The 260,000-nt window shown below is 46.3% G+C and overlaps 2 protein-coding genes and 4 pseudogenes across 3 annotated transcripts in view; 3 read left to right on the forward strand and 3 right to left on the reverse strand.

The window, feature by feature from the left end:
* L (zinc finger protein Lobe) overlaps nt 1-52,377 on the reverse strand; it is a 172,723-nt gene extending 120,346 nt beyond the window's left edge. Inside the window, exons 1-3 of the mRNA XM_084589930.1 lie at nt 51,838-52,377; nt 25,454-25,582; nt 18,219-18,368 (exon numbers count right to left, since the gene is read on the reverse strand). Of these exons, the coding sequence (XP_084446056.1) occupies nt 18,219-18,368; nt 25,454-25,582; nt 51,838-51,877 (319 nt within the window). The 5' untranslated portion in view covers nt 51,878-52,377. The remainder of the gene's footprint in view (nt 1-18,218; nt 18,369-25,453; nt 25,583-51,837) is intronic.
* A 22,423-nt stretch (nt 52,378-74,800) lies between these two features.
* Nucleotides 74,801-149,915, reverse strand: LOC146205221 (uncharacterized; annotated as a pseudogene).
* Nucleotides 149,916-170,636: 20,721 nt separating this feature from the next.
* Nucleotides 170,637-171,919, forward strand: LOC146205222 (uncharacterized; annotated as a pseudogene).
* A 7,836-nt stretch (nt 171,920-179,755) lies between these two features.
* On the reverse strand, nt 179,756-180,516 carry LOC146205223 (forkhead box protein O-like; annotated as a pseudogene).
* A 597-nt stretch (nt 180,517-181,113) lies between these two features.
* On the forward strand, nt 181,114-216,292 carry LOC146205224 (nudC domain-containing protein 1). Its single transcript, XM_084589931.1, has 10 exons — nt 181,114-181,274; nt 181,372-181,526; nt 188,804-188,974; nt 190,580-190,781; nt 194,131-194,325; nt 195,897-196,101; nt 206,871-207,015; nt 211,239-211,355; nt 214,161-214,373; nt 215,969-216,292. Exons 1-10 carry the CDS (start codon nt 181,154-181,156, stop codon nt 216,224-216,226), a joined length of 1,782 nt encoding a protein of 593 aa, XP_084446057.1. The 5' UTR covers nt 181,114-181,153; the 3' UTR covers nt 216,227-216,292.
* A 30,677-nt stretch (nt 216,293-246,969) lies between these two features.
* Nucleotides 246,970-260,000, forward strand: part of LOC146205225 (uncharacterized) — a 47,202-nt pseudogene continuing 34,171 nt past the window's right edge. Inside the window, exon 1 of the transcript XR_014701551.1 lies at nt 246,970-247,192. The product of XR_014701551.1 is annotated as an uncharacterized LOC146205225 (transcript). The remainder of the gene's footprint in view (nt 247,193-260,000) is intronic.

The following is a 260,000-nucleotide window of genomic DNA, read 5'->3' on the forward strand; positions in this document are numbered from 1 at the left end:
ATCGCTGAAGCGGCACAAACAGCATAGCCCTCTCTTTACTTTTTAAGAGTCACTCATGAATCCACCCCTACCACATGGTTGTGTACATTATGTACTCGGGCTATGCTGTGGGAGCTTTCGAATGCGGATATTTTGAAAATGGTGTAGCGCATCGGGCCATTCGAAACGAGGAAAGCATGTCGAGGGCTTTCCAAAATGGGAAAACGCAGCTGTACAATCGGCACGGAGCATTTGCATTTGTGACGGGGCTTCTCACATCGGATGCTCATGGGTGCCACCCGCTGTTTCCACATAATTTAGGTTGTAGGTGACTCCCCGCACATGTCTATGACATCGGCAACGGTTTCGCATGGCCTCGTGTAACATTTGTTTCAAACCCTTTTAAAAATGAAACAAGGGCCATCTATGGAAACGCTGAAAATTTAGATCCCTTTTGGGTGATAGAAACACAATTCCTGGAAAGCCGTCAATACTTTTAGCCAGCAGCGGCAAACAGCAACTGGAAGTAGTTCATTTTGTGGAATAGCGCAAACTAGACAAAAAGACACAAGAGGGAGAAGACGACACAGGCGTTTCTCCTTCTTCTGCCCTTTGTCTAGTTCGCGCTATTCCACAAAATGAACTACTTTCAACTCGCCCAATACAGCGCACTGTTAAAGCAACTGGAATTTCTTTTTTATTAAATCTCAGTTCAGTTCAGTCGTTCAGTCGTGTCCGACTCTTCGTAACCCCATGGACCATGTCACGCCACGCTTTCCGGTCTCTCACTATCTTCCTAACATCACATAACTTCATCTGCAGCGCCTCGAGGATGCCATCTAACCATCGCGTTCGCTGCCTACCTCTTCTCCGGCGACCCTCAACCTTTCCCAACATCAAATCTTTCTCCAGCGACTCCTCTCTTCTCATCAGATGACCAAAGTAGCTGAGCTTTAACTTTAGAATTTGACCCTCCAATGAGTCAGGGTTTATGGTCGACAATATCGACTGATTTGATCTTCTGGCCGTCTAAGGAACTCTCAAGAGTCTCCGCCAGCACCACAATTCAAACGCGTCAATTCTTCGGCGGTCAGCCTTCTTCACAGTCCAACTCTCGCATCCATACATCACCACTGGAAAGACCATAGCACGAGTTTTACCGACCTTGGTTGGCAGACTAATGTCTCTGCTCTTTACTAGGCGGTCAAGGCTAACCATGGCTCTCTTTCCCAGAAGCAGGCGTCTTCTAATTTCATGGCTGCAGTCTCCTTCCGGCGTAATCTTGGAGCACAAGAAGAGAAAATTTGTCACAGCTTCCACTTCTTGTCCCTTGATGCTCCAGGACTTGATAGGGCAAGATGCCATGATCTTTGTCTTTTTATTGTTCAGTTTAAGCCCAAACTTCTCACTCTCTTCTTGTACGCGCATCAGAAGTCTCTTGAGTCCACTTCACTTTCTGCCATTAAAGTGGCATCATCCGCATATCTAAGATTGTTGATACGTTTTCCAGCAATCTTCACTCCAGCTAAAGACTCGTCCAGACCGGCGTTCCTCATGATGCACTCTGTATATAGGTTAAACACTTGTGTAGAAATACGAAAAGGAGAATTGACCACAATTTGAATTTCCTCAACACGAATCCCCACCTCAGGCTGTATAGGGTTGTTAGTCAATGCATCCGTATTCACATAGCCGAGTGGCTTGACGCTATATATGAATGGCGCTGGTAAAAATTGGCCGAGTTTCAACTCCCCTCAAACCGAGTGAGACGTGCGAATGCACTATTTGGAATGGCTTTGCTTGACGCTTTAGCATTGACTATTTGGCACACAGTTTGGTGGAGTGTTAAAGGTCTTTATTGGGTGGTATACAAATGGAGGTAAGCACGTATACAGTCTGTTCGAATCCCGAGACCCTTGTCTAGCAGATGAAATCTATAAATAGTAGGCGGGATGATATGACACCACCCTCAACCCAGCACAAAAGAGTGTTGCGTCACAATTTCGATATGAAATAGATGAATCTGGTGCCACATGGAGTTTCGTTCGTGATGCGAGCAAATGGCGCGCCGAGGCGGTAGACGGGATGGGCACTGTCATAGGGGTGTCTGTTGCGCATGCCGCCATCACACTCGCTGCTTCGATGGCTCCACAGCGGCTGACGTCATAGTTGCCATGGCAACCAGCGAGACACAAGCAAGATTTGTTCGGCTGTGACGGTCGTATTGAGTGGTTTTGCACTAACAATGGTTCTCGGTTCAAACCGTCGCTGCAGCCGTGCAGTTCGATAAATAAAAGCGAAAACAAGATATTGGTTTATGCGATTTTAACGTCCCAAAGTGACTCAGGCTATGGGAGCCGCTTTGGGGCGTTAAAACCGCATAAGACAATTTTTTTTTGCTTTTCTTTTTTCAAACTGCACAGCTGCAGCAAAGGTTTGAAAAAAAAAAGCAAATACAAAAGAAGAGCTTTTAGTTTCTTGCCATGCGCCACGGGTTGGCAGAGCAGGTGAACCAGAGCACTGTCCCCAATTTCTTTTAACGATCGTAGTAACGAGCGCTGGCAGCTCCTGCGGGTTTTGACTGAACCTATCGCAAACGTGGTGGTGGTGGTGATGATGATGATGATGATCATCATCATCATCAGCCTGACTGTACCCACTGCAGGGTGAAGGCCTCTCGCATATTTCCCCACTTGACCCTGTTCTGTGCTAGCTGCATCCACTTGACCCCTGCGAACTTCTTAACCTCATCCGCCCAACTAACTTTCTGCCGCCCCCTGCTACACTTTCCTTACCTTGGAATCCAGTTTGTTACCCTAAGCGACCATCGGTTGTCCTCTCTTCGCACTACATGTCCTGCCCATGTCCATTTCTTCTACTTAATTTCCACTAGAATGTCGGTAACTTGAGTTATTTCTCTGACCCACTCTGCACGCTTTCTATCTCTTAATGTTACCCCTACCATTTTTCGTTCCAAAGCCCTCTGGGTTGTCCTCAACTTAAGTAGAAATTAAAACTACGAAATCAGGTAATTACGCTCAGAAATATGGCCTTTGATAGTAAACTGGGAGAAAGAGGCTCTTGCGGCCTGGCTGACAGGTTTCATGCATACCTCTGCCCATTTTAGCCCATGCGCACTGTAATCTAGAGGCTGGCAACGTTGGCAGCGTTATCTGGACCGACGTCCAGCTTTCCTGCCTGTGACAGCAAAGATCGAAGACCATAAACCTAATGGTGCAAAATGTTTAAACAAAAACTTAGTGGGTATTTAACAAATGTATTCAAATAAGCGTTAAGAAATAAAATCTCTATCTAAGCTACACGCACTAAGGACACTAAAGGTTATATTTGTCTGAAACAAGTGCTCTGATGGCTCTCTTTTGATGGCAGTGACGAGACTGGGTGATCTCTGTTTGACAACTTCGGCTGGGGATCCAGTATAATTAGCTGTAAAATAACACGGTTCGATAACAAGGTGAGAGCGAGGAACCATTCGTCGTGAGTGGCTGAACTCGAGGTCGATGAGGGAACTAAAAACATCATCCAGGAAAGGAGAAAAAGAAAAGAGTCTGCAAGGCAGTCTCGAGAACCAAGATAGCACCCCGCAGCGAACGCTAAGAAGAAAAAAAAAATGAAAGAAAAAGTTTAACTCAGGAGCGATTGAGAGGGTGGGCGGCAGGAGAGTATAAGGAAGAATGTCGAGAGCTTGTTATATATGCCGGAACGGGACATCGCAAGGGGCCGCGCACCGCTACAGCGAGCAGCGAATAAGCAAAGTGGGCACGAGAAGAGCGAAGCGCGCGCATGAGCGATCGATGTTAACAAAGAACGCATTAGATAATTAAAACCGGGAACAGGCTTCTGCTTAATTCAGAGGTAGCTAATCAAAACAGCGCAAGACTAACCGGCCCTTTTTAATCTTCCGCGCCCATTAAGAAAAGTGTCTGCGCGCACTCCGAGGAGCGCGGCCGCCTCTCTGGCTGCGGACCATTTGACAGCAGCGGGACGACGTCGAGTTCGCGCTGTTCCCTTTCAGCGGAGGAGACGACCCCACTTGCCTGGCCGATCGCATGCTGCTCCCCCCACGCGTGCAGTAACACGGGGAATCACGAAAAAAAAAAAAAAAAAAGGTTCAGCTTCAAATGCACGAGGGATATGGGGTCGGAAAAAGTGCACTCCTTAACAAAGGTAGCTTGGTGATCGAACAGGAGACTTCGATGCATGGAGGAATGCATTGCTGCTTGGCCGCGACGCCACTGCACAGTTAAACAAGGCTCAGTAGCCGCTGGCTCTTTTTGAGCTAGTCTCCTTCACTCTCACCCCCCTTCCTTCGCTAAACAGTTTGCACAAATAAATTCGGTTTTTAGGTATGCATTATTGTGTAAAATTTTGAACATTGCATTTTCTTTTTATATAAAAAAAAAAGGTAATGTAAATAAACTTTGTCATTCCGCGGGACGGCATGAGACAGACCGTTTCAGGCGGTGGAGACATAGGAAGCCGCTGGACTGCTTTTACAGTGTGTAATATTGACATACTTGAAAGGTCGAGCTTAGAGGCCTTTGCCTGTACGTGCGGTTTTTTCATTTGTATTTCGGTCTGTCAAACCACTTCCATCCAGGATTTTAGTTTGATTAACCCCTTGCCTTTCCTGTTTTCATATTAGCATCCCCCCCCCCCCCCTTCTCTCTCTCTTGAAGCGTCTCTAAAACAATTTTATTTTGTGCAACTTTTCACAAATTAGCAATGTCTGAGATGATTAGCGCCATAGGCTGCCGCTGAACAAGTATAATTTCGCATTCAGAGGCGTAGCCGTTCGTTGACGTAAAACGTAGATACTTGCGTATGACAAGCCTGTGCTAGGGCAGGGTAGCTGCTAGCATCTATGTTTTTTTGGCGCCTAGATTCAGTCCTGTGGATGTAAAATGATCTGGTTCACGAAATTTTTAAAAGCTGTGTAATCATCTCAGAACCATGATCTCAGGTCCACGGTGCCCAGGTCAAAGAAATATCACCGAGTTTTAATGTTTATTAAGCTCTCTTTGCTTCGTCAAAGCGAAGGTCGGGTGGTATCCACTCTTTCTGTAATAAAATAAAAAAAAAAATTAAAGAGCACTGCAGAGTCTGCATTGGAGCAATGCGAAATCACGGATGCTGCTGTTGGTTGCTTCTGGTTGCTTCTGGTTGCTTCTGGTTGCTTCTAGTTGCTTAATTCACTTTTTGTTTGCCCATTTTAGTCTTTAGTACTTTCAAATTGTGCGCCCATCGCCTCCTATGCCCTTTTTTCGGCTCTACTTCCGGCTGTGTGACGTCACATCCTTGACGTCATATCTACTACGACACCCCTTTCTCTGTTTCCGCTTTCACTTCCACTTTCCTCCTTTTCCCTTACGCGCGGTTCAGGTGTCCACGAAACAAGTGTGGCAGATACTGCGCCTTTCCTTTCCTGTAAACAAGTTTTTCTAATTAATTACCTAATTAACTTATTGACCTAATTATTTTTCGGCAACAACATTTCATCACTCTCTATCGATTTACACCACGAATTAACCTCTACCACTTCTCAATTACTCACAACTGCTGCGGACACGATTTTGTGGACACATTCTGCGGACACGGTCTGCGGACACTGCCTGCGGACACGATCTGCGGACACGGTCTGCGGACAGAAATCTGTGAACATAGCGAAGTAATGCTTTCGCTTTAATAAATACACGGCTTCTTGAAGTAACGATGATGACAAATCTAATCACATTACGGTGCAAGGTAAATAAGCGAATAAAAATATAGGTTTTATCGACGAAAAAAAAAAATGTAAAAGCATAAGCGCAATCTTGAACTTATACAAGTTATCGAGGCGCCTCAGTAGTGTGCAGGACCAAGAATGCTCTCTAGGTGTGGGCTTTGGTATCGAAGTCGTGTTTGAGGACGCAGCTTGGCATCCTTTGGACGTACTTTATTCCGTGACTAATGACAAGGGTACGCTTGCTTTTACTATGTAAGGTGAGCGCATAAAAAGGCGGGCGGGCCCTTCCAAGAGTAACGTGACAATTGTAGTTAAGAAGGTACGTTGGGAAACATGTTGTAAGAAACTTTAAAGTCACAAATCTGTATTAAAAGTTCTTAAGTTCCAATAACTCGGCTGAGAAAAATATCTTCATAGGATGAGCAACCTTTCGTAACACCAAAACATTTTTTTTCCACTATCAAACTAACATTTTTTTTTTCACTCTCAAACCAGTAGAACTTGCCATCGTTACGCTCCAGTTTCAACCGAAAGTATTCAATTTTCGATATGGCCATCACTTGGCTATGCGTTTATTATTTGACCCGGATTACAGCACTGGCGAAACTGAGATTTCTCGCCGCGGTGACGCACTGGTTAGGACGCTCGAATGCTGTAAACGAGGATGCGAGATCGAATCCCGGCTGCGGCGACCGCTTTTCGATGGAGGCGAAAAGCAAGGCGCCCGTGTGCTGTGCGATGTCAGTGCACGTTAAAGAACCCCAGGTGGTCGAAATTTCCGGAGTCCTTCACTACGACGTCTCTCACTGCCTGAGTCGCTTTGGGACGTTAAACTCCATAAACCAAACTAAAACTGGGATTTGTCATTCTAGACTATATACCGCCAATTTTTGTTGCGGCCAATTTGCAAGCATATAAAATAAAAATATGAAGAATATGAATGAAATTTGAAGACCTGATTGATTGCCTTCGTGAACGCTTACAGAAGCTGCCACCTAAACACAAAGATGTGTCACGCACTATATATTTGGTAGCCTTGAAGGGTTTTTCGAACGGTTTGAATTTTCCATTGCCATATATATATCCCTTGGCCCTCCCTGTCTTTCAGTTGTGAATATTTTTTTTTTAATAATAAGGAAACAATGATAAAACAGCAAAAATATAGCTGGTGGTTTAACTTTGGTTAAATCTGGAGGGAAGCCAAAGCTTCATGTACTTACACGGCTACGTACATTGCCAAGCTTGGATTAAACACATTGCGCGTTTCTCCAAACGTAAAGCCCGTTCTTCATCGGCCTCTTTGGCATGCCGCCTTTTCAGGGCCTCATTCCGACGCGCATTCTTCGAATTCCGACGCTCTACTACTGTAACATTGCATCTTGCCTGTACTCACCTATGGGGCTGAAACGTGGAGGCTAACGAAGAGAGTTCTACTTAAGTTGAGGACAACCCAGAGGGCTATGGAACGAAAAATGGTAGGGGTAACATTAAGAGATAGAAAGCGTGCAGAGTGGGTCAGAGAAACAACTCAAGTTACCGACATTCTAGTGGAAATTAAGAAGAAGAAATGGGCATGGGCAGGACATGTAGTGCGAAGAGAGGATAACCGATGGTCGCTGAGGGTAACTAACTGGATTCCAAGGGAAGGAAAGCGTAGCAGGGGGCGGCAGAAAGTTAGGTGGGCGGATGAGATTAAGAAGTTCGCAGGGGTCAAGTGGATGCAGCTAGCGCAGAACCGGGTTAAGTGGAGAAATATGGGAGAGGCCTTAGCCCTGCAGTGGGTATAATCAGGCTAATGATGATGATGATGACTACTGTAACAGGGTGTTTGTCCTCCTCCATCTCGCGCAGTGTTGTAACCTAGGCAGGAGCCCGGGGACTCCAATTTATACACGTATCGCCCCTCTACTTCAACGTCACACTGACGTCACCTCACGTGACTTTGACAGTGGTCACAGGTCATTTGATGGTTCACGTGACTTGGCCCAAAGTACATGGCGACCACCAGGCTTAACACAGAAGTTTGACCTTTAAATCTGGTGACCTCGACCTTTACAGTGGTCACGGCCCACTTGATGGCCTACGTGACTATGCTCCAAAGCCACATGGCGGCCACCATTCTTAACACAAAAGTTTGACATCTGAATCTCGTGACCTTGACCTTGAAAGAGGACACGGGCCACTTGATGGCCTACGTGACTATGCTCCAGTCACATGGCGACCACCAGGCTTAACCCAGAAGTTTGGCCTCTAATTATCGTGACCTTGACCGTCACCTTGACAGTGGTCACGGGCCACTTGGTGGCCTACGTGACTATGCTCCAGAGTCACATGTCGACCACCAGGCTTAAAAATATGTGTGCCACTTTCGACCACTAAAGTGCGATAAGGCGAATGCCTTTGCTTGAAACTTCACTGATTCCTGGTTTTACTGCATCTGCTTCTATAGGCTGTGTGGTGCGGCGTTCGAGGAAGCGCCAAATGAAAGGCGCCACACGGACGCCTGAATCAGTATGACAAGATAGCGTAAGCTACCAGCCAACATATAAAGCCCCGCTTTAACGAAGCCACATGAGCGTGTCTGCGTGGCCTAGGGATAACCTGAATGCAAGGGTCTTGGCAGACTGATTCTGATATAATCCTCCCATGGGAAAGGAGAGGCTCGAATTGGCAGCGCCTGCCAAACGATAGTGCCCTGTGATTGGTAGATACCTCTATGACGTCATCCCCACCTCAGCCAATCAGAGCGCCGCAAAAGCGTGACACTTTTGCTTACGACAACGATGAGCCATTAAAGGCCTTACAGATGTTTGACCTCTAAATCTCATAACCTTGACAGTGGTCACGGGCCACTTGGTGGCCTACGTGAGTGTGACTATGCGGCAAAGTCAACATCTCCCTCAAGGTGAAAACCGTGTATAACCGACGGTTCGATCAACCTATCGTAGTGAAGCTTTCGCTTCAAAACGTGGAAATAAAAGCCAACACTGCATTACGACTAAGCTAAGACGTCACAATAGGCATATAATATTGTTACGGATAGAGCCACGAAACCTCATGCGTGTTCGCTGAACGGCTTAATTGCCGTCTGTAGCAGATACGCTTGGTTATTATTTCTTTTAAATGAGCAAAAATAGGTTCGGGTTTTTTGTTCCTTCAGCAAAGGCGAACTGAATATCGACGAGCGCACAATTTTATACATCACTCACCCATGCTTTCCCACAGAAATCGTCCCGGATGGGGGCTCCAAACCTGGAAGGTTTAAACTGAATTTACGCTGGAGAAGAACGGTTCCGCCTGCGAAAATTGGCCCCGAAGATCAGATGACCCGGGAGAACTTGCCGTGAAAATTGCAGTAAAGTGCGTGGACATCAAAGTAACCTCGTAGTTGCCCCACAGTTGCACAAAAATGTGCACGGAGGGAAGACGCTGAGTACTTTGGCAAATTTGGTTCGTAAAAATAATTTTACGGCTCTTTTTGGGTATGCAGATGTTTTCCGATAGCAAAATGCGCATTTATTCCTGACAATTTGCGTACAAAAGCTTTCCCGATGCTCGAATCAAACTCGTGACAAGTACACTGAGAAATACTCCGTAATCACCGTCTCGACGTGAAGGGTGAAGCAGCTTATATTTTGTGGAATCTGCGCGCGAAAATCTTTGTTTGCACAGTGCAGTTTATTTGCAAAGTCTACTGGTGGTCTGACGACCCCTCTATTTCAAATTTTTTCCATGTTCGCTGTTAAGGTTGTGCAGTGTCGTAGAGCTTTTACTACGTATATATGTCGTTTCACCTGGTCTGGCGCGTTGTGCGAAGTGTATGGCGCATAGGAACAAAGAATGCACTGAGTTCGGTGCACAAGAAATTCTGCCCCCAAAGAAACTTAGAAGTGTATAGGTCACGTATTGGACGGCTGTTGCCCCTGTCCTCGCAAAGATCACGTGTTTTTTTACCTTCAAATTTCACGCAAATGAAAATTTTATAGAATACTGTAAGGGCTTACCTGAATACTGCTACAACTTTTATCAGCTGGCTTTTCTGCCAGGCGATATCTGTATAGAAGCTTTTCTGTCAGACAATATTTTTTTCATAAATGAACCTGTCCGAGGTGACGCGACAAAAGAAAAACATTGCCTGACTAGGCCACGCCACCAGTAGGACAGAATTGATTCGAAACAAAAATACAAAACAAAGGAAACAGCAGAATAAGTACATGAACAGAAGCAATGTTACTTTTGCATAGTCAAAGATGGTGCACAGTTAGAGCATTAAGTTTATCAAAAATGTGGCATATATTACATTTATATATATAAAAACGTGATGTAGTCTTATTTTGGCGTAAGGAAGGTGTAGAGATTCCAACGTACGATTAATCATTCAAAATTTTTTTATTACCATTCTATATTTGCTAAGAGAAGATTATGTGCTATCATAATATTGGAGAGCTGATTTATTAATTAGGAATTTGCCATGCTAATTTCTGAAATACATAATTTGTTCGTGCATGCGGTCCAATTTCTTCGATCAATTCAGATCGAAGTTCATATGTGGTAGTCTTAGTTTGATACTTAAATATTAGCTCGCAGCTATGTTAAAATTGTAAGTTAACAATTGCCCGAATTGCCCGCTTTTCAGGAAAGAGAAGTGAATTTAGATATATTTCGTGTTGTTTTTAATCGCAGAAGGGAAGAGTATAGCTTACACGGGAACGCACAAGTGGTTAACACATTTGTTGTTTTATTGTGGTTGAGAGACGATATCACAATTTATTGCACATACCTACAGCTCGGGAGAGATCAAAACGAAGCTCATTTGCAAGTGGGTTCCAAAATAGATTTTCTTGAAAGAAAAAACCGAGTAAACGAATTTCCGAACACTGTTCGTGCTGAGTGTTTTCGAAGTCTAATTTGAGGTTACAGGAAGCGTTTATACATTTTTGTCATGAAAAGTGTGTGTTTCGTCTTGAGTATATTAACTGCGCGCCCTATTTGTTTTTAGCAAATTTCTTAAACCTGATAGCCAGTGATCAGCCTTTCTTTCAAGATTATAGAGGTCAATATAAGAAAATAAAGGCTTTGGATGATCGGCATGAATACAAAATTAAATTGTTACTTACTTCTATGTATAATTTAGTATAATTTAGGTACAAAATAAATAGTACCGGTACTATATAGAGCCCTCCCGAACACCACATTTATATATTTTTTTTATTCATGCAGCTGCTTCATTTATAACTGTAATTGAGCTTTAGAGGATAGATAGTTGTTAATTAAATTTAATGTTATACCACAGATTCTGTAGAATGGAAGTTTTAACAATATGTCATGGTGGGCTACGCCAAGTGCTTCTTACAACCCAGAAAAATTCCCGAGGTGTGTGCTTTTTATTAGACTATTTTTAGAATCTTTTCCTTTATTGATATGCTCGCCGCTTCTCCTGATCTAACTTTTCTAAAACCTAATTGCTCGTTTCCGTGGTCTTTTGCATGGTTGAAAAACTGACGCGTCGTTTGTTAGTAATCTGCTAAGGTATCTTTTTGAATACAGGAAGTACTGATATGGGCTTATACGTCGTGCGTTCGTTTACAAGGCCAGCCATATGGAGAACGGTTATTCGTGCCTGTTTCATGTGCTTGGGGAAAACACTTGTAGCTGAAACAGATTGCTTACGTGGGACAGTGGGGAACCGGCAACTTAACCTACAGCCTTCAATAGCTTCGATTTAATTTTGTTTGTTCCTGGTGTACAACCATTTTCCAGACCTAGATTATGACATAATATATCCTGACAGCTGGGGAAATACACTGGGCTAATAGTATTAGTTGGAATCGACTGCTCACATGCTATTTTATTTGTTGCTTCCCTGCATGATATAACTAAGATAAAGTAGTCATTTAACGTACCTGCTATTTCAGCGCTAGTTTATTTAATTATTTACATTACCCCTCAGGGTCAAAGGCATTACAGAGGGGGAGTGGTAAATACACAAAAATGAAGAGAGTACAGTATGTACATGAATGTCAAATAGCACCTGAGTATACATTGATAGCTAGAGCTACGCGGAATTGCTCATAGTTAGTAATGCCAACAATTTCTGCGGGAAGGTGGTTCCAGTCTCGTGAGGTTCGCGGCAGGAAAGATTGCGAGAAGCATATCGTGTTACATGATAAAATTCCTACTTTGTGCTGATGGTCAATGCGATGGGGCACATAAATTGGACGGGGAATGAGGCGATCACGAAGAGCGGGATGATGGTACAACTTGTGGAACAGGGTGATGCGGAAAACTTTTCTGTGCGATGTCAGTAGTGGGAGGCACAAATTAGTCTTCATTTGAGTTAAGACATCATTTTAGTGCAGAACATTATTAGTCTAAAAACTCTGTGATAGTACCTCTCTAACAGTTCGCCATACTAACTTCATGCCGGTAGACCTATCCACATAATGTTTGAATATTCGCATCTTGATGTTCTAATGTTAGCATTTATCTTGTTCGTAACTCTCTTAAACACACACAAAAAAGTTCTTTTCTTTCTATGTGTGAATAAAATTTTGAAATAGCCTGTTGTTTCTTTGACTTGCATAACTCTCGAAAGATCCAAGGCTTCCGCGCGTTTTCATATTTTACCCATCTCTGAAGTGGGAAAAAGCTTTCGTACACAGCCAATTATCAACAAAGAAAAGCATCATAAGCTATATTAGCACCCGTTCTTTTGAAATTAATTTCTAGCTCTGATTTGAGAGAAGACCCTTCAATATCCTATTTTCTTTTCTTAGAGAGTATTGCCGGGTTAGAACTGCGCCAGTATTCATATGTGGCCGTTCTTGAAGCCAAATTATGTAATAAATCGGCAAATGCTCCCTTAAATTATACACTAATGTACCTGGATTTACAGCGTCTGAGGCGAAGCCTGTGATACGGAGGTCTAATATGTCCTGAGAGGTGGAAGTATATTTCTGTTTGGCTTATCAGGGTAGAACGAGAGAGAAAAGATGGCTGCACATTGTGAGAGAGAACTGCGTGAACAAAGGTTGAGGGGGAGGCTCAGTTCGCAAGTCAAGCCAACCTTTCGGCAAGGGGACAATTGTCTTCATCTGGGCCCAGACGAAGAAGAGGCCCCTTGTCGAAACGTTGGCTTCACTTGTGAACGGAGGCTTCCCCATCACGAGAATATGTCAGCACGTGGAATGACCGCCTGTGGCTATAATACGAATACTTCGTAGCTATATCGCCGCAAGAATATTTTAAAGAGAGTAAAAAAGTAGCCAGTACGACCACCAGCAAAAAAGTTTCTTTTCTTTTACAAGTGGCATGTTGCCTGCTAAACCACGGTTGAGAGAAAAAAGCTTCTTCGTCCCGTGGTCCGTGGAATGCTTCATTTGCCTTAAAGCGAAAGCTATAGACGGTATTTTTCTTGAATGTTGGAATACAGTATTTTTCTGGGATATTTAGCAGCGGACTTTAAAATAATGACCTGACAATTTCACCGTATGGTGCACGGTTCCTGCCTGTCCATAATCTAGAGAATATGTCATACGACTTAATCATGTTGCTTTACCTTCACAGTATCAAAAACGAGAATGGCTGCGAGACAAACTGACGTGGATGCTCACTAAGCGAAGAGGTATTTCATAGAAAGTGGCACTTACCTGAAAGCAAGCCGCAGTGCCCAAAGTGAGAAACTTGAATGGATGACAGTTTCAATCGAGCTGGCCAACCTAAAGCGTTTTTGAAATACATTGCAGCTTTACTCTTCGCTGGCGCAGTTCGTGGGATTTCACTCTAATTGATACTTTCATCCCAGTGTATTTTTCGTAGTGAACAGGAAATAAAAAAAAAAAAAAAGGAAAGCGGCAGCAGCTACGAGGTTCCGCACTCACTTGCCACGAGGTGGTTTCGAATCCCCTCCGCTCTAACGTTATTTTTTTTTTTTTTTTTCGTCCGAGTTCGGCAAAACGAAACATTCTTGGGTGGGTTTGACCGCGTAAAGTGATATTTTCGTTATAAAATACAGCGCTACATTTTGGGCTGCTTACGCTCATTATACCTTGAGCTAATAAGATCCCTCTCACTGCGAATGTCCACTGCGGTTTCACCACTTTGCTTCCTCAACACAACTTTTCCGTTGGCGTGCAAAGCATAAGCGTAACCATTCTGTTTAGCTCAATCATGAGTAGTATGCGGATGTGATATGTTCGCATATGAACAGGTTCTCTTCCTTCTTCAGCTTTCACCGTTTCGTCAGCCAAGACTCGCGGTCCTCTTGTCGCTTAAACCGAGCGATGATCCCTGTGTTTTTCCCTGCGTCGTGGGGGCAGCCTATGCACTGTCTTGATATCTTTGCCCGTCACAGAGGGGACATTCTGTTAATGTTGCTGCTTTATTTACCTTTTCCAACAAGTCCTCGTTTTCAGACAGATGAATAACATCCATTTGAAGATTTAAGCGGCGACAGATAGATTTAAGCGGCCAGTTAACGCAGCAAGTCGTGACAGGCTTCCAAATCGGCGCGGCCAGGGCACGGTTACGTAAGACAAGGCCGAGAGGAAGCTGCTACCGTGACTACAAACGGTAATCTGCTAAGGACTACAGCGGCCCAGCTTAGTACAAGTGGGTGCGTGAGAGACCACCCCAGTTTGGCGTAGTCGGCTTTCTGTTTCTATTCGCGGCACTCAGGATGGCCATTCAGTGGCGTGCGTGAGTGGGACCTTCTCCTTCGCACTGTGGCTGCCTGGAGAGCAGAAAATCGGAGGGGGATCTCTCTAGGCGCGCGTATAGCAATGATCAATACGGGCAGAAATGCGGTGCTGCTTACGAAGCGGCCCTCGAGGCGGGAGCCTTTTATTTCCAGCGCGGCCCTAGAGTGGCCGCGGGGAGCTCTCGGCCGGCGCAGAGCGCGTGGCGACGTCGAGGTGTCGCGCGCAGGCCCCTTTATAATCGAGGAAGGAAATGCCCGGTGCCCAGCGGCTCTTCTCCGGTTAAAGCGTCGCGTAGGCGTCCGCAGGGGGTGGGGGGGGGCGGCAGCGGCGGCGGCGTTCATTTATTAGGGGGCGCGGGACCGGGAATGAATGCGCGCCGGCGGGCCCCGTGGGGGAGCCGCGCTCTCCGGGGCCGTCGCCATGACGACGCGCGCCACTCGGTTTCTCTCGGGACGTATGCAAATTACTCGGGTGACAATTGGAGGGCTGCCGGACGGACGGACGGACAAACAGGCGGCCACAGCATGCCGCACCTTGCAGCTGGGACGCCGCAGTTCGCTCGAAGTAGGGGGGGGGGGGGGGGGGTAGAAGATAGAGACCCCTCCGCTCCCCCCCCCCCCCCCCTCCCCTCTCTCGCATGCTAACGCTCCGCAGCCCAAGTTGGTCGCAATGAAGACTTATGGTTCAGGTGAGCGGCTCGCGCGCCCGTCCCCGCGGACGCAACCGGCGGCGCGCGACCTCTCAGGGATCTGCCGCGTATCTTCATTAGCTGTCCCCGGTGGCGCGCAACGTCGCCTCGGATCATTCCGCGCCGGATCTCGGCTGCCGCACTTCGCACAGTACGCCCTCCTCGATCTGCTGGGGCGCCAGCGCCACCTGCCTTCGGCCCTAATCTTCCCTGGCACGAGCACGGGTGCGCCTAAGACGAGCAATGAATTGCACCGCTTGGTCTCTTCTGCCGACTCCGATCGGCGCCGGTTTGTTCCCCGCGCGTGCTCGGAGCATGGCATGCTCGCGCTCCGAACAGGCTTCGTCGCGTGCACCGAAAAGGTGGAAACGGATACTTGCGGCGAGCTTGCATACCCAGATATCTTAGACAAGCATGTCTTTTGAACGGGAAACTGTCCGTGAACGCAATTTTTTTTGCATGTCTTAGGATTGTTAGATTTGCAGCTCAACCTCCGATCTGAAAGGAGACTCAAGTTGGCGGATTGTTCAACTCGGCCACATCGTACGGTCTCGTCTCGTCGCGTCACACAACCTGACGACCAATCAGTGCTCGGTTATGTGACCTGCCAACTACCACCTGCCAGATGCATGGCCGTGATTTTTCGCTCTCAACGCCGACGCCAACAACGCCAATGCTGACGTCGCAGTTTCTGTGGAACGGTGCCTTTAACGCTGCCGTATTAAAGAATACATGGACGCTTTCGTACCGCTCTTACCAGTTGCATTGAAGACACACGTACTGACAACTTTCGTACGCAGACTGCCCGCCGACTGCTCAGATTAGTTGCAGAACCATGGTCACTTGGCAAAAACGAAGAAAGAAATAAAAAACCAACCAAACAAAACCGATATCTGATTACTTTATATACTGGAAGTGCGATAGCATCACAGGCTATTGGTGTCATTAGATCACATTTTGTATCATTCTTTCGTGGTTTTATTTGCGGACCTCTACACGTCTGTCTGCACCCAAGCAGGCATCTCTTCGGGTCATCTAGCTGGTGGCTAGATATCTTCCCAGAATACGTCTAGAAGGGGCGACATGAACGCAATACTGATACATCGAAGCGTATATACAATCAATCCCGGATACATCTAACCAAGATATATCGAATTATTGCTTATATCGAACTATTACAATGTCCCCTTGAAAGTCCCACGCAAACGCACATGAGTGGTGTTCGCGTCTATCGAATTCGCCTTTAGTGGGACGTTTGACATATCCAACTGCGCGCTGGGTTCCTGTAAGGAATGCTTCTCCTAATGACGTCCACACAATCATTTTTATCGCTCGGAGCCGAGTCGACTACGTAGCCTTGGGCACCTTTCATCTGTTGGCAACGCTAACGCTATAAAAGTGCTTGATGCGATGAACGTCGAGTCCGCTTGAAGATTGCCTTCAGTTTGACGTGCTTCTTCTTAACACGACACTGCTGTCATGCAAAGAAGCCGCATTCAAAACACCGATTGTTATGCGGTGAAGCCAGCCTTGTTGACATAAGCTTGCGGTGGCTCTCGCGTGGCCTGCTTCGCTGCTGAAGGAGACGAAGAAATCAACTGCACCCTATTTGAACTGGGTTATTATAACGTATATAGTGTGCTATAACAGAAGCAAACCTTTTTATAATCAACAATGGCTTTTCCTAAAGCATCGTCCCCATAAGCTTTGATGTGAACCCTAGCGACGTTTGTGCCACGTAACGCGAGACGTAAGGTGCGAGCAGCGCGAGCTCCTATTTTCAACTGCTGGCGCGAGGTGAACTTCGACGAGCGGGTGCACGCCTGTGCCCCTCGCGGGTCGCCGAACCCGTGAGGCTGCCAGTATGCCGGCTTGCAGCCTATCGTTGCAGGAAGCATGCCGCTGGCATGTGCACACCGCATTCGCGCTTCTGGGTTACAGAGGAGCTCATCTCTGGACATACTTTGCAGATCGGATTATCAATATATCGAACTTTTTTCGCAATCTCCTTTGCGTTCGATATATCCGGGATCGACTGGTTGCCGTATCTCATGTCTGGAAACGTCATTTCTGGTCAGGTGATGTCACTTCCCTCCACTCAGTCACCTAATCTTATGACAGGCAATGAATATGCATTTTTCTCCGATGAGCCTTCTAATCCTATCGCATTAAAACTTCGGGCTGTCTCCCGCCGTCGAAACCTAGGTGGATGGGGGACGTCAGTGGGAGAGCGCTGGCGGAGCTGCCCCTGCGTAGTCGCTTTATTTCATGTGCCATGGCGACGGGCAGCTCTGGCACGAGGCATGAAAAGGAAAAAGTTTCGCCTTTCCTCATTAAAGTCTGAGCTGCGGCCACGCGGAAAAGGAGTAAGGTTATGGAGGTGACAAAGAAACGTCAGATGTCTTGGACAAAGTAAGGAGCTCAGTGAGCGCCCACGACCAAAGCTGTCGGTGGGCCATGCGCTGGCTTCCTTGTAGCCCTCGGGACGCTATGAAAAGTTGAAAATTACTATGAAGGGCAGTTCCCCTTCTCTCTGTCAGGAGCTTCGGAACGCCACGAAGCCCACGCGGGCTCCGTTGCATCTTTTTCTTGGCGGAAACTGCACTATATCGGGTGTACTTTGTAGCTTGCGAATATAGATTTTGGTTCGCGTTAATTGGGTTTAACGTCCTAAAGCGGCTCACGCTAGGAGAGATGCTGTATTGGAGGGCACTGGATAATTTCATTACCGGTTGTTCTCTGACGAGCATTTCATTGCACAGTGAACAGACTCCTTGCGTTTCACCTCCATCGAAACGCAGTATAGCAGTTCTTTTGGCCATATGCATTCAGCGCATCTGAGCCACTACAGCACGAACTAGGGCGAAGACGTTCGGAGCCCGCGAAATGCCGGTGGCGCTTCGCGCAGAGTGGCCCCTGCTCGGCATACCACGCCGTCCCCCCGATTGCGACGCGTGCTTCTCAACATGTATGTCCTCGATATGCGCGCGTGGTGCATGCATGCGTTCTGCGGGAGCACAGGCTCTCGGGACCCGGGAGAGCACTGAGGCCGCGGCCGTCCCGAGTCCGGAAAGCGCTCTGCGAGCTGCCGAAAAGCATGACTTACCGCGGCTGCAGTCGACGTTTCGATGCAGCAGCAGACCGTGCAGGCTGTCGACCGCCAGTCCGCAGCCGTCGCAACGGAACGGGGGCCTGTCGTCGTCCTCGCCGACTGTCCGAGAAACCTCACACGGAGCCTCTGGCCCCTGGTCCAAGCCTGGGATAGAACAAAGGAAGACGAATACAAGAAGCTATAGAGTCCTGCGTCTCCTTCAGGCAGTGCCCTCGACGACAGTGCCACGGCGTCTATATCGAAGCATAATATGTTAAACCAGCGTCTAGCTTCCGTATTTCATCGGAACCGCAATGCGAAAAAAATGTGGAAAACTATGGCGCAACAGGTGAGACCTGACACAACGCAAACTCATGACCACCAACATTCGGGCAGAGCGCTGCTCACTTTTTTCGGTGTGTATTGGCTGTTTCGAAAATCCTGCACCGATAGGCATAGCGCATTGCGAAATGATTCCTCCTCCGTAAAATTAGTATCATTGTTTGCCTTCTATCGATAGCGCATATATATATATATATATATATATATATATATATATATATATATATATATATATATATATATATATATATATATATATATATATATATATATATATATATATATATATATATATATATATATATATGTATATATAACAGCTGCTACCTGGGGATGTCAGTGTTGACAATGCAAAAAAGTGACGGCCAAGAAGTATGTCGAGTACTGAACTGACCAAGGGCGAAGAGCAGACAGCATGGATCGGGACAACAAATTTTGAGGCACAGCCATAGATAAACTGCTTCATAACGTCAAACGGGAAAATAAGAGGGGTGAAGAGCCGTTCGGCTTCATGAAGAAATGGATTCAAGCAAAGGGGGCGAGAGTTCAGTGCGAGAAATTTTGTTTTACCTCAAACCTCTCTTTTTATCTGCCAACAAATTAAAAAAAAAATGTACATGCTCCATGAACGCGGGAGATGCTGCAGTCCTTCATCATCATCAGCCTGACTATACCCACTGCAGAGCGAAGGCCCCTCCCGTATTCCTCCAATTAATCCGGTGCTGTGCTAGCTGCATCCACTTGACCCCTGCGAACTTCTTAACCTCATCCGCCCACCTAATTTTCTGCCGCCGCCTGCTACGCTTTCCTTCCCTTGGAATCCAGTTTGTTACCGACCATCGGTTATCCTCTCTTCGCACTAAATGTCCTGCCCATACCCATTTCTTCTCCTTGATTTCCACTGGAATGTCAATAAATTGAGTTATTTCTCTGGCCCACTGTGCACGCTTCCTAAGTATTAACGTTACCCTTGCCACTTTTCGTTCCATAGTCCTCTGTGTTGTCCTCAACTTAAGTAGAACTCTCTTGGTTAGCCTCCACGTTTCAGCCCCATAGGTGAGTACAGGTAAGATGCGACTGTTGCATACTTTCCTCTTTAGCGATACTGGTAAGCTGCTAGTCATAATCTGCGAGTGCTTGCCAAATGCGCTCCATCCCAATCTTATTCTTCTTGTTATTTTCTTTTCGTGGTCCGGATCTGCGGTTACTACCTCTCCTAAGTAGACATATTCGCCTACTACTTCCAGTGCTTCGCTACCTAACGTAAACTGTTGTTCCGTCCCGAGGCTGTTGAACATTACCTTAGTCTTCTGCATATTGATTTTCAAGGCTACCTTTGTACTTTTCCTGTCTAGGTCATCAATTATTATTTGCAGTTTATCCCCCGAATTACTTAGCAATGCAATGTCATCATAAAATTGCAGATTACTGAAGTATTCTCCATTGCATCCTTATTCCTGACTGCTCCCATTCCAAGTCTCTGTGAATAGTACTGGGGAGATCGTGTCTCCTTGCCTAACAACATTCTTTATAGGAATTGTATTTATTTATGCAGAACTATGGTTTCTGTGCAGCCATTATATATATATATATTCCAGTACTTTCACGTACGGCTCATCTACACCCTGATTTCGCGTCGCAAACTGTATCGGATAATATTTCTGGTCTTTGTATATTGGTGCTGCGCACTATTGCCCCTCACGTCAACAGTGACGACCTTCTAAACTTTCCACTTTAAACATTTTCTGTCATTCTGACTCATTTAGCACATTTCTGAAGTACGCATAGGGCGCCACTTTCTATAAATTCGCAGCATTGGTTGGTTGTAAAAACTTTACTGAAGCCACTCAAGTGGCTCTGTGATGGTGCGGAAGGGGCAAGGGGATTCGCAGCATGTCTTGTACAATGTCATATGAATGTTTATTGCAGCGACACCATGCGGATGCGATAAAAGCTCGGAGTCCAAAAACGAAATCAATATAGCTTCATTCCTCCACGGCTGGTGGTGCTAAACTTGGAGGGAGACCCAACGGAGGTCACGAGCAGCAACAAACCAGCCCCTCCTCCCAGACTGGCGGGTCTGACAGCTGATCGCTTATAACATGACGTTGCCACCAATAACCGGGGTGCTCATTGCCTCCGAAGGACAGAAAGCAAAATGCGCCGGCTGTTACCATGCGCCTTCTGAGGCACTGCCAGTAAATCGAACAAACTAAATAGTATCCGCTAACCCCGGCTGCTATTTCTTTCTTCCTAAAATATAGCAGTAAGGGGCTGGGGATTTGTGGTATTGCCATAGTGCCATTTTGCCGTTGCGTGTCTCGCTCGCGATGTAAGGGGCAATCAACTCGGCGCGCGAGCGGGCATCCCTCCTGCCTGCTGGCGTAATGCACGTTGGATGGTGACAAGTGTCGGTCGACTGTCGCCAAGGCACGGATGAGTGGCTGCTCCGTTAAGCATAGGCCGTCCGTCGCCACGCGAGAGAGGGCGGGGGTGCGGAGAGGGTGCTGCTGGAGCCCAGCGACGATTTCTTGTGACTACGGGTGGCGTCGCCGGTGTCAGCGCCGGAGCGCGGTGACCTGAGCCCGGGGCGCCGGGAACTTCTAATCCCGGGGCCTGATTGCACGGTTTTACGGCGCGCATTCAGCGTCAGCCGGGGGCTAAGCCACGGCGGCGCGAGGTCTTTCCCCGGAGGCCTCCCAGCAAACACCTCGAGACGTCGAAAGCCGCACTAAAGCAAAGCGGACAGCGGCACAGAGCTCTCTGAGAAGTCATCCATCAATTGGAAACAGCGCCGAAGCGCGCTCCCCGTCGCTCGCTCTTCCCGCCGGCGACGCCGGTCGGTGGAAGCCCCGGGGCAAAAACAAGGCGTCCCCCTGACGGCGAGACTTATAAATCACGGTCCGCGGCTCCCCTCCCTCGCCGCTCGTCGCACCGCTTCTGTTGCGTGCGGTCCAGGGCGCGGGCTCCGCGGCCGACCCTGGCCGTCGGGGGAGACCGCCGCTCGGACATCGAGCTCGGGGGCGGAAAGCAGGGGGAAAAGGAGCAAAGGGGGGGGGGGGGGGGGGGGGGGGCGTAGGGAGTCGGCTACTGCCGCTGGCAAAATGACACGCCGCACTGACGTGTGCAGGATACGCTATCCTCGGCTGGCTCTCACATTTCAGCCCGCACGATTGCATCCATTATCAGTTAACGCCGCCACACCTTCCCCGTTCTTTTCAGCGCGTTTTGAACGATGTTCTCGTCGGCGACCACGTGAAAAATAAAAAAAAGACGATTTATGCTGCGATCTCTGGCGCAACGCTCACCCGCGCGCTGAGACAAGAGTGTTAAAACGAGGGCCCATCACGCGTGACAGCGACCTTGGCGTGTTTTTATTTGGAAAGAAGAAAACAAAGTATGTATGAAACAGGGTTGAATCATGTGCGCCCCTCTGTTGCCACGCCTGTGCGCGTGCTGACTTCTTGTTGTACTCGATTATAGCAAAGATGGATTTGACGCTCGGAACGTCCGCAACAAGCAGCGAAAGGCCCAGACACCGTCACCTCTTGCGAAGCTGCTGACGGGTGCCTGATTACGGCGGGTGCAGCGATACAGAACGGTTGGCATTAATCCGGTTGTCATCTTGGCGGACGGTTCGCGCTCGTCGATGATCGCTGATCGCATCAGAAACGTCGCCGATGTGGACACAGCCAGTTGTCGACCTTGGTAATAGACAAGTGACCCCTCGCGTCCATGCCTCGTGTCGTTTCCGATCGGCAGGCACCCGGAAACTGCGTGTGTGCGAGGGCAAGTGACCGCAGCCTCGAGGCGTCCGTCGGAACGTCCGTGCGCCTCAGACAGATGAGCCGGCCAAACGGGGTGCGGACTCGACGCGTAGACGGCGCGGGATGCGGCGCGCGCACTGCTCGAGAAGGGCTATCCGTCACCAGGGCGCCGCGGCGTCGCGCAACAAAGGCGCACATCGTCACCTAGATGTCCGCCTTCCAATTCCCGGCCGCTCGTGACAATCGAAGAAAGACAGCGCGCGCTCTGACTGCCCCGGAATGCTCGGGCACCCGATTGCCTCGTCTTCGCTCGTCCATCAGTGCCTGAAGGTCGAACGCTAAACCAATCCTGCCACCTCTGGGCAAGTGTCGCCCACTCGGTACAGTGAGAGAACCTGTTCTGAAACCGAATCGGGCGCCTTAACCAGCCGTTCCGCGCGCCGTGTTCACCGTGCGGCCCATTTATTTTCCAACGTAAGTACATTAGGTGTGACAGCGCACAAGGTAAAACACCGGCTCTAAAGTGCGAACATTGCCTTTGAGCCTTACAGCATAACCTTAACCATGCTTACAGATCCGGGATCATGGAAAAGACCACAGGCGCTATAACGAATGCATGAAGAGTAAATTCTGTAGAAAGAACAAACGAGGAAATAAAGACGACATGAATGATTCGACCTAGTAAACCTCCTTTTCGGCTACAGTGCCACCACACTAAGCAGCAGATGTGCTTGATGTCAGAAAACCTTGCAAAGGATCTGGATATACTGCAAACACTCATGATCTCGTATAGTTATACCGCTTTTTCAGGCGTGACAGAGCCAGCGATACTACTGTGCTATCTTCGTGAGACAAACAACTATTGAGTAATAAACGTAAATGACAGATCTCCAATGCGCCAATTGGAAGAGATAATTTTAAACTGATCGTTTGAAGCTCTTACGGCCATAATAATGGTTAAGGCATAGGAGTAACGATTCATTCGTCTAGATCACTTGGTTTGTATAGTGTCTTGACCTGCTTTATGCACCATTCCAGATACTCAGAAATGAGGGTAATTATAGAACCTACAGGTTACGTCACAACTTATCAACGACTTAGCAGTCACGGGCATGATGGCCCGTGGCTAGCCATGGTGCCTGCTCTTATGCTTCCGCTTAAGAATAGCTTCATTTTTGCACCATAAGAGAGTGAGAGGCTGTTCATTGCTCTGTGCACTGAGCATGGAACGCCTGCTCAAGAAGAACTTGGAAATTGCAATTAGACACAACCCACCTGTCTACTTCAACTATGAATTATGTAAATCGAGATAGGGCAAAGGAGGTACTTCCGTTTTTCGGGCTTCCTGCAGTGCAGCAAGGTGCTGTAAAAGATTGGTTTATGGTTTGGTTTATGGGGTTTACGTTTCAAAGCGACTTCGGCTACGAGAGACATCGTAGTAGAGGGCTCCGGAAATTTAGACCACCCGTGTTCTTTAACGGTTCTTTAACGTGCACTGCCATCGCACAATACACGGGAGCATTGCTGTTCGCCTCCATCGAAAAGCGGCCTCCGCAGTCGGGATTCGATACCACGCCCTTCGGCACAGTAGTCAAGCGTCGTAACCACTGCACCACCGCGGCGGGGCTGTTGTACAAAAAGTAATCGCCAAAGGACCATCATTTCAATGGGTGAAATGCATTATACGGTTACATTTAAACTTTCCTGTAACCGGTACCCCGCTTACGGTCTCCCTCGCCTGCCCATTTTTGTCTGTCCCTCTGTCAGCACAGGTACACATACGTTCACCTGTGCAAGCGTGAGGGTACCCCTGCTCCCAATATATGTATGCCCTGTGCACACGGGCAGATTTGGGCGCGTCTTCAAAGGTATATGACGCGACAGGTTTAAGGCTTCCGTCCGCGACTACCCTTGCAGATCCTTGTTCCCATACATGCACTTTGCAACTCGTTTATTCACTCTCACCTTAACTATTGCCTCTGTTTTATGTCACATATACTATGAGCGTACATTAGCAATCATGTCGCATGAGAAGTACCTACCATAAACAAAAGCATACGCTTTAACCACGCAATTCAAACGTGTCTGCACGGCCTAGTATTCGTGTTCCTGGCTCGGGATTCCTGTCTGACCTTCCCATCCCTGAGGAGATGCCAGAGTTGGCAGTCAACTCGGCCATGTCACGTGACCACACACCCCGCCGATCAGGCAATGCCCATCCATGTCACCTGCCAACTGCAACCTGCATTAGGTATGCTCGTGAGTTTCCGGTCACTGCGGATGCAACGCCTGCATCGAATTTTGTAGAGAACCAAATCTTCAGTGCTGTCGTGCTAAAATGCGATTTTAGTTGCATTCTCCCTTAGTGAACTATTCTCAAGTCTCGAGGGATGACCGAGATGCGGTTTTCTATTACATCAAACTTTTCCACATTTTTTGTCTTGTTCGCGAAATAATGCTCAACGCTGCCAGAAAACACTTGTACTGTCAGATACAAAAAAATTATGGGACTGCGTTTAAGTCCACTTAAGAAAGGAAAAGGCTAAAGGCTCACCAACTACCACTATCATCAACTCTCAGTAAGCACATCCATCGTCATCGCCACTGTCAACTTCATCACTATCACTAACTACTATCCCTATCCTCAACCATATCATCATCATCGTCATCAGCAGCAGCAGCATCACGTCTCTCATAGCCTGAGTCGCTTGGGATGTTAAACCCCATAGACCAAACCATAATCGCCATCATCCTCAACAACACTCACTATTATCATCATCATCACTATCCCTTAGTTTTGTTATCATTATCACCATTATCACTAAATGTTTTACTGTCACTATCACTGTCGTTATCAGCAGCTATCATCGCTTATATTAATGACATTAATGTACACACATCACTATCTATCTTTAATACTAACTATATGATGATTCACAGTTTGTGCTGACATTCGGCCGACGCTTCTGTCTACACCACTTATGAGCCAAGAAAGGCTTTCGCCTTAATATAGTAAGCAGCGTGTTAATGCATTAGGCGATCAATACGTGGTGATAAGGACCCAGGCGTACTGAAAAGTAGCTGAATTTGCGCGGTGGCGCTACTGGTCGTTGCAGCACGCCTCGGCGCGTGCTGCCTTACCGTCCAGCGGGCAGTCTTCGGGCGACGAGTCCTCCGGGGAGCGCTCGGCTTCCTCCGGCCTGCTATCCACTTGCATTGCCTGGCAGCGGCTCTGGTCTGACGGCTCCAATTCGCCCGGGTCCTCGTCGGCTGCAACGTGTAGAGGGAAGACACGTTAGGTTGCTTCTTTTCAAAGAAAAAACGCTCTGCGTGATACCTTGGCAATTAAATCGGGTAGTTTCTCCGGAAACTGCAGCAGCCGCAGCTCAGCTATCTTGCTTTGCCCTGGATTGACAGTTAAAGGTGTGGCCTACATTCAGTTTCGTTTTGTCTTCACGTGTGTGCTGTCCTGTGAATTACATTTAGGGCGCTGCGTTACACGCAGAAAGCTGCACCATGCTGTTGATTGCCCACCTGCACCAAGAGGAACCAATGAGGATGTGCAAACACTCCAAGAAGTCCATGGGACTGGTATTACGGCCGTTGATGTGTAAAATCTTTGTGATTTCTGCATATGCTCTCTGTATGATACCTCCTCTTGCACATGATGCGGACATGCAGATGAGTGTTTATAATGGAATAATAGTGCACTAGAGGTAAATTGGCATGCGGGCTGCACTGAGAAAATTTCATCCCTCTCGGCCCAGGAGCCGGAAAACAACAAACAGTATGTATAGAAACACCAACTAAGATCAATACAAAAACATTGAGCATCACAGAAATGAATAATTATGTACCAAACGCACAGAATACGGGAGTCGCCGGTATGCTGGCGTCGTCAGTGCATGTCACGTTAAAAATCTCAAAGTGGTTAAAATTAGACCGTAGCTCTCCACTACAGCACCTCTTTCCCTCTTCTTCTGTTTGTCCCTTCGTCATATGTTCCTGTATGACGCAGGTGACGTGTCCACCGAGATGTGGGACAGTTACTGCGCACTTTAGTTTTACGAAAACTAATTTTTCGATCACACTATAGATGAATATACTGAGGCGGGCATCTGCGTAAAACTAGAACTTTCTGAGACAGCCCACACATTCCGGCTATCCTCCCTCAGTCTTTCTTATATGTCTCTGCTGGAAACCCCCCATGTACGTGGGCGAGTCAGCTCTCTCCCTCCATTGCCTCGTGGCCTCTCTCCAAATATGCCATGAAAACCTTCGTTAAGCGCGTCAGAGGTATCCTCGCTTCCTAACACCGACAGTGCGAAATGAATTTTGTCCCGAAATTGCTCCAAGGGAGAGTGAACGCTAGGGAACCTTTTTCTGGCGTGAAGTATTGCGAAATTTTGCTCTCAATAAGGTCGTTTCTACGACTAACTCTGGCTATCTTGACATTAGTCGGGCATCAAAGAAAAAATAAAGCATTTGACGAGACCACGGGATCGTGGACAACTTCCGCCCTCGATTCAAACTCGAGACGCCCATACCAAAAAAGTGCACCGTGGTCACCATTAGTAATCGAACAGAGGTAAGAGATTTGTGAATAACTCTTTCGTCACCAAGCTACTATGATTCGATCACCGGTGATCGAAAAACTTAGAAGTTCAAAATGCGCGCCCCCTGCGCCGTAACGGACATAGTGAGGCGTCTAGTTTGTACTTCAGGTAGTGTATTTTTTTTTGTTTTCGGCGTGTATTGTATTTTTTCGCCAGGTGGCTATTTTACAAACGTCTTTGAAGTTCAGGTTGCGGCGTGGAAGGCTTCCAACATGCCATAGTTCTCGCTCGCTCGCTCGCTCGCACGCACGCACGCACGCACGCACGCACGCACGCACGCGCACACACACACACACACACACACACACACACACACACACACACACACACACACACACACACACACACACACACACACACACACACACACACACACACACACACACACACACACACACACACACACACACACACACACACACACACACACACACACACACACACACACACACACACACACACACACACACACACACACACACACACACACACACACACACACACACACACACACACACACACACACACACACACACACACACACACACACACACACACACACACACACACACACACACACACACACACACACACACACACACACACACACACACACACACACACTGTTTCGGGCGAATTTGTTGCACCCGGAGCAGAGTTGTTGAATGCTATTAGCAGCACAGCAGAGGCTCAGAAGAGTATGTTGCTTCCTCGGATTTTGATTGAAATAATTAAACTCAGGAACAACAACCCGGAACGTTGGCCGCTGCGCGCGCGTGCGTTTGGGTTTCTGCCTATCATTTGTCTGTTCTTCCTCGGAGATCGCTCACTCGATGAAAATATGTCATGACTGACATTTTTGTCATCTGTAGTAACTCGACAACAATTGGGGAGACGTCCTTTTGCCATCACAAAGAAGGATTTTATTTTGGCCGAGTATAACTCCGTGCATCGACCTTAGATTGGCACTCCGTAGCAAGCTTTCTGGCTGCTACGGAGCGTCAGTATAAGGCTTGCCAAAGCAGCCGAATTCATCAAACTGTTATTCTCCGCAGTAGCTCTAAATTCCACATGCCCAAACACCAACAAGTATGCATTTAGTCACCGAACCAAAATTTCGACTGCTCCTTATTCGGATATGCTCGAAGAGTCGGTCTTTTTCGCGGCACCACGATATGCCTCTTAAAGCTAAGGTATATGAGCACCTGAAATTTCGGAAGCATTGTGATTGCTCGATTTTTCGGACTTTATTCGCCCCGCCGCTTTCCTGGACGCTGCACCGCAGGAAGGTCGTTACTATGCGGTGAAGCATCCACAAAACGCGACGGTTCAGCGAACAACCCGCAGTGGCACGTCCACTTTCGCGTCTGTATAGTACATCGTCGAAGCTATCGCGTTCGTCCGCGACGTGTCGGTGGCAGTAGAGCCATTGAATTCTTTCTAAATAGGATTTTGGTTTTGGTAAACGAAAAGCTCTGCGTTTTTTACATTATTTCATGACGTTTTGTTTCTAATTTTCATATCCAGAGTTCGTCACAAATGTCACAAAAAGGGCTATACTTTTTGTTTCTGTAATTTTTTCCGGCGTTCTCAAAACCGGTCTAAGAGAAACGGAAAATGGTTTAAATTACTCTTATTAAACTATACTTAAGCGAAAAAAATGTGCTTTTAATTTGTCTTCTTTGGCGAGCAAAGTTTATTTTAAATCGAAGGCTGAAATTAGCCTGTTTTAGGTAGTATCAATAAAGAATTTCTTCCTCAAAACACATGTTATGATTTTAAGAACTTGAACAAAACGCTGCGGGCTAGTTGGTTCATTGCAAGGGGGAACAGTGCAAGTTACACATGGGCAAAAAAGGGAGGACGAGACACACACAGCGCTGTGTATGTCTCGTCATCCCCTTTTTGTCCATGTGTGTAACTTGCGCTGTTCCTCCTTGCAATGATTTTAAGATTTTGCTGCCAAGTTTCAAGAAAGATTTAAAAATATTTTATGTTGTAGAATTTATTTATTTTCTAATTTATTCACGAGTTATTATCTTCTAAATTCAAAATTGTTATTCCCATCCAACTAACTTTCTGCTTCCCGAATTTTGTTTTCAATTTTCTCGCTGAGTATTTGCGAATTAAGAAATTGTTTTGGAATGTCCATTGTATTTCCATCATTGGTATGTATTTTACCTATATTTATCTCGTAAAATTTACAAAATATTTTCTCGGAAACCTATGAAAAACAGCCATTTTTTTTACCCTGGTAAAAAAAAATAGAGTTAAAAAATATCTATCGATGCGTCGCAGTTCGCTTGCCAAAAGTGACCGAGGGTGACAACGCCTGCAGTTTGGATTCTGGCTTATAATTTCTAGTTTAGTATCCGCTTCGGCAGTCGATGCTTATTGCGACGTCGTGTCTCATCTTTCAATCTTATGGCTCAGCCGGAGCCAGTTTGCAGGCCTGTGCATCTTCTTTCCCTTCTTCTTTAGCATCGTTTGCACAGTCTGTCATTATAACGCCGTAACCTATTTATACAGGCCCACTTCAATTTGTCACTAATGCTCTTTTATAATGGACGGAAATGTCAGTACCTCGTCTTTGTATCGTTTAGCCCCCATAAGAAGTACGGACAGGAAAAAAAAAAAGAATTCTGGAAGCAGGTGCGCCTCGGGGTAACGCGTACATGCAAGCGAAATAGAATCGCACTGGTCCTTTTTTCCCGCTGAGATCTGCGTGACGAGACACGTAAAGTTTTCAAAAGCGGACATTGCATGAAGAGAACTTGAAAAATCGTATAGTAGTATTCCCACTTCTATTCGGCACTTTCAGGTCAGTGCTGAAAGCGAGAATGTCGCATGAATGAGGATTACGGAACAAGTTTTTCCGATTACGATTGGTCATTGACAATTCAACTTACGCAGATGGCTTGTTTCACTCCACGTGTCCTTACTCGTTCCTCACTGCAGTAAGTAGGCAGGTACTTCCGGAACCCAATCATATTCGCCACGAGATCGACCCAGAGGTTGCGCCACCATCGCTCCGACAGTGGGGATCGGCCGCCGCGGCGGCGCTCGCAGAAACGCACGCGGCGTATGTCTGCTTCCGAGTTTACGGCTGGTTTGTTGGCGATGAAAATGCGCCTTATGCAATGCATTAGCGATTTACTGTTTAGAGTGTTTCAATATTGCAGAAAAAAAATTCGCCAATGCAGCAAAGAAAAAGGATGCGCGGATTTTAGGACAACAAGGCACGCAACCACCTGTCTTTTAGATTTACTGGCATCGCTTTGCACGCTTTTTGCGTTGTACGGCGCTCACAGGCCTGGTACTTGGACCTGAACATGACATATCTTATCGCCTTTTCAACAGCGTGTGCGTGTCTTATACGAGTGAGACAGGCGAATTTAGTGTCAAGCTCATGGTGGTACAAGGTTCCTGCCCTGACCTGCAGTACTTTAGAATGAATCGAGGCAGTCTGGTTCATTATAGTATATCGTACTTGACTCGAGGACTAAGCGGGTTAAATGTATCACTGACAGCGTATACTGCCCGGCGGTTGCCATAGACTGAGTGGACATCAACTCTGGCTAGACAACCAGGCACAAGTATCCCCCAAAAATGAGATTACGCCGACACTGTACATGAAACCTCGCCGCACACGAGAGCTGACTGTTCACGTGCAAAGTGGTGAGTGGAGTGAGTTTGCCGAGCTCACGACAAGGTGGATGCTTCCTGCGGCAGACAATCTGGTGTTGCACTGTGAAATGACTTTAAATGATTTCCTGAAACTGATGGAAGTATAAAGAATCTCTGGTATGTGTGACGATTATAAATGGTAAATTAGTAGTGTAATTTTTTTTTAATGACAATGAATTTCACCATGTGACGGAACTTTTACACACTTGATAAAATTTAGGTCTATCAGTGATTAATTTTCAGTAACGTTAAAGGGCAAGTTACGAATCAGTAGCTGCGAAGACATCGTAAAAACTGCGCTTGGTCGCTGTCATGTTCTGGCAAGGAATTTTGAAGGCTGAAGATTTCTTTATCACTCTAATTATTGTTTAGCAATGACTTGGGGCGGTTCTGTCGTTTACTTCCGCGCCGGGTATAAAACTACCCTGAAAGAAATAGAGTTCATCTTATCATGTGACTATAAATATGTATTTATTCCTGAACTAAATACCGATGGCTAAGCCCGTATGAAGCTATTTTACTCCCCTTGCCAGAAACAACCAGTTTGCTTGAAAGCACTGATAAAAAGGAGTTCTAATGATTCTATTGGGCTACCAGTGTACTTTGATCTATGTGTATTATGTAATATTTAGTGTAACAGGTGCTGCGAATATTTGTTTCTCAAACGTTCGAGCATTTCTGTAAAGCGAAATGTGGTCATTATCACAGTCACAATGTGCAGATTCCTTCAACAAGAAAAAAAAAAAGGAAGAAATGAACTGCATATATGGGTTTAACCCTCCATGCGACGTCGGCTATATGACGGATGATGCAGGGGCGGGCCTCTGTGTCGTTGACCACGTGGAATTGTTTAACGTGCAGTCAAATCCCTAAGCCGAGGAGCGAATTTCGAAACGGCCGGGATCGAAACTTCGTTCTCGAAATCAGCAGTCGAACGCCCTACCACTGAGACACTGCGGCAGAAGGAAGTTTAACAGCGAAAAAAAAAAAGAAAGAAAAAGAAAGGGTTCTCAGACAACTCTATCGTGGATACAGAAGGCAGAAGGCACAGAGTGGCTTGTTCAAACTGGACCTTGCTATGCAGCAGTCTGCGGTCGCATGTTTCAGTAGTTGTGGCATTACAGACATAAACAGGAATATATACGATTTTTGAGCGTTTGTATTAAGTTGTATTGACGGCAGCAACCTGTTTTGCTTTGACACGGCGCCTACCGACAGCAGCACTTCGTTTGAGGCACCGCTTGTCAAATAATCTCGAGCGCCGAAGACCTCGACTGATGATGCCCTTTCCAGGGAGACATACTCGATATGGACAAGTATTTTAAGCAAAAGGTAAGCAAAAGCTCACAGAAACCGCGAAACAAACAAAAAACACTCTTGTACACGCCGCCAGCGCGCACGTAAATCACTGCGGGCTGGCACGCGACGCGAACACGCATCCACACTGGGTAGGGTTCGCCGCTGTGCCGCTAGGTGGTGACTCTGCTCGATCTTGAGGCCAATAGCTCACCTTCTGCTAGTGAATGAAGGACCAGCTACGTCCTTGTTCAATTTATTTCTTGCTATATAAACAAACTCCAGTTCTGGAGAGTCCATGGCCGCCTGATGATTCTGGTTCCAAAGAAAGTTCCGCTAATATTCTGCGGCTACAGCTTCTTCTACAAATACTTTTTTTATTTGCCATTCTTCGCAGGATGGTGATAGAATTTCAGTAATGACCTCCGCCGCGTCGGCCAAATGAAGAAGCGTTTGTTTTGAGTGCAGGGGGTAGTGCTTTTGACAGCGAAAAAAAAAAGAAAAAGAAACGGTCACTGGCTTGGGTAGGCGCACTTCTCGTCCTGTTGCTAGGTTTTGCTAGCTCGGAATGGCAAAAAGGGGTCAAGCGGTTCCATTTCATAGTTTTAAATTGTTGACTTCAGTATGTGTCTCATCTGCAACGGGCTAATTTACCTGCGAATGCTAAATTAGACACCAGCGTATAGTCCATGCTGGAGTTGTGAACGAAATGCACATTCGCACGGCCCACAAGGACGCCATAGCGGTCGCACCGGCTCGCATGCAGGAGCGATTGACCCGAGGGACAGTGACAGGACGGCGCGTGCAGAGAGGCGCAGGTGCCGCAACCCGAGCAGCTGCGAGCGTCGGTCACTCTCTTCCCACACAGCCGCAGAGATGGACACCTGGCCTCCTGAGAGAAGCCGCGGAGCAGCCGCCGACTTAACCCAAACCTATCAGTATTTCCAATTTCCCGTGGGGGGTTTTCCCAAGTCCGGCCTCAAGGTAGGCGCGGAAGAACAATCCAGCGAGTTCTCGGCCATTCCGCTGCCGACGCAATCGGTCTCTGGGAGCACGATTCCGGGCCGCCGCCTCATTTTTGGCGGGCGCGCGTTGCTGCTCCTCGGCGGCGGTGCGCCCTTTGGGCCCCAGGGGAACGCGGCCAGCAGGCGGCCGCCGCGTGTCCTTGCGTGCTCGGATATGGCGGCGCGAATTTCCCTAGCGTGGCATTTTTAAGCGGCCTGCTCGGAAATGACCCCGGCGGCCTGCGCGGCGGCGGCCGGCCCCGGGGGCCCCGTTAGGCGGACCGAAGTAACGACCCCTGCGGGCCCCGGTTCGCGCACTGGCCCTACGGCCCCCTCGGGGTCCTGGCTCAATTGGCACCCAGCGTTGGTCGATAGGGGCCCCATGGGTGGGGCAGCGCATCATTTCTCCCTGGGCCCGCCGGCACGCACGATTCCCTGACGCCTTTTAAATCTAATAAAGGCCAGAGGAATCTGCACGCGTCGGATGCACCACTGCCGGGTCATTTCTCATTACGCGGAGCTCGTTAAAGTCGGCCCCGCCGGCACCGTGGCCGAGGAACGTCTCCGAGCCGAAACAGATCAAACCCCGCACGAAGGCCGGCCGCCCACGCAACCATGGGGCCGTACTTGTTCCCGAGGACTGCCATCAGACGGCGAATAGGCCACACCTCTCTTCGCTTCAAGCTCCTTCTCAGAAAATGCGATTTAGGCCTTGCCAGTGACACTGAAGCTCATTTAGCTGCGCAGATTTCAAATGCCCGATCGTGTACATCACACCGCATCGTCATGCACCGTCAAGAATCCTCCGAGGTGAAAAATAACGGCCGGGCTGTTATATGATGCGTTCATTGAGTGGCAATTGCTGATGCAGCTCACTAAAACTCACTTCCGGCTCTTGTCAGTTCTGCGCGCTGCCCGTTTTGCCCGCGAATCTTTGCTGCGTTAAGTTTCAGTTATATTTACATCATCTCAGCTTTCTCTCTAATCCACTTTTTTTTTTTTCTCGGCTCTAAAGTTATTCATATCATTTCTTTTTTAATTCACTCGCGCATTTTATTTTTTTTTTTTTGGCCGAGCATATATGCTTTTTAATATTTTCAAGTTTTGGGCACAGAAAATGTGCAATGGAAAGATACACTAGCTATGCACTTTTTTTTTTTTTTCAGGATATGAACAAACTGGTTCACATGCGACAACCAAGGGTCATATGTGCATGCACATATAACTGTTCTTTTTCCCCCGCATCCTTGTTGCTCATTTTCTGGTCTGCGGTCGCTATTTGGAGAATACATATACGTATGTGCCCCTTGATAACCTTTATAACGCAGCTTCTTTGATTTTTTTACTGCGAGTGCTTATGCATTGAAAGGGCTAACAACGTGAAGAGCGCTTTGAAAGACAACCGACTCGTTACAGTCAGCTTTTGATTTAATATTAATACAAGAAGTGATGGCGACATATTAAAGTGGGATAGCTACAGGAAATGCACCATTTGTTAGTTATCACCTAATGAAGTTGTAAAACACGTCAATACATTCTCTAAAATAATCGGAGCGCCACACCAATGCACGACTTTTCAATTCAAAACCGGTAATGAAATGTTGTTCAGCGCCGGCCTGTCTGTGATATGCTTGGTGTTTCAAATTATTCAATACAGATTTGTCTTTCCGAAAGTCCCTCAGAATACTTCAGTGCACTTTGTACAGGTTGATTACACGGTGTGGCGACATTATTTGCGTAACCGTAGACATTTGACTAAAAATATCTAACCTTTATTCTCTGGAATCGAGGGCTGTTGAAAGCCGTCAAAACCTATTAAAAGCTAGCCTAGTTTTCAAAATTTTATTATCAAACACTGCAGTTCGCGGTATGCAATTAAAAAAAAAAAAACATATGAACTTGGGAGCAGCTCCGCCTTAAGGAGCCATAAAAAGATATTTACTAAAGCTAGAAAAAACGCACGAGCAACAGGTATTCCATTAGTTTTCTCCGCAACCCGATAGTTCTTAAGCTCGCTTCACTAACACCGATTATGTCGACAACCGAAAATGACGCTCCTCCTCTCCCCCTCAACTAAGCGCACGCGGGCGTGCAAGAAAAAAAAAATGTAGCTAGTCGGCGACGGTGCCCCACCACGCCCCGTCCTAACCCCGTCCCATTCGCGTCACTTGGGAGCGTCCAGTGAGTGGACGCACCCAGAAAGCCGAGTTGACGTGAGCGGGAAGGGGGCGCGGGAGAGGTGCCGCCCCAAACGGTTGCCAGCAGGAGCACTTTTTGAGCACAAGCTGCAGGGGTACAAGCTCAGGAATCAGCTGCCTATCCTGCTTTGAGCTTTAAGGCCGAGAGTAGTCAAATCGATGTTGCTCCTTTCCTTTCCCATAAACCACCTTGCAAATTCTAAATTGGTTTATTGTACTACTGGAAAGGTGCACTATTTGTCACACTTCTGGGTGGACACATCAAACGCGCCGTAAGGGAAGGGAAGAAAGCGGGAGTGAAATAAGAAAGAAGTGCCGTAATGGGGGCGGCGGAACGAGTTCGACAACCTGGGTGTCCTTAAAATGCTCGGACATGGCACAGCACGCAGACGCCTTTGCGTTTCGCCTCCTCCGAGATGCGGCCGTCTCGGTCGGGTTCGAATCAGGGTAAGCCGAAAAAATCTTGAACATGAAGTGGAGTATATCATTCGATAGCTACTGGCGAGAGGAAGCGTATTCTGATAGTTTAGTCAAATAATTAGATACACTAATCAGTACAATTAATTGGCATTCAGATATGGCACATCGTTGGATATCGTTGCATCAGGCCGTTTTAGTTAAACCTTAGATTAGGCATTGCCAAACCACACAAAACAGAGCTTACTATCTATCAATACGAACGAAACGCGACTGTATTGAACACCGCCAATTCAAAAAAGAAAATATTGCTAAATTATAGGCTCTATGCAGAGCTTTTCAATTTGACTCGAATACTTACAAGGACCACCTGCACAAATTTCTTGCATTAGAATATTACCGCAATTAACGTTTCAGGGGCCTTTCAGTTAGAAGCTCGATAGCGCTAATGGATCTTGCCATCGCCTCCATTTTTTCCTGTTTGTCAGTCGCTATCGCATGCTTATCATGCGACTGACTCAGACAATGACTTGATTTAGTTCGTGTATTCATTGCTTTCTACTTTTTTTATTCGCAACAGCACTTGCTTTTGATGGCGACGCCTCTTTTTACCTAATTGCAAACTTGTAATTAATTACAGTTAGCATCACTATATTGTCACACCCGCAACGTGACCACGGAGACCTTCTGGCAGGTTCACACAGCGACGCAGGCGCGACAAGACCAGGTTCAACGGAACGCGCACACTTCGATTTCCTCTTCCTTCTCCCTTTTCCTGGCTCTCCGTGACACTTCTTCATCTACGTAACAATATATCGTCAAGACACCCTATTAAGTCAAAGACCGTAACGCACTCACTAGGTCCCCTTCTAAGACGTCAAGACAAAAGAGCCTTCGTGGCCTATATGTTCGTAGGGCAACCGAAGTACCTGGTTTCGACTCCGAATAGCCGCCTTTATTAACTCCAATTTATTTTTAGATATTATTGTTTGTCTATATTGCCCCGAGCCTCTTCGCCGATTTTAGCTTCGTTTCTCAATCGTCCTCGCTGTTTTCAAGGTTCCTCGGGCGCAGACACAACTGGGTTTTCTGCGACAGGGGGCCCTTACGCTAGCAAGTAAAAAATGGTTTTGGAAGCTCTTCAATTTGGTTTTGCACGCTCGAATGGAACACGTAGTTTACGTCCTCTATAGTACAGAAGACGTTTGCGTGGTTCCCCTGGCGATACCACGAGCAGAGCTGCCATTTTACCTATGTAAATTGCGGTAGAGCCAACTTAGCGTGCTCTCAAACGCGCATTTTTCACGTTACATATTGCGAATGCTTATTCCCAAATTTATCAGCTGGAGTCATGTTAATAAAGATGAAGTTAGCGCTGACACTTGGATGAAGACAGAAAAAAGAAAACGCACACGACGATTGACAAGCGCTACTACCCAATCGTAAATCGTCGCGTGTGTTTTCTTTCTTCTGTCTTTGCCCAAGTGTCAGCACTAACTTCATATTTATTATTCAGAACCAACTAGCCCGACAACACGCCAATATACGGGAATAGTCAGCCAATATACGCGATTAATATTTTTAAAAATAATTTTTTCACCATAAAGGTTCAGCGAGAAATTTTCGAAGAAAGCATGGTTGCGCAATTCAGGCGCTTGCTATAGTTACTGGGACTCTAATCCTCGCACCTCTCCCCACTCGTCTTCATTCTTCACTTACCCTCTGAAATGATCTCATGATCATTTTGTGGTATGCAATAGTTTCCCGTAGATCAGAGGAACGGAATATGCCGCGGGCAATGGGGACTAGTTGTTCATTCATTTGCACACTTGGTTCGTACCCGAGCACTGAGAAAAAAAAAAAAAAAAAAAGTTTCAGTTCAGAAAGGAGGCGTGCGAGCAACGGCTCAATACATGGCCAACGTTTTTGCGGTGTCTAAGGAAGGAAAACCCCAATGTCACTGTTTTATGTCCCAACATTCACAATACGACTCCCGAATGAATGCTAGTAAATTCACTCGGATATTATCTACCGAACAAGTTTGTTACTCTAAACAACCGAGCATAATTCATTTACACCGACAATGCTAACTTCCCGTTTGATTCGTGTGAGCTCGGTATAGACCGTTGCTTACGTTTAACATAGATCTATTTGCTTGCGGGAAAGCCTCAAAGGGCACCTTAAACAGTTTCTGGCGGATCAAGCTACCCAAACAATGTTTCCTCTCAAGAATTTTCCTGGTCGGTGCTCTAATAAGGGCATTCTAAGCCCGTTTAAAAACTGCCTCCCTCTCATACAGCCTGTCTGCGGTGCTGCGTTCCTCACACCTCGTCACCCGATGCTCTCTGGTCTTCGCTAACGTTCGTCTGAGAGAGGGCAAGCGCTGAACCTACCGATCACCAACCACTCAATGTCAAGCAAATACCCGCATGACTTAGATTGGACTGTATGCCGGAATCTCAGAACTTTACAGAATCCCATGGAGTGCCACAAGCTATGCACCGAGAACTTTCGAGTTGCTGAGGCGAACAGTGACCTTGCACATGATTCCACTCCACCGCCTAGGGAGCAGAGAGGGTGGTTCATTAGACGCCATGCGGGTCGCAGTGCAACGCTGCGGGATCGGAGTACGCGGTTGTGCGAGCAGACGTATTTCGTTCTACGGCCCATGTAAAGCGTCTTTCAAGTATACTCGCTTGTTTCCATCCGTAATATAGCTATTTTAAAATTTGTAACAAAGTGTTATAGATCAGAATATTTCTAAACAAAAGCAAATAGTACCTGGCTGCGTTCGGATAATTACTAAAACTATATCTGACGTCACTAGGGTAGACCCAATGACAAAGTTCGTGGAGGTGACGTCAGACTCAAACCTAAAAGTCTCACAGGCGACGGCGGCCGAAAACCCGCGGGGTGGTATCGTCCTATAACTGGTCGGGGAAAAAGTTGCTGAAACAAAATTGATTGTAAATTACAAAACTTACGCAGGGGTTTTAAGGACTCGAATCGCAACGACCTCCTCTACAAATTGAATGCACTGAACTAAAACCGGCTTCATGATTTATTTGATAATTATATGTCACTCATTTTCACGGCTGGCGCCACCTAAGAGCCACAGCTGTTAATGTCATCGTAGTACATCATGGGTGTCGAAAAAAAAAAAATCATTCTAATCTCTATAAAAAAGAAAAAGACTAAATGGCCACATTAGGATTTCTAGTAAGAGTTATCAGGCCCTCGGCAATAAGAGGGCGGCCTTATCACACGCATGCACGAGTAGTTTTACACTTTTTACCGTAGGTATAAAGTGGCGCGCTGATTAAGTGTTAGTACAGTTGTGGACGGACTTGAGAAAAATTGAAGGTCTTAGATTTCATGGAATTGTCTTTGAGCGAGCACTCACTACAGCGCAGAGGAAAGTACAGGCCTCAGAGCATACTTTTTGCCCCTCGGAAAAATACGCAAGAGCGCCCATTGGACTCTGCACTACGTCCATATAATATTCAGCCACGGACAAGCTGTCCAGAGCAAAGGCGGAAAATCAAATAACTCTATGGAAATACGCGGGGAGGCAGCTTTGGCAGGGAACACGAAAAGTCCAATTTTCACACGCGAACGACACAATTTACAGCATCACGTAGTGACAATTTCAAATGTCAAAACTTTTTCGCACCTCCGGCTTACAAGGGCATTATAATAAGCCCTGTCGTTTTTTCTCTGCGACAGGGACGTCTCGACAAGGGTCCCAATCTCCTTGGCAGCGAAAGCCTTCCTCGCATTTCTTTTGCTTTCCTTTTGTACTCGGCGCGTTCCTTTTCATGACATATTGAAGGCTGGGGTAGGCGGAAAGCGTGCGCGTCCTGACCGGCCACGGCGAAAGCGACGAGCGCCGGGAAGGGGACGAGGGGATAAAGGTCGCCTCGTAACGTCGGTCCCTGACGTAAGGGAAGTACAGTGCATAAATAATAACTGGCCGGTGAATTGAAAGCCAGAAGTGGACGTTCCCTTTCCAAACACTCCTCCGACGGCGCGGAGCTGTAAATAATAACCGTGGATGCATATTCACCACGACAGGAGCATGCAGCGTTCCTTTCTGCGCTCGGTCATTGTGGGGGATCCCGAGGCACCCTCCGCGTGCCGGACGCGCTCGACCCCAACCGCGCTCCAGGGACACTCGCCAGCGGACCCGAGGCTCAGCCGCTACGGATGTGGTCGCCACGTAAGACACGCGGCCCGGCGCCTCCTTTGTCCAGCCGCGCTGGGCAGCAAAAAAGATGAGGGGGAGGTACGGCTCTTCATGTTTCGCAATGCATGGGTCCCCAGCCGGTCCCTGCGGCGGTGTTGAGTGCACGCCTTCTTCACGCCGACTGCACCTTGTCCGAAGGAGCTCTCGGACACCGGACCGTCGGCAACAAGACAGTCGGCACGGAAAAACGAAGTCGGATTCAAGGCATCTGAAAGGCGGTGCTCACTTTAAGGTCACCGCGTCTCCCAGCGTAAAGCGGAAGGCGCAGGTGAAAGTAGGACCAATGCGAACAAGGAAGAGGCAATGGCAGAAAGTGAGGGACTGCAGCACCAATCTGCCCCGTCATCCCCGCTCCCACAGGAGGGGTGCGAGGAGAAAGGAGGCCGCTTCCCGAGTGCTGGGCAGCGTCCCCCCTCCCCCCCGGAGGCTGAGCCTTCCCACTTCCTGCGAGCACTTCTTTCCTGCCCCCATTGTGCGACCGCAGAGAAGTGTCGGAATTGTTGACAAGCCCGTAGGCCGGCAGAGGAAGCGACACCTCTTGCATCTGCAGTTCCGGTTACACTACGAACACATTTGTACGTCGCCGAGCCCCGGGTCTTGTGTTCATTCGTTCTAGTAAAGAGTAAAAAAAGGAGGGGAAGAAAGCAAGCGGGATGTCACTTTTTTTTTTTTTTTTTTTTTTTCATCTCCGTCCATACAGCGCCCCGGAAAAGGAATACGAGCACATAGCAATTTTACTTTTCCTTTCTGCCGCGCTTGACAGCCAACTTGGTGTCTCTTGCGTACGTTTAATGTAACCTGATACCTTACACGAATACAAAAGACACGTCCTGTTTGAACATAGCGAATGCTGTAAGCTTTCTCCCTCTCTTTCAGTCAGCCTCTGACTTCAGAGTGCGCGCTCAATGGAGAGATGTCAGATAGCAGTAGAAAGCGAAGGGAGTCATCAATGACCTTCCTCTCCTCGGTATAATAAAAAAGTGGGTTTTCATGAAGGGAAACAAGTAGGCAAGTGTTGCCACGTGGTGCTGACAGGCAGGAAGACTGACAAATAATTCTTAAGCGAACTGTACATTGGTCGTTCTTAGGCCAACAGAAAAGAAAGGAGAGCTTATTCAACAGCAGGCATTATGATATGTCCAATGCTCTTGTCTCGTTATTTTTAGCCTTCGTCCAGGTAATGCTTATTTTGTGCCTTTGCCTAAAATTGGCTGGGCCCGCTTGCACAAAACAATCTTAAGACTGTCTTAGCTAAGTCCAGTCTTAACTGGAGTCTAAAGAATAGGCCACTAGCATGGACGCTTAAGACTGGAGTCAAGACTGGGCTTCAGTCCTGACTTGAATAAGTCGCTTGTATGATTACGACTCTAGTGCTGTCTTGGTTAAGACACAAGGACGCCAGGTGTCTAAGTTGAGAAATTAGGGAAATACAGGGATGCGCTGGCACTGTCCTTGCTGTAAGATGTACACATTCCGTCAATTTTGCGTTGTGTAAAATCCGTGCCATTGCTTTTTGCGGCTTAAGATTGTGTTAAGAGGAAAAATGCCCCAAGTGGTTGCTGAGGCCGTTCTGGGAAGCCACTCTGGTGAGCATGAACCCGAAGCGTTCGACGTTCGGAACACGAGCCGTCTTAAATAAGCTTGGTCTTTCTAAAGACACCATTTAAGTCTGGAATTAGCTCGGACTTTATCGTGCAAGCCGGCCCTGGTCTTCTTGAGCTGTCAGCGGAGTCATACACAAAGGTCCGAATGCACGAAGCGATTTTCCCTTCCTATGCTCAGTTCATGATTCCTGTATCGCTCTCAAGACTGACGACTTGCGCCAAGAGGAGAAGCAAAAGAATGTATGTACAGCCTTCCGGATTATTGATAATGTTGCGCGAGCGCCGATTTCCCGATGCAGCGGCGCAGAAGCGAAGCAGAGAGAAAATCGGGAGTGGGAACGAGCATCCGCGCATCGCTCATGCTGCTGCAGAGAGCGTCGTGTGCTTGGCTGTACTGCTTCGTAAGAAGCAACCACCGCGAAGCAAGTGTTACCGTCGAGTTATGATAGCGTTGTGTTTGTGTTCCATCTGCTGCGTGTTTGGTGAAGAACTTTGAGTTATAGGTCAGTTCGCTCTCTCAATACCATGAAAACCGCAGCTATATGTTAGCGCAGTTGGTAGAGCGACTGCCCGGCATAGATGAAGGTCTCGGTTTCGAATCCGGCATTAGGAAGATATTTTCTTCAACAACTAAATTTTATATGATAGCCGTGCAGCTTTTCTCTGTAGCCATTAGGCTGGTGTTAAGTGAATGCTATTGAGTAATTCCTCCCGTAGCACTAAAAAGAAAAAGATACGAGCTAATACTGAAGGTCCTGTACAGTTAGTTTTACGTAAGCAACGAACACATGTGATTTCTTGGGCATGCTGGCCTGCTTATCACAAATGTGGGAACTATTTAGTGCCGTCAGCACTATATGCAGAGGGTAAAAATAATTGGTCTCAGCTTCTCTGGGCTGCGATGCATAACAACCGATGACTGACACGGGGTTCCTTCACATCACGACCGGCTTTTTTGCTCCTATATAGTAATAACACCGGTCGTGTTTCGCATTAAGTAGAACAGCCTGTACTCAAATGACGCTATCTTCAGCAGTACGAATTGTGCGCATGCCTTTACCTTCGCTCCTCTCCGTCTTCCCGCGAAGCAACACCGGCAGAAAGAGTGAAAGAATAAACTTCAATTGGTTCGCGGAATTGCGTGGGTGGTTTTCGTTAGACCTGGATCCTAATGGCTTGGGCTGCCTCCTGGGCCCTGGTGAGCAGCTTGCGCAGCTCATAGAAACCCGTGTAATTCTCGCTCGCACGATATTATAGAAATTAAGCGGTGGTTTAGCTTGGCTCAGCACGGATACACGTGCAGAAGCCATGTTAAGCCCTCCTCTAGCTAACATTTTCTCCGCTTAACTTTGCTTTGCAAAGAGTTGCCGCATGTAGCAAAGTATATCGAGTGCTTTAGCGTTTTATCAAGATGAAGGAGACCTAATTAGGGTCTTTAGTGCAACCTTTGTCAGAGGAGATGAATACGATGAAGACGGCGACGCTTGAAGCGTATCGTGAAAGACTGGCGGCTTAGCAAGTGAATAAAGCGGCGCCGAATTTTCGCAGTGGTCTTTGCCTGGATTTTAAACACACTGGCAGCAAGATTTTTCTTTTTTGTTAGTGTTGTTGTTTCGAGCAGTTGCTCGAAGCAGACTAATTCGAGCCATCCCGCCGCAAACCAAGAATGCGGGCAAAAATGCTTCAGCGTTGCAAACCCAGAAGGCTTGTAATGAAGGGGCACAGCAGCGAATGCCGTTCGAATTGGGCGCCATAGTCAATCGAACGAATCATTAGCGGACGTCGCGTTTCCACCGGGCTTCCTGCGCGTCTAATGCGTCCACTTAGGTTTCGTGCGGGAAAAAAACGTCAAAAGTCGGATCTCCTCGCGCTGCAGATGTTTAGAAACTTTGTTTTTCTTCGTTTCAAAACCTTATATGGCATTGTCTTGTCCATAGCTTCGGACTTCCCATTGACACTAGCCACCCAACTGCGTTAATTAAAATAGTTGATTGGTGAGCTTTGCTTAATTAGCTGTGTGATCAAACAAGCTTTTCAGTAGATCGCGTTCACAAAAGCTGGATGCTTGCCCTTAATTTCTTTTTTTTTCTTTTTTTCTGGTTGAAGCTGCCTATTTTCCGGAAATTTTAAAAGTGGTCGAAATTTCGAAACTTTTCCATGGTGAGACAGTGGTCGCAGTAAGCGACCGCAGTTATTTATTTATTTATTTTATTTTATTTTCATTTCTTATATATATATATATATATATATATATATATATATATATATATTTTTTTTTTTTTGTTTTTTTTTTTTTTTTTTTTTTTTTTTGCTGCTGCAATAGCAGAACACTTGGCGTTACTTGCTGCGTTATCTGTGTGGAGCGCCGGTGAGTGAAGCCTCCCCAGTCCAGAAACGCCAGCCGCCTCCTCACCGCACACCCCTGGATAGAGGTGCCTACCCATCCACCCACTTCCTTCGATTCATCCGCAGCAGGAAGGTCTTTAAAAAAAAAGGGGGGGGGGGGGGGGGGATCGAACCCGGGACCCTCAGATTCCCTAGCCCTATGTCACTCAATAACGTTCGTACGGCTTGATTAAAAGGGGGCTGTATATCTATGTCGAGGGTTAGTTCGAGTATGTACTTATCATTGTGCCTAAGGTAGAGGCACGAGACAACGACTTAGTGGCTAAGCGAGTTGCAAAGTGTGTGTAGGCCAGCCAAAGGGGATCCGCAAGGGGAGTCGCAGACGTAGAAGCATAAAAGAAACTAAGTCAGGGTGAACAGAGTTAAGAAGAGGAAAAACGTGCCAGCGTATCTACATCACACGGAGCTTAGCCATGTAAATCGGGGGCTGTTTTCTAGTGCGCTATCATTGTGTTGGAAAAATACGGAAGAATTGCAGAGGAGGACTTTTTAATCACAGAGGCGAGCCTTGACGTGGACCTGGTGATGTGCTGGCTCGGCTGGCATTGCACTCCGGGCGCATGGTTTATTGCGTAACTCTCTTATCGTCGTGGTGTTGATGACTGCGAATACGACGATGATGCAACGATTTGATGGCGAAGGGCTCAAGTTAATCTGGAGTTAATGACGGCTTTAAATACAATCAGGAGCGTTTCACTGCGGCGTATGTTAATGAAAATGTTGCTTGTGTGGGCCACAAATAAGTTAATTGTTGCGTCATCGACAAAGGCGTTCAAAGATCATATGACAAAACGGCGAATAAAACGAGCGGATGTTCTCACGTGCACAGCTTGAATGGCGCCTTCTAGAAGACAGGACAGTTTAGAGGGTGTTCCTTAGATTATCTTCTATCAAGCCACCTTATTTTTTAGACCGCAGCTTTTTGGCGCCCGTTCCTTCGTTTCGCGGCGTCGCCGTCGGCGCTGTCCCTCGTAAGCAGGTTCTGCACTGCACATGCGAGCGCCAACGCGGAGGCCTGATGGAGTGGAGCAGGAAAGCGCTTGCCGGCATCGCATCTTTGTGCCTAAAAGGGCAGTGAACTTTGATGTGTTCAACAGAACGTTAGTTGTGTTCGAAGCAACATTCGATAGCCCGCACCGCCTGAGCCGAAACGCATAGCCACCGCCGTTCGCTACTGCGAACCGCCTGCCTATATGAATAGTTTATTCTGTGTCAGTTATTTCTAAGCCACGAGGGAGGCAACCGGTGGAATCCCTTCATCTGCCGCTGCGTGCACAGTTACTCCGCCTAGTGCTGCCGCCGCCTTTCATGGGTAGCGCAGGCCACGTATGCGTTTAGGTCAAGAACTGTTAGTGGAGTGTTTCTAGAAGAAGGAATTTGTGTGAAAAATATAAAGTTGTCTGTAATTGTACATACATGCCTTGCTCGAATTCTTTGCCTCAACCTATCGAAAATCTGAGAAAAAGCTTATGAGCTGCACTCAAATTTCGCATTAGGAAGTACGTAATCATCGGCAATTTTTTGTTTTAGTTGAATGTTTACTTTCTCCTCGTTCCCGCCACGTGAGCTTACGACTCTCAGTTCATAAAGTAAAATGAAAGGGGGGGGGATTCTGACAAACATGTTTTTCTTTTTTCAGAAGGCTGGCTGTCATGTCCGTAAAGCAGGAAATAAAATTGCCCATTTTTGTCGGACTGCGCCAAGATGCTCCAGCCCTGTCTACCCAGCTGGAAGTGTCTTCGGTATGCTGATTAATGCGTTATTAGGCAGCCGCTTAATGTGCGGGCAATATGCGCTGTAAATCACTTTTTTTTTTTTTTTTGGCTGCGGTTTCTCTCAAGGGGCAAGGGAAGAGCAGTTTGAAGAATGTCTGGCGCATAATTGCTATGCCCTGTTCGCTGCTGTGACCTGGAAGGCTACTCAAGGCCGAGGACATTGATTTTAAGTGTCATAGCAAGTGTCATAGCGGGGAGCGTCGCTGCAGAGGACATCGGATTAATTTTCTTAGCCTACAGTTAATAAAATTGTACCAAAATCCCGGTACAGGGATGTTTTTGTATTCCATCTTCATTGAAACGCAGCAGCGACAGCTGCTATGGCCGTACTTGCGACCTTGGTGTCATTAACCGTACGCTAAAGCTACTGAGAAACTACGGCTGTAGCGAGAACATGGCTCCAGGATAATTTGATGGTGTTAACAGTACCTTTGCAGAATGATTTCTTGTCCTCACCTAGGAACCATAGGTTGTTGGTCACCGAGCAAGGCTCCCCTATTGTTCCAGGCGTAGAAAAAAACTTACTTCGAGTTCAGCAATGTATATATTTTGTAATCACACTGGCATTCGGAAGGAGGACTACATTCAGCACCAGCTATGTATATATGAGAAAGAAGAGATCACCCAAACATCAGGCTGAGCCGTTTCAAAGCAAAACTATATTTTTTAATATTATTTCTTTCCTGAAACAGTGCAAACCCTAGAACGATTTATCAGGTTCTGTGGCAAGTATTTTGTCTAATGATGCTTTGAATCCTAAACGTTTTACGTCCTTTTTTTTTTTTTTTTTCAGTTGAATTTTTTTCAGTTCGGCTGTCTCTTTTGCTGACGCAATGTTAACAGGTGAAGATATTCTTTTGGGTAAAACATTCGTAATTTGCGTTGTAAACTTGCGCGCTGCATTTGTTCGATATGTTGCAGCATTGATAGTTGCTTTTATGTTTGTAATCTATTCCCCCTTTCCTCTTACTGCAATGCCTGATCGCGCTGTAACATTTTGCATATAAAATAAAGGATGTGAAGGAAAGCTGAGGTCATTACACCAGTTCAGTGATTATGTAAAGACTGGTTAAACCTCTTTCACAGTTTCAGTTAAGATTGTGGTTATGTAATGTAGGGAAAGAAAATGCAGGTGGCAACTTTCTGAACGCAACAGCAGCATTGCTTTCTGATATCATCCACTGAGGTCATGGTGGTACGATGTCTTTCAGCAACGAGATGCCTCAAGCAAAAATTGCAACCCGCACAGTCAGCTCGTTAAGCGAGCTAAAAGGGGAGAAATCTTACTTCGAAGGTCACCCATATCGCCTTCGTAACCTCCAATTTTATTTTATTTTATTTTATTTTATTTTATTTTATTTCATTTCGTTCTTTTTTTTTTTTTTTTGCAGTACTCGTTTAGCTGACGAAAATTAGATAAGGAGACTTGTTACTTCCTGTCCCTTCTCTTCCCTCTCTCGTGTAAGCGCTGTTTTTCGCCCCAGGACTTATTGCTTGTTTTTGAAATTTGTTCTTTTTTGTTTATGGTCATTCTTTTATGAAACGGGAGTTACAGGCAAATGTTTGGAGGATGACGTTATGTCTGAGTGATTGAGAAAAAAAGGAATGTGAAACAAGAACCAGGACTGCGGGTTCACTGTCTTTGCCACAGTCTCTAATCGGTTTTCAGATGCATTGTCTAGTCAAAGTTTGTGATAATGCTTAAAAGACCAGAAATAGGTTGCGTAAGGGTGGGCTACCTGCGCATTCCGTTGCTTTATTTTCATCGAACGCATGTACTACGTACTCTAAATAAAACATACACAAGGAGCGAATCGCATGCGCTGTGGAGTCCCGGGTGTGTCCATCTCTTACAGATTTTCTTACCGCTCTTTAATGAAACTCTAGACTATCCGACATGATACCCTCATGTGTAGCTACACCGGACTATCAACATTATTTAATCTCCCGGCGATTGAAGTGCAGCCAGCTGACAAAATCATTGCAGCTAATATAATCGAGACAGCAAGAGAGAGAGAGAAAAAGGGGGGGGGGGGGGATACATGATCTCAGAGATTCAAAATAATGCACGTGTTTCTGCTGCCCAAATAGTTTCCCACCACCAAGCATATATAGAGCCAAGCTAACTTTAAACAAGAGTTAAAAAATAAAACATTTCAGATAGGCCAGAGAAACGACTTGTATACAGCTGCCAGCCATCTGGCGTACCACAGGCAATTTGTTTTTTTTTTTTTTTATTTTGAAATTAAGTAATTAGTAACTAAGACAATTTTTCTAGTTTACTAAGTATTGCTTTTAAACAATAAATGGGATTCGTAGAGTTGGAGAGCACCTTCTAAAACCCCCTTTCCACTTATTTCCGATAAAGAAAGTCTCACCTGTATAGTTTTTCTAAGCTTTAAAGAAAGCCCGCGAAATACAAAAATTATCACGTGACTAACGTATTCGGCTCCACGATTGTGGTGCTCTCAGTCGTGGTCTGAGCGAACGAAATTAACTGCGGCCGTGACTCGACAGCCCAGTCCCAGCGGTAGGCTGATATGTTAGCGATGGCTGCAGCCAGCGAAGTGAGCTCGTTGGGACTTGTACCGTCACGTGCGTCACGTGCGCCGACTGTCTGAAGCGGACGAAGAAATCACCGCAGGCATATCGGCCTGCCGCTGGCACGGGGTCGTGGAGCCGCAGCTGATTTCGTTCACTGAAACCCAGGTTGAGAGCCGGCCAGTCGTGGCGCACGAATGCGCCAGTCACGTGATATATATATATATATATATATATATATCACGTGACTGGCGAAGGAATTTGTCGAAGGAATATATATATATATTTGTATTTCGCGGGCTTTCTTTAGGGCTTGGAAAAACGATACATGTGAGGCTTTTCTTTATCGGAAAAATGAAATGGTGGTTTTAGAAGGTGCTCTCGAACTCTGCAAATCAGTTTGTTATCTAAAGGCAATAGTTAATAAATTAGAAAAATGTCTTAATTACTAATTAGTTCATTGCAAAATAAAAATCACCCCTGGTGCGCCAGATGGCTGGCAGCTGTATACAAATGGTTTCTCTGACCAATCTCAAATGTTTCATATTATTAACCCTTGGCTAAAGTTAGCTTGGGCACCCCCGTATTGCCGATACTACACGTATAGGCTTGGAGATATGTGTTCTGAATAACATAATTCTTCAGTATACCACACGCTGCTCAACAGATAGTTTTCACTACTAATCTGTTCTGCGTAGAGAAAATGTGATGTTTGTCACCCGGCACTGAAACGTTTGACATGCATGGCTGCCTAGCAGCCATTGATTGTATCCCAGGTTGTTTCGATCGAGACAGCGTGATTTAGAGTCTCTTGAGAGGCGATGCATTTCACCAGTCCTCGTGGCTTGGGCGGGCATGTCGCGTCGCTGCGGTGGCGTACTCCGGTTTTCCCAGGTGTCGCAGTTACGGTTGAGAGCGGGCCGACACTGCGGAGCTGTGACCCCGTTTCGGTCAGTATGGGCTCGCTTATCCGCCTTTATTTTATATTTGCCTGTTTGTATGTGCATTTTTATAGGGGAATAAACGAGAGGGGCCGCCTTTCATGTCTTTATAACAACACCATTAACGTCGAATAGAGAAAACACAACAGGGCAGATATATATGCACTATAGAAATCAGCAGTCGCAGGTTTCGATGCCAAAGACTGCACTAGTGTCCTCGTAACGGAATAGCGGCGGCTGAACGACTACAAGCACCTTCAACATATTCGACGTGATGCGACATTTCACAGCTGCTGTTTATCGGCATTAGAAGCGAACACTTTGCATTGTATGCACTGAGTAAGGTCTGAATACGATGGCTACCATTGATACAACTTAGCAGAAGAGCATTGTGTCTGCTGTGAGTTTTGCAAAGTCGGTAAAGCTGTGGGCCTATTCTAACCGACTTGTGCACGCATCATGTTTTTACATTGACAGCAGGCAGAGTTTTGATTGCAGCAGCCTGGAATCATCACATCTTTTAGAGTTAAGGAATCAATTGGCTCGAGAGAAAAGACTCAGCGTATCAGGTAGTTCTTAAACAGTCCAGATGGCAGCCAGACTTTACACCCGGAGGGAAGGGTAGCGCTACAGACCATCCCACGCAGGTGCTCGCCCACTGCCGCGCCATTCGTCTACAATGCATGCTGTTCCCTACCGCCAGCCTTCTGACTGCCGGAACGATATTCGCTTTTTTTTTTTTTTTTTTTTTTTTTTCTGTTTTCGCTTCCGCGCTTTTTCTTCCTCTCGGTTCATTGCAAGTGAAACGGGCACTTTGGGCCGGATCGTACGATGTCGAAAAGCGCAAGATAGCGCTTGCCGGTTCGATCGCTCCAAATTCGGGACACGTATAGTTTGACGTGACCTTGGTACGGATGAATACTGGCCGTTGAAAACGTGTCAAATTGTTGATTTCGCCGGGTTTAAACTATACCCGATGTGACATTCTCAAACAGGGCAGATATGCCCTGTCCCTATTAGCTCAGTCGCTAATCTCCTAGTCTGTGCCTCTCTAATCACACACATACTCATCAGCATTCAGTCGCAAGCTACCCCATCATGTGAAAAAACACCCGACATAACTGTAAACGTTTTGTGGAAACAGCGCAAAACAGAAAGAACGAGTAAGAGGTTGGACGACCCCTGCTTGTCCTCTGTTTATCTGTTTCCGCAAAAAATGTCCTACCAACTAGCTCACATTCCATCTTAGTATAGATGTAAAACCCCACTTTAACCACCCTTACTAAAGTGACTACATCGTCTAGGGATGGCATGTCTGGGGTCCCGGGTTCGATGCTCATTCACAGGAGGTGCCCAAGCCAAGTGGTCTCGTGACGTCACATAGACCGCCGACCAATCAGCGACCGGCCATGTGACAACCACCTAACACAGCAGGGGGGGAGGGGGGGGGGGGGGCTTACACTATCACGTAAAAAGAAAAAGGAGCAAAAGAAAGTACATACACACACAAAAGAACACGAGTTGCTATAATTTCACTCAACATTAAGAAACGGGAAGTTGACAAGACATTAATGAACTTCCACTGCAGCTGTTCAGAAAAGTGCACACTCCAAACCCAAACAACAACCATGCGTACATGCCCAAGTCACCGTCCCCACTCTCCGACTCATGAATTGCTGTCCCTATAGAAAAGCAACATTATTTCTTTTGGCGATAAAGCCATGGATAGCTGGGAAACACACATCCCACCTTCGATTATGTTGAGTAATCACGAAACAAAACATGCATTTCTAAATTAACTGCTGTTTTGTCCCCTTCTCTATCCGAGCTCTGAAGCGCTTGTTGAAATCATGGAAGCCAACCAACTTGTCCAGTTCTACTTTTCGCAGTTGGTATGGTATATGGTATGGTATGGTATGGTATAGCACTGTGTGATATATGGGATTTAAAGTCCTAAACAAAATCCCCTTATGAATGACGCCCCAGTGGAGCGCCTGAAATAATTTTGCATAGCCTGGGGTTCTTTAACGTGCACTCACATCGCACAGTACACGGGCGACATGCGTTCCGCCTCCATCGAAACGCGGCTGGGATCGAACCCGCGTCCTGGGCCTCAGCGGTCGAGCGCCCTAACCACTGAGCCACTGCAGCGCGACGCACCTCATGATTGGTTTCAACTTTCGTGAACGATGTCGTCGGTCGGTGTGCGAATGCTCGCACTCAGTCACTCAATGCCACCGCCACAGGCAAGGCAACCAACTAATGTGCGATCTACGCCCCAAGCAGATGAATACGATCGTTCCCTTGACTTGAAAAGGAGTTTCACCAAACCTACATGGTTAATGAAAAGTATAGGTCACTGTGGGGTGGTGTTTGTCTTTGTCTTCAGGAATCGATATCCTACACGGTCCGACGTCATATCGCGCGCCCATTTTGAAATTTTGCACGTACATTAAAACAGATTCTGTTGTGAAAGATGAAGGTTTTCAGTGAAGTACGAAAAGTTTTGGTAAATAATATTGACGTTGAAGACTTTACAAGCTACCTTTGAGGCAAATGTCAGCGTTTGTGGTTGAAATTAAGCTTTCGTTTTTCACAACCTTTATTACACTGCTGCACGAAGCCCCTAAAGTTGAAATAGATTTTAAAAACTCTACAGCCCCACTTCCGCCACACCCCAGTACTTTCCAGTCCGCGCATTTTCATGACCTTTGCTTTCGTTTGGCAGGCATGCAGGCGGCTATAACCTGTTCTTAAATGACATCGAATACTGGTAACTAGATAGCATACTTACGTTTCAGTGCTCTGGGCTTAGCTTGTTTTCTTCTTGACATGTCCGCGACGAACAAAGGCGAAAGTGCGGCACGGATAAGCACTCGCTTAACGGAGTTTGCTTGGGCACTGTCGCATCGGTCCGTTCGGTATCAAGTAGTGGTCACGTGGGTGAGCGACTGTTGAGCGCGATGAGTCCAGATAGCTACGGCACACCGGACACCTGTGGCGTCACCTTGCGCTGAAAGTCAAAACTAGCAACTTTTGTTGTGATGTTGCAAGGGCGGATACTGACCACGCAACTCCCGCCTTGCTTAACAACAGGCAGTTTGAATGTCACACCGCAAGACACATTCTGGCGACGTCGCCAAGTTCGTTCACTCTCTTCAGCTGGGAGCCGTCGCCTTTTGCTTTTCCTGGATTTCTTTTCGGCTAATTGCAGGTCTACAAAAACAAGAAATGGTCAGTCCAGTTTCGTCGATAAGCAACGGCCTCTCGACAAACGATGACCACGGTATGAGAGCGCGTTCACTTGACACCAGTCAGGTCAGCGGTGAAGGTGCACGGGAGGCGACAGGAGCGCCGGCGAAGACGCGCGCCTCCTCGCAGAGCCAGGGCGCGCACGAAACTTCACGACGAGGTTCGCGCCACTACCGGACCCGTGCTGCGACGAGGTTCGAATGGTTTCTCTTCCCGCGCGCGCACTACGGCGCGCAACTAACAATCGGGTGTCAGTGGGCCTTGCGTAATCGATGACGATCGCTGCTGGGCGAACACAAGAGGATGCAGTGCTAGCACGGCGTGGACGCAATAAGGCAGTCTGGCAACAGCGCGCCGGGAGCAGACGACGCGGCACTCGGCCACCGGAGCAGCGAAAGAGGACTCGCCGTCTGAGTTTCCTTGCGCCGGCAGCAGCCGACGGAGGCCGCGGCTGCTGAGGGGAAGCCGACCCGAGGGGCGCTCGGAGAAGGGGAAGAGCCGCGCAGGAAACGCACGCGCGCCCCGCACATTTCCGGTCATGCGCAGTGTCAGGTCGGCGTTGGCGAGAGGCAGCGCACGTCGGACTCACTTCAGTGGCCGCATCATACCTGAGCACTCTCCGCTCATCCGATTTCCCTCGAATGTCCAGCTGCGACTCCGCCGCGCACCGCTAGTCGGGAAAATTCAGCGCAGTTATTTGGTCTCTGTCATACGGCGCCAATATTCATTCGGTATAAAGAGAAAAAGCGTTATCAAGGCTTGTCTTTAACTAGCCCCTAATGTGCCGTTATAGGACAGAGGGGACTTTAGCCTGAAACTGGCTGATTTGTATTCCTAAATAATTATTACTTTAGAGATATGGTGCACCTTTCATTTGGGGCTTTAATATACCTGAGTGAAGAAAAGCTTCAAAAGAGCGGCAGGGGTTGAAACAAAGGAGCTCCCCTTCCCCTCCCCCTTGTGCGAAGTTCATCTAAGCACGAGCACTTGAGAAGCATGGTACACGTACAGGTGCGGACATAAGTAAACGGAGCACGCATTTCCGTCCAAATTAAGATTACGCCTTCGTATGGGAGACAAGGAAACAATATTTGTCCGAGTAGAAGGTCATTGATGTCTACTACCAGTTCGCACATACCATAACTGCCAGTTTCAATTATGCAACGCGTGAAAATTTTTGGAAGGAAAAAGCGTGCTTCGTTTACTTTTGTCCGCACCGGTACATGTGTTTACGCATCTTGTCCCCCCGAATTACGTCCACGAAGCTTGTGCGTAGTCTGATATTTATATTTGACACCTCAGCCCTGGCCATATTATGGACCCTGTCACCACTGAAGGTTCGCATTCCCCGACTTTCTTGTCTTTGTAAAGCGTCTCATCTTCAACCTATTATCTCCCGTAATTAGCTTGTAGCTCTCTTTAAGATTAGGAACAGCCCAAACCCACCACATACAAAGGAGCTTTGAAAGAACTCGAACATGTTTCGATGCTTCAATTAAATGAACGGAATGCTCAAATGTTCGTCTGTAAAGTTCACACTTGACCAAGCTATACGTTTACGTTTTAATCATCGCTAGTTCATCCTCAATACTGCCTTTCCGAATTTGTTATGGGTCGAATTTCGGCATTGACTACTGTGACGGCACTTCTATCATTATTCCTTTTTTTTTTTTTACATTTTACTATTGGTGCCCTTATACCAGAAAAACCTCAGAATTATGTTCGCGTAGCAAATACGTACGCTTTTTAAAATAACGATTTAATATCGACGCATGTTAAACTGGTGGAGGTGGCATTACCACTGGAAAAAATTTAGTTCCCGCATCATTTATTTTGGGCAGTTCTTTTCTTCTGAGTGACCGCATTCGGACATCAAGCCTTGTAACTTTTTTTTTTTTCGTGTGTTGTTATGGGTGCGCTACACAAATCCCACCATTATAAGCCAAATCACCTGCGTCCGAAGGCGGAAATAAAGTTGACGCCTGAAGGCCTGTCCAGATGTGAACTGTTCTGGGCAATTAATTATCGGACAGCGACTCCGTGGAAACACCGTCAATCGCAGAGCGAGCGGCCGTTCCGAACAGTGCGCAGAAATTCGCGTTCGCTCTCCAGAGTGGACGCCCGTATACAGTGCGCCGGTTACGCTTTTGCAGAGTGGCGTGCCTACGGTCGACCGACCTTAAATTACAGGCTCGCAGATAATTTCCAACAGCGCTGTCTAGACTAAACGCTGACATCATTCCCGATTGTTTTTTCTCGTGCACCTTACTTGTGGGAGTCGACCTGCTTTCGAAGCGGCAATAGCGGAATGAAACAGCTGAGACTAGGAGTGATTGCTTTATTGACTGGGCGTCTAAGCAGCTAGTAGCGTGTGCTTTTGTCTGCATGTGCGCACGTCAGCGCGCTCTGAAAAGACGCCTTAAGAAAATGCATTGGCTGCAATTTTTCTCGTTTTTTTTTTTTCTCTCTCGACTGTTCCACACGGGATGCGAAAGCATTTTTTTGCTAGCCGCTCGACTTTAGACTTTTTTTTTTTTTCCTAATGAATACGAGAACCTGAGATGACTGGTCAGCGTCTTGTTCACCTCGATCCATGGTCCCTTCGCTGTGTCGTGAAATGCGTGGCTTTGTATTGCATATTGTTGGAGGAGCAGCCGTGAGTCTACACGCTGATATTCTCCCACGCGTCAGAACGAGAGCTGTATTTTTCAATGCGCAATTCATGGATTTCTACAAACAATGTTTGTCTAAGTGTAGGAAGCGCCTGCGTGGGGTCTTCTCGCAGTTTGCTTTGAGCTCTTCCTGCTGTTTTGTTTTTTTACTCACTGTTTCTGTGTTTTGCGCGAGACGATTAAAATATTGACAGGTAGTTTAGCGCAGCTAAGCACGGAATAGGAGGACAGGAAGGAATACATGCGATATAGCGCCTTTAACAGCGCCTTTTAATTTAGCGATATTTTAGGATATTTTTTATTCATAGTATTTAAACCTTAAGAATTAGTATTTCTGTAAGATGAGTGAGCATCCTAAACAGACGTTAGTAAGTCATACGCACCACAACGCGTTCATTACGGTACCCCTTAATCACGGTTGGTACCAACGGCCCTTCTTTGCCTGTGTGTTGCGTGCCCACCTGCCATGCTTAGGAGGCCAACAAATATTTCACTGAATCGCATATTTTTTCCGACACGTTTCTGGGTTACGATTCTCAATTCTGGTTTACGCCGACGGCTTTCCCTCCGAAGGAGCCTAATATGCTATCGCGTAATATCGTGCAGTAGCACTGTGGGAGGCTTCGCACGAGCTTCTGCGCTCTCTGCGTCAGACAATCCAAATGATCCCTGGTTAGCATGGAGGCTAACCAGGAAACGTCCTGATTTGTGCACTGCGTTTATCAATGGAGCAGGAAAACCAGTCTTTCGTAGCGCAAACTAGCTCGCTAGGCATAATATATATATATATATATATATATATATATATATATATATATATATATATATATATATATATATATATATATATATATTGTAATAGGGCGTTTATTGACGCTCAGATGGAGAGCTGTGAGGACAGGACCTTGCAGCGTACTTCTTCTTCGTCGCACAACGCACAGGTGCACGTCGATGGCGATGACTATCACAGTACATTTTCCCCCCGGGTAAAAAAAAGGAGCCATCCTGGCGACTTATGGCGCGGAAAGCACAGCGGGGTCATAGAATGGCTTCAATCGGTTCACGTGAACTGTTTCACGACCACGGCGACGCAAGTCCGCAGAGGGCGTGACGGGCTCAACTACGTAGTTGACTGCAGATGTTTGCTGGAGGACCCTATATGGCCCGTGGTAGCGAGCAAGAAACTTCTTTGAAAGGCCAGGGGTTGTGGAGGGCACCCAGAGCCACACCAGTGTGTCCGGGAGATATGGCGAAGCTTCGCCGGTATCACGGAGGTATTTTTGTTGCCACTGATTTTCTGTTGTGAGAGAGCGGGCGAGCTGACGGCATTCTTCTGCGTACGTGACGGCATCGGATAGCGGGGAAGATTCGGAAACGTCAGGGCGGTAGGGAAAAAGTGTGTCCATAGTACAGGGTGGCTCGCGCCCGTAAAGGAGAAAGAATGGAGAGAATCCAGTAGTGGCCTGTGTCGCGGTGTTATATGCGTAAGTAACAAACGGTAGAACTTGGTCCCAATTGGAATGGTCGGTGCTCACGTACATAGCCAGCATGTCACCGAGAGTGCGGTTAAAACGTTCTGTCAGTCCATTCGTCTGAGGGTGGTACGAGGTAGCGGTGCGGTGTATGATGCGGCATTCTTTCAGGAGAGCCTCAAGAGCGTCTGATAAGAAAACGCGTCCGCGGTCACTGAGCAGTTCGCGAGGGGCACCATGGCGAAGAACCAGGTTTTTCAGAATAAAGGCAGCCACGTCGCGTGCGGAAGCAGAGGGCAATGATGATGTCTCAGTGTAGCGGGTTAGATGATCCACTGCCACGATAATCCAGCGGTTGCCAGCTGAAGTTGTAGGAAGGGGACCGTATAGATCTATGCCGACACGATCAAACGGACGGGCAGGACAGGGCAACGGCTGCAACGAAGCAGAGAACTTGAGAGGAGTTTTTCGGCGTTGGCAAGACTGGCAGGAGCGGACAAAATGGCGGACAAAGTGGTACATTCCACGCCAGAAGAAGCGTAGACGCAAGCGCGTGTAGGTTTTCAACACTCCGCCGTGGGCGCACTGGGGATCAGTATGGAAAGCAGCACAAATTTCGGCGCGGAGATGACGGGGGATGACTAAAAGCCACTTCCTTCCGTCGTGAAGATAATTGCGGCGATAGAGCAGCCCGTCACGAATTGAAAAATGGTGAGCTTGGCGGGCAAGCGCCCGAGACAGACGACCTGGAGAGTGACTTGAAAGAAAGTCCAGAAGTGTAGATATCCACGGGTCGCGCCGCTGTTCCGTGGCCATGTCAATAGTGGCAAGCGAAGACAAATCGTAGGCGCAGATCTCATCAGGCAACGAAGAGGGAGGCAGCGGTGAGCGCGAAAGAGCGTCCGCGTCAGTATGCTTGAGGCCTGAGCGATATATGACACGAATGTCATACTCTTGGAGGCGAAGAGCCCAGCGAGCAAGGCGGCCGGACGGGTCCTTGAGGGACGCCAGCCAGCACAGAGCGTGATGATCAGTGACCACATAAAATGGTCGGCCATAGACATACGGACGGAATTTGCCGATGGCCCAAATAATGGCCAAGCATTCTCTTTCCGTAACAGAATAATTGGACTCTGCCTTGGTCAAGGTGCGGCTTGCGTACGCCACCACATAGTCTCGGATACCAGGTTTGCGTTGGGTGAGAACGGCGCCTATCCCAATACCGCTAGCGTCAGTGTGAATCTCAGTTGGCGCATTCGGGTCGAAGTGGCGGAGGATGGGAGGCGAAACCAAAAGACGGCGTAAAGTGTTGAAGGCGTCATCACAAGCAGGTGTCCATGCGGAGAGGTCGGAGCTACCGGAGAGGAGCTGGATGAGAGGAGCAATAATAGAGGCGAAATTTAAAATGAAGCGGCGAAAGTAGGAGCATAGGCCAATGAAACTTCGTAGCTGCTTCAGTGATTTTGGGCGTGGGAATTCGGCAACTGCACGAAGTTTGGTGGGATCGGGAAGAATGCCATCCTTAGAAACGACATGACCTAGAATTGTTAGTCGGCGAGCAGCAAAGCGGCACTTCTTCAGATTCAGTTGGAGGCCGGCGGTAGCGAGACAAGTGAGAACGTCCTTCAGTCGGAGCAGGTGGGATTGAAAATCGGTAGAAAAGACTACGATATCATCGAGATAGCAAAGACAGGTTCGCCACATGAATCCACGAAGCACAGTGTCCATGAGGCGTTCAAATGTGGCCGGGGCGTTGCAAAGCCCAAAGGGCATGACGTTGAATTCATATAATCCATCTGGTGTGATGAAGGCAGTTTTAGAGCGGTCAGCGTCAGCCATTGGCACCTGCCAGTAGCCAGATCGTAAATCCAACGAGGAGAAAAACTCGGCGCCCTGCAAGCAGTCTAGTGCGTCATCGATGCGTGGCAGAGGATAGACGTCCTTGCGCGTGATCTTGTTGAGCCGGCGGTAGTCGACACAAAACCGGAAGGAGCCATCTTTCTTAGGTACCAACACAACTGGAGACGCCCAGGGACTGTGGGATGGCCGAATGACACCCCGACGGAGCATGTCGTCCACATGATCAGCAATTACTTGGCGCTCCGAAGCCGACACGCGATAGGGGCGCTGGCGCAAAGGTGCAGTTTTACCGGTGTCGATGGTGTGCTCTACGACAGACGTGCGGCCCAAGTCAGTTTGAGGAAAGTCGAATGAAGAAGCGAAGTTCTGCAAGAGGGCGACAAGTTGATCACGTTGCGCAAGTGGAAGATCAGCATCAATAGCATGTTGGAAAACGTCGGAGGGCGTCGAAGCGGTCGCAACATCGCAAGAGCACAGACTAACGTCGAAGGAGGAGGTTGAGTCAGCAAGAGTGGTGATATGACTGGGATCAAGCTCTTCAAGACGTCCAATGCATTCGCCACGGAGCAGGACTGCTGGGCAAGAAAATGGGTTCGAGGCGTAAAGTGCACTCTTGCCGTCTTGAATTTCGAGAACAGCGAACGGAAAAAGGAGGCAGGGATGACGGGAGGTGGCTTCGGAAGGTGTAAAAATCGCAGTCAGAGGAGTTACCCACTCACAAGACAGTGGTACGAGGGCAGCAGAGAACGGAGGAATGTCGGTGTCATGGGCGACGAGAAGTTTTGCAGTGCGGGGAGGGGTATTGCAGAAGGGGGAATCACAGAGGGGGGCGAAGGCAATTTGTGCACGAGCACAGTCAATAACGGCTTGATGAGTCGATAGAAAATCGTATCCGAGGATGATATCATGCGAGCAGTTCGGCAGAACAATAAACTCGATGGGGTACAAGACGTCTTGAATGAGCACACGGGCTGTGCAAGATGCGGAGGGGTGAATGTGCTGTGATGAGGCGGTGCGGAGCGAAAAGTCGGAAATCGGAGTGGTCACTTTGCGAATTCGACGGCAGAGCGCTTCACTGATGACGGAGACGGCTGCACCGGTATCGACGAGAGCGAGAACTGTGGCGCCTTCTACAGAAACTTTGATAACATTAGCGGGACGGCATGGAGGACTTGAGGAATTCGAAACAAGCGCAGTTCTTGCCCCCGGAACTGCGACTGTTAGTTTCCCTCAACGGTGCTGGTAGAACGTCGCAGCATTGGAGAAAGCGATCGGCGCCGAGGAGAATGTGATCGACGAGTGGTATAGGTTTGGCGATCTTGTGGGACAAATTGAGAACCGGGCGGAATCATTTGCGAGCGTGAGTCGGTATCGTACGGGTAAAATCGAATGTCAGGCTGTGAAGGTTGGAGGCGCTGGCGACAAAGGCGCGCAACATGGCCCGGCCGACCGCAGGCATAGCAAATCGGAAGGTTGTCCGTAGTACGCCAAGGTTTCATAGGATGTGGGCGGAACCTTGAGGGTGGGGCTTGAAACGAAGGCTCAGCATGCGGCGGTGAACGGTAGGCAGGGACCTGCACATAGGAGCCAGACGTGGGCGAAGGTGGTGGCCTAGCCGTTACTTGGGCATACGTGAGAGGTGCCGTCACAGGCGGCACCACGGGGTTGGACGGCAAGGCATCAACGACGTGTTCTTGCACGACACGGCGTATAGCAGGGGCCAAAGATGGAGCCAGTTCAGGAACGAGGCGGCCCGAGTCTTGAAAATGGGGAAGGAGTGAGATTTGACGTGCGACCTCTTCACGAATAAAATCTTTGATCTTTTGATTCAGCGGGCTCCCTTCAGAAGTTGGCGAACCACCCAGGGCTAATGCGGATACGCCTTCGTCGCACACACTGGAGCGGCGCCTAGAAGCGCGCCGCTTGCGGAGCTCGTCGTAGCTCTGGCAAAGCTTCACGAGTTCACTAACGCTGGTGGGATCTTTCGCTACCAGCATCTGGAAGGCGTCCTCAGAAATGCCCTCGAGGATGTAGCGGATTTTGTTTGCTTCCGGCATGGCCGGGTCGACTCGTTTGCAGAGATCAACGACGTCTTCTATGTAGCTGGTAAAGGTCTCATCAGCGCGCTGAACACGATCGTGTAAACGTTGTTCGGCACGAAGCTTACGCACTGCCGGGCGGCCGAACACTTCCGCGAAATTCTTTTTAAATGTCGACCAAGATGACAGGTCAGCCTCATGGTTGCGAAACCAGAGGTTCGCCACGTCCGTCAGATAGAATATGACGTTACTGAGCTTGTATGAGTCATCCCACTTGTTGTAGGTGCTTACTCTTTCATAGGATGACAGCCAGTCGTCGACATCTTGATCGGCCGTGCCGCTGAACAGGCAAGGGTCACGCTGGCGCACGACGCCAGCACACATGATCGTGGGTGGAACGGCCGGCAGCGTCGAAGTGTCTTGCATGGCGGTCGTAGAGGGTAGTGTACGGCTTCGCAGTTCCAGTTTGGGTGGGATCGTTTCCGGCACCTCCGCCAATTGTAATAGGGCGTTTATTGACGCTCAGATGGAGAGCTGTGAGGACAGGACCTTGCAGCGTACTTCTTCTTCGTCGCACAACGCACAGGTGCACGTCGATGGCGATGACTATCACAGTACAATATATATATATATATATATATATATATATATATATATATATATATATATATATATATATATATTTTCGCGATATTCGGAGGCCGTGGGTTCGACTACCACCATCGGCGCATTATTTTTTCTTCCGATCTGCATTTGTACTATTTCGCCCTAAAATCATCACAGGACTACTTCTGGCCAAGATAAACTACAAAAACACAAAAAATAATAATAATTATATCCCCATACGTTTACCTTGTACTCGTAGAGTGTTGGCTTCTTTAATTGTATCATAACGAGCCGCTCATTTCCCCTTCAATTTTCTCCTTAATACAGTGCATTTAGCTCTTCAGAATGGCAGGATGCTACTATGACACGAGTGAACAACCTGCTTGAATATTGTTTTTTCAAGAAACCATGGAATGGTTTGTCACAATCACAATCTTTGATTTTCCAACCAGACTTTGGAAGGGGGAGGGGCACCTGAGCGGAAAAGCAGTTGCACACCGCTTGAAAGGGCCGAGGAACCCCGCATAGATCAGCAGGCAACAGTTCAGCGGGAAACAATTTTGGATAGAACGCATTGCAGGTATAAACACAGGCAAAACATTGCAGGCATTACAGAGATGAGCAGCACCAACAGCAAAAAAAAAAAGAAGAGAATATATATGGGTGTCTACCGAATGACTGCGCAGTTTCACGTATTATTGCAAGGATGTCATCAAAACAGCCATAAAGGATGGCTTCAAATTTTCGCGAAATACTCACTAAGTTGTCTCCGTGGCGAATTCAGCGCATAGTTTTTATGTTTATTTAGCACAAAGGGAACCTGGTATGTAAGCGATTGCAGTAAGTATCCCGTACGACGATCCGTTATGAATCATCTGTTTGGAGCACAGGTTCGAGGATAACTTGTTTGACTAGTTAAGCAAGAAGAAGCGGTTAAAAATGCTTTAACATTTTCACTTGAAAATGACAATGAGTACACTAAGCGGAATTTGAAGATATTCATCACATTGATAATACCAAAATCTGTAAATAACTGGCCAGTTGCGTGCAGTCGTGGGAAATTGCCAATGTAACACTCTCTTTTGCGTACGATGAAAAATGTAAATTCTTAACAGTAGTTCTAGCCCGCACAAGCGTACAGTAACTAATTCGAGATACAAAAAGAGCGAGGTAAATTTGGAGTTTAGCTTTTACTGGTAGAAGCTGCCGGCATCGTGATATGGCACCTGCTGCTGCTGACAGGTGTTTTGACAATGATTCGATGTGACTAGTCCACGTCATATCAGCTGAGAAGATTACAACCAATATTTTAAGTTAATCAACCTGTAGGGCCGCGCTCGAGGCTGATCACTTCCAGGTGCGCGTCTCTGCATGCCGCCGCCACCCGCCTGTTTGCTTCTTGTATTTTGGACGCGGTCCCCCTTCTACACGCGTGCCGCGTGTGGGGAAAGCCGACCGGACCGTCGGCGCCGGCTTTGCGGGACCCTTTTAGCCCGAAGGTCATTCATGGGGAGAGGCGCAGCGGAACGTGCTGCTGGGTGATCGCATGTATGGCACCCTTCGTTCTGTCCGGTAACGAGCACCCAAATGACCCTTAAGCCCCCCCCCCTTTTTTTTACACTGCCACTTTGAGCAGTGCGAAAAGCAGTCTCGTTTATCTTGTTCGCTGAGGCGACAAACAGCGCCCGAAAAAGCACTCAGGATTTGACTCGGGCATTGTTCTCAGAGCGGGCAAGCCGGAAGCTCCCCTTTAATCCGGTGCTGGGCCTTCAGCATGGCGGCTGGGTGATCTTTCCCTTTCCATGCCATTGCTCGTAGTAGTAAACACGGGTGGCGCGGGGCAATGCACTGTGGAAAGGATTTAACCAGCAGCGGCAACGTGGATGGGGCGGCGGTGTGCGGGAGACAAGTGGGAAGAAAGTCTCCCGACAGGAGAAGGTTCGACACCCTCACCGGAGGAAGAGTTTCGCCGTGCTCTTTGTTTTTTTGTGATTTGTATTGCTAGTGGGGCCCTGGGTTAGAGGCTAAGGCCAACCCACGGGGCTGTGCCCATCTAGCATATTTCCTTATTGGAGAGTTGATGTGTGGGGCTGGCCTCTGAAAATGACCGCCCCTATTTCTTTGTTTTGTGAATGTGTAAAATGGGACGTGATCCAAGAGAGTTCAGTCCAGTCTGAGCTGGGGCTTCATGCGTAGGCATGTAACGCGGCTGTTCTGCTTAGGCTCTAACCAGTTAGGTCGAAGAGTAATGTAGCGCAGAGTGTTCTTTTTGTAAATTCAGTTCAAGTTCCAGTTTTACTCTCTGTATATATACGTAATGCTGTAAATATATGCTCTACCATCATCACCTTCAAGTACGCCTCCTGGTCTTCCCTACGCCGAACTATATAAAAGCAAGGGTTTAAAGAACCTTCCGAAGAGGAACGAACGACACGAATTCCACTCAACTATTCCCATCACCTCAGGACCACGTACAAGAGGGTGGTTTATGTCCGTATGTGTGTTTCTGGCTTTGAACAGTAGACCCTTAGTCTTTGTTGTATTATTTTTAGTCCATTAGTATTAGACCAATCCCAAATTCTCAGCAATCAGATTGAATTTTCTCTATAACTTAACAATATGTTTGCCAGAAACAAACATGCTCGTATCATTATCATAAAGCACGAATGATGCAGTATTACCACTTTCGACAGCGTCATTAATATAAACATTAAACAAAAAACGGCACAAGAACACTACCTTGGGGTACGCCGTAGGTAACTCTTTGGAAAGACGAGCATACATTGTCAACAAAAACACATTGTTGACGGTCACTTAGGCAAGATCAAAGTAATGAATGGCATACACCACGTAAGCCATACGCAAACAGTTTGTGTAATAATATTTTATTAGCGATGGCTATCCAGAACTCAATAATAATAATAATAATAATAATAATAATAATAATAATAATAATAATAATAATAATAATAATAATAATAATAATAATAATAATAATAATAATAATAATAATAATAATAATAATAATAATAATAATAATAATAATAATAATAATCAATATTTATTTAATGTGCGCAGGAACAACCATGGGGTCTTCGTGCTGCAGCACAAATAAAAAAACATGAAAATGCACACACGTTTTACACACACAGAACACAAAAGGAGAAACAAATAACACATGAAATGAAACTGAGACGAAAAGTGTCACGGAAAGAACGAAATCAATGAGTAGCATGTCTCATATACACTGTCAGAGAATTGTAGAGCACATCACGAAAAAAAAAAAAAAAACAATAGATAGATAAATAGAGAAGAAAAAAAAAGCAAATAACTGACATTGGTTATAGTAATCAGGAAATATACATAAAATAAACAACTATTCCAGGCAAAACAAGAAAGTGGCACTTAAAACACAGGCTAGATAAGATATACAGGGAAATACAATAAAATTATAGAATTGACGCGGGGCAGTAAGATTCGAAAATAAAGTTTAAAGTTAAAATACAAATGAGAAACAGATAAAAAGCTGTTCAAGATACAGACAGCTTTGAACAGGAGAAAAAGCAAAACGTGAAGTAAATTAAATACAATACTTAGGCAAGAAAGTGTAAGTTATATGTGATAAATACGGTTTAGAGTACAAAGCTACGAACGTCCAATATAAATGAAGAGAGCGAGTTTTGGAAGATCTCAAGGTGAAGACAAAAAGAGTTAAATAACATCTGCATTCTGTCAAGAGGGGAATGAAAACGAAGAAACGGAGAAACTTGAAACGGTCTGAATTCCCTCATGCTCTTTCGCGGAACGAGCAGAATGTACTCTAAGAGCTGAGGGCACATAATGTGGCAATGAAGGAGCTTGTATAGAAAAATTATATCTACTCTAACACGACGGCAGTTAAGAGAATGAAGATTCAGTGGGGTACTTCATGGTGGAGCGAGAGGAGGAAGTTGATCAAGGAAAGCAATATTGAAATATCCGTAAAAATGTTTGCTGTACTCTGTCAACCTTGTTCCAGTTCGATTTACAAGTGCCACTCCAAACAATCGACGCGTACTCCAAAAACGCCAAGCATATGGACAGCTACAGCTTTAGGAATGGAAGTGGAGTACGAAACTCTCTCGAAAGTCTGCAGACGAATCCGAGTGTCCGCATAGCCCGCTGAGCAATGCGTTTAGTATGAGAGGAGATGTTGAGGGTGCGGTCAAAAAGTACACCAAAATCATTAATTTCATCAACCCTGTCCAACAGTACAGAATTCACAGAATAATGGTGGAGAAAGCTGTGTGTTTTACGAGTAAATGAGACAACCCTAGTTTTGGAAGAATTGAGGGTAAGTCGATTCTTCGCACACCAATCAGAAAAAGCAGATATGCCCGATTGCAACAACAAGCAATCTTGAAAAGAATGTATCACCTTGAATATTTTTATATCATCAGCATAAAGAAGAAACGACGAGTTCTTGATGACGAAGGAAACATCGTTACTAAAAACGGAGAAGAGAAGCTGGCCTAATACAGAATCTTGAGGAACTCCACTGGTTTTAGGATAAACGAAGGAATTAAGTCTGCCCATTGACACTGGTAAAGCAGGAGCGATCAAGGAGATAGTTACGTAGGAGGGCTACGATTGAGACTTCGACGCCACAGTATAGAAGCTTTTCAAGTAGTAATGAGTGAGTAACAACGTCGACAGCTTTGCTCATATCACAGTGCACAGTGTCAACCTGACCTCTCTGAAGGACTGCTGCAGAGGCATATGTCATAAACGTGACTAGGTTGGTTGAAGTAGAGTGACCCGATATGAAGCCATGTTGATTCGGTATGATGACATGTTTGAGATGGAAGGAAAGTACGTTGTGCAAAGCTAATTCGAAAAGCTGAGAGGTTGCACATTGAAGAAAAATCGGACGATAATTAGAAACATGATATTTGTTTCCTGACTTGAAGACAGGAAACACGCGTACTATTTTCCACACGTGAGGAAAGGCAGCATTTTTCAAACTGTTATTAAATATAGCAGTCAGTACTGGTACAAAGATACAACTGAAGGCTTTTATTATGGCGGCTGGAATGCCATCAGGTCCAGGAGACAAAGATGGTCTCAGACGCTTAAGGCTCACAGTTATCAACTCCTCGTCGAAGAGAAAGGAATTATATGGTGCACCAGATGGGAGGCATACGGACTCGCAGTGGGGAGGTTTGTATACGGAGGAAAAATGTTGGGCAAAACTGTCGGCAACATCCCGAATTTCCGACCCCGAGAGTCAACTAAGCTGATACTGGAATCCGATTTAATGGAACGCTTGCGAACGTAACGCCAGAACTGACTAGGACGATTAGTGGCACTCCTCTCTAAAGACTCGAGATAAGAGTCATGGTCCCGCATGTATAAGCGTTTGCAAAGAGAACGCAAGCGGCGAAACTCATCTGCCCAATGGTGAAACCCGGGGCGTTTCGCTTTACGATGGGCCCGTTCTTTACGTTTTAACGCCGTTTTCAGTTCTCTGGAAAACCAGAAAGGAAACTTCCTACGAGTAGGAGTATGCAGAGGTATGTACTGATGCATACCATCAAGAACTATTTCAGTGAAGCGACTGACTCGTCCGTCGGCATCACTTAATGTCATTTAAAAGGCACCGGTCGACAGAAGAGAAGAAATTGAAGAGACCGACATAGTCACCACGTGCATACGCGAAACAGGGCGAATTCTCCGCCCGATCTGAATTAGTAGAAGGTGAGGCAGAGACAGAAGTAGTCACATAATATACTATTATTATTATTATTATTATTATTATTATTATTATTATTATTATTATTATTATTATTATTATTATTATTATTATTATTATTATTATTATTATTATTATTATTATTATTATTATTATTATTATTATTATTATTACTATTATTACTACTACTACTACTACTACTCATGTGCAACCTCTAAGCTTTTCGAATCAGGTTTGCACTACCTACTTTCCTTCCATCTCAAACATCATCCTACCGAATCAGCATGGCTTTATATCGGGTCGCTCTACTTCAACCCATCTAGTCACGTTTATGACGTATGCCTCTACAACAGTTCTTCAGAGAGGTCAGGTTGACATTGGTGTACTGTGATTTGAGCAAAGCTTTCGACGTTTTTACTCACTCATTACTACTTGAAAAGCTTCTACTCTCTGGCGTCGAAGTCTCAATCGTAGCCCTCCTACGCAACTATCTCCTTGATCGCTCCTGCTTTGTCAGTGTCAGTGGACAGACCGACTTCGTTTACCCTGAACCAGCGTCGTTCCTCAAGGCTCTGTATTAGGCCCGCTTCTCCTCCGTTTTTATTAATGACGCTTCCTCCGTGATCAAGAACTCCTCGTTTCTTCTTTATCCTAATGATATAAAAATATTCAAGATCAAATATTCTTTTCAAGATTGCTTGTTGCAATCGGACATATCTGCTTTTTCTTATTGGTGTGCAAAGAATCGACTTACCCTCAATTCTTCCAAAACTAGGGTTGTCTCATTGACTCGTAAAACGCACAGGTTTCTCTACCATTATTCTGTGAATTCTGTGCTGTTCGACAGAATTGATGAAATTAATGACCTTGGTGCACTTTTTGACCGCACCCTCAGCTTCTCCTCTCATACTAAACGCATTGCTCAGCGGGCTATGCGGACACTCGGATTCGTTTGCAGACTTTCGAGAGAGTTCCGTACTCCACTTCCGTTCCTAAAGCTGTAGCTGTCCATATGCTTGCCGCTTTGGAGTACGCGTCGGCTGTTTGGAATGGCACTTGCAAATCAAACTAGGACAAGGTTGACAAAGTACAGCAAATATTTTTACGGATATTTCGATATCGCTTTCCTTGCACAACTTCCTCCTCTTGCTCTACCAGGAGTACCCCACTAAATCGTCCTTCTCTTAACCGCCGTCGTACCAAAGTAGATATAAATTTTCTGTATGAAGTCCTTCACGGCCACATTATGTGCCCTCAGCTCTTAGAGTACATCTTACTGGGCGTTCCACTAAAAAGCATGAGGGAATTCAGACCGTTTCAAAGTTTCTCCGTTTTTTTCATTCCCATTCCCCTCTGGACAGAATGCAGTGGTTATTTAACTCTTTTTGTCCTCACCTTTACATCTTCGAAAACTCGCTCTGTTCTTTTATATTAGATGTTCGTAGCGCTGTATTCTAAATAGTACTTTATCACATATAACTCCTACTTTCTAGTCTAAAATATTGTATTTACTTCATTTTTTGCTTTTTCTCCTGTTCAATGCTGTCTGTATCTTGAGCTGCTTTTTTATCCGTTTCTTATTTATATTTTAATTTTAAACTTTATATTCGAATCTTACTGTCCCACGTTCAATTCTAGTTCTTTATTGTATTTTCCTGTATTTCTAGCCTGTGTTTTAAGTACCACGCACTTGTTGCGGGCTCAATGGTTGTTTATGTTATGTATATTTCTATATTACTATAATCAATGTCAGTTATGTGTTGTTTTTTTCCTCTCTATCTATCGTTTTTTTTTTTCTTTCGTGATGTGCTCAACAATTCTCTCAGTGTGTATTTAAGAAATGCTACTCATTGATTTCTTTCTTTCCGTGACACTTTTCGTATCAGTTTCATTTCATGTGTTATTTGTTTCTTCTTTTGTGTTCTATCTGTGTGTGTAAAACTTGTGTGTGCATTTTCATTTTTTTTATTTGTGCTGCAGCACGAAGACCACATGGTTGTTCCTACGCACATTAAATAAAGATTGATTGATTGATTGATTGATTGATTATTATTGCTGAAATAAGAATTGTTGACCAAATGTTTTGGCGAAATAGGTGTGAAAACACGGATTTCATTATTTTCTTGCATTTTCGATTTTTTTTTCCCAAAACTATTTATCCTCTTCACTGTGAGAACAATGAGTACATTTGAGCATGACGATGAAGATGATATGCTACAATATCCTTCAAGCCTCTATGTATAACTTCAATTAAGAAATTTCATGCAGGTTACCTGTCTAGCGCGGAATGCAACGAGACAGAAGTAGAAAAATCAGATGCTGGCTCGGTATCAAATATGCCTTTGATATGACAATTCTGTAGTGCCTTTTCTCGCAGAGTTCATTTTGGGAGTAGGTTTTGCCAACGCTTCTTTGAATTTTAAAGCTGGTATTAGCCAATGCCGTAGACTTGGAGGTGCCTTGCAACTGTGGCTATGCTGCCTGATTCATTCATAGGCAGCGCGTTTTAATAAAAAACAAAAGTGATGCTCACGTTTCATGAAGAGGTTTCCTCCCAGAGTCACCATGCGTTCTCTAAGCCAGCTGGTAGGGTATAATGTGGTGATTTGGAGAGTAACATTTAACTCTCCTTCTCGGGTTGCACATGCAGTCTCATCAGCGTCAAATGAAACACGACCAAGATGGTTGCAATGGCAGCAGCAAAATGTATTGATTCTCTTTGGGATGGAATGACTGTTAGCCTCTTTGATTTTCACTATCCCATCGAGAGTAATTATGCTCAAACAGTTCATAGAGAGATTTAGCTCGCCGGTGCCGCACTAAAGTAGACATATGCCGGTTTACCTGACTCCTCCTCGCACGCACAGCGGCCTCACATCACCCCTCCCTTTCCACTGTGCGTGCGCAGGAGTCGTCTGGCAAACCGGCATATCTCTACGTTAGTGCGGCTCCGGCGAGCTAAATCTCTCAATAGTTCATGGGCGCATTTCTCCTCTGTAGCTGATCTGTAAGAGCTGGTAACGTGTTCCAATTAATGTTTTCAACTGAAGCCGATGATGTGTCTGAAAGCGTGTTATCCCACTTCATTACCTCTGGAGATGCACTACAAGCGTCATTTAATTATCTCCTCGCAGAAACTCAAGGAAAAAGAAAACCTTAAAGAAGAATGGGATTACCTCGAGGAGGTTACACCGTCTGGTTATGAAAAACAATCTTCCGGAGGAGCTCCCGAGGAGGCTTCACTGCTGTTGTTTTAGCCACAAAAATGACAGCGCGGGTGCCTACGACCAGTTTGCTTCGGTCTTCCAATAGTAGCAATTGAAAGTTTCCTCAAACGTTTTGCAGCGAAGCCTACTCGTGTCTTGGTTGACGGGAAAGCCGGAGTGTCCCCATACGAGTTGTGCAATGTCTTCTACTTAGATACTTTGATGGCGTTTTATTGCATTGAGTTTTGACAGTAGGCAATAAAATGGCGGGAATTATAGCCTTTTAACGTACAGCGGCGCTTGGGAATTTTTACGCAATGTGTTTTCGTTTGCCTAAACCTATAACGTTTGGTCGCATAGAAGGGCATTGCATTATGATTACAGATTACGAATGCTGATATTCAATCTATGAGAGCTCTGAAGTATTGAGGTATACGACTCGTTGCTGGCGGCCTTCTTCTTGTGGACACTGGCAGTGATGCATGGTTGTTTAGTATTACTGTTTAGCGTGCATCCGTATGCCTGAACTTTTAGTGAGGTGAGATGCAGTTTGAAACGCGTTATGGTCTGGGATATGAAGCCTATTTCTTCGGTATATAGTCTGGCACAATTCAAGAACACTGCAGCAATTATTCTCAAGCGAGGCTCTTGATTCAACAGCGTCCACTGATTGTAATGATGACGTGGTTAAACCCATTTCACAATTGCACCATAAGATTAACCGCGATGTCATTAGAGCCAGTTGATGCCTTTGGCTGGAAGGCATCTTCTGAGGGGAATTCGCCGCTGCATTCTTGAGTTGAATCGGACTATAAACGTTTTCAACTGAAGGAAGGGTGGACCCCCTTTCGATGGAGTATCCGTCTGTGACATATTTCACTCTTCTGTTGTTGCTTTTTTTTTTTTCTTCTTTCACAATCGCTGCTTTCCTTCTAAGCCATAGTCCAGCGCACGTCCTCTATTGTCGAGTAGATAACGGACTTGGCCGTCATGTGGATTCCGTTCATTTGATCCGTAGTTCGTAGTGACTAGTGTCACTGTTTGTAGTTAAAGAAAGAAGAATGTGTGTAACGATGATGTGTCATTGCGGTTTGCGGCTTCATCCAAATCATGTGAATATTGGTGAATAATGTATTCCGAAGAGGAAACCATGCCTTGTTTACACTTCAGCAGAGTAGCAGTTCTTCAATTATAATCATTTATTTACTTTGTTACGTGAGATTGTTGCATCAACTTGCTATTTAAATCACACGCGTCTTTCAGCCAGCAAAGTTTATATGTTTACCAAAATATAAACGGTTTGATCTTCGTAATCATGTTGTTGGCAATCTTGTGTAACTGTATAACCCACCAGAATACTAGATCCTTTGCTGTTTATTACTTTGTTAGCTGGTCACAAAAGCTACTAACTTGATAGCACCTGCTGCTTTCAACTTCATAAATTTGCCTGTATCAGTGTAATGATCATTTTTATTATTTACAGCAGTATGTGTTTCTTTTTGTGAAGTATCGAAAGCTATGTTTCTTCTCTTGCTTTTTTCAAAATACTGATTCCAATAGTCAGTCAGGTTTGTTGCATATATTGTTATTTCTCATGCTTTGATTTCTTTTACCCTGACAACTTACATGACTGTTCGCTTCCACATCTAAAGTTAGTACATTAAAGAACATCAAGAAATGCGAATTGCTGTGCATATTATTTTTTACTTTAGGCCGGAACTAGGTATATATAAAGCTTTTGAGGGAGCTTTAACTCCAGCTGCAATGGGCTTTGGCAAAGGCATTCACCTGCTAATCCATAGGTCATGAGCCCGATCCCGATTGAGAAATTTGCATATTGGTGCTACTAAAATAGAAGGAAACTGGCCGTTTAACTCGTTTGAATGGAGTTGGAGGAGCATTAGCTATGTTTTGCGTCGCTTTTGCGTTGTTAAGCATATTTGATTTTGGATTCTATTCATCGAGACCATTTCAACGATCTATGCAACGTTGTAGCATAAAGTTCAATTTTAATCATAGTTACTAATAATCAGAAGTTAAGGCCTTAGTGTTGTGTGATGATATTAATTTTGTTCAACCCTACTCGATATTTATTTATTTATTCGATACTGTCGATCCCATCAGGGATCGTAACAGGAAGGGCATAAAAATACAGAGGTACAAAATATAGTAATGGCAATTAAGTACATGAAAGAATATGATACCAAAATTATGCATAACAAATTATACTATAGCAATAAGACCAGACTGAGAGCGCATGACAAGATTTTCGCGGACAAATAATACGACAAGTGAAACACAAACGGAAGGAGAAAAATTGGTAATGACATATGAACACAGTAATTAGTGAGATGTAAGTAGCTTATGTTTCACACGTGTACTAAAAGCATTTAATGATTAATTATTAACAATGGATGTGTGTAAGGTGTTACATTCGCGTATAGCACGAGGGAAGTATGAATATTTGAAAGTGTCAGTACGGAATGAAAACTCGTTTAGAGTGTGAGCGTGATTATTACGTGTTTGTCGTGTTTGTGATTTTGATATGTATCTTGAAGTGTCGATTTTTAAGTGATTGTGTATTAGCTGGTACATGGTTTTAAGGCGCGCTAGTTTTGCTCTGTTTTGAAGGGTGAGTAGTCCTGCCTGTTTGAGTAGTTCTGTTGGTGAGTCTGTCAACCTGTATTTGTTATATATACATCTGACCGCCTTCCTCTGTACTGCTTCTATTTGTTTAGTAAGCTTGTTAGTGAAAGGGAACCAGACAACATTGGCATATTCTAGAACTGGCCTGACAAATGTCTTATAGGCGAGTAGCTTTGTTTCCGATGGTGCTTGTTTAAGGCGTCTGTTAATGAAAAATAGCTGTTTTAAGGCGGTTGATGTGACAATCTTAACATGAGAATCCCATCTGAAATCAGAGGTCAGTGTTATGCCTAAATATTTATATTCGGAAACCGAGGCAAGAGGAATGTTGTTTAATGTGTACTGAAAAACTGATCGATGTAACTTTCTGGTTATGGATAAAGTAACTGATTTTTTAACATTAATAGTCATTTGCCATTCTTCACACCACTTTGTCACCGCTGTTAGGGCGTTATTTAAAGTTATATGGTCATTGACAGAGTTAATTTCTTGGTAAAGTACACAGTCATCGGCGAAAAATTTAATATTGTGAGAAACACTAGTAGGTAAGTCATTTATAAAAAATTAAAAATAATACTGGGGCCAGAACACTGCCTTGTGGTACACCGGATGTTACATTGGCTGTTTCGGACCTCGCGTTGTTAATTTCGACGAATTGAGTACAGTCAGTCAGGTAGTCAACAATCCAATCTACTATGGGGCCAGCTCCAAAGGTTGCAGTTAGCTTCATAATAAGTTTAGAGTGTGATACACGGTCGAAAGCTTTAGAAAAGTCTAAGAAAATTAGGTCGATTTGTTTCTGCTGATCAATGGCGAAGGATATGTCATGTGTAAGTTCGATTAGTTGTGTGACTGTAGAAACTCCTTTCCGAAAACCGTGCTGAAGAGGTGTTAAAATTTGATTTTCTTCTAAGTAGGTTGTTATGCGTTTTAAGATAATGTGTTCTAGTAGTTTGCATACTGTGCTGGTTAGTGAAATTGGTCTGAAATTTGAGGGATCTGATTTGCTTCCTGTTTTATGTATAGGTGTCACTTTAGCTATTTTCCATTCTTTAGGAAGGGTGTGCGCTGGCAACGACTTGTTAAAGAGTACCACTAAAAATTTTGCTACCCATTCGGCATATCTAAGCAAGAAGATGTTAGAGATTCCATCAGGCCCTGATCCTTTTTTTGTGTCCAAGTTTAGTAAGAGGTTTAAGACATCTGTTTCTGTTACGGTAAGGGGTTCTAGGTAATTTCCGGAGCAAAAATTAGTACGAGGCGTAGTTCCGTTGTCTGTAGTGAAGATAGAAGTAAAGGAGTTATTCAGCGCGGCTGCAATATTTCGGTTTTCGTCTGGAGAAGCTTGGTTTTCATTTCTTGATTTAGGGCTCAGGTGACGCCAGAACTTTTGGGGAGCATCTTTTAAGAAGCGAGTCAGCGTATTAGTAAAGTAAAATGTTTTAGCTGTTTATATTTTGGATTTAAAATCAGTGATAGCCAAGGTTAATTTTTCAATTGTTCTCGGTGATGGATGGCGTTTTTGCGCTTGTTTCAGTCGTCGAACTTTTCGCTTGGCATGAATTACGGCTCGAGTTATCCATGGATTACGTTTGCGTATTCTCTTAGTCTTGGTAGGCACATAATTAGTGATGCAATATGACACAATGTTTTCAAATCTCTGCCACAATGTTTCTATATCAGTGTGTATGTCATCCGAGAGATGCTGAAATGATGTTAGTTCGTGCGATAAAGTATCAAGTATGGTAGTGTCGTCAGCTCGGTTGTAGTCGGGATACGTTATTGTTGATTGCAAACAAGGTGCATTATAGTGATGCGGGACAGAACACATTATTAGTTTGGGGTCAGACAGGCCATTTAAAATTTCCACATTGGTTTCTTGACAGGGGAAATGACTACTCAGGAAAACTAAATCTAGAATGTTGGAGCTGGTTCCTTGTACACGTGTGGGTTCTGTTACGATTTGCGAAAGGTTAAAAGAAAGCATTATATCAAAAACAACATCGACGCAAGGTGAATTATGATGCAGGGTGTTCCAGTTAATATCAGGAAGATTGAAATCACCTAAAGGTATTAGTCTTGCCCCCTTAACATGATGTTGCATATACGTATACAATGATTGGAGTTTGATAGGATCAGAACAAGGACTAATATAGACGCAACCCACAACGATGGTAGAATCAGAAAAGCAGAGTTTGCAAAAGATAGCTTCTACCCCTTCAACTTCAGGTAACGTAAGGAAACTTATATCTTTTCTTATCAATAATGCCACGCCTCCGCCTCGCGTCGGCCTGTCTTTGCGTGATATGGAATAATTTGGGGGAATTACTTCAAAGTCTTTAATTTCTTTTGTTAGCCATGTTTCAGTTATCGCCATGAATTCTGGCTTTAAACCTAATAATAAGGATTCTAGGGGACCGACCTTATTGATAATACTACGCGCATTAATGTTCACGAAGGTTATTTGGGACGCTGTGGACGGCGCGAGCGTAGAGTCCGTATACCTGTGTTTTGGTTTTTTGTCTCGGTTAGTGAAGGTGTAACTGGAGGAGCTGCAACTGGTAACACTTCACAATTTTCGTTGTCCCAAAAATAAAGTTCACCGTTTATTTTTAGTTTGTCGTAAACCAGCGACACTTTCTCGCCGCGATCTTTTCTTGGTTTCCCGTATTTCCATAGCTTTTTTCTGATTTCGCGGACACGAAGCGAAAAATCTTCACTTATGGTTAAACTCGGTGCCCTTTAATTTGTGACAGTTGCGCAAAATGTTCGTTTTTTCCCTGAAATCTAGAAGCTTTAGTATTACAGGCCTTGTTTTGTTTTCCGTTGGTCTACCTAGTCTGTGAATGCTTTCTATTGCAACTTCTTCCAGTTTTAGGGATTCTTTCAAAACTTCTTCATTTACAGTTCGCTCCAGGGATTCGCTATTTTCTTCTTCCTCTTCAGGGATGCCATAAATAATAAGATTTGATCTTCTGGAGCGATTCTCAAGATCGTCTAGCTTTAATTCCAGAGATAATACGACCTGTTGAAGATTGGCAATATGATCGGTACATGACGAAAGTTTGTCTTCAAGGAGAGTAAGGCGTTCTAGTTTGTTGTCTATTGATGTTAACCTTTCTTCTTTTATTGTCTTTATGTCATCTGCTATATTCTGTAACTGTTGCGAAAGTTCTGCCATGTCAGGCCCAGGATTACTCTCAACGTCACCCGCAAGCACTAACAATTTCATCACGTGCACCACATCGCACACTGTGTCAAGAAGTACCGCAGGGCACGGCAGCACAACAAGGCAATGCTCGCTAGATCGAAAACATTTCCCAAAGCGCTTTCTTACCTGTACGAGGAAGACAAGCGGATTATCCATCTGTGCGCAAGCCCAGCTGCCGTGCCCTTTGGTTCGAAATCCTTCGTTCATGTCTTTTATAGTCCAAGAAGCTTGCAGCGCCGCTCCGCATGGCTTGAAGGCCACACAGTCGCTGCCGCTAGTCGTTGGCGATGGTAGGTGCCAAAATTCATCCGTGGATCGTAGGACCGGGGGCGTTGCAAAATTGTCGTTCCGTAGCACTTGCACATGTTCGGGCTGGAAATGCTGACGTGGTTGTTGGCATCCCGACGGTATCACCAGCAGGCTGGCGATGATCTGCACGAGGAAGACAAGCGGAATATCCATCTGTGCGCAAGTCCAGCTGCCGTGCCCTTTCTATATGAGTTGCGCTATGATATATGACTTGAAAGATAGCATACATTTCAATTTCTAATCACAATAACCTCATTAACGGTAATTAAATATGACGTGCAGTTAGTCCAATGCAGTTACACTTGGCATAAGTTATATTACTTGTAGCTATAGCATGGATATTCATTTTTATTCACAATTACCTAATTAGCAGTAATTAAGTAGGACCTAGAATTAGGCTAGTGCAATTATACTCGACATAAGCTACCTAATGACATATCACTCGATTATGTCACATAAACTCCAAATTTTAATAACAGTTAGTTAATTCACAGTGTTTAATTAATACGTGCAATTATTCCAGTGCTATTATACTCGACGTAGCTACGCAGCTCTGTAATACTAGCGTAGCTGCGGTTTGACTGAAAGGTTTGATATGGAGGTTGAGCGGCGTCTTTTGCACTGAGCAGAGCTAAAAACGTCCCAGTACTCGGATATCCTCAAGATCTTTAAAAATACAGGTGGTTCAAATCGACTCCGGAGAGGTCCAGTATGGCTCGCCTGATAGCCCACAGCATGGCATCAGAACTTAAAATTCCTTTAAGAACTTGACACACACTGGCAACGCCGGCAGACAACACTCCGAAGCGCTTGACAGGCCTCTTCTTGCCCCCCTCAAGATGGCGGCCGCAGACTTCACCCCAGCCCATTGGCCGGCATAGGCGACTTCCACTACAGCATGTGTTTTTTTTTTATTATTTTTTTTTATTTTTTTTATAACCTCCTTGGTCCGGCCCGTGGTTTACCGGTGGCTTCTACAGCAACTGCTGGAATCACCTAGGCGCGAACCTAAGCTTTCCGCGGAGAGTGACCAGAACCGATCATGGTGTGTGTGACGCGCGCCCGTGCGAAAACAAAGGTCGACCCCGAAGTAGAGCGCCCCGTTGAGCCCAAGCCCAGACGAACCCGGAACAACTCAACGGTAAACGAAGACACTGTGGACCCGGCGCCTGAGAAACCTACAGTAAAAGCAGCCGTAGGAATAAACTCCTTGCACCGCAGCAACCCATGGCGCCCACTGATGAATCGAAAGCTGGTGATTGCTATTCAGGCATATAACCGTTGCAGAAAGAGCCTAGTGTCGCCAGGTGTCGCTCAGAAAAAAAAATGATAAAAACGGCAGAAGTCTCTGAAAGTGAGGTGGCTGCTCCTTCGAGCGATCGCGATAAGAAGGCCATCGAACGGCAAGCCCGCTCTCAGGCACTTCTACAGAGCTGTCGTCGGTCGAAATTGACCCGACACCTGTCAGCGAACAAACATGAAAGTACCGGAGGTTAGAAGCGCCAAGGCAGCAAGCGGCGCCTTAAGTTCGATATCATTAAAAGATCGATATCATCTCTCATAGCCTGAGTCGCTTTGGGACATTAAACCCCAGAAACCAACTATTAAAAGCTTCATCAGGGAAAAAACACTCAGTTCGGCGTCTGCCATTGAATCCACTGACTGGTCGACCCAAAGTGGGACGTAATGAGACCACATGGCATAACCGAGCACGGCTGCGGGCTCGGCGTCAGTGCGCAGGTGTGCTTGGTTGTGAACAGGCGTGTGTATACAGCGGCATGTACCACCTGGGAATGGGGTGGAATCAAAACCGTGTGCGTCTACTGTATGGAAAAATGACCGTGAGCGTATGAGCACGACAGCGGAAGTTTGTCGCTGAAGACGAAGTGTCGGCGGTTACAAAGATTCAGCGCATACGTCAAGTAGCAGTGACGCAAGAGAAGGATCAGGCCGACTGGACTTTATACTTCAGTTCTATATCCTTCTTAGCGCATTGTAATTAGGTATCGCCAGACTTTCTTTCAGCTTTGCTAGATTACGAAAGCTATGATGTCAGTGAAAATACTCTTTAAGCCTTTAGAACTCTGTCATTTATTCATATAGGCCGAATATAGGCCGACTAAAATTTGTTTTGAGTGTCTCTTAAACGCAACGTATAGCGGAGACCGGCGAAGTGCCAACGCAGGGCAATATTAATAAAGAATTGATAAATGAGCGGCACTATATTGTTGTTGTTTTGCCCCTTGCGCAATAAATTTCACATTGTCTTTCCTGTGAAAAGTGAGCGAATGGGAACCAATCTGGTTTTCGTGTGAACACGTATACCTGCCATGAAAGGGCAGTAAGCTGCAGTTTCATGAGAATTTACAGTTTGAATAGAACTTGTTTAATTTAGTGGCTTGAAAATGGTTTTTGAAATGCAATGATTTTATCCCTATACAACTTCTTTTCCATTCCACGTGGATATGAGCTGCAACGGTAACGCAACCAGAAGAAAATAAGGACAAGAAAGCAGCCGCGCTCGCGTGCCACGCGCAGCAGCGCCCTTGGCTGCGGCCCCGTTCGCCAACGGCGCTGTCGGGCTTTGCCGCCGTGGCCGGCTCCCCAGCTTTTTGCCCCGATGGGCGAAAGTACGCTCGGCGAAATCGTTTCGCCTAACTCACGAAGCTGAGTCCAGTCACTGGTTGGCCGGTAGCTTCGAGGACGAGCGCCGGAATCACCGCAGGAGTAACCCTAACCTTCCCGCGGAGGGTGACCTGAACGTACCATGGAGAACCTCGAGTCCGGGCGTTCCAGGAGAGCACCAAAGCGAAAGTTGAACCCCAAGGAGAGCGACTCCGGTGAGCCCAAGGCGAGATCCGTTCGGGCTAAACTCCAGACGATCCCGCGGAAGAAAGCAAAGGCTGCGGCAGCTGCGTCACCGAAAATACCTATCACAGGCCGCCAGAATGTTCAACTCCCTCTTCGGAAGCAACCAGTGAGGCCCAAGGATCACGCAAAGAAAGACAGAGCTTCATCTTCAAGAACGTCAGCATTGCAGAAAAAGTCTGCCCGTGCCAACAAGAACCGGTCTGTCAAAAAGGCGGCTAATGTTTCTGAAAGCGAGGCAACTGACCCTTTTACCAGTGACCGTAAGAGAAACATCCGAAGGAGGGCCCACTCTCCTGACACATCTACAGAGACGTCATCATCCAACATCTCCCGAGTACGCGCAGGCGCCGCCGCCATTCAAGGAGCAAACATCGGAGTACGCGACGCCGAAGCAGACGTCACTGGTCGCGAACCAGCGGGGGCGGACAGCGTCGCTCTCGATCCCGTCGCAGGTCTCTGTCCAGGTCCTCTGTCCGACGTACCCTCAGACAAGCGAGCGTCCAAGAAGCGGTGCCACTCTCGCTCCAAGTCCTCAAAGTGCAGTGCCGGTCGAAAGCGCACAGGTAGACGTCATCGCCGCTCTACGAGTGTGATCTACGATCTACGATCATATCTACGAGTGATCTGACAGGAGTGCTGTACAGAAAAACCGCGAGAAAGCCCGACGTTCAAGGACAACTGATCTGAACAGGCACGAAAGCCAAGGCAAAGCCACAAAATAAGAATGCCATCTTTTGTGTTAAAAAGTTTTGCATGCTGCAGTCAAATCTTGTTTAGGAAGGCTGCCAGCAGAAACCAAGGACTGGCATATTAGGTGCCTCACGAGCAAACCTGTGAAAAGAAGCATGATTCAGAACTAAGGGAGCAAGCTGCCGCTGAAAAATTTGTCACGCGTTAGCTCGTGTGACGAAATCGTGAAATTGAATTTCGAAAAATTATCTGCTGCTAATAAATTACTTTCATTTAGTCTGTTTTCGTTTTAGTATATTTATGCATTTTTATTCTCGATAAGCATTTCTGGGAAATTGCTCTGGCGAAAACGGTTTAAAAACACCGATTTCACTTGAAATACTTTGCTAGTCTCGAAGTTCTTCCCACAAATCTTTTTATTTCGATGACTTGCTATGCGACAGATGGTGAGGCTGTCGATAAGCTAGATCAGGCTAGCCACAGGGGCAGGTCTTCCTCCCTAGCAGCCGTACATCCGACTTCCTGCAAGCGTCTTGTTCCTTTCTGCTTTGCAGGGCACGTCCATAATAAGTGGCGAAGATACATCTCAGCGGCTGGCGTGGAAAATTTAGGACATGTGCTTGGTACTGCGTCTTCTTGAGAGCCCCATCGGCTTTTAATCGTAAGGATGAGGGCCGCCCATGCACTAATCCTTGTGAAAGACACCTACATATTTTTTTTTAGTTTAGGAGAGTAGGGGGGTAGTGAGCGAAATAATCAAGGCACGTGTACTCCTCCTTAAAGAGGGAGTCATGGCGGGGATACTAAAGAAGGGATCGAAAGGGAAGTCTTGGGAGAGACATCTGAATTTGGGTCATAATGTGTAAGGACGCATTCTTTCCTCTAGCCCAGGTTCTGAACATATTCATGTGTCCTGGCACTCCTTTGCATCTGAATACGCTCTTTTACTTTCTTATAGAGAGCATGTAGTTCTTGGCTAATGTTTAGTTAAGAGGTACATGCTAACTTTTTCCGAATATTTGAATTCGGGTTTCGGCGTTAAGGTGCCTGCGCAACTACGGATTTCTGTTATTCCCGCTGTAGTATATATATCGATCCCATGGCATCACCAGCGAGCCTTCGTGGTCCATGACTAATTCCCGATGTGTTATTAACTCAGATTGTGTCGGGATGGCAGTTGCCGTCCTTACGCCCTTTTCAATGGCCAAAGCGTCCGTATAAGCTATACAGGTTCCTGGATCTAAACACCGGTCAAGTTGTCGGTTTGGTCTAGTTGTCTAGTAGTTGGTCGGTGTGGTCTAGTAGTATTGTTAGTAGTTATTGTCGTGTAGCGCCACTGAGGGTATCTATCGTTTTCGGTGTCTGTGCTGTCACTTCACATACGATTGCAACGGGCATAACGTACTTTCTTTTTTCATTTTTGTTGCGCTCTTCGAGAAGTTCTGTTAGTGTGTTCAATTCTAGCATACTCCTGGTGAATCGGGTTGGGTGCAAGTTTTGTTAAGGTTGTGATGGTACACACTACGTTCCTATTATTGTTTCTGGCGCCACCCACTATCGTTTCTTCAGTGGGCGCCTTGGAACTTCGCCTGGTATAGTGTCGTGAGTTGAAGTACTGAGGGTACAGTGGGGGAACACGGCCCGGCACTTGCCGACGCACTTACAGAGGTAGCAGCAGTGACGAGGGGGGGAGTCATTGTTTTTCAAGGCTTCACGCTTCATCAGCACAAATGCTTAACGTGGGTCTAGAAGACCTAACTCTTGAACCACATCGAATATAAAGCTTTTACCAGGTGGGACGGGCACTTGGTTGCCTTCTTCCCGTGGGCGGCTTGGCTAGCCTAATAGGTTAGCCGCTTCAATGCATCCGCCACAGTAAAAACACGAAATTTTATTAAGGGTCACTGAAGCCGTGGTCTATCACGACACGTACGTCTTCTTCAGCTTCACGCCCTGATTTCTGTTCATTATTCTGGCAGAGCCCATAACAATGATTACTACTATAATGTGCAGCAGTCTGCATGAGAAACTTTGCAAAAGGTATATATTTATTCGGGAAATGTTGCTGGTTTACAGCGCAGAGTTCACAGAAATGAGGCACGCAGAAATCGCAGCACGATCCAGAAGGAAAATGAGATACAGGCTCGATATCAAAAGCCTTCTTGTTATCACACACCTGTTGTGCCTTTTTCAAAAAAGTTCTCAATTCGAGGAGTTTCTGTACAACCTTCTCGCAATGTTAAATCTAGCGGTAGCCAGTGTCATACACTGCTGTGGATCATAAACTGCCACATGCACTGAAGAAGTTGCGCTTTCTAATGCAAGCAACGATAAGCCCTGCTGTATCAGGTAGAGGCCTGCCTCCGTCCTGGCATCATATGCAGTTTATTCGTCTGCTGGCATGGCTGAAGAATAATGCGGTAATATGCGAGGAAACAATTAACACCCTTTATTGGGTTGTATATGCAGTGCCAGGTTTCGATGAAGCATGCATGAACAAGGCAGTTGCAACGGCAGGAGCAAAACGAGACGGATCTTCACGGACAGAATATTATTGCATTTCATTTACACTGATGGCGCTGATGACACAGGTGTGAGTAATTGTTCTCCAGCAGCTTATATGTAACGGATGATGCTGTCGCAGGTTCCTTTTCGCGCTTTGGGTATGCGCTGCGAGTTTGAATAAAATCCTGTTTATAATACCTTGCTACCTCTTGAGACGCACAACATGCGCTTTGTTCTTTTATTTACTTTTCTACTACGGAAATGTAAGAAAAAAATCCCGTAAACAACAAAAGAGCTTGGCCGAAACTGCTGTGCAATCCGTGTCTAAAAGGAAACTTCTGGGAAGAGCTCGTGGAGCAGGCTCCGCCATTTCATTTCATATTGCTACGAAGATGACGAAGCGGGCAGTGGCGCGGGCCGGAGCGCTCGCGCCAGGTCCGCTGGCCATAAAAGCATATTTCATCATCATGTCATCACGTCGTTCTGTTTCTGTTGTGTCGCCGTGTTCCATCGCTTGTCATGCCACCATGTAACAATATATTTGTCCCGTAAAGGCCCTGGGGCATTGCAAAAGAGTGGGCATGCGTACAAGTTGAGGCAGTGGCGGAAGAGATAGAAAAAAGCATAAAGGAAAAATAAAACCAACAATGTGACGTGCAACATTAAACAATGATAGGAGAGAACGCAATAGGTACTCAACATTCAAGATATGGCACAGCTGACGCATCAGTAACGCAGTACGGTTTGTACACTCTTGAAGTCATCTCTTGCTCAGTGCCGAAAAGTCGGTTCTGCGGAGTTATGAAAGGTGATTAGCCAGACTGAAATATTTGATGGTTAGAGCAAGTGATTATATTATCGAGCAGGCATTCGAAAATGGCGTCGCGGGAAACTAGTTGCCCATGGTGCGTGCTTTAATGCGTGCAATGGGATAAGTGTTGCTTAGGCGCGTTCGCGTTTTAAGAGTGGTTTAAGATAAATATCTTGGTGAGCCATAAAAGAAAGAGTAGAAAAGACTTAGAGGTGACATTACGTTTAGGAAAGCCAAGGGAAGGGGCCCTTGAATGTGATGAAATGGGTGTCTCGGTTTTGAATACTTGCACCACTATTATTGCATCAGTATTAATAACGACAGCCCGAATGTTCATGTATAGTTTTCTTCTGTTCTGGAGGCAACGAGGGAAGATCCCCTAAATCATTTGCGGGAAAGCCGGCTTGTCCCGTGGGTTCTGAAAACATGGGAAATCCGATGTATCACCATACGAGTATAGTAATGTCATTTTTTTAAACGTTGTGATTGTTGTGAGTTACTGCGTTGAACACCAACGGTATAGGCTCCGTCCTCATTATAACTCCAAGTGACGTGCTGGACTGTTGCTTAGATGAGAGGCCACGCACTGGAAGCGAACGGGGAGACCGCCACCAACACGGGTAGCAGCAGGGTGCGCAGAGCTTCTTCTCCGGGTTCCCTGGCTTTTGTCAAAGGACCGCGAACGCGGGTTTTGAACGAGCCCACCTTGTATTTTAGAGTCCAGGCCAAAACAAAGTTTTGTTGCCCACCTGTGCAGCGCTGACGATCCCGAGTCGGGAGTGCCTGATTTAGCATGGTTCTTCATCACCGACGGCCAGTGCCGATGGCGACTCGCGATGATGCATGGATGTGCGACCTACTTACTGTGCTCCGCGCACTCCTCATCACAATTCGTGCTGTGTTGCGCGTGATTCAGCCGAAATACCTAATTACTTTATTTCGGCGTGAAGACCACTTTGTGCATTTTGCCAGGCTTACTTTCATCAATAACCGAGATGATCTTTTTTCTATACACTGAGACTAATAATAAATGTAGAGCACAGTTTCTCTTATGTCTTCATACCAGGATGTCATGCCCATAGTAGCTAGCTTGCCGCTTAAGAGAAGCTGGAAAATTCTTGTTCACATATTTGCTTTAGCCCGTCAATGAAGCCAACCGCTTAAATATTTTTTCTATAAGCAAACGGTTCAGATGTGTGTTCGTATATATAGAAATCGGAGAACCGGCCAAATTTCCAGAAGACGTAAAGCAGTAAAAACAGCAGTTGTAAAGGAAGACCAATGTTCCCTCTAAAATTGATCTTGCAGTCATTCAAGGTGAATATAGCAGAGGCAGTGGCAGCAAATAGCAGTATATTCCAAGCAGTAGCTGAAAACGACTGTGTTCCTCACTGCACCGTACGGAAAAGGCCACCTATTGCTGAGAAACCATCGACTGAGGATTTTTGGTAACACCGAATGGACCACTGTTTCCGCGGTCATGAATACTGTACTGACTCATATCGAAGAATTACATGCCCCTGCTCGAGATACTGAAAAAAAGTCCAGGTAAGACTCATACAGATAACCTATAGTTTACAGAGAGGAAGCTCGATTAAGCGTGGTTAGACACGATTTGCTCTGGTATAATTCCTCCATGGCTGCTAACCTTTGAAGGGGTAGGTATCAGGAGGCGAGCCAGTTGGGCAGCGGGGACGGGGGAGGGAAATGGTAGGCAAGGGACTGGAAGGCCGTGTTGCATTGTGCCAGGTAATGCTGTCATCATCATCATCATCAGCCTGACTATACTCACTGCAGGGCGAAGGCATCTTCCATATTTCTCCAATTAACCCGGTTCTGTGCTAGCTGCACCCACTTGACCCCTGGGAACTTCTTAACCTCATCCGCCCACATAACTTTCTGCCGCCCCCTGCTACGCTTTCCTTCCCTTGGAATCCAGTCTGTTACCCTAAGCGACCATCGGTTATCCTCTCTTCGCACTACATGTCCTGCCCATGCCCATTTCTTCTTCTTAATTCCCACTAGAATGTCAGTAACTTGAGTTATTTCTCTGACCCACTGTGCACGCTTCCTATCTCTGAATGCTACCCCTACCATTTTTCGCTCCATAGCCCTCTGAGTTGTCCTCAACTTAAGTAGAACCCTCTTGGTTAGCCTCCACGTTTCAGCCCCATAGGTGAGTACATGTTGTATGTGAGTGTAAAAGAAGTGTGGGCGAAGCAGAAGAAGAAGGAGGAGGATGAGGAGGAGGAGGAGCGGGCGCACGCATGACAAGAAGCGCGGCGCCGGCTCCTCGATCTGCACCTGAGCTCAAATTCCCGGCGCCGATGACCTTGGCTTGGCGAGGTCAGTAAAGCTTTAAAAACTGCTTCAAATACCTTCCGTGCCACGCTGACTGGCGCCTTAAGATAATATTTTGCTTAGGTTACCCAAGCCAGACTTTCTGCATAAAATTATTTTTACGCCTATTCCAAGCATTCGTGTCTTGATCCTCACTGTGAACGTGGTGCTACATTTCAGCAGCTACCCATATAAGAATTACATGATACTGTTCGTTTTACATGGCTGGAAATGACGATTTTAAAAAGTCAGTAGAAATGGCCGGAATATATATAAAAACAAATGTCGGGGCAGTAAAGGTAAACGGGCTAGATCACTCAACTTATTTGCGTAGAGTGCGCGCATTTAAAGACACGAAAGGTGAAGTAACGAACACAACCACAACCTCTTCTGTTGCATTCGTTTTTCATATTAGTTCGGTGTTAATACGTGCGCTCCTGTTCATATACACTTAATTCTTCTCATGTTCGCTGCGAGGTTCTCGCTCTGCGAGAATGACATATCCACGTATAGAACATTCAGAGAGCCACTGGATTGGTTTATCAAAATTTAGAAACTTAATAAAAATGTAGAGGTTTAACGTGGCTAAACCTAGCATAACGTACGAAAGCTCTAGTGTGACGTAGTTTACTTTGGTAAATGGTAGACGTATATGACGTTGCACTGCCATCTCGCCCTCTGGTCATGCCGCAGGGCACGTTGTGTATCAACCTCTGACAATTGCCCGAAGGACCAGGCTCACTATCCATTTCGAAGCATACTTAATTCATATCAGCGATCGCGCGAGTTTATACGCTTAAACCACATGGCACGTAAGTGCTGATTACGTCATACGCGTGTTAAAGGTATATGCAAACAGAAATACAACCAATTAGTAATCAGGGAGTAATTACTCAATGACCGTCCACCCAAGCGCAGCCACAGAGCTACAAAGGAAAGCCGTCTTTGTCACCTAGATTAAATAAACAAGGAGGGAGGGGGGGGGGGGGGGGGGCGAAGGCTGTCACGCTTTCCATGCGTGAAGCGGAATGGATCATATATAACGTCAATGAAACGTAAACCTGAAGAACCAGTACGCCTAAAACAAGCGCACAAAAATATTGCAATCACTCACGCTTCGCAAGCGTCAAGATTCGTGCCACTCAGTCATAGGAAGCGTGATTTTCATGCATGAAGGCACACCATGCTTAGACAACTGTGTGACAAGTTACTGATGCCCAGGCACCATCTGTGGGGAAGATTGGAGCGCTTGACTCATGCCCAAGCTACCAATTATATCTCCACCGCCACCAAGGCTTGAGACAATCTCTTTTTTTTTTTTTTTTTTTTTTTTTTTTTTTTTTTTGCTGGTTGCTACTAAAATGCAGTAGCGTCATGTTCACTGTCAGAATATTTTGCAGTTTTCTTGTCTTGGTGCGGCATCAGCGAGCGATCACTGCCGCGGTTCCTTTTGCGACAGTAACCAACTTACTTGGGCTAACCTGTCAACCAGTAATTACGCAAAGAAAAAAAAGGAATCAATTTTCAAAAATTAGGGAACTTTTAACCCGCGGGATACCGTACTGAAAAAAACTTATTCAATTTCCTCATGTCCGTCTCTTCCATAATTTACAAAGTTGCTATTGAACAGTATATTCAACACTAGTTTTTGTACGCTCTAATGCCAGTGATGAAGGTATTCGTGTTTTCTGGCTTAGAAATTGGTTAAAAAGGGCGCATTTACCGTTTTTCCTAGGCTTTTTCTTTAGTGCCATAAAGGCGCTTTCCGTTGGGGGAAGAAACATGCTCTCGTCTGTCCTGAACGGCTTGCAGACTAGATGAATAGCGCTGCTAATGAAAAATGTATCGTACGCACCATCGGCCGCTCTTTTATAGCTCAAGCTATATAAGTGCATGGACCCGTGTTTAGTACTTCGTCTCGCTTACTTGTTGCGCATGCATGCTCAGATTAAAATGGAAAGGGAAAATAACTTTTGTTCGGGGAAATAAAGAACAGAACATGCAATGTCTAAGCGGATAAAAAGTAGATGTGACATATACCGTGCTTACACAACCATCTTCATTTTTGCGCAGAGAGCAAACGGTATAGATCCGCTCATCTGTCATCTGAAGTCAATACCCGGTCATAGCACATGTTCTTTCCTTTTGTCCTGCCTCTTGGACAAATATTCTAGCACTATTTGGGTGCAATGTTCATCTCAGCTTGTGTATTAGCACTCGTCGCTCTAGGGCAGTTATATCGCTCACCATGCCCCACATGATTTCGTTCTCCTCATTTTCGACCACGTCTAAATTTCAGCATTTCGTAAAAGATAAGAAAAAAAAAGAACTCCTTCAGCCATGAAAGATAGGAAGTGAGCACGCCTTGTCACAGCCCCAAACAAGTCGGCAGTGACCTGCTCGGAGCAGCCGCTTGTTGGCCGACACCTTGCGACGCGACATCATATCGCAGAACTCCTCGTCCAGTCCTCAGCGAGCGGCAGCAGCCCCCTACGCGCACCCTGTTTACGCTGCCTTGTTCAAGCATTCAAGCATGACGCAGCCTCACGTGAGCCTTCTACTACATACGCAGTTCATTTCTTTTTATTTGGTGAAAAGCGTCTTGTCCCCAACACGAAATTTTTAAATCAAATTCTAGGAATACACTCTATGGATTGCGAAAGCAATACGTGTAAGCCGTTCTTCGAGAAATAAAATGTGTTATGTAAGCGCAGTAATCAGCTCACACGCGAAATTCTTGAAGCCGCTGAAATCACAAGAGTAAGCGATGCATACGTCCGCAGTCCCCCCCTCCCCCCCCAATTGTAACAATAACAAAAAGAAAATTAAGGTTCTCAGCCACAACGAAAGGACGCCGTTGGTGACGCCATCCACATTGTCAGCGCGTATACCACTGATGTTTTGTTTTTGTTGTTTTTTGCGTGTTTTTGTCTTTTATTTGATTTAAGATGTATTTATTTCCGTGAGTCAAGCAATGAACGTGAGTTGTTAGCAAGCGCTCATCCTCGCGTTTTCGCATTGTACCGGTTTCGCGCTGTTCTATTTAATTGATTGCCAACTCGCCAAACGTTCTGTTTCAGCCATTGAAAGATGCCATAAAATATTTTGCATTGTATTTTAGCGGCTACCAGGATTCGTGGGCAGCAAGAAACATTTATGACATATATCGCTTCACGCGGTGACAATGTCGTATCATTAATGCATGAAGTCCGCTTGGCCTAAAGGCTTCTCATCTGTCATTGACATTAATGGCTGCGCGCCGCGTAAGCTGGCTCTATGCAGCCGCCGATAGCTTGTCTTGAGAAGTTGAGATACACACTTCCGTGGTCGCACTCTCCGCTTGCGGCGACATTCAACTACAGTATATATTCTGGCTCCATTCCAACCTTACAGGCGGAGCTGTCTTGTCTGCACGCAAACAAGCGCGGCTTCTGCACGATGAGCCCGCCGCTATGCTCGGCCATGTCACGTGACCAGCATACCTCCACAACCCGCTATCATGTCACGTGGTCTCATAATGTCACACACCCCGTTAACACAATGAGTAAATTTTATGGCAAACGACGCTGGGTGCTGCCTGACGCGACCAGAGGTGAAAATGCTCATACGCTAAACCATTCTTCAGCTTTACCAACTGTGTTTTGAACAAATAAAAGGTGCGTGTTAACCGTGCCCAAGTGAACGGCCGCTCGAAGGGCTGCACAGGGATACAAATGAACAGAAGGGACTCTACGCAACTTTATTTTTTTCTCTTGTTTTTTTTTTTCCACTTTATGCGATGGCTCAATAAAAGCTCCATATGAATTGACTGTATGTGTCCTGCTTACCCCTCATCGGAGATCATGGCTCGCTTTCCATGTCCCGAAAGAATGTGCTGACAAATTTTCAGGACTATGCCGACCGCGGCGTCGGGCACTCACTTCGAGACTGTGAGCGCACGTTTATTCTGTGTTTGGCAGATGTTATAATATGATAGCTGAAGACCGCGTGTGTGCTTTTTTTTTTTTTAAATATTTGGCGGGCTTTATTTAAGTGCTGAAAAAAAAAAAGGACCTTGTAGGCGACCCTCCTGCGGCTTTAAGACGCTATCACTCTAGTCACCTATAGTTAATAGAGTTACGTGTAGAAGGCACTGGCTGGAAGATCAGGGAACGCTTAGACTAGTTCAAGCGCTCGTTCGAGCACCCCTTACATGGGACTGCGGAAGGCGGATAGAAGCCAAATGTACTCATGTGCAATGCATACAAGCTGAAAACGGGACTACTCAATGATGTCTATCGCAAGTCTGCGCCGACTTGATATCTGCAACCCACGGGAACAGTTTGTTGAAGCATACAGAGCAAACCAGACTGAAAGGCTCAAACTGGCGTAGGCGAGCAGCGCCGTCCTCTAAAGGCTGGGCTACGCGGAAGGCCAGGACAAACACGAGGATAAGGAAGGAATCTCGCCACAACTCAGGGAAACCATCTCGGTCGCGGCGATCCTAGAGAACATGTGCCCAGAGCATAAACGATGAAGGAGAGGCAAGATCCAGATCCTTTACGAATGCCTATACAGCAGGGACCCGGACATGAGGTTCAAGGATGCGTCCAATAATCGTAGGATTTGGGCACACGTGATCAGTGCTGCGAGCTACGAAGGACTCGCTCGCCACGAACGACACGGACTCCTGCTAAAGACGAGGCATCATACACGCGCGTGTCGTCTAGTCTGTCGTTCTTTGTCTCGCTGAATTTCTGCAGGATGAACGCTTCCCAGGCGGCCTGCAGAAACGATAAGAAAGGTCGGATCTCAACCTATGCTCGAAACATGAGCTGGCCAGGCATTCAGCTCGTCTGGATCCTGGGGCACGAGCGCCTGGCAGGGAACGCGGCCACCGACGATGCGGTCCGAAAACACGCTCTTCGGGCATCGCCTTGGGCGCGCAGCAAGAGATGGACTGTGTCCTAAAATATATACGAACATCCTGCAGCACCTGGGACTGAACTGGGGTGTCTACCCACCTGCTCACCACAGGCTGAGAAAGAAAGAAGCAGTCACCTACACAAAACTGCAGACAAACTCTTTTACAACGCTATTATGCACAGCAGGATGTACTTCTCGTGCTATGAACTCAACTGCAACACTGCAACGTGCCCAACCCCGTGCGCCCTACGGAGACGACATTAAAGTACTATCCGCGCAACACCCATCGGAAGGGCAGTGGGAGGCCCGGTATGCAGGGGACCAGCTTATGCTGGCATACAGGCCACGGCGAACTGCCAAGGACCACGGCCTCCTGAACAAAACAGGCCGCCCACTAAGGGCGAATACTCTCACCTGCTCGTCTTGAAATGTATTACTAATACTAAGACATACGGTGCACAAAAAACTGGATCGGTTGTTTCTAATCCTCTCCAACTTAATAAAACGCATCTGAGTTTAAAGTGAACAAAGATTTTGTACCGCAATAGTTATCCAATTAACTAATTAAACACAAATTTAAAAATACCATCAGGAGCGCCACATGGCGGGAAACTATGTAGCTGGTTTCGCCGAGCTGCGGTGGCACTGATTTTTTTTTTAATTCTTAGATCGCGTTACGCGAAAGACCTTGTACGAAGGCCTGTTCAAGCGCCAGCTGTTAGCGAGAGACCCCATTGTCCCCGAAACAAAGCCTTTTACTTTAAGAGCGACATCTTCTCCACCGACCGTTTATTATTACGCAGTGTTAATCCTTCAGCTGACGTCACTGGAGTGTTAATGCATCTGCAGTGCAGCAAATAATGCGCATTTCGTTGTACTGCGACGCGAAGACCACATTAAACTTGCACTTATATCGCCCTCCTGAGCTTACTTTATCTTTGCAGCGACTGCAAAGTGACATCCAGGACGCCTGATCGGTATGTGGGTAGTATTTCACACCGTTCTCTGTACGGCTGGGGATCTTTTCGAGAGTATAAGCTCAGAGTTGTTCAAGCCATTTATCTTTAAATCGCTGAAAACCCGAGTACGGGTTTGGCTTTCGTGAGGACGCAGCGGAATTACTGAGAAAATGGCGGCATAGCTATCGAAGAAAGGACAAAAAAGCAAACGAAGGAGCTTTTGCCGAGCTATGAAATAAGAAAGATAAACCTTTTTAGCAAAGAATAAAAGTTCAAAAAGTAAAAGTAAAAAGTAAAGTGTTGCAATAGTAACTCCAGATCATTCCTTGCCGCCTAGCGACCTGAAAATGAAGCCATTTATTCATGCCCGGTATAGCAAGGCCTGCTAGGTACTCGAGCGCCGCAAAACGTCTTCTCTCCTCTCGGCCTGTCGTGATCTGCTCCAGTGAAGGGCAATAAACGGAAAAGCGAAGCCGAACGACTTTAGCTGTGTTTTACATCGTGTGTCCCCTCACCCTGTTCAGGGTCATTTTGTCGTTTTCTCATGGAATGAGACGATGGGGCCCGGACAGAATGAGCACCGGAAAAGAAGTGACCGCCACCATCGGTCGTTTGTGTGAACCACTACTCTCGAAATTACTATTCTTCCTGCACAGCAATCATCAATTTACACTGTAACCACTGATTTAGTGTAGAGGGGACTCATCTGTAAAAAAAGAAAAAAAAACAATTTATAGAGCATTTCTTTTAGCTTTTAGGAAACATGTCACATTTGAATATTTGTGGCTTCGAATATGCTCTTTCAATTGTTTATTATGGTCACGTAGAGCACAAGGATGGGACTTTCCCGTTCGCATTTTTCTCAGCACAAATTGCTCAGTGAAAAAGTTTAGAGTTGATACCTTCGGCAGGAGAATTTCTTTACTTTTCCGGAAAAAAATTCCATTGGTACACTCAACTCGCTTAGGTGCAGTAACGCGAAAGCATTGCAAGTTTCGTCACGCCGCCTGGTAAATTCGCTCGATGCCACGCTAGTCGACCTTGGCCGCACTAGGCCAGATCGGCGTTGTGCATGGCGTATTTACTTAGGCTAAATGAAGGAGCGGCGCAGATAGAACTTACAGGACGACGACGACGTTCACAGCACAGCTCAAGAGTGTTATGCAGTTGCAATTTAAGTTTTACAGCGCAGTGCGAGAGTGCGTCGTATTTTTACACGAGGCGTGATCTCGACTGCGGCGATAGTATAGTAGAGTATGTGGTTTGGATTGGTGGGCGGAATATACGGACGTGGCATGGACGTGTGTACAGCTCAAATATCTTGGCGTGCCATTAAACGCGTGCAGGTGCAGTGACACCTATTGGGGAGTACGGATATCGGCGGTGCAGCGCAATGCTCAGACATTTGTCAGACAAGGTCTTTAAATATTCGGCAAAGCTATACTGCATGTAACTTATTTTTAGAAGTAAAAACGTATTATGTTTTAGGTTATCCACTGCCCCAAGGCTTCTATTTGGTACTTTTTGTAGAGTTTTCGCAGCTTTTGTTTGCGGCGTTCTCATCTTTTCCGACCTGTTAGCGCCAGTGGGCTAGGTTTAGTCCATCTTTATGTGTGGCAGATTGTTTCCGGCTTAATGTGTTTCGTGATACATCCCACCCAATGCTTCGAGTTTTACTGTAGACAGATTTAGTTAATTTTTTGCCCACATTGATTCTTGTTTATGGGGATTTATGCATGACGTATATTTTGCTGTACGTGTTCTGACAATCCGTATTTCAACAGAGTTAATATTTTTAGTGTCTCAGTACAAAGACTTGATTTCGATGCTTTTCCTTCCGCCTCTTTACTGCTCGATGTACAGTACTACCAGGACATGACGTCCTTACGCGGGCACGAAAAATGCTGCTTTCATCTTGCACTAAGACTTTCTTCTACTATGTTACCACACGAAAATATTGCGAAAAATTGGCTTCAAATAAAGAGTATTTTTGTATCATCTTTGAACTGGCGCCTTTGTGATATTCCTGAAACAATTGAACAATGGTTCATCCATCTTAAGGACGTATAGTTTTGTTCTGGGATGCCTTGCAACGGACCATGTAAAAACGAAGTTATTTTACTTCATATTCCGTTCAATGCCTCACGGCAATGCAGCATGTTTATGCACCTCTGCATATGCTTTTTCTAATTGGGCTACATAGCTTATAGAAAATTAGGGTCGGCACTTCTGAATCACTTGTTTCAACAAAATCTTATTTCCGTCAAGTGATTGCTTAACTGAGGGAAGTGCACGAACAGACTGATTGAACCCAGTGGCACTATCTCTTGGTGAAGTGCTCTGCCTTACCTCCCATCTAGTGTTCCGTTACTCTGTATCTTGAGGTGTCTTTTGTGGCATTTTATAAAACCTCTACAAATAGTTGATGCAAATATAGCATATTTTTAGCTTAATAAATGCCATGGTTAACGTGAAGGTGGCCATAGTTCCTTCCTTGCTGGAAACAGCGTATCGGCCGTTGACCGAGGTCTTTCGACTTCTTAGGATACTACAGACTCGTACGAAGTTGTCCTTCCACGCCTGTTACCGGTAGTGCTGTCCTTAATACCGTTTACCTAAATGCTGACCTTAAGGGTCGCCCGTACCGAGCACCTGACTTTCCAGACGCACTCACACAGATTTTGGACCTCCGAGAAATGTTGTGCATTGGTCAATACTAAATGAGCCACGTATGGATGGTTACCTGCGAGAGTAGTTCTTCCAAGCAAAAGCTTTTTAACAAAGCAGAGTTCCCTGTCAAAGGACTTAGGTGCATGGTGTTAGACCCGGATACAAAGAATGCCAATGTTAAGCTCCTTTGGCTTCCCCGCTATATAGAGCACCGGAGGATTGCGGAAGCTTTAGAGCCTTATGAAACGATTCAATTTGTGGAGCGTACAAAGTGGCAGTGCCCAGGGATGGAGCATATGGAAACGGCGAACCATGAAATCTCCCTCATGCTCAAGGACGGAGTGTCAGCAAGCACAGCAAGCACAATTCCTCACACTCTTAATGTTTATAAGATGCAGGCATTAATTCTTATCCCACGGAGACCTCCACTGAGCATGCGATGCACCCAGTGCCGCCGCTTTGGGCATACTTTGGAGAACTGTGGCTTGAGTTATGCTGATAGCCTGCGTCAAGACCAGTGATCACGAGAAGATGACGTGGCATCAGAACATATCATGGATTTATCAGAAGTTGTCGATGTGACCGGTGAGCTAAGTCGTGAACCCCAAATTGATGGGGACCAGAAGTTTTTGCATCTCATATCAACATAGAAGAATCTGCAGCGACTGGCCATCTAGAATCCGCGTCTCCAGAGCCAAAACCGCCGGACCTGGGCCCGCCTGTGCGTGGCACTCAGAGTGTTGTGCTTGCTGCACAGGAACCACCTGTCACTGAAGGACAATGTCTGGATATGCCTCCTGTGGAGTCAATGGAGACGATACTGCCAATGGATGCTCGCCAATCTTCCTTCGTCGTTTATTCTCCTTCGCCGTTGGAGGGTAACAGTGAGCTGTGTGTGGCGCCGATTTCTGGCGTGTCCGGTTTTCTGTCGGCTGTCAGTGCGGCAGCGAGCGATGTGCTCACTCAGGTTTGTGGGCCGAGGTCTTGGGTGTCTCAGAGGAGGACATGGACAACACAGCACCTTTAAAGCGTCCATCAGATGATGAGGTATCGATGGTGTTTACCAGAAGGCACACTGTATAGAGGCCACGGAAAGGGTGACTTTAAAGAGAAGGGCGATGGCTGCTGGAAAGGCCGCCAACTTGCAGGCAGGCCACCCCATTCCAGGGGATGGTGTTTAATAGGACTGGTACCAAAAATGATGAGCGTCGCAGCATATCAAGTCGGTGCCCTTAACATTAGGGGTATGAGTAATGGTCGGACGCAACAGTAGTTAAGGCATCGTTTAAAAAATGGAGCGTGTCTGTAGCAGCCATCCAGGAAACAAAGTTGTCCTCCGATGAAGAGACTGAAGCTGCTCGCGAGCCGTTTTTGTCGGAATATAACATTATTGTTAGCTACGTGAGAGGCTTATCCAGAGGGTGTATGCTATTCCTGGCCAAAATGCTAGATGACAGCCATGTCACTGCGTAGATGACGAGGGACGACTTATATGCTGCGACTTCACGATTTCAGTTGTGCAGTGGTGAATTATTTGTGTTTACGTCCCCGTAAAGCAGCGAGATAGAAGGCTTTTCTTTCTGTCATTAGTTAACCATTTGTGCACAGATCTCAAAATTATATTGTTGGGAGATTTTAATTGTGTTTGTATGAATGAGGATGAGGACCGATCAGTGTTATGTAAGAGACATGACCCTAGTGCTTCATTACTTCCTGATTTGACTTGTGAATATAATCTTGTGGATGTGGGACAGTAAAAAGAAGACAATATTCATTTCACTCATTTTCAGTTTTCCTCTAATGCCCGCCTTGACAGAATTTACGTTTCTGTAGACACGTTAGCAAGTGTGTTTGGTTACTGGGTGCAGCCCATCTTCTTCAGTAACCACTGTATGGTGTCTCTTCAGATAGGGAGGGTACAGTCGGCACATACTTCACCCTCGATGGGAGCTGTGGAAGATGAATAACTGAATGAATAACTGAATAACTAAGATGAAATCTTTCAGCGTGCTCTACCTATTTGTTTGAAAAACGTATGGTCACGCCACGATCTGTCAGTTTTTAAAAGGTGGTACATGTTTAAACAGGAGACCAAAAACTTGGCAATTGAGGCCTCTGCAAAAATCGCATTCCTTAAGAGACACCCTCTTCGTGAGCTTGGGTGCACTCTAACTGAGCTACATGAGCTAGAGAGGGTTAGCCCGGGTGCATATGTCGAAGAAATTAATAACGTAAAGGCTGAGCTTCAACGATTTACGACGGAAAGATACAAGGGGTCCTTGATAAGATCTAGGCCCCGAAAGTTTCTTGACGAGCAACCTTCACGTCGGGCTCTGAGTGATGAAAAAGAGAATGCTCTTGCGAAGGAAATATTGGAAATTCAGTTTGGTAACTGCAGATACAGCGATGCTCCTGGTATTCTTGCTGCTTTCTTCTATTATTATCGAAAGCTGTTTGGCAGTTATGAAGGCCCAAATCAGGGTTCCGATTACAATTCCTTACGCGAAGACTTTCCTAGACTAACCGATGAGAAGCATGTGTGCTGTAATGGAAGGACCCATCATTTTAGACGAAATTAAATCAGCCATTTCTGGCCTTCAGAGCCAGAAGTCTCCTGGCCCTGACGATATTACTAGCGAATTCTATAAATCATTTTCGCCTTGCCTAGAGCGTGTTTTGATGAAAGTTTTCCAAGCGTCTGATGATATGGGTTTCCTGCCTCCCACTTTCTATTCAGGCCACACAATATTAATTCCCAAAAGCAAATATACTAATCGGTTGAAAACTGTTGAAGGATATCGTCAAATTTCCCTCTCTAATGTTGATTACAAAATTTTTGGCAAAGTTCTTTACTGTCGTCTGTAGCTGGTCATTGTGGACTTAATAGGTTCGCATCAGCTATGGGGTATCAGAGGCCGCAGTATTCAAACACATATCCATATTACGCGTTCAGTATTGGAGACAGTATCAGATGAGACGGGCCAAGTAGCTCTGATACAAATTGACCAGGCGAAGACGTTTGATAAAGTTCGGCACGATTTCTTGTTCGCGGTCTTGGAGCATGCAAACATTGGTGACGTATATGAACTCATACACAAGACTAATTGTTAATCAGCATCTAATGAAACAAATACCACTGGAATCATCTGTTCGTCAAGGATGTCCCTTGTCTCCATTGTTGTTTGCCCTATATCTGAAACCCCTATGTCTCAGTATAAATAACAGCGCAGCTATCCGTGGTTTCTCTCTGGCTCAATGTGAAGTTAAGATTTTAGCCTACGCTGATGATATCGCCCTCTTTTGTTTTGACAAAAAGAGTGTACTTGGGGCTTTACACCTGACTAAACAGTTCTGCGATGTATCAGGCGCTGCTCTTAATTTAGATAAATTCAAAGGCTTTTGGTTAGGCCATTGGGGCACTAGGCCAAGCCAGTTTGGGGGCATATTCTGAGACTGTAGCCCTCTTTACTACCTAGGGGTTCCCTGCACCAAGTTCGCAACAATGCGGCCTACTGGGATTCACTAATCGTGCCTATGCGGCGACAAACACAGACTTGGATGAGTAGGGAGCTCTCTGTTTTTGCTAGGGCGCAGGTCTGTAACATATTATTGTTTGAAAAGTTTGCTATGTCCTTCAAGTCATGCATGCGGAAGAAGGTACATGTAATACACAGAATATCTGCAACATTTGTGTGGCGCGCTCAATGGGAGCCCATGCGGTGTGACAACTTGTTCCTTCCATTAACGTTTGGTGTAGTGGGCCTTGTTCATTTGCTTGTGCATCAACTTGTTTCCCTTTTTTTTTTTTTCAAATCAACAAATCACCCTTTTCTTGTGGCTGCTCTCATTAGGCGTCTTAGTCCTCATTTGCCTTACTTATTCGCACCAACTGGGCAGGCTCGTGAGGGGGCTTTATGGAGATTCTTTAAGGAGGTTGCTGACACTTTCAATTTCCACACTGTGCGCTTCTCTTTAGATTTAGATTACCTGTATATCATCTCGAGAAAGCAGATAACCGACGTTTCATTGAGTCTTTGTTCCCTACACCAATGTATCGACAGTCATATCTGGGGTTTTTGGACACCACTGTTGTAAAGCGTGTTAGGCGAATGTGCATTCAGGCAGCTCAAAAACTTTCTTTTTAAAACTACACACGGCGATTTTGCCTGTTAACACATTTCATCATGATAAGGAGATGTTCGTGCCCTAGACGGTGAATTGCCGTCTCTCTAACGTGCCCGAGACAATTGACAACTGCTTCATTCTGTGCCGTGATGCTATGTTCTTTTGGGACATACTAGAACGAACTCTTAAGGGGGACATTGAAATTACAACATATACTATTGGATTTTGGCCTCTTGACAAAAACTCTGTTGTGCCTTATGATCTATTCGTGTTGATGGGACTATTCAGTCTTTGAAAAAACCGTATGATGGACAGCAATGCCGAGCCACCAAGATCGTCCAAATCCGTGTTTCGTGAGCAGTGTGCTTTGGTGAGGAGTGTATATGCTTCACGCGAAGAACCTCCAAACTGGCTTCCGTGCCTAGATGCATGTGTGTGCCTCCCAGAATTTTGATGTTTTGATGGTGGTGCAGTGTCGGGCTAGGGATATGGCGGGCTCGTATTAATCAGCCCGGCAACTTGAGACATGAACAAGTTTAAGTAAATAAAGGTTTTTTTTTTTTTTTTTACGGAAGTTCTTTTTATGCAATAAAGAAAAAAAAAGAAGGAAAAATGTGACCATAGTATAGTGCTTTTGCACCTGGGCCAAGGGAGCTGATCTCTTCAGATGGCCAGGTTCGATTCCTGGCCGTGACACTTTTTTTTCTTAAGTGTCAGTTCGTGCCCATGCTCTGATAACAAGACCACGCCACTAGTGAGCCAAGGAATGTTTCCGCGTTAACATGTTACATCGGTATGTTCTCTACGGTAAACAAGATTGCTTTTAACGCGATAGCGTTAAGGGCCCCGCGTCACAGAAAAGCCGGTGTCGGCGTTGTGGTTGTAACGTGAAAATCAGAAGAATGTAAGGAGACAACGAAAAGGTTTGCGAAAATCTGCGAAGTCGAACACGGTTCCTGCACAGTGCGAGGCGAGCACGCAACCACTCCGCCACAGAATATTTTTTTTCTTTATTGCCAACTTCAAAAGCTGATTTTACACACAGAATATTACGCGACAAACATAACATAGCTTAAAGGCCACGCCAGCTCGGGCTGCTTGATCTTTAAAATTCGTGCATGTCTAACAGCGCTTCCATTCTCGCAAGTCCCTCAGGCACTTGCTCTTGGGTTTTGAAAACATCAATAATGTTAGCAACGGATTCTCGAAAATACTGGCGTATTTTCCTCACATCAATGTCTGCATACCTGAAAGCCATTCTGGGTCGCCAGATACTGTGTAGGCGCGATACCACGATTATGTCCAGCGGTAGCCCATCATCATCTTCAATTGGTAAAGCAACTCCGGGTAGTCTAAGCAAACGTGTTCGATAGTTTATGGCTTGCGGTATATGAAGCAGTGTCCCCAAGGTACAAAAAAAAACATGATTCATTTCTTTTACTACGGAGCTTGAAAAAGAAAGTTTTTGCTCCCCCTGGTACAGCCATATTTTTCACTCGTTTAAGGACTGAATTCCATGGACCTGCACAGTACAACGATCTGTATAATGGGATCTGGAGAAAGACATCGCACAAGTCCTCATAAAGTTTCTTTCGCCATACAGCTGATAAATACTGAAACGAAAATATAGCTTGCAAGACACGGCATGCCATGTACATTTCTTTAAGGTTTACAAAAATTCTCCCCTACCATACTCGCCGAACTTAAAACTAAATTTGGCAACACTTTGCTCAGCCTAACCTGACATATAATTCGTAAAAATGGGTCCTTCGTATCACGAAAGAACATAAAACGGTTAACCACCTGGCGCAAATACAAATGCACCAAACCAATTCCTCCAGAGCGGACGCGATGAAACAAACTGGCTCGGGGGGTGTGTTCCCAAGTACTTCCCCACACAAAAATGGCGAATACACGGTGCAATCTGCGCAGATTCACACGAGAATAATGAAGTACTTGTAACACGTACCATATCTTAGTAACAAGAAATAATTAACTAAATTAAAACAAATTAAATTAAATTGTAGCACGTCCAAAAATAGACCAACCGAATCGTTTCAGTCTCAGCCTTCTCACGTACGTCCAAAACCTGCTGGTTCAAATATGGCTTACTGTCTCGGTAGTTTTCAAGCGGCACTCCTAAACATTTCAGTAGGGTTGTTACCCAAGGCATGTTAACGAAATTCGTTGGGGTTCTGGACCGCTCTTTATGCCAGAACCCCAGGCACTTATCCCAGTTCACTGCACTGCCGCTCACAAAACAAAGTCCTTCACAAATTGGGCAACATTGCGAATGCTTTCGTAGTCGGCGCAGAAGACGGCAATGTCATCGGCATACGCGAATATGTGGACCTCTGTTGCATGAAAACTGCTCTCGATAACGCTCACACAGAATATACAATATACAAGCAGAAAAGCAATGGTGACCGGGGGCAGCACTGACACACAGAGCGTTGCACTTGGATGCGCTCACCCACCCTCTTATTTACTATCAGCCGCGTCGTGCTCCCTCTGTGCGCCATTGAGACTCCTCTGAGCCCACATTCACATGCTCTAAAGTTGAAAACAAGACATCATGAGGCATCTTGTCGAAGGCTTTCTCTAGGTCAAGCTGGAGCATGACAACGCTATCATGCAAAGTGTCGCAACACTCCAGCACCGACCATGCCTCGTGGATATTAGTGCATATGGTTCGGCCTTTAATGCCGCAGGTGTAAAGTGGCGCTACTGATTCTTGCATTACGGTTTGAAGCCGCCACAGAACGGCGTTACTTCTCACCGAATAAAAATGGACCTAATGTGTGCATTGCCTTATGACTATCAGCTAATGTTTAGGGGCATCATCAGAAAGACGATGCGGTGCTCATTGGAAAATTCCTTCGATCGTACGGCGCTGCCACAACAGATGGCGCGAGCCGCCACCCGATTCAATCCCGATACTGATAACGCTATCACGTTGAGCTCTTCAAGGCGAAGTTTAAGCATTTTCCAATTTTTCATCCTTTTTCGCGGTCATGTCTAACGGTAAACGGGAAGGGGGTTCAAATGCTTTACCTGCATTTTTCTTCAATTATAATTTTTAGAAGTTTGGGCACATTTTTTCTCGGGAACTATAACACACAAGCAAAGAAACTTACCCGGAGATTTCAACTAATGGTTTTTACATTAATGAAGCTGGGATCAATCTGCTTATGGTTTTGTGATTAAAGTAAACATTCACTGGTGGCAGTTTTGTAGCACCGAGAAGGGAAAATATATATGTATACTGAATCATTGGGTATTTCAAACAAAAAAAATCTGGTCATGGTTGTGTAACATACCCATTTCTATTCTCCTCTACTATGTCGATTTTAAGAAACATTTGTACGTGAAAACTACATAAAAATAAACAATCCTAGAAAAACTATTATTTTTTTTTTCTAGCTCTAATGTAAGCTGCTTCCATTTAGAAGATAGAAAGAAAATTTCATAGCCACAGCTTTTATTAGGACCACAGCCGATATTTTAAACCAATTTCTAAAGTTTCCATCCACCTTAGTGCTCCGTGATTGTGCTGACATTATGGTTTCGTTTTTTAAGCACGCCGTCATTGACAACTCAGCTTATCCTTGAGCTCTCAGTATAATCTTTTGCTGTTACTAAGGATAATAGGGAAGTGATACTAAAAAATAAACTAATTAGGATTCATTTTCTTCTAGTAAAACAACCCGAGGCAGCAGCCATAACCAGCTAACTTTGCTTTATAAAACAATGCAAGACGTCCGCAAGTGTTCGAGCAGCACTTCACGCTCTCATCCGGGTGCCCTGTCCGACATCAAAGCAGAATTCCCGTTTCTTACTGTCATCCCGACGCCCGAAATGGCCCAAGGCCAACGGCCTTCTCGAAGGAGCTGGCATCGCGGATTTAGTACATAACGAGGAAACCTATCTTTCGTTTCCACTATCCGAGAGCTCCTGGTATTTTGGTAGAAAAATGTCTCCCGAACAGTCGTGCGCATTCTTGAGGAGGGGTGTCACCCAACCATGCCCCCTTCACTCGAGCACAACATAAAACATGCACTACTTCCAGCGGCGAAAGACAATACGCGTGAATGCTGCGCGTCTCCGGTCAATACCACCGCCTACAGCACCTTTCCGACAAGTGGGGAAGCATCATCTGCGAACAAATGGATCATTGATGCGACAGACTATACTGTGGTACATCGAGACACAGCCGCTTCCCCGTCAAACTGCAACAGAACTAACCCAGTTTTTTTTTTTTTTTTTTCTAAAATTCAATCTTACGTCCCTGCCCACCACCGTTTGTAAACACGGACAATGGCACAGCCTTTACGGCCGATTTAATGAGGCTGCTTTTCCAAATTTATCCACGCCATACCAGATGAAGTGTAAGTCGTATCATCCACAAATAAAGTGACTTAATGAACGCCTCAACAGGGTTCTCTCTTATATGCTGCCTGTACGTAGATATAAACACCACATGTGGGACTAAGTTCACTATGCAATATTTGTCTACAATAGTGTATGCAGAAGATGACTCGTCTGACCTCTTTGCAGCTGTCTGCGGTCGTCACGACACCCACCGTGCACTGTGCTGGACAGTATGCTGTCCAATGGCCACGGCAAGAATGATATTGCAGCTAATACTGATGTCGACAATTTCGCTCAGCGGGCTGAAGAAGCCTGCTAGCTTGCAAGGCGTCGAATTCAACTCTAGCACTTGGCTTACCTACGCCACAATCACGAGGCTCATACCGGACGCCGAAGTGTCGGTGGTCCGACCGGCGTCCGGTATGAGCCTCGTGATTGTGGCGTATGGACACCCGTGCACCATCGAAGGTTCTCCGGAGAGTTACTCCGATCGTACTTCCGTCCTTACAAAGTAGTTTGGCGCATTAATGATGAGCACGAACTATGAATTTGTACTGCATGGTCAAAGATCCTCACCACGGAAGTGCCACCCGAAGAGGATTGTTCGGATGGTGCCTGTCCTGTCCGTGTATATATCTGTGCATTTCTCTTTGTTAGCGCTGTGGAACCTTTCTTCTTTTTTCTTTTTGTTAAAAGGCACCAACTAGCCCAGAAATTGGTTTTACAGGACTGTTCACATGGTTCGCATACAACCATGCTACTAAAAGCTGTACTCCACTGTGTCGCCAGCTTTACGATGGTCTATTCATTTCGCTCCCCGCGATGCGCACTGTTTTAACCCTTAACATTGTGTTAGCAGCCAGTGCCGACGCACCGCTTCGTGGAGGACGCAATGCCGCGAGCAAGCGGGCGAGCGCACGTGTGTGTCGGCCCTACAGCCATTCTTCGGAGCACGGAGTCCTCCATACTGCCTTAATGTTTCTGTGCCCAGAGATTGTTAAAATATTATCAAATACTCACGCCGAACTCTTTCATAAAACTGTCAGCTGGAATCTGCCATTTGTGGGTATTTCTAACTTTTTGTTTTATATAAATTCATGTAATCTGGCTTAATTCGTGTAACCAGAAGAATAAAAAAAAAACAGTGTAAGTTGGGCGTGAGGGTACTTATAGCGTTGCTTGGAATAAATTTAATTCGCGACTGACATCTTCCTCTCCCTAAAACAAAATGATTTACTGAAACTTAGCAAGGTGTGCATCAAAGAAGGCATGCGCAGCCCATCCTGCTTGACGAAAATGATTAAAAAAAAAACTTGAATTCTAATAATAATTAAGGATTATTTCGATTGTATATGCACGCAGTTGAAAATGTTGCGTCTGCGCTAGTCAGCATCGGATCGTCTCAAAAGTGCGGGGTCCCCTTCAGTTTGCTTCACTTGGCGGTCAGCGAGGCGGCGACCTTCCCTCTCTGTTGAGCGGATGGGCCGAGATAGGAGTGACAGTTGCCCAAGTGCAGGGACCACGGAAGACAAACGGCCGGCTTAGCCATCAACCGGGTCGCGACAAACCGCGCCGCCGGGCCACCAGCGCCGTCGTCTTTGGGCCGGAGCGCCCTCGGCGCCGTCCGCAGGTGTTGCTCGGGTCGGTTTCTCAGCTGGCGCCGAGCGCTCGCCGCTGGCGACGGCTTCCGCGCTGTCGATGCGCCCCCGCTGTAAATAACGCCTTGGGAGCCGTCTCGAGCGCGCTGAGCGATCAGCTATTGATCGTGCCGCGTGTCGTTCAACCTGGTGACGCCATGTAAATAACGGCCGCCCTCGGCCGCTGGCCTCGCCGAGAACAATGAGGACCCCGACTTGGGCTGCCGGCAGCGGCAGCTGCGCTTCACCTGTCCTCCACCCGCGCCGAGGGGAGGACGATCCCCTCACTCTGGCCGCTCTGCTCGGAAAAGCTGTCTGCGGCCGTGCAACACAAACGGCCGACCTGTGGGCATCACCGCGACCGTCGCGCACTCATGTGCTTCATCTCGCACTCTTTGCATCTGACCGGAAGGCAGACGCGCGCGAATGCGCGAAAATTGCTGTTAGGCGTACTTTCGAAGCCAGCGCAGTCTTCTCATGGAAGCTGTATAGCTAATGTGTTAGAACAATGGGGGCGCAGGGACAGCTGGACGGAGCCGTGGACAAGTAAAAGGACCAGCCTTGATCCAGCCACTGTACAACTCAGCCGGAAATGGACAGGCACAATTCCTGCATTTGAAGAGGGGTCTGGTCACATTTTACGTTTCTGTATTCTACGACAGTCGGAGCAGAGAACAATGCGATCTTGCACCGAGCAGCGCTTCTTCCATTCATGGCGCGTATTGGTGGTGCTCTTTGTTGGTTTACGTTCCAGGATGGATTTCATGTTTCAGTATGCCCGCATTCGTATTGCAATCAGTGCAAATGGCGGCCATCGGCGCGTGGCGCCTCGGGATCGCAGGGTTAAAAACGAAAAGGAAAGGCGCAGTGAGTGTCTCATTTCACGGTGGACGCCTCAACTTCACTATGTAGAAACGGATGAAGGCGGAAATGAACGACAGAAGAGAGAAGAAAAATTAGTTTTAACGAAGGGAAAGCGCAGGGGTTACCTTATTTCGTTGAAGACACCTCAAACGCGCCGGTGGGTATGATAGAAAAATTGGAAACAAGGGTGGAGGTTTAATGATTCGGTATTAGTAAATTAAATATGCGTAAAATCTGACGTCGTTTGAAGTTTGAAGGCGCGGTGCCAGAGAATAAGAAGCTCAAAACAGGACTGAAGAGGAAATTTAAAAGCTGCTGGAAATCTGATTTCAGTTTAATTAACAACATGCAAAGAAATAAACTTTCAAATCGAAGCTTAAAGTCTCCTTGGTCTTAGGTAATACAGTTGGTTAATGCAAGTCGGGCACACAGATTGTTGTCTTAATGCTGACGCACGGGCCCTCCGCATCAATAGTAATATTTGTGTGTCACTTTTTTTTTCTTTTACAGCTCTAGAAGCCCCTGGCTAAGGCGATATGATCGTGACATAAGAATAGAGGGAAACACGAATATTATTGATCGAAATTGCCAGCACCGAATGTTGCAGCTATGCCGTTCTCAACTATGGCAGGGAAGGAAAAGGACACATGCTAATACGTTGTTTACATAGCCCACGAGGGTGATACGGTGCCTTGCAAATATCCACAACGGCAGGTGTTAAAGATACATTGGATATATTGTCAGTTTTTCTTTGATTCACTTAGTTGCTTTGATTATGTTATTTATAGACTTGGAACCACTGGCTAAGGTTTAGTTAGCGCTATATTCGGTCTGCGTGAAAAAAAAAAAGGATGCAAACGTAGTTACGGTAAAAACATCTCTAATAATAATATAACATGGTTTGACAAAAATGCTGAAAGTCAAAACTCCACGTATGCACAAAACATAAACCTCCGGTGAGGAGTTTTGATAATAGCTTACTGCGGCCCGTGTTGCCTTAGAAAAGAGCTTAATGTGTCGTAGTAAAACATCATTCATGTGGCTTTTTTTTTTTTTTAAGGATCGCCTTTTTGTTATTTTTTTGTGTCTGCATAATAACCGCTTTGCTTGTCGACTACAAGAAGATCAGGAATAAGTTGAACTCGAACCTCAAGAAAACAAAGTCTGAATTTCATCTGAGCAATTTTATCCAGATAAATGGAGACCAGAAAAAAATGTGGGACATGGTTAACCACCTTAAGAGTAGAAAGCAGACTTGTGACGCACTGCAAGAAATGATGAAAGAAAACGAGCATGCGAACGGGCAGGAATTGGAAGATGAAATGAATCGTCACTTTGGTAGTATTGGTCAGTACGTTGGGCAAAATACGTGCACAGATAACTGCCTTCAAGGGCCTGTCCGAATCTGTTATGCTTTCGCCATCTACTCCTACTGAAATTGAGACTATAATAATGCAACTAAAAAATGATGCTGCAGCTGGACATGATGGAGTTAAAGCATTGCCACTAAAATACACTGCGCCTATCATAGGCCGAGTACTTTCACATATTATTATTGCGATTTTTCACTCTGGCGATTATCCTGAATAATTAAAAATTGCCAAAGTCACCCCAGTGTATAAAAGCGGTAATGTGTTAGACATAAATAACTATCGGCCGATTTCAGTCTTTCCAATTTTTTTGAAGATGTTTGAAAAAGCTCTGAACAATCGACTCATGTCCTTTTTTGAAAAGCATCACATCATTACCTCAGCCCAGTACGGGTTCAAAAAAAAAAAAAAAAGTCAACGGAAATGGCTCTGATGCATCTTAAAGAAAAGATTGTGGAAAATATTGAAAACAAACTTTTAACCCTAGGTTTATTTCTGGACCTAAAGAAAGCATTCGAAACTGTACAGCACAACGTTTTATTAAAAAAGCTTGATATGCATGGCGTACGAGGAATAGCGCTGAATTTGATTAAAATTTACCTTTGTGAGCGCTATCAGTATGTTGACATTAATGGCATATCATCCAGCAAAATGTAAATTCTTTATGGTGTGCCCCAGGGATCAATTTTAGGGCCGTTTTTATTTCCGGTATATATCAGACATTACTTCAATCACTGGCTTTACCGATATAGTTTTATATGCGGATGACACCAATGTCTTATTCACTGGACCAAGCAAAGCAAGCTTGAAAAAAGCTGCAAATAAATATCTGCTTAAATCGTCACGGTTGCTTTCAAATAATAAACTGAATCTAAATACAAGTAAAACAAAGTACATAATATTCAAACCCTTCAATAGGCGAGACTACACAACTATAAATATAACTTATGATGGAGCTCTGATAGGACAGGTAAAAGAACAAAACTTTTTGGGGCGTGTGGTTCAGCGAAGGGTTGTCATAGACTACGCATGTTAATAAACTAAAAGCTGATTTGGCGCTAGTAACTGGGAGCATCTATAAAATTAGAAACCTTATACCCACTTCCTTAAAACAGGTATTATACTATTCTCTTTTTTTCTCTAGGCTAAGTTATGGAATATTAGTTTGGGGAACGACGACAGCCTATAACTATAATAAATTAATTGTCGCACAAAAAAAAAAAAAAGGTTCTACTCTTCTTCGAGAACTACAGAGGCGATAGACGCAACTTACAGACCGCGCCACTTTTCATTAAATACAACATGCTAAAAGCAAACCAGGTCTATTACTTTAAATTACTACAGTGGATCAACCAAAACAAACCGCTTATCACCCCAAGAGAACATAGCAGTGTATATCCGATCCGTGATCCTAAAAGAAAAGTGCCTATGACACGAACTAATTACGGTCGCCAAACAGTAACTTTTCAGTCTACCAAACTATTGAACTACTCTGTAATGCGCATCGATTAGAACAAATCGTTTACTGTTTTTAAACGTGAATGCAGAAGCTTCTTAGTTACTTCGGCAATTTCATACACGACTCAATGATGACACCATGTTATAACTATGGTGTCAATAAAATATTTGAATCGCCAATCCGAGTTTTATATATTACACATGGAAATTATATGTAATGCTTGCAGCTGGATACAAAATTGTTTCTGTGTTCTAGTATTTCTTCTCATGTATTGATTTTGATGTTATTCGTGCGGGCTTTGCACTTAAAGTTTTCTGTGACTTGAGAACCTACACATGTTTCGTGCATCCACAATCTGTGTCATTTAGTCTATGTACAAGGAGGTACAATTTTTCCTTTTAATGAGATTTTTAGGTTGTATTCCCGCTAGTGACCGAAGTGTTGTCTTTAGTTCTGTTCTTGATGCAAAAACTTGTAAAAGGGGCCAAGGCCTCGTCAGGCTTTTAGCCTTTATCCTTGGCCTCCTCTTAGACACTGTCTGAGGAACAAATAAAAGAAAAAGAAAGACGCAACTAAAGTGTTTCGGCATAAGAGAAGAGTTAGATAGATGGGGGATGAGGATGGAAGGCAGGGATGTTAACCAGAAAGGCCTCCGGTTGGCTACCTTACCCTGGGAAAAAGGGATAAGGGGATTAAAGAGGGAAGACAAAAAGGGAAGTGGAGTACAGTCAGAGTTTTCTGTAAGAGAAGAGTTAATGGACTTTTTTATGCAGTAGATAATTCGAGGGCTGTAGTCATTACCATTGGCTGCTTCCGGACGCCACACTCCCACACTCACGCTGTTAATCGTGTTCCTTTGGACGCATGTTTAAAAAATATATATATTTTATTTCTTTTCATTTTCTTTGCAATCTTTCTACAGATTGTCTTACGCGAATGTCCCTTAGGGCATGGCGCAAGTGCATTTGCAATTTGCATTAGATTACTTTTAACGACTCCTTTTCTTCATGACTTGTAATTCAGTGTAAAGGTCGGTGTCACGCGATAACGCGGCGGACACTCAAGTAAGTCACAGTGGGTCCTCATAGTATAGACCAGCACCGATCTGTGACGTAAGCGCGATGGGGTGGTGCTTCTGTTGCCAGGCTGAGCCGGTTGGGGTGAAAACTAGGCTTAGCGCCCATAGGAACACATGGACCCGAAAAATTTCGAAGCAATTTTCTAATTTCACGGAGCACCTATGATTTCGTTATTCAGTACAGAACAACCATGAACATCCTAGAACAGATGACGAAAATATGAAATCGCATTAACGAGGAGAAGTATTTTTAAAATAATGAGAAACGTATGAGGTTGCGAGTTGGGAGGGCGACCCATAAAAACACACGTAAACACAACTTACCGCAACATTGTACTCGGTTCAGCAGCGTTGAACCCTTCTCATTTTTTGGTGAACGCCTTGTATCACGCCCGACATCATGCTGCATGGCACACTACATTCCCTTGCAAGTACTGCAAGTCTGACGACTTGTGGAACCGTTCACCGCACACTTGCAGACGGCAATGCACCACCGGCGCGGCGCTGTCGCTAGCAGACGCTCCGGAGCTGGAGGCGGCCGCCGTGGGTATCGCCAGCTGCGCTGTCGTCTGCTGCAATGCGCGACTCTCGTTCGGTCCGTATTGTCGTACGGCGTTTGACAACTGCCTTTCAAATGTAATTTTGTCAAGGATTTATCACTTGAGGGACAGTATTATCAAGCTAATTTACTCCATGCGGCAGTATATCAGACTGTAAACAAAACTACGTGTATCGCTACATGAGCATTTTGGGGGTGTGCGGAATCACAACATAGATTATTCGGGGAGTTTTAAAAGTAGACCGCCTCCTCAATGACGCAGCATACTTCTTCACAGCGCTGGCTAATGTTTAACGATCGGCCATCACTTCTGGTGCTCTGCGAAACGAGAAAAATGTTGCGGTAAGTTGCGCTTACTTGTGTTGTTATGGGTCGCCCTCCCAACTTGCACCCCCATACGTTTCGCGGTGTTTTAAAAATACTTCGCCTCGGTCATGAGAGTTCATACTTTCAGGGTGTATTGTAATATGCTCACGGTTACTTTGCACCGAGTAAGGACAAAATAGGTGGCTCGTGAAATTAAAAAACTGCTTAGAAATATTTCAGTTCCATGTATTCCTATGGGCACAAACCCTATTTTTCACCCCCAGTCGGCTGTGACGCCGCGAGCGCCCCTCTTTGTTTGTAAACACGGTGTTGGTCTATACAGAGGCTTGTCGGCACTGATCGGTATTCCGCGGTGCAAGGTGAACAGCGCCTACGGAGGCCGTTGAAATGACGGGCGTAACAGGGTCTAGTGAGTCGAAGTTAGAACGGCGAGGCCCGTACATGAAAAAAGAGATGCACTTGCTTGGAAGGGATCCATTGCATGCTGTTTCAGCAACAATAACGCACCCACAAAGGCAAAGGTCACTGACGGTGCAGATTTTGGGAGAACCACCGGGCCAAGACGATGGCTACTTATCGCGGCGCGCGCTATAGGAATACGGGAAGGAAGCGTCGAAATGACGTCACCAATTTGGCATTGACAACCGTAACGTTAAAATAACCAGGTGCGATGTCGCTGCGTGAGCGTGACGGGGCTAAATGAAACGTTGCGTTCTTGTGGTTGTTTATTTGTTGTTCTCTCTCTGCGTAAGAATAGGCGCCCGGAATTTGGCGGGCCAATGTTGGTCGCTCGGGGCAATGCCGTTTATGTTGTTTAACTGTTTTGTTGCTTTTTTTTGCTTGCATGTATGCATTGGGAGAGCGTAGTAATATTCACTAAAATTGAAGGGGTGTATGCGCAGAAAGTAACCAATCATGCTTATGCTTGCTGTAATTAGCTAAGATTTGAGTGTGGGCTGGGGGAACTCGAGAAATTAAAACTGAGCCCGAGAGCCCCAGTGCAGAGTTCTGAGCTAAAGAAAATTTTGTCCTGGTACGAGGATCGAATCCGGGACCACCGCCTTTCCGGGGCAGTCGCTTTACCAATTGAGCTCTACCAACTGAGTGGAGGGCTCTGAAAATTTTGACCGCCTGAGATTCCTTTACGTGCACTGACGTCGCACAGCACACGGACGCCTTGATTTGAAGGAATCTCTCATGAACGTCTGATCTATGTTCCCTCACTCTACAACAGCTGGTCAAAGTTAAAAGTTCAATAAAACAAACTCTGCAGAGAAATAAATGCAAGAACAAGAACAAATACTGCTTCTCGAGCAGCTTGACGACGTTCTTACCCCGTTTTCTGGCAGCGGATAACTGAAGCGTACTATAATACACAGCTGAGATTGAAACTGTAACAAACTATAGAGAAATACATTAACCATTGTTACTGTCATACAAAAGCTAAACGTTGAGATTTCGTACTGATACTTATCGATCGGAAACTGATAGACACATATTCATTAACGCAAGCACTATACTATAACGTCCAATGACATCATGCCTTTGAAGACATCAACAGATAAATGCACACCTGGGTATACAGGACTGGAATGTTGGCTACTACAGAAACAAACCTTCAAGGAGGAACCATATTATAAAAAATGTACTATAATACAAACCACGTGTTGTCAAACAAGCACTCCACACTGCGATATTAATAATGTAAGATCTACATCTGTAAGGTTATCTCTCAAAACTGACTGAATAACTGCTTGTTATACTTATCTGACATTACGTGGATGCCTACATTCGAATCATAACAGCTGTTTAGTAAACTGGCTATGCGACCTTAAGCCCGCGCTATAACTCCGCTAGGCGTGGCCTACCGGCACTTTTATTTTTGCATTTTGTTCTCGGAGGGCCTTAAACGAGAGAAAAAAAAAAAGAAATAACTTTTGTCGAACAGTATTCGCAACGCTTTTATCGGCCCGCAGCGCAAGAGTTATGGCAGCCTCGTTTTGATAAAATGGGAAACACTGACAGTTCTTGTGGCTGCCTTCTCCGTGACTGAAAACGTATTTGATCAGTTATCACAGAAAAAAATAACATAATTAATGAATGTGACCAATTCATTAGTACTACCGGTGTGCAATGTGCATTTTTATCTTCGTCTGTTGCATAAGTACTCCGATTCGGTTGTCAATTATTTAAGCGAGGCCACGGCAGCGTGCCTCTACCGCTCTTGAAGGCCTCCCGGCGACGCTGCGTGCCTTCCTGCGCGGGCCAGTACCCAGACCACTCTGGCCCCGTGCGGAGTCCAGTTGTGTGCGGCCGGTGTGGGCAGCAGCGGGTCCGTAGACGACGCATCGAGCGCCCGGGGCAACTCTGCCACGAGGGACGTTTCATCGGAGCCGGGGCCGAGGGTGAGGGAATGCCTCCTAGTGCAGGATCGATGCATCGATCTGGGCCTTCTTGCCTCGTGGGCCGGACGGGGCTCCCACAAGGAATCTGCATGCCAACGAAGAACGGGGTTTCACTCCCGTGGGATATTTGCGCCTCCGCTGACTCCGCGCCGTCGGCCCGGGCCCCTCATGGGACGCGTCGCGTACAGGGCGCCGGTGCCGCCTTGTGTCCGAGCCGACGCCGCCGCCACCGCGTGCATGCGCGCTCACCTCTGCTCGCGACCGGGAGAGGGAGCCCCGTGGGACGCCGACGACGACGCCTCGGCGCGCAGACACGTCGCCGGCAGCGCTCGGCGGCGGCCGACGCGCGAGCACCGACTGCTCCACCCGGAGCGCTGACTGCGCGGGGACAGTTTACGGCTCTGTGTGCACAAGAGAAAGAAAGGGCTCCTTTTCTACGGGGAACAAACGAAGCAATTAAAAATATGTTTTTTTCATGCCAGGGAGGCAGATAAAAAGCAACGATCCCGGTCGGCAAAGAGCTAACCGCTATATTAAAAGCCTAATGATTGCACAATAAGCGACAGCGTGAGTGTGAATGTTTGGTGAACGCACTACGAGTTCGTGTTTCCTGAGATACTGTGCTTTGAAAGCACACTGTCTCATGTATACTAATTGGGCCCTTAGTATAAAAATAATTGGTTCACAGGAAAGGAAAGGCGCAGTATCTATCACACTTGTTCTGTGGACACCTGAGCCGCGCCGTGAGGGAAGGGAGTAAGGTGGAAGTGAAAGAGAAAACGGGGAAAGAGGTCCCGTAGAGGAGGGCTACGGAGTAATTTCTACTACCTGAGGATCTTTAACGTGCATAGCATCGCACAGCACATGGACGCCACTTCGTTTTGCCTCCACTAATTTAGTTTTTAATTTACATGTGCATTGGGCAACTATATATTTTTTTAAGGGCGGCTACTCCATAGCTAAGTAAGCAATGAATGCATAGTTCTAGAAAAAAAGAAAATGAAGTTGTACAGCGGAGCTGCAACCCTAATAGCAGTGAAGCCAGTCCCGTTCAGCTTTCCTACACAAATAAAGTTTCTGAACACAAAGTTTCGTGCATAAAGCGCAGAGTTCATTAAAATTCTTAACAAACTTCACATGTATTATGAACGGCATATGCAGTCATTATTACTGCAGATGTGTAGAGTGCGGTCCATTAGACTTCGAAATTACCACAGGTATCCCAGCTTGTTCGAGGTTATTATTATAGTAAAAGCAAACTAAACGTTGTTCAGAGTCACACACCCTTCTGTGCTCATATGCAAATATACCCATCACATTAGTTTATATATTCTAGAAGAATTAGAGAATGATAGCTGGTGCTATCCAAAACCGTCGTAATGTTTTTCTATGGCTTTCGTAGAAACATTTGTGTTTAATTGGTACTGCAAAAGTATGGTTGCCACGGGCAATTTTTCTGACTGCATGAGCTGTCAGGCCATAAACATTTTCAAAGGAACGTGCAAGGATAATTCGAAAGGGCCATGAATGCGGCCTTACGGGTTGTGAGGGTAAGCTCCTATGCGCAGCCTCCATAAGGTACACAGGTATCACGAACACCGAAGAGACAGAGGTGGCACTCGCCATCTTTATAAAATGCCCCTGCGCAATAAATTATAGAATTTCAAACACAAGAAGCACGCAGAAACTGCATTAGAGGAAGCCTGGGCAACATGCGCTCCGCATCTTCAAAACAAAGCAGGGTACCGACGCGCTTTCAATCATTATATGAACTGCAGGACACTCCTCAGAGGGAGTGAACTACGGCGCTCACGCCGCAACCCACGCATTACCCCCTGGCAACCTCCTGTTCTGTGGATACCGCACTTAATCCTGTGACAGGGTACATAAACACATTCCAACACCACAGATTAATTTAAAGTGAGTAGGCCCCACCGGACCCTTCCTCACCGACGAAACCTATACCTGAGCTTAGCAAGGCTTGCCTCTAAATGCCGACAAGACGTAGACCCACACTGTATATTTCGTGGGAGGTTGGACTCTCTTTATCACGCAGTATGAGAGTGGCAAGGAGATCAAGAACTGGAGAAGATGACGCCCAATGGCGGAGGACTGGGAGAAGACGCTGTCAAGTTTCGATCCAAAGATCGACCTGCAGCTGGTTTGCAGGAAAGGAAGAAAACTGAAATGAAACGTTTCCTGCACTAAATAATTGACCAGAACTACGGAATAAACCTTTCAAATCAACCAATTTTCAGCGTCCTTTTAATGCGACGTAGCTCACACTGATGTGGTGCGGCAGAGGAGAGCAGAATTGGCGGAGAACGCACTGAAGGAAGGTATGCTATTTAAACAACGCATTTAAGTTTTTCTATGAGCTACAACATCGAGTCATATATCTTTGAATAGCTTGTATCGAGTACGATTGCACTACACTAATTTCAGGTCCTAGATAATAACCACTAAACTGTTACCCTCGATTACCAATTCAATTTTATGCTACAACGCCATGTAATATGTCGCTGAAAAGGTCTCGACGAGCAGAACCTAAACCTGAACGCTAAAGCACGCAAAACTCGTGTAAAACTGAGTGATAACCGAGCTAACACTCGTGTAATTCGGCTAAAAAACGCCACAGAAGCGTGGCAGGAGCACTTCATTAATGCTTGCGAATTCATAGTACGTAAGGAGGCTTACTTAAGTGCCCCCAGTAGTTTTTTTATGCACATATTCATTTAAATAAGACGTTTGTAAATACGTGATACATAGGAATGCTTCGATACAGTAACACCTTCAGATATTTATGCAAACAAAGAGAATAGAGCACATGGGAGATTGCAAAAGCAAGAGGGACTACAATTACACTGATGGTAAATATGCATTAATGCGAACTGAGAAACCGTTACGTACAGCAGTGGCAAAACGACGTAGTCATACACAAACACAAATATTTACAATATGTACATATATCTGTATAATGCATGGAAATAAGCACAATAAGCGACTTTTCTCTTGCGTTTTTAACTTCCTTGCTTACGTATATAATCTTTCTCTTACACAAGTCTAGTTTAAAAGGTGCATGCGCATCACTAAGTAGTATTTTATGATTCACACGGTAAATTTCCCAGTGCGCTTCACATCCGATTCGGGCAAGTCAGCAGTCGCAGAGTTTGTCTACAGTTAACCAGAAACAATTTCCGAGAACCTTTTCTAATTTAGATGCTTTCTCCAACGTGTTGTTCAATTCTAGCCAGCAGCGGCGTTAAAAACCTGAAAGGATTCTTCAGGATATCGCAACGCCGTCCATGATGGAAAATAGCGCAAGAAGTGCACGTACGCTGACTAGCGCAGACGCGGTCGACATACCCGTCGCCGTCAAATCAGAACGTGGTGTGAACTGGCGCCCTCAAAGCAAGTGCACTAAGCATGCGTCAATGTTGGAGCATTAGCAGTAAGGATGCGCCGTGGTGCCGCACGGATCCAGGTCACGGTAGTGGACAGCGGATCGCGCTATGCCATCTCTCTTTGATATGTGCGTGTGCGTAATGGTTGCATTAAAAACACAAGTAAAGGGGCACTCTTTGGTGCCAAAGAAGGGAGATATGCATAAAAAGAAGCTGAGAATAATGAAAGCAATCAGAAATCACGCATAATTTTACATTGTTGTCTCACCGCGAATGATCAGAGAGAAGCACGAAATGCTGTATTTACGAAACAAATTGATGGTACCCTTGTAAATCTCTCCCGTGCATTTCAGAACTCAAGCTATACGCGCTGCTTCCATTTTGCAGTCTCGGACCCTCAAGCTAGTTTTTCGAGAGCAGTACAAAGAAACAAGCCCCAATTACCTGCACACTGCCTTCTGGTTCAGGAGAGCCCAGGCTGTCAGGCAACTTGGTGGTGCATTTTGCTGTAAACAGAGAACACGGCAATTCGGAGAGGGATGGAAGCGGGGTAAAATGTAAATGAGCTCACTGTGTACGCCTTATATTTTCCTCTTCAAGTTGTCGCGCTAAGGTTTTCACACTGCGAACGGCTTTCTTTCACGATATTCCGAAAGTAACTGGCCCGGTCCGCGCGGGGTATTTGAGCGCGAGCTTTAGTCGTCCATTGAATGACTATAGATAGTAACATGGTCCACGGAGAGGGATCTTTAAGCCCGAAAAGGACTCCTCTTACACACGGATATGCGCAAGCTTTCACGATGAACTCGTTGGCAGACATAATAAACTGATTCGTTTCCTATTCTTCTCACTAACATTATTAGGTTCAGTGACAACTATGCACACAACGCCGCCCACATGAACGGAATCTCTTACACAACTCAGCGAACTATGGAAAAAAAAAATCAAGGAAATAGGAATTATAAATTCCTCATATCTCCGGAGCCGTTAAGTTCCACGGCATTAAGTTAGAGCTTTGAACTCACGCCACGCCGCTGAAACGGCTGCAACTGCCGACAAACGCGTCGGCGCGCTGAAGCCTGGTTCGACTGCAGCGCCACTCGCCGCGCAAAGCAGCGCGGCGCCGCGCGGGGCTATGGAGTTTTAAAACTGAAGCTGATTCTAGTTCGGACTTTACCGTTTGAATAACCTTCCTTCCATTTTTGTAATTTCAGAATTATTTTTATATACAATAACTTGAACAATTGAAGTTTTGGCTATATTACTTTGGCATGCGCTAAATGTGGAAAGCGGCCAGAAGAAAAGAAGTGTATGGAAACAGCCCCGTTCGCGTGCCCCGCGCTGCGCCCCTGGCTTGCCCCGTTCGCCAACGGTCGTCCCGGGCTATGCCGGTCATGCCTGGCTTCCCAGCTATGTGCCCTACTGGGCAAAATCTCACCCAGTGGAATCGTTTCCTGTATCTCGCAAAGCTGAGTCCAATCACTGGTTTTCGTATGGCCTCCACGAAGACCGCCGGAATCATCTCTCCAAGGCTGAATGCTAAGTTTCCCGCGGAGGCTGCCCTCAAATGATCATGGAGAGCGATTATATCGGGCGTTCTAGAGGAAAGCTCAAAAGTAAAAGTCTACACCAAAAGAGAGCAACCCCGGTGAGCCGAAGGAGAGTCGAACCAGGAACAAGGCAAGGCTCCTACGAGCATGAAAAAAACAACAACAACGGTGGCTGGGGACTTGTTAGACTCTTCGTCTGAGAAACCAAGTGCAAGCAGCCAGAAGGCTAAACTCTTTGCACCGGAGCTAACCGTGGCACCCGAGGATGTTGTAGCGAAAGTCGGCGCTCGCTCTTGTCAGCAAGTCAGCATTGCAGAAAGAGGCTAATCGCCAACGGCGCCAAGAGCCGCTCGTCGAAAAAGCCGGCTGACATCCCTAAAAGCGAGGTGACCGTCCCGTCGATAAGGCCATTCGACGGAGAGCAGCCCTGTTTCCTGATACCTCTACAGAGTAATCGTCAACCGACACTGACCGAGGTGCACGCAGGCGCCGTCCTCGCATCAGTCAGGCAGCAAACATCAAAGTATTGGAAGTGAGAAGCGCCACCGAAGAAGACATCATCGGCCTCGAAACCAATGCGGGTGTTCTATGCCGCTGCTAATATCGTCGCTGGACTCGGACAAGGTCTTATGTCCACAGCGCATCGGGCAAGCGAGCGTCCAAGAAGCGGCTCCATCCCTGCTCAAGGTCTTCAAGCGAAGCGCTGGTCGGAAACACAAAGGGCGAGACCATCCCCGTTCTATACGAGCGTGTCGTCGGGCAGCGAAGCTGCAAAGAAAAGCCGCAAGAAAGCCCGGTGTAACGAGGTCACCCGCCGGCAGTCGGCGGAAGCGTAGGACCACCAAGGACTAGAATACTAGAGCAAGACAAAACGTCCGACCGGAACGTTTCCAGCTTCATACTTGGAAGAAACTGACCTGGACAAGCACATATCACGAAAGCCAAAGCAGGCGCACGGAACAAGAGTGCTTTCCATCTGCAGAAAGTATCGTTTTGATTCATGCCGAAATGAAGAACTTGCCCAGGAAGGCTGCCAGCGGAAATCAAGCGTTTCAGGCACCCCACGAGAAGACCTGTGATTAGTGGGAGAAGATGTATGATGTATAATGACGGAAACCAAATGCCGCGGGAAAATCTTAAGCCACATCAGAGCCTGGATGGTGCTGGTGAAACGGAACTGAAATAAGGTCGTGAAAATGCAGAGGTGCTATTAAATTACGTTCACTTGCATTACACTGGTTTTTTTTTTTTTCTTCATATTAATTAGTTCTGACTGCTGTCATACGAGTCTGTTGGGGCACTGTGTTACAGTTTGGAGCACCTCTACTAAATTTGGCATCCACGATGGCCTGTACTGCTCAGTCTGGCTCCTCGTGCTATCCAGGACCATGTTTCAGCGTTTCATGCTGGTAGCCACGGTGCACTTCGCGAAGCGAAAATATACACATGTTTTCTACCTGAGCGGGACAAGGAATAAACAACGTGGACCTTTAATGTTGTACCGGCAGCGTGTAATTCTGAAAAGTGGCTGCTTCTTTCAAAGTTTCTGTTCCACAATCAGTCAAATCGCTTCCAAGTAATAATGTGACACATGAAGTGGAGGCGGAGGAAAACTTTAAACAAAGCGAAGTTTGCTAGAGCTTATGGACGGGGTCCAAAGCGCCCAAGTCTGTATTTTTGGCGAAAATAGTCTCAGAAAAAGCAGTGTCGTTTTGGTTTATCTTTTAAATACGTACATATACATTTTTTTTTTTATTAGCAACAACGACGAAGCTCTTATTACGTCATGCAACGGAGATGCTCACATACAAAATAAAGGCAGCTTAGATTACGCGTAACTGTTACACTGGAACGCCTTTCTGGCCTCACTGCCATAGATACTGTTGTACAGAGGTTTAAATTTCCCTACACCATGACGCTTTCTCGAGCTCGACAGGAGTGCCGGGCGATTCCCGTATCTTTTTACTCAGCAGGCGACACCAGACTCCAGCGCCTGGAGAGATGTGAGTCAGACTCCCTTTCTCTGGAACATAGTAGTAAAGCGAGTAGATGGTCTGTAGACGCAGCAACTATGTGCCCAGATCACGTTTCTCGCGTGTCAGGATTTTGGTCACCGGCAGTATATCCACCGAATTCTGCAGAGTCCACACCCCGCACCCAGCATTGATCACTACGGTATTGTTGGTCAGTAACATCACTACCTCGGTGTCTCAGGGACGAATATTGCAGCGCACGAAACGGCAAAAACTAGGACGGCGGGAAAGAAGTCTAGCGCTATTTCAACCACGCGATGTGATGTTGGCACGGCGGCGCGGCGTGCCACCGTGTACTCACTCTCCGCGGAGGCGACTGCTGCCGCTGCTTAGCATGGAAAGCGAGCTTTCGACAGAAAAGCGAATCGGTCCAAAGGAGAGGAAATCGGTCCACGGAGGCATCGGCGCCGCACACAACGGTCACCATGCCGTCCACACTAAGCGAACGGCGTATAAAAGGGGCAGCGTCCCGGGCGACCCAGCCCGGGACCGCAATGCACTCCGCCGGAGCTGATAATACATTCCGGCTGTGGAGATCTCCTCCGTCCATTTCATTTCTGAAAAAGCTTTCTGGCTCGCGCGAGCTGACAAAAGAACAGCGCCGGCGTTGTCAGGTTGGACGCTGCGCCGCGTTTTGGGCTTGTCTTCCCCACGCAGTCCGTGCGCCCTTCCACATGCTCCTTCTCGTCAACTTCCTCTCCTTCTGTCCCGGATTTGGCGGTAATAGGCTCATAACTCAGATTAAATGTGGGGTATAATTTTTCACTCTTTCAATTCGGCCGCAAATAAATTAGTTCCCTTTTGCACGGCTCAGGCGAAGGGGGGAAAAATGGAAGATATTTTCCTCCCGCTCTTTTTGTCTTTTTCCCGTCCCGATTTTAATTTCGATTCCACGGTCTACCTAACTTGCAGCTAGAGAGAAAAATTGCCTGCAACAAACCGCGATTGGGTAGTGATTCGTGGCAACGACAAGGTATTTGTTCTATCTCGAGCTAGTGGCATGGGCAGAGAGAAAGAAAAAAAGAACAATTTGAATCTGGCTGGGCCTCAGAAATTCGCGTCTGCTGACCACCGTTGTTGCCCGTTCAATTAAAAAGCACAGCACCGCATAAGACAGTTTTGCTGCCGCGAAGGAATGAACTGAGGAAACGAAATTTTCAGGTTGCGGTGCGGCATTTGCATTGCATGTTATTAATGTCCGCGCTATATGAACTAAGATATGACTGATTCACGCCGCCCACAGCTGCCACACTTCGTTTTGTACTGCTAATAAACAAAAAGTAATACTTCTGCTTTTCGAGCTACTTTCCGGCGCATGCCCGCTTCATTTTGTTCATAGATTACTGCAACTTGTGGATGCTTCGGCAGTCTTGCCGATATTTTTGCCGCATTTGCAAGCACTACAACACAGTTGTGTCCCTCCATTTCCTTTCAGTTAGGTGTCATTTGTGTGATTTAATGTCCCGAAGAGACAAATTGGCTGTGAGTAGATATGCCGCAGTCAAGCTCCCAGAATTGATTTAGAGCCTTTTTGGTCATTTAACGTGCGCTGACATCGCACAGCACATGGACGCTTTGCTGCTCCACCGTAGCGAGCCTCCTCCTCTTTGGTACGCCACTCGAAACAAACTCCTTCCAGTGCCTGCTGCGTGTGGCGGTAAAACAGCAGCAGCAGCAGCTCTTTCGGTGCTTCATGGTGCAATATGGTATGGTATGGTATGGTATGGTATGGTATGGTATGGTATGGTATGGTATGGTATGGTATGGTATGGTATGGTATGGTATGGTATGGTATGGTATGGTATGGTATGGTATGGTATGGTATGGTATGGTATGGTATGGTATGGTATGGTATGGTATGGCACTGTGTGATATATGGCGTTTAAAGTCCTAAACAAAATCCCGTTATGAATGCCGCCCTAGTGAAGCGCTTCAAATAATTTTGGATAGCCTCGGGTTCTTTAACGTGCACTCACACCGCACAGTACACGGGCGCCATGCGTTCAGCCTCCATCAAAACGCGGCTGGGATCGAACCCGCGTCCTGGGCCTCAGCGGTCGAGCGCCCTAACCACTGAGCCACTGCAGCGCGACGCATCTCATGATTGGTTTCAACTTTCGTGAACGATGTCGTCGGTCGGTGTGCGAATGCTCGCACTAGTCACTCAATGCCACCGCCACAGGCAAGGCAACCAACTAATGCGCAAACTACGCCCCAAGCAGATGAATACGATCGTTCCCTTGACCTGAAAAGGAGTCTCACCAAACCTACATGGTTAATGAAAAGTATAGGCCACTGTGGGGTGGTGTTTGTCTTCAGGAATTGATATCCTAGACGGTCCGACGTCATATCGCGCGCCCATTTTGAAATTTTACACGTACATTAAAACAGATTCTGTTGTGAAAGATGAAGGTTTTCAGTGAAGTACGAAAAGTTTTGGTAAATAATATTGACGTTGAAGACTTTACAAGCTACCTTTGAGACAAATGTCAGCTTTTGTGGTTGAAATTAGGCCTTCGTTTTTCACAGCCTTTGTTACATGGTATGGTATGTTTAAGTGACTACAGTGTAGCAACTAGCTCGTGTAACAGACAAGGGACAGCGACAGAAGGGAGCCTTCGACTGAAGGCGAACTTCGACTGAGGTGTGATCGGCGGAGCTCTGGCAAATAAACACTACAGCAGAATCAGCCCCAAAGGCTTCCGCCTTATTGCTCTTGAGGTCAAGAATTTTTTTCCACGTAAAAGAAAAACACAGATTTGCGTTAGCGCATGCTATGAAAGCTCTTGTTCGCCCCCGCCCCTCCCACCCCCCCTCCCCTTTTTTTTTTATCAACGAAGCAAGCTGTCGAAAACAACGAAAACAAAATTCAACACATACTAATGGTGATACCTGGTTCTTAGCGCCCCAAATCCGTACATCAATTAAGAAGGGTGCGGTAATGCAGGGCTCTGGATAAATTTAGCCTCCTAGAGATTCTTTAACGAGCACTAGCATCGTGCAAGACATGGGTGTTTGCATTTAGCCTCCACTGGAAAGTAGCCACTGCTGCTGTAATCCGATCTCGCGACACTGGGCTCAGCAGCCGAAAGCCAAAGCCGCTAAAACACCGAGGCAGCTTGTTCTCATTAGTGATGCTGGCCTCCTTCGATGTGCCATGTATTCATCTGCACTTGTAAAGCGAGAGTTAGCACATAAAAAATAACAATTTGGGAAAGGCTCCCTCCAAACTTCTGCGTAGATGCCACACTTTGTAATGCTCTCAAAGCGAGTGAAAATGTCTTCCCAACAACCCACAATTAAACCGATTCCAAGCATAGAGACACGGCAGTATATCCGAAAGGGTGCTGGAGTAGAGCAGCCCATATAACCAGGTCCCTAAGTGGCGTTTACTACATGTATGTCACCTTCACTGAATATATCTTCATGTCCATAACACACAAAAATTATTGGCCGGCCATTTGGTGCGATAATTTGGAATCAATAAGTCGTATCAAAAACAGACATAATATGAGACAACTAACTAATGCCGAAGCAATTCTTGTTTGACATCCACCCAAGCGTAAGCATATGGCTACAAAGGAAAGCTACACATCTTCACCTGTAACTTCATAATTGAAGAGGTTTTCATCCTAATTCGGGGAGCGAATCCGGAATCGCCGCGTCTGTAAAGTAGCTGTTCTTTCAGATGAGCTCAAGCTTAGTTTTCGACTGAAATATTTAGCTTAAAAGTGAGCAGTGGCTGTGCTTATGTTATGGTTATTGCGTTTTTCTAGCTGGTTTCCTTGGTGCGAATAGCACAACAGAAGACCAAAAAGAGAAAAAGTTCGATACCACTCACGCATGTCATACTGTACATGCAGCCGCGGAGACATAAGCTGCAGTCGAATCGATCCTGCAAACTTACTCCACCGACAGCTATCGTACGCACCATATCGCCAAATTTCAAACGTAAACTCACGTTTTACAAGAGAGCTCACTCTGATCCTTATATATATTTTGTGTGTGTGCGCGCGCGCGCGTGTGTGTGTGTGTGTGTGTGTGTGTGTGTGTGTGTGTGTGTGTGTGTGTGTGTGTGTGTGTGTGTGTGTGTGTGTGTGTGTGTGTGTGTGTGTGTGTGTGTGTGTGTGTGTGTGTGTGTGTGTGTGTGCGTGTGTGCGTGTGTGCGTGTGTGCGTGTGTGCGTGCGTGTGTGCGTGTGTGTGCGTGTGCGTGTGTGCGTGTGTGTGTGCGTGTGTGTGTGCGTGTGTGTGTGCGTGTGTGTGTGCGTGTGTGTGTGCGTGTGTGTGTGCGTGTGTGTGTGCGTGTGTGTGTGTGTGTGTGTGTGTGTGTGTGTGTGTGTGTGTGTGTGTGTGTGTGTGTGTGTGTGTGTGTGTGTGTGTGTGTGTGTGTGTGTGTGTGTGTGTGTGTGTGTGTGTGTGTGTGTGTGTGTGTGTGTGTGTGTGTGTGTGTGTGTGTGTGTGTGTGTGTGTGTGTGTGTGTGTGTGTGTGTGTGTGTGTGTGTGTGTGTGTGTGTGTGTGTGTGTGTGTGTGTGTGTGTGTGTGTGTGTGTGTGTGTGTGTGTGTGTTTGTCATGCGTGCGTGCCGTAGGCACGGATATAATCAAAATCAGCACCCAAATTACTGCAAACCTTGAGCGACTATGAGAAGAACGTCCTCTCAATTGAACTCACCGTAGAGAGTACCTCTAAGACCTTCGTCTCAGGTGCCGCATCTTCCCACCTACCTGCACTAATTTTATACACCAGGAAGAGGCAATGAGCAAACACAAATACGTCACACCTGCACGATTTGACAAAGCACCACTTATGTGTCTGCTCAACGTTCTCCTTCACGATGTCGGTGGTGCCTATCCTGACACAAAATATACATACAGGCCTTGCTTTTCTGCCCAGAAATCATCCCTTATTATTCCCTCAAACCTTTCCCTTCTATGCATTCCTTTACGGAGAGAGCTCGGACGCTCCACTACCGCATCGTCTTTCCATTGCCTTGTTTCGTCCGACAATATACGTAACCCATGTGCGAGACCCGTTTACTTTCACTGCGCCCCCCTAAGACCCCTCTGTAGTCCACCAGAACGAGCTCGGTACGAGTCTTACCAGCCCGGACATAGACCTTGCGATAATATGTGGGACTCACTCGTTAAAATGACGTTGGGAGTTCATTCACTCCTATTTTCCATTTCGCTTTTTTTTTCTTTTTTTTTCAGCACGTGGCTGCGAACTGTGATGCTTAAGTACAATTGATAATTTTGTTCGCTTCGTTGAAATGAAAGGTTTAAGTAAAAAAAAAAAGAACTGACCCTCCACATAGCCCTCTGCAGCTGTACATAGCTGTACAAGCGACCGTAGATAAAGCAACTGTACAAAAATGTATTTTCGCTGAATTGAATAGAAAATATTTTTGTTGATTCTTAGGCTTTCGTTCTCCTCTGATGCCTCCCAACCTCCACTTGAGTGGCGCGAGCTACTGGTTCTTGTCTATGTTGGTTTGCCTCAATATCGGTTAAAGGCACCGGTGCGGACATAAACGGAGCACGCTTTTCCGTTCAAATGAAAATCACGCCTTCTGCATTGGAGATAAAAAAAAAAAAAAACAATATTTATCTTTGTGAATAGGGCACTGACGTCTACTACCGATTCGCACATATCATGACTTCCAGTTTCAGTTATGCAACGCGTGAAAAATTTTAAAAAAGAAATAGCGTGCTCCATCTACTCTTGTCCGCACCGGTACATATGCTGCCAAAGTAAATGAAAAACAATATTAGCAAAAAAAAAACATCTAAGGACGATTTGGATACTTCCTATTTCGAAATTTGAGAGCAGCTGTATAGGCGTTTTTGTGTTAAATTTAGGCAAAGGCTTTGAGAGATGCTCCTATGTATGGGCAATTACGAAGCACTTTTTATTTTTCTCACTAGCCAAAGAGCTGGCCGAGATCACGCTGGCTTCAGCCCTAGCCACTTCTTTTTTTATTCCTTCCAACTCCTTTCGCTGCCTCATCTCTTATCATCGCCTCTTTTCCTCTCCTTTCGCGGCTCCTTCCCTCCCCCTTTTCATACCCTACTGTTGCTGCATTCTTCTCCCTACGCCGCACAACGACGAAGCGACCTTTGGAGAGCGCGCTATCAGTAGTATTTGCTGTAAAACTGGCGGAGAGATCATTCACTTTTCTTTCAAATATTTATTCGCGTGAAATCAGTGGTAAGGCTAGCGAATGTGCACTGTATGTTCTGAGGCTAGTAAACAAGAGGTTGGAACTGCGCTAGTTGCTTTGTTGACATGGTTTTCTGAAATTAGTATTTCGTGTTAGGTTAGTTTTCTATGACCACGGTCTTTTTGCTTCTAAATGGTTCCATTTCACATTTCCTGTGCTTGATTCTGCACCGAACAAAGACGAAAATGTTTCCAAAGTCTCAAGTCAACGAACGCTTTCTAAATTCGGCTCCTTGAAAGTTGGCTTCTCCTTTATAAGAGTCATCTTGCAAAGAAGCACCCTTTCGGAAACGAAAAAGAACAATGAACGGAGATTGAGGTTTCAGCAAAGCGGTGAACCGGCAAAAGAGACTCAGTTATCTACGAACAGGAAATAAGGTAAAGTAGAACAGAAAAAAATTGAGTAGCGCCGCTAAGAAAGATGGTACGCATAAAAAGATTATCCACTCAAGCTCGAATATTGAAAAGGTCTAAAGCCATTATCAAAGATGCCTTGCCAACAGCCTTCACCTGGCTCACCCTTTTTTTTTTTCCTCTGAGTATTTCCTTATCCCTCATCACTGCTAGCGCGGTTGCAGGTACAATGGCAAACACGGCTCAGCACACAACCAGCGCAGTTCTCGGTTGACCGGCGTTTCCGCGCTGTCTTTTCTCTCTTCTTTTCTAATATAAACTTTTCAGTGTGCTTTGATTTACTCGTGTGGGAAAATCAGCCAATGTGAGAATTTTAGTCGCAATAACGAACATAGGCCATCCTCAAGAGATAGGAGGCGAAAATGACAAGGATGATATGGTGGCATAGAAAATAATAGGAATCCAGGAATTGGTGGGCAGAACTGTTAACGGGCCCCTTTAAAACGACGTCAACTAAAACGCGTATTATTATAGAGTACTGAACGAGATATTTTCAAGAAGATTTGCCTTGTGAACCGTAACGTTTTATTAAGCAATGGAATGAGAATATACCCCATTCAAGCAATAGTTTGGAATGTCTCCTTTTTTTTTTAAGGAGCAGATTGTTTGTTTAGCGTCACCCCTCTCCAGACCAAGTATCGCTAGACTTAAGGCTGCCTTCCAGCATAAAAGGATGCGTAACAGGTGCGTGTTTCGCGTTTGACGAAGCATTGCAGAAGAGAGGCCACTCATGCAGTGCATGTGGAAACGTCGGCAGCTCGTTATTCTGCGACTGCGTGCAGATGTCAGTGCAACGGTGCCGAAGTTTCGTCGAAGTTGTTTTCGTCCGTATCTAAACTGCTTTGCTCCTAAAAAATAAGGCATCGAAAACTTTATTTTCATAACAACGTTTTTTAAGGTGCAGCCCCATGGGCAGCTTTATCAAGCACTGCCTCAGAAATAACCCACGGTAACTACTCACTGTTGGGGGTGGCCGTTATATACCGTGGGTAACGACACTGTCGTGACCGTTACATACTACTTTCATAAGTCTATGGCAGAGAATTTACATCGCATAGCTACCTGTGAAGTATGGCACTGTCCAACGACGCTAGAGGTAAGTGAAAGAATAAAAAATTGTTGTGCGATTTCCCCCACCCCCCTCCCCCATCATTCTATATTCGTTTCTAGAAATCGACCATAAGGCGAACGCGAAGAAACCCTTCTGTGCAATATGGACTCATGGGTCGTTGTTTCATAAGTACATCTTTTGTCAAAAGTTCAGTGTTCAAGCGGGTTTGCTTCTAAGCCGTCTACTCGGGCCTCTGCAGCATTCCTGGATGTCGCACCCGTTGTAGAGGCAGGACCAAAAATATCCTTACCTTCACATTTACAGCCCTGAGGATGCATACGAGCCACACTGTGTGACCGAAACAAACGCCCCAGGGCTACAAACGTTCGACAAATGGCGTACATGTCTTCGGATGGGTATAACCTATCGTGATTGAGCGCGCCACCACTGATGAAATCTTCCATAAACCATAGTTGTCTTCGCAGACTGCGCTGAAAAAGTCAGACTGGTTATTTTTGAACTCGTTGTTCGCTGCCACGAAGGCCTCATACCTCTGCGGGCGGAGCGTTGTGTTGAAGCTACATTTCGTACGTGACGTCGGCCTACAGCCTCGATTCGCGAGAGGCATGATGTCCGCGAATGGCATCGCCTGAGACCTCCACCTGGTGAGTGGGGCTACGCTCAGCCTTCCATTCTGGAATCCCACTGCCTGCACACAATGCATGATACACACATTCCACGCTGGTTGTGCGTAGCCGATTCCGTAAAATCTTAGGCGCTAAACAAGGCGGTATTCTCAGGTGGTCGCAGTGCCAACGAAACACAGCTAGCTAGAGATCATGTGCATTGCAGGTGCTCTACTGGGTGGCCACCTTTTCGATAGAAAGAAAGAAAAAGCTAGTACGGAATGAAATTGATTTCTTACGTGCGGTGTGAGAAAGTGTGTATGTTTGCTGTACGTGTTGCCGAGCCTGTTATACTTAGGGGCACGGGAAGAGGCTTTTTAGTTTTCTTTACTTTTGCATGCCTCAGCATAGAATATGTAAGTGTTGCCGATTTCGCTGCAAGATTGGCTTACAAAATCAAGTCCCCTGTTTTGTGGATTCATTTATAGTAGGATTTAAAGAAGCGGATTCCTTGGTGAACGTCCGCAATCTTCAGAATCCGAGCTTCCACTACAGCCAGAGCACCCAACGCACTCTTCTTGCGACACTTGGGAGGCATGCAGCGGATGAGGTTACAGCAGAGGCTGGGGCACGTGACGACATCTCGCACGCTGGACGTGCACTTTGAGTCTTCTTTCCGTTGCAGGAATTGCGATAGGCCTTTAAAAAAAGAAACCGGCAAACGCTTTGCGCGCTCAGAAGTGTGTTTCTGTAACCGCTGCCAGCTTTCCGCGCACGCCCTGACTGAGGAGAGCGGCCTCCTCTGCGACGTCTGTGGCTGTCGCTGGGATGAGCCCCTCTCCCTTCGCCCATTCGGGGCAGCTGGCCGACGTGCGCTGCATTCGGGCTCGCGCCGGTCAGCCAAACTGCGGCCGCACCGAGCTCGCCTGGGTGTGTCCCCTCTCGCTGGGCGCCACAGTGGCCGAATCCCAAAGGTGGCCATTGCGCGCAAAGAGCAGCAGAAGGACGGGTTGCGCGGCCCAACCGCCAACCCTTCTGCGACTGTACCTTCCCCGCTTCCCGCAGTTGGGCTCAGCTGGCAGCGGCCGCACGTGCTCAATGTATCCGCGGCGATAACAAGCAGCAGAGAGAAGGCAAATCGAAAGCAGCGGTCAGGTTGAATGAAGGCTGCTTTTACATGTCCCCGAGAGAGGGCACCGGCCAAAGTAGCAAAGGGTTTGGCTGGGGTAATAATGATAGTCCAGGCGGTGGCCCATAGAGCAATACATTGAATAATAAGAAGCGTAAAGTTAAAGAAAACGGCTTAGCTTGGGGGGAAAATAAATCATGCAGAAAAAAAATTCTGTTTCCTTGCGTTGATTTTTTTTAAGTTGTCTATACTTCCCGCTTTGCATAAATACTTAAATCCCCCGCCAATAGTGGGGCGCGAAGAAAGTATGAAGATTTAAGTGCGGCACCGGCGTGCTCTTCGTTTTTTGTATCGGGTGCACCCGATTCTTTGTCCGATAAAAACCGTCCAGTGAACAGGGCCTTCCGTGATTAGAACGTCGCAGAAAGGTCCGACAGAGCTGGAGTGCATTCAGGGATTGAGAACCGATGCAGTACGTGTCAATTGCTGTATGCTTGAGGTGCGTGCCGGGCTGGACTCGGAATGTGACACGGCCCTTTCACTTCGATAGGCGCTGGGCGTGGCCCGGTAAAGTGCTGAACGCCGCACTAGTTGTCAAGTTGCATCCATCTCAGAGATATTCCCCTAGCCCTTTCAAAGGCTGTGGAGACAGAAGGGGAAGGTGCGGGAGAAGTAAGGTACCTCGATGAGAGAAGAGACTACACGAATCGCCTGGTGTGCGGTGCTTTTTCCACACATCGCTTCACGTAAGTGCACAAGCCACCGTTCTGCCACATTGCATCCATCCAGTGGTGGACAAAGCACTTCTACACGGACGAAGGACATTAGTTGGCTGCTTTAGATTCAAAGCCTGATTGCAGCTTTGGACAGTGATGTGAAGCTAGCGTATGCATGCTTCCTCGTCCTCCCCATTCCCCATCTTGTTCCAGTGCCAAGTATGCGTGCTGTATCCCTCCTGGAAATATACACCGTCCCTCGAAAGGAGCTCGGCAAGCTTGATTCCACACGGAGTCGTAAATCGTTGATCGCGAAAACTTAGCTGTTTACTTTTATATAGATTTCCCTGCCGTACTCGTGAAGGCAGCCGAATGCCACTTCCAGGTCCTGCAAAACAGCAAGCTACATACTAAATCGGCAAGGAAGGGGAATACTAGACAGGCGCAACGTATCTTTGCAGGACCGCCTCTTGCTTCCTAGTATGTACACAGCGTATTGCTGCTGTCCATACACAGGGCGCCCCATTGTGTACGGGAGCCGAAATTAGCAGTGCTTGAAGGGCCCAAGATACGACTGTCCTTCAGAAGGCGGCCGGCTGCATTCAGTTGGTATAATTTACCGCATTCCCACACATGAGCGAGAAAGAGCGACCAGTAGGAAAGGACTTCACGGCACGTTAGAAGTCACGTCCAATACACTGGTGTGGGAGACGACTGTCAGGACAGCGTAAGAGCATTGTTTGTCCCTGTTCTGGCTAAGACAATTACGTTTTCATGTCTTTCCCTGCTGCCCTTTTTCTTCCTTCTTTCCCCAATTTCTGCTGCATTTCCTATGCCTTCAACTTTTTACTTTACTCTCTTACGAGTTCCGCTATGAGCGACAGAGTTGTGTCCACGACAGTGTTGTGTCCACGCTAGACACCTCTCCTTATTTTTCAGTCATCCCTTTAAGAGTGCCAGTTTCATGATTCCACATAGCTAAGAATGGGTAGGCGTAACGGCGATAGTCTCTCACCAACCCTTGCTTTTTTATCAGTTCAGTCGTTCAGTCGTTTCCGACTCTTCGTGACCCTATGGACCATGTCACGCCACGCTTTCCGGTCTCTCACTATCTTCCTAACATCACATAATTTCATCTGCAGTGCCTCGAGGATGCCATTTAACCATCGCGTTCGCTGCCTACCCCTTCTCCGGTGACCCTCAACCTTTCCCAACATCAAATCTTTCTCCAGCGACTCCTCTCTCCTCATCAGATGACCAAAGTAGCTGAGCTTTAACTTTAGAATTTGACCCTCCAATGAGCAGTCAGGGTTCATGGTCGACAATATCGACTGATTTGATCTTCTGGCAGTAACTCTCAAGAGTCTTCGCCAGTCTTCGCTTTTTTTATATCATCTCGCTATTTCTATTGCAAAAGCTAGTCAGCATAGACAGGATAAGAGATCTCGTGAGGCATCCTGATAGGTACTTTCAATGTTACTGATGTGAAGTGTGGCGAGGACACGTCGAAACTATATTAAGGCCTTCTGGCTTCGTGATAAGTGGAAGGCTACGCGTTGTCATCGTCGCTTTAACCCGCTCAGCTGATCGTCGTTTGAGCGCACTGTGCACAGAGTACCTGTGGTGAACGCTTCTTTTAAATATTGTTTATCCTATTTCTCAGTCTGCTGTTCCGAAATTTAATACTGCAAAGAAAGCCTGGCGTCCCAGGTATATAATAGCCTTAGCAGCAAATAACGTCTCACGTAGTTTTCTAAGGCTTGGTTTGATATAGTTTACGGGGTTTTACCGTAAGAGACACCGTAAGGAGGGGCTCCGGAAATTTCGACCACTTGGGGCACTTCGATGTCCTTCACATCGCACAGACTGACGCCGAGCTTTTCGCCTCCGTCGAAAAGTGGTTGCCGCGGCCGGGATTCGATCCCACATTATTGCGTACTACTGCAGTCGAGCGCACTAACCACTGCGCCACTGCAGCGGAGCATTTCTAATGCGTATGTGACGAAACTGCGTTGATGTTCGCTCGTCCCCTTCCGAGTAATTACGAGCGTACGATTAGTATATAACGCTAACGGGAAGGCAGCCCGTTGACTCGCATTCAGCGCCGAGTATTTTCGCCCAGGGCCTAACTAACCCCAGCGTCGTCGAGGGGCTTTACTGCTGCGCTCAGTAATAGCCATGGGGCGCCCATACATGCGGGCGTCGTCCTAATTGATTCGGCCCGCACCCGCAGTCGCGAAGGGTGCTCATCGTCTCGAACAGCGGGGCCACAACTGGCGCACATCGGCGGCCTCGTAAAAAACCCCGACGGGAGCGCGCGGAAAGCAAAAACAACAAAAATAATGCGCAACGGAAAGAAACGCCGGCTCATTGACCACGCGCGCCGTGCGCCTCCTCCTTCTGAGGCAACACGTGACGGCTGCTCCTCGGCAAAGCGCGGCGAGACGCGCGCGCGTGGGGCGACGCTCAGCATAGCTCAACGTCCGCCTTGATTCCCGCTCTCGGTCGGCCATATTCCCGCAGGTACTCGGCATCCATCTATGACAAACCCGGCCGGATTTTTGCATGTGCCACTGGTGCGTGTAATTCGACGAGGCGCAGTCCGGTAGCGCTGGCTGCACTCTCCCCGCCTGGGAGCCCCACGAGGGCCCTTGCCGAGCCGGAGATTTCTCTTTCTTTTTTTTTTCCTTCTCCTCGCACTAACGGTCACTGGGGAACCTGACTCCGGACGGAGGCGGAAGGCGCCCGAGAAGGAAAAGGCTTTAATGCTGAAGCGATATATGCATATGCGAAAGGCGCGCCTGCACATGTTCACGCCGGTGACGTGATTTTCCCGCATTTCCGTCTCCCTTTACTCCTTTTTGCGCTTATTTCCCCCCCCCCCCCCCCCCCGTCCAGCTCCTTTTCCAAAGAAGCGAAGAGTGGCGCAAAAGAAAAGGCAGCCCCTAAAAAGCTCTTCTCCGATGCAAATATGAAGAGGCCGCGATTTTTTTTCCTTCCTGCTGCTCCTCCAGTGGGGCTGAGAGAAAAGCGCTCCTCGCGCGGACGCGTGCCGGAGGCTGTGGGGGACCAGAGGCTCAATCGAAGCCGCGAGGAAGGCGGCTGCGGAGACAAGATATCAGCCGCGCCACACGTGTGGCCTCTTGCAGCGCGCGAGCGAGCGCTCCAGCCCGCGATGCGCGTGTCTATGCACCAAATCGAAAAGTATATATGCCGCGGGGATGTCACTAGGCTTAAAACAAAACTTCGGGTGCGCACTTTACCTGCTTCCCTTTTCTTTTTCGGTCTTCTCGGAACTCGCCTATACGCCGTTTGCAACTTCGTCCCTTTGCTTTTTTTTTTTTCCTTTTTTTTTTTTTTTTGCACTCCGACGTCCTCTTCCGTGTTCCTCTCGAGTTCCCCTTCTTCTTGATGCTGCCTCGTGTTTATTTTTGATATCTGACATTTCGGCGCAACTCTCCTTTCAAGAACGCCTCCAAGTTTTCTTCACGCACCCCGGCTCTCGCAAGCGTGTAGGCATTGGTGCTGAGCGCTTTTCTCACTTTGTCTTGTTCGCCCAAGACGGGCTTCGTGGAGCGAAAGCATAGAATCCTCGAGCGATACGGTCCGTCTGCTACTGCTTCGTCCATTGCGCTCAAACTCATGCAGCGTCCGGCCCCGCGGCCTTCTTCCCCCGGCCGGTCGTCCATCGAACCACGACTAGAAGCCTGAGCCACGCGAAGCCTGAGTAGCCTGAGCGACAGGGACTGCGCGTGCAGGCCGCCAGGTTGGAACGATTCATCGTGGAGCCTTTCGCAGCCGCGCCACGAGCACATATTAATCATCGAACACCGTCGTATCCATAGCCGGCATTTCGGCGTGGTCGAGCTGAACACTGATCCCTCGCGGCGAGAAGAAACAGAAAGCCTTCCGGTCAGCGTCTTCCACTCCGCGTGCGCCCCGATGCGCGAGGAATCCGTCTATTTTTCACGCGCCGAACGGGCTATCTTCACTCCCCACTCGCCGTGTACGCCGGAAGTGTTGCAATGACCGTTATGGCCACGTGTCATCACTACCTCCTACATTGAAGGTGCGCGTAATTCTCGCAAAGAAGCCGGAAGGCGCAAAATGTCAGTTTTATTGTTCCTTTTAGGAGTAGAGCCCGGTCGCTTCGAGCTCGTAGCCGAACCAGGCAGACCTCAGGCCTCGAGCCAACTGTTTTAAATAACTTCATCTCCGTTTCTCTCTTTCCAGGATGTTTTTGTTTTTGTTTTCCTCATTCGTTACTCGGCTTGTATGAGAAGGGAAGTTTATTTCCCTTTTCTTGGGTCTCCAACATTTCGAATGTCTCACCGAAAAAATGTGCTCCGACGCCAGCTCCTCTTGATAGTAGAACAAGACGTGTCAGAGTATCAAAACGACAAAGCAAAAGGAAAGAGCCCTATGCAAAAAAAAAAAAAACGCAGTTAAGAGAAAGCATGCTGGAATATAAGTTAGCATATAAATTACAGCACAGAAATTATGTATTGTAGGCGGAAAAAAAGTCTACTACTTCGCAGATATGTTTTTTTCATGCGCAATGCTTAAAGAACTCGTTGCTGACGCTTGCCAGGGACGGACAGGGACGAAATAAAGTGAACACAATTACAGGATATTCATTGCAACACACACAAGAAAGAGGACACCATGGGCGCTTACTCCAACTTTCCTCTTTCTTGTCTGGCACAGGAAGCAAGCGTACCAAGCATCAAGAGAAACGAAGTTCAGGAAAAGGATACCGTGCGAACAAAAATGAAGCGCATGATGCGGCAATATGCCCCTATAAAACTTGTTGCTCGTCTTTCCCCACATCGGTTCATCCACCAAGAATATGGCCATGTCCGAGGCCCTCTAAGAAAACTGATGTCAGTAATACCCACCGCGGTGACTCAGTGGTTAAGACGCTCAGCTACCGAACCGGAGTAGTCGGGTTGCAACCCGACCGCGGCGGCCGCGTTTCGATGGAGGCGAAGCACGAAAGGCGTCCGTGTTCTGTGCGTCAGTGCACGTTAAAGGCCCCCAGGTATCCGAAATTGCTCCATAGCCCTCCACTACCACTACTGCGCCTCTCTCTTTCGTATTCCGCTCGCATCTTCCTCCCTTGCGTCATTATGCAGTTCTGGTGCCCACCGGCAAGTGTGACAGATACTGCGTCTTTCTTTTCACAAAAACAAATTATTGTTAGTAGTGACACCACTGCACAATTTATAAGAGAACAGATGGAACACGATCCCTCAGTGAGCATGCGTAAATAAGATATGTGTGTTTGTTTTCATTTTGAAGCTTTATACACAGGTTTCTGAATAGTTATAATTTGTTTACGGCTAGTTCGTCTCCCCAAACGTGCCATTACGGACAGACGACCAACATTTTTCGTCTACAAATTAGTTCACCGGCACGGAATCGCCAGCGACACGTCCATAGAGCCAATGACAGTCATTTAAGCAATTTGTAGGTTTCGGAGCACCTCCTTTGCCTCCATGGCGTTGTAATGGCAACATAGCTTCATTTTACGGGCCGCAGAAAGGGTAGCGACAATTCAACAATACTTTCACGCTACTACATTGGTTTTGCTTTCTCCTAGAGGTGACACCTCCTCTGTCTTTTTTCGGCAAAATTAGTGCTGACAGTCGCAGTTAAGCATTTTATAAACATCACTAGACTTAAGTTTTACCCGCACTCCCTCGTGCACACATTCACAAGTCACGTGAGGCACTCAGGTACGACAGAAGTAAACGGGGAACACATTGTATTTCTAACGCTTATTACATGTTGCCAGTAATCGAACTTTTAGGGGTATGACATGTGCGACCTGCCAATGATGTCTGGCCTCGAAAGCACGCAATTTGGCCTGATTTCTGTCCCGACAAAGGTGGTTGCAATTTATAATAGAGCGCTCCGTTCACTAATGACTGCTTGAGCGCAACTTATTAGTATTGGATATAAATATACAGGCTATCCTTAAGAGAAAATTCTTGTCTTTAACTTTTTTTTGTTCTCTATCATCTTGCTCTGCTGTTAGTATTACGATTATTTTATACTGAAAGCATTATTAGCCCCATTACGAGAAAAAGGAGAAATAGGAGGTGGTGAGCAGATGCGTTCTCTCAGCCATACGCTTATGAGGGCACCGTCCGGTGGAAGTAAACCTGTTGCAACTTGATCATGATAACACATGACGCGCTAACGCACATGAAGGGGCTTAAAATATAAAAGAACTGGGCACGGCGGCGTGTGCATAGTCTCTCTCTTCGAGTAAAACAGCGCTAGGGGAGACGGGACACGAGAACGACAGACACATGCGACAGACACAGACAGACACAAAAAAACATGATTAATGGTTTTTTTTTCTTTTTCTTTTATAGCAGGAGAAGGGAAGGGGGGAAAACTTTATTTCATCAAAGAATTCGAGGCACGCAGAGCCCCTGGGTCTCCGCACGACCCAACTCGCGGTCTAAATGGTCATGTGTGTGGTCGATGGCATACGTGGAACGGCTGACGGCGATCTTCTGCCTGGCTGGATCCGTTGAACGCAATGCGGTCTCGCGGTCATCTTAGGTTCGGACAGCTAACCCTGATGCGACATGCCGAAGGCTTGCTAGATGCTGAATTTATCGCCAAATCTCTCTCTCTCTTTCTTCGGATAGGAACCCCACAAGACGGCGGGAGGGAACGTCAGATAGGGTAAGATGATATAGGTGAGGTTGACCTTGGGGTGGGTGCACAAGGTGCATATACGGGTTACCGGCCTGAATTTTGAAAGGTGAACTAGTGCAGTCCGCGTTCGCGTCTGCAGGCGGCACCAGCGTGAATAATTTGGTTTGGTTTGGTTTGGTTTGGTTTATGAGGCTTAACGTCTGAAAGCGACTCAGGCTATGAGAGACGCGCGCTGTAGTGGAGGGCTTCAGAAATTTCTATCACCTGTAGTTGCTTAAAATGAACTGACATCGCACAGCACATGGACGCTTTGCTTTTCGCCTCCATCGGAAAGGAGCCGCTGCGGTCAGGATAAAGGCATAATTAGATGAATGTATTCTTTCGTATAGGAGCATGTGCAGATACATGGTGCCACAATACTTTCAAGATTCTCATGCTGCTCAACTGCCTCATCATCCTGCCCTATCCAACTGCCGAGAGTCATCCCGTTAGTGACTGCAATTGAGGACAACTCGAATGAGAGTCTTCGAATCTTGAAGGCGTCATGCCAACATCGGCTCTTGCCAACAAAGCTGTCCCACATGCAATATCATTTCTGTCAGCGCGTCTGCAGTCGTTTCTAAAATCTCGGCATTTCTGGTTTGTCTTCTTTTCAGTCTTCCGCAGCATAACGCCGAATCTGACAGGTTCACCAGATTAGCTTCTGGAGAGAGTGTGACCGGTCGGGGTCTTTGAAACATCGTCGCGTACGCTGAAAAGCTAACCCTCCGGTGGACACGTCTTGCACTCTACAGCGTTGCTCTGCATCCGTCTTACAATTTGCCTTTGTGAGCGCAGACAAAAAGTGTGCACCATCGCTACCATGCGCCAGCTAATCGCCGTCTTTTGAAAAGCCAAAGTGGAAGGAAAGAAGGCATATATATGAAAAACAAATTAAAAATATTTCGCATCACAAACTTCGCCTACATTCTTGTACCGAGTATCGTCTCAATATTCGCAAAATTTCTTATTTTTCTTCCAGCAATCATAATTTCCGGAAATTTTGCTATATAAGCTCGATCAATATGAAAAGGAATGAGCAGTTTGCACAAAAAGACATTTTTTTTCTTTATTTTTCGACTTTCGTATATTATACGCGAGGAGGAACTCTACTTAGCAAGAAAGAAATAGTTTACTTTTTGCACGTAATTAGGTAGTAATTATTTATTAAATGATAAGCCTTTGCTGCCTTTCATATTTAGCGGCCATGTACAATGCAGTGTTTACACCTTTTGTCAGATGTGCACAGCCCAACTGATCTGCCCTTCAGTAATGCAGCGTGACTTGTTTTGCATTGTAAGCGCCCGAACTTCTTCGGTGGTGGAGAAAGCTGTTGTTCTTATCCCTTCAAAGCTCCCGCGGCGCCGAGGAAGCAATAACCCTTGGGATGTAGATTTTCGTCCGTCACAGACGAGAGATCGAGCTTACATAGCGCCAGGCCCATTTCCAAGCTTAATTCGCCGGCAGTAAATATTTCGTTTGTTATCCGTGCATTAGTTCATTGGCGTTCTTCAGAATGCTCGCCAAAACGAGCTTTCTTTTCAGCTATGTTTCCACACATTATTCAACGCTTTAGCGCCATCTATCGCACTTCAGTGTAAACAAATTGGCTGCCCGAGAAGCGGGACTTGTAAACCCACTCGTGCTATCGCTGCGTCCAGAACACCGGCAAAAATCTTCGCAGGAAGAGCGGAGCATCGATTTGCAATAATACAATCGCGTGCGCAAGTCCCGTCTAGTGTGTGACTTCGACTATTCAACCCCCCCCCCCCCCCCAAAAAAAAAAAAAAAAAAAAAAAAGCCTACTACTGACGAGTGCTGGCGTTACGTTACTTCGAAAGGAGCCGCAAATTCCGTAAGTAGCTCAAGAGCGTGCCGTAGTTGTTTGTATTTTTTTTTTTCATTCTCCAAAAGGATTCACCAAACCCGAATGCTGGGCGATCTCAGAAGCTCTCGGACACTAACAGCGGCTGTGGTGGCTGTGGTCGAGCCAATTAATAGTCAATAGCCTTGTTATGACCTGCACGGATCGACGAGGTCTTCGCGGCCATGTGTTTCTGATGTTAGAGGATGGTAGAGCACTCTTGCTGCTACTTTCAATTTATAAGTACGACAAGTTGGTCTGGTGTGTGACCGTGTGTCGCAGCTCATTCTGGTGGATAAGCAGCGCACAAAAAACGCCGACAAAATCATGTGTGCTAGACGACACATCGTTACACGCGCAACTTAGATTTTATTGCAAAAATTGACGGAGTGTTTATGTATACATTTGGCCAAGCATATCACGAGAAAGCAAAAGAGAAACAAAAACGGGAAATGCAATAACTAAACCGCGAAGCTGTTCACATGCAGTAACAAAGCACAGATTGCTTAGGCGCACGTTTTTTCTTTCTTTTTTTAATTTCTCAATCTGATATGCTTCCACGAGTTCATGTGTTCGCTGCTTCTCCTGAAAGTCAGGAGAACAATTATAGCTCAAGACACAGTGCGCTGCTAAAAGTCTCAGTGCTTTTTTTTTTTTTTTTTTTTTCAATGAACAGCTGGTGCTCCGTGAATTGTTTGTTGAGGCGTCGCCCTGTCTGGCCGCTACAATATGCCAATATGCGCCGTAAGGAAGAAAAATACTTTGCGCCGCCCTCTCACCTCCCACTGAGCAGAGTTTTTCGCATGATTTACAATACAAGCGGCGTAACACGTTTTATCACTGGCTCCTGCCTTCTTTCCCGGCTTGCACAAAATTAGAACGAAGTTAAAAAAAAAAAAAAAAACTCTTGCGTCAAATACTGATACTGCAGTTCTATTCAGTGTGTCACATTATGAATGTACAGGACAACTGTTATAAGTTGCGTCTGTATAATAACTCAGTACATGAGTGCCGCGTGTCTCTCAGTTTTCTACATATCTAATCAAAAGTTCCAATGATGACACAAGCACGGATGCTGGAAATGGCTTCTCTTTATTGTGAAATTAAAGAAAAGATACTGCGCCTTACGGAGACAATGTAAGATTGTGTCAACGCCGCTTGCTAGCAACTGGAGGCAAGCAGTATGAACAAGACCCACATCATATCATACAACGGGTGTTTCCGATTGCTCAATGCCTCTTTTTATTTTAAGATCCGTGAAATATTTTAGTGAAATACACGCTGGCGCAGGCTGGCCATGTAGACTGTACGGCTAGACACACATTATTTTCGTGGTATGAGATGTTTCGAAGTCGCTGTCCAAGCTGTCACCCGCCGTGCTCGTCCTGAGGGCGACGGTCTGTTCAGCTGCTGGCATTCGAAAGGGTTCTCCTCTCACCCGCCGTGCTCGGTTGCGCTGACCGGCGGTCTGTTGAGGTGTGCCTGCTGAGCACCTTGGAGAACTACTCGGAGTCGAACCAAGTTTACAGCATGTTTATTGCAACTGGTCTCTTCGCCCCAAAGTCACCCCCGACACCTCGTTAAATGGGCTCGCTAAACAAAGACCATATCGCTAAGCCAATAGGGACGAAGTAACTCTCTGGGCGGGGCCAGTAGGCTCCAGCATAGTTCCTCCTCACACCCGTAGTGCTGTACGCGCAACGTCACGCGTGCACATTCCATGGAGTTCAAATCCGTAGCCATGGTCACGTACAGCCTCGTCCACTTCTAGCTATAACACGGTCACTGCTTTCAAAGCGTCATTGCGTCCGACTCGGCCACGCAATTTAGCTTAGTGGCAGGCCATGTGAAGCAACACGCCGGGGTCCTTCTGTGCTTGCATCGCTTTGCATCGATATATGCCTACGTCGGGCGCAATGTTGCTTTGAAAGCAGTGACCGTGTTATAGCTAGAAGTGGACGACCCTGTACATCCGTTCCGGACAGCCCGAGACCCGTGGGAATGAGCTTCCTGGCATCCGCTGCTCCTTTACACAAGAGCCCAGCGCGCGCGCGCGCGCACACACACACACACACACACACACACACACACACACACACACACACACACACACACACACACACACACACACACACACACACACACACACACACACACACACACACACACACACACACACACACACACACACACACACACACACACACACACACACACACACACACACACACACACACACACACACACACACCGTGGATAATCTGCGGTCCGGAATACTGCGGCTCGCCTTGCCGATGCGCGGACATCCGGAGTCGTCTTACGGGCGGCGTTGCGTCGGCGACTTGAAATCCGCGCCAGCCAGGCATTCCGCGATCCAGGGTCACGGGAAGTGAACGAAAAGGCACGCACCGCGCGCCTGCTCTCAAGTGCAAGCACCGCAGCTGCGCTCTCGACGAGCAGGCGCCAGTCCAGAAGCCGGCGGTGTGATATGTCGCGTTGATGTGCGTAACAGTATGGTACAGGCGAAAGAAGATTAATTGTCTCATAATGTAGCAAGTACAAGGCGGCGGTAATAAAGAGGGGGCGAATGCACAAGCCAGCAGATATTATGCTTCGTCAAAATGGCTGCACAGCTCCCCACTCATCGACATTGTCCCTCCCGCTCGCTGACAGGCATGTGGAACGTGCGTGCAAAGACGAGATGTCCCGCTGTCGGCTCATTGTGCAGCGCCTACAGAATCTCCTGTCAGAGGCTTTTGGGCGCAGCAAGGAGCTGCGCGGTTCTGTTGGCTGCGAAGTTCTTCTTCACGACGACGTGATTGATTAGGACGAATGACGATAACTGACGCCTGAACACAGCAGGAGGAGACGCGATCTTTCCTTCGAGGTAATCAGCCAGGGCTTTCAACTCAGGGTTCGAGCGCTGCTGCTGTGCAAAACTGTTGTTGTTGTTGTTGTTGTCCAAATAACTTATGGCACATACCCACAGAGGGGGATCGGCCAAGAATTGGGTAGCAAAGAATTTTTTTTTTTTTAATATACTTGCATAAAAAGAAATATATATATATATATATTAATAATAATTTGAGAGGTAGAGGAAACGAAACAAAATGGGAAATAAGTGAAATATAATATGAAAAGTGGTAACACTCACGGGAGATTGACACTATATTTGTAGGACAAGTGATGTTTAAATATTTAGCAAGGAAAACGATTTGAGTGCAGTAAAAAATTTTGCATGGCGGTAAAAATAGACCTGTGACTGTGCCCAAGGATGGTGGCGCCAAATGATAACAATGTCGGGCTGCTTAAACTAAGGCCAAGCTGTTGCAATGGCCTTTCCATCAACTGTTTTCTCAGCGTAGTAAAGCGGCGGCAAAACAATAAAAAGTGATCTAATGTTTCTTGTTCACCGCAAAATGCGCAGACGGGAGACATTGCCAAACCAGACCTGTGAAGATAGAAATTTAAAGGTGGGATGTGGCATCGCAGCCTTGTTAGTGAAATCTCAAGTTGCCGTGAATGACATAATTTTCTATTCCAAGAATAATTTAGATGCAGGTAGTCCTCAGATCTTAAAAGATGTCCGTTTTTCATATTTAATAGAACGTTTCTTCGAAACCTCGCTGCGGTGATGTACGCGGTCGCCGGAAGGATAGATAATACGGGGCCATTAAGGGACTCTTTTGCTAAATTGTCAGCATATTCATTTAAATCCACATTGCTGTGGCCTGGTACCCATACCATAAGTACAATTTTCAAATGTTTTGGGATCAGGGAGACAAAGGTTTTTACTATTGCAGAATCCACCGACGAAGAGAGAGATGAACACAATGATAGAGAGTCGGAAATTACTGCCACTTTAGAAAAAGAGCAGTCTAATTTACGTAGAGCGAGTACCACCGCCAGAAACTCCGCCTCAAAAATTGGGGTGAAGTCCGGAAGCCGGACAGAAAAAGACCAGTCTAAATGTGGACAATATATACCCACTCCCGCCTTTTCATTACTTTGAGATGCGTCAGTAGCTACAACTAAACTAGCAGAAAGACTTCTTAAATGATCTTCTAATAATCCGTTTAGAATAACGGATGATAAGTTTTTAGCATTATTCGGGAATATGTCGTCAAAGACAATTTTAATAGATGAACCGATGGTTTGTATGGGTAGAATACTAGGAAGGGAAACATTTAAGGGGTCCAGCAAATTTTTGGCCATAACAACCTGCGGGGTGTGAAATTTAGACCAATGAACACCGAAAAAGGAGGTCGGTTGACAGCAAAAAATAGACATAGATCGGTGAAACTCTGATTCATATATCCTTAAGTACGTCTGAACGGTTAGAATTTGTAATCTATATATCAAGGGTGGAATCCGGGCTTCAAGGTAGAGCACATTGTTGGCAACAAATTTTGGAAGTCCCATACACAAACGAAGCGCTTCTCGCTCCAAAAGAACAAGCGGTCGAATTTTATAAGCTGCTGATCCAGAAAACAAGACTGAACCGAACTCTAAAATTGGACGCACATACATAACATAAATCATTAAAAGGACATCTCTCCGCATTCCAGACCTGGGACGACTAATTCGGCGCAACATGCCCACGGCCCGAGCCCCTTTCGTAGCAATATGGTTAATGTGAAGCTGCCATGAAAGATTATCATCATAAGTGACCCCTAAATACTTTAATGATTTAACCTGTGGTATTATTTGTTGCTGATACATTACAGACAGACTTACAGAATCTTTTATATTAAATACGAGGACTGCGCTTTTGTTGACATTTAATGTGAGACGCAAGCCACACAACCAATTCTCAATAGAGTTTAGGTACGTTTGCAAGTGGAGATAAAGGGATTGAATATCCGATGCAGTTGCAAAAAACGCAATATCATCAGCATATACGTAAGTGCGAACGTCATGATTAACAGGTATTGAGCTGAGTAGTATATTGAAAAGGACTGGTGAAAGGACTGCTCCTTGCGGCACTCCCCTGGCTTGCTTATATCTGCCAGAATGGACGCCATTTAATGCTCAGTAAAACTCTCGGTTTTGGAGGAATTCGGATATCCAGGCTACTAAATAATGTGGAAACTAAAGAGATTTTAATTTTTGCAATAGAATGCTATGCTCAACGCTATCATAGGCCTTGGCTATATCTAGCGTTATCAAGGCAGCGTGCATTTTTTGGCGCCGCGCTAGAAGAACTCGACTCTCGAGATCAGCATGCGCATTCCAGATGGAACATTTTTGACGGAAACCAATTTGGCAAGGACTGAGGATATTTTCTTTATTCATGAATTCCGAAACACGTATAAGTATGACTCTTTCAATTAATTTTACAATGTTTGATGTTAATGCAATTGGTCTTATATTATCAATAGACAGGGCACCGCCTTTATTGTTAAGTAAAGGAATTATTTTGGCAAGTTTCCATTCTGGGTGTATCCAAGCATGTTTAATGGAATAATTTACTAGCTCTAATAACGTCTGAGGTGACTCGTCAAAAAGAATTTTTAACATTTTTGAAGTTACTTTATCAGGACCGGGAGCAGCGGCTGGTAATCTCATAACTTGTAGGGCTCGTGGCGCGCCGCGCATTTGAAGGCCGCGCCACTTCCCAATGCTCCCTGCGCGCGTGCCTGTTTCCCTCTCCCCGCTCGCGCGGGGATAACCGGTCCCGCGCGAGGGGGCTATAAAAGAAGGCACGCGCCGCCGTCGCCTCTTCTTGGTTCCTGGCTCGTCGCTCCCGCTTCTCCCCTGGCTCTCTCCACGAGAACGACCCGCAGCCACCCGGACGACGACCCCGGACGGCCTCGACGACCCCCGCGCGTAACGTGAGATAAAGAATGTTTGTTACACGGCCCACTGTGTGTTTTGTCGTGCGCATGCCTCGGGCAGAGGAATCGTCCACATGGGTGCTAATTCAGCCCCAGTTGGGTGCCACAGTTGTGGGCGATTCCTCTGCCCGAGGCATGCGCACGACAAAACACACAGTGGGCCGTGTAACAAACATTCTTTATCTCACGTTACGCGCGGGGGTCGTCGAGGCCGTCCGGGGTCGTCGTCCGGGTGGCTGCGGGTCGTTCTCGTGGAGAGAGCCAGGGGAGAAGCGGGAGCGACGAGCCAGGAACCAAGAAGAGGCGACGGCGGCGCGTGCCTTCTTTTATAGCCCCCTCGCGCGGGACCGGTTATCCCCGCGCGAGCGGGGAGAGGGAAACAGGCACGCGCGCAGGGAGCATTGGGAAGTGGCGCGGCCTTCAAATGCGCGGCGCGCCACGAGCCCTACAGGGAAGCGGGAGCGACGAGCCAGGAACCAAGAAGAGGCGACGGCGGCGCGTGCCTTCTTTTATAGCCCCCTCGCGCGGGACCGGTTATCCCCGCGCGAGCGGGGAGAGGGAAACAGGCACGCGCGCAGGGAGCATTGGGAAGTGGCGCGGCCTTCAAATGCGCGGCGCGCCACGAGCCCTACAAACTATAGGAGAAAGCTCAGAAACGAAAATTTGAGGATCATAATTAACAGGTTCCATTGGCATTACAGATATCGAGCCCGAAGGTAGTGCAGACGAGAAACGTTTCTCCAGTCCTTTGGCAATTTTTTCAATTGTGTCTATTGCTTCATGGGGAGTCAAAATAAAGGAATGTAGATTTTGTGCTTGCGGAATCTTTTTCCGCGAGCGTAAAAAACCAAAAAGTGCAGTTCGATTGCCTAATTTAGAGAGGAAATCAAAATGCTTTGCATCATACTCGTCCTTCGCTTTTGCAACTGTACGTTTAAATGTAGCTGCAATGAACTTGTAATCCTGCCAGTTTTTCGGGCACTGGTTGTGGAGAAGCTTTTTCCATGCCGCCTTTCTACGTCTGTAATCTCGGGAACAATCAGCATTCCACCAAACAGCTGAAGTATTCACCTTTGAGCTCCGTACCAAGATCTCAGACTTCTTACGGCAATCCTCAATCACCGAGCATAAGCGTTTTGATTTTTGTTCTTCATCCGTGTTAGTCAATTATTCAAGATTAGAGCGTAACGTTGACTGAAAGTTATTATAGTTGATAAATGACCTCAACTGAGAAGTCGCTGGAGTTACAGGGTGATTAACCTCAAACGCAATCGGTATGTGGTCACTAGAGGTGCCACAATCAAGTGTTGACCAATTATTAACGAAGAGACTGGGAGAGGTAAAAGTTAAATCTAACACAGATTGACTGTGTTTTCTTATAAAAGTGGCCGAACCCGAATTTCTACAGGAAAAGTTATTATTTGTTACCCAATCCCAAAGACGCTTGCCACAACTATCTGTCTTGTAGCCCCATGACACATGATGCGAATGAAAATCACCAGCCAGAAGAACTGAGTTTCGACAATTAACTAATAGCAGATCTAGAGGTTTTGTATCTTGTACACCGCTAAGGAAATAAGCATTCACTAATGAAAACGGACAGTGCCCTGGAATTTCAAAGTCTAGGGCCAATAACTCACAATCTATAGAAGATAACTGGAAAGAAATCCTAGCCCTGTGACAGAATTTTGTACAGACAAATATAATTAAACCTCCTCCTTTTGATTGGCGATCTTGTCTGAATGAATTATAATTTTGTAAATAGAAATGCTTTTCAGCTGTTAGCCAAGTTTCTTGCAAAATAATTATATGTGGATTATATTGAGAAGAAATGAAAACTAAATCTGTTGAAGCTGTTAGAATTGAACGACAGTTCCACTGGATAACTCTTAGTGCCCCTATGATTGTGGAATCTTGGCAGCCGCAACTGCCTGCCCCAAAATATTATCCTTTGGCTTTAATGTATGCTGATGTTTCTTTGATTTTGGTTGGGACCGCGGAGAAGAATGATTGGATATGGGAGACCCACACCGTTTTAAAATTCTTACATCTGATTCTACCATCTCTGCGTCATTAATGTTTTCATCGTCATCTGGAGGAGCAGCCCTGTTAGGCGAAGCAAGAGCAGTGCTTTCAAGCGGTTGAGAGCTTTCAGAGGGCATATTTGCTATGAAAGGGGCTGTTCCTGATTGCAGGGCTTGCGTTAGCTGAACTGCCAGAACGTTAGAAAAACACTCTGTGACAGTAGAAACTATTCGGTCGACCATTTTAGTCATTGATGATTCCACTGCAGTCATTATCGCCTTTGAGATTGATGCATCCAGAGGCACACCTGATCGGGCTGATACACCTGCATAACCGTGTAATCGTTCCTTAACCTCTGTTAAAGCGTCACGACGCGAACAGCGTTTTCTATCTATTACCTCTAGAATTTGCAGCTCATGTTTTCGAGATGGACACTCCAAGGAGTTTGCAACGTGGGCTCCACCGCAAAGGCAGCATTTATCGTTTTGTTGTGAACAAGATGACGAATGATGACCATCGCCACATTTGGAACACCGCACGGAGGACTTACAACCACGAGCACTGTGACCATATCGCCAGCAATTAGTGCACTGCAGTGGCTTAGATTTAAGAGGATCCACACGGAAGATCAATGGCCATGCTTTTATCTCTGACGGGCATGAAGTTCCCGCAAATGTGGCAATCACCGACTCTGTTGGTACCCGCGTATTATTAACCTCCCGGCTGCAACGATACACCGCTACCACACCAGCCGCCGAAAGAAGGTCGAGGGTCTCAGCTGGAGTTAAAGAAGAGTCTACTCCTCGGACTAATCCCTTTGTGCATGCAAGATGAGTAGGGATAAAGCTGCTCACCTGAAGCGATCCAAATGAATTGCATTTAAGCAGATCCTTCACGCAATTGAGATCTGGAGATCGGCACAGTATCCCGCCGCGCCCAAACTGCCTCACTTCTGTGATTCAGTCATACAGGGTAGAGGCTGCCTGGAGAGCAGCTCGAACAGTCCCAGGGTTATTCATTTTAATAAATCCGCCATCCTTGGGCACCAGCGCCACAGGAATGTTTGGAACGCCAGATCGTTGGAACGCTTCCAGAGGTAGATCTTGAGGAGTAATGAAAGCCGACCAGGGGGAGCGCCCCTGGCCGGGAGACTGCGTAGACATCACTTTACAGTTACAATCTCTCTGCGAGCGTTATCAACACGGTGAAAAGCGCAAATGCGCAGGGGAAAACAGAAAAAGAGGACTAGCCGCCCAATACTTAGCCGAATCACGCCTTCTGCTCGTAGCGGCACGCGATCTCGTGCCGTGGCGCGAGTACGGCAGAAGAAGATGCAATCCCTTCAGAGTGACACGCTGTTCCTGCACATCCTGGGGACTGCTGGCGCTTACCGGTTCCAAGAAGGCGTCTTCGTCGTCGTCTTTCGGAGGCGCATCAACTGGGTCTCGTGACAAACCGTTTGCATCGGAATGCTTGCGGCCCGACTTGTAGGCGACTGTTATGTCGAATTCTTGAAGACGCAGGCTCCATCCTGCAGGGTGGCCGGAGGGATCTTTTAAGTTGGCGAGCCAGCGCAGATCATGGTGGTCGCTCACAACCCTGAATGGTCGTCCGTACAAATAGGGGCAAAATTTTGATGCGGCCCAAATGATATGGCAAGGCATTATTTTTCCGTCGTCGAATAGTTGGCTTCAGATTTCGACAGGGAACGGCTATAGCGTACGCGGTAACATTTTCCTGTCCGTCAATTTTCTGAACAAGAGCGGCGCCTAGACCAACGCTGCTTGTGTCGGTGTGAATTTTTGTCTCCGCTTTTTCGTCGAAGTGCCCGAGTACAGGAGGGGGCTATAAGCGGCGCTTAAGTTCCTTAAAAGCATCATATTGCGGCGCTTCCCATTTAAAAGGTACGTCAGCCTTTGTAAGCTGCGTCAACGGTTCGGCGATTCACGAAAAATTCCTGACAAATCACCGATAGTAAGCGCACAGCCCAAGGAAACTTCGTACAGCTTCCTTGTCGGCTGCCTGTGGAAACTGTGCGATCGCAGCTATTTTCTCCTGGTCAGGGCGAACGAAATCCTTGCTAACGATGTGACCTCGTAGGCGAAGTGGCATTTCTCTGATTTCAAGGTTAGCCCTGATGTCTTGATTGCCTCGAGCACTGTCCTAAGCCTTTTCAGGTAGTCTTCAAAGCTTGAGGAGAAGGCAATGACATCATCCAAGTATACCAGACAAATCTGCCACTTCAAGCCCGCCAGCACAGTGTCCATTCCATTACCCGTTGAAATGTCGCTGGTGCGGAGCAAAGGCCGAATGGCATCACCTTGAATTCAAATGGTCCGTCCGGTGTGATAAATGCGGTCTTCTCGCGATCTATTTCGTCGACCTCAATTTGCCAGTACCCGCTCTTTAAGCCCATCGACGAAAAGTACTTAGCGTTGCAAAGCCGATCCGGTATGTCATCGATGCGGGGGAGCAGGTAGACATCCTTTTTCTTTACGCTATTCAAGCGGCGGTAATCAAGGCAGAAACGAAGTGTTCTGTCTTCACTAGAACAAATGGCGCCGCTCAGGGGCTCTTCGATGGCTAGATGACGTCATCGCAAAGCATTTTCTTAACTTGAACTCGGATGTCCTGGCGTTCCCGCGGTGACATATGATACGGACTTCGGCGCAAGGGCCGGATGTGTTCATCGGTGACAATGCGGTGACAATGCGGCTGTTGTCAGTCGAGTTTGACGCACCTTCGGTGCTGACGAAAAGCATTCGCTGTAGCTTTGAAGAAGGGTGCGTGTCTGGTCTTGCTTGACTTGAGGTACTCCAAGAAGACATCCCCTACGACGTCTGCCATGGATTTCAAGCTTTCCTCGAGGACTGATTTAGGAAGCCGTTGGAGAACCTCGGTCTTGTCCAGGGGGCAAATCCCGGTCTTCCGGAATCCTGACTTCAGGTTTGTTTTAATACTTTCCTCATTTGATCGTCATTTTTTTTAGTAGACCGGGCAATGCGTCCTTTGGCACGGATGTGCAGCGGCTTCCAGAGGTTGACTCTTTCCATTCCGCCAAAAGTGAACGCCAAATTATTTTCAGGCTACGAAAAACGGCGACATCGAGAGGCTGCAGTAGATGATCTCTCTTAAACGCTGCAAAATCAACAATACCACATATAATTTAAATTAAAAACAGAGTGGGATAACTTTGTGACAGTTGGCGTGTCACAAAGTTACCCCGCGAAGTATCAACATTTCAGTTTTCTTTCTACAACCTTATACAAACATGACTTGATTAAATTTATATTGCAGTTTATTTTAGCCTAGATATTAGCAATCAGAAGTACATACCTGTTTTCGCTGGTTTTCTCGTGCGGACGGGTCGAGCACACAAAGTTTACGGTGCTTCACCGATGGGTGCTAAAACACGATTCAACCCGCTAGATTGACGTCGAAAGTGGGCTGGTAGCCATGGTTAGATGCATCATCTTCGGGTTGTTCGGGGAGGGCGAAGACGACCCGAATGTCTGCTAGGTCTTCGAGAAAATCAATCTTCGTTCCCTTGTTCCGGTATTCTTCGGTAAAGTTCGTGACTTGTCCACGCCGGAAATGAGCGATACCTCTTGCGATGCCAAGCCTTCGTTCCAAGAGCAACTGGGCGTTTCCTTCGACGACGCCTTCGGCGGTTTCGATGTAGGCGTTGTCCACGCAAGCGACGACACTTGATCGGGGCGGCACGGTTATGTATCCGTCAAGGACGTTTAGAGCGATGTGATGCGTCTATGTCGTCGTAGTAGATATGGCGCTGTCCGTCAAGAGCTTGATGAGCTTTGAGCGGAGGTCGATAATCGTCCTTCGTTCATTTAGAATGCCTATGCCTAAAATCCCGTCGCGGGTGTACTGCTGCAGGACCACAAAGCTGGTAGGTTAAGTGAGTTCATTCACTGTTACTGTTGCGGTGCATCGTCCCGGCGGAGTAATGAGGTTTCCACCAGCGTTGAGAATCAGCGGGCCATTCCAAGCGGTCGTTACCTTCCTGAGCTGTGAGGCAAATGGTACACTGATGGTTAAATAATCAGTTCCGGTGTCTACATAGGACGGTGACTGTGCGACCGTCGACAGCAACTTTAAGGTAGCTTGTTCGCGTCCTCACATTGCACGTGGGCTTTCGTGTCTGATCACGGCTCCGTCGTTTACCGAGGTCACAGCCGAGGCACACCGTTGTCACTTCGCTGGGTGGCGGTGTCGGCTTGCACTCTGGTTGCGTTGTCGTCGACTTTGTCGTCGTATGTAGTGGCGGTGTCACTTTAGATCCTGGGCGCGTGATCGTGGAGGTAGTCTTGATAGGGTGCATCGTCGTAAAAGCGGTGTCGTCGTCTCTCTTCGTCGTCGGCGGAGGTTCTTCGGTTTATCGCCGTTGAGCAATCGCACCTCCAAAGGCTGCTGCTTTTAGTTTCTTGCACGTAACCGCGACCCGACGACGCCAATCGGATGTTGCACGGCGATGGGGAGCGTGACAGACGCCTTGGCGACGCGTGCTCTCCCCCTCTCCCCTCCGGAAGAAGTCGTCGATTTCTTCTGGTTGCTCGCCAGGACAAGGTCGCGGGGCGTCGATGGCGAAGCCACGCAGACCGATACTCCTGTAGGGGCAGTGACGGAAGATGTGTCCAGCCTCACCACCATGGAAGCATAGTGGTCAATTGTTAGATGTCGTCCAGGCGTCGCATTTCCTGGGGCTTGAGGGTCGCTCGTAGACTTGGCGTGCGGGAGCCAAGGAGCGGTGTTCGGGTGAGGTTTGGTGGGTCGCATCGGAATGCAGGAAGGCGTGCGGCAGCGGCGTAGTTCATAACTGGGGCCTGCTGCATTGTATCCATCGAGGTAAGATTCCCAAGTGCCTGCTGTACGTCTTCACGGACGACGTCAGCAAGTGTCGCTACTTGAGATTGCTGGGATGATGGAAGCAGCCGACGCAGTTCTTCCCGAACGACTTTGCGAATATGGTCTTGCAGGCTGTCTGCGCTTGTAGGTGATTCGTCGCAGGGGTTTCCATAGACCGCTTCAAATGGTCGACTGTATTGGCGCATGCGGGCCCCAATAGTCCTCTCGAAGGACGCAGCTTCTTTTTCGAATTACGCCGCTGTTGTCTGCGGATTCCTATCAAGGCCTGCAAAAAGCGATTCTTTCACAGCTCTAATTATCAGTTTCACTTTCTGCTCCTCCGTCATGTTTGGCTTAGCGCGGCGAAAGGCGCTTCATTTCCTCGACGTAAACGAGGACAGACTCATTTGGGAGCTGAATTCTTGATTGGAGGAGGGCCTGGGCTCTTTCTTTTCGGACAGAAGTTGCGAAGGCAGTCATAAACTCCGCTGTGAATGTCTCCCAGTCTTTCAAAAAAGTCTCATTATTTTCGAACCAGACTCAGGCAGGTCCTTGAAGAGCAAAGTAGACTAGCCTGAGTTTCGAATCGTCGTTCCAGCCATTGCATGCTACCGTGCGGTCTAAATTGTCCATCCAGTTCTCCACATCTTCTGTAGGCAGTCCTTGGAAGATGGGGGGCTCCCGGAGCTGTACGAAGACAACCGGTGCTGTAGACTGGATCATTGTCAATGTGGGGGCCTTCTTCCGGAATCGAACGGGGCACGGCAGCAGATCGTATTTGGGTTGGAGCCCTTGAAGTCGGAGGCTGGCTCGGTGACCTACAGACTGGTCCCCCAGGGCGACAGGGACAATGCTGAAATCTTTTCTTGAAGAGATAGGCCGGATCTCAAAGGGCAACACCTCCACCAGATGTCACGTAGTGGTGACAAGCCCAGTGGCCAGAAACGAAGACATATGCTGTTGCATTTGAAATGAAACTATTTATTGGGCTGACTTGCGCCCGCAAAAGAACCAAGCGAATCGGCGGCGACGATAACAGCAAACGCGCTCGTTGGTCGCCGAACTAAATATGCCGGTTTCACGCGCCAGCGCTCTATTTAAAGGCTGCAAAGAAAGATCGATATAAAACCGCCGCTTGCAGTAGTGGCATGTCTTCACGTAGCGCTGGACTTAAGGCAGCAGCTTAGGTCAATAGTACTTTTCATGAATGCGTGAGAAAGTTCTGGTAACTCCTAAATGAGCTGCCGAAGGCTCGTCGCCACACTTCTGGTCGGAACTCAGATGGCTGAGAAGAAAGGTTTCCTTATTATGTGCAAAGTTCTTCTACAGGGCGTGGTCACGGGGGCTGTATGAGCATAAACCCTTTATACGTGGAACAGATACACCAATGCCTTCGAGATCCTCAATTAGCGGGAGTAACTCGGAGTCAGCCCGCTGCTGGTGGTCATGATGAAAGCAAGGAGCGTAAAGTCGTCTTCGGCGTCGGGAGGGGCAACACCAGCAGGTGCACGCGACAAGCAATCGGTATCATTGTGCTTGCGGCTCCATGCACTAGTACACGACCGTGATGTATTCTTTGGCTCCGTCTGCAAGCCGTCCGGATGGGTCTTCGAGCCTGGCTAGCCAACATGATGAATAGCGGTCACTCACAGCTCTGAATGGGTTGATCGCCCAGACTATCGCAAGGCATTCCTTTTTCGCTGTCGAGTAGTTCGCCTCTGCTTTTAAACGAGAGTGACTGGCATACGCTATAACTTTCTCGATGTCATGTTGCCTCTGAAAGATAACAGCACCAAGACCAAGATTAAGATTACTGGCATTAGTGCGAATATTCGTGGCAGCTAGTTAATCAAAATGGGGCAAGTATCAGCCACCTGAGTAGCTCGTTGAAGGCATCTGCCACGCAAAGGAACATTGTTTTCGGTAAGAAACGTATACAGAGGCTCGGCAATCGCTGAACAATTTTCTACAAAGCACACGCAATAGGCAGTTTTAAAAGCCTTCGAAAGGACTTTTTCTCGGCCGGGCGCGGGAGCGTTTCTACAGCATCAGTCTTCTCGGGCTCTGTTTGCACTTCCACAGCACTGACCAAGAAACAGAACTCGTTGAAACCTAAATGGCACTTCTGTGGCTTTACTGTCAATTATGCTGAACAAGAGATAGTAGCGCCATTTGCAGCCGGTTGAGATGTTCCCCGAAACTAGCTGCAAAAATGGCGACATCGTCAAGGTATTGCTTGCTATTTCAGTCCGGAGAGGGCTCGGTCAGTTCTTCGTTGGAAGGTTGCCAGCACAGAAAAGATACCGAAAGCAGAGGTGGAAGCAGGCTCGAGCATTTTGAAGCAGCTTTGCGAGCAGTAATAAAGCCATTTTGGAGCAGCTTCGGAGCAACAAAACGAGAATTTTGAAGCATTTGAATTTTGATTTGGAGCAAGTTTATAAGGTCAAACGCCTTTGATAATTGCAGATTTCTCTTTCTGAAATACGAAATCTCAGATCTGATTCCCTTTTATACCAGTTCAATGCCTTTCCAACATCTCACTAATCTCTGACAAAACAAGCAGCCAAAGAATGTAAAGATATATAACACAGGTTGACCTTAGAAACAACTTGGAACAGACTAGCAGCAAACGAAACACTTGCTGGCACGCTTCCTAACTGAATACTCACCCACTCTGACATGAAGCATTTGCCTATTTTCACATGGTACATTCAAATGTCGAGACTACCACTTTTATGCGTTCAAGCAGTGCTACTAATTTAAAGTTCAGATTAATGGGAACGACATTTGCGTTCTCTATACCTTATGCATATCCTTTTCGATCCTATTCCTGTGCTGATAAATTCCTGACTACCGGTCAGTGGTGCCTTCAGGAACGATAGATGGCACTGAAGGGTAGCCTTTTCATCCTTCAGCTTTATTGCTTCACCGCCTCCTGCAATAGTTCATCATTCTTTGCGTGAGCAAGGTGGGGGCTCATTTTTAACATCTTGGCATAGGCCCTATATGGCTTTCCAACACTTCTGAGAAGCTTCCTAGTGATTGAACCAAATGCAGAACGCTTCATGTATGATTCTGTCTGCCGTAGGCCTAAGAAGATTGTCATTGATAAAGAGGCTCGATGGTGAAGTCTTATTTTCACAGCAGAACCATTAGACTAACTCATGCAGTTTTTTTTCAGTCGGACAAGTTTCCTAATGGCTCATAGTAGTTTGCGCTATCTGCTTCGCTTGCTGATGTCGCTTCTCTCTCCACCAGCGATTCAAAAGGTGGAGAGGAGGTGCTACGTCACAAGCACAGTGCATCTGTTTTCGCAATTAGTTCCCTCCAATTGCCTGTGGCTCACACGAAATTTACTTGAGAACAAATATTTATTATATGCTCCATGCTTCCTTCCCTTACAAAAAATTGATTTGTTCCCGTGCTCTGCTAAATTTGATGGCAGAACCTCGAGACAACCAGTTTGGAGCAGTTTTGGAGCAATATTGCAATTTGGAGCACGCTGGAGCAGGAAAAACAGTTTGGAGCAGAATGGAGCAAATGGAGCAGCACTTCCACCCCTGCAAAAGGAAGCACTTTAAATTCGTAAAAGCCGTCCGACAGTCGTGAACGCTGTTTTATCTCTGTCCTATTCGTCCACTTCTATGTCACTGCCAGCAAATATTTAGCATTGCGCAACCGGTCCAATGCGTCATCAATGCGCGGCAGCGGGTATACGTCATGTATACGTAGTGTTTCTTCATATGAGTTAACTTCTGAGAATCGACGCATAAACGCAAAGTGCTGTCTTTTTCCTTCACCAACACCACAGGCGAAGCCCAGATGCTGGCAGACGGCTGGACTACGTCGTCGTTTACCATTTCTTGCGCCTGACTCCGAGCAGCCTCTCGTTCTAATGGCGACACCCGTTGAGATATAGGTTTGGTCTCTGTGTCGACTATAATACGACGTTTGGCTACTGGAATGTACCCAACTTTCGATGACGTCGCAAATCATACAGCAAAATCGTGAAGACGTTGTAGCAGTCACCGCCGCTCAACCGCCGACAAACTGGGGTTGATGTCGACGGTAAATAGAATGTCGGCTGCATCGCATCCTGCTTGCGACGGCGGCTCAGTTCAGATGTTCGTTGGCGGCGACATGCGCGACGGCCGTCCTTATTGCAGTGTGCTGAAACTCGGTTCCGAAATTTGTGATCAAGAGTGTCGCACAACCATTCCGTAAGCGAACAAGTCCAAGCCCTCTTGCAGCTCAGATCCCTTTCTCAAGGCGCAATCTCGCGTTCCTTTATGTCATAATATCGCGGTCGTATAGGGAGTCGCTTTGTACCGGTGCCACATATGTTCTACCAATTTCACCAGATTTGAGATCGAAGAAATTGGCCTAAAATCGTCTAAGACAAATCCTTCGTTTTGCTTTTTAAGAACAGGAAAAACCTTTGAAAGATGCCAGACATTCGGAGTTTATGGGGTCCTAATAGGGTAATTTTACGAACTCCAATAGATCATTGGTGACTCGTTTAATCGTCCCAGAGGTGACACAGTCAGGGCCAGGAGCTGCAGCAGGTTTTAGAGAGCTCACAAACACACACTAACAAAGGCACTTTAGAGATTACCCACTTTCAGGGGCGGGCAAGAATTGCCTAAAAACGATGCCTCAAGCCTTTACCAATTTCCTGTAACGACTTTGCAAGTTCTGTAGGGGTCAACACAGATGAGGGAGTGTTGTGAGTCGTCGGCAGCTTGTTCCTTTATCTCAGGAGAGATACTCCTAATCCTGTTCATCATATTCTTCCTTTGCTCTAGAGACTGCGCTTAAACGTTGCGGCGAAAATTTGTAATTTATCTAATTGTGGGAGTATTGGTTGCGAATTTTTTTTCTAGACTGCCTTCCGCAGCCTACAATCCCACTCAGTACATTCCGCATTCCACCAAGGCTTTACCAGCACCGCACTACAAATCCAGATTGCTTCCGCACTCAGTATAGCGGAGCAAACGCCTAACGCCTTGCCCTCATAAGACAAATTCGGCACAGTTATTATTTCCATAGTCAGGATCTTCTGAATTCATTGGGCACGCAATTTCGAAACTGATTGGAAGGGGATCACTCTTTGTTGCAGAGTCAAACTGTGTCCAGGGGAGGCTGCTAAACCTGCGGTGAAGAATGTTAAGCCTAATACTGAGCGTGGTTGGCCTCGAAGAAAAGTTAGAAAACCCGAGTTCGCACAGATCAAGTGGTTAACACAGACCCAATGCCATAAACAGGAGCCGCATTGATCTGTTCCTAATCGCCAAGCGGAGTGGTGTGAATTGAAATCTTTGCCCAGCAACACCTGCGATCTTAAGAAGTTCGCAGAGGTCAAGTGGATGCAGCTAGCACAGAACCGGGTTAAGTGGAGAAATATGGGAGAGGCCTTCGCCCAGTGGGTATAATCAGGCTGATGATGATGATGATGATGATGATGATGATGATGATGATGATGATGATGATGATGATGATGACCTGCGATCTGCTGACGGAGAGTAAAGGATCGTGAGGACGCGTGTCGGAGAACTCCAGATAGGAAATAAACATTAGCACTAGTATAATGGAATGAAATCCAGGTATAGCAAGATCCACAGCCAGAATTTCGCAACGGATGTCCCTGAACTGTAACACTAAACTTACCCTGTGACGAGATCTAGATAGTACTAACAATAGTAACCCCCCCCCCTCCTGATGGGCGATCAATGATATAGTAACGTTCGGTAATTTTCCATATTAAATTTCATTTCTTTAGATAACCAAGTTTCTTGAACCGCTATCACGTCAAGTAAACTATGATTTCTTAAGCAAATTAAATCAATATAAGCTCATTTAATGGAAGGGCACTTCCCCTGCCCTTCCAGAGGCAGAAGCCCCAGAGACCCCATTCTGCCGAGAGATGTGAAGCAGTCACTGCCTAAACCAAAATGCTGGGCTTAGCATTTGTGTCGGCATTATTCTTATTTGTCATTTTAGATTGAAGGCAAGGTACAACAACGAGCAAAGGAAACCGGCTACGTTTTTTAGCTCAATCATCTAGCTCTATCATTTCCACACACCCATCCGTTGCCCTGGTCGAGACTACTGAGACACAATTTGGAGACGGACGCTCTTTTTGCGTTTTGTGCCGAAGAAATAGAAGGCCTGATCACATTCTGAGCAGCAGCACCAGCAACCAACAAGCAGCCCATTTCACCGCGGCTGCTATAGCATTAGGCAGACGAATTCGTCACCGTCTTCTGCCGCACTGCCCCACTCGCGTAAAGATATGTCCTTTCCTTCAGAATCGCAATGCCATCACGCCTCGCTCAATGACGCTTATTTAGAATCTCCAAAATCTACCTTCTCCGGCCTCGCAGCACCGAGTAGTTTGCGGAGTGGCCATCATTACACAAACAACATGTCTCATCTTTTTCGCTGCTCTCTTCACGGTCATGGTTTGCGCCACACGCACAGTACCTAGAGCTTGATTTGCAAGCGTTTGCGCTATGGTCAAATCTCTAAATATCCAATCATTGTAGCGGCCGCGAGGCAAACTGGTGAACTCTGAAGAGCAAAGGCCGCACCTTCAACTCAGATAGACATGTGGTCCCGGCAAAAGTTGCAATAACCGTCTCTGTAGGTATCTTTACTGCGTCAATAAATCGGGTGCAACGATCGATTGAAATCACCCCTGCAAGGATTGCCGAACGACTGAGTCGCGAGTCGACACCCTGCACTAGACATTTTGACCATATGCCAAGTTCTGGTGAATAAAAGCGCTCACCGAGTGACTTTAAAACGTGGATCACCTCAGCAGGTCCATCACATAGGCCTGGTATGCCGGCCTATGCCGGATGTCAGAGAGCTTGGCGGCTTGGCATTGATGAAGAGGGATGTATAGTTTGGGCAGCGACCTTAATCGTTTGCGCCTGAACTTCAGTCGCAAACAAAGTCGAAGGGTCAGGATTCGGAAGGTATGGACTCGCTACCTACCAGTATGATACATGAAGGTCATAGCGAAGGAATTTGAAGACAGCCAAGAACGTCGAAAGGCCGCTACATTCGCCGATTGCACAGAGGTCTTGCCCTCTGTGATGCGTGGTCATATGGTTTGTAACAAGGGTCATAAACAAATGTCCAAAAAGGCATTGTAGGACAGACAGGTGGTAGAAGCATGGCAAGCCCGCTGTGAAGCCAATTGAGTCCATCGCAGGGCTGTGAGATCCAATGACCCTGAGAGGGCGGCAGTAGCATGGGCTGTATAGACAAACACTGATCTGTGACGTTTGCAAGACGCGGTGGTGCTGGTGTCGCCAGACTGAGGATGAAAAGAAGGCCTAGCGTCCATACGAATACGTGAACCAAAAGATTTCAAAGTAGTTTTCCTATTTCACAATACGCATATGTAGTGTCGTCATTCGGTGCAGTGTAACCATGAACAGCGTAGAACAGATTATGAAAATATAAAATATCATTACACAGGCGGGCTATATTTAAAATACCGCAAAACCTAAGGGGGGGTACAATTCCGGAGCACGACCCACAGAAACATATGCAAGGAAAACTTGCCAAAATAATTATCTTATTTCCGAGAAAACTAATAAATGCACCCGATGCTTAAAATTTAGCAAGTACTTTGAAGAAAAAATGTGGCAAAATAGACATGCTACTTAACTTTGAAGTCAATCTATATTGAAAATTCCCCAATAAATGTGTAGTTTAAAGATTGGCATACCCCTGAAAAGCTCAATATCCGCTGGGTGCTTCTCGCAATTGTGACTGCTCCTTGTGTTGGCTGACATGCTACCGCGCAGGCTACATTTCCTCTTAAATACTTCCGCTGAAATAATACAAGCTCTAAAGCTGAAGGCAGTCCTCACTCAGCACGACAAACGAACCGCACGAAGGAGCAGATCACTAAAATCCCTTGTCTGCTCACACAAGTCGCATTCAAGAACGCCGTTGTCGTCTGCGCTCGAATAGAGCGTCGTCTGCTCCGCCGTCTGGTACAGTGGGCTCTTCTCTTTCGTTCCCATATCGTGACGTTAGAGAAGTGCCTTTTAAATACAGTTTTCTAGACTGCATACCTTTAAACCGATATTAACAAGTTTAATGCATGCGGTAGCGTATCACGCTGCACGAGAAGCTTGCGCGATTTGGAGAAACACCCAACAAGATCGTGAGTCTGTCGGCGGTATAGGGAGCTTGTATGAGGCGATGCATGCTGGGTAATCCGCCATGATGTTGTCGCTGGCAACAGACGACGCAGCACGTCACTCACACTAGCTTCGTCTGCATGGTCGCGTAGTGCGCAGACGATTCTGGTGCGATCGGACAGGCCGACTGCGGGTTCTTCACAATTCCAAAAATACGTATGCACGAGTGCGCGAAGGCAAAGGATCCCTCTATCGTCACTGACGCGAATGGCTCGCACAGGCCAACACACGGAGATCGACGCCAATCCGGGAAAGTATGAAACTACTCGCCAGACTAGAAGTCATGAATGTCGGCGATGCCGGCGATGTCGACGGGCGGCCACAGGTCCAGACGCATAGTACAGCCAGTCGTCTGCGCCTTGAGCGAACAAGTTCGCGCCGCACGGCTTTTGTATTTCTTCATAGCGCGCCTGATATTTCGGGCACAGCGTCGACGCGTACGTTTCTCACTGCTATTTTTCAAGATCTTGCACACACGTACGGACAGCGCACGAAAAGCCGCTTGTTTGCTCAGTGGACCGTCGAAAATAACAAGGCACTCGCTCCATTCAGCCTGGCTGCGCTTCCCGCCGTCTGCTGCCAGCGACATCATCATGGCTGATTACCCAGCATGCATTGCTTCAGGCAAGCTCCCTATATTGTCACGTAGTGGTGACAAGGCCGTTGGCACCAAAAGAAGACACAGGCTTGATGGTACTGAAATTAACTCTTTATTGAGCTGACTTGCGCCCGCAAAAGAACTAAGCAATCAGCGGCGGCGATAGCAACAAACGTGCTCGTCGATCGTCGAACAAAGAATGCCCGTCACACTCGTCAACGCTCAATTTAAAGCTGCTCAGAACAATCTAGATAACGTTGCAAACTGCTGCTAGTACACACTGGAACATTGTGGAAACATACGCAAGTGATCGGAATCTTCGAGACAGATCTCGGCGCATCTTTCGCGACAAAGAAAATGACAACGCGCGCGACAACGAGCATGAACAAACACGGGATACAGAATTGATACGCGTGCCAGAATCACAGTGATAAGGCCGCTAGCCGGCGGCTGTTAAAAAAAAAATACAGTTTTGAAGGCTTCGCGGCATTACTCCCCCCTTAAAAAAAAACATCGCCTCGATGTTCCGAAACAAAGCAACTTAAACATAAACAATGAAAAGTTTAAACACCACAGATTCTTTAACGCGCGTAATATGCATGGCTTGAGTCGTATAACATGTACAATTTCTGGCGTGCGCGTCGCCGTTGTGATGCTGACGTTCCGTCGGGAATGACTTCATACTCCAGTGGTCCGACGCGGCGAAGGATTTTGTACGGCCCAAAGTATCGACGCACCAACTTTTCACTTAATCCGCGACGGCGAATCGGTGTCCAAATCCACGCTTGGTCTCCTGGGTTATACTCTGCGTGGCGTCGTCGTAAGTTGTATCGTCGGCTGTTGGTCTTTAATACGCAGACGTGCGAGTCGTCGGGCTTCCTCTGCACGCTGCAGGTAGGCGGCGACGTCAAGGTTGTCCTCGTTGGTTACGTGCGGCAGCATTGCGCTGAGCGTCGTCGTGGGCTCCCTCACAAGCTTGAACGGGGTCGCTCTGGTCGTCTCCTGGACTGCCGTGTTATACGCGAAGATCACGTACGGCAAGATGGCGTCCCAGGTCTTGTGTTCAGCGTCGACGTACATGGCGATCATGTCCGCGATCGTTTTGTTCAGGCGCTCCGTAAAGCCATTGGTCCGGGGATGGTACACAGTTGTTCGCCGATGGTTTGTATGACTGTATTCCAGGACGGCTTGCGTCAACTCTGCCGTAAACGCCGTTCCCCTGTCCGTGATGACCACTTCTGGGGCGCCGTGTCGCAAAAGAATTTGTTTGACAAAAAATTTGGCGACTTCTGCCGCGGTACCATTTGGTAGTGATTTTGCTTCGGCGTAACGGGTAAGGTAGTCAGTGGCCACGATGATCTACTTGTTACCCATAGACGAAGCTGGAAAGGGGCCCAGGAGATCCATCCCAATTTGTTGAAAGGGCAGGTCTGGGGGCGGAATCGGCTTTAGTAGTCCTGCTGGTCTGATAGGCGGCGTCTTGCGTCGTTGGCACTCACGACATGTCTTCACGTAGTGGACAACTTCGGCAGGCAGTCGCGGCCAGTAGTACTTCTCCTGGATTCGACGCAACGTACGTGCAAATCCGAGATGGCCTGCTGTGGGCTCATCATGCAATGCCTGCAGAATTTCCTTTCGGAGGTTTTTAGGCACTACAAGGAGTTACGCAGTCCTGTTGAGTGCGAAGTTCTTCTTCACGAGGAGGCCACTGCTTAACGCGAACAAAGATAAATGTCGCCTGAACATACCAGGAGGGGAAGCGGTCTTTCGTTCTAAGTAATCGGCTAGCGCTTTCAGCTCAGGCTCTGATCGCTGTTGTTCTTCGAAACTGCTGGCGCTTACCGGTCCCAAAAAGGCGTCGTCGTCATCGTCCGTCGGGGGAGCGTCGACGGGAGCGCGTGATAAGCAGTCTGCGTCAGAATGCTTCCGGCCCGACTTATAGACTACAGTCAAGTCGAATTCTTGAAGTCGTAGGCTCCATCTGGCAAGGCGGCCGGAGGGATCTTTCCAATCAGCCAGCCAGCAGAGCGCATGATGGTCGCTTACCACCTTGAATGGTCGGCCGTATAGGTATGGACGAAACTTAGAAGTGGCCCAGATGATTGCGAGGCACTCCTTCTCGGTCGTCGAGTAATTGACTTCGGCTTTTGTGAGGGACCTGCTAGCGCAGGCGATTACTTTCTCCTGTCTGGCACTCTTCTGGACGAGAACGGCTCCTAGGCCCACACTGCTCGCGTCGGTGTGAATTTCGGTCTCGGCGTTTTCATCAAAGTGGCCAAGTACAGGAGGGCACTGCAGGCGGCGCTTGAGTTCATCAAAAGCTTCCCCCTGCGGCGCTTCCCATTTAAAAGGTACGTCAGCCTTTGTAAGCTGCGTCAACGGTTCGGCAATGCGCGAAAAGTTTCTGACAAATCGTCGATAATAAGCGTACAGCCCAAGGAATCGGCGCACAGCTTTCTTGCCGGCAGGCGGTGGGAATTGTGCGATTGCAGCTGTTTTCTCTGGGTCTGGGCGAATACCATCCTTGCTAACGATGTGACCTAGGAAAAGCAGTTCTTCGTAGGCGAAGTGACACTTCTCTGCTTTTAGCGTCAGTCCCGATGACTTGATGGCTTCCAGCACTGTCTGCAGTCGTTTTAGGTGGTTTTCAAAGTTTGACGAGAAGAAAATAACGTCGTCTAAATATACCAAACAAATTTGCCACTTCAAGCCTGCCAGGACTGTGTCCATTACCCGTTGAAATGTGGCTGGTGCGGAGCAGAGGCCAAATGGCATCACCTTGAACTCAAAAAGACCGTCTGGTGTGATGAATGCGGTATTCTCGCGATCTCTTTCGTCGACCTCTTTGCCAATACCCGCTCTTCAGGTCCATCGATGAGAAGTACCTTGTATTGCAAAGCCGGTCGAGAGTGTCGTCGATGCGGGGAAGCGGGTAGACATCCTTCTTAGTAATGCTATTCAAGCGGCGGTAATCAACGCAGAAGCAAAGTGTGCCGTCTTTCTTCTTCACCAAAACGACATGGTGCCGCCCAGGGGCTGTTGGATGGCTGGATCACGTCATCACGCAGAATTTCCTCAACTTGATCGCGTATGGCCTGGCGTTCTCGCGGCGATACACGATAGGGGCTTTGGCGCAGAGGTCGGGCGTGTTCGTCCGTTATAATGCGGTGCTTGGCCAGTGGTGTTTGTCGTACCTTCGATGATGACGAGAAGCACTCCCAGTAGCTTCGAAGAAGACTGAGAATCTGGTCTTTCCTGCTGTGGGTCAATGCCAGGTTGATGTCAAATGTGGGCTGGCGGAATTGGTCCGGTGCGTCTTCCAGCGTTTGGTCGTGGAGGGTGAATACATCTTTGAGGTCCGCTAATTCTTCGAGAAAAGCGATCGTCGTGGCCTTTTTGAGATGCCGGTATTCTTCGGTGAAGTTTGCTACCAGCACCTGAGCTTGTCCTCTCCGGAATTTCGCGATGCCTCTTGCGATGCCGATACCTCGTTCCAAGAGCAATTGGATATTTCCTTCGACGATGCCTTCAGCGGTTTCGATGTCTGTGCTACCTACGCTGACGGCGACGCTTGGTCGGGGCAGCACGGTCACTTCTTCATCGAGGACGTTTAGAGCGATGTGTTGCATCGACGTCGTCGTAGCAGGAATGGCTTTGTCTGCAGAGAGCTTGATGAGCTTGGATCGCAGGTCGATGATAGCCCTATGTTCATTTAGGAAGTCCATGCCTAAAATAACGTCGTGGGAGCACTGCTGCAAGATCACAAAGCTGGCAGGGTAAGTACGCCCATTTACGATTGTTCTTGCAGTACATCGTCCCGATGGAGTAATCAGGTTGCCACCTGCGGTGCGAATCAGCGGGCCATCCCAAGCGGTTGTAACTTTCCTGAGATGGGAGGTTAACAGTCCACTGATGACTGAATAGTCAGCTCCGGTATCTACTAGGGCAGTGACTCTGCGACCGTCGACATCAACTTCAAGGTCACTTGTTCGCGTCCTCGCATTGCACGTGGGTCTTTGTGTTCGATCTCGGCTCCGTCGTTTCTTGAGGTCATGGCCGGGGCATACCGTTGTTACTTCACTGGGCGGCGGTGTCGGCTTGCACTCTCGTCGTGTTGTCGTCAATGTCGTCGTGTGGAGCGGCGGTGAAATGGCTGTGTCGTCGTTAGTGGTCGTCGGCGGCGGAGGATGCTCGTCTTTTCGCCGTTGAGCAACCTCACCTCCAAATGTTGCTCTATTTAGTTTCCCCTGTGCGGACTTGGAGACCTTCCGCGTACGCTTTTATCGTAGTTACGGCCTGGCGACGCAAAGCGGACCCTGTACGGCGATGGAAACTTGAACCGACGGCTTGGTGGCGCAATCTCACCGCTACGCAGATGTCAATTTCTTGCGGTCGTTCACCTGGGCGTGTTCGTGAAGCGTCGACTGCAAATCCGCGGAAACCGATTCGTCGGTACGGGCAGTGGCGCAGAATGTAGCCGGCCTCACCGCAGTGGAAGCATAATAGCCGGTTGTTTGCTGTCCTACAGGCGTCGCACTTCCTGTGGCTTGAGGATCGTTGGTATGCTTGGCGGGCGGGGGCTAAGGTGCGGTTTTCAGGAACAGGACGATAGCGGCGAGTGCTCGGAAAGTCATCACGTCGGGGCGCAGGGCGACGTAATGCAGCAGCGTAGTTCATCGCTGTTGCCTCTTGTGCTGGAACAGTCGCAGCCGTCGCTTGAGGAACGCCCAGCGCCTGCTGGACTTCTTCACGGACGACGTCCGCGAGCGTAACCACCTGCTGTTGTTGCGATGATGGCATCAATCGGCGGAGATCCTCTCGCACGATCTCCCGGATGAGGTCCCGAAGGTTCTCTCCGCTTGCAGATGCGCTGGGGTAATGGCTTGAGTAGTCCGGCTGAAGTGATCGCTCGTAGTGGCGCATCCGGGTGTCCAACGTCTTCTCGATGGCAGACGCTTCCTTTCCAAATTCCGCCACGGTTTTGGTGCATTTCGGACAAGACTTCCAAAAAGCGATTCTTTAACATCATCATCATCATCATCATCAGCCTGATTATACCCACTGCAGGGCGAAGGCCTCTCCCGTATTTCTCCACTTAACCCGGTTCTGTGCTAGCTGCATCCACTTGACCCCTGTGAACTTCTTAATCTCATCCGCCCACCTAACTTTCTGCCGCCCCCTGCTACGCTTTCCTTCCCTTGGAATTCTTTAACGCCTCGCATTAAAAATTTGACTCTCACCTTCGGTCATGTTAGGGTCGGCGCGGCGAAATAGGCGCTTCATCTCCTCAACGTACGCCAGGACAGGCTCGTTAGGAAGTTGCAGTCTTGACTGAAGGAGGGCCTGTGCTCTTTCCTTTCGGACGATGCTTGAAAAGGCAGTCAAAAACGCTTCCTTGAAAATCTCTCAATCCTTCATAGCTGCCTCATGATTTTCGAACCACACTCGGGCATATCCTTGAAGAACAAAGTAGACTTGCCTGAGTTTCGCGGCGTCGTTCCAGCCGTTGAATTCTGCCACACGGTCGAAAAGGTCCATCCAGTCTTCTGCATCTTCGTCCGGTCGTCCATGGAAGCAGGAGGGTTCACGGGGTTGAAAGAAAACAACCGGTGCTGTAGGCTGGGCCATTGTCAGCGTCGATGCCTTTCCAGATCGAATGGGGTCAGGCAGCAGACCGTGTTCATGTTGGAGCCCTTGAAGCCGGCGACAGGTTCGGTGGCCTGTTGGCTGTTCCTCCAGGGTAACAGGAACAAGGCTGGGGTCTTCGCTTGAAGGATCAAAGGCAGCACCTCCACCAGATGTCACGTAGTGGTGACAAGGCCGTTGACACCAAAAGAAGACACAGGCTTGATGGTACTGAAATTAACTATTCATTGGGCTGACTTGCGCCCGCAAAAGAACTCAGCAACTCGACGGCGGCGATAGCAACAAACGTGCTCGTCGATCGTCGAACAAAGAATGCCCGTCACACTTGTCAACGCTCAATTTATAGGCTGTTCAGAACGATCTAGAGACCGCGACCTCAGGACACGGCGAAGTAGAGATCGAACACTGAAGCCAACACGTAATACGAGGACACGGACAAGTGACCTCGAAGTTGCTGTCAATGGTCGCACGGTTACCGCCTTAGTGAACACCGGAGCCGACTATTCTGTCATCAGTGGAACGTTCGCCGCCCAGCTCAAGAAAGTGACGACCACTTGGGATGGCCCACTAATCCGCACCGCTGATGGGAACCTTATTACGCCAGCCGGGCGATGCACCGCAAGAGTAAAAGTAAATGGACGCACTTACCCTACGAGCTTCGTGGTTTTGAAGCAGTGCTCCCGTGACGTGAGTTTGGGTATGGACTTCTGGAGTGAGCATAGGGCCATCATCGACTTTCGCTCAAAGCTCATCAAGCTCTCGACGGGCAACTCCATACCTACTACGACGACATCGACGTATCACATCGCTCTAAACGTCCCCGACTGATAATTGACCATCCGCCCCGATCAAGTGTCGTCGCCTGAGTGGGTGATGCAGAACTCGAAACCGCTGAAGGCGTCGTCGAAGGAAACACCCAGTTGCTTTTGGAAAAAGGGCTCGGAATCGCAAGAGGTGTCGGCCATATCCAAGGAGGACAGGTTCAGGTGCTAGTGACGGACTTCACCAAAGAATACCGGCATCTTAACAAGAACACGACGATCGCTTTCCTCGACAAGCTATAGCGGACAGCCTATATCTCTTCACCCTTCCCGGCCAACTAGAAGACGATACGCCCAACCTATCTAAGCCCACGTTCGACATCAACACAGAACTACCCCGAGACAGGCAAGACTGGATTCGCCGTCTTCTTGAAAGCTACAGCGAGTGCTTTTTATCAGCGTCAAAGGTGCGACAAACTCCGTTGGCAAAGCCCCGCATCGTTTAACTGACGAACCCACCCGGCCTCTGCGCCACATTCCCTACCGTGTCACAGCGGGAACGCCAGGCCATCCGCGATCAAGTTAAGGAAATGCTTCGTGACGACATCATTCAGCCATCGAAAAGCCCATGGGCGTATTCCGTCGTTCTGGTGAACAAGACGGAACACTTCGTTTCTGGCGTTGATTACCGCCGCTTGAATAGCGTAACGAACAAGGACGTAGTACTAATTCCCCCGCATCGACGACACACTGGATCGGCTTTGCAACGCTAAGTACTTTTCATGGATGGACATAAAAAGCGGATACTGGAAAATTGAGGTTGACGAAAGAGACCGCGAGAAGACAGCGCTTATAACACCAGACGGCCTCTTCGAGTTCAAAGTAATGCCTTTCGGCCTCTGCTCTGCACCAACGAGTAATGGATACCGTATTGATTGGCTTGAAGTGGTACATTTGTCTCGTGTACTTAGACGACGTCGTTGTCTTCTCCTCAAGCTTTGAAGGCCACCTGAAAAGGCTTCGGGCAGTGCTCGACGCAATCAAGTCGTCAAGGCTAATATTGAAACCAGAGAAATGTTACTTCGCCTACGAGGAGCAGCGGATTCTAGGTCCCATCATTAGCAAAGATGGTGTTCGCCCAGACCCAGATAAAACAGCTGCTATCGCTCAGTGTCCACCTCCCGCCTACAAGAAAGCTATGCGCATATTTCTTGGGCTATGCGCTTACTATCGACTATTTGTCAGGAACTTTCGCGTATCGTCGAACCGTTGACGCAGCTTACAAAGACTAACCTTTTAAATTGGATGCGCCGCAAGCAGAAGCCTCCGACGAAATTAGGCGCCGCCTGCAGTCCCTTCCTGTCCTGGGCCACTTGATAAAAAATTACGAGACATTTTGGCGACTAAAGTGGTGAAAGGCGAAAGCCTGAGTGCCGCATTCTGCTACGTATTTGTTGCGAATGTGGCGGTGAATGATGCTTCGAGTAAAGAGGGTGACTACTGTTTCACATTCCTCGGCATCCTTTACGGCATGGTACATGTGTACGCGGAGAACTGTGACAGATACTGCACCTTTTCTGTCCTGCAAATCAATTTCAAACGCCGCTGATGCCTGCTTTACTAACGCCTCCTAGATGCATATTGGTCTGCTTCTGTTTGCTGTGTGGTGCGACGTTCGAGGAAGCGGCAAATGAAAGGGCGCACGGACGCCTGGATCGGACGCCCGGTGGGGTCAGCTTCGTATATGCATGAATCTTGTGACGTCATGACCTGTCGGGACGGTACATCGCGCGCCCCTTGTCTAACACAACCAGCATTTTATTGAACGCATTAAAGTCCACCGTCGTTCTATAATTCGTCTACAGGAAAGGAAAGGAAAGGCGCAGTATCGCTATCATTTTCACTGCTAGGCAAGGGAAATTATAGAGAGCGTTTCACGTTGTTTAATCTGTAAAAAGCCGGAAACAATGGATTATGTTTTTTTACATTATTGGGAAAGGGTATATTCTTGGGAATATGTATTACAACGGACTATAAAGAAGGACTTTCCACTAGACTCGAACGGCATTCGATATTTAAGCATAAGGAATTAGGATGGGGTTCCATTTGACGTAATTATGCTTATTGACCTCCACTATATATGGCGCTCCAGAATGGCAGGCTATCACTGTGACAGGGATGCCAGACCAGCTCGAATTTATTTTCGAGAGAGTATGGAGTGGTTTATTGCGCTTCAAAAAGTGGCCGCAGAACCTCCAGAATGGCTCTCAAGGGTAGATGCTTTGTTATCGCTGCGGGAATTTTAAGACAGTCTTTGGTGATCCCTCATTGCCTATCGCGCGCTGCACAGCCATCGCACCACATGACCACTCAAGTTGTACTCACGAACCGACCAGATGGATAATTAGAAAGCATCGCGGTGCTCTGAAATTCGTGATGGTGTGATGGGCGCTGTTTAACACAGAGACAAAGAGAAGAAAACACGGGACCAGCACCTTTATTTCTCTTCTTTTATTTGTCTCTGTGTTAAAGAGTGCCTACGAAACCATCATGATAAACCTACAACTCGCCCAACTTTACCATTTGTTGCTCTCTAAAATGCCTCGTCTTGCGCAGATCAACCGCTTGAGTTAGCGGGCCGCATTGCTGCGCTTGGCAACAACGGCGCGGATCGATGGTTTCTCTATAGTTTCTTTATGAGAGCAAAGCATTTGCAACGGGAGGGTAGCTATACGCACCCTCGTGCGGCTGTAAATCTGCGTCTTCATTATTAACCCTTTAAAGGATGACGCAGCTGAAAAGTTCCCTTATGACGTCTTTCAGTGCTTTCTGCAATTACAACAAGATGTGTCAGCTTACTTCAAAATCCACCAAACTGTCTACCAAACTGCGGTGAGCTAACAGCCGCCTATACTGCACGTCAAATCCGCCATGTTTTTTACGCGGCCCCCTCGAGTGGCTCGAAATGCGGCGTCCAACTTTGGCCATTTACAGCAATGGCAGAATTCATCCATTACGTAATGAAACGTCATTTGGACGTCATCAATAAATGTTTATGCATGACGTATTTCCCGCCACACAACGTCAGCCAATCAGATTTCAGGAGTCGGCTCTTGACAGTGGTCAGTTCATACAATTCGTAAGTGCTTCCCTTTCTATCATATATACCTCTGTTTTCTCTCCACAATTACTTATAAATACCATCCAGACATCATGAATAGCGCTGCTCAAAAGAATTTTTCACGTTCACGTCATTTTTACGTCACCGCAAAAAGCCGTTTTCACAGACCGCAATTTCGTGCCAATAATATGAAATACGCGAATTTTCTGGCAACCAATCCGAGAAACAACATGGCGCTGAACGGCGGCCATGTGTGTCGAAAATAGGGTCCCGGTACTACAACAGCTTTTTTTTTTTTTTCAAAACGTTATTTTTAAGTGCAGAAACAAAAAAGCGCGTGCGTTTGCATGTCACTGAACAAAACTATCTACGTTACGGTTAAAAACTACATATGCTATTAAAAGAGTTTTTAACAGACTCCAGCGATTCCGTCCGTCTCATCTCCTCTCTGTGCTGTTGCGAACCGGTTCAACTGCCGTTTCTTGCCGCTTCCACCGTGCTAGCGCTAAGTGCTCACATGAGCCCAGTGAGCAACGTGGCCGACGCATAGGAAGCCCTTGTTGCAAATTCGCCTCCACGGACTTTTCAGTTTCTTCTCTCCAACAAGTAAAATAGTCTTCATGTCCTATTAGCTGGGTGTACGCTCCAGCGGGACATCATCCACCTGGCTGAAGAGGCTGCTATAGGTCAAGGCCTGCCAGCTAGACTTCAATGCGGTAGCCCCCGTCTCCGAAGACTGCGAGCCGGACGCGGGGATGATCGGCTTTTTCTGATGGCAAACAAAGTTTTTTCAATCAATCAATCGTCCGCGAATGGCGCAGCCTTTTCAAGCCAAAAACTGGTACGCGTTTCCACTCTCAACAGGGAGATCTGCTGCTTTTTTAGCAGAACTGCACATTCTATGTGGGACAACAGTGTATTTTCGTCTATTTTAACAGAGTAGGGGCGCTTTAGCAGTCTCAACATTAATGCGGCGTTGGTTGGCTTCGAATGCCATCGCCTGCCGGTTTTCTTTACGCTGGTTAGGTACACATATCTCTAATTGCATCTAGGTGCCTACGTTTAATGATTAAAAGTTCATTATTAGAGTATATCATTACTCAGGAAACTGGTTAGCACGATTCACCTTTTTTCTGAGGTCCAGCAACACTGGTCCTACTGTGCCGCAAAAGCCATCAAAGTGGCAGGCTTACCTCGTTCGCTTCCCGTAGTACTAAAAAATGTTTTGTCTTCTTCTGCTGCCGATGATGACGAAGACTATGATGATGATGATGATGATGATGATGATGATGTGGTACATTGGGCGGGCCCAGGCGGAAGGGTTTTCTTTGCCCAACGTCTTACCAGCTTACCGCTGTTTCTCGGCTTCCTGACGACATCGAGCGCTATGTTAGCACTATTTATACGCTCTTCTACAGCATCCTGTGATGCTTAGGTGGTTTGACCAGGCGTCTAATGGCACATATGCCAGATCGGCCGTGAATTGGGAGAATAAACAAAGTTATATAAAGCTAGCAGGATATTATTTGGTAAATAAAAAGTAAGAAGCAAATGAAAAGGCAAAAACATAGCGTGATCCCGAATTGGCTTTTTACAACAACGGCTGCTTGGGCGTGTTGGTTATCCATTAGTGAAAAAACAGCGCAACAACAATGAGACACTTGAGAGACAGCGCTTGTCTCTTGTGTGTCTCGTTGTTGTTGCGCTGTTTTTTCACTAATGGCTTTTTACCTCTTCTTCTGACGAAGTTTCCTCTAGTATAGAAGGCGACACTCTGCGGCCGTTTCCACTTGTACTCTGCCTTGCCGCTTCTCCATCGCTGCCATCCCCATCGGCCTCTAGTATAAGGATGGCTCAGAAGATAGAAGTAACCTTGAAAGGTTTCGGCAACTTTCTCGATGAACGACCGCTCCTGCTAGTTGCTGCACTTCCTGCCGGCGTGCCCGCCTGCTCTCTCTGCTTCGTGGTACCGTCCGTGTACTATAACCCTCGGCTGCAAGCATGCGTTCTGCAAGGACTGCTTTTTGGGGACGGTGCGTAAACATGAAAAAAGTTTACATTGCCCGTTGGATGGCAAAAATTTTCGTCCTCGCAAACCACTTCCCACAACGACCATCGGCTTTGACGAGCTGCACCAACTACGGGCGCGGTGTTGGAACAGAGACAACGGCTGTGCCTACATTGGCACATTAAGGAGCATGTTCATGCACTGCGAAGATTGTACGTATTACAAAGTAGCCTGCCGCTTATGTTCTAATACTATGCTGCGGTCTGACTTCGCCAGTCATGTGGCAACAGCTCATAGCAAGAACGAGGCTCCGACCTCTAAGCGCCCAGCCTCCGCCAAGACCCGTCGTCGAAATGAAGTGGCAGTTCTTGTGTCTGGCAGCAGCGGCCTATCGGATAAAGAATGTGGCGCCACTGAATATCGAGAACGCAATAGTGCGGGAGAGCAAAATACTGCTCCCAAGCAATCAGAAACGCTTCTCACGAATTCACCGAGCAAAGAAGAATTGCAAGAGATCATGGAAGTGGTCGCTTCCAAAGCCGCCTCACCTGCTGTGGAACACATTTCACGGCAATGCGATGCGATATTCCAGGACATTCTTGGGCACATGAAACTGTAAACGCCTGAAAACACCGGCACCGTCGGTTTCTGCACCTCTTCTCGAGAGCCCGCTACGCCAGCACCGTCAAGAGCACGTGTGGAATATTGACCAGTATTCCAAAAGGCGAGTAGGTCTATATTACATAAAAAGTGAACGGATCCGAATCGCAAAAGGGTGCACAGCACAGCTCATAGTTTGCATTGATGGCATTTCCCATATCGAACTCACCATGTCCCTGAAGATAATGCAGAACGACGACGAGAGCGGCCAGAAATTGTCCTGGCCGTTCCAGGCGGCACTTCGCTTCAGGCTGTTCGACAAGTCTGGAAAAGGGAACCATGTGACCAGGGTCTTCTCTCCCAGCGACCTCTTCTCTAAGGTGGCAACTGGTTACTCTACCGAAACAGATCTTTTTTCAGACTGGGTCACTCTCAGCAAGCTTGAAAGGTGTGTTTTCGAGAGCAACTATGTCAAAGACAACATTTTTTCCCTTGGATTCACTCTCAAAATGCCATTTAAATGATCGATGTTTGCTGCTTCTAGGGCGCGGACGCCATATGTATGTGCTCACGAAGTTTCATTTGTTATGTTTCCCTGTGCACTTTCGCTCTGTCTTGAATACGGCAAAATCTTGTTACGGAGACTTAGCAGTAAAGCAAATCCACGTCACGCCACTCTCTGAATGCTATCTTTCAAGGAGATTTTTTTTTTTTTCTCAGCCAGTATCGTTTGCTATATGAGGGGTAAAAAATTGTGGCGTTAAAACCCTGGTTCTAAAATTTTAGTTAAAGACTGGGTCGGGTCATTCATAAAAAGAAATTCCATAATTGTACTTTCTTGGTTTGTATTTTTATTCTTGTTTGTGAAAAAAAAATGATGCATTAGCAGTAATCGATCATCAGCGCGACGTGTATAAATAGGAGTTGTAGGTTTCGATTTAAAGCGGTAAGAACCGACATACGTGCGACGAATTCTTTTTCAGAGCGACACTTGTTACGCGCCCGTTCTTGGGATTTGCGTCAGTGTTGTACGTGGCAGGGCGTAACAGGAGGCTAGTCATCACGTGAGCCATGTTTGGATGGATGGGATGGGGAAATGTTTACTTTCATCGGCTTTAAGAGGTGAGGGTTCAGTTTGATTGTGGCCGCGCCAGATAGCCGCCAGTTGCGTCCTGTCGGCGATCTCTTCGGCCCACTCAGTGACCCAAGCCTGGGTGGCTTGGTCCGAGCAGCGCAGCACGGCCTCCCACTCCTTCAGAGATGGAGCTGGCATGTTCGGAGACTTGCTTCCGTGAGAGGAGGAGGAGAGTTACCTGGTATCGAGAAAGGTGTGGCCAGAGAAGCGCACTGCGCAGTCAGAAGGCAATAGTAGAATGTTATGAAGAATTTCACGCGAATATGACGAGGGTCGACGAAAGGAGATACACATGCGACGATTCAACAAGGAGGCATAGATGGCGATTGTCGTGTATGTGCCTTCATTCTTCGTCCTCGTCCCAGGACTCGCGCCAACTTCTTTATAGCACGCCCTCCTGAGCAGTGCACGGTAGACGTCTACTTCTTTTTACAGCGCCCACATTAAGCTCTTCGCGTTTTCTTCTATTCTCGCAGCAGCGTAAAAGTATTGTAAAAATCAAAATAATGTTGTAACTTTATATATGCGCGTCGTCTCAACAGTCTATTTATATTTAGTCTTTCGTGTAATATAAATACCCCCGCAACTGTCACTGAATATCGCGTTACAAAGCGGTAACTGTCCAATGAATTGGCGGTGGTCCAGGGTTCGATCCCCGGATCAAGACGAATTTTTCTTCAACTACAAAGTTTTTAAGAAAGCTGCATATCTTTCCTCTGTAGCCGTATGGCTGCGCTCGGGTGGATGTCAATGAGTAATTACTCCCTTATTACAATTCTACTCCACCTTTGCGGATTTCCCTATGATATTCGACCGGTTCTGTTGTGATTAGCAGCACGCACTAACCAGCCACGCTGAATTTCGTGACCGGCTGGTGTTGTTTATGATAACGATGCCACGCCGGCGACATTTGTTAAAAAAAAAAAATAAAAACACTTTTCGTAGCTCCAGCTCGGATGATCGGACGGTAATTCCTTCTTCTGCCCTACTGAAACAAAAGCGTCGACATAAGGGAGTCAGTGCAATCGACGCGTTTACTCGCACTTGCGGCATGCCGCCTGTTTGTAAAGCACGGGCTGCGACAGATTTTCGGAGACACCGCGCGAAAGTAAAATATATTGCGTACTGCAAGAGATTTGCTAGTATCTGGCATATTATTTGGCGTGCAAAACAAATTTAAAAGCCGCAGCCACAGTATTTTTACACACAGAGGTATCATGCACTTAATCGAACCATTCTCTCTACTTGTGGATGGTGCCCCCGCCATCGTGAGAGGTGCAGTACAGTCTTACCGTGAGACTGAAATTCACTATCGTCGATTCTACAAGCAGCCAGACACGAAAACTTCACAGACACGGAAAAGCGCAAGCGCTACTATACCGTGGAAGCATCACTTGGCAGTCCAATGCCATTTCGTTGCGGCGTCTAAATATAAAATTACTGTAAAAATTATATACACTGTAAAAAAAATTTGTGCTGAAATATAAAGAAATTTTCTAGCAGCTGTCCTGCCAGAAATTTTCTGTTCTGTTATGTTTTCTGTTTTTAATTTTCATGTGATTTTAGTTTTTTCTATTTACAACTGATGGAAAATTTTTGTAAATTGACAAAACTTTTCTGTTATACGGTGTTTTTAGTTTTTATCTGTCTTCTTTTTTTCTGTCGCAGTGAAAAGAATTATGCAAATATATATTTTTTTTACTCATCTTTTATTTCACCTGTTTTTCTGCCGGTAAAAGCAATAAAATTGCGTTAAGCGCCAATTTCTTCAATAAACACCATTTTTAAGGCGAAAGCATTGCCAACTCCATCTCAGGGGTATCTCTCGGCGCTGGCAATACTCAACGGAGCACATAAAGTTGGCCGCGCAACAGTCGTGTTTAGAAAAGTTTTATTAGACATTAGACATTCACGTTAGACATTCACATGAGCGGCGACAAATGACCAAAACAAGAAATGCACATGATTAACAATAAAGGAAATTGCATCTAAAATACATCCTAAAGAGCGAATACGTATATCAGTATTTACATACAGAATAAAATTTGGCAGTTTGTGAAAAACTTCTGTTGAAAAATACAGAAATTTTCTGGCAGCTGTCCTGCCAGACATTTTCTGTTTTGCTACGTTTTCTGTTTTGAAATTTTCTGGGATTTTACAGCTTTTTCTGTTTAGAACTGATAGAAAATTTTTGTAAATTGACAAAAAAATTTTCTGTTATACTGCGTTTTTATTTTTTTTTATTTTTCTGTGTTTTTTTTCTGTCACAGTTAAAACAATGATGCAATATTATCTTTTTTACTCGTCTTTTATTTCTCATTTTTTTCTTCCTGTAACAACAATAAATTGCGTTAAGCGCCGATTTCTTCAATTAACACTATTTTTAAGGCGAAAGCCTTCTAACTCTATCTCACGAATATCTCTCAGCGCTATCAATATTCGATGGCACCCATAAAGTTGGCCCTGCAACGGTCGTCGTCTAGCCACCAAAAAGAGGCAAGTGGAAAAATGCACAACAGATACCACTGTGGTAAGGAGCCAATCAACAACAGACCTCAATGTGGCGCCACTAGTTGCCTTCTTTCGAATCGAAATTGTTACGCAGTCGATCGTCAGACAGCGCCTTCGGGGTTGTCATACTATTTCGCTTTCTATTCGGCATTTACCTACTATTCAAGTAAATATCAGTTTGCGGTAGAAAAAGGAACAGACGACAAATATTTATCGAAATGTTAGCCTTCCAATCAAGGTTTCGGCTGGAAAACAGAGAATTAGTTTTATTTTCGGGAACGTATTTCCGTCAGTGAAGTAGAACAGATATTCTATGTACGGGGACAGAAATTGTTTTTAAATATACCTGTAATTTCACACGCCTTTTTTACAATGTATAGACAGCGTAGAATAATTTGCCAAATAAAATAGATATAAACATATACAGCAATCGCATTCACTCTATGTATTGCACATGTGGGTAGCGATGTGAACAGCTGTGAGTGGACATATATATTTGCATTATATTGCAGGTACCAAGGTGTGTTAAAAACCACTCAATACACGTCCATTCGACATGTTTGGATGCACATGTGTGTTGCGATGTATACAGGAGTGAGTTAACATAAATATTTACATTATATTACAGGTACCAAGGTGGGTTAGAAACCACCCGGACACGTCCATTCGACACGGAAACAAAAGGGCAAGACCATTGGCGAAGGAACTCTCGCTCCTCAAGGTAGAAAAGTTCCTCAGCCAGAAAAGCGCAAGTCCGCACTGGATCACTGCGACAGCCTCACAACGATTGCGCCATAACGCGAAAGCGCCAGCTACAATCAGCAATCAGGCAAAGCGACCGCAAGGACATCTACCATTTATCTGAAATCGGTTAATACCTAGACTTCTGAAACCGGCATGAACTGCCCTCCAAAAAACACAAGTAACGACGCATTGCTGGGCCATGTGACGATTGGATTCTTAAAGTGGGCAGCTGGGGCACTGCGCTGTCCGCGCAATGCCCCATCGTTGCAGCCGATCTCGTGTTGGCATTGCCCCCCACTCCAAAAGCCACATAAATTCACCTATATGCCCTGGCAGAAACGACGCTGTGAGTGGTAACTAACAAGTGGAATCCGCCCTTCATTTACGTTTCGCCGGCACCAGCGGAAGTAGTAACGTTCCCATTGACTCCACTACTCTGTTCGCCGAGATGTCTAAGTCAGAGCTCACATGGTGGGCGTGGCGACGAAATGCCACCATACACGAATAAAAAACAGGCATCCGGAAAGCCTGAGGTCCCCTGTTGAGTGGTATGTCAGGGACAAGCTCCCTCACACTTGTGCCTAAAAAATAGAAGGCAAGCTCCCGTGCTGTGCACTCATCACCATGCAGCAAACGAAGAAAGTAGGGTAGAGCCAGCAGCCGACAGCAGATTGACAAAGAAGGGAAGGCAAACCCGCCTTAACAGTCGTTGTCTAGCCACCGAAAAGAGACAAATGAAAAAATGAGTAACTGATACCACTGTAGCAGGGAGCCAATCAACAACGGACCTCAATCTGGCGCCACTAGTTATCTTCTTTCAAATCGAAATTGTTACGCAGCCGATCGTCGGACAGCGCTTTCGGGGTTGTCATACCATTTCACTTTCTATTCAGCATTTACCTACTATCCAAGTAAAAATCAGTTTGCGGTAGAAAATAAAATTGACGACAAAAATATATCGAATTGTTTGCCTTCCAATCAAGGTTTCGGCTGGAAAACAGAAAATTACTGTTTTTTCTTTTTTTTTTTGTGAACGTACTTTGGTCAGTGATGTAGAGCAGATATTCTCTTTACGGCGACAGAAATTCTCTTTAAAAATACTTGTAATTTCACACATATCTTTTAGTGTATGTAGATGGAGCTACACAGGTTTCATCATGGCAGCGTTTAATTTACCTTCCATGTTCTGGTCTTTAACAACTTGTTGGCAACGGTGGGATGGTCTGCGTAGTGCCCTCGCTTCCGTTTTGGTGAGTGTATCGCCTTCTCTCCTTAAGTTTCACCAGCCTTAACGTAAGGTGTCGGTCTTCCTTGTAAAGAAAGTTGTTTGTAGAAGTCTGTTCGACTTTGAGCCTTGCTTTCCACCAACGTACTCATGAGTGACTTGACGCCAAAAATAGGGCTGTCGTGGACAGGCGGAAACTGCGAATAATGGGCATACCCTTGACGTGTGAGGGATGAGGGATTGATTTTGGGAAAGCGAGAAAAATGCAGCAGATTGTCAGCGCGATCGAAAGCGACGGCTTTGAAGACGAGACACTGTGGAATGCTGGGAAGAGATGAAGCGGAAAGCGGAGGAGGAGGAACGAAACAGGAGAGAGGAAATAGAGTGAGGAAGAAGGAAAGATGAAATGGAGCTAGAAAGAGAACAATGGTAAGTGAGGCTAGCGGAAGCGCAAGCAGAATTGGCGAAAGCGTACAGGACTGCTGCTGCAAGCAGTCAGACATCCAAGCCGCCTAAAATGAAAGACCTACTGTCAGCTTTCACAACAGGTGAGGATATCGGACTCTTCCTCGTCAACTTTGAGTCCATATGCGAGAAAAACGAAATTCTTCTTTCCACCTGGCCTCAGCTCCTTGTGACCGTTTTATCTTGCGAAGCGGCAGACGTGCTTGCTCAGCCTACCAAAGAGGCGGTTACGAGAAAGTAACAACATATTGCTCACGAAGTGCCGCCTCTCGGCCGATGTCCAACGCCGACGGTTCATAAAAGCAGGGAGACGGTCTTCTGGGTCTTTTCAGGGGTTTTCTTATAATCTCGAGGCAAATTTGAACGGATGGCTCAAGGCCGCCGAAGTCTAATGATGACCGTGGTAAAGTTGCAGACGAAATCTGTCTAGAACAGTTTTACAACAGTCTAAATGAGGAAATGCGGCTTTGTATAAGGCATGCCCGAAAAGAAAAGCCTCGAGTGCACCGCTGAGCTTAGAGAAAAGTTCCAGGTCAGACGCGACGCAGAGAGCCTGCAGACAGTCTCAAGGCACCACAGCGATTTCATGAAGCGCCCATCGCGGAATGATAACCGAGTACCCGCCACGCGTGGAAAGAGACAAATGAGGAGGACCACGAAAACGACGCAGCCGTAAGAAACGATCTTGACAAAGAAGAGAGGGAGAAGAAGACGAGGAAACCGGCAGTCTGTTTCCGCTCTAATGAACCCGGACACATCGCGAGCAGATGTCGAAGGGAAAAGGCGCCTGCTGGAGCCGCACATGCGCGTAATGGCCGCAAATGGGAATTGTCCTGTTCTGCGCGACCCCGCCGCCATGATGGATGTGGTACACCCAGCGCTATAGTTTTACCACAGGATTCCACCGGCGAGTGCGTGTGGATCAAACAGGTGGCGCAGAATGATAACATTTGTCTGCCTGTCGCACGCCTCACAACTGAGGGTCCGTTTGATGTACTACATACAGAGGCGGCTGTGTCGGTAACCTTGCAGAGCAGTTAGCTTACCTCTTTTCTAACCGTTCGGAGGCAAAGCTGAAGAAACGGGGTCTGAGCTGGGGACCGCTTCACGCTCCATACACGCGCTTACACGTTCTAAAGCCCGCGAAATCGCGGCCAAGTCGAATAATTCAGATTAGGATAAAAAGAATGCATGCTTCCAGCGAAGTAAATGCTCACGCAGACGCAGCGGCAGTTTGATGACGTCACCAGTGGTGTAGTATGTCGTACGTTGAAATAAGTGATGACGTAATCAGTGGTGTAGTATATCGTACCTTGAAATAAATGATGACGTCATCAGTAGTATTGTATGTCGTATCTGTCATCGTCAACATTCGCGTGCCTACATCGAAGCACCGTCAGACCTGGGCTGCGTCCCTCACCAGTGGGTTTTCTCAAGAATACCGCCTTCCATTGCCAACTGCTCTGTCTAATAGGCAATCAGCTACCGGGCCGCTAGCTTTGTATATGTCGTGCCATAAAATAAATGATGACCTCATCAGTGGTGTAGTATATCGTACCTTGAAATGTGTGTTACTATGACGTCTTCACATGGTGACGTAATCGGCCCTGACGTCATGATCGGATGTGACGTCAATCCGGCCATGTCTAATAACCGGAAGTTACGTCATAATGACGTCACTATTTGTGATTACGTCACCGGGCGATTCACGCTTATACGAAGCTGAACCCGTCGGGTGTTCGATCAAGGCGTTCGTGCGGCGTCTTTCATTTGGCGCTTCCTCGAACGCCGCATCAGACAGCATATATGATATAGAAGCATATGCAGCACAGCTGGCATCAGTGGCGTTTGAAAATGGTTTACACGAAAGAAAAGGCGCAGTATCTGTCACAATTCTCCACGGACACCTTAACCGAGCCGTAAGGAAAAGGAGGAAAGTGGGAGTGAAAAAGGAGAGAAAGAGGTGCCGTAGTGGAGGGCTTCGGACCACCGCGCAGCCGATACTCGCCTCGTCGCACTTTAGTGGTCCAAAGTGCCCTAGAAATTTTTAATTGTGCTTTTATAATGTCAATAAGTTATGCAACCACAGAAAATTATTTTAATGCTATGGTCGAGTGCAATTGCAGCTATAAAGCGCGTATGTTCACAACGGGAAGCAAGCGTACGTCATAATAACAAGTGTTCACCGCGTAGACTTACTTACCGCTGACGGGGCTTAGCGGCGACGTAAATATATGTATATACAACAAATGGGGGAGCTAAGTGTACTTGGCACGGGGACTAGATTGTCAGTAGGTCCAGGTCGCGGTCCAAGTCGGAAGGAAGATGGAGGTTGAACGCTAGCAGACGACCTTCGACGCTGAGGGCCCCAGCGGCGGCGGTGGCGCAATGCCATGCTGGTCGCCCAGGGTCATGGACAGGGTGAGCGTGTCGGCCAGCGGGAAGGCGTCGTACCGGTCCACTGGCGGCATCAGGAGCGGCCAGCCAAATGGCGAGACTGACTGCTATTTCAACTGGCTGCAGTGTTGCAACCCGTGCCGGCTAGCTGGAGGCGACCCAGAAAACGAATACAACGTCTCTTCCGACGAGGACAGACTCGGGGTCGAGCGCAGAGCTTCCAGCTTCCTCTTGAGCCGGCCCTGCCTCTTCTCGTAGCGAGGTGTTCATATCGACGTAGCCTGGCGACGCCACGTTGCTGGGCTTGGCTTTCGGATTCAGTATCCACCACGAGCTCCTGCCGGCGCCTACATACAGTTTGGACTCGCATCAATCGGCTGTGCAGCGACAGGTTGTGCCGGATTGAGTTCTTCCCGCCGGCAGAGCTGCCCGTGCCCTCACGTTCTGCATCATCTACTCGTAGATCTGTGACAGCGTGAAGCGTTTCTCGGGTGCGCTCTGGATGGAATGAATTCTTTTTCAGGCTCTCCGGTGGACCCACTTTCTCATCGCTGTAACTGCAGGGCCGCAGGAGCGACCAAGTGTTGGAGCAGGCATGCGCCTGCGTCGAAGCCTGACCCGACATCAGCCAACCGGTTGGCGTGTGTCAGCGATCAGGTCTGCCGTAATGCGAGATGATCCGCGCGCCGTAATCGATGGAGCGCAGCGGCTGCCCGAAGGTGGCCGACCAAACGTGCACTGTCCCTTTTCCCAAGCATTTCACTCCAGAAAAGCCGAGCACTAGGCAGGGGCAATTCTTTTACCTGTTGGAAAACCGGTGGGTACCCGGCGGCATCAGGGGTCGAACCTGGCACCTCCCAAGTGCGCGGCGAATGCTCCACCATGTGGACGGGATTCATGCTCAGATGGTAGACCTGAATGGATGGGCTCCCGCCAAGTCCTATATATATATATATATATATATATATATATATATATATATATATATATATATATATATATATATATATATATATATATAGTAGAGCGTGCTGTAGAGGTATGGTGGATAGTAGAGGACTGTAGTACTATTACAGTGTCTCAGTGTCTAGAATATGCCAATATATTCTAGGCACTATAGTACTATGGTGGTTAGTAGTACCTAGCGCTAGACTACTACTACTACTAGCTCCAGCCGGAAGTTTCGATTCAGCCAGCGCTACCAACGCTCATCATCATCTATCTTACGGCACGTGCCACATATGTGTCATTTATCCAATAGTTTTGTCAGTCGTGAGCAACATGGCGGCGAATGCTGCTAAGCTCGATCTTGTTCCAAATCGAAATCTTTTGGATGCGAAGTTTGAGAGTTATCGACTTTCGCTTGAGCCACTGCCGATCATTCGGCAATCGTTCCAAGGAGGTAAGAAAAGGCGACTGTAACCTTTGTTGTGAAGGGCTTAGAAGAGGTCTTTTTATTTCTTACGTGTTCTCTTGAATGCTTATCCTGTTTCGAACAGGCGTACAGAAGGTCCACCTCGAGGATGATCAGTATGGTTATCTCCATGTTCAAATGTCTGGATTTATCAACGCGCTCGTCGTGGATCCATGGGATACCAACACCCTATTTTTCATGTCCGAAGCCCACCACGTTATGTGGATGCACTTTTCTCAAGTAAGTCCCCGGCTGAAAATCAACTACTGGCTTCTTGAACGTGGTTTTGAAGTACTTCTCTTGTTTTGTAATCGTGTGTGCCGGAGAAATGAAGCTCACCTCTTGTTTAGCCTCATTTCTATCGGTTTAGCGTGTTAATGGAGGGCACAAGACGCATACCGTGCGGTGTTCTTGAAGCCAAGGTAGTAGGACAAGTTCAGTGTTTTGGGGCCATTGTGCTTTTCATGAGCTCGTCTGTTGCCAAAGTGAGTATGAAAAGTTGGTCCGTGTGCTTTCTAAACGTAAAGTATTTACTATCTCGTACAACGGAAAAAGAGTGCGAAGAAGAAACAGGCATCTCTCTCTCTTCAATCGGTTGTTCGTTCGCGCTTACGTTGGGAGTTACTTCTCTTTCATGTTGCCTTGCTTGCAGTGATTGGCAAACATTTCTGTGCGTGGGTGAAGTATATATGTACATTTTATTTTTGATGATGGAGAGAAACACACGCACGCGGGCGCGCGCGCACACACACACACACACACACACACACACACACACACACACACACACACACAAACAAACACCTATATAGACCTTTACATTTTGAGCTCCCTGGGCGCTGCCATATTGTTCACTAGACAGTCGGAGAAGCACTGTGGAAGCCGCAGCGAAGCCGGTTTCCGACTGTCCAGAGAGGAGGAAGTTCGACAACTCCCTTGCCCGATGCAAAGGTCTATATATACTTCTAAAATGCTCTATCACAACTGAAAACTGTCAGCTGAGGTCAAGAGGACAAAGAAGGAATGTGCTACAATGAAGGAAAACGAGGACATAACTGTGAGGCTAACTAAAGCTGAAGGGAGAATTGATGAACTGGAGCAATACCAATACAGCTGGTTGAATAATGTGGAGATAAAGGGCTTGCCGCTCACCGCTAAAGGCAGAGCTGCTGAGATAGCCCTGCAAATCGCATAAACCACCAGCATTTTTCTTGACCTGGCAGACATTGACATTGCGCACAGTTTTAAAACCAGGAACAGCAATGCCCTAATTTCAGATTCATGACCCGTATGAAGAGAAATCATTTACCTGAGGCAGCAAAGAAGGCAATCCTGTCAACTACTGACATTGGTTTCACTGGTCTTGCTCAACGGATTTACATCAATGAACATACGTTGACACCTGGCAACAAACACCTTCTTGGTGCCGCAATCACAAGGATAGGGGAAGTGTCCTGGAGTATGTGGGGACAAAAAACGGCAGCATACTCGTGCACAAAACAGAGACTTCTGATTTCATTCGAATTAGCAGTGAAGTCAATTTGCTAAAGATGACGTAATGTGTCGTCACTACTCATCACACAGGAGTTCAAAATGGATCGAGTACTACACCTCTCTTTACACCTTCACAGTTTAATAAATGTGTTGGCCTAAATGAAAATAAGCAATTCATGTTAATACATTTCAATATGCAGTCTGCCGTGAACAAAGCTGATCAATTTTAGGCACGCTTAATAATGTCGTTTGATGTCATCTGTTTAACCGAAACATGGAATTGTCACGGCACTGATGTTCTGCAAATACCAGGGTAAAACTCTCTTTATTTTAACCGTACTACAAAACTTGTGGGAGGCGTAGCACTACTGGTGAAAAACAAGTATGCCTATGAATTTTTATCTGATCACTGCTTCTGTAATAATATTGAAATTCATATAATGAAGTTAGCTAAAGTCGTTTTTTGACCACTTTGAGCGCGAATTATTCTTTTTTAAAGTGGAAACATTTTCTTCCTGTATAGCAGGAGATTACAACATAGATATAAACAGAGTTAGTTCAGCACAGCAAAAGCTTTCAACGCTTCTCGAGGCGATTATTTTTCACAATGCTATCAGTGGTTTCACACGCATCACTACTACCTGTTCTCCAACACTAGACCTTATAGTAACAAATAGTCATAATGCATTATTTTCGGGCTGTATCGCAATAGGTATTAGTGATCATTTACCTGTTTTCTTACATCTTGACGAACAAATCTGTGCGGAGGCAAACACACTGGCTCGGCGACAACTTATCTCTCAAGAAAGGCTTAAACTATTTAGGAGCCGCATTATTTTAGTCAACTGGGATCCCATAATTCAAAGAAAGGCACTTGGGAATTTTTCTTTTATTTTACAATGACTGCTTCTCTGTGGTTGACATAACACCATGCAAGAACGCTCGCAAACCCTGGATGAACCGTCGCCTTAAACGACTCGTGAAAAAGAAACACAAGATGTTTTCACAGTTTATTAAAGCTAGGGGTTCGGACATACTAGCAAGATATAAACCATTGCACAATCATTTGAATAAAGAAATTGGGGTAGCCAGGGTCGCTTACTATTACAACTTATTTGATAACCAGCTTCCTAGCAACCCCAAAGAAATATGGAGGCACTTAAACTTACTTTTAATTAAAAACACACACAGCAGAAATATAACAAGCCTAATAATCTACGGTGAAGAGGCCTCAGGTTCGTACCTGCAAACACATCTAATAAATCCTTCTCCGAAGTATGCTGTAGCCAATTTAAATGCTGGCATCTCAAATCTTTAGGTGCCAAGTTAAAAGCATCCCTCTTTTAGACCAACTGACAAAACTTAAGTTTTTGCAGTATGTAGAAAATTAAAAGATACCTGCAGTCTTGATGCACACAATATACAGAGCCGACCATTCAAATATATTCTTGACATAATTATGCCATGCCTGACCTATATATATAACACCGCACTTATGACAGCTCAATTCCCTACTGACATGCAGCTAGCCAGGGTAGCCGCAAGTTGGAAAATTATAGGCCGCAATGTGCTGCAATGCGGAGTCACTTTGGGGCATTAAAACCTACAAGATCAAATAAAGACAGACTATTTTACCCGGTTCTTCGTTGTTATAGAGGCCTTGTGGTCTGAGAGGAGGAGGCAGGAGAATTTTCAGGTGCTGTACCAAGGCTGGTTCTGAAAGGTAGGGTCTATGCATAAGTTAGACAATGTCATTACAGCACTAGGAGAAGTTACCGCACTTTTTCAATCTCGTCTTGGCTTTTGGAACAGGTTTCTCTTCTGCACACTCATGTTTCACCATGGAACATTACACATCAGCCAGTGCAAACTGAGCATGACCCTTCTCGCCTTGTCTCTTAGTGCATATATCTGATTTCTGTCTATGCCTATTTTCCTCTTAACCATTTTCAGACTACTGGTGTTCTTTATAGCATGCTCAATTCTCTTAATGTTGTACTTCCTTATGTCAGACACTTTACATTTATTATCTTTGTGCTCTGCCAGTTGTATCCTGTCCACTGGTTTGGAGGCTTTCATGCTTTGCATTTCTTAATCAGATCTTTTGTCTTCTTAGATAGTTTACCAGTACCTATACTACCACCTACTTCTACCATGCACTCAGCAATAACATCTCTGAAATTATCGTTTTTTTGTTTCTACACTATGGTCATCTTCCTCGGTTAATGCTGAACATCTGTTCTGCGGCGAGATCTTGAATTTCTCTATTTTCCCTCTTACCGCTAATTCGTTGATGGGCTCCTTTCTTACTAGTTTATTCTATTTGCTGTTTAAATCCAGAATAATTCAAGATCTTACCATCCTATGGTTACTGCATCACACCTTTCAGATGGCCTCCCCATCCTGCACAATACCTGGAATAGAGCTCAATATGAAATCTATTTTGTTTTTATTCTCCCCATTTGGGCTTTTCCATGTCCACTTTCGGTTCTTACGTTTGTTTAAGAAGGTACTCATAATTCGTAAATTATTGCATTCTGCAAATTTTAAGTCTCCTATGGCTATAGAGTCTATACCTTAGTCCCCCACTGCTTCGTCTCCTGCTTGCTTTTTGCCTACCTTAGCATTTAAGCCACCTATTAATACAGTATACTGTGTTTTTATTTTACCTATTCCTGATTCTACATCTTCGTAGAGACTAGATGTATGCTTGTAGGTCTGTACACACTTCAATTTGTACCGCTAATTGAGCTTAATTACATTCCTAGTCGGTATGCTTATTTACCAGGAATCTTACACCTAGATCCCGTCTTTCTGCTAACCCATGATAGCATAGTGTATGCTCACCCTTATAAACCTTATTTGTCCTTGTAACCTCACTAAGCCCTATGATATCTCATTTATTGCCCGCTAGTTCAATTTCCAATGGCAGCCTGTCTGGAGCCAGACATTCTTAGCACCCTTTGCTGAGTCACAGGTCTGAGCACGCCATGATCAGTTGCTTTGCAGCCACTGGGGCCTGAGGGCCAGAGGTTAATTGATAGATTCACGTAAGAGGTAGGGCCACTTGCTACTAAGGTGGAATTTTGGGCTTGTTTATAACACATGTCAACAAAAATAGCGCAGGAACAGAACAAAGACAGAACAAGGTGTGTATCCTTGCTTGTCCTTGTTCTGTCCCTGCACTATTTTTGTTGCCACTTGCTACATTAGGGTGCCTAAATCCTGTTCTGATGAGGGAGTACGTTTCCAGATGGGTTCACAGGTGACATCATACGAATAGGGCAACTGCGCTAAAAAAAACACATGGACAACAGGAAATGAAAAACAGGATGCCACAGACTCGCAATTCTGTGCATGTCCTGTCTTAAATTATCTGCTGTTCGTGTCTTTTTTTTTTTAGCATAGTTGCCCTATTTACACGATAAACATAGACCAACTAGCCCAGCGCACCGCTCTACTCACAGGGAACAGGCTGCACACCAGACCGGGTTTGTGCAATTCCGCCTACATGCAGGATTTTTATTTTCCGGTGGAGAATTGTGTGGCACCTGGATTTGAACCATGGCCCTTTTGCACAGGAGGCGGATATTCCAATTCTACCTCTACACCATCTCTGCTACCCCAGGGTCTTAAAACTTTATGTACAGCCAGACTCTCATGGAAGTTCAGACACAAATATCTTTTTCTCTGCAGATTCCACATATGCAATCATATTTGAGCTCTGGTCTCAGATCTAACGTTATCTCGCAGTGTATAGACAAGCGTCAGCCCGTGACGTCAGTGGAGATGCGGCGGCGCTGGCGGCAGCAGTGACTTTCGTGGTGTAGGCAAAAGCGCGGGCCGTCTGCATTGGACGCGCGGTGCTTGCTGTGCTTTCGGGCATAATTCCCAATATTTCTGTAAGCTGTGTTGCGGTTGATTGCACCTCGAGGCAGAAAAAAAAAGTGGCACTTGTTTTAAATCGTTTCTTGCGGTAGGATAAGATGAGAGCGAAGGGCAGCGGCGTTGAGCGCGACAAGTAGACTTCGGTGATGGATTGCCTTCGCTGCTAATGTGCGTTGCACTTCTGCACCAAAACTAGATCAGTTCGTTTGCAACTCTTAATTGTCATGATTGTTTCTCGGCGGCACGGCAAATAGCGCAAGAATAAACGCCTGCAGCTCGTGCCCGGTTTGATATACTATCAAGTCATAAGAAGTTCAGACGCGATATTCCGTGTGTGTATGATCCCGCAGGGAAGCTGCACTGTGAGTTCCATTCACTTGCAGTACTGCCCGTGCTTGTGTTCACACAGAAAAGGACACAAAAGCTGCTGTGAAGGTAACTGCAATTACCTTGAGCGGTCACTCCAGTGCGATATTGCCGAAATAAGAGGCCCGGACAGTAGCTTTTCTGTTTTTAGTTTCGCGAGTTTCAACGGATCACTCTTCATCACCGGTTCTATAATAGTAAACATCGTTATGATCCGGGCAGTCCCGCAGCATTATTTTTCATATTTTTTAATTTTATTTTTGGAGGTCATTATAAGATCCCGACGAACGAATTAAATACCCACGTACAACCTAGCTCTGATCGAGCAGGATATTTAAGTATATATGGTACATGGAGTCTAATGTCCCTAAGAGGAATCGACTATGATGGGTGCAAAATAAGCAGAATAAGATGACGCGCATTTGAATAAAAAATTTCGAAGTATATTAATAAAGCTCAGCAGATCGCGCAAATTTCGCTGCAAGCGATCGTGGAGAACGTTGGATCTGCACTCATGCGACTCTCCAAGAGAACAAAATGAGAGCATCCTTACGGGCCTTCATGTACATATTAACCTGTGAATGTCCTTGCTACGTCTGTAGGATGGGACAGGCTTCAAACGTCTTTTTTATCGAGCAGGCAAAAACAAGTTGGCAGCGCACTATGCGAACATATTACAAAGAACTAAAAGATTGAGTTCTTCTTACTAAATATGAAATTCTATGACTTAAGTTGCCGGTAAGGTGAGCTAGAAATGTGATTTCTAGTTTGCTATATATAGTTGCCGATAATATTGTTCTTTAGAGTGAAAGTGCTTGAAGCAGCAGAAAGCCAGTCAAAAGAGTCGTCATATGAAAAACGCACTTAATTCCAGTCATTCATATTGTCGTCCTCCTTGCATGCACTAGGAATAGGCCCGTAAGTTTAACAGTGTTGACTATCAGTTCTTTCTCGTTTTTATTTAACTAATCACTAATCACTATTTAACTAATCACGTACCGTAGCCGCGCGCTGTTGAGGCCACGGAGAAGGAAGCCAATGCAGCGCTCTTCGCCAGGTAATTCCAGCAGTAATCGGCTGATAACGTGCTGAAATACTCTCCAGGCATAAACCGAACTGTTTCTACACACAAGCGAAGCTTACGCTTCAGATTATTCGCACGCGCGAACTGGTTCCGAAGGCAGCGTCGCTTTGCGCAGTGTAGGCACGCTGCGTTTTTGCCTACACCCCATCTCGCTGCCGATCGCAGCGCCACCTTTGTTTACAAACGTGGCGCTTGTCTATAGAGTGTAATTAGGCAATTTCTAGCCCAGCTTGTATCAATCTGTTCCTCGAAGTCAAACCTACAGAATTTTTCATGCTGGTGCTTCCCTTGTGTTCCGCTATCAGTACCCGCTGTCCTTAAAATCAAAAGGTAATTAATTGTCTAATCATCAAGCTCTATCATGTCCGCCTTGCTGTAAAAGCCACGGGCACAGACCATGCAGACATATCATAGTTTTTAAAATACTGTAAACATTTAAAAACATCACCCTGTATACTTGTTGGTACTTTGCACTTTTTTTGTGTGTATAATTTGCCTTTTATAGTGTTAGTGCACCCATTGCTTTTAAAAATGAGATTTATCCAGCATTCTCCTTGTTAAGGTGGTGTGCAATAATTAGTGCACTGTTGATGAACATGTGAAGAAACTACATTTGTCACGATTTTCGTTTAGTTTCTATTGAGATAGGCTTTGACAGTGTTTTTGTTTGTTTTTTTCTTTCCAGGAAAGCCACCTCCTGGAGCCTCGGGTTGTTTGGAAAATTCCAGAGTCTAGCGGTACCTTTCGCACTGGCACTCTTGACTTCCCTCATGCTGAGTGGTGTCTCATTTCTGATGGGATGGGTACTATCTACATTCTCAACTCTCCAAGCCGGCCACAGGGGGAGCCGTGGCAGGTGAGCCTCAGCTGCATTCTGATTTCTCTTCCTCTTTTGTTGTGACTTTTGCACTTGCTCCACAACTCCCTTATCAATATCAGCACAAATCAGCACAATGCATAAAAGCACCCACCATGGTAACTATGTGGCTTTGGCACTTGACTACTGATCCCAAGGACACAGGATTGAATCCTGGCCGCAATGGTCACATTTTAACGGAGACAAAATGCTAGAATGCTTGTGTGCTGTGTGCATTGTCAGCGCATGTTAAAGAACTCCAGACCCCAGGTGGCTGAAATTCGTCCGGTGTCCTCCAGTATGACATCCCTCATAGCCCATGTGCCCCGCCATGGTGGTACAGTGCTCTACTGCTGTTGCCTAAGAATACGGGATCGAATCCCAGCCATGGCAGCCACTTTTCGATGGAGACGAAAAGCAAGCTGCCTGTGTGCTGTTCTGCTCACCAAGCCGCACACTTTCTTGAGTTTGTTTGGAGCCGAAAAGATTACCTGTACGCCATAGCGCTTGGCCACGTTGCTGAGATTGTGTGAAAGTCAATGCTTATACAATCTCAGCAACGTGGCCAAGCATATTGGCATACAGGTAATCTTTTCGGCTCCAAACAAACTCAAGAAGGTGTGTGGCTTGGTAAGCAGAACAGTAGCGAATCGGAAGGGACAAAATACAAATAGGAAAAGATCTAGGGCATGCTATACCTTAGGGTTCATCCCTTGCAAAATGGGGGTGGTATATGAGCTGCCAGTTTCCTGTGGGAAGGCCTACATAGGTCTGGCGGGACGTTGTGTAAATGTACGGCTAAAGGAACATGAAAAATCGCTATCAGGGTCCAAGTCCTCACATTTGGTTGACCGCTGCCAGGGATGTAAAGACTAAGCTGGAATGTAAGCCGGTGTGCAAGAAAAAATGTAAGACCCTTTATGAGCAAGCGGAAATATTATCAACCCATAAGGAATGACTTCAGCTTGAAATCAAAGAGGTTTTTTTTACATTTGAAGGCAAGGGAATGGATGCATAAACGCTCTGTCAATTTCTTTTACACAAAAAGAACTTACATATCTAGACCACACATGGAACTAATCTCTTCCGTCGATTCCTTCTTTTTGGTAATTGTTGTTCGCTATTGTGATTATGAAGTTCCTTGCTTTTACACTTTGCACCTTATCTCAGTTAATAAGCTGTATCGCGCTCTACACTTTTCTTGATGCTATCACGTTTGTTTTCTGTTTTTAGTTTCATGAGATGGGTATTTATTCCATGGCTTTAAATAAAAGTTTTAATTGCAAAAAAGTGCTCGTGTTGTGTCCTCCTACTCCTTGGTCCTCGTTTTTTGTACTACCTTCATTATAAGTATATTTACTGAGGCTTATTATCTTATTAGAACATGATTTGTACTGCTGCTTAACTCGTGGCATGCTTTGATAACGTGAGTTCTGTCAAAAGAAGCAGAAAATAAATTTTTTTTTAAGTAGCAAAAAAAACAAGTGCATGCATATGACCAGAATTCGAACTATACTAGTGATGTGTCATCATGGTGAATCACTTTTGTGCTTGCTGGTTATGTTACGGTTCATGGTTATCTAGCTAAATATTTGCTCTTAACAGCTATGTTACACCCACCGCCTCGAGTGGAGCCGCCCCGGTACTATACTCCTGACAAGTGCGCACAGCAGCTTTCCTAGCAGCCAGCAGATGGAATGTCTTCTGGCCTATATCAGCCGGCCACAAGACGTTCAGGGTAGCGTCAGCATTCCTGAAACTACTGTGCACTTTTTGTGTGTCCTGGAATGGCTTACGTTCACTTGTTGTGAGTACACGTCCTTTTTATTTCTTCTGATTGAAGGTTACTTCATCATATGTGATCATGAGAAAAAGGAATACAGATTTTTTTTTCTTTAACTATGTTAAGCTCAGGTTTCAGTCAAATAATTGGCAAGCAGGGTTAGAACTGAAAGAGTTGGTTATGGCTTTGTTTGGTTTTTCACTAGTGTATGTCATTTTTTTTTCTGGCGTCTCATTTTTTAGAACTTTTTTGTTTGGAATTATCTGTTTCTTTTTGTAGGATCTGCACATATATACTGGTACCAGGCATTGCTTCATAAGTATTCTGCACATGTCTCTTTCTTGCCTTAGTGCATGATCAATCCTTAGTGAATCATTCACATAAGAAGGAGTCTCCATTTTGGATACCTTTTCATTTGGGTTGTTAACCTGAAATTGCTCATTACCCTTTCTGGCTACCAGATGGTGTATTGTAGCTTAGAGGTACAAGTGTCTGTGCAAATTATATTGAGAAGCAACTGGCTTGGGCTCTGAATTTGACTGGCAACCATTCTCGCTGGTATGTGTGTGGTTCAGGTGGTGGCTTATTTGGTACAATAAAACAGTCGCCACAAAAGTGAGAATGGGAGAGTTAACTGGGGTTTCCTACCAAAGTTGAAATGTCTAGAGTGTTGCTGCATAAGCATGCAAAAGATTTTAAGCTCATTGAAATTGATGCTTTCAGTTGCTAGTGAGAAGTGCGTGTTACAAAAACTAAGTGGCAAAATTAAATTCAAAAATGGCTGTGATGCTGCAGTTTGGCATCTCATAGGGATGCTTTATTGGCACAAGCTTATGGGTTTACTTTTAAAAGGCATCTGCCTCTAACCCACCATGACTTCTTGATGTGGTCTTGCAACACCTAATTTTCATCCTGTTAGGCCAAAGATTAATCGCCGATCCTGCCTCTGGTGTGTCGCTGTCTCACAAGACACTAAATGCACACCAGAAAGAGCCCATGAGTTCTTAATAGGAACAGGACAGTTGTGTTGAGGTCCAGGCTAGAGGGAGTGAACAACTCACTAGTCCTAGCCAAAAGTGATGAAAAAGGTCGCCGTGACCACAGCTCGAGGTGCTTCGTGCCACTCTTTCATAGCTGTTGTTGCCAGCCCATGGCCACTTCCTGATGACAAGGATGAAGATAACGAGCAGGAATAAGAGCGCCTATCAAAAGCTACTGCAGCGCTATTTCAGACTTGTGTATTTGCCTCACGTTTGCTACATAAAGCTGCTGCCCGCGAGGAAATTCCAGAAATGTGTTGGCCACAGCAATGCCGTTCAGTGCTGGAGTGTTTGCTGAACATTCATTACTGTAATCATTCTCGTAATGGATGCAGTTACTTTGATGTTAATTTGGGAGGCACACTTGTCAAGCAGGGTAAAACTTGCACGGTGGTCAGTCAGATTTTTTTTTTTTCTTTTTTTTTAACTTGGAGATTATTATAGGGCACTCGTTTATTATGTGGGTTACTGCAGTAATTTTTATGCAGCACAGTACTCCCCCTTGCAGGCTTCAGGTGTCATTATTTGCAGTTACTTGTTTTTTTTTTTTCTTCCTTCCTTTCTGTTTCATGCTTGTTTGCTGTCACTCCTGTGAGGCCTCAATATACATGTTTTTAGCAGACAAACAAGAAAGCTCCTTTACAGAATACAGAGTCTACAACATTGATGCAAAATGCGGTATCAGTACCACATCAGTTTGCTGCATAGGAATACTGATGAAGTGCCAAGCAGTCTAGTTTAGCTGAAATACTTAAGCCTTGAGTAATTTGACCTTGAGTCAGCGATGTCACAAGGCCTTATTAAAGTCCAGTGGAAATCACGGGAGGTATGAAGACTGTAAAGGTGTTTAGAGCAATTTATAATTATTGATAACTTCAGTGCAGTTTACATCTGGAAAATTTTTGCAGTGTGTGATCTATTTCGTACTTCCATACGTTTTGCAATTTTGATAAATGTTCTTTAATGCTGGGTGAAAAACAGCATGTGATGTAAGTCACATAATAATGATGATGACTTTGCCTTATTTGCTAAGAAGGGCAGGTTAGGCATGTTTTTTGCTGTATTAGTGAACGCTAACGTAAGAGGGGGCTTGTGCAAGCTGTCTATAATAGCATTATTATCGTCATTGCTTTGTTTGAAATCCACTTTGTAACTGACTGCAGTTATGTAGTGAATCAGATCTTTATGGTATCAGATCACAGTATGTTAAAATGCTGTACCGCTGCAAGTGCTGCTGAAAGCAAACTTTGTTTTTCCTATTGTAGAATAGCAGTCTCTTTTCTTTTCATGACTACAAAATGGAGTGGGTTGTTCATTGTAGTGGGGTGATTTTTTAAATTGAGTAAGCAGCAAAAAAATTGACTGACCCTGCCATCCTGCTTTTACTGGTTGCCATGCTTAGTCAACTCCATACTTCAACTCCATGTGCATGGAGGAATCCAGGAATTTAGAAAGGCCATTGTGATAAAAGCAGCTACATATGTCACTGTTTTCATGTTGAGATTTTGCTGAAACCACTTTTGCCAGATACATCTTTTTTTCTTTTTCTTTACCTGTAAAAAGCTCTTTCATTAAAATTGTGATGGTTGTGTTGTAATGAAACAAGCTGATGTCATTTTGCAATATTGGCTGATATTGAACCATCATTGATTGATTGAGCATTTATGTATTGTTGCTTTTATAGCAGAACCCTAGTAATTGCCCTTTACCAGACTGTACCTTAGTGAATTATATATCATAGCTCATAATGTGACTTTAAGCATTTTTCACAACTAACTGGGCAAATTCAAACATATTGTCTTCCTGGTTGCCATGGTTACCACGTCTCGGTGGTTAGGGTACTCGACTGCTGAGTCAAAGTATAGGGTTTTGATCCAGTTGCACTTCGAAGACATCAACGGCAAAGTGTCAAAACCCCAAGTGGTCGAAATTAATGCAGAGCCCTCCGCTATGGTGTCCCTCATAGCCAATGTCGCTTTATGGTGATAAACCTCATATACTATACCAATACCTTGCAATACCATATCATCTTCCTGATCTACTATTTTCTGTACTTTGTGCTACCCTAGGTTTTTATTGATGAGACATTGAATGAGAGCTGGTTGCTTTCATGAGTGGTGAACTGGTTCCTGTGAGGTGCGTTTAGCTGTTTGAATACTCAAGTTGCGTTTGCGTGTAACATTGTGAACATTTTTTTTTTTTTCCATGCTTCACGGTCACGTGCTCACACATCTTTGCTGAGTTATTTATGCACAGTTGTACTTGCTTGTTAGGTGTGCTTTGATCTCTCTGCACATGGCCACCAACCCTGAAAATGCTGTTCTTTGGTACAGTGTCCAATGGCGATGGTGGCCTGTGGAGTGTCAAGCGACACCGGCGGCTTGTTGGTGCTTCCATTCCAAAGTATGTGTCATTTGATACTCACGGGAATGCCTTGTGCCTGGCCTCAGAAAAGAGCTACAGTTTTGTCTATGACTCATGCAAGGCAGAAGTGGGTCACGAGGTGGAAGAGACCAAGGGTGGCAAACGTGAGTACATTGTGGGTGCAATACAAGAAACAGATTCTTATTAGCTTAGTCAGCTCCACAGCCACTGTCACGCTCAATTCAAGTGTGGCTTTTCATTTCTACTAGTTGAAGAGCTTTAATTTTGCTATGCACATATTGTGCGCAACTTGACTAGTCCTGTTTTCACAGATGTGAGTGTTTGAATTTTCTGATAGCAGATCCTTCATCATGCATAGAATTGCAGGCTGTGTGTCAAGGCTGAAGCGGGGCAACAGCTGGACATGATGGCCATTTGATACTTTAGTCAAAAAGTTTTGAGATTTATTGTGACTATTTATTTAGGGCTAAGCCACTGGTGGTGGGGCACTTTTATTGCATCGTGGTGTTTTAGACTGCAGGGTAGAGCTTTCCTTTGCATCTGAAGTTTAGGGAGCATAACAGGCACATGTGGCTTGACTAAGCAATTGTTTGGACATGCAGAGTGGCATGGGAGCTCTCTTTTCTTTTTTTTTCAAACTCAGATTATTGCTTGTACATCAAGTGATTGTGGCATCATTTCTTTTCTGCTACATGCGCACAGTGTGTTAAGGGCCCTTGAGGCACCTTTGTCTATCTTGAGTAAAATCTTGACGAGTGTGGAGTGGCTTATAAGCAGCAGTGTCCCAATATATTTTCTAAAAATGCAGTAGAGGCAGCAAAATAGATCTACAGTACTTAGCTTTGCCATTTCCTTGGCTTTTATATATTTTCTCAACTTTTACTGCCAAAAGCACACTCCACTTATTAAGGCCACAGTCAGTTGCCGTTTCGAATTGTAGCAAGGTGCGTAATGCTATCTTTAGCAGCAAAACAGGTTAAAGCCGTAGTTCATTTTGGGGGTTGCAGTGCGCTACATGGTAGAGCATACCTCTACCAGTTGAAGGCATTAAATAATCGTGGGCTTTAAGCAGTACTCACATGAAATGTGTGAAGTCCTTTTTTTAACTACAGTACAGTGGCTTGAGCATCTGCCTCATGCAGTGATCCCCAGTGTTGCCAGGATTTCCAGTCCATGCAGCCTTTCCCCTGGCCTGATGCTTAGCTTCTCTGGGGTGAAATTCTTGGAAAAAATTTGTTGTGGTTTAACTCTGGTTAACCCTAGTTGAATTGCGATAGCAATGGCGTGCCCTAGCAAGCATAGCTGGTGTTTGTGTTGCATAAGCATACCGCAATGTGTCATCACAGAAACCACCTGCACAGCACTAGTGTCACGTTAGCCTAAGGGCGTTACCTGACCCTTTATTTTCTGTCTGTGTTCGTTACTTGTACCTTACAAAAGGTACAAAAGGGGTTCATTTAAATATTTGTTTTGCATGACATGCAACATGCAGCTAGCATTTTCTGATTTTACTGGAAAATTTTGAATTGCATATCTGCACAGTGGCATATTTGCTTAGCATCAGTGGTGTATAGATCTTCGTTTGGATGGCTAAAATGTCGGCATCATAAAACAATGTCAGCACACCAGTTTGTGTGCTTGTACATGATTCTGCATGCCCCATTGCATGCTTCAATGTAAACACATTTTTCCTCACTCTTACTTTTTCCTTTAGCTCAAGAACCTCCACTCTACTACTTCATTCAGACTGCTGAAGATATTAGAGTCTTTTTTCGAGTGAATGAGACAAGCCAAAAGCAGCCCAAGGCTAAAATTGATGGCAAAACGATCATGGTTACCATCGATGGCGAGACACTTTTGAGTGGTGAATTCCCGCATCCAGTGAAAAGTGACAGCAGTTTCAGCACTCAAGGCGATAAGTAAGCATGTTTCCTGCTCATCTCTAGTGTCTGTGAAGCTATCATAGCAACTAGATTGACTTCTAAGGGTTTTGTTTGTTGTACAACCATATAGCAAGGTTTTTAAAACTTCAGTTTATTTTCCTTAAACACCCCTATTCAGGAGGTATTACATAGGAGGTAATAGGAGGTAAGGTTACAGATATTGTAATACATGGCTTATTCTAAAATCAGTTCAGTTATCTTTTGAAAAACCCTTGATGGACAGATGTTGGTTGCAACTTGATGGGGAAGGCCATTTCAGTCATCAGTGGTTTGGGGGATAAAATACGAGCCTGATGATGTAATAGTGTAGGAGCGTGGACGGAAATAGATGACTGGTGTGTTGAGGTAAGCGCAGGCAGCATACAGTGTAAGGTCAATCTAGGATGACACACTCACGTCATATGAATACAGTAAAACCTCGTTACAAGCTACACTCAAGGGAGCCGAAAAAGATGTCTCTTGTAAGCAAGGTCTCTTGTAACCAAAAATTCTAAAAGCACTATGTTGATCAGTTTACTGCACATCAGCATATATAAATGCATTTACACGCATTAACAGGAAATTGTTCAGGAAAGTTTAAAGGACTTATTCATACAAGTATGTAATTTTGTGAGTGCAGAGTGTATTCCTTCCCAAATTCTGGAGGTAAAGCACTTCACTTTGCAAGCCTTCCTGTTGCTCTAATACCTTTGAAGCACTCTTACTTGCTTGTCACCCTCAGATGCTGACACTTTTCCTCTAAAATGTCCTCGTAGTCATCCTCTATGGCCCATGTGCCGTTTACTTGCGCGAGAATTGCACAGTCTGTAAGCTCTTTGAGAGCACACAAGATCCACGTCTGCAAATACGAATTCCTCAAAAGATTCTGGTACCTCAGCAGTCTCTTGGATGCTCGCCCAAGCTTCATCTTTAAGGAAGCTTGCCACATTATCCATATATGGGCCCTCTTACATCATGTCACCACATTTAAAGCCTGCTTGTCTGAAATGGTTTCTCACAGCTTCACTTCTCAGGCCATTCCAGACACCTGAAATCACCTGAACAGCAAACTTCGCATCACTTACCATTGTATAGTCTTGCTGCCTGTCGAGCAACAGACGTTCTACAAACTTTGTTTTGTACAGCAACTTGACTGAGTGCTTAATGCCTTTGTCTATTGGTAGAAGGTAGGGTGTGAAGTTTGGAGCGAACAAAAAAACTGGTGGCTTTGAGCATGAGAACTTTGGTGCTGCAAGAAGCATTGTCCGCAAAGAGAAAGACAATAGGATTCTGAGCTTTCACTTTGTGATCAAATTTTAAACAGCAAGGAGTTAAAAATGCTGGATGTCATTCATCCATTTTGATTTGCTTCGTAGGTGACAGTTATGCTATGCCAGTGGCTGAAACAATGGGGTCGTTTTGACTTTCCAATCATTGGGAAGCACTTCTCAGTTCCTGACATATATACAACAAAAAGGATGCTGATATGGAGCAGAATTTAGCTAAGGGAATCTGAAGTGCATCATGTACGAGTTGGCACGCTTCAGCTGCATTGCATGAGCACACCTGGGTTGTGTCTCTTCTAAATAGTAGTGAAGAATTTACTCCAGGGGCCTGAAAAAGTTGTCCTTAGTAACCGAGTGTCTCTTGTAACCATGTCTCTTGTATGCAATGTTGTTAACATGACAGACATAAGAAAACCAGCCAATTTTCAAGTGTCTCTTGTGTCTCTTGTAACGAGATTATTTATTTATTTATTTATTTGGATTAACTTTGTAGTGCAGAACTTTGCAACGCGATTTTGAAGCCGCTTGAGGTTAGTCTTCAGATATTCTTGATGTGGATCCGAGGCAGGTTAGGCATATTTAAGTTTAGGTTCTGATGAATGATTTATATGCTTGTAATTTCAAGTGTTTTGGCACACTGGGAATGGGGCGTGTAAGGAATCCTAGCTTTCTGTTACTAGTTGATGAAAAAAGGTTGATAATGTACGTATTCCAGTTAAGATCATTCAGTAATGTGATGCCTCGGTATTTGAATGACTGTGCCTTCTTTATTGGTACATTACCTATTGTAGAAAAAGTGGTGAACTTGAAGTGAATGACATGAGCTTGCATTTGTTGTGGCTGAAGTGCGTACTTTTCATTTTTGTTTACTGTGACCTTTAGTCACTATTTGTGGTTGCATATTAAGATTGGTTTAGCATTAAAGGCCCACCATTTTAGTAATATATTGTAGCCGAAGAAGAGGAAGTGCGAGCGTTTTTGAGAAGAAAGAAGACGCTGGTGTGCGCGGTCCTTGCGGCATTTCTGAGGCTCCCCGCCGTCGCGCTCGTTCCTGCTGAATTCTGACCTGCGGTCACTGTTGTCTTCCTGTCCTCAGGCTAGGACGTAACAATATCTTGCCTTGCCTGACAGTCTTTTCACATGCATTTTTACGGATGTTACTCTTTTGTTGTTGCTGTGTTAGGTAGCAAAGCACGGGGACTTTTTGAGTGCCAGGTCATTATTGAACTTCTGCTCTTTTGTATAAATAGCCGACAGGTGCACATGATGGGCATGGCTTTCAAAGCACCAAAAGAAGGTGCTATTTCTGTGGTTAAAAGTTTTGTAAATTGAATGAAGCTCTTGTTTTCTTCAGATAACTGCATCTCATGATAACAAAGCACCTGCTTCATGCAGCCAGAGCCCAGTTAAAACACGGATTACTCTATGTGCCCTCGCATTTAAAGGTTGAAGCTAAGCACCTCTCAGGCTGAGATAGAATGGGGTATCTATCGGTGTTCCAGTAATAATTTCGTACATGGACATCAAGCTGGAATAAAGGTGCACTGAAGAGAATTTCGAAAGTGTCTTTTAATTTAAGGAACTCGATCTATACTCTAAGCTTTCTTATAAACTTCGACTTTATTGCCCTGTATGGAGGATTTTGTTTTGAAATCAGATAAAATGTTCTGGCTCCTGCTTAATTTCTTTTTAACTCGCCAAAGAGAGTAGGATGAGTCATCCAATGCATGAAGTTCGTTCTAGGAAATCACATAGAGGCTTGCCATTCTGCCGTCGGTTGAGTGATACATAAAGTGATATTAGGAACGTAGTCCACTTGTATCTGGCTCGATGTTTCTATGGCATGATCTCTGAACCATTAATATTTAGTGGTTCTATCGAAATATTGCCACGTGCCTAGCGCCGCGTGACAGCCGTTTTTGGGGCCGACGACGACGAAGCGGTGGTTGGCACGAGCGGCGCGCTGGGGCTGGACTCTGTGACTGTGTTCGGAACGACAAGCCGACCTTATTTCTCGGGTCCTCGGCTACGTGTACTTTCACGGCTTCCTCTGACTTCAGTCGTGACACTGGTGGAGGTGCCATCGATGATCCCTTCTCCTGCGGACGACCCTACGCGGCTGCCTCTCGTGACCACTCCTGTTCACCGTACCAGCCGACGGCTCCGAGGCTTGTCCCCCGAGGCCTTCCCTCTTGACGAAGAGACTCTGGCTGTGGCAACGACACCGCCCGCCCGTACCATGACTGTCCCTTCCACCCCTTCGTCCTGTCTCATCCTTCAGACCCCACGTACCCCTAAACCATTTCACGGTGAGCAGTTTGAAGACGCCGAGGACTGGCTAGCTCACTATGAAAGGGTCGCGACGTTTAACGGCTGGGACGACGCTGCGAAAATGCGGAACGTCTACTTCAGCCTTGAAGACGCTGCTCGGACATGGTTCGAGAACCGCGAGGCCACATTCTCTACGTGGCCGGCCTTCCGAAGTCAGCTCCTCGGTACGTACGCCAACAGTGACCGCCGAGAGAATGCCGAGCGTGCCCTGACCTCTCGAGTTCAGCGTCAGAACGAGGGGGTCGCAATGTACGTTGAAGACGTTATGCGCCTTTGCCATCGCGCCGACCCGTCTATTAGTGAGGAGAAGAAGGTTCGGCACCTGATGCACGGCGTCAAAGAACAGCTTTTTTCCGGCCTCGTGCGGAACCCGCCCACCACCGTCGCGGCGTTTCTGGCTGAAGCTGTGACCATGGAGAAACTGCTACAGCAGCGATGCAGCCAGTACGGTCGGCTGAATTCCATCTCCACACTACCGCCGTCTGACCGAACCGACTACAATCCCGGGGCAGATATGAGCTCCCTTCGCGACCTCATTCGCACCGTTGTTCGCGAGGAGCTCCAGAAAGTTCATGGATCATTTACTCCTGGCGTAGCTTCCCTGGCCAGCATCATCCGTGAGGAGGTCCAGAACGCACTCACGCCACCAACAAGTACAGTCGTTCCACCACCACCCCCGGGCCCCACCGAGCGGATGACTTATGCTGAGGTCACACGCCGCCCAGCCCTGCTACCTACCCCTTCGCCTTACACGCAACCTCAGTCGCTGTGCACGCTGCGGCACCGCTGCCCCTTCGGGCAGATCCGCGCCAGGCGCCCCGGAAAACTGATCTCTGGCGCGCTCCAGATAACCGCCCTCTCTGCTACCACTGTGGCGAGGCAGGTCACCTGTACCGGCAGTGCCCTTATCGTCAGATGGGCCTTAGGGGATTTTCCCCCGACAGCCCTCGTCCACGGCCTGGTCAGCGGCCTCAGGACATCGCCGAGTACGTCACCCGCCAGCGTACGTCACCCGCCAGTCTGCCACATTCTCCTCGTCGTGAGTCGCGCTCGCCTTCGCCTCGTCGCTCTTCACCCTCTGGGTCACGGTATACCGCTGGACGCCATGGTTCCTCGAGCCCTCATCGGGAAAACTAGCTCCGGCGACCTTTGGGGGCGAGGCCGCCGCACACCGATTCGCTGTAAAGCTTCCACCGCCGCACCGCTCGATTCGCCCCGACGTCGAACGCCGAATTCCTGTCCAGTTTTTGCCGCACAGACCAGATCGCCCCGACGTCGTCCGCATCGCCGACCAGTTATCACCGCCGTGTCGCTTAAATCGCCCCGACGCAGACCACACAACTGCCGCCCAGCTTCCGTCGCCGCACCGCTTGCTTCACTCCGACCTGCCGTCGACATTGAATTGTCCCGACGCCGACCACCCAACCGCCGTCCAGCTTCTCCCACCACACCGCTCACTTCACTCCGAACCGACGTCGACAGGCCCTGGTCTTGGCCGGGTCTCCCTGGACATCCCTATTATCGTCGACACGAAGGAGGTCAGCGCTTTAGTTGATACGGGAGCCGAATATTCTATCCTTAGCGGGCGGCTCACAAGGACACTGAAAAAGGTGATGACGCCATGGAACGGACCAGACATACGTACGGCAGGCGGACATGTGGTTGCACCACTGGGTATGTGTACAGCCCGGGTTACGGTGCGAGGCTGCACATTTGTTGCGACTTTTCTCGTACTGCGCGAATGCTCTCGTGATGTTATTCTTGGCATCGACTTCCTTCGTGAGCACGGTGCCACTATAGATCTACCGAACCGCTTGGTGACGTTTTCCGCCAAACTGGCCACTGAAAGGCATGAGTACCGCGGGTCCCACTCCACGCTGCGAGTCGCCGATGATAGCCTCACAGTGCCGCCACGCGCCAGCGTCCTCGCCAGAGTTACTTGTGACGAGCCACATCACGGCCTCCGGGTTGTTGAGCCTAATGTCTCCCTCTCACTCGCCTTGGGAGTTTCTGTGGCAAGAGGTCTTTGTTTCCTTCGTGGAAGAGAGACGGAGGTACTTGTCACCAATTTCTCCAATGAACATCGACATCTGTTCCGTGGCACTGTCATTGCTTACGTCGACCATCTGCACGAAGTCGCCGAATGTTTTGCTTCAGAGGAAGCTGCACCTAGCACTGAACCGGATGATGCCGTACACGCTGTCGACATCAATTCTAGCCTTTCCTCCGTTGAAAAGAGGCAACTCCGAGATCTATTGCTGGAGTTTCGTGTGTGCTTCACGTCTTCATCTAAAGTGCAGCAAACGTCGGTCATTAAACACCGGATTATCACGCATGAAGGCACTCGACCCATCCATCAGCAGCCCTATCGTGTGTCGCCTCGGGAGAGAGACGCTATCCAACAGCAAGTCAAGGAGATGCTCGCCGATGGCGTCATTCAACCTTCAAGCAGCCCATGGTCGTCGCCTGTAGTCCTCGTTAAAAAGAAAGACGGAACACTTCGTTTCTGCGTTGACTATCGGAAACTTAACAGTATGACAAAGAAGGACGTCTATCCGTTGCCACGGATTGATGACTCTCTCGACCGACTTCGCAGCGCCAAGTACTTCTCCTCCATTGACCTCAGGAGTGGTTATTGGCAAATTGAAGTTGATGAGAGGGACCGTGAAAAAACTGCCTTCGTAACACCAGATGGGCTCTATGAATTCCGCGTCCTCCCGTTCGGGCTCTGCTGTGCTCCTGCCACCTTCCAGCGGATGATGGACACTGTGCTCACAGGTCTTAAGTGGCAGACGTGCCTTGTTTATCTCGACGACGTGATAATTTTTTCACCGACGTTCACGGAACACCTGCGCCGCCTGAGAACTGTTCTCGAAGCTGTCCGGTCTGCCAACCTTTCTCTCAAGCCTCAAAAGTGCCACTTCGGGTTCACCGAATTGAAGTTTCTTGGGCACATCGTGAGTGCTGATGGCATCCGAGCTGACCCTGAGAAACTTGCTGCCGTTGCTGCCTTTCCCGTCCCCGTCCATAAAAAAGCAGTCCGACGGTTTTTGGGGCTGTGCTCCTATTATCGTCGCTTTATCAAAAACTTTGCACAGATGGCCAGCCCTCTGACTCTCCTGACTCGAGATGACACATCATTTTCCTGGGGCGCCGAGCAGCAGATGGCTTTCGACGAGTTACGACGCCGGCTCCAGTCACCCCCAATCCTGGCGCATTTCGATGATCATGCCGACACAGAATTACACACGGATGCGAGCAACGTCGGCCTTGGTGCCGTTCTAGTTCAGCACCAAGACGGGGTCGAGAAAGTAATTGCCTACGCCAGCCGTGCACTTTCCTGTGCTGAGTGTAACTATTCCACCACTGAAAAAGAATGTTTGGCGGTAGTATGGGCCGCTGCCAAGTTCCGCCCGTACCTTTATGGCCGACCGTTTTGCGTCATCACTGACCATCACTCGTTGTGTTGGCTGAAAAACTTAAAGGATCCTTGTGGCCGCTTAGCACGTTGGGCATTGCGCCTACAGGAGTTCGATTTTGATGTTATTTATAAGTCTGGCCGGAAGCACACCGATGCTGATAGCCTGTCCCGCGCGCCCGTCGGCCCTCCTTCGTCAGATGCCACCGACGACGATAGCTTCCTCGGAGCAGTCACAACGTCCGATCTCGCCTCCAAACAGCGTGCCGACGGCGAGCTGCGACTGATTATTGACCATCTTGAAGGCGGGCATCCTACAATACCCCGGTACCTTGCTCGGGGATTGTCGTCGTATTGCCTCCGCAATGGGGTGCTTTATAAGAAGAATTCTATGTCGAGTGCGAAAACATACCTGCTAGTCATACCAGCTGATCTAAGGCACGAAATCCTCCTGGCCTGCCACGACGAACCAACTTCAGGGCATCTTGGCTTTACACGCACCCTAAACCGAGTCCGGCAGAACTACTACTGGCCACATCTTTCTCCGAGCGTTAGACGTTACGTACAGACTTGTCGACAGTGCCAGCGGCGAAAAAAACCCACGCTCAAGCCATCTGGAATGTTACAATCTATTGAACCACCCCTCACACCCTTCGAGCAAGTGGGCATGGACCTTTTAGGCCCATTTCCTTTATCCTCGAACGGACACAAGTGGATCGTAGTCGCCACAGACTACTTAACACGCTACGCTGAAACGAAGGCCCTTGCCCGAGGTACCGCCGGCGAAGTCGCTCGATTCTTTATGAGCGACATTGTGCTCAGACACGGTGCACCGTCAACCATCATTACTGACCGCGGAAAGGCGTTTACAGCTCGGCTACTGCGGGACACCTTAACTCTCAGCCATACCGAGCATCGCACAACAACAGCGTATCACCCTCAGACAAATGGATTAACGGAACGACTAAACAAAACTTTGGCGGACATGATCTCAATGTACATCGACGTTGAGCATAAAATGTGGGACGAGATCCTGCCGTATGTCACCTTCGCCTACAATACAGCGCCGCAGGAAACCACGAAGTTTACGCCGTTCCGTCTCGTATATGGCAGAGAGGCCCGCACGATGCTGGACGCGATGCTCCCGTGCGGAGAAGAAGCGGTCGAACCCGACGCTGCCCATTTCGCAGAACAGGCCGAGCAAGCCCGTCAGCTGGCCCGCTTGCACATCAAGGAGCAGCATGCCACCGACGCTCGACACTATAACCTTCGGCACAGGGAGGCCCACTACGAACCAGGGGACCAAGTGTGGGTGTGGACCCCCGTGCGCCACAAAGGCTTGAGCGAGAAACTACTCCACCGCTATTTCGGACCCTATAAAGTCCTGCGCCGCTTAAACAACGTCAATTATGAAGTCATTCCAGATGGAACCGTGACCGTCAGTGTTCGACGCCAGCGGCCTGAAATTGTGCATGTGGTGCGCTTAAAGCCGTACTTTTCGCGTGACTGAGCGTTCCCTGCAAGTGAAACCTTGCGTTATTGTACAGTTCACCTCACGCCTAACTTTTTTTTTCTCCTCTAACCTTGTCATCGGGACGATGTTTTCTTTCACGGGGGGGGAATATTGCCACGTGCCTAGCGCCGCGTGACAGCCGTTTTTGGGGCCGACGACGACGAAGCGGTGGTTGGCACGAGCGGCGTGCTGGGGCTGGACTCTGTGACTGTGTTCGGAACGACAAGCCGACCTTATTTCTCGGGTCCTCGGCTACGTGTACTTTCACGGCTTCCTCTGACTTCAGTCGTGACAATATTATTTGCGTTGTATAGAAAAACACCAATGAAAGTTACTTTGAGCCCCGCCAGGGTGGCGCAGGGGTTACGGCGCTCGACTACTGCGCCCAAGGACGCGGGATCGAATCTCGGCCTCGGCGGCCGCTTTTCGATGGAGGCGAAAAGCAAGGTGCCCGTGTGCTGTGCGATGTCAGTGCACATTAAAAAACCCCAGGTGGTCGAAATTTCCGGAGTCCTCCACTACGGCGTCTCTCATAGCCTGAGTCGCTTGGGGCGTTAAACCCCACAAACCAAACCAACCAAACCGAAAGTTACTTTGGGTGTCTTCACATATTGCAGGATTTTCATTGGCCACCGTAGAGTGATAAAGTTAAGTTTTGTGAAGTAAAGAGTATGGGCGTATTTTTATTGCTGTGACCCTAATCTACAACTATATTTTCTGTGACTAAATTATTTGTCCATGGAAACCCAGAAAACATCATAAAAGTGAGAACAAAATTTTGCAGAAGGCATTTTAATGCATCAGTAAGCTGTCTTCATGTTCTCAGTCAACCTGTCCCCTTAATTTTGCTGAACTTTTACCACTCACACTTAAATGGGGAGTATTACGATTTGTTAACTTTCAAAATATCTAAATATTTCTCAAAGGTCTACATAGTATGGGTTTTCAAAGTGAAGACAGTGCATACATGGAAGCAGTGGAAGCATTGCCTAAATACAGTAGGCTCCTTTTAATGCAAACTGGAAGGAATCAGAAAACTTATATTATCAGAAGTTGATTTGTAACAATAGTGCCCCTAAAAGAAAAAAGATTGGGTATGTGAGCATGCTACATGTGTCTAGATATGTTATGTGAAAAGAATCAGTAAAATGAAATTGCCTTCAAGATAGAGAATAATTACAAATTTGTCAGATTACACATCAAGGGAGCTGAAAATGGACAACATTAAGCCAGCTCATGTTACCCTATTTCTTAATGACATTTATGCAGCTTTATTTTTTTTGCGTTTCCTTTTTCTGTGTAACCCAAAGTGGCCGATATTTGCATTTTTTTTTTTCTTTTTTTTTCCCCCCTGAGTGCCGTGAAATGCAAGTTGCAACAGCGTGTCAGTTGAAAATACGACCTGGAAATTTTTAAGCCAGTGAGCAGGTGTACCTGGCGCATATGTGCCTATAAAGTCTGCGGAAGGCAGCATGTAGCACATGATACACACTTGGTGCCTAGATCTACGCCGAAGAAGGCAAGATGGTGGCCTGCGATTTTTGCACCACCAAGAGAACACACCCTTACAGGTCAACTTCCCTGGAGTATTGTGCAAAGGGGTGCGTGGAAACTATGTTGTGCAATGCACTTTCTTGCAAAAGGCATTTCATTTTTTTTTTTTTTTCCCCCTTCTCTCTCTTGACAGTGCCACGGTGTGAGGCCGCCATGATGTGCGGTTGTAAAGAAAGTTTTTCTTAACTGAAATACACGAAAAACATTTCATCTTAAGCAGATTTTTTTTTTTTTTTCGCACAGAGTCTTTTGAGAAATTAACTAAATGGTCTTGCATTGTTCATCTGAAGAATTTGTCTTAACGGAGTACACCTGAAGGGGGGGGGGAGTCTCCTGTTTTATTAAAATGCCCCGAGTACTAATAAACTAGTATTTCATTGAGATAATCAGCGAAGTTTAAACACTCCCACATTTTGAAGCTAATAATCTAAAAGGCTTCTCTCAACTATCACCTTTACTCATTTGGAAAGAAATGTGCAGAGTAATTTTTGAACAGTGTTATCAGTTTTGTTCAGAAATCTTGGGAAACTTGCTTTGAAATTGTGTCATGCATGTCCTGTGTCACACTATTTCATGAGATTATGATGAAAGTTTGGACATACAGACAGTCATCGTCATAATGGAAAAGCAAGTAATGATTAATTTGTGGTACTTTCATTTTCAGGCTTGAAATCCGTCTTTTAAAGGCTGAGCGTGGAGTGGTGTGGCATGAAGTGGTCGTTGGTGACTCAAGAGGTGAAGAAGTTATTGATCCTGCTTTTGTGGAAGAAATCCATGCCCGTTTGGCACATCTTACTTCAGATAGTGAGGCAAGGATTTACCTTTCGCACCTTTATTTTTTTTCTTTTTGTTGATGTGTGTGTGTGTTTAGCTATTCATCTCTCTGCTGTCAGTGTTGTGTTACTGTATAAACGTGAAAGATCAGGTATTTCACTAACACACAGTGTGAAAAAAATAATTTCTTGCTTTGTACATATATATATTTAGAGTAGACTTGTTTCTATAAAATTGTCATTAGAGTTCCATCAACTTCCAATATGCTGTAGTGATGATGCCTTTTTCAGCAAAGTTCAACATGCTTGATAATGTTTGAAATGGACGAGACACAGTAAAAGAGGACGAAACACAGTGCCAAGTCTCATTTGAAATCTTTATTGGCTGACTAGCCAGCATAATTACTCCACTGGCAGCCAAAGTTGGAAAGAAAACAAGGCACGTGTGTCATGTGTAGGAAACAAAAATGTTAACGACATGTCAGCATTTACAGTCAGAGCAAAATTTTATTTTTTTCTACAGTGCTACAGAGGGCTTTCTTGTACATTTATCATGAAGCATTGGAGTCATTGTCATATTTATCTTTGCAGTTTCTGCAATGCTTTGCTAATGAGCTGAGACGGAGGCACATATGACATTGTCATCAGACATTGATATATTTAATGAAATAATAGAAACAGATGATAGCACCTTATGTAGTGCTGGAAAAAATGGAAGAATTTTACTTGTCAGATTGCAGAAAGACTAGGACAAAGGAAATCAAGCAGGCAGGCAGGACATGGTGCCAATAAAAACTGAATTTTTTTTAAAAGGCACTGGTTTCATACAGCAGCAGTTCGTTAAAAAAAACAACACCGATACGGCGACGAATATTGAGCGTTACCTCATAACTGTCCATTGATAGCACTCATGCTACTTATCACGATGGCATAAACTGTTTCAGCAGTTAAACGACCCAGCAAGTGCAAGGCAAGCACACGGCATGCAAACATGTGGTGACAGGTGTCGTATACATTCGCAACTATAATAGTGGTGCCATCTGTCGAACCGATGTCGCTTTAAGCTATTGGCACCATCTATTGTGATATGCGCCATTACTGTGTGATCTATTGCTCAAGGTCAAATTGCAGAATAATGCGACCTTGAAGAATGCTAGTAGTAGAGTCCGTGCTCTGAAAGGAAATTGACACAAACACTTGTGATCATATCACCTTAATTATCTTGCCTGCCTTGGCATGTAACCGGGTGTATTAAGGGATTATTTTTGTCTAAGAAACCATGAGCTCTTTTTCTTTGAGCAATACTGATGGTTTGCTGGCACATGTTTCTTATTTTGCAACTTTCTGTGTCCTTTCTTTGTTGACCTCGTTGCACTTGCTCACTGGTATGCTCAGCATTTTTAGCATTCTTCTAACAGCTGGCTAGTATCCAGCAATTGACAGACGCTGCACTTTATTTGCAAAGCTGTATTCTATTGTATGCAGGCAGGGTTTGCTGAGGGTGCTGGTAAAGCATGACTGCACTATTCTTCCCTTGAGAGGGGAATGAGCACGGGTTTGTTGCTTCCTGGCTTAAAGACCCAAAAGACATGTCCTTTATATCTAAAAACCTTATGAAATAATTTTTCTGTACTTCATGATGCCAGTTCTAATGGTAGAATGCACTTTGAAAATGTTGCTTGCTTACACCAGCAGAAAAGCTTCCTTGTTACTGTCAACAAAAACAACAGTCATCAACGAATTTAAACAAGTTTTAGAATGTTGGTATCCTGAGAACAGTCATGGAGGACTTTGTCTTATGCTGATAAAAAGGTATCACTGAGACATGTTGCTAGGCACAAATCAGTGCATATTGCTTCTTTCTGATTGATAATGGTGTTATTCCACTGCACTTCAGATACATGGAAGGTAACTCAGTGAATTGATCTGCAGATAAGCCATAAGTATTCTGAAATGCTATTTCACCGTGCATATAAATGCAATCCCGGACACTTACCAAAAGACTTTCTTTTGGCGTAGAATAGTATAGATTGTTAATATCAACAGAAAAGGCTAGCATGTATCAAATGCTATTGCATTCAGGAAAGTCAACAACCTTACTTGTTGAACTATTCTCTCTAAATGGTCGTCAGTGGCTAGCAACCTTCAGCTTCTGTAGAATCATGCTACATTATGTTGCTGGGACCCCGTTTAGAAACAATAGCTTTAAAAGGGCAAGCATCTTTGCGAGTTTTTGCACTAAAAATAATTTTCAGTGACAAGATGTCTCTTCTGACAAAAGAGTGCTGCAGCTTTTCAGGTTAAGCTTCTGACACAGTAGTTTTAGTCTCGATTTCTATTAAGACACTTTGCCACATTGCTCAAAATCTTCACGCACTGCGTCGGGGGCCTTATTAAGGTATATATTTCTGCTAATAATGTAGAAACCACCCTCTTTGTCTGCTTTTCCAATGGCCAAATCATTTTTTTTTTTTTTTTTTCTGCATGCTGATGACTTGCGTCATGAGAGCATGTCTACGCCTTCGGAGACGCACCTATCAGTAGCAGTCCCTGACAGTCTCGTTTTCTCTGTCCTCGTCTTTCTGCACTAAGAACCTGACCAAATATGTGCCAGCTAGCTGAGAAGAATTTTCTCGCAAGAATGTTACTTTGACTTCGTAAATGATACGAGCCTGTTGTTTGCTAGCATTTTTCTTCCTTTATCTGTCATGTGTGCATTGTTTTATCCAGTTCTGACTGCTAGCGGGGTATTTATACCAGCTAGCTAGCCAGTTAAGATTTTCAGTCGCAAGTCAGCACGGTGTGTGGTGTACAGTGTCCCATCAGTTGTGCTGTAGTTACAGAATGGCATTACCAATTTGCCTAAATTGCCTTGTTAAAATTAACTTGTCACTCATAGATTACTCACGTTTGTGCAGTGCTGTTAACGGTATTTAACCGAAGGTCAAAGCTTTGATAAGCATGATAGAATGAATTACCCATTCCATATATTCACAGGGCTTCTTGCATTCTTTAGCACCAAGTATTTTGCTTTGTTGCACCTCTTTTCATTTAAGTTATAACTATGTTGTTGCAATGTAACTAGGCAGATATAGGCTGGTCACTGCACTTTGCAGAATTGTATCTTCTTTCTTTTTATACCACCTACTACACTGGTTGCTCGGTGGATCTAGTGTTCGGCTGCTTATCCCAAAGTAATTGTATTAAATACTGCTCACGGCAGTTGCATTTCAATCAAGCAAAATGCAATAGCTCCCATGTGCTGTCCGATGCCGGTGTGTATTGAAGTACCTAAGCTGGTCAAAATTAATCCCGAGTACCTAAGCTGGTCAAAATTGATCCCGAGCCTTCCACTGCTGCTTCCCTTGTAACTCATGAGCAGTTTTCAGGCATTAAGCCCCACATACCATGCTATCTTTTTGTATGGCACAGTGAAATCTCATTAATATGATTCTACTTAATATGTTTTTCAGCATGATACGATTTTGTTTTTTCTTTCCCCGCCAAGCCTTAAAAAATATATGAAAAACTTGTGTGGTTTCAATTTTTTTTGAAGAGGTAAAAAAGTGCTAGCGTTGGGCAGTAGTAGCAGCAGCAATGGTAACGCTTGTGGCCAATGTTTCAGTACTATTTGCTTATGTAATGAACCCCTCCCACTTTTGTCATCGGAAACTTTCTTTTTTTTTCTTTTTCAAGTTTTCGTAGCTGTGCCCCAGTTTCATGACCTTGCTGTCGCAGTCCGCAGCACTTGTCTTGGCACCTGCCAACATGCTGCATCATGCCGATAACATCGCCATGTGGTTATATTTTGATGAGCTCTCTTGCAGGGTAGATGCTCTCAGTGAAGTTGCAGAGCGGCAGGTTTTAGATGCTTCTCATGGCATTGTCACGGATGTGGAGCTAAGCAATGAAACTGTGACTTTTTCCTACGATTTTCAGAAAGGTTTGCTTTTAGACATTGATAAACAAAAAGTTTGGCACAGAAGAACAGATTATTCATACTGCGGTAATAAAAGTAAGTTCGGTGCTAAGTATGTTGCATTCGCTACCTTTTGGGGCCTATTTCGGATAATACAGTTTTCGGATAATATGTTGCAATTTTCGATTTCCGTGAGAATCATATCAACGGGATTCCGCTCTATCAACCTATACAAAAAAAAAAAAAAACAGCCTTTTTTAGCAGTGCTTGTTGAAATTCTTGTGATATTGTGCACAGTAGCTGGTTCATCGATTTTGACTGTACAAAAATATTTTGGCAGGTTGCTGGATCAGAGAAACCGAGCTTCAACTACCAAGAGCTGGATGAATGTGATAACACAACTGAGTACTTCACATTTATGCGGCTGTGTGGTGACTCTCACCGAACGACTCATCAGGTTTGTCCTGCTATTGTTAGTTGTTTCCAAACGAGGTGAAAACCCCACCTTCATCTTGTTTGGGCAGTGACTTTTTTTCCGTACTGTAAATAGAGGAGAAACCTTCAAGTGTGCTCAGTTGCTGCTTATGTTGTTGGGTTGAGAATGGAGTTCGGCGCTGTGTGATGGTTATTTAACACGCAAACAATGTGGGCCACCTAGGGCAGCCATAGTGTTGTGCAGAAAGCAGGAGGAGTTCCCAGCGAAACTTTTTTCTTTTTGAAAACGTACAAGCAAGCACAACATAAATATCGGTGTATGGGCAAACACTGGTATGTTTACTTACCCAGCAGTAGCTGGATGTGTGGTTGAAAAAGTTATAATTAGTGCACTGTTTTCCCTTTGAGTAAGACCACATTTATTGAGACTTCAAGGGACTGCAAAGTGAAATCCTTGTTAACTCTAGATCAAATCATGAAATGGTGACAAAAAAAAAATCCAGAAGAAGAATGTTTTGCACCAGAATAAATTTAATTGGTGGTAGAAATATGCCATGTTAATACTTTAGAGTGAAAACTTCGCAAAAATGTGGATTTTTCCCAGTTCTGTTATCGCGTAATTCGTGTCAGTGGAATTATTAAAGCAGATCTACTACAATGTAGTAAGGCCTTTTGCGGCCTCCTTTACAAGATGCCAAGCAATAGCAGTGGAGCCTTCTCTCAGGTGACGGTGTCCATGTAATCATGGCTTCACCACACAAACAGCAAGCAGCTCATGATGAATCTGCATTTTCAGCACATAGGAAGAACCACACAGGTGCAGATGAAGAGAACGCACATTTGCGCCTGAATGGCAAGACTCTTTCCTAAAAAGAACAAAGACCACCAAAATGCCAATCGGAGCACAAAGCTGCACGTGGCTTGGTGCATCTCACTAATGCTTGGCTGCAAAGATGCATGGTAGTATACTTAGACATATCAAAAGCTTTCGATACGGTTGATCACAAAATATTACAACAGAAATTGGAAACCTACAGTATAAGAGGCAAAAGTTTATTATCTAATTAAGAGTTATTTTTCAAGACAAAAACTATATCTTGTTCTACGAGCGTTTTTTAATTTAATTGGTTCACAGGAAAGGAAGCATGCAGTATCTGTCACACTTGTTTCTGTGGACACCTGAAACGCGCCGTAAGGGAAGGGAGCTGTGGCTGTAAGAAGAAGGAAAAGAAAATGCACGGGCCTGCTACTAGCTCTGTAGCTGAGCCACCTCCGTTGCCTCGTGCGGACAGAAGAGAAAATAGAGAAGAATAAAAGAGAGAAAGACGCGCCGCAACAACAGCCATCATCCACCACTGAAGCAGTGGCGGGTGCAATGACGGCCTACAACAGATAACAACTGTTCTAAACAATTTAACCTTACTACCAAAAAGCATTGATCTAGGTGTGCCGCAGAGTTCCGTGCTTGGGCCACTCTCTCTTTCTCTGCATAATAATGACTTTCTATCAATGCAGAAATATTCAAAAGCCATAATATATGCCAATGACACTGCATTGCATTTTACAGGAGATAATTTAAAGGAACTGCAATGTGAAATTGGTGAAGAACTTAGTGAAGTTTCACAGCGGTTTAAAAGTAATCGGCTAACTTTAAATAAAGTGCACCATGTTTCACTCACGCAAAAAGAACATAAACTGCGAACATATAGCACTAACTGTCAACAACATGATTCTTCTGAGGGTTACCCAATGCAAGTATCTTGGTGTTCGGTTCAGGTATAATATGCACTGAAAGAACAAATTAATAATGTCTGCTCCAAATTAGCCTATTGTTGTCATGTTTTACTAAGGAAAAGGGACTGCTGTGGTCTTCCAATTTTACACATTCTTTACTTCACCTTTTGTGCACAGCCAATTATTCTATTGCCTGGAAAAATAGGGCATTGCGTATAAAACATATCAAGATCCCATTTCTTGCTTTCAAAGACAATGCTATTCGTATAATAACTTATTCAAACAGTATCTACCCCAATAGGATACTTTATTATCAGCTTTGCATCCAACCAGTATCAATGGCATATAAATTGCAGATAGCTGAAATAGTAAACACTATAATAAGATTGCACAACCTCCTGCCCCTTAATTGTTTAGATTACCAGCAAGAGCTGCAACTAACAGTTTAATTTACCACCCTTTTACAATATGTATGGCCAGAGACTCCTAGAATATAGCTGAGCCCATGTGTGGAATGAAGTCCCAACTGAAGTAAAAGAAAAAATAATAACTTTCGACATGTTTAAAACGTTCTGATTTCCTTGGAAATGTAGGAATGAAGAAATTTGTGTGTGTGGTTGCGTGCGTGCGTGCGTCCTGTCATGACACAGTCTGCCAGTGTTATTGTGCTTGTTTAGCATTTGCACCCATTACTAGCCATAAAGGCTATGGGTCCAACCAACTGTGTATGTACTGGTTCTTAAAGTTAAATTTAAAAAAAAGAAAAGGAAAGAAAAGAAGAAAAGAAAAAAAAAAGCTATTTCCGTGGTATGGTACAGCAGAGCTCAGAAAACGAAATTGTGCAATGGTGGGTTGCCTGTGATCACTTGAGGTGCCAACTGCACCTTAACGCAGCCCTAGTTAACAACTGGTTAAAAGGGCCAAATATTCAGCGCACACAGTTCCACAAACCTGATATATCTGATCTCGACTGCCATTTTGTCAGAAGTGCTGGAGCTTTCATGCCTCTTTACTCGATAATTGTCACTGTTGTCTGCAAACAACTGCTTAGTATGTCCTATCATGTCTAATATTATTTTCTGTGATACACTAGATCAACTTGAGCGGCCATCAGTGGTTATTCAGCGTGCGTTCTTCAGCTGATCTTATGCCGGCCCTTTGCCTTCGACATGATGTGGATGGTCTTGTTTGGCAACCCCGAAATGTGATGGCTGAGGGAGATGCTGACTCGTTTCGTGTGGAACATGTGGCCACATTCAATGCATTTGGCTATGTACAGGCATCAAAGCAAGACCGCAAGTTCGTGGTATGTAAATTTTCTTTCGTGGTTTTTGGCCAGCATGAGTGCAAAGCCTGTAGAGACTAGCTAAAGCAACTCCTTTTGTGGTGCATGTGCATTCGAATAGAATAGAATATTATTCCTGAATACCCCTGAATAACTTCCTGAATACTCCACTTAAATTACGGGTGAAACCTGCAAATCGTAGCCGGAAAAATAAAGATAAAATTTGGTCATAAAAATTGACCTCACATATAATAGTGCATTCAAATAATTCTTAAAGTTAGCGCAGAAGAGATAGATATTGCAAGAAAATTTTGTTTTTACTCAGCATCAGCATAATTTATTATGCCTTTTAGACCTACCAGCCATTAAATAGGAGAGCAGGAATTATGTAGTAGTGTCTGGTTTACATTTGTTTGGTAATGATTGCCGACAGTGATAGAAAGTCAGTAAAATCTCATTAATTCGGCATTCAAGGGACCAGGAAAAATATTCAACGTCTTAAAAAGCTGTCAAAAGCATCTGCATCACAGTAATTTTATCAAATGAACACCTAGAGCATGTATCGAAAACTATACATTTGAGATGAAAGCTAAGCTACTACGAAGATATTTCACAGTTTCGTCAAATTCTTTGCTTTGTGCCCAAAATCTTAAGTGCCTTTGCGGCTCTTTTCATAGTGCAATGCAGTAGCAGTGTCGCTTCACCATACAGACTGTGCTGCGCACTGCAGTATTCTCAAAACAAAACGGTTCGGCATCCTTGAAGGGCAGAGGAAGCATGTGGATGCAAGAGAGAGAAATGTGTGTAGGCATTAGAATGACATGAAGCTGTCTCAAAATAGATCTAAACGACCAATGGCATGCACAGCACTCTCCAAAACGGTGCTGTCCAAACCATAAATTTCGGCGCGGATGAAATGCAAAAGTGCCAGTATGCTGTGTGATGTTGGTGCTCATTAAGAAATTCCACATGGTCAGCATTTACCTGGAGCCCTCCACAGCAGCCCTCGTAGTTTACTTGCAGCTTCAAGACATTAAACCCCATGTGCCATACCATATAATGTGGAAGAAAGTGCTGATAGTACAAGAGATGTGACATGCACTGATTGCATACATATACCATGGTATTGGCATTTCTTTTCTGTTTTAGGCTGTCTTGAGATCTAAGTAAGCTCTATTCTGGTTCAATTGCGCCGAATGATGTCTTTACCTTTTTTTCTCTTGTTACTATATGTACCTGCTCCGAGTTGTTACTTTGTTATCAAGGTCAACATTTGTCAGTTTGAGAAGGTTGTTTGTCATGGGCAGTTTGTCATTGACCCTTCTCGCAGCCAAGCGTTATCTACTGTCGTACTAGAAGCAGAGGAATCACCTTGACTGGCCAAACCAGAAAGCATAAGTTGACATTTCAAAGAATAAGTAGTTGACTGATCGATGATTGATTGTAGTGTGGCAGATCTGCCCTTTCACAGTCCATTTAGGCAGAGTGCTAACGCCAGCTCCCTGATGTGAAAGTGGATGCTTGTGGTAGGTGTCTGGCCTGAAGCGTGGCCCTGCATGTCATGAACTTTTTTTTTTTTTTTTTTTCTGTGACCTTTCTCTCTGGCCCTTTATCAGGCTGCATCGCCCGACTTCAGCTTCGCAGCTGTGTGCAATGCCGTGCGGCATGTGTACCTGTACCGGCAGCCTGAAACAATTGGGAACAGCCAGGAGCTGCGCAATCGTAAAACTGGGCAAGAAGTGTCCACTATTGCTAAACAGCACGTCATCAGCCTGGAGCAATGTGATTGCATTCTGGGCATGGTAACCAATCGACGTTGCATCTTCGTTCTAAGCCCCGTTGCTCTGTATGCTGTCAAGGTGCCTTCTTCATAGTCATTTTCAATCATTGTCATGTTTCATTGTTCACAGAATAAATATAAACATGTGGCATTTCTTTCACGCAGTTGTCCCATGCTTTGTTTTCTTGTCACATGTATGGGATGGCTACGGTACATGGAGCCGGGTGTGTTAGAACTGACTAGATTTTAATGTCCTTGATAATGATTAAAAGGTGCTCTTGCCATTTTGCAGCTTGTATGGAAGTTCAGAGTAGTGGGCATTCATCATTGGTCTTCTGCGCATTAATATAATGAAGCAATTCATTCCAGAATGCATGTTTCAGGGTGGTTCTCTTTGCTGCCATTACCCGGGGTGGAAATAACAAAATGGTGCCTCAAGCAGTGGCAGCATGACCACCTCACATGGGGAATGCAAAAAGTAACCAGGCCCTGTGAAAATGCACTAGCATTCAGTGGTGAACTCCCATCTTCTTGCCTTTGTTCTTGAAAGTTTAGTATCATGAGTCAGTGAGAGGGCCTATTTTGGCAAAAATGACTTCAATAAAAAATGTCACATAGTTGATGCTGATTAGGTTGCTTTTCACCACCATTCGGGGCTTCCTGTCACTGTTCTGCTCATGTCCGCTGCTTCATCAAGAGTTGCAGAAGTGAGTACTGAATTGAATGACTAGCCTCGTTAAGTGGTGCATTGGCCTTTCATATGGTGATTTCATATTCAAGTACTGATTAAAGCTGTTAGAGTAAGGAAAGTTATGCAAGCAGTCCAAACAGGAAAAAGAGCTAGAAAGCGTAGTGTAATAGCAGATCTACTGAAGAACAATGAAGTAGTTGATGCAAAAAAAAAAAAAAAAAATCTTTACTATAATGAGGTTCCAGCAGATGGAACCCTGTTCCCACACAGGATATAATGCTGCCCAGTCCGATTAGAGACTTGTTTCTTCTGGTAAGGGATGTTGATTTCAGAAGTGCACCGTTGTTCAGGAACAAATTTTTTGTGAGCATGCTCAGATTGGTTTGTAGAGTGTGTGTACCGTCAACCCTTCGCAATGCGGTAATGGACAAGAGCATCGGTCCGCCTGTTCCTGGATATTGCATGGTGACATTGTTGGGTGCCTAGTGCTCTTTTCCATCTCTTTGTAACCTTAGAACGAAAGCATACAAATTGCTGTATGTCGCATATACATGTATCTGCAACATATCAGCGAAAGGCACCTATTCACAAGACAGTTCTGCTGCATGTTGCCAAATTTAGTTTGATGATTTAATCTACCACTCCTTGTTTTTGCAGTGGCAGTGTGAAATGGAGCATGCGATGTGCATTCAGCCAATACTTACTCAAGGTGCATGAGCAGCAAGCATGAGTTTACATTTCTTACAACTTTTATTCTATGCAAAACTCATGCGAAATGTACAAGTGCCCCGTAAAAGTAGTAAGGCTGCTTTGTGTCTTTCTGGATATGCCAAAAAACACTTTGCAGAAAAGGTTTTCCCATTCAGCTGCTGCAGCAGACTAGCGCATAATTATATTGTTAGCTGCCATGTCTGTCTCAAGCATATCGTTTCTGGATGCCAGTTTGCTGCCTTTTGCTGCATTGTTTTTTCATTGTGCATTGGTGGTGGGCAAAATCATGCTGGCAGTGTACCAAAATACCAATAGTAGTAGTGTACCCATGCTAATTCAATTTCATGGACACACCTGTCATTCACCTGCAATTTCACTCTAAGGATATACCACGTCGTCTTGAGAACCAGGCGATGCTATTGATTGAAGAGTCTCTTTTTTTTGTGGCATTCATCGCTGCATTCTTGAGCTGTAGTTGGCTTCTAAAAACGAACTGCAGCAAAATCTCTTCATCAAGACCATCATCAACACCTTTCCTCTATGAATGCAAGTTTAAAAAGCATTTGCGATATGGTTCCTAGGATACAACTATAAAAAACAGCAGTTGCTAACTATGGGCCATGGTATGCGGAGTACGTATTGATCAGCTCCAACAGTGAACTAAAATAGTTTTTGATGTTTGGCTAGGCTAAACAAACCAGGGGTATTGAAATTCTTGAGCTTATAATTTGGTGTGATGGTTAGCTTTCTATTTAGGTAACTAGAAATAGTGGAATACTTTCTGTCACAGAGAAATTGTGTGTGGCAGTTACTGCAGACTTGAATTGTATTTTACTATAGCTCCTAATTTGTACCCGCGAATGCTGGGTAAGCCTGCGAGTCCAGGAACTTGTGGAAGTCGGGCGCAGGGCACCCTGCCACTGCTGCTTTAAATGAACGTTTAGGAATTGAAGGTTCGCGCAAATACTGCCGCAGTACGAGTACTGGGTGACGCGGTGAGGCCCACGTGGTACTAGCGCGGAGCGTTGTCGCAAAGCGCAGGGTGAGCGCACGAAGTCACGAGCAATGCCCGCGTGCAGTCGTGGGTGGTGGTAAAAACATTTAATAAAAAAATTGGCGACGATTACGTTACTTCCCAATGCGAAATTTAAGCGCAGCTCATCAGCTGTGTCAGCTTTTCGATAGATTGAGGCAAAGAATCCGCAGTGGCGAACGGTGGCGGCAGGAGCGCGCGCTGCCCCGACTGCTGAGCTGAGCTGGTTACGAGGGCAACGGCGGCGACGACGCGAAATGCAGGAACGAGCGCCAAAGAGCTGCGCCGCTGCGCTCACAAAAAACGTTTTAGGCTTTGGAAGTCGCCGAAAGACGCGGTCTGACGGCCACATCACGAAGCCAACGAAAAGAAGCCCATTGATCGGCTGGCAAATGTTTTTTTCTTTTTTTTTTCTTTTTTTTTTTTACGGCAATAAAGTTTTCACCACCACCACCATAGGTAACGGGCATTCACTAGGAGCCACCGCGATGGATGGATGGAGTATAGGAGCGTCCCCTTTGAAACGGGGTGGTATCAGTTGCTCTCATGCTCATTTTTTTCCGCAATAACTTAATTGTTATTTTAGATTGGTTAACTCTACCATCATTCTATTTATTGAATTTTTCTTTCTACATTACTAACATTATTATGCCACTTTTCTAATTTAAGCCACCAATCTTTCAATCGTTTTTGCTAGCTTCCACCGCAGGCTCATTCACCCGGCCACTGGTATCTCTAAACCCCAGAGCTAGGGTGGCTGCCAGAACTTCAGGAAGAGTGACTGCGCCTGCATCGACTTCCGGATGGATGCCATTACATTCGAGTACAATATGGTTAATTGTTTCTGTGGATTTACCACATACTGCACATGTGTCATCTTCCCTGTTAAATTTCTTTTTGTATAGCTGCGTGTTCTAAGACACCCCGATCTAGCTTCAAAAAGTAGGGAATTGCCTCTTCAGTTATCAAAGAAAGCTTCCTTCCTGATCTGCCTTTTCCACTTTCGGTATAGTTCCACACTTTGTTTCTTTTCCATAGAATTTATCCAATTTTTACCTTCTGTGTTTTTCACCTGTTGCTTAACGCTCTTTATTTCTTCGTCCTTGTGACCAGCATACTTACTGGTTAGTTTCCTAGTTCTTTTCCTCCATTGTGAGTCAACGCTTTTTAGGTATATGTATTTAAATACTTTAATTGCCCATCTGTTACTGTCCAATTTCCTCAGGCGTTCCTCGTATAATACTTTACTCCGCTTCCCGTACTTTGAAAGATGCCTAGCAAGTCAGCGCCACCCTGCGAGAAGCGGTGAGTATTGCAGGATCGTTCCGGCGCAGCCGGCGTAGATGGTTGGGTACCGTTGCTCGAAACCGAAGGCATCGCAAAAGAAATCAGGCGTCGAAATGGCTATTCTGGTGGCTATTTATGCCTTAGATGTTTTAATTTTCAGTTCTGTTATTTTTCAGATGCAATTTAATTGTGAGGCACGCTGTTTTGAAGCAGGACGCGTAAGGAACACGAAGGAGGTGCTGTTTGGCTCCGCTGGAAATAAACACAACAAACTGCACGCCTCCGACGGTCAGCGCGCAGCCGCACTTCCTCTTAAAAACATCTGTATTAAATGGGCTTACAGTTCTGGCTGCTTTTAAAGGGTTTTCGCATGGCTAGTACGGCCAGCGCTGTAACGCGTGTCACTTGTAATACTGTATAGCGACGCGGCATAATTTCGATGTCTCATTGATGCGGTACCCTAACTTCCTAAATACATGGTCACCTCTAAACATTTTAAACAGTAATTTCGGCTAAAACTTTTCTGAATGAAACCTAAACTATGTCCCTGCTCAGTCGGAAACTCTGGGACGATCTCGCTGAGAAAACAGAATCATGCTGCGCCGTGTATATATCTGGCCGCAAAAGCCGTCATGCCGTATTTAGCATATATATATATATATATATATATATATATATATATATATATATATATATATATATATATATATATATATATATAGCACTAGAATTCTGACTTTTTGAGGACACCACAGTACTCCACATGTCCTGAGGCTGAGTGTAGGACAGCAAGAACAACAAAAATGGTACGATTTTAAAGTATTCAAACTGATTCGGTAGCACGGGCGAAAGCCTTTCGGCACAGATGGACGTTTATGGAGGCGACGACGTGCAATGATAGCGCGATAGTATTTGCACTCTGCACGCGGGATAATCGGCTGATAGAGACATGACTTCGTATCCGCTTTCCGCGATTTGGATTGGTAAAACGTTTATTCGGGGCTTGCAGTAGAACGCGCGCTCGCGCGCGCGCGCTCCGGACGGGGCCTACGTCATCCTCTGGGCACCGGACGCGCGGCCTGGGTCCCCGCTCGCCGTGGCCGGCTCGCTGGTTCCCTGCCGGGCCAGCGCCTTGACAACTTGCTGGACGGCCCAGAGTTGCTCCTCTTGATTGTCGCTCCCTGCGGCTGCTTCCAGCCGCGGCGGGATCCTCCCAGAGCTTCTTCCTGGTACTTGGTACAATTCCACAGCATGTGTGCGAAGCCGGCCGTCTCCGTTCGGCACACTCTGCATTTGTCTGTCGGGTGCGTCTCGGGATACATTCTATGCATCAGCAACGGACTGGGGAGTGAGCCCGTCTGTAGCTGTCTGAATAAAACGGCTTGCTCTCGACTGAGCCCCGAGCAAGGGGGTGGAAGAGTTCTGCGAACTAGGCGGAACACCTTGGTTATTTCGTTGTAGTCCGTCATTCGGTCTTTGGTGCTGAACCACAGCGGTCAGTCGACCGAGGCGCGGTCCGTTAGCGCGCGCGCCTCGGCGTGTGCCGTCTCGTTGTGGTTGGCGTTGCGGTCTGACCAGTCTGACGCCTCGCCCGCGTGCGCCGGGAACCACTTGATTCTCACTTGTCTGCTGCCATCGTCGTTTTTGGTTGCCTGCAGTATGCGCACAGCTTCTTTCGCTATCCTGCCTGCGAGAAATTACTGGATTCGAATCCGCTCATTTCCGACAGCTGTTTCCCTCCGTGCTCAGAAGAGGCTTCTCGCAAGATTCGTGGTTGGATTTGACTGTGTTAAGTCTAATCTAGTGCCCTAAACGTATGTGAACATGGTGCAGCTGATGTGCTACTCATTAAGACACCAAATTTCGATGACGGACCATGCCCTAGCGTGTTTGCGCAGGTAAAGAAAATGTTTATTGGAGGAATTGTTGTACATATGAGAATAGAATGCAAAAAGAAAAAAAAAACTTGCTAATTCACAATGAAATATTCTAAGAAATAATTTACGAAGTTTTTCCAAATGCACAAGATATAAGCATGTGCATTTGGAAAAACTTCGTAAACTATTTCTTTTTTCGCACTCTCCTGGCGTAGCCCAAAAGTTTGTCAGCTGTTCATTTAAATCACGTACGACGGGCTCAGTAGCATGCTTCAGGTAAAATCTGGTTCTGCAGCAGTCCGCCCCGCGTGCCGTTGTTTCCGAAATCGGCATATACTTGCAATCGATGGAAACGAACTACGACAGGTACTACAAACGTATTTGTGATGGTAGATCGCGACGTAGAGCGAGGCAGAAATTCTGAACGATTTTTTTTTTTAAGTTTTTAATAATATATAGCGATCGCAGGCAATTGGTCCGAGTTTCGGTTTTTTAACACGTAGGATGGGTCTCTTCATTTGCCTTCGAAACGAGAAAAAAAAATGCTTGCTCCCGTTTCTCTACTGACGTTCAGGGAGGAAATTTAGATCGATGTTGCGTAAGCTGCATTCATAGCACTCATCCTCCGGTAACCGAAAAGTGCTGTATCCAGCCTGAGGTAACGTGTGCCGCAGGATCGGTCACAATCAAATTACTAGTGTAAGCGGTCAAGACGTTATGCTCACAGGCTCGTCGCGAGTCTGTTACGAAATTACTCTCGAATTCGGGTCCGAGGCGACCAATGGCGTCCTCGGCCTGTGAAAAATTTCGAGCTCGAAACGACAACCCGTCAACAATCCGGATCGAGGCTACGGCTCTGCCACATCCACGTAGTAGACCCCTAGCTGTGCGTGACCCGTGTTGTGTACGAGCGCTGTCTGTTCGTCTACCTCCAGATTTTGCTTGACCATATTTTGAGGAAGTGGCTGGACCCAGAGCTTATGACGCCGCGGCTCCTGTAGCCGAAGTGTTGTATAATGTGTAAATGGTCTAGGGTCTAGTAGGCGGCGCCCGGCTGCCTTCTGCGAGAGTCGCGTGTATTGGTTCACGAGGTGAGCCTCCCGTAGCTCCTGGTAGGAGTTATAGGCACACCCTAGTGCGGACAACCTCGCATTAGGTGGCAACCGGGAGATCCAATGCTCGCTTTGTGAAAGGTTGCCTCAATATGCGTACCTCGTGTTAAGGTCCTGCTGGTTACGAAGGCATATGGGCGAGCCGAAGCGCGTCCCTGCCTCGTAACTCACCGTGCTTGTTTGAAACACGATGGATCATACGTCCGACCTGTTCACCTACTCGCTTTATTTTGGCGAGTTAACTCCGGACTTAGCTTATTGCGAATGAATAAGCCTAAGATCCGGAGCTCCTCAACTTATCTGTTAGGGCCGCCCGTCAGAGACATGTTCAAACTCGTTATCTCTTCGGTTTGATCGAATATGTAAGAGCTCAGATTTCGCGGGAGCGCATTGGAGTCCACAGCCAGTGACGTAGCCATCAGCTACTGTGGCGACCCGCTGAAGAATTGGTCCTCCATGTCTCCAAGGCTCCCCTCGCTCGTCGAAATTGTTATTTCATCCGCGTATAACGCATGGCGGATGCTTTCCACTCGGGTAAATTTATGTGGAAGCTGCATCATTGTGGTGCGCCCTGTGTTCCCATAATGTATGGTCCTGTCATTTGTCCCCGATCCTGAGAAGATCGAGCCTGGCGCTTCGAGAGAAAATCTTGAATGTAGGCAAATGTTTTCTGTCCAGTCCCTTAAATTTTACACATACAAGGGATGTTGTCGAAGAACATGGAGAAGTGTCGCGCGATCAAGCCCGGATACTCCGGCACACAAGTTAAGATACTGCCACGTTTGACGTTGTCAAAGGCCCCTTCAGGTCGAAGGCGAGGATGTCCTTGCCATTTTGGCGCATAGCAGTGATTACGTATTGGTGTATAGACATCTTGTGCTGATATGCGCGGGTGGAACCCGAACATTGTGTCGGCAAAGAGGCTCTTGGACTGCATGTATGGAGAGAGCCGATCCTTTACCATCGTCTCCATGAGTTTTCCCACACATGATGCGAGTGATATGGGCCTCAGCTGTTGTCGGTATTCACCGCCTTCCCTCGTTTCGGAATGAAAGTGACGAAACGAACGAGGTCTTCCAGTCTGGTGGGAGTGAACGCCCGTCCCAGATCTGATCGATATACTTAATAATGTATAGGTATGCGGCGTTCGGAAGATTCGCTAACAGATTGACTGTTATGCGATATCGACCTGGAGCAGTACCTCGCCGCATTTTAGTTTGCGCTGCCTTCAAGACATGCAACTCGAAATAGGCGTCGATTTAGTGTTTAGACTTTCCCGCGTTCTCGTACTTGGGCCCAGTCGGATTTTCCGTACGACAGAGCTACCCGTTGCACTGTTCATCTGCCTCTCTAGCTTAGATTCCAGTTCTTCAATTTCGCGTGACACAATTTCGATTTGGTGCCTCAAATCAGCATTTTTTTGCTGTAAGGCGGTTTCGATGGAAGTAGAGGAGTGAGAAGCGGTCCTAGTCCAGCTACTCACCTTGGGTTGAACGAGTACCAATGGCGCGAAATCCCCGGCCAAGAGGGTCTGCTGCTGCAGCTGCTCAAGGATCCCGAGCTTGCTTCACATGAGTTGCATTACCGGAGGTTTTCTTCGACTTCCGGCGTTTCTCGTCCTTGGGGGGCCAGTCTTAGAGTGGCTTGCCTTTCGGCTTGGCAGTGGGTGAGGTTCCTGGCTTGATAGGCTTAAGGTACTTTCTGGAACATCCGGAAGATGCCGTAAGATGTGCTCGCCCGCAGAGCAGACGCTTTGGGAAGCATTCATGGTGAGCAGGTGTGACGGCCACCTGAGACCCACAGAGGCCACATCGTCGATCCGGTCTGTCAAGCCAGGCGAGCAACGACCGACGATCGAGGAATCCGCTGCTGAAGCACGACAGAGTTGTGGTATAAGTGTTATGTGTGCACCAAAGCGCCCTCAAAGTTTGCTCTGCGATGAGAAATTTTCACGTTTCAGTCATGCACTGAGGTAGTCGCGAATATGGCAGGACCACTGCCAAGACGTAGTAGTCTGCTAGAATTGTATGCTTTTCTACAGAAATGTTTGTCGTCTATTCAAAGACGGCCCAGCAAACTCGTCTGTTACCGTACATCATAAACTAAAAAATCCCGCCAGAATTACATACCTTTGCCGCCAAAACTGCTGTTGTCTTTAAGATGGCTTGGATACATATGGCAGGACCACTGCCAAGACGTAGTAGTCTGCTAGAATTGTATGCTTTTCCACAGAAATGTTTGTCGTCTATTCAAAGACGGCCCAGCAAACTCGTCTGTTACCGTACATCATAAACTAAAAAATCCCGCCAGAATTACATACCTTTGCCGCCAAAACTGCTGTTGTCTTTAAGATGGCTTGGATACATAGAACCAGACGGCTGCCCTGTATACACTGCAAGCCTCGAAAAGCCCGCCAAAATCAAACGTATTTACCATCAAAACTTCTCTTGTTTGTATACGGTGCCTTCGGGCGAAAATACTCATTGGGGAGCCACGAGCACATTCAAGCACAGCTCGTATTGGCGTCAGTGAAAGAGGTGTCCGCCATGTTTTTTGAAGTACCAGCTCTAGTAATTTTCAAGCAGTCATTTCAGTATGGCAGAGTGCGCGATATTTGGCGGCTTTAAGCGCAGTGACACCCATTCAGCATGTGAGACCTTCAAAGCATTTCTTAGATTTAAAGCGGGTGAAATGGATTTTCGACCGAAAAAAAAAAATGATTTGAAGAAACCTTACCGTCAGGATTCAATCTTTCCTAACGATATGGTTAAATTTTTTTGGACCCGCCACGGTGGCGCAGTGGTTACGGCGCTGGACTAATAATTCTAAGGACGTGAGTTCGATCCCTGTCGAACGGAGCCCTCCACTAGGGTGTCCATTATAGCATGTGTTACTTTGGAACGTTAAACCCAATAAACTATAAACCAAACTTTTTTTTTCTTTTTTTGAAGACGATCAAGGAACAAAACAGCCTATCCGACACAAAGTCGGCCCAATGTGATTACGGCGGCCGTAAAAATAGTAGATATGCACCTTTCTCGAGCGGTCCCTCGTCGGCACGCCAATCTCAAGATATAATTGAATTCACTACAAAAAAAAAAAAAAAAAAAAAAAAAAAAAAAAACTCACTAAAGTTCCGATATCCTGATACTTTCCGGAAGCTCGGTTCAAATGCGGATTTCAAGAAAGAAAATAATTACGGAGTTTCCGGAAATCGAGCTAAATATGTAAAAGTAAATTGGTTTATAGGAAAGAAAAAGAGCAGCGATTGTCACCATCCTGGGTGGCAAAGGAAGGGATCAGTGAGGTGTAAGTGAAAGGAGAAATAGAGAGAGGTGGCGTAGTGGAGGACAGCAGAATAATCTAAGCGATAGAGCAGTTGTTTTTTTTTTCCTCAGCTGCTTATGAACTTGGCCTACAACGCCACCATTTCCCACTGCATATAGCATGTAGCGTGGTTGTCTTTTTCCTTCATAAAGTAGCAGTATTGTATAAGAAATTTACTAGGGCAGAGCACGGGGATGATATATCCTCTTCTGCAGTCAGCGACGCTAGCTAAGCCATTTTCACGGTCGTTGAATGGCAACGTTAGCCTAAGAGCGATTGGACATGCATGTATTTGTACTTGGCGCCTCGCATTTTCCAACCACCGAATCACTCTTTCCTTCACTTTTGCGCACAACACGGTCTAAAGATTCTGTACACCTTTTAGCTGTGATGCAACTGGGCGATATTGTAAGATACTGCTATGCAAACGTCGATGTAGTATTGGTCTAAGGTCGATGCTTGGCAAAAATTTCCTGATAAAGTTTTTCCTGCACTCGCAGCGAATAGTTAAAACAGCCATAGAAAACTAATTAATAGCGTTTTCGAAAATAATCGTGAGGTATCTGCCTGATATTGTAAAATAATTTTATGAACATATTCATATATATCGAAATGGTTTAAACACTCGTTGCGTCGCAATGCATGTGAAGTTTGCCCTGCGCCCACAACGATCGTATATAGTTTAAGACTACCGTTGTGAACGAAGGGGGCAAGTCTTAGAAAATAGCAAACAAATCTGAAGCCAGACGAGAGAGCATCTGAGGATATCCCAACCAGTCAACCGAAAAAAAAAAAAAATCGTCTAGATAGAATAGCATAACGAGGCCTGGTGTGCAGCCCCTGTTTCTCGTGACCACAGCCAAAAATGCAGATCCCACACCATGCATTTGGCCACCTTGGTGCAGTAATGGGCCGCTATACCTGTTATATGAATGTACCAATTCATTACTGGCCTTAACCCTCAGTCCTCAGCGGATGCGGAGCAAGTGAACACGTCGGCGATAAGAGCTATGGTGCAGCGGTGGTACTTAGAATATGTCTGCGGGCAGGCCACCGTTGGGCACTGATTTCGGCAGCGTTTAATGCTGACGCCGCGGCCTAGAAATCTTAGAGGAATTAGCGGATATTAAATGGAATGAGCTAGAACCTTATAAACCAGTGTGCACCGTGGTTAGTTCAGCAGTTATTAAATTGGGTGTAATTAGTGGTGTCAGGAGGGCCGGTGATGACCGCTGCGTCCCACACGGCGGCACATAAAAACCAAGTGTCGCAGGAACAGGGGGACCTGAAGATAATGCTTCGCATAGGCTGTAATTTTACATCGATGCGCAGTATAGGGCCGGAACCGCGCCGACGCTCTGAACTGAGTGGCCTCGCGCTCGTGTGTTCACGCTAAGAGTGGACGACCGTGTACGATTCTGTCGCGATTTAGTGGATACGCGAGAATTAGATGTTCAATATATTGCAGCACTACTAACACCCTTCTGGCGCCACCAAATGGGCCGGACCATATAGCTTCGCGCGTGACCGAGCGGTTTAGCGAGCTTCGTCTCACAAAAGAGCAGGTGTATTGCCCTGCTTCTTGCCACGTTTGTCGGTGACAATATATAATGTCCATGGTACATTAAAATATAACTGGCAACGAAAAGTAACTAATGAGAATGTGGCAGTTTCTGTAATTAAGTTTAATAAGATGTACAGATTGAAGGTAGTAATGGCCTGCGCGCTATTGAGATCGTGTATCCCGTTGTTTGCCGGAGGAGTCCCACCTAGTAGCCCGAGCATGCCCAGCAAGCGGTGCCGTCGATGCCGCCGCAGCGAGGCGACGTCGGGGCGCCAGAGGCCCGCACCTGTGGCCGCGGCGGCCACACCATTCGTCGGGGTTGCGTTCTCCGTCAACCGACGCCGTCACATGTCCGAGCTGTTGTTGCGTCCGGACCGGGAGGACTCAACACTGCTGCGCACTGCGATCTGTGTTCGTGTGTGAAAGATAAACCCAAAAGAAATCCCCCCAGCAACGAGGTTGGACCTATCCGCCTCTTCGACTCCAACGCCTAACCCCAGCGCCGAAGAGAAAGCTACGCTCATTGGTCGAAGAGGGCAGGATGCGAGGGACTGGACTCTATTTAAGAGCACCCAGCCTCATTGTCACTGTCATTCCTCTACATTGTTTTGACAATGTGACGTCTTTCTGCACTCCTTTTTTCGTGTTAACCTCTAAACAAGAATAAAAATACGCACTTAGGTCAGCTTGTGATCGATGGCTTGCCCTATTCCCGCTCTTTGCTGGCAGAAAAATTCAATGACTTCTTCACAAGCTTTAGACCGAGTGGTTCCGCGGTCGAAGCCCTTCGGTATCTCCAAAATACAGGTTTAGAGACTTTTGCGTTTCATTTAACGACAAGCGAGGAAGTTTTTAGCGTTATAATGAACCTAAAAGCTACAAGTTGCACCGATTTCGATGGCTTCCAAATTAAACCAGTTAAATTTGTTTCGGATCTCTTAGCACCATGCTTAAGCTACATCTTTAACTTGTCGCTCACATCAGGAATTTTTCCTGCACGAATGAAATATGCAAACGTAACTGTTATTTTCAAAGGAGGCGATAGAAACAAGATGACAAACTATAGTCCAATTTCTATTCTCCCTGTTTTTTCAAAGGCTCTTGAAAGAGTAATGCTCAAGAGAATCGATGGGTTCTTTTCTAAACATGCCTTAATAAATGCCAGTCAGTTTGGATTTCGAAAGGGCAAGTCCACGGAATCTGCTTTACTCTTGCAAAAGGAAATTATTTTAAATAATATCGAAGCTAAAAGTTTGACCCTTGGTATTTTCATCGACTTTACCAAAGCTTTCGACCTTCTCAATCATGAAATACTACTCTGTAAAATTGAAAGCTATGGTGTCCGTGGTCTTTCCCTCCAACTCTTTCGTTCTTATTTAAACATGCGCCAGCAGGTCGTTTCGGTCGATAATCATAAGTCTAGCTCCCTTCTCATTGAATGTGGTGTCCCGCAAGGTAGCCTTCTTGGACCGTTCCTCTTTAATGTATATGCTAACGACCTTCCGAGCATAGCTTATCATACAAGTTGTATTCAGTACGCTGACGACACAAGTTTTTTTCTTAGGGGATCTTCTGCCGATGAACTAATCAATAGTGCAAATCTGGTTCTTTGTGCTCTCCACAAATGGTCCACAGCTAATGGTTTGGTAGTTAACTGTAGGGACACACTAGCGGGAAGACGCGCGCGGCATGCCGCCGGCGGCAAGCAGCTTGCCGCAAAACCTGCCGCGACGGCGGGTAGACCTGCCGCGCGCCGAATGGGTCGAGGAGCCATTTTCGGCGGCTTGCCGCGTGCCGCGAATCAGAAGAGCCAATCAGAGACGTCCGGCTCAGCGACGTGCGCGTCAGCGTCGCCATCTCGTGCCTACTACCGAAGTTAACTTCCCGCGGCTCAAGCGCGATCAAGCGCTCCGTGCCATCAACGACGAAGCGAGCATTCTCCTTTTGTGCCTCCATGTTGAAAACTTAGCCTCAGTGAGAGAATAATGGAACACTTTCTTGAGACTGCTCGGTTATTCCCCTTTTACGCTAAAATCAACCGATGAGCGATCATCGGCAAAGCGTTCGGTCTCGCAGGCGAGTTGTTTTCATACTTGAGTGCCCGCTGAACATTCACGTCGGGTAAAATGTGAACAGGACAGTAAACTTGTTTAGAATGCTCGAGCGGTGTGCTGCGGAGCAAACACGATCGTCGCGGTAGATGACGAGGGACAAGAAGAAGATGGAATGAGGTCTGCTGGCCGAAAAAAAGAATCGTAGATCAGCTCACGCAGTCGGACACAAGGCGAGATCAGCGCTGTCACGTGACCTCCGCGGCGACCGCCGCGCGAAACCGATGCGGCCTCTCTGCCGCGCGGGCGTCCTGCCGCTGGCGGCACGCCGCGCGCGTTCTCCCGCCAGTGTGTCCGTACCCAGTGTGTCCGTAAAAGACCAAAGCAGTCTTTGATATTACAGTAAACAGTACTCTGCATCTAGAAAATAACATTATTGAAATTGTAGACAAGTTCAAATCACTCGGTGTTGTATTCGACTCTCGCATGAGGTGGTCTGACCATATAATGTATATTGAAAGCAAGCTCACTAGATCTGTTGGTTTCCTCTCGAGACTGCGCAACGAATTTTCCCCAAAGCATATCTTATTTATCACGTTTTAATTCAATCTCACATAAACTACTGTCACCTCGTTTGTGGTACAACATCCAAAACAAATCTAAACATCATACTCGGTCTCCAAAAGAAGGCAATTAGACTGATCGCTGGTGCATGCTACACTGCCCATACAGAAACATTATTTCCGAAATATAGGATTCATCGTGTGCATGCCATGTTTGAGTATCGTCTACTTCACTGCCTTAAATTGTCACCTCAAAGCTTAACTGACTTCTTGAAGAATATATCTGGACTTAAGCCTTATGAGAAACCCTTTCACACCAGAAGTAAACAAATATGGGACGTTCCTCGAACGAGGACGTTATACGGTAACCATAGCCTTCGTTTTACTTTACCGCGCATATTAAATCATTATAGCATACACAACCCAAACATCTTTACCGCATCACTTAAGGACTTTAAGCTATATTTTATCAATTCCGCACTGTCTCTCTGTACTTTCCGTTCCTTGCCTTAAACATTATTACAAGAATAGTCACTTCATTTTCATTATGTTTTGCCATATTTCGTGCTTACTGTTACACTATTGTGCGTCGTTAATTTACTGTGCTGTTTTTTAACTTGCTGTTTCGTTTGTATATATGTGCTCTTTCTGTGCTTCATAATTTTCATGTTATATATGTATATCTTCGCCTTAACGTCACACGTCCTGTTGCTCTGCCATTACTGGGCCTCGGGCATCTCTCAAGCTATCGCTGTAGCTTTTCGCCCGAGGCCTATTTTCTGTATATTACTGGAAATGAGCTACCCGAGATATTATTCGCTGATACCAGGAGGAGGAGGAGGAGAAGGAGGAGGAAAAAACTTCGTGAGACAGTATATTAAGCGCCGAGAATGTCCTGAGCCAACTCCAAGGGCACCAAGGACAACTGGTCCGACAGCTGGTCCCCAAGCTGGTCACGTTGGGGTGAAGGGTGCGGAAAATGAGGCGACTGAATTGCAGTGGGGTTGGAGAAAATGCAGTCTTAAAACAGCATAGTGTTCAGGACGATTCGGGCACGCGGGAGAGTGTCTGATACTGCGGAGAAAAGATCGGGCAGGAGTAAGGAGTGTGTTTAGGTGTATATGAGTCCAAGAAAGTGTCTTTGCGTGATAGTGAGGGATTTGTCTGGAGCAGGAAGTGTATGAGGAGTTTCGCTAATGTCGCAATGCAGTTTTTTTTTTTTTTTTTTTTTTTTTTTTAATGAAGAGTAGCGTCCCACGTGGGCGGATAAGGCCAGAAAATCCCAGGCGCCCAGGCGAGCGAGGAGATGCACTAACTCATTGACTGGGATTTCAGCGTGACCAGGACTCCACCTGAACGTAGTTTGATATGAGCTTCGTGTCGATCATCCTGTAGCTCTGCAGGAATATACGACCCTTATAACTGGCACGTATAGCTTGTATTGAATCAGTGTATATAGTATATCCTGAAGGGTTAGGGCGTGCTAGAGCTAGGTCTTGAATGCTGATGATTATTGGTATGGTCTCTATAGGGAGAGGATCAATGTTAAGGACCAAGGATGTGTGCCACCACCTCGCTGCCTGTCTAACGTTACTATCGTGATGCATCTGTGTAGACGATCGTCGATCAGCATAGAGTGGAAATAATTGGAAACGCTAGGCTGAACATCTTCCTGGGTTACTATCGGTTTCCACGTTCTTGAGAGCGGGGGAACGGAGAGGTAATGATAGGAAGATCGATAGGTTTTTGCTAAAGTATCCAGTGCCCTTGTTTTGTGCTAGAAAGACGCGCCATTTGACGGTCTTGACGTTGCTGGTTGAGATCTCCCAGGAGAAACAACAGCCGCGTGCGTCGAGTACAGGAGCTCAGTGGACGTAAGTATCGTAACCTCAAAGGCGTCCTTGTGCAATGTATAAAGCCCGACCTCAATCTGATGTCTTTGGTAACAGGTTAGAGTACGGTATATGGAACTCTATAGAGAATTTTGCTGAGTGTTGCTGCGTGGACTAGTTGCCTGACTTGACCCTCCCAACTTTGCCATATGTGGTCTCGTTATGTCACGCAACCTGCCAACGAATTAGTGGCCGGCTATGTCACCTGCCAATTATCATCTGAGCCATGGCCGTGATTTTTCGCTCGCAACGTCGGTGCCTGATTTTCTGGAGAAGAGGCTGTTGTGTTAAAAAAAAAAACTGCCCAACCTGTACACGCATTGTCTTATGACTTAGAGCGTCATCGCAATCTTGGAAGAACGCTAACGTTATCTTAATCCATAAAAAAAGGGACGTCATGGGCCTGAAAAATTACAGACCGGTCACGTCACTCACCGTTTCCTTTACTAAAATGTAATCGCTACTACAATTAGGAAAAGCTTAGACTTTAGTCAATCTAATAACCAGTAAGGCTTTCGTATATGCTATTCAACAACAGGATATATCAAGCTATTAATTAGGCGACAGAAAAATGCTCGGAATTTTTCACTTAATACCCCTTTTAATTTTATTTCTACATATTCCTTTATGCCCAAACAACGTTATAGAAAAATTAGTTGTGGTTTAACTCTGGTTAACCCTATAATTGAATTGCGATAGCAACGGCGGAAGCCTCTTTTGGTCACGCCCTGTCAGTCTAAAGTGCTACATTATTGGGGACACTTAAGCTCATCCTTTAAGAGTATGACGCCAGAGCGTAAGCTACTAGCCCACATATAAATGAGAAGGGTTCAATGCTGCTGAACCGAATGTGGAGCGAAAGCATTAGCTGCGGGTGACCGAGCGTTCTTCGTCTTCATCGTCGTCTTCTTCGTCGTCTTCTTCTTCGTCTTCGTCTTCGGCTTCTTCGTCTTTTTCGCGACTGCTCAAGGTCAAACGTAGCCCTTCCCGGGACTACGCGATGGGCCGAAACCTGGCATAGTATTGCTATCGCAATAAAAAAATAACCAGCCCCTAGCCTCCAGATTGCGAAAAAAAGTATTTGATTCAGTTGAAATACCAGCCATCATGCAGATATTAAAGAACTACTGTGTAGATGAGCCATATGTGAAAGTTCTGGAAGCAGCCACCGTAGTCATCCATAAAGAAGGTACGAAAATCGTAATAATGAGAGATGTAAGACAAAGATACGCGATCTCTCCAGTGCTATTCGTCCCGTATGTTTTCCATGAGTTGTTCAGAAACCTGGAATGGGAAGCGTTGGGGATAAGAGTTAATTGAGAATATCTTAGTAATCGGCGATTCTCTGGGGACATTGCCTCGGTATATAACTCAGCGGACGAAAAGCAGAGCATGACCAACGATCTAGACAGGCAGAGAAAAATGGTGGATCAGGAAACAAACGTGAGTCATTGACAATTTAGTCGAAGAAGAAATGGGCATGGCCAGGGCATGCAATAAGGTAATATAACCGACGGCCACTAATGGTAACATAACCGACTGGATTGTAAGAGAAGGAAAGCGCAGCAGGGGGAGGCAGAGGTAGGTGGGCCGATGAGGTTAGGAAGTATGCGGCGATCATGGAGCGGCAGTTGACACATGACAGGGTTGACGAAGGGGATATAGGAGAAGGCTTCGTCCCGCAGTGAGGTAGTCAGGCTGCTGGTAATTATGATGAGCTGACCAAACATTTACCCTTGACGTTCATTGGTCAGACTGCCTTTTGTATGATCCCGGAAAAACAAATTTAAAAATTAATCTTATTACCTGACTCAACAAAAAATTTATTTGCTAATATTTGACAAGTGTACTACAAGGCATAGGTTTAGAAAGGGAGATGTCGGATATGGGAAGAGGAACGAGAGGAGGCCAGTTTCGCTCAGAAAGCCGCAAAGTTATTCAGTATATCGACTGTCCATTGCCTACTTATAATAGTCGACGTTGCATGATTCCACCGCAAGCCCGCCTTCCCGAGAAAGCGTTTGCCTGCCGAGGTCCTCGATGGGCATGTCCACAAAAAGTGACGAGCACCACTGGCACATGCGCCCGGTGAAGTGTTGCATTAGTGCACTCGACAGCCGTCGATAGCAGGCTGCTACGCCACTGATGGCCTACCGATGGAGCCAGAGCCATCCTTGCGATTTACCCTGCACTACCCTGCCTGAAACCTCGAGCCTAGAGTATACGGTAGAGGGAGTGCGAACACTGAATAAATATTGCGCGTGTTCGCTGGCACGGAGCTTTTGATTTGAATACGTGGGGCATGAGCGCATGTAGCAATATTGATCATGCTCCGTTACGGTTTGTTCCTGCTCAAATTTATGTAAAAAATATAAAATAAAAGTGTTCAGTACAATCGTTATGTTTAATTTTTTTTGCTGACCCTTTTATTGGGTTTGCCATTATGTTGGCGCTGCCCGAAATTATAAGTTTTGAAGTTTTAGCTGGTCGTCTGTAGCAGGTCGTCTGGCTCAGGGCACTTCCACACAGAACTGGTGGCGCTTACTGCTTACTAATGCTCCCACGGCACTGTTGTAGACTTCGCATAGCAAGCTATGCATATATATATATATATATATATATATATATATATATATATATATATATATATATATATATATATATACCGGGTGTCCCAGCTAACTTGAATCAAGGGTTACAAAATAATATATTTGAGGTAGGTCAGTGAAACCAAATGCATACAACTGCCAGCCTGTTTGCGCACTACAGGCAATTTTTTGTTTTGCATTTACTTAATTAGCTAATTAAGTTAATTTCTCTAATCTTTTTAATATCGACTTTAGACCAAACATGTGAATTGGAAAGTTGTAGAGCACCTTCAGAAACCCCCATTCCATTAACTGCGATAAAGAAAGTCTCACATGTCTCTCTTTTTTTCCGGGCTCAGAAGAAAGCGCGCGAAATACAAATAATACCACGTGACTAGCGCATTTGTGCGCCGCGATTGTGGTGCTCTCAGTCGTGGTTTGAGCGAACGACCTAAGCTGCGGTTGTGACCCGATGGTCCCGTTGCAGCGGCAGGCAGAAATGTTGGCGATGGTTCGAGCGAGCTCGAGCTCGCCCGTCGCCACCGCGATTTTGGCTAGGCCTGCGCACCGCAGCAGCCTACATCACGACAGGCGGATGGCGATAAAAAACCGGCAAATGAAGGTGCAGCGCTAATTTTAGTCGAGTCAATGTCATCTCGCCCCTTTGCCCAAGCCTGTATGCGCAGATTCAGTGGCTGATACCTTATCGCTCATCCGTTTGTCGTGACGTTCGCTGATGGGAGAGAAGGAGGCCTTGTTAGAATGTCGGTGGTATCGGCTCGCCGCTCTCGCTGCTACTGCACCGTCACGTGGGCCGGCTGTCTGACGCGGGCGAAGAAGCCATCGCAGGCATATCGGCCTGCCGCTTTACAGGGCCAAGAAGACACGGCCGCAGCTGATTTCGTTCGCTCAAACCACGACTGAGAGCACCACAATCGCGGCGCACAAATGCGCTAGTCACGTGGTATTATTTGTATTTCGCGCGCTTTCTTCTGAGCCCGGAAAAAAAGATACACGTGAGACTTTCTTTATCGCAGTTAATGCAATGGGGGTTTCTGAAGGTGCTCTACAACTTTCCAATTCACATGTTTGGTCTAAAGTCGATATTTAAAAAAATTAGAGAAATTAACTTAATTAGCTAATTAAATGAATGCAAAACAAAAAATTGCCTGTAGTGCGCAAACAGGCTGGCAGTTGTATGCATTTGGTTTCACTGACCTACCTCAAATATATTATTTTGTAACCCTTGGTTCAAGTTAGTTGGGTCACCCGGTATATATATATATATATATATATATATATATATATATATATATATATATATATATATATATATACTTGACTGAAAATAAAGCGCACGGGAAGACACACACACGCGTGTCCTGTGTCTTCTCTTGTGTGTGTCTTCCCGTGCGCTTTATTTTCAGTCAAGTTACAATGCACCATCTAGCCCAACTTCAAGTTTTGTAAATATATATATATATATATATATATATATATATATATATATATATATATATATATATATATATATATATATATATATATATATATATATATATATATATATATATATATATATATATATATATATATATATATATATATATATATATATATTGCGCGTGGAATTGGAATTGGTTTATTGATTCCTCGTACAAGCGAGAGGAGGCAGGGACTAAAGGCTATGTGAAAGCCTGACAGAGGTCCCTGCCCCCCACCCAGATTCTGGCATTAAAAATGAAAAACATGTAATCAGTAGCAGTTTTTCATTTCACACACTGTTAGGATAAAAACGCACATAATACCGACAGTAAAAAATGGTTACAATTACTTCTACCATATACTAATTACACAAGAAAAATTTTTATCGCAAAATCATACATTTCGCACAAAACATTTTCATCTATATGGAACAATTTAGGAAAATAAAACTGATATGAATACGCATGAACAGTTCCTATAACTTATGGAACCTAGTGGTTAGGGCGTCCGTTTCGGCTGCGGGAGGTGGTTCGTTCGAAACCCGCCGCCGGACACCCACCGGTAAAAGTGGGTACAAGCGTACCCCGGCCTGGCGCCCGGCTCTCACAGGGGTGTGCGCTTGGAAGAGGCTCCGCAAACCCCGCTGCGCTCCTTCTGGGGCAAAATAGTTTCGAACACTTCAGCCTGGTAAGGTGGTTCGAGTTACCGTGTTTCACGGGGTTCAAAACTGAAAACGAGTCGTGTCCTGCACACGCGAAAACTCAGAAAAGCCTTGTTTCAAGGCTTTAATATATATATATATATATATATATATATATATATATATATATATATATATATATATATATATATATATATATATCTGTGTGTGTGTGTGTGTGTGTGTGTGTGTGTGTGTGTGTGTGTGTGTGTGTGTGTGTGTGTGTGTGTGTGTGTGTGTGTGTGTGTGTGTGTGTGTGTGTGTGTGTGTGTGTGTGTGTGTGTGTGTGTGTGTGTGTGTGTGTGTGTGTGTGTGTGTGTGTGTGTGTGTGTGTGTGTGTGTGTGTGTGTGGAGTAAATTCAGAATTATTGAACGTTTATAAAAAAACTATCATAAGCGCGCACGCACGCACGCACGCACACACACACACACACACCCACACGCATGCACGTACGCACGCACGCACGGTTCAATGGTTAAGGCATTCGATTGCTAGTCCCAAGGACGCGACGGCCACTTTTCGATGGAAGCGAAAAGCAAGGCGCCCGTGTGATGTGAGATGTCAGTGCGCTTTATCCCAGGTGGTCGAAATTATCCGCAGTCCTCCACTATACGGTGTCTCTCATAGCCAGAGTCGCTTTGGGACGTTAAAGGCCCACTGTCCACCCTCCGGTCGAAAATATTTTCTTCCCCGGTGACTGTGCGACTTCGCCCCTAGAACGCAAGGCCGCAAAATGTTTTTGAAAAGAGGTACTAATAACGCAGTTACAGCCACCGCGATCACCCGATTCTATCATGCCTCTCTCCTTCCGTTCCCTCGCAAATGTTTTTCACTCCCCAGCCCGAGGTCGTCTAGCCTCCGCAATACAAATTCCCCTTCCTCCTCCGCGTTTGGCGGGAGGTGGGGCGTGGCTCTCCGCGAGCGCGAAAAAAAAAAAATACGGTCGAGGGAGCGCGCGCCGCTGGATTCAGTCTGGTCGTGGCGAGGGAAAAGCGCGCTGCGAGCGGTAGACACCCATCCTTCTCCCGTCAGTCAGCGAGACGGACCAATGGACATCGTTCGCGGTACGTACGTCATTGCTGTGGCCCGTCGGGCCAGCGCAGGAAACGGGGAAGCTGGCTTCCCAGAGGAGAGCATGAGAGAGCTTTGAATTGTATTTTCGATGCTTTGCGGCGCGCGTGTCACTGTAGCAATTTGCACAGACTATCTCCGGTACCTGATCGAAACACTGGGCTCCTTTGCTTAAAAGGGCCTTCCCTGGACAGTGGCCCTTTAAAGGAGTATAGACAAAAATTTTGATTTCACGTTTTACTGCATAAAGCACGAACGATTCGTTAAGTACTTCGAAGTTTTATGAAGCAAAATTTTGCTTCCGAAGCTTGTCCTGCGCTCACAACAAATACGTCAGACTGCCACAGAACGTCAGTGGGGTGCGTTTTTTGAAAATTATTAGCAAGAAGCTTGAAGACTGCCGAAGGAAAATCTGCGGACATTTTGTTAATTTTATGACACTGTACACCATTTCACAACCCTCGGAGAAACCGGTTTGACTGGGCTGTTAAGGTGGCCAGTTGTCAACTCTTCCTTGCGCTACGAGAGCAGCCCAGCGCCTCAATATGGCAGAGCCCTTCACCCCTTTAGAAACTTACGTTCAAAAACTCTTTACCAGAAAATGTCCAATATTTCTGGGTATGCTTTATCTTTAGTACTGCGATGGAGTATATATTTCATCTCGTTGATCCGCCACCAATTGTAAGCCATTCAAAAGCGCACGACTATTTTCGCAAGAACTCTTGAGTGTCTGGTGTTCTTTTTTCTACTACCCCCCCCCCCCCAACCTTTTTTTTTTTCAACCTCTTTATCCCTTCTTTCACGTAACGTTTCAGGTACCCACATAGAATGCATGGTATAGCTACCGCGCCTATCCTAAATTTTCCTTTCTATATTTTTGTTGGACGTACACTTAGTCAGACTAATAGGTGTGGCTTTAAACGAATTCGCTGTGTGCAACAGTAAGCATCGATAAACGAACCGTTCTTTAATGTGGCACTCAAATTGCAACTCGAAACTGATGACGAATAATTCTGCTCGCTAAAATGGCGTGTTTTATTCTGAGCAGTTCCAGAGCCGTTTCAGTCAGAACTGTTAACTGATGCGATCACAGGGTAGACTAAGCCCAGGCAGTAACGATGGCCGACTTACTGCTCGGGGCATTTTAGGGAAAATATCTCATCACTCCAGGTGTGCTGACCGTTTCCAGTGGCGCATTTTTCCTGTCTTGCGTTGGCAAAAGAAGAAGCATTTAATAAGCGCAAGCCGATGAGGAAGTATGCCGGCGTCTTTTAGATCCTGACGCGCGCCGCTCCCACGGTGTCCCCGCCACACAAGGCGGTATGCTGCCACGGCGACTGTGCATGTGCACGCGTACGCGGAGGCGAGACGTGGACCGCGCCAGCTGGAGACAGGCTGGCGCCGAACCGCGAGGCAGCCACAGGTACGCGCCAGATGCAGACGTGTAGGCGCTTGGACGACGTGCCGTCCCCACGCTGGTCGTCTAAATTCCGAAGGATACGAAGTAAAAAATAAAAATAAAACAAGAAGAACGAATGCGCAGAAATGAAAGGGCTGTATGACTTCTTCCAGATACAATAAGGGGGGAAAAAGAGTACATTTATTGTGCTCTAATTATTCCCTTTGTCTGGTAAACTCGGTACGAAGCAACACTCCTCATTTCATGCTCTGTGATCTCATGTACAGGCTTTGTCAAAAGCCAAGAGGGTTTTCTCCTAAGCCGCATCCTTGTAGCATCCATGAAAGTCGTAATTACCCTTCCGATGTAGAGGACGAGAGTTCATCTTACCTTACAGAAATTGGGAAAGAATGCATAAGCACTACCCCCCCCCCCCTCCTCTCTCTCTCTCTCCCTCCAGGCTCCAAACTTATGACAAGTTCTTCATTTAGAGCCACATGTTTAGATTACAGTAGACTGTTGTCTCTTTACGCAACTTCTTTTGTTACAGGTATACCACAACTGCACGTTAGCAGGGGAGCCAGAGCTCGAAACCACATGCTCTTCGTTTAGGCTTCCCGCTTGTACTGCCCTTGCCCCTCCAGAAGGAGAACATGTCTACTCGCTTCGACTTTTAACCCATTTCCCCCAATTTCTCAGACTTCCGTCACTCAGGGGAAGCCGCTACGAGAGTGGCCTGGGTTGTCTGGAGAAACCGACTTAAGAAAATAACATACAAAAAACACAGAGACTGTGCGTATAACGAAACCGAAGATTCAATACGGCCTTTGTAAAAAGTTAGCGGTCCAAGCGGGGTTTGCTTCGGAGCCGTGTAGTGGATGTGGAATGACCAAGTGTCCTCTTACCCTCCCAGGTATATTAGACACGCTCGGGATGCATAAAGAGTGGACCCCACTGAGCTCCAAACTTTTGACAGAGGGTAGCTTTTGTCAAGATTTGTAGTCTAGATGAGGTTTGATCCAGAGCCCTATAGCGTGGTCTTTTTTGCATCCTAAGTGAACCTTATTTCTCGAAGGCTGGGGGGACTGGCGTCCTCTGCACGAGCAAATTTGACGCTCAAATTTGCTATAGAGAGCTTCACTACAGGGATTATAAGTAATTCCGCCTTGGGCTGACCTGTTTACTGGCGGTAGGCTGAGAGCTGCGGTAATCTAATGGGTTATTTTAGTTGCACAGCATCATGTTTCGTTGAAGAGTGTGACATGTGCACCTGACTGAGAAATAGCCTATAGCATGGTGGGTTACAGAGTCGTCGCCATCGTTTGTGTAGGAATTCTCAACGTGAAGCGCCCAGTGGCAATATAAATGAGAGCCGACCGCGTTCATGTCTTGTTCCGAGCTCACGTGGACAAACGAGTTTTTTTTTTTTTTTTTTCAGGAAATCAAAAATTATAAAATAGTTCGTTTACCATGGGTAAACAGTGTTTCAAGTCAGTCTCAATCTCTCCGCATGTGTGAACACAAGGCAGTGTTGCACGCTGGCTACACACTGTGCACGTCTGAAGTTCAGCAAAGACCTAAGATTCAAGCAAAATTCGCTGCTAGATCATACTACTAGCGACCGACTAGTTGGCGAAAGAAAGACCGACTAGTTGGCGGGCAGTGCATCAACTGATTAACTATACAGAGCGTGCAGCGCAGCCCTACACATTGGCCAGCTCGATCAGTTGAAATGTTCGTGTCTGGACAATGTTCCAGCGCAGATGTTCAGTGAGCTTATGCTTTACTTCGCAAGCACGGCATTTCATCGTTAAGCAAGCCTCTAACGAGCATTATGCCCAGCTCGTTCACACCTTCACCTTGGTCACGCGTCTCGCTTCTGTCGCTGCCGCTCTCATTTGGCGCCGTTGCACGACACAATAGCATCCAAACCTTAAGCGAGCTATGTTAAAAGCCATGTTTTCACGATAGAAGCAGGTCGAGTGTCCTCGGTATCATCAAATTCACAAAATGCGCAAAAATCGCATTCGTTTTCCTGGTATGATGGAGGCTAAACAAAGAGACGTCCATGTGCTGTGCGATGTCAGTGCACGCTAAAGATCCCCAGGTGGTCGAAATTACTCCGCAGCCTTCCACTACGGCACCTCTCTCTCTCTCTTTGCGCTTTAATTCCCACCCTCCTCACTTCCCTTACAGTGCGGTTCAGGTGTTCACAGAAAAAAGTGTGACAGATACTGCGCCTTTCCTTTCCTCAAAACCATGGTGCTCTAAACCAAATAAAGAAATTGCAGCAGCATCTCGCATACAGAATGAATTGATGATACTTCTACGGAAGAAGATGAGTAAACTTTAGAGAGGTTTCTCTGTGGGAGCAGTGTGGGCTGCACCAGACTTCCTTCTATCCATGCAGGCTCCCCGCGGAGACAGCCCCAACATAACCTCAGTACGAGCTGGTTCGCGAGTACTGGGCTCGTCAAGACCGTCTCACTGCTCCGTTGTAGGAATTTTGTGTGTGAGAGAAGGGGGGAGGGGGAGGGGGGGGGGGGGCACTGCGGTGTTGTTGTCCCAGTAACGTGGACATCTCTCCTGATACGCGGTTGGATGAATTTTTGAAGTGGTGTGTCAAAGGCCCCGTTCTCTAGAAAATCCGGCGTCGGCGTTGTCGTCGTTGTCAGCACCGTTAACGAAAAATTATTAACATGCTTCTAGCAGGTGGAAGTTGGCAGGTGGCAAGGTCTGGCTCTGATTGGACGGCGATTTGTGTGGCGTCGCGGGGCCACATGGCATGGCCGAGTCAGCAGGGGCGGCCTTCTTGGGTAGCTCTTTCGAGATGGGAGGGTGAAATGGGTATCAAATCCTCCGGCACCTTTGGACCCCGGAGTCGGATACCTTACTCATAGGCCACGCAGATACGTTCGTACGTTAACGTGAGAAGTTGGGCTAGTCTGTACATATTCCTGATAAACGAGCTTGAAAAAGACGAAGATGGCAGAGAAGAAGACGACAATACGACGGAAGCGGGTGTGTCGTGTTGTCTTCTCTGCCGCCTTCGACTTTTTCGTGCTCGTTTACAATGGATACGTTCGTATGGCCTGGTTAATTTTTCGCACGATGTGGTAGCTTACTACTGTAGGCTAATAAGTATCGGTGAGATGACATGGGCACAAATTAAGAAGTTAGTGATCGAGCGAGTAGCAAAGTGTATGTACAGAAACGAGGAGCTGCAGGCGGTAGCCATCAACTAATTATGTCGCTTTATATCCTTAAATATTAAGTGTCCCAAATGTTTTTTTTTTTTTTTTTTTTTAAGTATGTATAGGCATGGAAAGGTGCCAGTCTGAAACTGCCATCAGCGTGTCGCCGGCTCTTTGCTGAACCTAGTGTGAGGCATAAGGTATTCTCCTACTGCCTCTTACGTTTTCCATCATTATGCTAGTGCCGGTGCAGGCTTCGGTAGCCACGCCTCAGACCCACTCGGGAAGTGCGGCCTGAGCATTGGCGTGATCAGTGTGGTTGCCAGAGAGGCCAGCGTGTACTGCTCGTGATATCTGATGCCCGACTACGGTGCTTGCGCCCCACGTGTTGACGAATGAGTCGCCTATGGATTAGAGGGAAACGAGGCAGCGGACAGCCTAGCTCGAGGATACGCAAACCGAGCGGCTAATCTTCGTGATCTCATCCCCCTTTCCTCACTTTATGGCGAACGACTTCACTCATTAAGAACACAAAGGCGAACCCTCCCACCTCCACACCGCAAACTATCGGCACAGGAGGCCAGAGACTGGAGAAAACTACAAACTAATACCTTCCCAGACTTACTCCGCTATAGCTTGATCTTTCCAGGCGAATACGAGGAGTCTTGTCCTTGGTGCGGGGACACTTCGACGACATATCACACTACTTGGGGCTGTACCGGAAACAAACCCCTACACCTGTACATCACTAAAACAGAGGAACAGTGGGAGGCGACCCTGCTCAGCTCAACCTTGGAGGATCAACGTCAACTGGTCTCCCAGGCGAGGGCGGCAGCCATAGCCGCTGGGGTCCTGCACTGAGGACACCACCTTCCTGTATTTCCCCTTTCCCTTTCTCTTACCGAGAATAAACGTTTTCAATCAATCAATAGTCTTCCGTTGACGTCATTCGTGCAGGCTTGCTGAGTGTCTGCAGAACTGAAAGGTGTGGCACTTTGATGCCTGTTCATCAGTTATACTTTTCAAGAGTATTTCATACTTCGCCATGAAATCAATTTTTGTTGTAGTGCTGGCTTTGTTTCTACTGCTTCTAGAGTTTCGTATATATATATATATATATATATATATTTTAGATCACAGCCGGAAGCTATGGAACGGACTTACCTGGAAATGTTTTCATTTTGTGCAAAAGGCAGGATTTCGTGGTTCAAATACAAAGCAACATATTTAATAGCGGTCAGCGGCATGCCATTCACGACCCATTTCAGAAGTGAGGACAATGCATCGGAGCATAAACGCGCTGTCTTTAGTCGCGCTCGGTATCACTTGTAACGGCATGGTGGTCGGCTTAATAAGGCTCGTGCTTGATAGCAAATGAATGCGCCATGCTGAACAGCACTAAGCAAGCAGGCACGCAGCTAGGTAGTTATGTAACTTTGCAGCAGCGTCCGACTCCTTCGTGACGCCAGTTCGTATCCCCTGATATGCGTCTTCCAAGTCACATATGTAGACGAACGTTCGCGCGTGCCCGGGAAAGTTGTTTCGTAGCGCTTGCTCGACCGACCCTGGTATTGATACCAGTGGGTGGGGCATCTACTTCCTATCATACTTTCAAGCATTTCGGTGATTGATCGAGCTCCTTAATTTTTTGACGGAACATCCGCACACCATTACCTTTTTTCTTTTCCCCCACTGCATGTCATTAAAACCACACCATCACGAAAAAGGATACAGAAGGTCGAAACGCGCGCGAAATAAACCCTAGCGTCTGTATGCTTATCATTATTCATGTTACCTCTGAAGACCTTGACAGAGATGGTATTACAAAGAAGGGTGACGGGCGCGGTACACGTACAAGATTACACTCATCCGTAGCCATTGCAAGAACTACAAACTAGGAAGGCCAGTGCAGTGCATCTCCACGTGTGCTAACTATTGCATTGTCCCATGACGATTTGGTTTAGTTTATGGGGCATAACGTCTCAAAGCGGCTAAGGCTATGGGAGATGTTGTAGTGGAGGACTCGAGAAATTTCGACCACTTGGTGTTCTTTAACGTGCACTGACATCACACAGCCCACGGCGCCTTGTTTTTCGTCTCCAACGAAAACGACCGCTGCGGCCGGCGTGATGGCTAAATTGCTTATGCCGGAACTTGGGATCCAGGTTGCTCGGGGATTCGGGAGCCACCGACCTCTCCACAATTTTGTCTGCTCGTGTCGCCTTTTGTCCGAAAACAGGATGCGAAGAAGGGTCGCTGAACGACACGCTGGAATGCGGGGACGACGCGCTAATGACGGCTACACGGGCGCTGTTGCGAGAGAGAGAGAGAGAGAAACAGCTTTTATTTCCAAAAGTGTAATCATTAAGGCATGTCGGCCTTGCGTGGCCCCCAGGTGGGGGCTACGCTCTGGGCCCACTAGACAAGCGCTAGCTGCGTCTTCTTGTCTGAGCACGTAAGAATTGGCGTGGTCTTCCCCTACATCCCCAAAGGGTGTGTGCCAATGTGGCTGTTACTGCACAGTCGCAATTGGGGCATATAGAGTCGTAGTTCCCGTCCGTAATCAGTGCCAATCTCGAATAGCTGAGAATAGAATTTGTTTGCGAGGGTTCCGAGAACGGGAAGAAAGGACCCTAGGTGACAAAAGGAAAACGGCAGAAGGACGGTGGGACAGAGAGGAACGAGAGACGCGCTAGAGCAGGTCGACCCAGCCTTGTCTGCTTGTCGCCCGAGCTACGACTGCCTGAAAATACGAAGACGGCTCGCTAGTTCTGCAGCTCGCCGTGTAAACCGTCATCATCAGCGCTGCCTGCAGCTACGATCATCATCTCCCACCTCAAGCACCGCGGATCACCGCAGTGGCGTCCAGACGCAGCCTCAAGACCGTCGGGTGAGCGGGGGGCATCCAGCTCTGATTAAATCTGTTACTGGCCATATTTCGTGTGTGATTCCTGCTCTCCGCCCCGAAAAGAGCCCAATAACTGGGACATCACACCGATGATTTGATCCAGCGTCCTCAGGGGTTCGTAAGTCGAGCCACTGAGCCACCGCGGCGGGGCTATCCCTTGACGAGACCGCGAAAGTGATTAAACTTGGACGAATGGAAGACGATGTACAGGTGACAAATGAGGGCTTTCGCTTGTAATAGTTATGGCTGTCAAATAATCTGCCATGTCTGGGCTCTAAGTAGGAACGTCTAGAGAGACGGAACCATGGACACATAAAAATGTCAGGGTAGATAGGTGCTGTCGGCACGCTGCGCTTCTCTGCAGCCACCGCAATTCACAGTCCACTTAGTTTCCTTAATTGACGTAACACACGCGGCTATAGTTATGGTCTATCCTTAGAACGTTTTGTCTTCCTCCTTGTGTGGCTCTGGGCAACTGATCGCCAGCTGCTCGCCCCGTCGCCACACCATCCGACTACCATTACAAACTGTCCTGCTGAAGAGAATTTGACTGCAGGTACACGTGAGCGCTTCACATCAGAAGCAGCACTTTAGATTACAGATGCGCATATTTTCTCCCCCGCAAAACACAAAACGCATCGGAAGCCACAGTCTGGCGTCTGACTCAACCGAGGAAAACTCTGCATCAAGCAGCGAGAAAATACGCACACCGCGCGCGTTGCTATTGAGAAAATTTGTTGGGTCAAGCACAAGCTTTTGATGCATTAATTGTCTTGGCAGCATTGTTAATACACGTGAATTGGTGTGTGGTGCCAATAAAAGTAGCCTGAACACTTTTGTTCGGTGCAATTAAATCGGCCTTTTCAGCAATCAGTACGTTTTCTCTTCCCAAACGTTCCCACTGGGTACGGTTCGAAGTCAGTCAGAAACTCTTCTACCTCGTAATCCGGAAGCGTATGTCTAGGTCGCTTTCTTGCGACATGCATGGATAATCAGACGCATCCACGCGTTACAGGCTTCTTCAACGCTTAATCATTTTGCTGAATTCGAGTCACGCGCACGGCAGCAACGAACACGGACGTCATCTCAGCTCCGGCGCCAACGGGCGTCTGAAGGAGTCCCATATAGCAAGGGCAAGGCTAGGGCATGGTCAGGGCAAGGCTGCCCAGATTCAAGCGAGGCGCGGCCATTGTGCACCGCTGAACGGTCTACTGCGTCCAACGCACGTGGCAACAGGCGCGAAGTCCATTACGGGTGCCGTACTCATCCCAAGACGAGGCGGAGTCTAACGATGATGGCGTCTTCCGTGCGAGCGAGCGCGCGCCGGTGATAACGGCTCCGAACGCCATTCCGGTTTGCCAGCGACTTCGGGCAGCGCCGCCGATGGCCGTTCACCTCAATCCTTTGCGCGCGCGACCTTGGTCGCGGCTGCTCCTCCAGAGAGGGAGGCGACGATCGCCCAAGCCTGCCGCTCTTCCCCACTGCCGCCGGGAGCCCTCGCAAGCGCCGCGAGTCCTTTCGCGCGAATACAAGTGCACGGAAGGGGTGACAGCGAGGCGGTCTTGGCGCAACCACCGAAAGGGAAAGGAGAAGCCGCTTTGTTCAGGTACGATACTCTGCCGCTGCCCAGAGGGTCGCGACGTCGCTGCTCGCGTGTGCTACGTATGGATCGTCGCCGTGTTCGCGTGGCTCAAGACCCGGCCAGGGTCCGACCTTTCGCCTGTCGCGCTGCTGCTACTGAGATCCTCCGACACCTGTTGGACGGGACAAGCGTTCGCTACGCTCGTCGGAAGCGCAGGTGGCGAGGGCGCACGCCGTTCGGTGACCGGGCTTCATCGGAAAGGGTTGCTACCCGATCGCGCAGCTAGCGGAGGGGGTTTCTTCTTTGGAAGGGAGCTCGAACAATTTGCCGGTGCACTGTGCGCGGTTTGTACGAATTGCGTTCGCATCGCACTCACGAGTGTGTTCATCTAAACGCAGTAGTTTCAAGCATTGAAGCGCCGTAGGCACTCGCTTCGGTGCCTGTTGCTTTGTTGCTGCTGATGTGTCGTCTGCGACACTAGCTTGTAACAATATCGAGCAAACAGAACGTTTCGTAGTGGCCTTGACCGTCTGCTTTCGTGTTGTTGTCCGCTGGTACAGATGTTTCCGTTTTGTGTATGAACGTTTATCATACTGCTCCTTTCTTAATTAGGCCACAGATTATTGATGTGTAACACACGTGGATATCGTTCGTCGCGATATGTTATTGCATGAACTGCTTTCCTCGTTCGAGGATGCATCACTGCGACATTAACGGTGTCACATATCCTGGACGCCGGTGCCCTTTATGTTATAGACAGAGTATCACGGTTCTAGTAATGGTACGTAACCCACGCGGTATCAACCCACATATAGCGATGATGTCCTGGAAAATTGTCATATAAACTCTGTGATTTTATTAATCGGATTAAAACTATATGTAACGTTCTCAAGTATATGTAGAGTTGCTCATCAACTCTGAGTGACTCACATTGTAAAAGGGGAGAATCATCGTTTTTTACTGCTCACAGTTTATTCTTGCTAGTCGTGGCAAGAATCGGCTGCCATTCTATAGCCGATTCTTGGCACGTTCTGGACTTCCCGTGTTGTGACGCACCAACCGTGCCCACTAGTAGTGGGCACGTCTTACCTGTGCTTTCGGAGACCACCGGTCCAAAACATTTGCGACTAATTTATACCCTGAACCAGGCCACGTCGTGTATTCGTCTCGGTTTGACAGTAACACAAGGCAATTCACTATAGAGACGCTCGCAGGTTCACACTGTATATAGTGCTCAATGCCGTCTCTTCGCGGATTTCTTTTTTTTTTTTTTTTCAAGTTCAGTATAACTATAACTTCTTAATAGTCGCTTAGTATTTGCTATTCATCCGAAAATATACATCCTGCTAATATCGGTGTTGATTCCGCACTGGTGCTGTGCTTTTTTTTTTTTTTTTTTTTCGAGTGGCTTTTTGGCACCTAGTATATCTCCGCTCTTACGAAGATCCCAACGAAAGGCATCTTTACTTCTTCAGAGAACCTGAGAAACTCTTCTGAAAACACCTGTTGATAAATGGTATAACCACGGTGCGTTATTGCGCGAACCTGTGTTTTAATTCTAGAACGTTTTTCCTTGTATAACATTTGCTCTGACAGCCTCATAACAGAACAAATGCGCTAGCCTCATTGTATATGTGAACAGTGCAGGCCAAAGGGCTGACAGGGGCTTTGTATTCTGTGTTAGTTTTCTGAAGCAGCTAACCAGCAGGCTTCTTTGGAAGTTCGTGCTCATCCGTGCCTCAGCTCTTCGTCAGCTCTGCCTCAAACAACAAAAGTTGTGACGTAGGTAGTTTGAAAATTCTGCCAATTAAGCGTGTATATAGCTTAATCTCGCAACCACTTACACACATCATAAACAACGTATTTATCTGGCATGTTTCCTTCAAAACTAATCCCGGCATCGGCCGGGCACGCTTTTCGATGGAGGCGAAAAGCAAGGCGCCCGTGTGCTGTGCGATGTCAGTGCACGTTAAAGAACCCCTGGTGGTTGAAATTTCCGGAGTCCTCCACTACGGCGTCTCTCATAGCCTTAGTTGCTTTGGGACGTTAAACCCTACAAACCAAACCAAACCGTCAAAACTTCAAATTGTAACTTAAGTATTTAAAGGTATATCTATCCTGCCTGTGTTTTCCAAATGCCTAGAGAAATTAACCCATAAACGCATGATAAGTTTTGTTAATCGCTTTAACATATTAACAGATGCTCAGTTGGTTTTCGTGAAAGGCAGGTCGACTAAATCTACTTTACTAACCCAAAAAGAAATTATTTTAGAATCGTTTGAAACAGTCCTTCGCGCTTGGGATATATATAGACATTTCCAAAGCTTTTGGCAATATTAATCATAAGATATTACTCCAGAAAGTTGGGCATTATGGCTTCAGAGGTAATTTCAAAATGCTTCTCACAAGTTACTTGAAACATCGCCACCAAAGAGTTGCTATCCATAATTGCTTGTCCGAAATAAAGCCGATTTTCTCGGGTGTTCCTCAGGGAAGCATTCTAGGCCCGCTTTTATTCAACCTCTACAAAAATGACATTGTGCAAACTAGTGATACTGCCAAGTTTATTATCTAGCAGATGACGTGAGTTTATTCTTTACAGCTACACCGCTATCTCGGAATTAGCTCTAAACGCAAACGCAGCTCTTGAAAGGCTATTTCACTGGAGCAGAGCATCTTTGTTGTCAATAAACACAACAAAAACCAAATCAGTTTTATTCAAGGCTAAAAATAAAATCGTGGCCGCAAAACCGAATATCCTGCTTGGGTGTACCCCACTAGAGATAGTTTCATCAATGAAAAGCCTTGGAGTTATAATACAGGAAAATATGTATTGGGATCTTCATGTTAATAATCTTTGTACTAGACTTTCGAAGACCATCGGCATTCTATCCAAATTTCGCTATTTATTGCCCGTCGCGGTTAAGGAGTTAATTTACAACTCATTATTTCTTTCTCATATAAATTACAGCCACCTAGTATGGAGTACCACCACATTTACAAACATCGCTAAATTGCAAAAAATTACAAAATAAAGCGGTTCGTATTATTGCTGGCGTATCATATAACACACATACCGAACCTATATTTCGTTCACTCGGAATTATGCCAGTCGTAAAAATATGTTATGAAATATTAATGCATCGCTATCATACACCAGGACAAGGAACATTTCTTTTATTACACTGACAGCATTGACGACGAGAGCTAATCCTTGCACAACTAGAATGAATGAATCATGGCACATACCTTGTTTTCGTACTAATTATGGCAAGCAAATGCTTCGATATCAAATTCCCAAAATGTTAAACCGGAACATTAAACATTCATAATCACATTAACTTCATGTGGTACATAGCTTAACTTTATCCTCACAAATGTTTGTATTTTGTTAAAGGGCATTGTAAAATATATATTGTGATGATTTTGTATACATGTGCTTGATTTTGTATGGTGTCTAAAGATGTGCTGAGGACAATGCTAAATGCACTGCACTTCTCATTTTTCTTTGTATAGTTCATATGCTTATGAAGTGAAGTGTGTGCTTCTATATTATATTTCTTTTTCATTTCCTTTTCTTTCATTGACAAATTACGTCTCTAAGTTTGTGCTACCGTTGCTTCGTGCAAGGGGGCACAATCCATGTCAAGCCACTAACTGGCTTTTTGACTGTGCCCTCCAACATCAATGATGTTGAATAAATTTTGATTTGATTTGAAATGAAACGGACTGAGAGAGAATCAACGTTAGTGTGGCTCTCTGATCAGTAAAGACATAGGATGCAAATAAGTAATTTTCATTTTGCTCCTACATTTACTAGCATGAGGTTGTCGGTTAAAAATAGCCTAGGATATAAATTCATCGTATCAGTAAAATGATTCATCAGTTTCGTTCGGGGTGGAGTACGGGACATTTACATTTACCTGGTTCGGTTGGTATATCGGCTCGCTTTAATCGCAACTTCTTATCAATCACCATTCTTTGGTTTAGCTCTCGTTCTCCTTTTTTGGTTTGTTTTGTTTCCAAGTGCTGTTTAGCTCCAGTTCGGCTCCGAACTGCGTGTTAGTTTGTTGGTACATAAGTTCTCGGTGCTCTTGTCAGTATACGCGCACGTGCTGTGCATTTGTATCGCCGTTAAAATTTGTGCTACTGATGTGTAGCGACAGCCAGGCAGCGTGAGAAAGTGATAACACTTCTGGTAAAGAAGGGTTCAGACTTGTGGAACCGTACTGTCAGAGCCATCAGCGGATGCGCAGCACAGTCTGATAACTTTCTTTCAATTCCATTTGTTTTAAAATTATCCTTATGCGCAGTTTACTGTTACAGAATTGGACCTTTAGGAACGAGTTGCTTGTTTAGCGCTTTCTTGTGTCCCAACCGCCCCCAAATGCTGAAAGTCAAGCATCATATTGTTTGAGCAGTGCCCTATCACAGCAGCACTGTGTGCGCTATCGGCGTGGCTTCTGATAACTGCTGTACGCTCTAATCAGAAAGACTTACGACCGAGGTTCCCTCGACGCAAATCACGTATACTCTCTGCGCCTTTCACGGGTTCGGCGCCTCTGCTTCGACCGTCGCGTTTCGCATGCCTCTGGGTGCGCGCATGTGGGAAGCGTTATCTGCGGAAGTTTTAGCGAGCATACAACTACAGAAATTGCAGAAGGCGTCTCCTGTGGCACGAGTGTCCGCATCTCGGTTTATCTCATTGAACTGCAGCCAGCAAAGATGAAAACGACGCGCTTTCAATGGATGTCAGGGCTCATTTGCATATATAGAGTTAGTTGCGAACCGTTCTGGGCTTTTCGAGGCTGCAAGCAGCCCCGAGTGCCGGCTTCGGTCTTATTTATCTCTAGTTAACAACTTCATACTCTATCCCATTCTTAAACGAAAACCTTGAAAGCGGCGACGGGAAGAAATCAGTCATTATAAAAATTCAGTAATACTTCCGCAAGACAAGATAGGCTACGTCATTATACCAATATGAAAAATGCATTTAAAGCGGCCGAAGAATTCTGCAGGTATCTTTGGTTTTGTACGGCTTAACATCCCAAATCGACTCAGGCTATGAGAGACGCCGTAGTGGAGGGCTTCGGAAATTTCGAAAACCTGGGTTCCTTTAACGTGCTCTGACATCGCACAGTACACGGGCCCCTTGTCTTTTGACTCCATTGAAAAGTGGCCACCGCGGCCAAGACTTGATCCCGCGCCGCGGCCTAACCACTGAGCCACCGCGGCGGGTGCTGCACAGAGGCACTTACAGCTGTTGAAATAATCAGCACGTTATAATAATGAAGCTGGTGGTATGGGCGAATCGAACATTCCCCCGTTAACCAACACGGAAGTAAGGAAAGTTTTGTAAGCAATGTAAAGCGGCAGGGGAGGATGACGTAACTACAGATATACGTTGACGGACGGTGGGAGCATCGTGCTAAGAAAACTTGCTATGCCTTGTATGCGCAATGCATCACGACCTCGATAGCACAAGAATCTTGGAAAAGCGCTAACTCGCTGGTAAACGTCAAGAAAAATCAACTTACTGTTCGTTGTTTAAAATGTATTTACTACGGTAATCGAGTACAAAATTCAAACAACATTATGCTTCACCCAACGAAAGAACTTGGCTGCCTTCCACAAAAGCTAATAGACGATGCGCCATATTCAAGCTATAAACTACCTCATAGGAAATTCACAGCATATAATCGACACCTGCATACAGCCTTCACAGGTTACGAGTAAGCATTTGACTAAACCGAAACCTTAGCAATTATGCAGGCATTGCCTAATCGGAGCGTAGAAGAGGCATACCAGGTGTTTCAAGGAAGCCCGCCGCCAATCTTTAAAGAAAGGCTTTTTCAGGTACGAGGACGGCTTACCAGTGTTGGCGGACATCAGAAGACAGGTAGTAATGCAGTTGGTTAGTTGGTCAAAAAATTTCTAATAATCGCATTTTATCTATTGCGGTTAGGCGTCTAGTTGCAACTACAGCTTTTTAGCCGGCCATTAGTTTAGCTATATCAGTTTCTAGAATTTCAAACACGCCATTTCCTTCGGCGTTGTAGGTCAACAAATGTTGGCTGTATCGCGCCAAACGACTGGCGCTTTCGAAAAACCCGCGCTCCAAAGCACTGCCCTCAGCGCCGTCACTCTTTGTCCTGCGTGCGCTGCGGTCACTGCGGTGCGCACACATGGAGGAAGAAAAAGCGCACAGCTGCTTGCTGCTACAGCCCACGCGGGACGGAGAACGCCGCGTCGAATTGGCGCCCCGGATTGACAGCGCTTGCGGCGGTGTCTAGAGCGTGGGTTTTTCGAAAGCATAAGTCTTTTCGCGAAGTTACCGAAATTTGTCGAGCCACAGCGCCGATGGTAATAACTTTGCGAAATTCTCAAAACTGACATGGCTGTAACTAATCTCCGGCTACAAATATCTAATTGCAACTAGACGCCAACTTGTAATAGTTAAGAGGTTAATCATCACAAATTAGTTAGCCAGCCCCATAGTTAACGCTATTTGCTTATTTTCTGATGTCCGCAAACAGCGGTAATAGTGAAACCCAGAAGCCGTGTTTACACGCCTAAATAACAAAAAAAAAAAAAATAATAATAATGGTGGGCTTCCTTGAAACACCTGGTATATAGAGGCCATTGAAAATATAACGGTCGCAGTCTTCCACGGCTAAATCGTTACAATATCAACCAGGAACGCTGTCAGGCAAGCAGGCATGATCTCTGCAGCTCTATTCACCGCGTCTTTGCCGGGGGCATTCAGAGAATTGCATTGGAAAGAGTTGAAGATAAAAGCTAATGGAGAACTCCTCAGCACTCTCGGATTTGCTGACGACACCGCCGATTTGCAGGGGTCGAAATGCAAAGCATGACGAGGACATAGGCAAAGCTGTACAGGTGGTCTGAAAAATTACTATGAAAATAAAAAAATCTGAAGTAATTTTCAACATTCTCAGAAGGGAACAACAGTTTATAATGTACCTAGCGAAGCATTTGAACTGATCTGCTTATGATAGGTAAAAACCGTAGATCCGGGCAATAAGAATGAAATATCTAGGAGAATAAAACGGGGTAAATTGCATTTGGCAGGCATCCGGCCCCTGCTGATAAATGGCAATTTACCAATATCCCTATCTTTTAAGAAGGGAGTATGTAACCTTTATATCTCGACTGTACTAATCTATGGGGCAGAAATGTGTAGGATAACAAAAAGGTTGAACTACAGGACAATGCAGCGAGCTGTGAAAGGAAATTGATTAGTGTAACGATTAAGAGATAGGACGCGTGCAGAGCGGATCAGGGAAATAACTCGAGTTAATGACATTCGAATAGAAATCAAGAAATGGGACGGGTAGGACATGCAGTGCGAAGAGGGGATAACCGATAGTACTGAGGGTGACAAATTGAATTTTAAGGGAAAGAAAGCGTAGCATTAGGCGACAAAAGTCGGGTGGGCGGATGAGTGTAGGGAATTTTGTGGGGTAAGGTGGCGGAAGCTGCTACCGTATAATATTAATTGGAGGGATATGGGAGATACATTTGTACTGCGCTGTATGTAATTATGCTGATGGCGAGGAAAGTCTGCGAGTTCTACGAGAACATTGAACGGCAATGCTTCCATGTCAAGAGTTTTTCGTTGCTTAGGAACGAGAGAAGTTCTAGCACAGTGAAGTTGCTATGGCGTAATTGAGAACAGTCAGATTATTAATGGGTACATTCTCGAACACGACAACATTTTGCGCGCGTCGTGATGCCAAGCGAAGTATCATTTCAAGAGGACGCAAGGGTCCGATCCGGATCCTAAAGATGATCGTTTGAAAACGTGAAGCAGGAAGGGGAACAATACTCTAAAACAAGTAAATGAGCGCCAATTTCACGATCTTACTGGTCTTGTTTAATTTTTTTTATTGCTATGCTTTTTTTTTTTTCTTTTGCAAACATCTCGTCACCCCGGGCCCCCGTCTTGAGATTCTTTCTTTGGGAAGTTGGTAATCCTATCTGGGTCCATATCAGCACTGGTGTGCTCAGCCCTGTGTGACATCAAACCCTGCAGACCACTAGTGAACAACCGCAGAAAGAAAAGTAATCCAATGTACCCTTGCAAATTAGGCTGGAGTGATTTAGGTTAGTTATAGGGCAATGTACACATGCAAATGCATACCTGCGATGTAATCTGAAAGCGTTAATCACAGCGGGCGGACGAAAAGGTGGAAGCTATTCAATGTGCCGAAAGGACTTTCCCGAGAAAATAAAGGAATTATTTGCAAAACGAATTCTGTCGGACTGCTTATAGCTTTTTTTTAAACCAGGCAAGCCCGTGGTACCATAGCACCGTGCCCTTTTTCTCGTCACTTTTTTCCCGGCCTTGGAGAGCTCTTTCTGCCTGTGCTAGTCTTCAGACAAAGGATGGAAACCCTGAAGCAACCGACGCCACAAGGCGATTACCCCTTTTCTGCTGGTCCCTGGATGTGGTGCGCATTTCCACGAGTTGCACTGGAAGCGCGTTTTTGTTGTGACGAGAGGGCCTACCCGGAAAGCGTGCCGCGGCCTCTTGCCCATGACTCTCTGATGAGTAGCCTGTCTTTTGCATTTTGGGCAATGAATCACCGGCGCGAACGCGAACTCTGCGGAGTCAAATTCAGTAAGCGCTAGCGGCCTGCGTTTCTTGCCGTAACCTAAAATTTACGCAATTACATCTGAAACGACCTCTTTCTGGTCTTCTCGCAGCAGCTTGAAAAAAAAAAAAAAAAAGTGAGCAAATTTCTGTTTTTAACATTCCTGAAACACCGCAAAGACTCTTTTCGTCGAATTTTAGTTTTCAATCTCCCGGGGTGTAAAATAACCGGTAAGCACCAAAAGCTCCATATACCAGCGCATCATGATTATATTCGCCAACAGCAACCTTGCTCTATAGTTTCCTTCTCAGTCGTGCAAAAGGGCACAATTCTCTTCAATGCCAGTGCCCGTGAGCCAAGTAGAATCGTCACATTCAAATACATTTTGCTTCTTAGGGAAGCCGTAAGGACTTCACTATATACGGATGTGAATCAAACTGTCTAGCCTGGTTACTTTGGCTGTAGCGAATCATTTGCAAAGACACATGATTCGCTGCAGGCCAATACCAGCCATCGCGCAGCGATTGTTTGTCACGTACACACTGCTGCAATAAATGCTGCAGAATCAAGAGCTTAAAGCTTGAGGACATTATTAAGCAGCTTCTTTTTGCGGATACCTGGCAGTTTTAGCCCGCCCTTTTCTTAGGGCGCCACTCATCCAAGTAATCTAATGAAAACGCTTCGTCAGGGGATAATACGTAGTACTCGCTAACAGCTGGACGCTGAAGTGCGAGCTGCTCGGCAATCTATTCCAAGCCTTGTGTGCCCTCCGTACATTTGCGCGCTGCTCCGGAGTGCATTGCTGAGAAACGCAAGCTCCTTCGGGGCTTCGCCGCACGCACTTCGGCATGATTCGGCTGGCTCTGACAAGGGTCTCTTAGTTTTGCTGACGGCAGTAACACCTGGACGCAATCACTCTCGCACCGCGCGATCTGCAGTAGAGAAAAGGTTGTACATGTGTCCAAGCCGCGAGGAAATTTAGCTCCTTCGTAGTTGCAGTGGTCCATAAACTTTTGTTCCTGAACGTACGAATTCATATCGCACGATTACTGTTTCTGAAGATCTGAGTGACATTGTGATGCTCCCTAGGCATAGTGTCGTCATCAAATCACACCGAGGTGCCAGTCGTATACTCGTATCCGACTCGTCACGGTGCCCCATTGCAGTTTAACCTTCTCGCGCAGTCAGCTCGCTGTTTCAGAATCTAGGGGATGGCGGTAACACACCTAACTGTAAAGTAAATGAATTGCAACATGAAATTCTCTCACTAATTTTAGAAGCAATGACCCGAAAGTTTGATGTTCTAGCTTGCAGAGACATCACATGAAATAAACCCAGCAGTGTTTTAAAGTAACGAAAACATGGCGGAATCTGTGTGCGGCTGCATTGATTAGAGAACGAAATAAATGAGCAATCAGTTTAGATTGGGGATAATTTCATAAAAATTAAAAGAAAAGGCATTCCTGCGTAGCGCTTTCAACGTTAGGCTACAGTTAATAATACTAAAAAAAGAAATGGCGATTATACCCGTGTAATGCGGATAGCGCAGCTACATGCACATACTACGTTGTTTTTACAATTTCTGCTTTTGTTTTGAATGCTGCTGCCTCGCATGAGTGTTCGACCATTGTGCTTTTATTAGGCTAGAATTAAAACAAGTGATTTATTTCGTGAGAAATTTGCTGGCACGGCTTGTGTTGCAGCGCGTTTGCGGACAGCGACCCGGAGCGAGCGTGCGCTCTTCCACCCGCCGCACGTTCTGGCCTCACGCATACGCGCAGCGTTACGAGCACGATCGACACTCCGCCTCGAATGCATACAGGGCCTTCCCGCAACGCAAGCTGCTACTGCGCAGGTGCACATGATGCCGTGCTATCAAGTCATCTCAGGGTGCTTCGTTGAAAAAGAAAAAAAAAATGGTTCGGAGAGTTTAACGTCCGAAGCATATGAGGGCGGCTGTAGTGGCGGACTCCGGATAATCTTTACCACCCAGGTTCTTTAACGTGCACGGCCGCCACATAGCACACGAGTGCCTTGAGTTTCGCGTCCCCTGGTCCCTTGGCTCAGTAGTCGAACGCCCTAACCACACATCCACCGCGGCCGGGCAAAATAAATTAGAGATGTGTTTAAAGGCGTTAAGAACTGTTTGTTTTCGACCTCGTGCCCCACCTGATGGTCGCCTCCTTAATCGGATGGTGCACCTGCTTCTACAGGAGATTATCTAAAGGCGTGGAATGCAAACGCGAATCCATCTGCTGACATTGACTCAATGTGTCAATGACCTCGCAGTTCGCTTTTTCTAGCAGTCATATAAGCGCAACAAAACGACACAACAGACAAGACGGACAGGACGGGGCGCTACGGAGATGACAACGAGCATGAGCCAACTAGCCCCGCAACGCATATCGCTTTTCCTATCTTGCCATTTCTGCTCACTTACACTCAGATCTATGAGTGTACTCCTTGAAGCTCCTATGAGAGCACCTGTGAGAATGAGTGTTTTTAACTATGATTGAGTTAGCGCAGAAGAATATTCCTGAGTGCGCGTGAGCCACCTTTCACGATGCCGAGGTATGCCGGTATCTGCGTTAAACTATCGTTTTTACTGCACTGACGAAGCAGCGAGAATCAGTAAACCGTAAGAAAAACACATATAAGCGTATGGTTGGGACAGGGGAGGGGAAGGGGGACTGAAGCCAAAGGCGTGTTGAGAGAGCTTCGGCAGCCTCAGAGGTGCATTGATGCGGCAGCAGCGAACCAACACTCGTAACATGCAACTTATTGCAACTTATCCACGTTCGGTGGGTCCTGTCTATTTATAGCACCATTGGCTTGCATTTCACGTGTTCATCTGTATATGCACTCGGTGCATGCAAGAACATTCTCACCACTTCTGTTCTCTATTTTTGTTTGGGGTCATCGTCACTGCCGCTAATGTCGGTATTTCCCGGGACACAAAGGGAGGGAGGGGGGGAAAGTGCAGCCTCTGCCTCAAAGTCCGCTTTCTGGAGTTCTTCGTCTAACATCTTCATTGTCAAAGCCCGACAGTAGTGAACAGGACAACAGGACGTCAGCACTAGCGAGAAGAGCGAAACGGCTATCTTTACGAACTGACGGGCAGATTCAAGTGAGTCTGGACAAGCCTTTTCCTGGAGCGCTTTGCTTTACTAAGTTAAAGGGACTTTCTGCTTGATACCCAGTCACTTCTGCGCGGATCTTGGCGGTACGACCAGGTACAATGCAAGTATCGATTATTTTATGGTCTGGCTGTGCGCATGTTGTTCAGATGTCGTCACGGAGTCCCGGACGCTGGCGAGAAGAGCTGCAGTGCATACTTCTTTTTTTCAATTGTTAATACAGTATAGTAACAAAAAAAAAAAATGTCACGATGGAGAGAAAGCTCGCTTCATTCATGACAGCTCGCGCTCGCAGCAGTCCAGCGTTTATAGCGACAACGCGTGAAGAGGTTGGGATAAAGTAATTGAAACCATTGCCGTGTCTCGTCCACGCCTCTTCATGTACATTTTCAGGCTGTCCACCGATTCGGCGCTTCGAGAGCCATTCTGTGCAAATATATTATAGTACGTGTCGTGGCAAGTGATTGCAATCAGTACAAGAAAACAAGAAATGCTGTTTGTGGGGTTTAGTGTCCTAACACGATATCGTGTATTAGGAACGCCGCAGTGGAGGGCTCCGGACTAATTAGAATACCTGGGGTTCTTTAGCATGTACTAACGTCGCTCAGCACACGGTCGGATTACGCTTCCGCCTCCATCGAAACGCGACCTTCGCGGCCGAGATCGAACCCGCGTCTCCGTGGGATCAGTGGTCGAGTGTGCACAGCCACCGCGGCGGGACAAGAACGCATATAACAAATTAAGTGCACGCAGTGTACAGAGCGTACCGTAAAACACAAACCAAGTGTGACGTAACTTTGTTATTAGTTATATTTGTAATGGTAGCATATTAGAATATGCTCAGAAACGCAGCCGCCGCGACGGACTCATTTCGGTGGCGGCGAAAAAAAAAAAAAAAAAAAAAAAAAGCTCCTATGCATTATGCGATATCAGTTTCAGTGGACGTTCAGGCAACGCGGTTTGCTTGCCAGCCGTAAAGTGGACCTCATGTGCCACCCTCTAGTTAAATACCAGAATGTCTCGAAATATGAGGATAAGGGTACTTTATAAGCATTCCGAGCTTGAAGGTTGGTGCTA

The sequence above is a fragment of the Amblyomma maculatum genome, chromosome 1 (genome assembly GCF_055883805.1).
Source record: "Amblyomma maculatum isolate TAMU_Amacu chromosome 1, ASM5588380v1, whole genome shotgun sequence".
In the NCBI taxonomy this organism is placed as follows: domain Eukaryota; kingdom Metazoa; phylum Arthropoda; class Arachnida; order Ixodida; family Ixodidae; genus Amblyomma; species Amblyomma maculatum.

What these genes read in the sequence shown, in the direction of transcription:
- LOC146205224 (XM_084589931.1), top strand. Translation starts at nt 181,154, where the DNA reads ATGGCGGCGAATGCTGCTAAGCTCGATCTTGTTCCAAATCGAAATCTT. An exon ending in ATCTTACTTCAGATAGTGAG is followed by an intron (nt 207,016 to 211,238) that starts GCAAGGATTTAC and finishes ATATTTTGGCAG; the next exon opens with GTTGCTGGATCAGAGAAACC. An exon ending in CTCACCGAACGACTCATCAG is followed by an intron (nt 211,356 to 214,160) that starts GTTTGTCCTGCT and finishes GTGATACACTAG; the next exon opens with ATCAACTTGAGCGGCCATCA.